Source organism: Strix aluco, chromosome 11 (genome assembly GCF_031877795.1).
Source record: "Strix aluco isolate bStrAlu1 chromosome 11, bStrAlu1.hap1, whole genome shotgun sequence".
NCBI lineage: Eukaryota > Metazoa > Chordata > Aves > Strigiformes > Strigidae > Strix > Strix aluco.
This window is the reverse complement of record NC_133941.1, coordinates 1,464,277-1,750,706: the sequence shown is the minus strand read 5'-3', so window position 1 is coordinate 1,750,706 and position 286,430 is coordinate 1,464,277. Positions and strand designations below refer to the sequence as shown.

General features: G+C 52.4%; 1 protein-coding gene, 2 long non-coding RNA genes and 1 other non-coding gene across 6 annotated transcripts; all 4 read right to left on the bottom strand.

Annotated features, from left to right (window-relative positions):
* Positions 1-32,120: 32,120 nt before the first annotated feature.
* Positions 32,121-37,951, bottom strand: LOC141928151 (uncharacterized). 2 transcript variants are annotated; one of them, XR_012624676.1, is made up of 4 exons: positions 37,846-37,951; positions 34,836-35,570; positions 34,507-34,631; positions 32,121-32,450 (listed from the first exon to the last, which is right to left on the bottom strand). It is a non-coding gene; the product is annotated as an uncharacterized LOC141928151 (long non-coding RNA). The 2 variants fall into 2 exon arrangements; XR_012624677.1 differs by lacking the exon at positions 34,507-34,631.
* A 17,829-nt stretch (positions 37,952-55,780) lies between these two features.
* LOC141928495 (uncharacterized) lies at positions 55,781-74,275 on the bottom strand. Its single transcript, XR_012624779.1, has 3 exons — positions 74,174-74,275; positions 69,112-69,369; positions 55,781-55,871 (listed from the first exon to the last, which is right to left on the bottom strand). It is a non-coding gene; the product is annotated as an uncharacterized LOC141928495 (long non-coding RNA).
* TRNAL-UAA (transfer RNA leucine (anticodon UAA)) lies at positions 62,180-62,262 on the bottom strand. The gene has a single exon. It is a non-coding gene; the product is annotated as a tRNA-Leu (tRNA).
* Positions 74,276-129,581: 55,306 nt separating the features above from the next.
* On the bottom strand, positions 129,582-259,273 carry PLXNA1 (plexin A1). 2 transcript variants are annotated; one of them, XM_074835806.1, is made up of 32 exons: positions 259,152-259,273; positions 243,087-244,438; positions 236,868-237,050; positions 205,427-205,567; positions 203,287-203,387; positions 202,820-202,943; positions 200,586-200,739; positions 199,864-199,963; positions 190,348-190,462; positions 183,324-183,524; positions 172,546-172,642; positions 172,031-172,221; positions 167,964-168,115; positions 167,514-167,634; positions 167,069-167,205; positions 166,376-166,543; positions 165,246-165,339; positions 164,571-164,810; positions 164,273-164,416; positions 163,319-163,553; positions 161,738-161,880; positions 158,081-158,337; positions 153,723-153,789; positions 148,312-148,458; positions 147,341-147,500; positions 146,679-146,782; positions 145,850-145,946; positions 145,003-145,193; positions 144,088-144,257; positions 141,663-141,875; positions 137,867-138,017; positions 129,582-133,965 (listed from the first exon to the last, which is right to left on the bottom strand). In XM_074835806.1, exons 2-32 carry the CDS (start codon positions 244,287-244,289, stop codon positions 133,870-133,872), a joined length of 5,697 nt encoding a protein of 1,898 aa, XP_074691907.1. In that variant the 5' UTR covers positions 244,290-244,438; positions 259,152-259,273; the 3' UTR covers positions 129,582-133,869. The 2 variants fall into 2 exon arrangements, with proteins under 2 accessions (XP_074691907.1, XP_074691908.1); XM_074835807.1 differs by lacking the exon at positions 259,152-259,273 and adding an exon at positions 256,994-257,031.
* Between the last annotated feature and the right edge of the window lie 27,157 nt (positions 259,274-286,430).

Genomic DNA, 286,430 nt, shown 5'->3' with positions numbered 1-286,430 from the left:
ACTTTTTTCTGCTTTGAGGAAAAGTTTTCAGGCATTTTAAAACAGAACCCATTCACCAAAACACACATAGCTGCAGAATTATTTGGCTGACCCATGCCTGCAATTCAACAGAGAATGCTCATGAGCGAATCCATCCGACTTTACTGTCAATGGAAAGTTAGCTTCACATTTAAGTTTCTTTTTCCAGTGGGATTTTACAAAGCTGAGAAAATAATTAATTTTTTTTTTCTCATTTTCTTTAAAAATTATCCAAGAATTAGCTTTATAAGGACCATGGTGTCTGCAGGGGGAACAAGCAAATTTAGCTTTCTAAAACCAAAACCAACAAACATAGCAACATTGCCTACACTTGAGGAAAGGAAAGATATAATCAAACAGCACAGTGCACAGGGAGACCATCTTCTTTCCCTTTAGCAATCCAAGTACTTGCTGTTATATCAACGCAGACATGCTTTTCAACCATTACAACTTGTACTGATCCACAGCCGTTTAGCGATACAGGACACACACAACTTCAGCTCATAGCTCTGCTTTTTGCTTTCCCTTAGGACAGATGAAACGCTGCATTACACAAATGTAGGACAAGCAAGAGGCATCTCTGCTGAGCAACGGGGATGATATTTGCCAGGCACATGCATGGCTGGAAGGGTAAGTCCTGAAGTGACGAAGAATGCCTGCGTGGAGGAGCCGGGGAAGGGTGCTCTGGTAGAGAGAAGAGGCTTTTTTTTTTTTTCACCCATGTCCTCTAAACTGCATACAAAATAGTGTTGCCACAGAGTGAAAGATAACAAGCTTGAATATCTCTCGGGACTCTGCTTTTGAGAGGGCTTGTTGGCAAATTGGCAGTCGAGGGGAAGGAGCAGAGGGAGTTAAGTCCCAGGGACCACGTCCCCAGTGCCAGGCACAAACACTTGAGCCAGCAAGGAGGTAAACATTGTCCTGGTTTGTCAGAAGCAAGGATCAGGATAAAATCCTTGGCTTGGTGAGCAAGGCAATGCCTGCCACGTACAGCAGAATGAATTAGTCTTTCTAACACTATGCCACTGAAAAAGTGATTCATAATTCCCAGGTCACCGAGCAGAGGGAACCTGTTTTGCAGAGCGTTGCTGGTACAACTGCACATGTGGTAATCCAGAGAAGAGGTCTTTCACTGCCTGGGACAACCACTTCTCCTTCATCTCAAGAGAGAATTTTTCACAAGCCCTGGATCCATTAGCAATTCAAATATACATTTTCTTTTCACGGGTCAACCCAGTTCTCATCCAGGGAACTAAATGTAAATTTTGACTATTGAAGTGTTCAGGGTCTGGGCCACTTGTTGGTTCCAACTGGCTCCTGAATTTAGCAGCTGGCCTAGGAGACCAGATGCATCCCAGTGAGCCACTGGCCAAGACCCTGTACCTGCAAACCTGATGGGCTGAATTCTGCTCTTCTTTGCCCTCCTACATATACATCCCGAAAAGGTCAGGGAAATCACTTCACCCCACTAATTCAGGAGTAACAGGCAAAAGCAGAGGAATATCTGGAAGAGCTCTGTGTTTTCCAAGCTTATACATTGCTGTTCCAAGGGAGAAAATAAGTGAATTTCCTCCCAGCCCCAGAGACCTGAAGACACAATAATGTCCCTACAGATGTCAGAACAACTCTCCTTCATATCTCCATGAGATCTCAAACAGCTGCTTTCTTATTCCTTAAAACAAAAGGGCAGTTGGTGTTCCAGATGTTTTAGCTTGCAAATGAATGATTTCTTTCTCTTCTCCCCCCAGCAGCCCCATTCTTTCTCTTGCAATTGTGTCATCTAATTTGCAAGAGCACATCACATGAGCACAAGCTTTTGCCTTTCACCTCTGCCCCATCCCAGCCCTATCACTCCTTATGTAAACATTCAAAGGGGATATCCCATGGACAGAAGCAGGACATAGCAGAAGTAGGAGCTGAAGTTTCTGGTTCTGGGGGACAGACTCTGTGGATAATGCTTGAATGGGGGAGATCAATAGAGCAGTAGGAAACCTGTAGGTTTAGTGATTCAGCTCCTTTCCTATCAGCCCTTGAACAAACAGCAAAAGATAACCACGATTTGCCTAGGAAAGCAGGTAATTAAATAAAGCAGGATGCATGCATGTTTGATAAATTCATCCCTCAAACCCTCAATGGTTGTTCCAAAAGGTGGCCATAACTTGGTGTACCCATCAAAAAGAAGCATTTCCAAAGCTCACCATCAGAAAGGTGTGCTAGACAGAAGGAGAAGGAAAGTGGGAGGCGAGAACAAGGAATTCAGCTATACGAATTGAGCCTGTAGAGCCACATCTCACGAGCTGCCCTGTCCAAGATGCCCAAGCCCTGCTTGCCCTAGGAGGCTGTGCCATGAACCTGTGGATGTTGCAGTCACCAGAGCCCTGGGCTGGGGCATCACAGCCCTTCGATCCTGGCTCAGCTGCAGGAAACGCTTGGGGAGGGCTGACTCCTTGCTCCTTCCAATGCACAAATATCTTCGACCACACCTCTGGGGAGAGAGGAAATTGTCAGAGAAGTAAATTGCTTTTTGGATTGCTTTTTGTCCCATTGTGAGAGCTTCGCTTTAGGAGCTATCATGGGAAGGGGTGACATGGTCAGGTGAAAACCTCACATCCCAGAAGCTGCTGCAGGGGCACGATATATTAATAAACCAGTTCCTTGTGGCTGAGGCAGAAGCACAGAGCAGCCACTGCTTCTTTGGAAGACTATAGTTTTCTGCTGGAGCACTGGGGAGAGAAAGACCTATTTTATACCTAAACAATAAAAATAATAAAGGGATACAAATAAATAAATAAGTAAATTCTGCTTGATAAATGCATTATTAGCTGTAGTAGGAGCAATTACAAGAAGAATGGGAAGTGACAGCTGCAGGCCCCAGATAGCCAAGGCACAAAAGGGGAGTTTTAGACAAATGTCCTTCAGATAATGGATTTGTTTCTCGTCTAGTTTGGGGAGGGAGGTGGCAGATATGGGAAGCATTAGCAGGCTGTGCTGCACGTAGGAAGCAGAGATGTTGCTGTACCAACCCTTTGCAGGAATAATTTAGCTTTTTTTTTTCCCTTCCCTGGTGCATCTGACTTCATATTTGCTTAAAGCAATGTGGGTTTCACTGTCCTCACCCTTCCTGCTCAGAGATGTTCCCATAAAGAGGGTCCTGGGATTAGCTTCTTTATAAGCATGTCTGTTGCAAGACTGGGAGCTCAGATTAATAAAATCATGGGCTGACCTCTGGGAATAGATCACAGGCTCTGGGAGTGTCTGTGTTGAGGAGAGGGGCAATGGAAACTTGATGGCAATCGCCCAACAGAGACAATCCAGAGACTGCTATCAGGAGGCCCCTTCCTCCAGATATCTCAGGGACTTGCAGAAGCAAGGTCTGCCCAGGAATATCTCATTCACCAGGCGTCTGTTTGCTTTCCCCAGTCCATCTCCCCAGTACACTAAATCCTCTCTCTCTCCCCTTAGCATAGCCCAAGTCTGTTGCCTAAAGCAATTCATCTCAGCACAGCAGCCCCGGTGGGCAAAACCAGCATCTCTTCCACCGTGATTAGCTCCTCTATTTGTGAGCTCTGTGTAGCCTGAGCTTAAATCTGTGTATCCCCTCCGCCAGCTGCTGCTTGGCCAGGACATGGAGATGAAGCAGCTTGATGGGGGTCATGGGGGATCATTCTGCTCCAGACCTTGCACCAAATGTTCAAGCTATGGTTGCTGGGAGCTCACTATAACCTCTTGCCTCCATGCTTCTCCTGCTAAGGCTGAACTGTGGACAAAGTGAACAAAATCACCTCTAGTTTTTTCTACTGAGCAGCTCTAGCCATGCCCCTAAGACTGGGATTCAGAGCCCTGCGTGTTGCCCTTTTCCTGCAAGGCACACTCCTTCTGCTGCTTTCAGGGCCCTTCTCCAGTCACACAGTAATGAAAGCTTTTGGCCATTTCAGGAGCACGGGGAAGCGTAGGTGGTAGAAGGTGGAGGGAGGATGACTCCCCTGTACAGCAGTGCGCTCCATAATAACAGTGTGAGAACCAGTTGCAATTTGCTGGGGATGATGACACCGAGGTCAGATGAGCTGTATTGTAATTTACGTCCAGGAAAATGTAACCAGACATGACCAGACAACGAAGGATCACTCTTCCAGTTATTATGAACAAAGAGCATGCAGCAGGAAATCATAGAGGCCTCTCTACAAGACCCCTCTGCCTTCAGTTTAGCTCCATCTCAGCCTAATTACCCGGCCTGGTTTGCATTAGTATTGTCTCCTGGCTCTCCCATGTCCCCTCTCACTGTGTGTCATTCAGAGGCCATTAGCACAGATTGCACAACCATTCCAGGGATTCCCTGAGGGCACGTATAAACTTTCCAGCAAAATGTGATCAGTCCGGCCTGAGGCAACACCCAGGAGGGAAGATTTCAGCCTGAGCGGTTCGAATTTGGAAAAGTTGTGAGTAACAGAAAGTGGGGTCTAATAATAGGAAGTGTTAGACAGCCTTAATAGAAAGCACATTACAAGGCCTGTGCTCTGCATATAATGTATCGTCTCCAAGTTAATTGCTCATCAGTTCGGTACATAAACAAAGACTGATTCTGTGACTGTGCAAGTGACGGGGCTTATTCCACCCTGAGTTTCTTGCTGCTAAAAAAAGGCTCGCTGAGCACCATCCCCTGCCTGCCCGCGAGGGCAGAGTCTGGGAGAACAACTCCTACAAAACCAAGTGGCTCTGCTCGACCTGAGGAACAGGGGGTCTGTCACCCCGTGATCACTGTTCTCCTGCCAACAAACGTGTCCAGCTGAAACAGGGTTACTGGGGTGTCTCCTCATCTTGAATGGGATCCCTTCCCCCTAGGAAGGCTTACAGGCAGCTCTTTGGTAACGGCAGCTCCTGCTTGGCGTTTTGAAACCCTGCAAGTTTTGTTTTTGTGAAAACAGGCACCTGCAGGTGCTGGGACAGAAGTACTGGTCCCACTGTTACCAGAGCAAGGGCTGAGGCTGGGGCAGGGAGCATCCTGCAGCGAGGATGTGCTCAGGGGACCGGAGGCAAACCCAGCAGTGGCTCTGCCCATGTAGGCATATGTGTGGGTCTGAAGCCAGAGGTGTGATGGACTCTGAGGGAAGAGGAGTTAGCAGGTGAGGTGAGTAAAGGCTGGAAGGTGATAAAACAGGATTGGGTCATAGAAATTATAGGTCAACCACAGACCCACTTGGTTATTCATTTCTTACAGGAATCTAGTTCCATCTGAAGAAAGGCGGGATAGGTTCATCCTACACAGCCCTCTGAAGGTGTCATCTGGAAATACATTGACGCAACCAGCTGAGAGCTCAGATCGGATTTACAGACTGTTGAAAAGAAGAAAGAGGAAACCTGCTTGTGACACCATGATTTGATTTGCAAGATTTTGCTTCTCCATCCCTTTTGCCGTTCCTGTGTGCACAGGACTCTGCGTATCTCTTGAAATGTTACCAGCAGTGGTTCCTCACTGCCATCCCTGACCCACAGATGAGCCCACTGGGCCTGGGGTGAGAAGGGGGGGAGAAGGGGGAAGCAGAATGATTCAGTTATTGTGTTGTGAGAGATGGATAGTGGGTCTGCTGTCCTTCACATCCAGGAGAGGTCAGTCCTCACCAATAAGTGCAGCATCACTTCTTCAGCATGCCTGCTGTCTCCGAAATGGTTGTTCCTATGGTGGCAGCTGAACCTCCTGTATGGTTGTGACACAGCTGGAAATGAGATCACTTATCTCCCACTTAGTGCCAAAATTTAGCCTATTCTGACCCTTGTGCACAAGCAATTAATGGGAAAGGGAGACTCAGTCCCAGGGCTCGGCGCAGCCTTGCTGGGACAGCAGCAGGAACGAGGTGTTGCAGGAAGATGCCCAGTGCCCAGAACTGATCCTCACATTACTCACAGAGATATGGATTACTGGACCCGGATCCAGAGTTCCAAACTACAGTCTCCATGATCCATGGGTGCCCTTGGGTACCATGAGATCTCGTAGGGCATTATTTCAAGAGCTATTTTACTCCTTTACCCACAAAGACATACTTTTCCTGCGCTGTGTGTAAAGACAACAACCCCATCTGGGAGGCTGTCTCCATCACACTGGGAAGTCTGCACAGTCATTTTAGGCAGCACTAACATCCCTTCTGCAACTATTTCTGTTCGGTCCCTGGTGCTGTCAAGAATATCTTTGCCAGTTGGAAGGGGATATACACCCATCTCCTAAATAGCAGGTTCCTACCTGATGTTTACTAGCCAGAGACCGTAAGGTCAACACCTTGCAACTAGCCTGACAGGTCTTGGTCTGCATCAAGCCTGTGGCCACCACACAGCATTGAAGACTGAATTTGCATGGCTTGCTAAGCATCGTATTAACATCCCAGTCTGTCCCTGCTGGAACGGAGCTCCTTGGCACTGGGCTTGGCAACACTTTCTGAAGAAGCCTTAAGGGTTATCCATGAGAAATGCCCGAAATCTGGTATTCTTGATTGCATGAATGACTGGTCTCACCTGGAATCATATGACAGGAGGCATAATGAAGTGCTGGTCTCTGGCAGAAAATAGGTCTACACAGATCACCAGGCTGTTTCTAAGTGACAGAGAATGAATGGCCAGAGGTGAAAACTCTCAGGAGTCCGCTGTTTGCAGTAGTGTCACTGCCCAGGAAGGCAGTGCAAGTTGTCCCATGGCAAAAGATATTCTAATTTGTCTTTGGTTCAGCCTGTGAGTCTGTAATCAGTGCTGCTAATCTTTAATAAAAGGGGTTCACAGGAGCTTTTGTTTATAATGACATGGTGGGTGATAGCTCTTTCTTGTTATAATCCCCTCTCAGAAGGCGTCTGATGGGGAAAATGTCTCCCTTGACAGTTTGCTTAAATTTTCATTTGCCAAAACGCTGAATAAACTTCTTGTTTGTCTAATGGAACTAGAAGGAATTGTGACACTTTTATTGTTTGTTTACTTCCTCACTGGAGCACCAGCTAAATTGAAGATGTCATCGCACAGCAATGAGAATCAAGCTTCTTAATTTAACTGATTGGTTTGCAAACAAGGGTCTCCAAACGCCACACAGGCTTTACAGTGACCACAGACTGAAACACATCAGTGAACTACAAGCAGGAGAAGCAATGCAATGGGGAGGTAATCCCAGAAAAGCTGCTTCTTTTACAAGGTATCACACAGAAGCACCAGTCAAACGGCATCTGTAAAACCAGCAGTGAGAAGACAAAGAGAGCAATACATTTTCCCATAAATCCTACATAATTAGCAGCTGCTGCTGGATTAATGCTAGCGCTAATTCTGAATAGGTGGGGGGGGACTGGATTTCTTGCCTGAAGTCCCTCTATTATTCACTTTTTTATGCCCTTAAAACCAGGAGTAGAGTTACTCTCGCTTTACACCGCACTAAGCAAGGAGAGAAGGCAGCACTCAGGATGCAGACGGAGGAGCAGTCCCCCACGGATCGGTGAGATTTTCAGACAGATCAAATGTTGAGCTTCAGGTAATTGGCAGAGATCCTTTAATGTCTGAGTTTAACACTCACCTACTAGAAGAGAACACAATTAGGCAATGAGATGTGGAAGAGTCTGAAGTGCCAGGTATAATAATTCAGCCGTAGTAGGCTGTTCAGTGGAAAGCTGAAGGCTGAGAGCTGTCAATTACACCAGGGGTGAATTAATACAACCAAATTCATGCACTGAAGCACCTTATTATTGCTATGATCACATTTTATTATGAGGCAGTTTGGGTGAGGTTATTTTTTTTAATTTATTTATCTATGTTAATTTGGTACAGAGGCAAATAAGTTATGAGTTGGGAATTGTATTAATTTCACTGCTTGGAAATATTTTAATAGCCGATTAGGTTGTTTGCTAGTTGTTGGGTTTTTTTCTTTCTCTTCCTTCTGCTCATTATAAAGCTAGTGTTTTGTACAACAAACACCATGGGGTAGCAAACCATAACCCCTCTTGCTTCTCATCCCACTCAAAATTCACTAGTCACCCTCTAAACTCAACTTCCTGACCATACATTTCCTTGCCTCCCCCATGTGCATTTGAAGGGTTGGCTTCTCTGCAGCCAACAGAAGTCGATTTTTATGGTCTGGAGGGAGGTCTCCCCATCCTCCCCAAGGCAAATTAACTGCATTTTACTCTTACAGCAAGCACAGGAGAACTCAGCGATCAGAACGCACAATCAAGGAAAATCATAATTCTGTCACATCCAGCTTGTGCTGCGCCATCCCAGCCTGCCATCAGCAACATTGCTCTTTGTAGACCAGGCAAGCTGGAGGGAAACCGCCCAGTTAAGGGAAGCCACTAAAGTGTCTTTTGTTTCTAGGTCATGGTATCTAACCTGGGCTCACACCCAGCTGAAAGTCACTGGTGTTTGCTGCACATCTGGGATGAGTAGAAAGCTGTCCCTTCACAGGACACAGCACAGAGGACACCAAGTGAAGCCAAGGACCACGGAGACAGCTCGGACACACCACGGGAGACTGCGGGCAGGTGGCTGATGCCCATGCATTCGTTCTTGTGAGGAACGATGCTCCTGGGGTCCCCAGCCAGCGCCCTGTAACTACACAGATCTGATCTTTGTGAAGGAAGAGAGGAAAAAGGCAGGGTTCGGAGAGGAAGAAGTAAATTCCAGTGGCCTCTCCTGTTTCCTTGCAAAACTACCCAAGGAAGAAACAATAATATTCACAGAATCACAGAATCGTCTCGGTTGGAAAAGACCTTGAAGATCGTCCAGTCCAACCATTAACCTCACACTGACCGTTATCCAAAACCCCAGCTGTCCTGAGATGATAGTGAGAGAGGTTTTGCCCATCCCATTCAAAGAAACAGTGATGCCCGAATATTTGTGACTTTCACAACTTAGACTGAAAGTCTCAGACAGCCTAGAGACATTAATTAGTTCTTCCCCTCGAGAGGACAGCACTCCAGGATTTTCCTCCTTTCCCCAGGTGGCATGGATGATGTGATTTTTGTGGTCTTGTCCCCCTCACTAGATATTTGTCCATGGTGGAGCAGGAGTGCTGACAGCCACAGCCCCTGCCTCCAGCAGGTCGCTCAGCCCCCAGGCTGGCTCTGCCTGTCCGGACACTGGCTCTGGATGGGAAGAGCCTTTAAGTGCCCCAAAGTGAGAGAAAAGGACACTCCATTGCCTCGGCCACAGATATTTCAGCACAGGCTCAACAACCCCAGCTGCTGACATCAGGAGCTCAGAAACTTAGAGGAATCCTACAGTAACATTTTTCTTTGGCTTAATTACCGAAATAGACAAATTGGAAATTGGCCCATCATGAAGATAAATAGCAATAAAAAAACACAGTTGAGAAAAGTGCTCCTGCTAAATTATAATTAACCACCCACCAGCAGCTACCTGACAGAGGTGAGAGGGGAGGCTGTGAGCAGCCCCTAGGATGGGCCGGCAGCGTTTCCCGTGATGCTTCTCGTTACTGCACCTCCGGGGCACTTAATGCCCCATTTTGCTTTCAGTGCAATTATAAAAGGCCACTTACATTTGCCACCCCCCCTCTTTGTCTCCCCACCCCAAGATCTCTAATAGTCTAAATTATCAGCAAATTGCCTATTTGATAAGGGCAAGCCATTTTGCATTGAGAGCTGAACTATTTCCCACTTCTGGGGGATAATATTAGGCAAATAACAAGCATCATTCTTTTGACATGTACAATTATTTGCCAAATGTATGTTTGAATAGCCTGCTCCTTTGTGTGACAGGGTCCGTTCCCCATTAGCATACTTGACAGATGAATATGCTGGGTCCTTGTGGAAAACCTGGCAGTAACCATGGTGATTGGGAGACAATGTTTTGAGTGAGGGATGTATTATCAATTTCAACTGGAAGTAAAAAAAGTGTATCGCTAACGAGCTGATCTGCAAGCCAGGAAAAATACATTGTTCCCAGGTAATTAAACCAATCTTGGTACTAGTTTTAAACTCACATAAATTAGAGGCAGAGGTGTCTACCTATTTTGCTGTTTCACTGGTTCCCAGTGGAGGTTTTTCTCCATGATTTTTAATTAAAGTTCTCTTTAAAAGAACCGAAATGTGGTTTTCTTCATGCTACAAAGTTCTGGGACCCCAGGGCAGAGTGGATAACCAGGACGCTCTCCGTCCCGGGGTGTGTTAGAGGGAGATGAGTAGCCAGTCTTGCAAAACAAAGCTCCCAGGGCAGCTCCCAGCACCTTTTGGGTTACCCTGGCTTTATTCTGAGCTTTTGTTTTGGAGCTATGAGGGGAGATGTTGCTCTCCTGTCACTCTGGTGAAAGCAGGCAGCTCAGCAGCGGCTGTAGGGATCTCCTCTCCTGACCTTGCTGAATCAAAGCCTTTGATCCCCGGGGTCTTCCAGCTCCGGGGCATGTTGTGTCTGTCCCCTCTGAGAGGAAGAGGCTGACTGAGCCCTTGGAGAACCCCACTGAATGAAATATTGGTTGGAAGGTACTCCCTGAACAAAACAACGCTCCTCCTGCAACTGGTGGGACAACCCCCAGCCTTACAGGGCCAAGGAGAGAGAAATGAGGGGAGAGAACTATTTGCTTTTGCCAGCTGCAGAGTCTTGTTCCCAGCTTGCGGATGTGATCTCATCTCCAGGCTAGCTCCGATGCTTGCCCTGGGGTCCCAGAGCCTTCTGTGCACACAGATTTCCCAGCTGAAGTCCTTGGGAGAGAGGCAGGCAGACACAAACACACACACACACACACACACACACACACACCCTCCGCTTACAAGTTACCTGCTGCAGCTAAAGAGACAGCTCTGGATGCAGCACCAACTCCATCACAGGGTGGAGAGACATCCTTATGCCTTCATTCGATTAGAGAGGCTGCTCACATTCCTCTCCCCCTTGGGAAAGAGACTAAATAACCTATGCATAGCAATGCTTTGCCTCGAATCTTGCCCATTTAAATCTATACAGAATAGGTGAAAAGCTTCTCCATTTTGTCCTGGTAGTTATTTTGCATCAGTTTTGCCTGGGGAAGCTGGACTGACACAAAACCCAGGCAGGAAGGAACAAGACCAGCTTTTCCTTCATGTTCTGCTAATAAAACTGAGCAACCTGTTTGAAACCGTTGCCTAGTGCCCCTCCAAACCCCCTGAATCCCTGTAACACATCACCCTGCTTTACCGAAAAAAAGGCAAATTGTAGAAACAAGGTTATTATTAGCAGTTTGATTAGGAACATATTATCTACAGTCTTTCATTAGAAGGAACATCCCTGCCTTTTTAGACACAAATTTGCCCTCATTTCCCACACCTGGCATTCTCTCGCTTTTATTATTGTAAAAAATCGACTTGGAAAGTGCTGAGTCGGGTACCTGAGGTCAGAGAAGGTGGTTTTTACTGGAGTAATGAATCCTACTGCCTTTCGGGACTTTTTTTCCTTGTCTTTCATTGTTTCTGGGTCTTTTGCAGGCAAGTGTTTTGATTTTTTTCCCCCACCCGCAGCCTCTGTCCCCATCACTCTCCCTGTTTTGGACTTTGGCAGGTTGAGAGCTACAATTAGAGCCAGTGTTTATGGTGCCGGCCATATGGCTCGCAATGCAAAACAGCAGCTGCACGGGAATCTCGACAGCAGCCCTCCTCAAGGTCAGGGCGCCCATGGAGGCGTGCGCCCGCCCAGGTGGGCCGCGGAAGCTTGTCGCGGGCCGCTCCGTGATCACGCACATCCCCACCCAGCCCCTCCGCTGCGAACTAACGCCGGAGCAGCGGCAGGGCACCGCGCGTGCCGCAAAGGCAGCTGCTTTCCACGACGTCAGGGGCTTCTGCCTCCCCTTCCAGAGACCAGCTGCAAATTCCTGCAAGGCCGCAGCACCGCTGAGTAATTTCTCTCAGCGTGGCACCCGTGCGGCTCCCAAAGCTTCCAGCCAGCATTTGTGAGCTTGGCTCTTGGGACTTGCAAGCGCTTCTGATTTTTTTTTTTTTGTGGGAAAGAAGGGAAAATCATGTAGGAGACAGGCTGAAGTCACGCAGGGGCATATAGTGCCTTAAACGCAAGGTCTAGGCCAGCACTAGTGCTGTTGTTTCCCTTTTATCAGGTCTTTTAGAGGGATTTTGGCTCCCTGGGAGAGCAGACGCTGGGTACCGCTTGTGGAGAGCCACACAGGCCCCTTGCTGTCCTGAACTGGGCAGATTTCTGCCCATTTTGTTACTGCAGTAACCCTCTGCTCCCCAACCCAGAGATAATTGATAACATGGCAAGCGCTGTGGCCCTTTGCCTGATCCATAGCCTCAGCTGTGCTGGTCATGAAAACACAGCAAAAAAATCCCCTCGCTGCAATCATGAATGCATTATACCCATGTCTAAAGCGCAGTGCTTTGTCCAGATTGGGCAGATTTTTTTTTTTTTTTAGGGGAGAAGAGCATTTAAATCACACATTTTCTGTAGAAATAGCCCTGTAAAAAGCAACCTGAGCATCTTATGCACCCGGCCGCTTTTCAGGAAACCTAGCACCAAGCTGACCGAGCTGGGATTTCCTCCAGGTCTCTCGTGACATTAGCAGATACGCTTTTAAAGATGTCACATTCATAAAAGAGCAAGAATGTGACCTGACTGAAGCAGGCATTTCCCAGGCTGTTTATCACCCTCCGATAAATGAATGAGAGTGTTTGATGCTTACAGGCTCTAACTAGACCAGAAGGGCACTCTCTGGGACTGTGCCAACTGCCCTGCTCTTCTCAGAGAGCATAAAAGTACATGTCCAGGGACTAACACATGGGCCACTGAGCAACTCATCATCCTGAAGGAAGTCAGGGAGCTTTACATATCATGTGGCATGGCCCATCTCTGAAATGGGTCCTTTGCTGCATTTCCAGGATGTCCCCCTTTAACAGTACGTGGCCACACCACACAGCAGTTCAAAGAGAGGGAGGGAGGAAGGCTGCCACAGCTATCTAAAACTGCCAGGAGAAATTAGCCCAGCACTAGCCTTTCCGCAGGACGCAGCCTCCCAGCCCGCGCCAGTCCGACTGTCATAGCTGATTTAGGACCTGAGGATCTCATTCTCACCTAAAAAACCAGCAAGCAAGATCTTGCCTGCCTGTGGTAAGTATTTCCCCCTGCCCCCTACAAATTAAATCTATATGTGAAGGGATGGGAGAGGTTCACCAGCTAAGCACTTCCTTCCCAGTGCTGTTATCTATAGTGTTGTGGATGAAAGTATTAACACGGTCATGATTTAACAGCAAATCAAAATGTATTAATAACTAGCAAAACTTAATCATTAACCAATTTAAAGGTTTACAAAATAATTTGAAATAGCGACATAACTACAGATTCAAAGATGACAAGATTCACACTAATTTACTATACAGTACCTTAAATCTATACATATATACATGTGCATTCACAAATACAAAACATACAAACGCACAGACAGACAGAAGTATTTGGATCCAGTAAAAATATGTATAACCCCACACTTGTGAAAATAACTGTGTATACCTAAACACATTGGTGAGCAGAGAGCGAGTGGGTGAAAGAGAAGCCAGCTCAAAGTAAAATTTCCCTTTTCTTGAGTTTAGAGTAAATACTCACAATGCATCAGCACTCCTCAACGGGCGATAATTAAGACTCGAGCAGGTCTACTTCACCTTGGCCTTCTGTCAGCTCCATCAGTGGACCATCCCTCGAGGGGCTGATACCTGAGAGTGTCCTAGCTCAGGGGAGATGCTGGTCCCACACCTGCTCCAGTCCAGGAGAGCTCAAAGGGTCTCACTTGGGGCTGCTGTTTATAAGGTCCAAGATAATTGACTTTTGTCAGATACTTATCACTCTGGCCTAGGACAGTGGGGTGTTCTGGACAGTGGCCAAGAACTTGATGGGTGTGCAATTCTGTTAGTGTTCTCCCAGGCTGTTACAACCGTTCCCAACTGATTAGGAGGGCAGAGCCAGGCTCGTCAAAGGGGCTCTTAACTCTCTAACTACTGCCATCAGCCCTAGTTATCTCCCCAGGTTGGTATGGGGGGAGGGCGGGGGGGCGGGGGAGGAGATTGCATCACCACACAGAGTAATAAGGTCAGTCTTCATATGGTGCTCACAAAAAGTAACTGATATGGAAAGAAGATGGCACATCTAAAATTTCTCATAATATTATGTTAAAAGTTTTATCAATGGGTCTTCAGAGTTCTAAAAGAGATTAAAGGTGCCTGAAACTAGAATAGTTAAGGTATGTAATAGAAATGCTAAGTGAGAGAACAAGAAGAATGAAAATAATTTAATATCTTGCATAACTTTGTGATATCCCAATGCCTAGTCACAAAAAACAGGTACTGTGTGGCAGTGAAAGAAAAAGATAGGAGGTGATGGAGCAGAAATCTTTTCTGGGATCAGGTATGTTCCCTCCCATGTAGGCAGACCATGGGCATCTTTCCCGAGTCTTCAACAGTGCCTCATTTAGGTTTTACACTATGTATGGCTACGCACGTGGCTGCAGAGGGCAATTGAAAACATCTTAACGAGGTACTTGGGCTCCTTACACAGTCCATGAAGAGAACTGGTGACTGACAAACAGCTGAGAAAGCCTGGGAGCTATCAGAGTGGCTCTGCCCTGTAGAAAACAGAAAACACAGCACAGTATGAACTTTCTCCCTTCAGGCAGGAAATAATTGCCTGCCTTCCCAAACCAGGGCACTTCTGTGCCTACATGTCACTGGATGAAGTTTTCAGCTAAGCAAAGCCCAAACCAGGAATTAGCCATCTTCAGGGTTTACCAGTGTAGGATGGAGGCTTTTGGAGTTGCTCTTTGGGGCGCAAATACCCCCTTGCATTTTGCTGACCAGTCGCACCCATGCAAGGCTCTGAGGACTTGCTTGTTAGAGAGAAAACCCAAACCTGGTGGTGAATTCAAGGTTCTGTGGCCAGAGTTGCTTGGGACCTCACTGTTACCTGCATGCCTGTGCTCTGAGACTGACAAACTGGGTGGTGAGGGGAAGAAACAGCCAACCTAATTTCCTCCTGTGATAACCCCACCTGGGCAAGGTGCTGACCTGGGCTGTCTCCAGCAGTGGAGACACCATTTTGGACTTCCCAGGGTTCCCCACCATGAGGCAGGGGCCACTGGTGCTGCCCAGGTCAGTGAGGTGCCCATCCAAGTCATGTCCCTTGTGCAGACTTTTCTGGGCTGCAGCAGCCAACTATTTCCAGAGAGATCCAGAATGAGCGTTACTATTAGACATAGGCCTAAAGACACATTAAAACATAATGAAGTGTCTTAATCACCCTTTACAAGATAAATTTATCAAAGGGAACCCTGTAAAATGAAAGTGAAAGAGCAATTCCACAGTGACGCTTACCCTGGACGGACTGAGAGATATTATTTGTTGTTAATGAATGGCAAATTCATTGCCATCTCATCCCCATGAATGAAATTTGTGAGGATGTGGAGCAAGGGCCCCGGGCTGCACAGAGAACACTTTGCAATCAGCTCACGGCACTTGTTTAAACTGCCTGGAAGCTTGGTTACACTGATGCTCTAATGCCCAGATGCGGGCATGTCTGCTTCAAAATCCTCTGCTAACCTGGGGCTCAACAGCTTTCTGGCCCCTCCAGATTCAATTGACTCCATCAGCAGGATTTTCCTTCACAGAGCCCAGGGGGAGAGCACAATGATTTATACAGCTTCTTTAATGAATCCAAGACATTTCAGCCTAAGTGGTGTCTTCCCCTGCATAATTAAATATTTGGCAGTGGCTAAATATTCGGGATAAGTACCCCAGGTACACGATGTCTGCTGCTGGGGTCCCAGTACTGTAGGTAGGACAGCAAAGTCGCTGTCCCTACCCTTCTACATCCCCACCAGATGATGCAAAGCACAGGGGACTTCTGACCTTTTCTCTCGCTGCCCCCACACGGCCCTCCCAGAGCTCCCACCCCTCCAAACCTTCCCCATTCGCTGCAGCCAAAGGACAGCGCAGGCAGACGTCTGGCAGGATCGCTCCCTCCCGCAGGCTGGCTGCATAGGCACGGCCCGACCCAGCCTCAGACGCTGCCCCGAAGAGCGTGTGTTTGATGAACACGCTGAGAGGCCAGATGGACCACATCCCACTGGGCTTTGTTACAGACCTTTGCTCTGTTCAGCATAAGCGGTCAACAATCTCTGGCCTCTAGATTTGCCCTGGATGTGCTGTTTTCCTGTAGCCTTAATGACAGCAACACTGTGCGTGGTGAATGCTGAAAAATCCGTAGACAAGGCAGAAAGGCTTTTTGCTCAGATCCACGTGAAGACTCTGAGGACCTTGGGGCTGGGGGAGCACCCAGCTGCCTTCCTGGCTGCGCAGAAGCCCTTGCCTCCAGCTCTCACCAAAGGCATGTCCATTGGGCAAACCAAGACAAGCTCCTCTAAACACAGCGGGGCTGAGTTTATTTAAATAACTGGGTCTCAATCCCAGATCCACCAGCATCATATTCTCCCATTCCCATTCCACGCACGCACTTTCTGTGTGCCCTTCAACCTCTTTGGCCATAAATGTAAGTCGATGTGCTTCAAGACACCAGATCTGTGCCGCCTGCTCTAGCCCTGGCTGCTGCAAAGCTGAACTTTTCTTCACAGGGCTCATTTCTGCACAGAACAGCAGGGGCAGGATGCACTCTCAAAGGGTAAATGTTTTAGGACTCTTCCAATGGGCATTAGAGGAAGCCTCAAAGCACAGCTAGAAAGGTCCAGCTCCCTGCTTTACCACTGATTCACTGCATGAGCGTGGATAAATAAATCATTTCACCTTTTTCTGCCCCCATATAAAAAGAACTGATGGTGACTTTCCTTTGTCAAGCACCATGAGATCTAAGGGTAAAACACACTCAGAGTTTTATTAATTCTTCTTTTGGGCTCTTGTTATTATGGTGATCTGTGTGGTCATGCACCTTTGAAGTAAATATCAGCAGGAAATAGAAAAAGAGAGCTCCCCAGCATCCAGGGATCAGACAGTCCCATCGATTGCAAACGCACAGCCTCATTTAAATGAGCGGCTGCTGCGCACACCCAGCAGCTGGGATGGTCTGCTCCCGGCACGGCTCAGCTCCATGTCCTGAGTAACCTCCTGGACACACATGCAATCAAACTGATGGCGCGGGAAAAAAAATCCTTCTTTATACATTTGCAGCTCTGCCATCATCAAAAGCCGATGGCGTAGCATGACCTTCCTGCCAGGAAACACTAGCTAAGCTGTGTATTTTCCTTGAGGGTCTCATATATCGTCCTCTTCTGAAACGCAGCTGCGGCAGGTAACTGTTTGTTAGGCTGTGTGCTGTGCACCTACTGGAGGATTGTACAAATACAGCATCTTCTTGTCCTTGAAGAGCCTATAAATAAATGGGCTCTTACCTTGACTGCAGGCTGCAGCGTTAGTCAACACTCAAGCAGTTCATTTGTAAATTTGTACACAATAGAACCCAAGACACTTGAAAAAGCAGCAGAATGTACCTTCTTTGTGTGTGAGTGGATTTAGCGCTTGAGCAAACTGCCGGACTAATAGGCCGAGAGACCAAAGGTTGGTATTTATCCACAGCAACATGGCTCAGACATACCGTGTGTTCCTGCTCCCTCCTTTGCCACACCGGCGATGTCTCCAGAGCCTTCCAGGGGGGCTGAAGGGACCCGGTCATCACTCTCCCCCCTGAAGGTAGTAGAAGTTCTTCCCTGTGAGGGTGGTGAGGCCCTGGCACAGGTTGCCCAGAGAAGCTGTGGCTGCCCCCTCCCTGGAAGGGTTCAAGGCCAGGTTGGATGGGGCTTTGGGCAACCTGGGCTAGTGGAAGGTGTCCCTGCCCATGGCAGGGGGGTTGGAACTAGATGATATTCAAGGTTCCTTCAAACCCAAACCAGTCTGTGATTCTGTGATTCTCTATCGCACTGTGACTATCTATCACTGGGACATGGCTTTTTTATCTGACCTTGCAACCTGAGAAATGACAGGACCAGATCACCTCCCACCATCTATCCCCTTCCTACCTCCCTCCGTTGGTCTGACTTCTGAATGGAAAAAACTTACCATCTGCCTTGTCCAATTCTGGGTACTTAGCACACCTGAAAAGCAGGTTCAAAGCAGTGTACAGGAGCTCTGTGTCAAAACACAGTAGTCTGCTGGTCACTTGGTTTTTAATACATAATGGTTATAATATTTTTTTCTAGCTCTTATTAGCCTTATAGATGGATTAATTAATTTATTCCTCATTGACTGTCTTCACTCTACTGCTTCAGTAATTTATATTTTTTATGGTCTTGCCACTTTGAATTATTCAATTTTGCAAAGTATTTCGGAGAGATATTTGTCCGGTGCAACATACCGTGTCATCCTGCCTCGTCTTGTACTGCTGCAATTTCTGGCATTCCAGCTGTATAGGAAAGCAAGTGACAAAACAAAAGAAGGCCTCAGCCTTGTCATCTACATGAAACGAGCCCAGACTGATCAGTCTTGTTTTGTGAGATATCGTTTCTCTCCTCAGATGCATTGTGTGGGATCCCATGTTATTACTGAGGACCAAGGACAAGGCTCTGCACAAACGCCTCTGAAGGAAGAATTAAAAACCATCACACGCTTAGTGAGGCTAAATGAGTATTCAAATTGGCTAATAAAAAAGTAATGAGGATTGCCTGCAGCCCTGAGCCACCTAAAGAAAATCAACAAATGCCAGCTACAATGCAAACACTTTCTGTGGTCGGCAATGGGGATTTCAAAACAAGGCAGGGAAGGTTTGTGGGGATGACAGAGGAAAACGACACAGGAATCGCAGCTGCTAGAGGAAGCTCAAGGGAAAATCATGGGGGAATTTTTTCATTGAAGGCAAAGACAGAGCCACTTCGGGGAGCTCCCAGCTGAAAGAGAGCACAGAGCCAGACTCCTGCCCCATCCTCCCCGAGGTGGCGCCAGGAGATAAAACTCACCTGAGTATTGTGCGGTCTCCTTGAGGACTGAGCAGCAGACTGCCAGGCCTCCTCCTCCAGCCCAAAACCCATTTGAGTTCAAGCAGCATGTCCCAAGGACGTCTTCAGGTTTGGGTTCAGGTTCTTCCAAGCCTTTCTCAGCATGCTGGGGGGATGCTCCACCACTGCACATGGTTTCATGAAGCGTCAGACCATGCCCCCACTGCATCATAGTGGTCCCGTAGCATGGTCCAGCTTGGGATGCTTATCCTGGGGCTCACCTCTCTTAGAGATCAGGGGATTTAGTCCACATGAGGCTCCCCACCTTTCTTCAGATGAGCAGAATCCACCTCTGGTGCTTCCTACCTCCTCCCATCAATGGTTGGAGCTTAAATTCCATGTCTAATACTGAGATAGATAAAGTTAGTGAGATATGTGCTACTCAAGGCAAAACACCGTGGTGCACAGCATTGGAATAGGCTGCCAAGCCACCACCTCCTTCCATCATCCCAGTGGGACGAAGGAAAGGAGGAGGTGACGGTGGATAGGTGTCTCTCAGGAGTATGTGAAGAGAACTATATTAGAGATTGTGAAATGCTCAAGTACCCTGGAGACCGTATAAGTATCTATGACAAGACAGCGAGAATAATTAGCTCGACAGCTGTGGGTACTGATCAGGAGCATTTTTAACATTATCCTGTCATGTTTGGGCCTATTACTACAGTCCAATGAGGTGTGATGCCATTTTTCCTGGTGATGGCTTTCTTTCCAGGAAGCATTGAGGTGCACTTACATTTCAGTAGGTATCTTGAGGGTCCTTGGCATATTCTGTCCCTCATTTAAAGCCTGAAGCACCTTTTAGAAAATGACAAGCCAAAGAGCTTGAGTCTAACAGACCTGTGGGAATAAAGGCTGACTGCGGGGGCCACGGTGTTAGAGTGTAAATGAGATCAGAAGCAGGCCAAGCAAGCTTTAAAATGCATACTTAAATGGGTAAAGGGATTTCCTGGCCTTCCAGGCTCAAAATCTTTCCCTCAGCAGGCTCTCTTATGTTATTTATCTCTTCTGCTTGAGAACAGCAGCTTAGCAGAGCAGCCGACTTTCAAAATGTGAAGGAACAAGGGTGGAAAAGTTGAACAAAGTGTCATCTTCAGGGTACCCCAAGTTCAAGCTGGGGTGACAGTCTGAAGGCTGGCACTTGTGCCTTCACAACGTGCTTCTCTAACACCCTCCAGAATGATACCTTGCCCTCGTGAGACGCTCAGGGGCCAGCAAAGGAGACACAAGTAACATTGACTTTTGTACCACAGCTAGGAATGACAGAAAAGGAGTGTGAAATAAGAAAATCCTGGAAGAAAGCCAGGGAATGTGTTTTCCAGAAACATATAATCTATAATTGGGCTAATTCTGATGTATTTGTGTCTCCAATTCTTTGTTTCCTTGTTGTCTGTATAACTCTTGATTGGAACATTCGACGTTGCTTTTGTGAGTTCCTAAATCCAATCCTCTCTGATGATGTACATGAATGTGCATCTGATGGATGTTTTCCAGCACCTTTTTGTTGCCTCAATTAAGGGATAATGAACAAGAATTGTTCCTATTTGTAAAACATCTCCTGCTATTTCCTGCTTCCCAATTGGTTGGACAATGTGTCTTAATTAAACACAAAGCCTTGTAACATCTTTCAGGGGAGAGAGACCAAGATTGGAAGAGAAGAAGAAAAGGAGGAGGAAGGGAGAGGTGAGGTGAGAGGAGAGCAAGTACTTCCAGTGACTTGCTTGTGGAGGCATATTTGATTTGTTACAGTAATGGTCATACCTTGCAGTTCTCTCTGAGTCTGATACTGCGGGAATGGATAAGGACATCAGAGCCATCTCCACTCAGATCCATAACTCTATAGAATGCCAAAATCAATGCCTCAGGGAATAAGAAATGAGATGTAGAGCCTTTCAGTTTTAGTCACCAGACAAAATCCAGTTCATCTTCCAAGGTGCAAAGAGAAATAACCATCACCTGGATACCTGCTAGGTCCTGTGTAACAGAAGCTTATAGATAGCACATAAAAAAAGTTTAAAAAAAAAGAAAAAAAACCAAAAAAACCCCAAATCAAATAAACCCAGAAGACACCACACTGTATCTGTCTCAGCAGAGATATGCAGGAAAGATGAGGTCACAAATTTTTAGTAAACTCATCACTTTGGGTTGATATATACCAGGGTGGGCGTTGACACCCTTTGCACTGCCTCTGCTGCTGTGTGAAGGGAGAGGGGGCCTGTCACGCCATCGTTCACAAGCACACAGTTCATTTGATTATATGATTTTAAATCAAATCTATCCAGATCTGAACACAAGCATAAAACATGCGATTTTATGTTTTAGGCCAATTAAAGGTATTACAGAGTGTCATCTATTCTGCCCTTGAAAAAGCATCTTTAGCCTGATCTTTAGCCTCTACGATCTCCTCCGTTACCCGATCAAACACGTCTGCTTTGTCTTCTTTGGTTAAAATCGAGAATGGGTTTCTGTGTGTCTCCTGTGGCTTTGAGCCCCAAAGTCTCTTAGATCAGCTGCTCCTCCTGCCTCGCCAGCTATTTCCAATGAACGGCAGGGTGTGACATTTGTGGGGAGGATCGGATTATGCTCCGCGATGCCATTGCTGACTAATCGGATTCCATCCGCCCTCCGTACTCGCTGCCTCAGCCAAACTTTCCCATCCGCAGAGGACGAGGGGCGACCGCAGGAAATCCTCACCCTGCGCGGGGAGCCTGGCCCCTGGTTTAAGTGGAGCCATATGTTTAATGCTTAACACACAACGCTGGCAAAGGAGGGAGGTGATAAAAGTCTTTGGAGCCTGTGTTACACAGGCAAATATTGCCTGTGAAAGGCAAGTCTGTCTCCTTTGACACTGCTTGTAATCCTGATGTCATCCTCTTCACTCCCTCTCACACACACAGTGTTTATTTTGTCACGGTGCATCTAACACAAGACTAAAACCATGTGGGGCAGCAGAATTTTGCACGTGTCCCGAAGCCAAGTCTTCATCCCCACAGAATCTGTATGTTTAAATATAGAAACGGGGGGGCATGACAGAAAGATGAGGGAATTGCATCTGGTCTTTGTCATCCTCATGTAACTCTGTAGTGGCATCTGTGAGCCTAGAGCAGATCCAGCCGAAATAACAGGCCAACCCTTCCTGTCTGCTGGGATATCCCAGGCAAACCTATGCCCTGAGCTCTGCTCTTTCTTTATATTTGCTCCAAGGAAGCTGGGAGCAAATATTGGATCTGTGCAGCAGAAATATTCCATTTGCTCCAGTGTGCTTAATCCATCTGTAGCTGAGAACGAGGAGACACTGATAGATGTTAAACTCCATGACTTTGTGTGGATAAAAGATGGAACGTTAACCCATCTGGATCCTGGCATCATCTTTTGGTTCACAAAATAAAGAGCGGCAGCATAAGCGTCTCCCATTGCTCTGCCTCAAAGCCCCAGTCTGCAAGCACCTTGCCAGATAAGAAAGACGAGCTGAATTTCCATGGTCCCCTCAAACCCAAGCTTCTCTGAAGCTGCCAGGGAAAGGATGGGCTACTTTGTTCTCTCTGTTGATACCATGTAAAATGTGTTTAGGTACTCTAGAGATGGAGGCTCCTGTAACAAGGAGATAAGCTCGAGGTAGTGGCAGCTCTGGTGATAGGGACCGGGATGTTTGAGTGCTGGACACAATGCTGAGCCTCTCAGGAAGACATCAAATGGGCTGATAAGGATATTCCCCATCCAGGCAGAGCAGAGACCTGGTGGTCAGACCTTTATCTTCCCCCCACATGGGCTCCCTGCTCTCCTTTGTGATAAAAAGCCTTGTGATTAGACCAAGGAAAATAAAAAGAGCCAAACATTCCTGGGGCCCTCCTTCCCCAGGAGGGGACCGTGCCAGCTTGGGGCTCTTTCCCCTCATCCCTTCCTTTTCTTCTCAACACCCTGTACTTTCCTGGCTCCTCCTCTGCTGTCCCTGTTCCTCCTGCCTGTGCCTTACCTCAAGTCAGCAAAGCTGGGGACATCCTACCCAGGAGCATTGCTGCTCTGTGCACAGGAGATGCCATAGGGTTTTTTTCTTTTTTCCACTGCAACTTAAAAAAAATAATTCTGCTAGCCACTCAATAATTAATGCTTATGAGCACTGATTCAGCATGTCAGGAAGAGAATTTTGCACTCTTATTGTAGTCTTTTGTAATTGAATCTTATGCTGTTATATTAGTGTGGCCCCAGGTGAGTATGCAATAGCTGAGGGGGAAAAAAAGGTAAGATAAAGGAATTACAATAGAGCCAAGCTAATGTGAGAACAAGGCAATGTCTTCTGTGCCTCAAGGTGTTAAGTTAATCTCTGATAAGTTATTAACTTATTAATGGGCTGAGAAGGGATGAACTACTTTTCATCCAAAGTCCCAAGTGCTCCTCATTTTCTTCCACAGACTTTTCCTTGTCAACTAATTCTCCTTCGGTGCTGCTCCCCCATTGCTCTGCCTCCTTCCCTCTGCATATCCTGTTTCAGCCGTAATGAAATCCGCTCCTCTGTGGAGCGATCACATCGTCCTCAAAGCCTGGGATGTGGGGACTGCAGGAAAGAGGATGAAAGCTAAAGAAAATTTTATGGAAGTTTCTAATTAATGTCTCCTCCTGTTGTTGACTAATCGCTGATGTGGAAAAGCAAAAAGAGGGGTCAGTGGTCTTCGGAGTAAACTAAAGGTCTCAGAGTTACACACCTCCATCACAGCTCTCAATCCAGCGCTGGGTTCACAGGGACTATTTCTGCTCTCAGGACCTGATATATGGTGCATTATCTGCGATTATGGCGTTTGCTAACCCTTCTTCTGAAGCTATCTTCTTCATAGTTCTCACTGATTCCAGTTTTTCCAAAACCAGAGGAGGAGTTTACAACTGATGAAATGGGGTGAAATGCTGAAAAGCTCAGGGAAAAGCTTCTGTTGAGGAGAGAGGGACAGGTCCTAGCTCATTCTCAGGGGATGTAATGTCTTCTCGCAGTTGGATTTGCTTTGCCACTGAACCATCACACTCACCCTCTCTTTTGAAGCCACCGTAAGGTGAACTGCTGTGCTGGAAGGGGACTTTTCCTCATCGTCCCCATTGGAGACCCTCAGAGCACCAACTGGAAACCCCAGCTTGTACTTCCCTCCAGGTCTCTTCTGCCAAGGAGGGGCATCTCCCGATAGCTCAATAAGGATGTATTAAGCTGGTGATCACAAGGTTTACAGCTCCCTTTTGAGTGTGGTTCAACAAGGGACAGGTCCAGGGTCTCTGCCCAGTGCCATTCCCTTCATCTGGCCAAAAATGGAAAGGGAAATGGTTTAAGGGTGCTGGGACATGAGTTGCCATCCCCTTGGCCCAGAGGAGCAGGCTACAGAGGGTAGGCACACCAACACAACAGACTTCTGACACCCCGACTGGACCAGAGACCTCCCTGCAACACCCCACCAGAGCAGGGCACTGTTTCTCCAGTGTTAAAAACAACCTGTGTTTTCAATCTTCCCTTCCAAGCTCAGACACCGGTGCTGAGCTTGCAAGAAGCAGATAAAAAAGATACTGTTCATTATAATCTGCAGAAGACGATGAACCTGATAATTCTTCCACACGAAAAATCATTGACCTTTCAGCCTGGGAAAGGCACGGGCCATTGCATGCCTTAGCACAAAGCAGAAGTGGGACGGAAAACAACCAGCAGCCAACTTTGGAAAAACACCCAAGGGGTCTTCTTTGAATCAGCTGAGGCTTCAGCCCAGATTTTTCCATTTGCTCGGAGACAGGTTGGCATCTCTGTCTGTGCTGCTGCTACTGCTGCTGCTGCACAGGGTAGAGAGCTCACCGGAGCATGAAAGAGATTGTGATAAAGATACACTGACTGCCATCCTCCTTCCACTGGAAACAGGCTCAGCTTCATATCCAGATGACATCTCAAACACCAGCACCAGAGAGGAGAGGGAGGGAGCTGCTCTTTCTTTGCCCTTTCTGTTTTTGATATTGTGATTATTATTTGCAATTATTTATTGCTAGGGCAGTTTCTCAGGTATATAAATAGAAGCAAAAGAAGTCCCCTTTACCCTCTCTGCTTCAGAGCATGCACGTCTTTCATGCTGCACCCAAGCTGGTTGAATTGTTCGGTAGATAAAAGCCTTTGTTGAAGATTCCCCTGCATTCCCACTTTGTGAGCTATTCCCATGCCAGTTCTGCTTTCCAGCAATATCAGCTGTGCATATAAATTTTCAGGCTCATCTGGATGAATACTCCTCTGCCAGCCAGCTCTTTGAAAGCATTCCCTGAGACCACGTGCCATTTGCTCTGCGGAGGCTGGCTGGCACTGACATTCCCCGGGATGCCACTGTCCTGCCAGGATGCGATGCACTTGTCATCGTGATGGGGAATAAAACCTTCCATCTCCAGGGCTTGCCTACAGTGGCCAGCTTTGCTTGCGTGCCTGGATTTTGCTTTCCCTATTAAACTGTCTTTATCTCAACCCAAGAGTTTTCTCTCTTTTACTCTTCCAATTCTCTCCACCATCCTGCTGGGGGGCAGTGAGTGGCTGTGTGGGGCTTCATTGCTGGCTGGAGTTAAACCACAACACCGTTCCACCATGGACCTCCACGGGCTGCAGGGTGAGAGCTTCTGTGACCATGGTCCTCACCAGGAGCTGCAAGGAAATCTCTGCTCCAGTAACACAAAGGTGCTGTCAGGATGAATATCCCAGTGACCAAGGTTCTCACATCCTCCCACATCAAAGGCCACGAAACACTGAAGAGAAAGAGTTTTGCTCCAACATGGCAGATAAGCATAACTAGGGGTGGAAAAAAGGGGAAGAACAAGGGAGACATTGGACATCCTACCAACCCCAATCCAAATTGTCATTCCCATTCATGTTTATGAAGTGTCAAGATCTGTAAACATTTTCACAAAGATCTAATGCTTGGCCAAATATCCAGAAATCAAAAAGAAATTGTGAAAACCTCATGGTTATGACCACAGCATAAATACAGGGAAGCAATCCCAGACCACAGCCAATACCCCATTTTCAGATGGAGATAATCATCCAAGCAGACTCCCAAGTGGTGAACTCTGGTGACGAATGGGAGACAGACCTCCTCACGGACATGGGAACACAGACATCCTGTGTTTTCTGCATGAAACCATAAATCATCGACAGTATTATAATGGCTGGAGAACAGATAAAGGCTCTCTGTGAAGCTGAGCAGCCATCTGCGGCCTCCTTTAAATGCAGGAGTTGGCATCAAGTAGTTAGTGCTCAGCTGATCCGTATGATCACACTGACTGCCTGTGTAAAGAATCTTATTATGCGAGGAATACAAACCACCTTCCTCACCTCACAGGGCTTTCATGCTTCCCCAGCCGGAGAAAACAATAGGGCCCAAGTTGACCACCACTGGACTACACCAAAAATGAGTCAGCCCAAACTTGCATCTACAAGCAGACCTGGTCACACAGCTTTTGGTTTGGACCTTGCTTATGTCCAACTGGTTTCCCTGAACAGACCAACTCCTGGAGGTGCTAAGCTGGTGTGATGAATGGAGCCCAGCACACGGGAAGTTCAAACACAGGTTTGATTCCCCTTGCTTATCAACTCCTGTTACTAGGCAGAGGAAATGTCACTTATCCCCTCCATGCCTGCCTGCCTTTGGTCATATACAAAACAGAGAGGACACCTAATACGTAACTGTATGCTCTCCCCCGAAGAGAGAAGTGGAAGTCAGTGCACTTGCACTGCTTCCCATGTCCCTTAACCTGCACTTACACAGCCTTCAGTGTCCCCAGAATTATTTCCCTCTGATGCAGCATTATCCCACGTTGACTCGTCATATTCATGGCAGCATTACATTCCCTGGGGAAAAAGGGCTCCTGGCAGAGACCCTTTATTATATTGATGCCAACAGAGATTGCCTCTCTGATAAATGAGCATGTACCTATGAATAAATACAGGAGTACATTTTATACGTATTGTATATCTGCAGTGACAGACTAGAGGTTTGTGCAGGCGTGTGCTTTTAATATGCATGGAGGACACAAGGCAGCAGTAACTGGCAACCGTAGGTTGCTGCGTATATATTCCAATGACAAATGGAGGATCCCAGACAGCAATCTAGACAAGATGTTTCCATTGTGGCCCTTTTTTGCAGCAGTTGAGAGATACCCACTCTGCACTCTGACTGGGTAGCATACAGTTTGGATGCAACAGGACCTCTCTGTGAACACGAATTTGCAAACTCAGCTATGCTGGCCTATCTTCTCATCTCTCCTGAGGCAAGAAAGCTAAGGGAGATGGAAACTTCCACATATTCCCAGACTGACACAAAGAAGAAATTGCACATGAACATTATTGTCCTCTTGGGAGATCTTCCCAGAGGCACTGGATGAGGGTGGGATTGTCACTGGGATGCTTTGGTACATGTCAATGGTTGGGAAGAAGCATGTCCAAAATGGTTCAAAGAGCAACGCCAGACTCCAAAGCCCATTTTGGTTGCCCAAGCCTCCAGATGAACAGCATCACTTCTTCTACAACCCCAGGCCTGAGAGCCCACACCAACCCACACCCGAGGCAGAAGGCTCAGTATGCTACCCTGGGTGGACAGCAGCATGGGAGGAGGTCATCATGCAGAAACAATCCCAGCAAGAAGCCAGTGCAGGGACAGAGAACATTGTTTCACTCAAAGGGTAAAACTTTCCCCGGAGTGCTTAACTGAGAGGTGCTGGGAAGACGACCCAAAGCAGACTTCATCCTCTAACCCAGCTCTGCGAGAGGCGAATTGGGAGGGAAGGGAGAGAGCACCTTAACCGTTCTCATTCCTCCCCAAAATGAGCTCACGGTCCCTGGAGGAGGGACTAGCAGCCTGCCCTTTGCCTGGCACCTCCCTGCCTGACACCTTGCCTCTGCCCAAGGAGCAAAGGAAACTCATTTCCCAGCTCCTGCTGACCCTGCCTGAACGGCTCCTTGTTATATTCTCTGAAAAGTTTAGAAGTTGTCTTTGAATACCATAACAGCAAGGTGATGGTTACCAAGGGAACAGGCCGGGAGAAGGTCAGACTTTTCTGGGTATTTTTTCATGCTTTATCTTGGCTGAAAGTTTTTCCAGACAAATCAGACGGGTGTCTTTCCATCCCAGAGAAATAAAGCCGTCATCCACTTGGAAGAGGACTGATAAGAAGGGAAAGGAATAGCTCAGATTTCCCACAACTGCACACCACATTCTGGGGGAGTTACCCTCAAAACTGTGATGGGAAAACCCTGTAGTACCATCAGCCATTGTGATTTCAATCCAGGGACACAACTAGGAGACCCCTGTGGTGATGAGTTTAAAACTGGATTTGCTTGGAGGCTGCAGCAGAGGTACAGAGTAAAAATATCCCTGGAGCATAAAATAGAAAACTGAACCAGCAACATACCTGAAGTAAATCAGCACAGCCCTTGGAGCTCTTGCATTTCCACAGAGCTATGTCGCTCTCACCAAGAGAAAATTCAGCTCTCCAGGAAAGATGGTAAAGCTGAGGTCTAAATGTAAGGTCTTACGCAGCAGGGCATCACGAGGCCACAAAGCGACAGGGACGTGGAACAATTTCTGCTGTAATAAGAAGCCCCAGACGTGGAGTTAAAATTGAAGTAGCTAAAGAAGAGCAGAGTCCAACGCTGCCCTTCATGTGCTCATTGCTCAGCATGGTTGCCTCCTGGCCACAGAGGACTGGACCTCTGCTCTCTTGAGAGGGTGGTTATCCAATGACCAGGTTCATTGCCAGATGCACATGGCAACTGTTGTGCTACTGCTACTAAGAATATCTTTGATTTGAAGTGCTGCTGTTACCCCAACAGGCTGCCTGAGTTGTTAAGTGAGATATAGGAACAAAGGAACGGCCATTTTAAGTTCCTGGTGGATGTTGAATGCCAGCTGCTGCCAGTCTTTCTCCTCTAAGAGCCCTGCCAAGCATCCTTACCCTCTGCACTTCAGTCTGGATCTCTTTCAAAGTCCTTCACTGGGAAAAACACTTTTGTTAATGAAAACCTATAGCTTTGCTGGCCCCAATTGTGAGTGCTGTTAATGGTGGGTCTCAGGAGACCCTGTTTTTGTACAGCAGAACCACTTGACATTAGTCAACATTAGTTGGCCTTCCGGTGCCTGATAGGGTCAGGCAAACAAGATCTCTCTACTGCAAGCAAAGAGCTGACTCTACTAAACATCTAAATGTCAAGGCAGGTCAGCCAAGGTATAATCAGCTCTCATGGCATAGACATGAGCTGCAATGCTTTGCAACGGTGGCCAAGCAGACTACTGCTGGGAATGAAACTCTTCCCCAGCTCCAAAAGCAAATCAAAACTCTTACCTCCAGCTTGGCCTTCACAAAAGAAAGCCCAGCTAATCGGGCTGATCAGTCAACGACATATGGTTTTGAAAGAACAGGTTTTGATTTGCAGACAAATATGTGTTCCCAGCACCGAGGTGCTTGTGGTTTGTGCTGAAATAGATGTTTTAGTGCTGAATTGCTGGGACTGGGGGCTTTTGTCTACTCTTTCTCAAATAAAAAGTCAGTGCAAGTAGCCTTCATGATGTGTTCATGCGCAGCCTTCACGCTCAACGTGTGTGTGTGGGGCGGGGGGCAGGGGGGAACTGAGCAGTGGGAGTCTGCCAGTGCAGGTGGCCCTGAGCATAGCCCTCACCAGCACACATTCATCAGGCGTTGGACAGGCACACTTCCAGCTGATTTATTGATATTTAATATTTAAATACCAGCTGATCATTCAGCCCTGGTGAGTAGATGTTCAATAACAGCAGAGAGGAGCCATCTCCTGCCAGCCCATCCAGCCTCTTCCATCACTTAATGCCAAGTGCAGAGCCCTCTCCTTGCTCCCTAGGCTCACTGGTGGGCCGTGACACACAGCAGCTCAGCTCCTCCAGCCCTTGCCTCCTTTGCCACCCATCCACCCTCCTTTGCCACCCATCCACCCTCCTTTGCCCATGTCAGAGGCCTCTTAGGATTCACAGTGTCAGGACCCAGCAAGGAGATTCATTCCCGATATCTCCTAAACAGGACTGACAAAGCTCTGTTCCCCTCCTGTCACCCTGTGGGGTGAGCAACCTCTCTGCTGTTGGTGTCCATATCTGTTTCTCAGCGTCATCTTTTGCTGGGCAGCTCTTTAGCCTTGTCCATCTGTCTCAAGATTGCCCTTTCTTAGCAAGAAAGGACCCTGCCTGGCATCTAACAAACTGCATCCCTCCCTTCAGTGCCCTTGCAATAATAATTCATTGTCCTGACACATGCAGCTGGAGCATAGGGGACCTTGTCAGCTTAAAAATCACTGCCACACTTCTGGGACGCTGAATCCAGCAGCAACTGAGATGACTGAAACAGGAAGAGCTTTTGAAAACCAATTTGCTCTCCACTCTTTCTACCTCTTTGTTTGCATTTTTCATTTCTCAGCTTGGGGGATGAGGCTTGGTGTTACGCTCACGTTTTTCAGTGCTTGACTCTCTGATTGTCACTTTACAGCCCTGTCTGCGGGCCCTGCAGGTGGCACTTGCTTTCCCCTAAAGAAATAGCACCCCCACAATTTTTCTTCCAACTCCTGTCCAAAAAATAAATAGTACAGGAATGTTTCTGATGGTGTCAGGCTTTGTAATAGTTCATTCATTTCAACCCTAAATTTGGGACTGAATTTGAGCTGGCAGTAGCTCTTTAATATACAGGACCTGTCTTATTACATCTCCGTCTAATGCATATTTGGGAGCTTTCCCTGAAAGCTCTTGTATAAAGGAATATTATGACATCAGGAAGTCTAAAAGTACCTGAACTGCAGATGTGATAAATTCAGCAGGATGATACGTGCCTGGAATTCGTACTTTCCTTTTTCCATTGGCAAATGGCCGCCTGGGCTCCATCCCCCGGGATAGCTGTAGAGAACAGCCAGTTTGATGAGTCTAACCAGCCATTGGATGTCACTTTGGCTCCACACTAATTCAAGGGAAACAGCATTTATCTGGCAGCCAGGCAGCCAGCTCCTCAGCAGCTGAGAGTTTAATTATCAAAGGTTCAGGCGAATCTTGCTCTTGCTATCTCCAACCAGCTGCTGCAGAAAAAAAGACCTTCTGGCCCCATCCAGAAGTTTGTGAAGCTCTTGCAAGTTCTCTTTTGCTGTTAAAATGAGTCCCAGCCCATTTGCCCTTTCCTGTGAAAGCTCTGGGCTTGATGCCACCAGAAAAAGGAGACAGTGAAAATAATACAGTGGGGAAGGGCTCTGGGTGGATGGGGCTGAGCAAGCAGCAGCCAGGAATGGGAGCACTGGGCAGACTCCAGCTGATACCTTGATCCAGCCGTGGGGGTTTGCACTGAGAGATGGACATGGGCACAGCTTCTTCACACTGCAGGACGCCGTTCTTTCACAGCCTCATTCTGCGGTGATGGAGCAGAGCCACTGTCTGAGTCGCGTTCAGGCCAGGCACGCTGGGTTTCCGCTGGTGGACCTCAGCCCAAGCAGTCTCAAAGCAAAAAGAAAGGGCTACGCCCTCCCGCTCTCTGCCCCATTTCCACAATTTGGTAATCCCAGGGGGAAGGGTGGGGACTGAATGGGCCAGAGCAAGGAAGCTGAAGGCCAGACAAGAAGAGAGAATTCTCTGCAGACAGACATTTGCACAGTGTTTCTGCAGGGGTAAATGCCAGAGGATGCACCAGGGAAATAATGGGGGGAAAAGGTGGCCCCAAATGAAGCAGCTTTCCCTCCAAAAAGACAAGAGGCCAGTGTGTGAGTAAGGTGGAGGAGGTGTTGGGGCCATGGGGGATGTCCTGCTCCACTCTTCACTAACCTCATTGCAGTGACTCAGACATTTGTCATGGTTCCCCACTCTGTCTGGGTTCGAGTACCCCCCGGACTCCTCTCCCAGCCTTGCTATCAAGCACAATCAGTCCAAAAACAAAAGCTGTTGGTACTCTCCCAGGTTCTGCTCAATATCCAGATCTACTACATAAGTGAGACACTCAAGATCAGAATGCAGTGCCATTTCTAATAGATCCTTTGCACTTTTATGGCAGGGATGTCCCTGCCCTTTGAGTCCTGCAGTGGCTGGTTAATAATGGGACCACTTAAGTGCCTATCAGGAGAGTTTGTAACTAATGTGCTAGTGATGCACCTGCTTTTCATTATTCTCAGGCTCTCCGCAGACACAATCAGACACAATTGGCCATTCTCAAGGCACATTTATCTTTTGAATATGAAGGCAAGAGACTCAATTATTTTTTTCAAAAGTAAGCTAAGATTCTGGTGAGCAAATTAGTTATCCTCCCCATTCTTCTTCAAAATGCCATCAGGAGCCATCATAAGCAAATACTATCAATCACTATCTGTTTCATTCAGTCTGCCTGAGCTACCAGTAAGGATCCACATAGGGAAATACGTTGTCTCCACTCCCCACCCAAGAAAAGTCTCTTCAAAGCTTGGGCATGATTTTTGTAGTTGAGACTCCAGGCTAGATGCAATGTAACTAGGGAGCTCGGGTCATGTGTGAACCTGAAGGAGATGGAAGGAGAAGGAACACGTAAGTATCTATTACTGGTTGGAAACATAGGGCCCTCCCTTCCCCTTCCCCACCAACTCAAACAAACTTTGAAGCCATCCAGCCAACTGCTCTAGGTGGAAGAGAAACACACCCTGTAGCAAGTTCCTGATAGAAATTGGATCTCGGGCTCCCCTTTATAGTCCAGGAGCACTGTCACTAAGGCCAAGTTGCCTTGACTGTCTCATTTTTCCAACCTGCATGAACAAAAGTGTTTATTTAACACCATCTCTCCGGGGTTTCCTCAGCTCCCCAGTCTCCAGACCTCTCAGTTTACTTACAGCATCATCAGCTGCAAACTGATTAGTCCAGTCCCCTTCTCTTCTCCCCCATGGTTATCGCTTTTATTAACAGCAAGGGAGTGATAATGGGGAAAGATGATCAAAGCTCTTGGTATTAATGCAGGGGATTAATGGTATTTCTATTCCTGATCAGTGCACTCTCAGTGTGGAGAGGGAGCCGCCCAAATCAGCCTTTTCTGACTGAGAGTTGCTGCAGTGCCACTACCTAAATGGCTGCTGGCTAACGAGTCCGTTGCAGCTGGTTGAGGGAACAGCTCACTCACGTGAGGCTACTTCCCTCACAGCATAATGTGCCCAGGCTTGCATCCACAACAGCACGCAGGCACCTGATCTTGGATTTCAAACTGCTCTTGAGGCCTTGGGAACAAGGTCCACTGTTGAGGTCAACCCAGCTGGTGCTGAACAAACAACTGAACTGAAGTGGCCGGTTCACGCTGGGATTGCATCATGTTATTACAGTGGGGGAAACACAATTTACATCCTGATCTGGGACTTTGTGGAAGGTTCAGTGAACACCGCACTGGGGCGGGGGGGTGGGGGGGTGGGAGAAAAGACACCAAAAAAAATCCATGCCATGTTTTACATGTAGGCAGGAGACTGAAGTCCTCTGCAGCCATCCAGGGAGATCAGATGTGTTTAAAGCCACAGGGTATTGTATCTTGATTCCACTGAGATTCCAGCAGCCATTCAGCAGCAGGCAGGATTGGGGGAGAGGAAGCAGGACCGGCTGACCTTGGTCAGTCAAGGTTGCTGGCCACCACCAGCAAACCAAGGTGAAGAGGTTTCATCTGGCAGGGGCTGGAGACCAATGCAAAGAGCAAATGGAGAGTACTGGGATCAGGGGGATGGGTGAGAAACACCTTTGGAGATGCAGAATTTCACTTCACATGGAAGAATGAGGACACAAGGAAACTGTCCACTTCTCTTCTGCCTCTCCTGAGCACTCTTTCATGGAGTACATGACCCTCCTCCTCAGAGAGCCCACAGATAGGCTCCATTGCAGCACTTGCTCCCAAGCAGAGAGCAATGCATGGACGCCCAAAGATGACCTGAGGAACCAAGGCAACTCCTTTCCAAACCATGCAGTCTGTGTAAATTAGCCACACTTCAATATTGAGCCAAAGAAGTTCATCCAAAGCCAGGGCATTCTCATAAATAAGTCTTTACAAAAGGCAGGAAAACAGATGTCTTGCTTTGGGCAGCTTTTGGTGTCAGCCCAGCAAGAAAAGAACAACCTGGGTTCGATTTGCAAGTTTGAGCACTGACATCTGGGACATAAGGTGCTTCCTCATGAGAACTATTTGGACACTGGATGAGAGCTCTTCTTCTTAATTATTACTATTAAGAAATAAGGATCTTAAACAACACCATTTGTTTGCATATAATTTAGGGTCATTACTCCCTTCACAGCCAACTAGAATTATCTTTGACAATCTGCACAACTATTTCTTCCCCCCCCAGCCCCCTGTTTTTCATCACTCTCCGTCTCTCCACTATGCAGTGTAATAATGTTGTAAGGGTTTATTTATATCATCATAATTGGTTGCTGTGGAGACAATCATTATGTCACAAGTATAGGCCAGGGAGTTTTGGCTGAAGAATGAATTACAAAGGGGCCATGGAGGTGAGGCCTGCTGTTTTAGCGCACACTCCCATCCTCCCGCTCACACCACGGACCATCTGCATCCACACGCGTGCCCAACTCCACCTGCAGATGTTGGTCCCACATGTGGCCATGCGTAAATACGAGCTGACTTGCTCTGGCAAAATCTCAGATCAGAGTTTTTTATCCACATAACAGGGCAGTGACAACTGAGGGGAGAGGAGACACAGCTGTGAACCACAGGAAAAGGTTGGAGTTGGGTGAGGTCAGGCACAGGGCAGCAATGATGCTCCCACCCCACCCCACCCACCCCCATTCTTTAGCCTCTCCCCACACACATGCACAGTAAAAATCCCTCTGAAGGGGGCTGCAAAGCCCTGGGTGACCCAAGGGGACAAATGAACACTCCACACAACCCCATTACTGTTACTCACCAAAGCTGTTGTAGATCATCTCACTGTCTCAGGCTTGTAACACAGCTCAACCAAGATCTACTTTTCTGCAGAAAACCTTTTGTCTCATAGGCTCCTTCCAAGGTCATGACACCTAGTACAGTGTAACAGCAGCTTGTCATATAAGATGATGTGGACTTCTTACACGCTGCATCTTCAGGATGTGTTTGTCAGCAGGTCATGGTCTGTTTGTGTCTTGTGTATAATCAGAAGGAGCAAGCAGAGATGAAAGCGAGTGTTTTCTTTGTGGGCCTGCATCCATCCAAGGTCAGCAAAATCACTAACAAACTGCCCTCCTAGCCAGATCTGACTGAAGGTGAATGCAGAAGAGCTGATTGGCATTAGTGGGCTCTGGATAAATGGAGCTGTTCGCCTTGGGATCGTGAGTTCAGAGGAAGGTCAGTCCACTGTTGACCACCATTCGTTAGCTCTGGCAGCGACTCAACAATTTCTGTGAAACAAGGAGCCGGTCTTGGCTTGGGTCCCAGTGGAATGAGAGCTGGTGTCACTGCAGTTGCTGTCCTTGCTGGCTGGCTCCCCGGGGAAATAACAAAGCAATTCAGAGAACCCATCCTCACGGCTCAGCACCTTTCTGGGAGATCGCTCTGGAGTAATGAAGGGGGAGTTTCTGCTGTGTCTCAGTGTAGCGAGGCACAGAAATGACTGCTGAGCTCCAGCTCTGGTTGATGAGTGAAGACCAGACATCGCCACCAAAGACTTAAAGCAATGAAAAGCTCAAGTTAAAATTGGAGTGGTGGAAGAAAGGTCAAAATCTTCTGTGGAAGAAATCAAGAGAAAAGCAACCAAAATGTCTGCAGAGCAGCTGACATGTGAAGACAGGAGGTTGATGGTGAGGTTAGAGACTTGAGTGAGGACCCCTCTCTCCCCATGACTGTTGCCTGTTGAAGGGTGAAGGAGATAAGCCTTTTCCCACCCTCCTAGCCCCCTTCACCCCATGCCCAAAGCAGGTTCAGGGTCTGCAGCAGTAGAGCTGCCCTATAGCCCACTCCTCCGGGCTCCTGCTTTGCTGGGGCCATGTGAGACCCCAGGGAGGGAGGGAGTGAAATACTGGCCAAATGAACTGTCCAGGTGGCCTGTGGATCTCAATTTGAATGTCCCGGTGTATATTGAAATAAATACAATAAACCAGGTCACTATCACTTATGTGAAATTCGCTTATTGTTTTAAATCATCATTATCACCATCATAATTAAAATCAAGCAACAGCTTAAAGAAACTAATGAATATTTTTATACGTGAACTTATCACAGGAAAGGGGGGAAAAAAACGTAAAGTGAAAATGTGCCTGTATTGCTAATAAATATTATTGGAGGGACTCCCAGCTTTCCACATTACCACAGTGTGATATGACAGCCTATAATGGATTACTCAACTGCCCGAAGCCATTGTAGGAATAAATCCCTTTTAATATTCATGTGCGGTCTTTGAGAAAATAGATGTAAGCAGTTAATACTTTTCTATAGACAAAACAATGCAGTTTATCAAAACAAAATATGTGCTTGAAAACAAAAATCTCAAAGCTCCTGGACTCATTCTTTTTTTGCAAATCAGAAAGAATAGGACTCCCTAAAAGGACAATTTGGGTCACCATGGTGCACGGAAAGGAAGATGGGGAGGGACAGGATATTATCAAGGGTTGGTAGAAAGGGGCAAAAGGTGTAAGAAAAAATAACAAGTAGTTTGTGAATCTGTGGCTGTAAACAGGGCACTTAAGCAGGGTGTTGCAGGAGGAAGGTGTTGGCTGGCAGTGGGGCTGCTGGTTGCCCTCTAAAGCCCTCACTGGGACAGGAGGGAGTATATGGGTGGCAGAGGAAGACGAGGTGCTTTCCAGGAATGAGGTGCAGTGCTCTGTGAGGTGCAGGGATGCGAGGGCTTAGCTGTGTTTATAGGACAGTAAATGATATAGCAAAAGAGGTGAACAGGAATGCTTCTGCGGGGCCAGCTGAGGGCTGCTCCCTCCCAGCCCTCTGCTCCATCTTCTTGCTTTTCCTTTTGCAGCTGATCTATAAAACCTACCAGGTTTTTATCTCTGGTTTGTTTGGGGTTTTCTTTCTCCCTTTACACAGCGGAACAAGAGAAGCAGCAGTGCAGAGGAATCTTTGTGCCTTTTTGTGTGGTAGGGAGTGAGAGAAATGGAGGTTAACCCTTCCTGCCCCAACTTTTTGCAGGCAGTCAATGCTTGGAGGGGAAACCAGGAAGCAAAACCCTCTCAGGGACTGGAGGGAATGGCTGCAGCCTGCCAGAGGTGAGGGTGCAAAAATGAGAGACTTGATCTTACAGAATCAGGCGCAGCTGAGATGTGAACCCAACTTCTATTTGGCTGCCATGACCTGTGGCTATAAATGGCTGTAGATGCATCTGAAACTGTGAGGGAGAGAGAAGCAGAAACTCTTCAGTTCCCCTCCTGCTGTGAGATCTAGGCAGCGAAGACAAGCTAAAACTGAAGCATCAAGAATAAATAAGGTCCCCCTGGGACTCATGCTGCTTTGATATCTGTGGCTGCCTGGTGGGCAAGAGTTGACTCACACCTGCCTTCTGCTCGCCCGTGTTCAGAGGGAGCCTGTGATGACTCCCTTTGCCTCTGGCGCAACCACAGCAAAGGCAGCTCAAGGACTGTCTCAGATTGGGGTAGGCATGGTCCAGGCTGAAGGAGACACCATGTTCTTGAACCAAATTCAGCTCAAAATGTAGCCCAAGAAACCTACACTGCTCTGAATGCTGCAGGACTTGGCCAAAGCCATGAGTCTGCAAAGACCCACAGGGCACATAACTTGACCTTCCTGCCAAGTGACACTGGCTTCTGTGGAGCTGCTTGGAGGAATTCAGGATCGCCAAGTGCTGAACCAACCACAACACCCTGAGATGCTCCCATGTTCGAAAATACTTTCAGAAGGGGCACTATTTTTTAAGATATCCAGTTTTGTAATTGTCATAATGATCATCGAGACAGGAAAAAAATCCATGAACTTACCATGTTAGCATGTCAGACCAATCCACTCAACCTGCTCAGATTTTATTCTCACAGTGGGGTTCCCCATCTGGGCAAGGCTTCAGCTGTGTAACCATTTACATTGCCAGCATTGTTGGAAAGATGCTGTAATTAGAAATATTCCAGGAACACTTGTACAGACATTTTTCTACATCTTTATTAATTTATTGTAACAGAAAGCTTGTCACTGTAAACACCAGGAGTGTCTCTTTAAATGCCAGATAGTTTTATAGGCTGTATTGGGTGAAATGAAAGTGGGCCAGCTTTATAGGTCATATTCTCCTTTGAAATGGAACAGGTCCAGGAGACAATTGGGAACCAGAATGGGAAAAATTCCTCCCACCCACCTCCTTCCAGCGGAGCAGAGGTGTGTCTTGTTTCGAAAGGGAAAGAAAAAGTTTCACCTTCTAATTGTTGTATTGAGTAGCTCATTGACTGCACTTTTTGTTCAATACCTTTTTTACGACTCAGATTGTCTAATCAAAGGCTTTTTCCTTCCTTGCCTTAGCTTTGCAGCCTGTAGCATTGATCCAAAATCTGAAACGAAAGAGGAAAACAGGCTCTGGGAAAAGAGAACACAATTAACACCCAAGCAGCTTCATTTTTTGGGGTGCCTTTAAACATCTTGCACCTCTCAGTCTATTCTGCCATTCTTTTATTTTCCCTTTTGTGTTCAGGAGGTTTCTTTAAGGAAAGCCTTTATCAGCAGCTCAGGGAGAAGATTAAAGCACCTGTCACAGAGAAACAGGTTACTTTTTGTGTCCGAGTTCTTAATCCACTTTATTAAAATGTTCCAAATCTTCCTTCAAGAGGAGAGATCAGAAGGCCATTTCCCTCTCACCCCTGGCATGCCTTCCTTCCGGATACTTGTGCTTCATTAGAGACTGAAAAAAAACAAAGTCAAGGCAAGGAAAAGAGAGAACAAGACTGCAGTGACTGGTTAATATGGGATGTGGAGTCTTCTACTTCATGGTCACTGATACTGTCCTGGCCCCAGGCTGGAAGCAATTGAAAGCTTTTCCCATCTGAAAGACACTTGTGTGAATCGAGTCAGAGATCTCTGACTATTTTTACCTTTGAGGTTCAAAGGAGAGAGCTTTGCAGTGAGCAAAGCCAAACATGCAGCCAGCCTGCTGTCGTGTTGCTGATAGCAGCAAGGAAAGGGCACAGAAAGGGTGAAGTTATTGGGTCTGCTTTGCTCTATACTCTACCTGTTCCCACAGACCTCAGGCCCGGTATTTCCCACCTGAAATAATGGATCTCTGTGGTTAATAAACCTTGATGGATTTTCTTCCATGACATTATCTAATCTTTTTTTCTGCATGTCCATAATCCTTCTCCACGCAAGCATGGCCCTTCCAGAGCAAGGATGAAGGGCACAACCTACTGCATGTGTGCCTCTGATCTCTGGGGGTGCCCAGTGAGTCACTTTTTGTGATGTTTAGCTTGAAGTCTTTTGTATTGAGAGCCCTGGAAATTGTGTGATTCCTCTGGGCAGCCTTGGGAGATTCGTGGGGGAAACAAGCCTAGATCTGGTCTAAACCCTGTCTTGGATCTGCCACCATCTCCTCACCGCAAGATGCTTCATCTCAACCCTCCTTTCCCTTCTCTTCCCCTCAGGCTTCTCACGTTGGATTTTCACAATTCATCTGCCCTAACCCAGAGATGTGGCCACAACATAGTGCAGGCAATCAGTGAGACACACCATCTCTGACGGTGAAAAACTGAAATAAGGATGAGACAGAAACCACTCCAAGTAGCCATGATAGAGGTCTAATGAGGTAACTGCCATGATGGCTTTTCCATGTAGCCAGTCTTGGATTTAAGGGCTGCTTGCTTTGCATAAGTAGCTGCTATTTTGTAAAGCAAGAGTATATGATGCAGACACTCCTCACGTTTCCTCAGGGTACAATTACTTTCTTATCTGTCTTGTACTGCTGTTTCTCTTCAGCTGAAGTAAGTTCTCCAGCGTGAGACTGTAGGGTTAATCTTTTGAGTAGGGAAAGTCTAAAAGGGCTGAAGAAAAGCATGGCAGTCTAAGAGAGCAAAGAGCAAGGAGGTGACATCTTGGCAGGCAGAGACAAAGCGTAAGGTGTTCCTGAAAGACAACCACTGCATTTCCCATCAGTGCTGACTCATAAAATGGCAGGTTCATTAAAGGTGAAATACACACAAACTACAGCTTGAGCAGTTTCATAATCTGCAAAGCACCTATGCAATTGGCTTTTCCCCTGCATCTTGACTCTTCTGAGACAAGAGTATCAAAGTAATTTGATTTTAAAATGTGTCATCCTGTTAATAAAACTGCAGTTGAAGGCTACATTTTATTTATTATTCAAATTATAGTAGCTCTTCAAGGCCTTGGCTGCAACGCAGCCCTGTTTAGCTAGAGGCAGTCTGTACACAACTCGAGAGACAAGTCCCTTCTGCTCCCCACCCCAGAGACTGCCACATCACTGGGGGAGATTTCCAAAGGGCTGCAAAGGTCTAGGTGTGGGACCCTGTTGATTTCCCTGCACTCCAGTCAAGACGACTGGCATGCAAAATCTCCTCTCCAGTCAAGATGACTGGTGAGCACTGCAAGGAAGGGAGCCCAGAGCGAAGATCACTTGCAACAGGCTCCAGCCACTCAGTGTCACTGCTGTGCCTTAATCACAAATCATCCTTTTTCTGCTTTTATAGCAGGCTACTACCGCGTTTTGTATCCACTGACACTCCTGTTCCAGGTACGGTACTGTACAGCAGTCTAGCCCGCGGCTATCTTGGTGTCCCATGTTTATCTAGTCTCTCCTGATGGCCTCCACAGCATATTTGCTCTATTTTCAAAGCCTGTTTTGAGCTGCTTTGAATTCCCTTTGTGCTTAGAGATCTGCCTCGCTCTTCGAGCTCCATGCACCCTCACCGGCAAGGTTTTTTAAAGCAAGGCCGTAGCTGGAAGTTGTCATTGATACGTGATGCAGAACAAAATCCAGCTCGCTCGAATGCAGCTAGATTGGCTCAGCGGGGCTGACAATAGATGAACTGGGTCTTATCAGCGGAGGGAGCAGATACGACACGGAAGCAGCATGCAGGGAGCAGATAGGAGCTCTGCGAAAGCGGACGGCCTGGCTGGTGAGAGTGGGGGGCGGCGGGGGAGGGATTTTTTTTTTTTTCGTGGCTGTTTTTGAGGGTGTTGTTTTAAAGCTGGCACCTTTCTGACCACAGTCACTGCATTAATGGGGAAAAGAAGTAAAAGTGACAGACAACCCGATGGAGGAGTGCTGTGACGAAAGGTCTCAGAGGGCTGCATTTGTCCGAATGAGCCACTGCCTCCCTGGGCAATTTATCCCTTGCTCCAAATGCATTTTCTGGATTTAATGACAAGTTGGTGGCATTTCTGCAATTAATCTTATCAAAGAGAGGTGATTTTACATGGAGCTGGCCCTGTATTTCCTACCCTGTGTTTTTGTTTATGAGGAGAGGGGCTGCCAGCTGTCTCCCAAGTCAGGGCACTGCAGTTCATGGCAGTAACAGTGGGTTATTAACCAAGTGTCTTCTCCTGACATCTGAAACCAGCACAGCTAAAAAATACAACCTCAGATTGTCCTAACAAGCAATCTCCAAAGTGTAAATATGCAACAGTGAGAGAAAGTATTTCTTTGCCAGTGAAACACTTTAATGAGTGGATGGCTCAGCAAATCTTTTATGCAGCTGCTTTCCCCACTGCGGATACTGAGATTTATGGTAGGAAGGGAGGGGACAAATAAGCAACCGGGGGAGTGCTGTCCCTGTGTGGTTGGGTTCCACCTCATACTCTGGTTTGGCTGGTCTGATTCTTCTGCAACTCTCCTTTCCTTGGATAAACCATTAATAGTCCTCTGGGGACTTGGAGCCAGGAACAGAAGTGGCTCCCAGTGCCAGAAATCATGACTTGGCTGAGACACGAAGGAACAATCCATCCTTCCGATGGGGGTACTGATGACATATACCCAAAGCTTTTAACTATCAAGTGCTCTTTGAATACTGATGGCCTCTTTTGGAGAGAAGCAAAGGAGAGAGAGTCAATGGAGATTATGTATTTTTACAATTCTGAGAAGCTTTTCCATATTCCCTTCCAATGGATAGGTTCTTAAGCTCTTCTTTCTGATGAATACTAGTCCCAAAACCAACATCACAATACCTGTAGGAATGAGATCCAAAAGAAACAACCTTTCTTCCTGACAGTGGTGGACTAAGAGGCGAAAGAATAATCCCAACATCCATTTTCCAGAAGGCCCTTCCTAATGATCATAACCGCCAACAGCAAAGTCTTTTTGCAAAACACAATGCTTAGAAATGCTATTAATAGGAAAAAAAACCCAACACACACAAAAAAATTATAAAAACCAGCACATTCTCAGCTGATTTACAAGCCCTCTGAGCTTGTCCTTGAGCCATTCTTCCTGTCATGATGAAATTTTTCCCTCCCCTTGGACCCGAGCTCCCAGCTGGAGGAGAAAGCTCACACCATGACTTGCCTGTTGGCAGCAATGTGCTCATCTGGGGAATCTGCTGTACTGGTGACAGTGTAGAGCAACCCTTGTTCTGACACCACATCATATTTTGAGCAATTTAATATCCATAAACCCAGTAATAGTCATCTTCTGACTTTGAAAAAAGAACAAAATACCTCTAAAAATTGTTGTCGTTACCATACCTTGATGTTGCAAACCGAGCCATTGAGTCTGTTAGTTGCTGGGAAAATGTTTATCTAACATCATCTCCAAAACCACTTTTTGATTCATACTTGTTTGCAAAGGCTCTGAAGAGAGATCAGCTGGACACGAAGACTTGAAAAAAGCTCCTGAAGGAATGTGAAGGTCTTGCTGCTCAGGACACACAGATAAAAACATCAGCAGAATACATAAGATGCTTTGCACTTTCCCTATTTATCCAAAAAGCTATTTTTGTTTATTAAAACCTAGTTACTAGCTGCATCTCGCCAATAACCTGGAGTGCTTGCTTGGTTAATTTAAGCAAGCAGAGCTTTGACGAAGTAATTTTACCGTCCTCAGGGATCTGCCAGCTTATGCCGGTCTTCACTATTTCAGATGAAATTGAGTTAATTTTCGCTGAAATTGCTTCTTAGCATACAAACACATTCCCCATCATAGCAAGCTTATGCCTCTGCAGCTCTATTATTCTTTAATTTACACACCCCGGCAGCGAGGGATTAATGCCTGAGACATACAAAAGGCTACAGTGTGGAGAGGAGAAGGGAAGGAGAGAGAGAGAGAGAGGAGCTCTGCAGGGAATAGGTAATGGTGTTTCAGTTTTATAGTCAAAACATTTAAAGTTTGGCATTAATACGGAGTCAACTCTCGTTGTCCTTTCACTCTGAAAACGCATCATCTAAAGTCTCAAGGCAGAAAACATCTCAGCTGCTCGGTCAGGCCAGAGATGATGGCAGGCCCCTGCAGGATTGCCAGGTTGAGAGGGCAATCACCGGGATATTACAAACCGCTCCACATCAGGAACTGATTGCGGGGGGTCAAGGCGGTGTGGAGCAGAACTGCACAGGAAGGCCAGATTTTGCCTTTGCATCTTCCACAGTGCTCTTCCTTCAAACAGGAGTTTCTCTGGGAAAATGCTGCTGCCAAGGCCCTGGGGATGCCTTCAAATGCTCAAAAATTAAAATACTGGGTTCTCATAAGCATCCAGACAAAAATATAACTAGTGCCAAAGCACCTGCAAATGGGTGGAAAAGGGGGATTCCATTATCTGGCTTTTCCAGAGAACAGGCAGAAGTGCCAAGTTCAGCAGTCCCTGCAAAGACTCAGTGAGATTCTAGGGTAGCAGCATTTTCAGCTAGTCCCTGCTGATGATTGATCAGAATAGCAATTAAGCTTTTTTAATGTTATCACTTCAGTTTTCCTTCTTTAATTAAACAGCTAACCATTGCGTCTTTTATTGTATACACTTCTGAGGTATATGCATGTTATTAGATAAAATATGGCAGTCACATATCATGTGCTGGCATACATGTATAATGAGATGTTTAAATTCCTTACCTTCCTTTGAAGGTCTGCCCTTCCTTCCCCTTCCCCGAGTACTACCAGTGCTGCAGCAGTGCCACAGTACATACCAAGACCTCATGCCACTGCTACGCATCCTACTTCCACACAAAGATGTTAACGCTTTCTCCTTGCTCCCCTCTGCTCATGAGAAGGTCTCTATCAGCCTGTGTTAATATTCTGCCTTCAAATCTTTTCTTGTTTCCTCCTTCACCATGATGCCTACCAAATCTGGACACCACAAGGAGGTTGCTGACCTGCTGAACTACTGCATCTTACACTAATTTATCTCATTGCTGTCTAACATCCAGCTGTTCTTCCTGGATTTTTATTAGACGGTAAGCTCTTGTGCCTTTGGCTTGAGCATCCTGTCATCACGGGTGCATGCCATAAAGTCTACAAATTTAGCATCAAAGAAAGCTCACTCTTGGGCTCCGAAGCAGGGCAACTGTATGAAATATGTTCTTGTATTTGGAATCTATATCTTGTGATATACAAGAGACCAGACAAGGAGGGTTCCCTCCAGGCAAGAACTCTTTGTATCTTCAGCCTGAGAGATAATTGAGTGAGATATTTTTTCCTACAGAGTAAAACAGACCTCCCAGCAACCATGGCACACCAGTTTGCCTTTCAACGGCTCCCCAGGGATCATTTTGCCCTTTTGCCAATGTCCCAGATCTTTGGCTTTGACACGAGCGGAAGGAATATTGTTTTTCTCCCCAGTTTGTGGGCAACACTGTCCCCTTTCTACCGCCAGAATGACTACACTCGAATCTGCCTAACACTAACACATGAAGTTTGTTTCCTTTATTGGGCAACGTTCCCTCCTGAGAACTGCCATTGGTAGCTGTGGATAGCATAGCAGTGGGGAAGGAGGTCCTCAATGTGAATCATGTTGAAGAAAATGGAAGGTACCTCACCAACTTGCAGGGCTCATACCAGCTCTGCTGCATGGCTGGGAAATCCCAGGTGCTGGAGCAAACCCTTGTTGAATCCAGGAGTGACCTGTGGTGAGAAAGGAGATATTATTTCTTTGCTCTAAAGAGAGACTCACGAGAAGCTCCTGTGCAGTCAGGGCAAGACCAAATCCAAGAACAAGAGAAATGCCCTTCCCATTTGCAGAAGAGGGAAAGGAGGAAAAAGCAGGAGAAAAACGTTAACAGAAAAACTACTCCATTGAGGTGAGTGGTAAATACTGAAAAGCACAGGGTGCTTCCAGCCACCTGCAGCTGGGGTCCAACTTGTATCAGCTGGTAGAAATTCCCTCTGTTGGATCTGTATGACCATCTCCTGAAAACAGCAGAAAATCAGCCTAAAAAGTTATATTAAACCAGTAAGGCAGGGTAGCACCAGCAACATGCCAACAGCAAGGATGAATGGGACCAGTGGCTCAGGCAGGTTATACTTTGTCCTCCCTCTGCCACCCAGAAGCAACTTCTGCCATTTTCCCAGCAAAGTTATTTCAGAAATCAACTCCTTTCAGCTCAGCTGACTTTTAGCCTCATGCATTTTTATACACTCTCTGCAAGAACGAGAAGGATATTTACATTTTTTAATAAGCCTGACAGTTTGAAAGTAATTGGGGATTTATAATGGGTTTGTTTAGGTCTTTTTGTCCACTTGAATTCCAACTGCTAGTCTTAGGCCTAACAAGCAATACTATCTCTATGGTGATGAGGGAACCTCAACAGGAGGTCCTGAAGCCAAAGAGGAAAGCACTGGCATGTTTTGTTATGTGTTTTTTGTTTTTTTTTTTTTCCTTTGAACGTGCATTTTAAAGCAAAAACAGCATAACAAAATTTATAGCAAGAGCAGAATTCCTCCAGCCATCCAGTGCTCATAACTCTGGCTTCTTCCGCTGGTTCTCCCAGAGGCACGTAAGCTGGTGTCTGATAGCTATCAAGGTTTGTTTTTTTCCTTCCTGCAAAGATTTGCATTTATTTATTCTATTATGGTTCTAAAATGATCTTAACCCTGATTTTTCTTTTGGGGGAATCAGATGTTTGGTGGTGAGGATGGGATTAACCTGCAAAACTCAAGGTCTGGGATCTGATTCCTGCAGCTGAATCTCAAAGACTCAGTCCTGCTTATTCCTGAAATGAAAAGACAGCTGTACCAGGTGAAGGAGAGAAAGGAGTGAAAGCTGAGAAGGGATCTGATCCAGTTGTGATAATGGGTTTTTCAGTGAGCACTGCCATCAAAAACTCCCAGGAGTCTCTTTAGCTTCCTCCACGTGGCCGAGGGACACTACTGAGACTGCAGTGCCGATTTGTCCCAGGATCCTCTAGACAAGGGCTGCTGACATATTACCTGTGACATGCTCTCAGCCTAACTTTCAAATTGGGTCCTTGCTTCTTTGTGCCTCGGTTTCCCACCTTCTTAAGAGAAGAAACAGCCATCCCTGTCTTCTACAAAAATAAGGATAAAAATGCAAAAGAGATCAGCGGGGCTTGGTGTTGAAGTGGGAAGTGTCCATCAAAACCCAGCAAAAGCCAGCAATAATGGGGAAAAAAAACCCCAGGACTAGCACTGACACCCCTGATCAGCAGACAGCAGCACACGGGTTCGTTCCAGCGTAAGCCAGCACCAAGCCATGGAGCTACCTGACTTTGGCAAGGGCAGAGCCTCTCAGTTGATGTTTTCTCCTCCCTCTGCCTCAGACCCCCACAGCATGCTGGGCACACCAGGGAATTGCTTCCCACGCCCCATGTTGCTATTCTTTTCTCAGAGCAGCTAAAGCTGTGGAAGGAATGACCTTCGTAAGCAAAGCAAAGAGGAGTGGAGATGTTGTCATTTGCCATTGCTCTTGCTTGCTCTGGACTGAGTGCTTTGGGTTGAAACCCATGCAAGATATACAGCCACAAGGTAGTTTTCTCCACCGGGAGTGCACTCTTATTTCCTTCCCCTGTGGAACAAAGAGAGACAAAAGGGACAATACCTGCTCCGAATATTTCTTAGCTCCCACAGCCTCAGGGAGGGCTTCTCCAGCCCCATTGCAGCAGAGAGCTTTAGGAGACATTCCTCGCCCTGCCACCGCCTGCAGTGCCGCCCACTCCTTGCTGCACCTTCCCAGCACACGCGTGGTGTATGCAATGATGCAACAGGTCTCAGCACCCTGTGGAGGGCAGCAGGCAGGGAGGGGGCTGCAGGCAGGGAGCTGCAGCTGGTGGGACATGCTGAGGGAGGGGTGGAAGAAGGCTCAAAGACAGGGAGAGGAGATAAAGAGATATGGGGTGGGAATGGGAGAAAGGCGGCAGGGGGGGAGAGGGGAAAGTGGGAAATGAATTGAAATGAGTTAGAAATTTCCAGGCAGACGAGCTTGAGCATTCAGCAGCTGAGATGTGGGGCTTCATTAGTACAGACCGACGGAAGATAGAGACATTAAGGAAGGAAATGTGTGACTCACAGGGGAAAATGAGAAAAACAACACACACCATAGCAGCTGCTCCGTTTACTTCAATTAAAGAACAGCTCAAAGGGTATGTTAAGGGGAAAGGAGGGGGAAGCAAACAAAGGCACAAACAACAGAAAAAAAGCCAACCAGATGAAGCAACTGTTACCCTCAAGCACCTAAATGAATTGACTCAGGCATTTGAACACGGAGCCAGCGTTCCTCACCCTGTGCCTCCGAACAGGGTCTGAGCTGCTTGTTCTGCAGAGCCAGGCTGCGACAGGAGCTGCGGGCCAGGGGCTGCGGTGCCACCCAAGGACCGTGGAGCCAGGCGCGGGGCAGCCAACGCTCACAAAAACACCATCCCAGCTATCAGGTGGGGAAGGGGAAGGCTCCCTTAGCATAGCTCAGTGACACCTTGGCGAGCAGGACATCCCACTACACCTACATCACCAGCCACAGTGTGTCTGAGCAAGGAAGGGAAGACGGCAGCAGTGGGTGCGTTAAGCCCAACCGTGACCCACAGCAGAGCTGTGTTGCTCTTGGTTCCAGGGTGATGGGGGATGCTGCCGCAGCCTCTTCATCCGCTCCGTGCCACCCCACAACCATCCCAGCTCACCTGCCCCAGGCTTTGCTGCCAGCATCAGCCAGAGCCAGACAGCCTTTTGCAGTCACCTCATCAGCCACCACGCCTGGCTGGGGTGGGAACACTTCTGTTACCTCCTCCTGTGGTGTATGAAGATGCAAAGAGCTCACCGAGATTGGCTTGTGCTGCTTTTCTGGAAAAAAAGGTTGACATTAATTCCAGGCAGAGACTTTAGTTATTTCAGCCACACTGGACACACTGGTGGGAACATGCTGGTATTGGGCAAAGAGTAGAATGAACAAGGTGACTCCTGTCTCTTCCTTCCTCTGCTCATTGCCAACCCTAATTTCTCAGACCTCATGAGCACTGAGAAATGTTATAGTAAAAATTTCATGGATTCCACTGAATCCTGTTTTCAGCTTTCAGGTGATAAATGTTGGAAATGAAGAACGAAGTAGACCAAGAAGAGCAAAAGTGAGCCAGTTCCCTGGCAGTTTCCTCCTTGCAGCTTCCACCAGGACAAAAACGTGTTAAGGATTTATAGAGGAAAAAAGTTTTCTGTTTAGAGCCCACTAACTGCCATAGATATCTGCTTTCTTTACTGGTTCCCTCACGTAAGAGGTTTATCGCTTTGCTCCAGCTGTGACACCAGCCTGCAAGGGTTAGTTGCTTTACTTGCTTGACTGAAGCCTCAAATCTGGAGGCTACTGGGTCAGTCCCAACTCATGGCCTTCCCAGATGATCAAGACAGACAACTTCACAATGTCAGAAAAGGTCTGCTTTCATTTTTGGTTGGGGAAAATCTCTGTTCAGATTTTATCCTTCCCTCCTTATCTTTGTGGATGCTTCCCAATTCCGGGATACAGCAAATCCATGACCCTTGGCTGATTCATTCCCTATACAAGCAGAGCAGTGGATTTCATGACAAAGTCCCATGGTCTCAGGATAATTACCTGCCCAAAGTCTCAGATGGAGCGCCTAGATACAAGCAAACTCCCAAACTCCTGACATTTATCACTCTAAAGAGCAGCCAGCGGAAAAGCAGCCCCTATCAGATAAGAGGTGTCAGTCAAGATTTCAGTGTAGTTGGCTGCAGCTTGAAAAGGACACATCACAGTATATCTGCAGAACGAAGTGTTGCAAATGTTAAATCTCCACAGTGTGGGAATTAGCACAATGGATCCCATCTCCATACGTGATAATGGGAAACTCATAATTCTTTTACGTGAACTTTAATGCCAAAAAGTTGCCACAGAGAACCGCCGAGGACACAAGGGCTTTTTCTTCAAAGTTTCTGAGACAGGCAGCATTAAAAGTGTTTGCTTTGAGCTGGCTGTGTGTTAAGCTTCCTCTCTGTCCCTTCATCTCTCCCCAATCAAGCTGTGTCTCAGTCAGCACCCAGTTGTTAAATTCTAGATGGATTAAAGAGCATGAGAAAGTGCTTTTTTTAGGAAAGCGATGTTTATCCATCACTCATCTGGGTGAGTGGTAAACGTCAGATCTTCTCTTCCTCTAATGATCATTGCATGGCGGTGCATTCAGAGTCTTTGCTTTGCACGGTAGTGGGGATGTTTGATCTAAAGGCTTCTCTTTGCCCAAGATTAAATCTGAATTTGGATCATCCTTTGGGGTCTAATTGTGTAGGATTTTGGTGGCAGTGCAGCAGGGCCACAGAGCATGTTGGCAGGAAGAAGAGGACAGGAATTTCCCAAATGACCTGACAGAGCCCGGGAGATTTCAGTAACATTTTGGGCAGAGGAGAAAATGAGGTTCAAACACAGAAAAAACAACTTTCCTTGTTCAGTGATAAAAATGAAAAAAGAGGGAGGATAATCTCTCTAATCAAATTCCTAGAATTCGTGCAGGCTTCCAACTAATGCCAACTTAGAAGAAGCAGTGACCGGTTTCAGACCCTCTCTGATGGAGACGTGGGTGGACAGGGATCAGACTGACAGTAAGTTCCTCAAAACTGCAAAGTTTCAACACTGCATTAGGCATAATTATACCTGTCAAAGATGACATACTCCTGAAAATTTTCTGTTGCAGAGCTAATGGCAGAGGGACTCTTGCAAAACCCTCCACATAATTTCTGGATGCCTCAGGCCTTCAGAAACTATCTTGACAGGCAGATGATGTTTTGCTGTGCAATGGGAGTCTCTGGTTTAACTACAGTGGTGTGGGACCAAACAGTTTAAAGCACCTTTGCTTTTCTTGATCTGGAAAAGTCCACTCTTTGCATTTTGGGAGTGTCACCACTTAAAGAAATACAAGCAATTTCATGTCATAAAATAACCACCTGCCAGTTAGCTCCTCTGGTCTGTAACCTTCACTAAAGGGCAAACACTTCACCACAGCAAGGAAACACATGATGATGCAGGGCTTCCTGGTAAGACAAACACCTGGTTCCCCACCTTCTTGACCCTTCAAATGACTTCTACAAAAAAAAGAGAGAGATTTTCCAAAAGACAAAAAAGTATCCCTGTGTGGGACCCAAGCACTGTGCTGATGGTAGCCAAGCAATACATGCAGTAGCTGCTATATCACTCCCTGATTCAACTTCTTGCCAGCCCAGCAGTGCAAAGATGTCATGAAGTTCCCCCCAGAATAGCAGCTTTCCTCTCAACAAAAGAAAACTCAACCAGATTAAGGCTAAATAGGAAGGAAAGGCCTGTGTCAGAGCAGGACAGACACCACAGGGCTTGCTACAGCTTCTCCTCAGCTCTTATCCTAGTAGATCCCAGTGCCCGCCCTGCCCAGGTGGATCTGAAAAACTGTCTTAGAGATCCTAGGTGAAGATAGACTGTGCCATGTAGATACTAGCATGAGCCAGAGCTAACACACACAGGTATGTCCACATCACAACAGAGCCTGCTAACCACACAGCAGATGAGGCTTTTTGTCCTGACCAGCAGCACTCCCTTCATTGACACACCACGACAGGCTTCCAGCTCCCACTTCACGTGCCCTGGGGAGCGGGAAGGTTGGCACCCGGTGCCAAAGGATGGAATGTTGAAATCCTCATCCAGCTGAGATGAAATGGAGAAGGGATGGAGCACGCCAAATGCAGTGAGCCCTAGGTAAAATGCTCATTGTCTTCTCTGGGAGCTGGGTTTGAATAAGAAGGAGAAGTTCTGGATTTGGCAGACTGTCTGTAAAACATTGCAGAACGACTGCTATGTGCATGCAGCTAGTTTTCATGCATAATATATATAGGAGCACAACATATGTTTAAAGCATCAGGCAATCGGGCCAATCTTGGATCAGACTATAAAGCTTTCCTACAGTGTTGCATTTGTTCTAAACAGATGCATTTCTCCTTGCCCCCCTCCTCCTTCCCAGCTTCCCAGCCTGCCAACACTCACTTAAAAGGAAACCAGGTGTCCATCTTTAAAAAAATAAATAAATCAGTATCCAAAGGAATCTGTCCAGGAAGAAAGTAAGTGCCCATCTCTGTTATTTTTGTTTCAAACAGGAAATATGTTGCCCAACAAACTAACAAACGAACAAACAAGAATCAAAACAAGAAAAAGGGAGACACAAAACTCATAGGAATTAGGTTCTGAATTCTGCAAAGCCAAATGCTAATCACGCCAGTCCTCAAATGTACAGAACAGATGAATTCAAGAACAGAAAGTGCGCCAATGATAGCAGATATGCTCTGGATGAAACATGTCCTGCATTGGTTATGAGAAGGGCTGGATGCTCTTGTCTTTAAAGTGTATGGTTTGATTTTGTGTTAATTCATCAACAGCATCACAGATCTCAGGTGCTCGTCTCCACTCATTATAGGTCCTTTGCATATATGGTTGGAAAAGAACCACCATCTGATTTGTCTCGTTGCTGGTCTCTGCTGTCACGGTGTTACCGTGGGAGATTTTGGCAGACCCCTCCATGGATCAGGAGCACTGCTGGGCCCTGGGTGTCTCGTGAGCAGCTCTTCCAGCTGGGAGGAGAGCCCAGCATCTCCCAGTGTGCCGGATGTTGGCAGCGGCTGGGCAGGAATGTGGAGGAAACCCAAGGCCAACCCACCTTGTGCACATCACCCTCAGCTGAGCAAGAGTAGCTCTATCCTCCTGCAATGCTTCAAGAGACATTGCCTCCATCAGTCCCTGGGCAGAACAGCAAAACCACCTTGCAAGGTGAAAGCCAGCAGGCTCAGCAGCAGAGCAGCTGGGAAACACTCGCAGCTGGCTCCCTATTCTTCACATGGAGTTCCCTCCACTCGTGTGAGCTCTTAAGGCCATGTTTTATATCCTAATTAAACTGAAAGAAAAGGAATTGGATAACAGTCGAAAAGATTTGCAAGCTACATCTATTTCACAAAATGACTCATGTTCCCACTAGTGTAGCTCATCAGGTCCAGCACATGCTCTAATGTGTGGGACTAATAGATTTGTAACAGTGATATCTAATATGAGTCTGTTCCGGTTACATACTTATCATGGGTCCTCGCAGGCTTTCCATCAAAGCTGCTGAATGAAAGCACTTTTTATTAAAGAAAGAGGGAAAAAAAAACCCTCTTTGCCCATAAATCGTTCAGCACATTAGCCCACAAAACAATTCACTGAGGCAAGGTCATATTTCCCTTACATTAATTTAGATCCTTGGAAAGTTCAATGAGATGAGAAGACAAGACAAAACACAAGAGGCTGTGTCTTTGGCTGCCATGAATCAGCGTTGCTTCCCATCAGCTGAGAATCCAACCATATATTGAGAGAGAGCTATAGGAAATATATAACAATTTCTTTACAGTCTTGGGGTCTGGTAATGATGATCCATATGTTGCCTTATTACTTGAGAAGGGAGTGACTACAGGGACAGATGATACTTGGCAGGTGAGAGCAGCTTTTACAACCCCTTGGGAAAAGCCCTTTTGATTTCAGCAGGCTCGAGTTTGTCCTGTGGTGTTGGGGGTCACCACGATTAAGTGGAGGGGAAAATATTTTGTTGCTTTGTTTTTTTTCCAGGCGGTATTTCGGTGGGGCAAGTCCTGATGCCAGTCACAGCAGGGAGTAGGACGTGACAAATCCAGTCGCTGGGGGACAGGCTTAAGTGAAATATAGTCATGATGCTGCTGCTCTGCCTTGCAGTTATCTCCCATCCGCTGCTCCGAACAGCAAGGAAAGCTGCCAGCTCTGAACCCTGTACTGTGCGCTGTCCCTTTGATACCGCAGCGCTCTCCTTCATGTTTACACCCTTCAGATATTTTTAGGCTTTTTTTCCCACACACAGAAGTACACGTTGTCATCTTGTAGCCTCGTTTAGCTGTTTGAGGCTTCCCACATAAATCATTTTTTCCAAACGTCTGATCATTTAGTGATCAGAAGGCAGAAGGGGTGGTCTGGTTGCTCTTCTTTTAGCTTCCTCCCAGGTCTCATTATCTGGTCACGTTGTGGTAGCCGGGACCAAGCGTGTGGTTCGTTTCGACGACAAATCAGAACCACACAGGGAAGGGCTGTTTCCTTCCCACAGCATAATTTGCCTCCACAGAGGCAGATGATTTTATTTGCAGTAATATATTATTTCAGACTGATCTCCAATTTGTCATCTACTGGCACCTCAGGGACCCTTGCTGTACCTTACCTGGAACTGATGGAAAATAAGTTGTCAAAACTGTTAATTTCTGACATAGTTGGAGGAGGTGGGTGTTCCTTGAAAACACCTCATGGTTTAGGATGAATGCTTTTTTGGTGGAGGGAGCTTGATTTTTTTTTTTTTTAATTATTTTTACAATAAAAGGCAATCTTCTCCCCAGGGAAATAAGGTTTTCATCTGATTCACTTTGAGACCTTCCAAATCTTTTCTTTTTGTGAGTTGTCTCAACTATTTTGGATAGCATTCTTGCACATAGACATATTTGGCAGGTTTAACAGCAAGAAAATATCAAATTACAGTAACGGATTTGTGGGCACGGTCTGGTCCAACTAGACAGACATCTAAGCACTTTAAAGTGTTCTGTCAAATAATTATTCCCTTAAAATTTCATTCTCCATCATGGTCATGTTGTCGATCAAATCCTTGATCCTTCCTTAAAAATTTCTCAAAACATCCTTGTTATCCCACTCAGGCACCGTTAAAACAAGCCACTCAGATCATGAAATACAAATGCATTCAACCCATTATTCTGGCAAGAAAAAGCTGTTTCAGGCCAAATCCAATTACATACCATGTTTGTAACTTCATTCCAGACAACCTTTGGAGACAGACAGGTCCATCTTAGCCATTATGTGGCATTTAACAGAAAATCTCCTACTGCCCTAGTCACTCCACCCCATCCCACCCTTGCAATGAACTCCAACAACTGGCAGATCCGCGTTGGCTGTTGACACCAAGGTGAGAAGTTGGGTGGTTGGGAGGAACGTGACAATAACCAGAGTCTTGATGAGATCTCCCCTCTTTGCCCGCCTCTGACCCCCAGCACTTCCCAGCACACAGAGTGGCTCCCAGGGCAGCGACTTCACAACCGGGACCCGACCGTGGGTTAGCACTTCACTCTTCATCGGGTATTAAGCCCGTCACTGTACATGACAGGTCTTGCCGCTGTGAAATGCAATCCTGCCTCTTTACGGGCTCCGTGGGTTACGGAGGGTGGTGGGTAACCATAGAAACGATGTTGTAAAACAGCATGGGAGTTGACGTGTAATAAAGTGCTACCGCCGTGCAACACCTGAACAGAGCCCTTCAGGAGAGGTCGTTATGGATGCGCCTGTAACAGGTTTGGGCAGGGATGTCCTGTGCAGAAAGTCAAGCACGGGCTGGAGGACAGAGTTAGCATGGGAAGGCAGCTACCAACCATTAATGCAACTTAAAGTCCTTAAATAAAAACCCAGAAACTCACTATATTTACACTGGTTTTCATTCAGCTTCTGAAAGCAGCAGGTGATGCTGTGCTCTGTTCTCTGTCCCTGCACATCCTGGGGGCTGCGTTCACAGAAATATCCTATAAGCATGTGTAGGACCCTGCAAGCCTGGTCAGAATTTTCTAGAGGTAATCCTGGCTCTTCTTGGCTTGTTCCAAAGACTGGTTCATGTATGGAGAACATTCTTCTAATTACACAGAAGTGCTTAAATATCAGCTATCCTAGAAATAGTGGTATTCGGTAACCTACAGTAACCTGCAGAAGCAGGTTCACAGATAAACATCATAAAAATATCAGTTTCTATTCTTTCAAACAGAAGTTGAATGCCAATGGTACTCAGACAGACATACCACACCAAGGACCTTTCCATTTTAACACTGTCCTGACTGTTTCTTTCAACACATTCCCATGAATCTCAGTATTCTGTGGGGACTGGAGAAGGTACAACTATAAAAGCCATGGCTTCATTATTCATCTGCATTGGGGACAGTCAACATCTGGAGCTGAGATTTCAGGCCAGCATTATTCCTTCTCTTGCCATATCTACACTTTCAGCAGTAGAAAACAGCAATGCAAGTGCAGCGTGGTCCTACGCCGACCCTGGTTTCTGTCTGTGAGTTCTTCTACACACAGGACATGATAATAAATCATACACAGAGCATGCTGATCGATTCTGGCTGAGCAGTATGTTAGTCTCCAGGGCCAACAAACCAGCACTTAAATAAAGTTTCCTTGCTCAGCGTGCTATGCTGCAATAAAAAAAAAGTTCTTCTGCATCCCAGGCAGATCATTTAGCCTCCTGTGCAAGGAGAATGTCAAAAAGATACACATGTAGGCATTAGGAAATGCTCCCACCTGATGTTCTCAAAGTGAGCTCTCCAACAGCTCAACGTTCCCCCTGTAGTTCTCCTAATAATTAATGGAAAATAGGGTCCTCTGGGAAAATTGTCACTGGGTAATTAATAAAAAATGAAAACGAGAGAGCGAGAAGAAAGAACAGAGATGTTGCAGAAAGCCTGCAAATTGAAAGAGGCGGACTTACAGTTGTGATTTCCTTCCCAGTCTCAGAGGGAATGCAAAGCGCGCTCCACGTTCATCAACGGCTCACTCAGGACTCTCGGCTTCTTCCATTCACACTTCTGAAACAAGAGACATTGTGATGGAAATGTTCGCGCCTTGCCACATTTCTCAATGGCCCTGCATGCACAGACTTGCTCTGGCAAAGAGGGGAATGGCTGTCAAGGACAAATCTCCAGAGCCCTGTGGGGATCTGTTACCAAGTGATCACTTGAAAATAAAGGTCGCTGTTCGTTTTCTACCTGTGGGTTCAATCTGCTTATCAGTTTGATGGGGGCGGTGCATTAAAACCCAGGAAAGATGTCCTTTCTCTATCAAAGCAGTGATGAAATGTCCTTTTGCCTTAGCATCTCTGAAATGCCTCCCCCAAAGAGCGAATGCTCTTCCTCATGCTCAAGCACTTTTATCTCACTGCTGTTAAAGGAGTCTAAAGAAGAGTTTAAAAAAACCGCAAACTTTCAAGGTCAAAATTGATATCCTGTTGGGAAACGGGGTTGAGAAACCATTGCTAGAAATGCACATCTCCCAGTACTGTCTCCACCTGCAGTTTGCCAGCACGAGTGCCTGAGCTATCACAGTTGCTGGGGAATCCTGGGAGGGAAGAGGATGAAGACGGATGGTCTTATGATTAAGCCAGAAGACAGGGATTCGAGGGATCTGGCGTCACTTACAGACCTCCTGCGCTGACTTTGGGCAAGTCAATTAACCTCTCTGTGCCTCTGCTTGCCATCTGTAAAATGGAGATAAGAGACTACCCTACAGCACAGGATCGTTCGAAGGAGACTCGTGTGTTTGACAGATGCTCTCATCCGATGCCAACAGGAGTCATGAGATTTCATTGACAGGAGAGTGATGGAGTGGAGAAGACCCACTGCCATTTGGGGTTATGTAGCTTTGTGAAAACTCAATAGGTATCTGTTCTGCTTTCCTTGCCACCTCCTTTGCACCTGCCTGTCTTCCAAGGCACGAACGCTCTCCTGACCGAGCACTGGCTCTGACACCAGCTGTGGGAACCCACAAGTCTCACAGGATGCTTCCCATCACTCACCGAGGGCTCAAGCGGATCAGCAAGGATTTTTGCCACTAAGAAAAAAGTAATGGGTGTCTCAGAAAAAAAGCCATGGAGAGGCCACTCTGCCTTACCCCTGTGAGTATGGAAGTGCCCGAGGTGAAAGGCCCTGCTGCCCTGGGTCCCACTGCCCTCGTGCCCACAGGGCACACGGATAAATCCCCACTCCTGGAGGGACATCCTGCCCATTGCGGCTCTGTGAGAGGCACCACAGCTGGCCTGGCCCGTCCATCTCTCCCACCACGCCACAGGGGCTCACTAATCCCTCCAAACCCTTTACAGCTTTGGAAACAAGGGAACATAATTTGCCATTATGTTCTTTGTTTTCTGGATTTTTTTAAGACATCAGAAAAGAAAAGCATTCCTGTGTTTTCACAGGGAACGTTATATTTCCCCTACCAGCTTCACAAGACAAGTTAAAATATCTAATCCTGACCCTGGCAGAGCCTGCCTGACCCTTCTCTGCAAGGCTCGGGGGGAGGATTTCTTTCCCTCTCGTGTTGTGTTTTGGTTTTTTTTCCTTGTATTAAAATCCCATAGTGTTATTAAAAGGAATTGTTCAATTCCTTTAATTGGCTTAGAAGATAAATTCTTCCCTCAGCCTGGGGGTCATGGCCATCAGCAGCTATTTATTAGCTGCATTGATTGAGAAGAACAGCCTTTAAATGGAAATAAATTGAATTCTATGGCAAAGAGGATTCCATACAGGCTATTAATGTAAGACAGGGAGCTTAGCAGTTTTATTTTTTATTTATTTGTTGCCCTCCTCAGCTCCTAACTATCCTCAAGCTCCCAGCTACTTCCCTTTTCTCCCACCAGCCATCCACTCCTCACCATGGGGATTTCCTTACCTGCATGGGTGAGAGCAGACACAGGGGTGATGGTGATGATGGGGCCTCCAAATCAGGTCCCCAGGAGCCAGTGGGGGAAGGAGGGGTGATGGAGAGCAAGACGAGATGTCCACATGCACACACAATAAAAATGAGAGTGGGAGCAGAGCTCTCCCACTCTCTCTGGAGCATTTTTATTATATTTTTGCCTTCTCCACTGCTCAGGGATTGTCTTTGCCACCCCCTTGTCGGCTCCAGAATACATTTCATGGTGCTCGCCTTCATTCCAGAGTTTAATTGCTTGATATTGTTACTTGTAGGCTGTTAATTTATTAAAACCAGATCTCCCATATTACTCTGGAGCCCAGAAGAATCATTGCCTTCTATTAAAGGCAGTGGCGCGTGCCCGCTTGTCTTTTTTCTCTGGTCACCTCTGTAATTGCAGCTCTCTGCTAAGATGAAAAACTCCCCCCTACCATCTAAACATCCTCCACGGGGTGGGTTCAGCTAAGGAACACATACAGGAGACAAACACACTCAGGGTGTAAACAGATACAACTTCTCTGATGTCCACAGAGTGTGTGATTGCATTGGAGACAGACAAAGTCTCTACACTGTTTGGGTCACGTTTCCCCATGTGGGACAAAAAGTGAAGTCAGGGGCAGACCAGACCTTGCCAAAATATGATGATGGATCCCCACAGCATCCAGTGGAGCCAGCACTGCCCTCGCCCAGCTAAGCACAGAAAGATCTTCCTTGGTTGTATGGGCCATCTTTTGAGTCAAACACATCCCTCAGAGCCAGACACTTGCACCATATACTGGTGCCATGAGCACAGATGGGACTCATATACCAGGAGATACAGAGATATACACACACACACATATATATATCTCCATATAGCAGGTGGCTGATACCGGCCAGAAACTCCCTACTGCTTCTCAACTATCATCTCTCCAACGGGTCCCTCCGTCTCTGAAAGGCTGCCCAGCTGCCTTCATCGTGCCCTGACTCTGCCCTGCCTTTGAAGGATTTCCTTGGCAGACCCACGCACACATCTGATCCTACAGAACTGCTGAGTGCAGAAGTACCACCCCTTAAGGCAGTGCCTGAGCCTGGTTTTCAAATCCATAAAGGAAGGAAATCAACAGACAACTGGGAGATGGAAAATCACCATATATCTGAGATACTGCTGAGCAGCAGTGTGGGGGATGTCTGTCCTTCTCAGACTGTTTTCTGAGATCCTGCCATCACAAGAGGCAAATACCCCTCAATCCATTACAGGGCCAACAACCCACACAGCCCTGTTGTATCATGGCACAGTCTGTATTTTAGACACAGGGTGTGCGATCTCCCTTGAATTTGGGTGCCTCTGATTTGTTTCCTCATCTAGATTTGGCACTGAGCTCCACTGATATAAATGTGCAAGCCCAAACATAGGGTAAAACCATCCCCAAATGCTGGGATGAGGCACTGGATCCTGGCCAGCTGGGGGATGCCTTGTGGGGTTGCCAGCCTGCTGTCAGGAGGGCTCAGGAGTCTGAGTCCTCCTGCAGTCCGAAGGTCACTGATGCTCCATGAGGCACCCAGACAGCCTGTGAGATTTTCCACGAAAAGTGAGTGTCTGGGGCAGAGCTCCCAGCACTTGCAGGCAGGCGCAGGCACGGGAGCAGGCAGAGGCACAGGCAGAGGCACAGGCTCAGGCACAGGCAGAGGTACCAGCTCTCGTTACCCACCAGCTGGCAATTATAACAGTAGCATTACAAGACTAAAACAATAACATTTTGTTTATCTCCTAAATAGTTAGCTCATTTTAGCACTCTGCCTCCAAGTGCTAGATAATAACGGGATACAAGACAGGCGTTAGGTTTCTGTATCCAAAACAGTGTGGGTGCATCTGTGATTGTAAAGAAGTTGAGAGTTGCTGCTCCAGACTCCTAATCCTGGAAGTGGTGTGGCTGGAGGTGGGGGTATGAGCTGTAGGTTAGACTGGATATGGGGATTTCTCAGGGATGTAGAGCTGGGGCAAGCTAGACGAGCTGCTCTGGTGCCTGTGGACTGGCTTTGACCTACAGCCTTTGAAGTTCTGGTGCCCTGTTCCTGAAACAGCCTGTGTTATTCTAGGCCTGCTTTGCTTTTACCTATGTACTTGATTTATTTTAAGCACAAATGTCCCAGGATCTAATCTGAGATCTGCGAGCGGGAGCACACAGCGAAAGATGGCACTTACAAAGATCCCCAAAAGCCATTTCATTTAGATTAAACAAGGCAGTTATTGTGTTTTAATATAGGAATTGATTATTATAAGTATGCATATTGAGCTTAACAGCTTAGATTTGTATCTATTTCATCGCTGTTAATCTTTGATAAATATGTTTTTAATAATCTCTAGGTATTTATTGAACATAAAACTGTCTTATGAAATTGAGAGTAAGATTACTAAAGATACTTATTGTACACTACTTCAACACAAATTCATTATTAAAAACCTTTCACTGAGTTTTACTTTTAACCACGACATAACAGATGTGCATACTGCATAGTTAATCTATAATAAATGTATTTGTAACAAACTATTGATATTTAACCTGCAGTAACCATCTTAATAAATATGATACATGGAAATGGCTATTGGACAAGCTGCTCTTTTTAGCTCTGTCAAACATTTGGAGGAGATGGGGTGAGGAAGAGGAAACTGCAGCCCGGTAGAAGACAGTTTATTTATCAGTCCTCCACAGCCCACACCTACTCTGACCACTGGACTCATTGCTATTTCAGTCCCCAAATCTCCAGCCCCGTGTTCGCACATGGGTCTGCCATTTGATCTCACTCCTGAGGCAAATTAACATTTGGCCCCAGCTGACCGTAGGACTCCGGCAGGCTGTGAAATACAAAGGATCTTGATTCAGCTCCTGGTGCCCTCAGATGATGCTTTGTCTGCCCAATAGTTTTGCAAAGTGGATAAACATCCTCGAGGGATCAGGAACAGACCAGAACCCGTACCCCTGGGGTGGAAAAAATACAAGCTTTCTGAGAATATGGATCAACAGAGAAGCTCAAATGAGGAGTTTTCAGCTTTGAACTCAGCGGAGGCCACCAAATGCCTTTGACACATGAACTAGACAGGAGTCTGACTCCAAGCCATCAGAGGCAAAAGACTTGACCCGCAGTGCTGCTTAGACCCCCTGGGATACTCTCAAAGATGTATTTGTCATTCTTTGCATCACTTAACGACCGAGGTTAGTTGCAACAAGCCAGCTCTAGCAGATATGCACAAAATTTCACTCCCAGCACTAATCAAATGGCAGAGGAGCAGAGTAATTCCTCCCATGTCCTCTCCTCTGGGTCCTGCCCCGTTTGTTATATGGCCACTTGTACAGGCCCTGTAGGCCACTGTCTGATTCCCATATATCAGAGAGAGCCAACGATCTTAACGTGCAACTTTTAATTGAGCTGTATCATCTGCCACAAACATGAAATTAATGGTCCTACATCATAATCATAAATTCATACATAACCCCATGCACCAGCAAATAACTCCTTCCAGTGATACTACAATGGTAAGCTGATTTGCAAGAAGCGCACGCTACCCAGGAATCCTAATTAACCAAATTAACACCATCACTTCAAATCATGTCCCAGCAGTAGGACATTTCCGATTGGCCTCAGGCTGGAGCAAAGCAGCCAAATGAAAACCTGACAGCGTCTCCGCGGGTCCAGCAGGCTAACCCTTTTCCGAGGGAAATATCTGCTGCCCATCCATGCACACGAGGAAGGGAGCAGAAACCTCGTGAGCATTCGTAGGCACCCACCCAAGACAGGCTACAGCATAGCGATGCTGTGCAACAGAGGAGCAGTTCTCAGTTTCTCATGCATTTCCCAAATTTAACCAGCAGCATCAGGAACCCCATCCTGCCATGCTGGCTTGTTCTAGGGGGTTGTGACACTGCCAAATCCCCCTGGAGAGTGCCAAATGTTGCTTTTGGTGAGCCAAGCAAGGGGTCTGGGGTCATGGAGAAGAACTGGTAGTAGGAGCAGTCTCCACAAACCCCAAACCCATCTCCCTGAACCCACCTGTTTACACTGGTTTCCACTTGTGACTTGCACGAGCTGTTTAGAGCTCAACACCTTTTTTTTTTCCCCTCTTTTAGGGTAGCCAGTTTTTTCTATTTCTGCCGTAGGAAAAACAAGTTGCTATTTTGGGAGCACGTGGGATTCAAGCCCACAGTGGTCTCAGCACTCTCTGCATGAGAGATGAGATCTGTAACCTGTACACCAGAGGGACTGGCTCATGTCTCTCTGCACATTCAGCCTGGATGGTAGGGTGGCTCAGTCCCACCAGGGTCCTTGTGCTGGGGCACTGAATGGCCTCGGCTCCCCTGGAACAGGGCCCAGAGCTCCCACCCCTGCTCTGAACTGATGCTCTAAAAGCTGGGGTGGGAGCTTTGGACCAAGAGAAAAAGGAGGCTCCTACCAGAAGTGGGGTTCGAACCCACGCGGGCATGCGCCCATTGGATCTTAAGTCCAACGCCTTCACCACTCGGCCATCCTGGTGGGCTGTGAGCTCTCCCTGGGCCCCCCAGCTCCTCTCCTCACTTCACCAAGCCCTTGGTGTCCCAACCCAAGACACTTCCCAAGCCCAGCGACACCTTTCCCTCCTCACCTCTTTCTTTAATGTCCCCAGCAAACTGGTGGAACATCTCATTGGGAGGCACCGGGTCTCGTGGCCCGTGGAGGATGGCAGAGCCCTTCTGTGCCACACTAGATCCTCATGAAAGGACCATAGTCGCTGGTGATAACATTGCCAGGGACCCTGGTGCAGGAAGGGCATCTCTGGAGGGTCTCAGCCTGACCCTGCTGGGTGCCCAGGGGAAAGGCAGCAGCTCTGACAGCCCGAGAGCACTCAGCCAGACACACACCACATGCTTAAAGCACCTCAAGTCCCCCTCCTCACCCCCCCAGTCCACATCTGGGACTCTACAAGGGCATTTAACTGGGAAAGACAATGGGGCAGGAGAGTCTTTCTTTTTTCTTTGGGGTGAAGTACAGCTTTTTTTCCTCCCACTTGGGGAAAAGAAAAAAAAACAAAACAAACACAAAAACCTCTGTTGAATCACATGGGATTCAAACCCACAGCCCCCAAGTACCTATGTGCAGGAGGTCTTTAGCCCTTAAGCCACAGGAGCCTGATAATTTCTGTCTCTGATTTCAGCCACCACCACTCTCCCCAGGTCAGCACCTTCACACGGAAATGCTATCACACAGAGAAACCTGACCAGGCCCTTTCACCTGAGGATCCTGTCTGCTGGAGACACACTTGGCCAGGCTGTCCTGGCCCTGTCCTGCTTGAAGAGGAGAGCAATTCCCTCCTCTCTTCCCCAGGGACTGCTCACGACTGTGCCCTGTGGTGGCTTAGCTGTTTGGAGGGCTCATGGCTGACTGCTGCAGAGGTGAGAGGCACTGACCAGAAAAAGGGATTGTTTCCAGGTCTCGAAAGAAGAGCTCCTCAGTCAGGGGGGGTCATCCTGGCCTCCAGAGATAATTCACGAGTGTTAGGAAGCAAGGCAGAAGCACCCCAGGCATCCCACGGGAGGATGCTGCTGATCTTCAGCTCAGCAGAGGACTGGGTCAATCTATCCACATGCAGAAATGCTGTCAGGAAGAAAATTCACCCCCTTAGGTGCCGAGATGGGACAGCAGCTTTCCCTGCTTCCCTTTTACCCTTTGCATTACAGTCACAGCAATCTACCCTGCTGGTCCCTGAGTGCAGAATCGCAGCTCAGCATCCCTGGATGCTTCCAGCTGCAGCACCCGCATTAATATCAAATGAAGCCACGCTCACAAAGGGTGTTATGCTCGCCAGCTCCCAAGGAATCTGCTCCTAATGAGCGACTTCAAAGCATTAATGAGCTTGCAAAGCTCTCCTCTTCGTTTACAGAGCTGGACCTCGCACGCTTGGCATTAAGACAGGGGTCACCCATCAGGAGAAGAGAATGCATGTGCACGTCAGCGAATATAATATATTTGTCATCCTCTAAGAAGCAAAGATTAATCATGCCCTCTCCGAAAGGAAGCCTTTACACCACATCTGCTCTTTGCAGCATGGAGAGAAGGGACCTGCCCGCAAGGACATCCATGACCCACACTGCTTAGATCCCCACAGAGGCCAGAGAGCCCAGCTTTGAAGTTAACTTCCCACCTTAACCCTTTGGGTCCAGGCTGGGAAATGCTCCTTGAATCGGCAGCCTGAGGGATGAATAAAATGGTGGAATTGCACACCAGCACGGGTTTAAGGCATGCACGGAGGGAGTGGTATGGATGTGTGAGCGAGCAGGTTTGACTGATGCTTCCCGCTCTGTGGCATCCTCCCGGCACAGGCGAGGAAAGGAGATGCTGGCACAGAACACCAAGGGCTGCACAATGCGCCTGCTGCTCTCTCCAGGGACCTCCCTCTCCCAGCCGCAAGCTCATCCAAGCCTTCCTGTGCTCACCATAAATCTCTGTGTTGAAACACCCTCCAATGCATGTCTAACAGCCCAGCTGCACCCAATTGAGGAGCAGAGCTTATCCATCCTGCTGAGCTAGGAGGAGACCATGCAAACAAACTGTGCTGAGCACCAGCCCGCTGTCAGGCACTGCTTGCTCTTCCTCCCAAAGCCCCTCAGCCTCTTCAGCCTCTCCAGAGCCCTCTCGCTGCTGACACCCTGGTTGGTGTTTGTGCTGTTTCGGGAAGGCGGAGCCGCAGGGCAATGAGATACTGGCTCGTTATTGCACCGCTGTTGCCGAACAACATCCATGTGCGGTCTGCAGAGGCATTGGCGTGGGGGCAGCTCAGCTTCCCTTGCCTGGTTCGAACTTGCCGTGACACAGATCCAAGGGGATCACTGGCACAGCTTGGCTGTATTTAAAAACACAGCCCCCAGCAGATGCTTCCCAGGGTCTTCCATGGCTGTGCACCATCCACGAGGTTGGTTGGCTTCACCTGCAAACCTGCACAGAGCTCTGGCTGGCACTTTGCTGGGTCTGGAGTCAGCCTTGTCTCCGGAGGGGTTGTAATATCAGCTGAATTACCTGTAGTGTCTTGGATGTCTCCTATGCAATCCCAAGCCAGGCTGGCTGTACCTCGCTTGCAGTATCCCCGTGAATTGACAGCTGGAAAATGACACGGCCACAGGCTTTCAGAACACATGTTCTGTAAGAGAAGGACACGAATAACGTCCTGAAGTCAGAAAGGTGTCATCCTTTGCTTCAGAAACACATTGGCAATGCTAACTGGAAAGCAGTTTCTCCTCTAATCTTTCCTCCCTCCAAAAGAGATCTCCTGGCACTCAGTGTCTATTCAGCAGGTCTGCATTTAATTTAAATAGCCACTGGAGGCAACTGCCATCCCACATGTTAATATTGCAGATGGAGAGTGGCTGATTGGTAATTAAGAAAAAGAAAAAATCCAAAACCTTAAAGTTATGAGCAAGGCAGAGTAAAAATGGCACTTTAAAGGATTTCAAGCCAAAACTCCACTTTACTGATGCAGGGGCAAAAATAATCTCTGCATCATCGCTTTAGAAACTAGTTGGAAAAGAGAAAAGCGTAGGACAGGGTTTTCCTCTGCGCTCCTCTTATGCCCTTTCCCTGCTACGAGAGCAGTTCAGCGTGTGGGTTACAACCATCAGGAGCACTGTGACCTGAATGTTTGGCACAGAGCAGCCCTACCAGGGTCATCTCAGGTTAAATGAGAGATGACAGCTTGGCTCCGCCTCGTGCAACAGGCTTCGGGGGGAAACTTCATGCTGCTTATAGCAACAGGGCTCCTCTGTTATGTTCATGTAGCAATTAAGGAGGCAGCTCTTTGGACTTTGTCAGGTTTTAAATACACTATTGATGTCCCACATGTAACTGCAAACTACCACATCTTGAGAGTAGCTGGAGTTTATGGGCAAAAAGAAGAGTTGAACGGAGTGGCATTACTATTTAACTGGTCCTCAGTAGGTTTAAGAATAAACAGGCAAGAAAGCACAGAAAAAACACTCTTCCTTCCTATCTCTCCTCCCTCTTGAGAGGCAGTTCAGGAAGTAAAGCCAGCCTCACTTTGTATTCAGAGGGTTTTCTTTACAGAATGGCTGGAAAATACATGTATTCCTATGGGTGAAAGCTTATACTCTGCAGAATTTGACATGATGCCCTGCTGCTTGTTGGCTCAAGTCAGCCTCTGTGGAACTACAAACCTTATGGTGCTCTATAGCTCAAGAGAAAAGGTTTTCCATGAAGCTTTCAAATATTGGTATTTGGCCAGAAAACCAAAGACCACTTACTGTGGGCACACAGACCAGATTAAAAACCAGTGGAGTTGTGCAATTACAGGAGGTTATTTATCCCAGAGGGAAAATATGTTTCTTTGTTGAGTAAGTTCTTTCAAAAAAACCAGCAAAGCCCCCATCAAACCAAAAGCAATGCAGCTACCAGAGCTGAAGTAGGAAGTCATAGAAAATAATGGATTTGTCTACTTTCTCCTGCTCAGGAATGGTATCCCAGCTGTTTACAATTTTCCACAAGCTAGTTCCATTGCTAGTCTAAATTTTTCTCCCAGTTATTTTCCACAAATATTTCTTGGACAACAGACAGTTTCTCAAAAAGTTAATGTTCAAAGTATCTAGGTTTCACATCGTTGTTTCTGTCTTTGGTTCTGAATGGGCTCATCATGAGATGTCTGGAGTGAATGGTGATGGTTCAGAATTTCAAAGTCATCACCTGCCCACATTTAATTATTCCCATAGATGTTCTGAACAGGATGCACATGTAGCTCATCAAGGCTTTACCTTTGTTCAGTCTGGACTAGATTTTGTGAAAGATACCATCATGGACCCATCTCTCCCTGTTGCTGTTCCACGCCTCTTCCAAACACCATCAGTTACAACACAGAGAAAATGAGTCACAGCTGTGCAGAAGAGAAGGCTCAAGAACACATCAAGGATCACAGCGCTGCGATACTGATGCCTCAGATGCTGAGTGCCCAAATCATGAAGTCATAAAGGGACCTGACGTAAATGAGACATTCAGTGCGTGTTCATCTGTTCTTGCCTAATGCAGTCAGCCAGAGTTTTCCTACAGTCATTGCAGAGAGAGAAACCTGGCTGATCCTGACTTGAGACACGTGATCTCTGAAGGTTCTTTCCAGCCCCACTCTCCGTACCTGAATTTCAGCATATATTGGTCACCAGACATGTGTAAACCAGGCCCTATTAAGGCCATTCCAAAATCACGTTAGGAAAACGTATGTGTTACATATTTTTGGCCGCCTTTTTACATGACAGAGGAGTTAGCTGTAGTAAAAAAAGGCTCAACAGAGGACTCCATCCCTTATGTGGCCATATAACAGGAAACACTGCAGCACGCTACCCTCAGAATCAACCCAGAGGGGAAATGAGGCAATTGAGTTATCACATGGACAAATATCAACAGAAGACGCCTGCATGCGTCAAAGAAGTCTCCTGCAATTATTTACATAGCTTGGACAAAAGTGCTGGAATGAATGGGAAAAACCTTTTGCATCAGCAGTGCCCACTACTGCTCGTTATCTCAACGGGGGAGTGTGCAGGCGACATATCACATCCCAGATGTCAAGGTGCATCTGCATGAATTCCTAAAATGACATGTGTTCTTTAGCCCAGAGCTTGGCTCCGGGCTAAGAGCTAAATTTGATGTTCTCTGCAGCTAAAACTTCTTCAAAAACTATTCCAGGTTAATTAGGGAAAGGAAATTTTGGCTGCAGTCTGTACAAGAAGATTGGCTTGGGAAATGGTATGAAAGTCGTGTTTTTTGCAAGAGCAAAGAGAAAGAACAGGCTCATTTCTAAAAGCGCTGCACCTAAGAACTTCAGAAAAGCACAGAACTTCACTGAAATACAATAAAAGGCACTGCCTAAAAGCAGAACATCTCCTTTGGCTCAACATACCATCTCCCAGAGGCACCACATCATTCCTGCTGCTCACAAAACAGCTTCTCTCTTCTTTTAATGGTTCTATTTTTAGGCTTCTCATATTTAATTCTCTCTTTTTCCTTATGTAAGGTGCTTGGAAGGGCTACAGTGTCAAACAAAAATTTAGAATCCACGGTGTTGAAACGAGTCTGCTCTTGACAAGTGAATGAATGTAGGAAGTGAGGGGATACAGTTTTATCAAGGAGAGCACCCAACTGACAGTGTAACAGCATCTCCCGTGGGCTGAGGCACCCGCCTTCGGATGTCGGTGATCTCAGCTTGGAGCACATCGGTACATGCCTGCGTGAGCACGGTCTGAAACCTAGATGCACGTTCATGCAGTGCTGTCAGCATATACATGCCTCTCACCGTGAGCAACCTTGAGGTAGGCTTAAAATGCAGTTTTTCCACCCCTGGATTAGCTTAAGTGCACGTGCCTATAGTGTAGCTTCACCTCACCTAAGGATTAAGCATTTTCCGGTGCCAGGATGCACCACCATGACCACCATTAGTTTGTTTACAACAGAAGTGAAAGAAGAAAAAGCCTTATCCACTTCACCCAACCTGTGTTTCTGAAGATATGGGTATCTACCTTAAGAAGGCTTCCAATACCTTTAAAAATTACCCCCCACCATCTGTGCTGCAGTAACTGGACACATATCTGCTGTGTTAAATTAAATTGTGCTAAAGTTGCAAGTTAGTCTGACACAACACTGAATCTTGGACTACGCTTGGGTATTGCCACTGCCAGGGTAGTACCACGTGCCAGGCTAAAGGAAGCCACTGGTGATAGTCTCCAAGTACCTGGGTTGCATTTTCCAACAAGTAATCAGAGAAGGGTGAGTTTGATCCGCCAACCACGCAGGTCATGCAGAAATCAGTGATGACTGAGGCCACTTTGGGTGGCCAAAAACTTATGGAAAGACCAGGAAAACCTTTTTCTATCTGAAAAAGAGCACCAACTGCCTTACAGTGGACTCCAAGTAGATATATAGGAATGATGACAGGTATCAGTGGGACTATCTGTCATGCAATGTCTAAAATCAGGTTGTGGTGAAGAGTAGGTGTATAGAGTGAGCTCACATGTAGTGCATACAAGAAGTTGTCTAGGGATAACAAGTTTATAGAATATATATATTTTTCCCCATATGGGTTCCCAGCTGGATTTCTTTGCTGTCTTGGAAGAGACCAACTTGCTAAAAGCATCAGTAATGTCAAAATCCAGGATTCTCCTAATTAGACATGACCTTTGAAGGGAACTGCTGAAGACTGAGAGCTCACCTACTTCTGTGGGCTTCCCACTGCCTGACAGGAGGGCACCGGGACTGGGTGCATTTGTGTTTTAAGTTGTTGCCTTTTATCTCATGTTTGTACTACCAAGGTGAAGGAAAAAAGGCTCACAGAAGAGAAGGATGGGGAGGAGGGCAAACCTGTAAAGTCTCTGCTAGTTGTTCCACAGCTTCAGCTCCAGTGTTGGTCCTCTGTCTGCCATTTGAGACCCCTCACTTTGCTTTTCCTGCTCCACTTCACGCCCATCAGCTTGGCTCCTGTTCTTCCAGTCCTTTGCTCCTCCTGCTGAGCAGAGGCCTTTGAGGGACCAGGCCATCTCAGGTTGGAGGTGGCCACCAGAAGAATTTACAACACAAGCAAAGTATCCTAAGTCATACGGTTGGTGGCTTCCTGGAAAACTGGAAAAGAAATTTCCAAAGTTTAAAAAATATATTTAAAAAAAGTTTCTTCAAATTTCTGCTATTTCTCTGCAGCTAAGATGTTTTTTTACACTCAGCCTTCAGAAGAGCCACAGTGAAATGAATACTAAACCCCTCTGAAGTTCTGTGGACATCAAGCACTTCTCTCCCATGGCGTCCTTCAAAACTCCTGATCATAAACAACAGACGGACGGACTCTAGCATATTTCATTCATTCATCTGCCTTCTTTTGGTTGTTTTTTTTTTTCTGTGTTTGGGATTTTTTTAAGGAAGATATAGTCTTTCTTCTGGGATTTACAGCCTGATTTTGTAATAATTAGGCAAAGTAAACCATGTGAAGATTTTTTACGATCTGCTTTAAATGTAGAGTTTTGGAAAGTAGACAATGAAATTATTATTATTTTGCTGCACAGCTGTGCTAAAGCGCAGGGGAAAGAGTGAAAAGACACTAGTATTTGTTTATTTGGCTTTCAATTGCTATGACAAAGCAAATAACAGCTTTGGTCTTGGTCCACAATTGAGTTAATTGGTAACACCTCAAATTGTATGTCCTAAAAAACTCCTAATTAGCAGGATAAATACAGGATAAACTAGGTAGCATTTGTTTCTTCGTGCTCCAAGAAGACCTGCGAATTCATAATACAGAGCTAAATTTAAGATCCAAAAGCATCTGATTTAATGTGTATATATGCAAGAAATGATGCGTGTATGTATGTGCACGTTCTTTCTTGTTCTGTGTCCCTACAGCACCTGGCATGATGGGGCTGGGGTCCCTAATGCATTCTCTGGACAACTGGGACCCAATCTGAAAACTACAGATCGTATTTTCCAGCAGACTTCTGCTGCCTCTGGCGGTCTCTGGGTCTGGGCCCGCTGGGAGATATTTGCTGTTGCCTTTCCTGTTTAATTTCGGAGGGCTCCCAAGGAGATTCCCTCCCTTTGCTCTTTCATTTGCCATCCAAGCCCCTCGCACCACAGGAAGGTACTCAGAGCACCGTGGGAAGAACTGGTCCAGATATGAGCAGCGAAGGGGCTAGAAAGAGGGAAAGAAACTGCAGATGTGTTGAAGAACCTGATGCAAAGACCTGTTCTGTAAAAAGGAGATTTCTGAGGAGAGGGCTAGAAATTATACACCCAGGCCAGCACTTCAGACACCCAAAGTGTGCGATGTAAAACGTGGGCACTGGAGGCATTGTGGTGAGATGACAGTTTACACCATAATGAGAAAACACAGTCGGAGTCACAGAATCACAGAATCACAGAATAATTCAGGTTGGAAAAGACCCTTGAGATCATCAAGTCCAACCACCAGCCCTACTCTACAAAGTTCTCCCCTACACCACATCCCCCAACATCTCATCCAAACGGCCCTTAAACACACCCAGGAATGGTGACTCCACCCCCTCCCTGGGCAGCCTATTCCACTGTCTGACCACTCTTTCTGTGAAAAATTTTTTCCTAATGTCCACTCCGAACCTCCCCTGTTGCAGTTTAAGGCCATTCCCTCTTGTTCTCTTGCTAATTACCTGTGAGAAGAGACCAGCACCAACCTCTCTACAATGTCCTTTCAGGGAGCTGTAGAGAGTGATGAGGTCTCCCCTCAGCCTTCTCCTCCTCACACTAAACAGTCCCAGCTCCTTCAATCGCTCCTCACAGGATTTATTCTCCAGGCCCTTCCCCAGCCTCATTGCCCTCCTCTGCACTCGCTCCAGCACCTCAATATCTCTCTCGGATTGAGGTGGCCAAAACCGGACACAACACTCCAGGTGTGGCCTCACCAGTGCAGAGCACAGGGGGACTATCACCTCCCTACTTCTGCTGATCACACTATTTCTAATACAAGCCAGGATATGTCTGCAATACAGGTCCAGAATAGGAGGTCAGCCTCTCTTGCCTGCCTGACAGCCCCCTAAAATGCATTCATGCATCTCAGCCCGTCTGTTGTTTAGTAAATGCCTGCAGCACAAGGCCATGGCAGGACGGCTGGTGTTGCTAGCGATCAACATCTTTGTCACAGAAGGGGAAGATCAGTAACTCAGGAAGGCAGCGGCTGTGTTTCACTCCCAGGTAGCACCTGCGGCACCTAAGGCTGACAGATAAAAGCAGGAGGCAGTAAGACTAACACTTAAAAATTCAGAAAAGACTGCTGGGTGCAGAAGCAGAAGACAAGACAGTGGCAGAGTGTTTTCCCGAAATGCAACATTAGTCCTTCTGTAGAGATGGATGAGGGAGAAGTTTCGCAGCAGCTGTCCACACTGCCTTCTTTCTCCTTTCTTTCTCTAAAGCACTAACGTGGACAGAAAGGTCTGGTCACCTCCTGAGGGACAGCCACACAAACATTTCGGCAACCCCAGGCCAGATGCCACGAGTTGGGTGTGAGATGCGGGCAGATGGTGACACACTGCCCAGTCTCTTGGTAGTGACATAACCCCAACCCAGGGACGGGGACACGTTAGTCCTGTACCCAGATTGATGGAGAAAGACAGGACATGTGCCATCAGGGGAAAAGCTTTGTTAGAGGCAAGTGTCTTCCCTCCAGCTCGCTCCCACAGCAGGTGAAACACAACTCGCACCATAAGGCCAGCAAGTGTTTAACAAAACCCTTCTTCGGGCACTCTCTGCTCTGCTGTTTGCATGGCTGTATGAGGCAGATTGCTGTCTCTTATTAACTAAATAAACAAGCAGCAAAAGTTGAGCGAAATGGAAACACATACACAGCTTGTCTGCAAATAGAGACAAACGCCTCCATCGCATGGTTGCACCCAGCTGTCTGGCTGTTACCTGCTTAAACAGCTTTAATTTCGCATTAAGGTCAATGCAGTCGTAGCGTCTCCTCCCAGGTGGAAAACCTGGCTAATGAAACACTCAGGTTTGTATTGAGTCCACTTCACTGCACCAGCCGAGCGTTTTGAGGAGCTGAGGCGGGTGCCCCAGCCCTGCTTTTGCAAGGGGGAGTCCCTAGCCTGGGCTGCAGGAGTGGTGCTGAGCAGGCACAGCACCCAGCGTTAGCGAGTAGAGGCTCCTCCACAACTGCCCACTGAAATGATGGGACACCTGCAGCTTTCAGTCAAGGGATTCTCCTGCCTAATCCCACGCTGCAAGGAGCCCCTGCCTCTACGCCAGCCCTGCCCAGGTCTGTGCTCCTTCCTCCTGGCTTGCCTGGGCCGGCTCCACTTCTAGCAAAGGGTATTTATTCAGCTTATGCATCCCTTCCCTCTACCATTTATGCAGCCCTCTTGCTTTCCCTTGGGAATATAGATGGGATGAGCAGACTGTCTTTATATAGTCTGAGGGGATTGACTTTGAGTCTCATTTATTACTTTTCAATTTCTTTCAGCTTCTCCTTGCCAAAGATCAGAGTTCATGACCAAGTTTTGATGCAGTCCATGAGAGTGACAAACATAGCTAGACTAGGATCGCTTGTGCATAGGAAGCTACTTGTCCTGACCCCCGTCCTCCATGTTACTCAAGGCAAAACTAAGAAAAAACCCCTTGTCTTCCATGCCTTCAGAGTAACTGTTCTGAGGATAATTTAAAGTATTGAGACATTGATTCACTAAACATCGTTGGCCTGCTTATATGTGGGCAGGCAAAGTCACCCATTATTGGTGATTTATTAGCTGTAGGTGCCTCTTTGATCTTCTCCAATGTTGTGCACTCAATATCTTCCTCCCATGAGGCAGCTGGGAGGACAGCCCTATCAAGATATTCGTATTATTGTGACTTATGGTTCATGTCCATGAGATTGTCTCAACTTAGACACTGTATCTCACTGGATTCAGGGGAATCTTCCAGAGCCCTACAATATATGCAAAACCAGAAGTTCCTCTTGGATTGAAAAATTATGATACCAGCACCTCTAAATTGCTTTTAGCGGCTTTCTCTGCTGCCTCCAGCTCAGAAGTGCTTAGTTTGCTGACAAAAATCATAGACTCATACACATTGGAGATGGAAAAGCCCTGCTAGGTTCAGCTAGTCCATTTCTCCTACCAGGGAAGGAATATTCCCAGCAATCTGTTTTCCCTGCTACTTTGTCTTGTCTATTTTTAAACATTCCATGTAGCAAAAATACATTTAGATTGTCAGGATTTCAGAGCCAAGTTAGCTGTGGAAATACCAGCTGTAGCCTAACCTGCTTTGTCTGGTGGCAGCAGCTAAATTGCTCTCTGCTGCCTTTGAAGTCAATGGTAAAAGTCTTATTGGCTTCTGTGGGAGCATTCTCAGGCCTTTGGTATGGATGATTAGAGCAAATAGCTATGGAGCACTGATAAGCCATTCTTACACTATCGCTTTCCAGGCTGTAACTGCATTTTAATAGGCAAGAAATTGTCTCAGCAGCAGTCAGGGTGCAATAATAGCAAAGCCATGCGGAGCACACAACAGACTGGGTCTGCTCAGAAGTGACTCCTGCCATGACCGTACCAAATTATATCCACAAGCCCAAACAGATTCGGTGGAGTACGTGATCCAAGGGGAATGGTCGGAGGCAGTGCTTTTTGTACCTCCTCAAACTGTAAAATCTACCAGAGGTCAATTCAGCTTGTAGATGGCTCCAATGTGTTTTCCCTTTTCAATAGACTTTAACGTCATGAATGAAGGGGGCTGGGCACATCAGGGTACCCCTTTACCTGCTTTTCACACCTCGGCCAGAATATAGCCTAGGTATGGCACCGCCCTACTATTTTAGCTTAAAAAAAAAAAACCAAAAAACAACAAACAACCAAAAAAAGACTGGCTGTTGAATCACAGAAGTTAAGAAGTTACCATATAAAACTTGACTCACCTTCTCCAGGAAAAAAGTGTTGACAGGTACCCCGCGAGATGGAGCGCTTGGCAGCGGCAGTGACACAGCCCCAGTGAAGCTCACTCCTTTGCTTTCTCTTTTTATTTCAGTAACAATGGCAGGTAGTGGGAGCCAGGGTTGGATTTAATTTAACAGTTGTTGTGCTCTGCTGGGACAGCTTCCTCTGCCTCCACATTTCCTGTCTGGAAGTTCTCCCAAAAGGATGAATTAACCAATATATGACCTGTATGGGAAATGCACTTTATTGAAGCTATTTTTCTAGGGTGGAGCTGAACAGCTGTTTAACAGCGCATAGCTGCACTACATGAGAGACAGTAAAAACATACAGAATGAACCGTACTCAGGTACAGCTGGGCTGTAAGAAGGCAGAAGATAATTATCTCACACTAATTTTTGCCTGTACACCGAGGGTAGCGTCCTTGTGTGACAAAGCGTGCCAGCGTGGGGTACCACAGCCCGGCAGTCAGCACAGGGGAAGGGGACCTTGGTTTTACCTTCCCCATAGCACCTTCTTGTGCCATAAACACAGAGAGATTAATACCCTCCCCGCAGGCCCCAGAATCCTGGCAAGGAAAACCCATGTGCTAAAGCTACGTAGGCGTATACTCCTATCCAAAAACTGCTTCGTTTGACACGATGGAAGCAGCAAGTGATACAGCCCTGGTATCACTATGGGGACAGCTGTGCCTGAGATCAAGCACAGTTCAATCCTTTTTTTCTATATAAGGCTTCAGCAATCAATAGGAGCCGTAAGTGTCACAGAAACAGTCCTGCATTAACTTCATGGCAAGCGATGTCCATAGGCATCTCAGGGCAGATGACAGCTCTTCGGGTGTTTAAAGGGAGCTGTTTGCTGCACTGAAGCACGGTCCCACTGGTGCCGGCTGCTGCCCCAAGCCATGAAGGAGCATCTCTGGGTGGCAGCACAGTGCTGCACAGCCCAAGCAACATCACCACCAGAGATGGAAGCGCCCAGCATCTCTGTCCAGAAGCCTCAGGAAAGAGGCTTCTCATTCACATCCCTTCCTCTCCCCCACAGCGGGTTAGCAGTGCAATTAAGGTATCGCGAATTTACATCAGGGCTGGAGAGATGAGAATCTGAACAGAAGCTTTAAAAGCCACTTTTTTTTTTTTTTTTTTTTTAAAGCCTGACATAAAACACCGGCCAGATTTACCATGGGCTTCCTGCGTGTGCGCGTGAGTTATACGCACGGTAAGTGTCCCGTCATCATGAATTCTGCCGATGTGCTCTTTTTAACGGCACTGATCATAGGGAATTCATTTGGTCTTCATATAGCTGTCACCTGTATTACCAGACTGATTTCATTCTAATTTAGCATTACTTAATGGTGAACATAAAGTTAAGTGTTAGCCATGTGGGTCTTTTCTTGGCTCCTCTCTCTCTCTGACACAGCAAGAGTGCGACTGCAGGGTATTTTATGACCAATAATTCAAAAGAGCAGGAAAAAGAAGGAGCAGCAAATATCAACTGCTTGTCAATCATCCAGAGTCTTTCAGCTCAAATGGTTATACCTGGACCTCTGATCTTTTCTTCTGCTGTCTCTGATCCCCCTGTTTGTTTGGAGTTCTTTAGGTACTGCAACCATCAAAAATAATTTTTTTTAAAGGTTTGGGTTTAGGAAACCTGCAGCGGTTACCCACAATGACGGGAAAATGTGGGATAGAAAGCCATACCTAATGGCTGCAGTATAGCAGCCAAATTACAGCCAGCCCGTGGGGGTGGCGATGATGGGATGCCCCACAAGCTGGCTGAACCCATGGAAATGCTGTGGGGAAAGGGGGTGGTTTTATAGCATCGGTTATACCGCAACAAGTGGTTTGTCTTCCCAAGCCCCTGTGCCCCTCCTTTTCCCCCAGCTCGGAAAGGTAATCATTCTGTATATATCACCAGCTTGTTTAAACTGGAGATGAAAAGCTACAAAAGTACAACTTAATTGAACCCTGTATTGTGTTATTACAAATGCTGCCGACCTCACTTGCAGTCCATTATCAGAGGGTTCTGCTGAATGCTTTAATTAAAGACAATAAGGCTAATAAAAAGGCATCATTTTCCTGTCTCCAGCGCTGCTGGAGAGTTGGGGCTGATGAGATTATTTCCTGCTAATGCTCTTCTGTTGTTGTTGTTTTTAAATCTTTTTCTCCCCATGGTTTGCAAATACTGTCTAAGCCTGAGTTGTACAAGAACAAGAAAAAATCGGTGTTGTTTCTAAAATGCTCGCTAATATTTGACAAGCAGAGCCCCTCTTCCAGATGATCCCTGGTGCCTTACCCCACCCATCACTGCCTTTTGCTCTCAGATCCAGTCCCAGTGAAGGAAAAAGCTTCCCCGCACAGGCACAGGTACACATACAAACCGACTTAAGGACTCGCTCTGCTGTGACACCCATCCCCAGCCCTCCGTTCGGAGGGAGGACAGCATGATGACAGTGCTACTTGCCAGAGGGCAGGATCTAGCCCAGAGTGAGTAATGCAGCACCTCACCATAATTAACATGCTGCTTACTAATGGCCCATATGTGCCATCTCTATTTACTTTCATGCTGATAGTATTAATGATACCAAACCAGCAGCATTTCCAGAGCTAATTAAGGCAACTTTGTCTCTCCAGCTTTGGTCCAAAGAGGCAGAAGAAGAGGGGGACAATGCAGAAAGGCATCGGTGAGGATCACCATGAAGAAAGGACGGTACATAGCTTGGGGGGTAGCCAAAATGCTGTGAGTGGAGGGCTTATCATAAGGGAGGTGGGAAAGGTTTGCAGTTTGACAGGACTGCTCATCTGCCCACAGGGGAATGCACTGAGGGATGAGAGAGGTGGGATGGTCTCTGCCTCTGGATGCACAGGGAAGACACACCAGTCCTGTCTGCCTCCAAGGATATCTGTATGGGCTTGACCACCCCCTGCATACCTTGGTGTTTGGCAAATAGCACAAACATGTCAGAGGGGTGCAAAAAGGGCAATGGGAAATCACCTGGTGCTCATGGCATGGGTACCTTCACGGACCAGACACACCCACCCATCAGCAAACAGGCTGAGTCCAGCAACTCCTCATACACTGGCCACAAAACAGTTAAAACTTCACTAACAATCCAGGCCATATTTGAACAAGAGACCTAATGGCAATTGGCATTGTAGCCCCGCTGTGAATAAGCCAAACCATCCAGTCCTACTGTGATTAAAAACTCCTTCTTGGACAAGGGAACAAGCAGCCAGACGCTAAGTAACTGAACTTTGCCCCTGCAAGGAGGAGAGCAAAGCACTAACCACTGAGCCAGCCCAGTTTGCCAAGACTTTTATAGGGAAGGAACTTTTACAATTAAATACAGCAAAAGGGTTTCTTCCACTGTGAGCCTCTGAACACAGGTTGAAAGAAGCAGAGTTGAACGTGGAAACCAAGTTAAGAAAAAAAAAAAGAAAAGAAAGAAAAAGTCTTGATCTGAAGGTTGCAGGCTCAAACTAGCTAGAAACCCCATCAAGTGACTGAATGGGAACAGCGAGGGGCGGGCAAAGACCACAACTCCTCCCTGGGTAAAGGATGAAGCTGTAATGTGGAGCAGACTGACCTAGTTACATATTTCTTCTTCACTCTCCCCCTCTCTCTCTCACTGCTGCAGTTGCCATGCTGGGATGTTGCAAAGCAAATTGTAAATGAAGTTTCTGCTGTCCGAGCTGAGCAAAGGAGAAACCAGGAGCTCTGTAGATGTGGGCATCTCAAGCAGCACCATCTCAGGCTCCTTTGGAGGAAAGGCACTTACCTGTGCCACCATCACCCCATCCACGGTGGCTCTCCTCATCACGTCCTCCCCATCCAGGTTTCCTTCATGTTAGCTGCATGTCATTTTTGGCTCAGCGGGGAAATGGCCACAAGCTGGTGGCATGTGCAGCTCCATGCTTCCGAGCACACAGTGGAGGCACACACTACTGAAACATACTCTGCATCTTTCTGGTCTGCAGTTCAAGCAAGGGGGTCTTTCCTTGGGCTGGGAGGGTCCTGCAGCCCTTGCTGCTGGAGAGATGCTGCCCTGTGCTATCAAAAAGCTAGCAAGTATGGGGGTGACACACTGCCACCAGGTATGGACATGCCATGTACAAAGTGCTGCTGATACCCTTAATTCTGATCGAGTTGGGAATAGGGACGAGACAGGGCAGTGTCTTCCACTCGCTGAGTGCCTTGCCACAGACAGGAGCCCTCTGACACCCTTAACGTTCATTCCCAGATACACACATGTGCTGTTGCAGAAGGGCAGCAAGAACAACTTTCTGGCCGCAGCGAGGCCCTGCTTCTTTCTGCATTTGGGTCCAGCAGCCTTGCAAAGCCAGCTCCCAAACCGCACCTGTATTTTCCTAATGCATGGCAGAGCTTATCTGGCTGTGGCACGCAGGACACGCTCAGGCTGGCTTGGCACAAATCCCGCTGTGCTCCTACAGGCACTGGAGGTCAGCAGGCTGCCAGGAATGCCAGGCAGGACTATGGGTTTTGGTCTCCTCTGTACCCCAAAGATGGCCAAGGATACCCGCACACACTGACGCAGTGTGTGGACGCCTCACCTCTGGAGGCCAGGAGGTTTGGAGAAGCGCCCAAGATCTGGATCCCTTCACGCCAGATCTCCAGAGCATCCACCTTTACTGCAGACCTACAAGACTGACAACTATAAACCATAACCCAGCAGGTTGAGACGGGGTGCAGGGAAAGCTTTGCTCTAGATGAGCAATTAGATAAAGGAGCAGCTGCCAGGAGAAGCAAGAGAAACTACCAAGGGAAGCATTCCCAAAAGATGAGAAAACCCTTTGGGGAAGACAGTATTTTGGAAGAATCGATGCTAAATGTAGGAGCTTTAATGACTTGTGGGGAGTCTCCAGTCTATAACTTCTAACTAGAAATGAGGCGAAAAGACACTGAAGCCTTCTGAACTTTTCACCACGCAAAACTATCGACAAGATTTTTTTAGCGCAGGAGTATTTTTGAGATGTTTATGTCTCATCCTCAATGAAAAAAAAATGGTTTGACAGGGGGAGAACTGGGGGTGATTGCACGGAGATTCACGCTGTCAATCACAGCTACCCCCTCCAGTTGAAACAAGGGATCTCCAGAAGAGGAGTGGCGCAGGTGCTGAGGCAGATGCTAAGTAAATATGAAGCCAGGCAGAGTTCACTTTGTAAACGGTTGCTGTGACCCCACTTTTCAGCATCACTCACTCACTTAAAGCCCTACTCCTCCCTCATCAACATTTTCAGAATAAGGTAAAAGAAGGGGTTTGCCTGAATGTTGTGGATTTATCTCTCTGGACTAGCTGAGGAGATCCTGGGCCATGTGGACATCCTGGCAGAGCATTTTTTCCAATGCAGCAAGTAAACATTGCTGTCATGGACATATTATTCCATGCCTCAGCGGTTCTGAGGATTCTACACTACAAGAGGATTTACCCAAAGCAAAGCCCCAGTCCAACCCCCTCTCCCTTTCCTTGCGTTTCTCAGCTGTTTCACAACCCGAAACACTTACCGAGGTACGGTGTCATACCTAACTTTCAGAAATGCTGGTCGAGGCTGCTGGAACATGCCAGGGGGGCAGTGCCTGAAAGGAGGGAGAAGGGGCTGCCAGAGGACCCTGCACCCCACTGCCCTGTTCAGCTTGCAAGGGACGGCAGGAGACTGTCAACCATACAGCTGGGACCAGCACAATGGGCTGTCACTCTCGTCAAGCGGGAGGGTAATTAGGGAGCACTTCTTCAAACACAGCTGCCTGTGCTATTTGAAAGCTGCCACATGCTTGCTCTGAGTGGGGAACGCCGTGGCCCACCAGCGCAGAAGCAAAACCACCCCCTTCCCTTGCCGCTGCCCCAAATGAAAGCTTCGGAGCCAGCAATCATTTCAGAGAGGTCGGTGGTCGGTCACCACTTTCCAGCCTTCCCAACCCACAATTTGCTCTATGAGCATCTTGAACAGAGGGAAAAGGGTGGGTCATTATGGATGTGTGCTCAGGAAGAGATAAACCTATTACATGTATTAATAACCTCTACAATCATCACTGTGTGAAACTGGGTGTTTATGAGAACCGGCTCCTTTGTAAGAGTTGCACAAACACAATGTGGGGTGAACACCAGATTCAATAGGTGAACCAAAAGATTTGGAGAAGGAAAACAGTATGATGCATAAGCTGAGATTTGAGGCAAATCTCAATTTTGGGGGAAGCAAAATAAAACAACATTCAGTGTGGGGCAACTACAAATAACTCATTCAACCCTGAAAGGAATTTTGTTTAAACTGAGTTATTATTTGACCCTTTCACTTCTTTTTAAAAATTGAGGTCCTCTTTCTCATTTTAAGTAAAAAAGACTATGCCAAAATGGAGGTTTAACATCTAAAGATTTTGTCTTGGAAAGTTTCACCTGGCAAAGAAAAGACACATCCCATCTGAAACCCGCAAACCGACCCTTGCAGCCTCTTTGACCCCCCCTCCCTCGATCTCTCACCAGTGACACACACTGACTCCAATTCATGAGCAGTTTCCATCCTTCTGCAACTCCACTAATTGGCAAATTTACTGTGCACTGCGTGTACCTTACCTATGTCTGCAGGAACCAGACTTTCTTGTTCTCCCCACTCCCTTCTTCTCTGCCCCTTCTGCTCCCCAGTCCCCCACATCTGCCTTTCTGCTCAGAAGTCCCTCTCATCATTTCCCACACGCACACAAATACGCTTCTTTTTCATCCGTAACATCTGTACAGTCTAACCAGCTTCCTCAGTATTTTTTCATATGTACAAACTCAATAAATAATGCAAATGAGCCACCACTTAATTATTTTCTCAGCTTGTCGCACAAGGAGCAATTTGGAGCGAGGACCCACGGTGGCAAGGGGCAGCGCGCTCCCTCCCGAAGGCAGGCGTATGGCAGTACTACTGCTCCCCCTGCCTCCCACCGACCCACCCTCCAGCTTTCCAGCAAAGACTCACTTCACAAAATTTAATTACTCTGCTAACATGTCCCATATGCTCTGTGGCAGGCAGGGAAGGCTTTAATTACATCTGCTCTAGACATGCTGGGGAGCACTGATTCCCCATCTCCCAGGGACCCAACACAGCACCCGTGAGGATGCAGGTGCTGCCAGAACCATAATGGTGCCTCAGCGTCCAGCATTGAGTACCAAAACATCCTCTTTTTTCTCTTTCTGCCCCTCCGCACACACATCCACAGCTAACGGTAGGGCTGCAGACAAGGGAGGGCTCTACTCTCTAGAGGAAAGCAAATCGTCCCTCTTACAAAGTGCTGACCGTCACTGTTAATGAACTGGTTATCATTAATAATTAGAAGCCCTTCCACACCATTGCTCATTTGTATGGTGCTTGAGAGACATCATCTCTCATTTGGGAAGTGGAGGACAAAAGCTATCCCCAGCTGGCCTTCCTCTTCCCTCCATCCTCCCAGCACATCAGCACCCAATCAGTTGCCTTTTCCCCTCCTTCTCCCACCCCATTTTACTTTTCATTTTCACAGCTGCCTCTGCAATTGCTAATTTCATAGCCATCAGGTCTTGCTGAGGTGGCAGGTAGTCAAAACCATTTTGGGGCACAATACATCAGGCAGTAGACAAGGAGCAGGCAGGAATTTGTTTGACATGACATTGTTATGCAAAGATGCTCACGGTACCCGAGGTGCTTCATGCAACTGGATTGCATTTTCTGGAGACAGAAATCCTTTTTTAGGGGAAGAAGGGCTGGAGGCAGGGGAAATCCTTTCATTCAGGATCGTGTTTAAGTGTGAGAGCAGAGTATCTATTGTAGTCCCTATACTTCTAATGTGGTTTGTGGCTTATGTGATCCAGCCTGTAATCTGTTCCACATCTTATACTGCCTTGAATTTGATCAAGCCACATCTGAATTGTGATAGTCTGCTTTGCTGGCTGCCTTGTGGTGAACCATCTCCTACCAGTTACAATTAATGTTTTGAACAAGGGCCAGTCATTATTGTTTGCAAACTCTTCAGGCAGAGGGGCAATTTCCAAGGATATTGTGGGTAGGAGATATTCCACAGAGGATGCCTTTGAAGATCATTTTCCAAAGTGTGGGGTATAAATGTGCATGTACACACAATTTGGTAAACTCCCTGTGCTTCCTCCATCAAAGATCCAGCTGTAGGGTCACGGTTAGGAGCAGGAATAACACTACTTTCCCAGGGATCAAGGATTGTGCCAGGATCTTCCACAGGCTGTGGATTTCTAAGCCCCACTGCACCCATCTGCAGCATTCAGCTTTCTTGCTGCCTTAGGGCATCCCTGAGCCAGCCTGTACCTACCTGACAGTGCAGCCACGGGCCATGGGCCAAGCTGTGTACACGGTTTGGTCACAGAGGAAAGGTGCAGGCAATGCTGCGCTGAGCAGCAGGAGAAGAGCATCCCATGGCGGGGTAGGAGGCATTTCCCCACGGCTTCAATCTTCAAACTGCTCTGCTTGAAGACGAGCCACATCGTCCATGTTTCCAAAGTGCTTTTGTTCCTATGGAGACACTGCAAGCTGCGTGGGAGCTTGCTTTGCCCCCTACACTAAGTAGAGTCTTGCCCCATGAGCAAACTCTGGGGTTATGAGTGCAAGGCTCGTGGCTTGCGACACCATCTCCCATCCTTCCTGTCCCCCTCCACTCTGGAGCTGCTACATGGAGCATGACATGAGCACATGCTCGCGCTCCACATCACCGATTTCTCCTGTGAGAGGGAGATAATCCACAAAGCACGAGGCAGAAGGGTGGCACAATGTATTCTCTCCCAACAGATGTTCATCCCAATGCCCTTCTTTCTCCACCATGAGGTCCCAGTGAGGTCCCACACATGCAATACTCCTCCAGGAGAGCACCAGTCTAGACAACTCCCTCCCCTTCCCAAGAGTACCTATGTTGCATTAACGTATCCGGGTTCCATGCCAAGGAACGGATGTGCAGCTGGTCCAGCTCCACTCTAGGATTTGTACAGAAGCCAATTCCCTTTTCAGGACTATCATTACTTCTTTTTAGCCTAGAGCCTAAAATTACCACCCAAGCTGAGGGAAGGGAGGGGGAGGAAGAGAAAAAGGAATAAGGGAAGCAGACAGAAAGTAAAGTCGGCACTTGGGACATTTCAGCTAGAAAAGGTCAGGCTGCACTTTTGACAGGCTCATCCCCCTGTTTAGGTGCATGGTAATGGGAGATCCCGCCCTTCTCTGTTTTATACATTTCAGTAGCAGCTCTGCCCTTTGGGTGAATCAAATTGATTTAGTCCAGTCCCCTAGTTCAATTTCTAGGGCTGCTCGGCCAGGACTCCCTAATCTGTGAACAGGATTTCATTGTGGCTAGGCACTTCTGATCCTTCAATTTATGGGTTGGCATTAAATTGGGCTCCAGTGATGCGGGGCCACTTAGATTATGTGTCTGAAAGATCAGGCAAGTGTAGCTCGAGCGGTGGGAAGATAGAGGTATTCTTAGAGAAGCAAGCCTCCCTCTCTGAGCAAAAATAATCCTGTGACATCCTGCCTGTGTGATCCAAAAGGCTGTGGTTTTGAGGACAGGATGAAATCTTGTTCAGGAGGGAAAAGAAATAAATTCTCATGGAAAGTTGGTTTGCAATTAAAAGAAGCATTTCTTCTAAAGTGCCTGTTCCTCACTTGCACACAATGGAATTAACGGAGCAGCTGAAGTTGTTTCAGCCCCCAAGTCTGTTTTTCCATTTTGGAGGGCAGGAACTTCTGCAAAAATATCCCACAGGTTTTTTTTTCCATTCCTGGGGGAGAGGCAGACAATACAAAACCACCTAATTGAAGGAGCAATGCTTGGAAATACAAATCTCAAATCCAAAAGCATGTCGTGGTCTTAAAACAGGGTTTATCACTGCCAGGCCTAAAGAAATGGTACAACCATCACTTAGACATAACAGTCTTATCCTAGTCAGTGCTGCGAGCTGGTTGGACAGGTCTGAGCTGCAATAAAGGCATTTCTCTCCATCCTGTCTGAGCGCAGAGCAGATCTCCCTAGCATACATTTTAAGGACAACCAGCACAAGCAGTGAGCTCAGCCTTTGGAAGGAGACGACCTGCCAGTCCTGGTTTTTATCACGTGACCTCAAAGCTCTGCACAAGACACACCAGCCAAATATGCTGGTAAACTTTCCAGTCCAGAATACCTGAGATAATGTGAGGGCTGTACAGTAGGAATATCTTCTGCTGCATGCAACAAGAGTGTGAGTTGTATGCCCTGAGGTACAGCAAGAAAACATGTGGAGATGCTCAAGAGTGCAGAGCCAGCCAGGACAGTCTCCATAGGACCGTGCAGTCTGACTCCTGCTGCCTTTTGGGCATGGCTCCTCGGCTGAGCTAGCCTCCAGAAGGTGTCCAGAGACATCCTGGAGACAACCCAAGACAAAGGCCGGAAGCACCTTAACAAAGGAGCCATGCAGACAATGGGGGGGCCCTTCTCCGGGGCCCTCCCTGGCCCCTTCCTGCAGCCCAGCTGAGCCACCCCGCACCGCACCAGCCTCCCTCATCCCGGGAGCTGACTCACAGCACAGTAATGCCCAGGCAACATCCCCTTCTCATGGGTAATTTCCTAGGCCCTGTATTGTTTCAGGGAAACACATATTTGGCAGCTAATGTTTTTCCGGCACACCAGCAAGGATGGAAACAACGTTTTTTTCTAAAGAGTCTTTCGCTGCTATGTCATGAAATAAATATCCAGGGTGTGTTTCCTCACCCTTAATACGAAAAGCTGCTGCATACAAAGACGGTAGGAGGGTTTGACAAGAGAGCTCAAGGACCCGGTAGATGGGGATAACGGAGGTAAACCAGCCACGGGGTCACTGCACGCTCCCACTGCGCAGAGCATGCGAAGAGCACAGAGCTCACCTGAGAGGTAGGCTCAGCCCAGGCAGAGCTACACAAACCCAAGGAATCACACATCCCCACCCCTGCACCTTGCTGCTCTGCCCATAAAATCAAGAGAGGGGTCCGGCGAGCAGGGCTCTGTGCTGGACAAAGCCCCTTGCATCACGGGGGATGAGCACCCCCAGAGCCACCAGCCCCCCTGGCAGCGGAGCAGGGAGGCCAGGTCACACCTTATACCCCCTTCTCATGCCCTATCGACTGGACACAGCCACGCTGGCTTCTTGAACGCAATCAATAGGCAGAGAGGCAGGCACTACTCTTAAATTATCCCTCCGAACTCCTGGTGATCTAATGGACTCTCCAGTAAGGTCTTATTAAATTCCAAGCCAAACTGTGTCCAGTTACAGTAATTACTGAATATTTAAGAAACAGCAACCGGCTATTTAGAGCACACTAACAAACATCTCACAGAGAATTTCATGCTCTTTAATTACTATGCAATACCTGTCCCTTCGGTGACACCCTCCAACCTGGATTTATATGTTAATTTGCATCTGTTCTTCTATGTTCCAGCATTTTAGAAAAGCAGAGGAATTACAAACAAATAAATAAATAAAAGGAGAGCAGTTCTCCTGTTGAGGGTTAGGGCCTGCAGGTAGGGAAAACCCTAAAAAAAGCAGGTGCTGTGTCAGCTTTTCCTATCCCTATGTGGAAAGCCCAAATGCTGCAGTCCACCACTGCAGATTTCCACATCATGCCAGCCCCAAACCCAGCCCCATATTTCTGCATGCTCAGCCCTGACCCCACAACCCCCATCACTTCCACCCTAGGTCTCAAACGCTCCCCACCCTCCCCCCCCCAAAAAAAAAGCGCTAAGTCAAGCAAATCATGCCTCCGCTGACCGATGTGCATCCTCAGGAACTAGGGCAACACCTGCCTGGAGCTCATTTCCCTGCACGCAGCGAGAGCCGTGGCTGAATCCAAACCTGGGGCCTCTGTGCTAGCCGAGAGCCGTAACCCCAGCTGTGCTCTCCAGCTCGCTGCCTGCCTTATTAGCACTAAACAGCATCCTTATTTAACACACTTCAATTTAGAGTGGAATGGATATTTCTTACTTCAGAAAGTCTCACCTGCCTCTCAAATGGCTCTTGGCATGCTGCCCGTTCTCACTCGTGTTTTGCCTTTAACAAGGCAAGCCTCGTTCCTCTCGAATAAAAAAGAGCTGGCAGGGCTTGATTGAAAGTTTGGAGTCCTTCCCCCTCCCCATCCACTTAGATGCCACAAGAGCCCCCAAATCTGTACAGCCTTCTTATTGCCAGGAAAGCAAAGCTTTTGCCAACACATCTCCCAAGTTCCTCATCACAGAAACTGAAGCTAAAACATCTAACAGAGGCACCAACAAAGATTGGTACAAAAAAGAAGTAGGGAAAGAGGAGCGCTGTTTGCAGAGCTTGCCTGGCCTCCTGCTACCCCTGCCCCCATCTTTTCTTCCTCCACTGCTGTGTCCTCAGAACATCCAAGCCCAAGGTAGAAATATCTAACAATTTGATTTTTTTTTTTTCCTTCCCATCCCCAACCACACTCCTTCTACAGGTAGCTTGAAATGCAGAGATCCAAGAGAAAAGAGCATCACTCACCGCTCCCACTTTCCTAACAAGACCTCATTACGGTGCAGGGAAAACTTGACCCTGTCGGAAGTGTCAAGCCGAGGCACCACATTTATTCCTCACACAGTCCCCTTTGCCTATAACTTAGCGGGTGCTGCGGGGAGGTTATTCTTTCTTTCTTTGATTGTCAGGGGGAGTAAGCTTTTCTTTTTTTAACAAAGCTATTTTAAAACAGATGCTTAAATCTCTGTGCTATTTTAAATGATGCATAAGAAAAAAGTCCACAGTGGAGACGTGGTTTAGCACAAAGACTGGGCGAGCTGAAGCATGTGTGCTCCTACCTGTGTACAGAGGGATCTTGGTGAAAGGAATCCGCAGGTGACTCTTTTGAAGAAAATGGCGCCGTTTGGGCCAGAAGATGACCACTGAGATGGGAACAATTGCAAACCTGTGAGAGGCTTCTTCAGGTTACTTTTGGAGGTCAGTAAATAACCATGCTCATCTCCAAACACTGTGTAATACATCACTGTGAGGTGAGGAGCGGGGTGGAGGAAGAATCCTGGCTGCTGGGTGCTGTGGGTACCACGTGTTTCTGGCTGTCCCATGAGCTGGTTCCTAGGCTGTAAATTGGGTGAAAGACCCTCCACAACCACAGGAAGAAAGATTAGAAACACACAATGCATGACACCCAGAAAAGAGATCCCCATCTCCATCCCCAACAGGAGCAAGGCAGGAGCCACTAGATATCAACAACTCCAGGGACTCAGCTTGGATTTGCACTGTGATCTGGAGGCAGAAGGGTTTGGTCTGTGTGTGTTTATTATTTTGGTACACAACAGATTATAAACCCAATCTCTGAAGTTACAAAACCATATAGTCAGTGTTTATCTGTGGTGTTTGATTATTGCAAAGTTGTTCATGCTCAGCAAATATGTTTTCTGATAATCAGCTGGCATTTACTTTATAGACATCTGTGTTATTAAACACACAGAGAGAGGGGATTTAGGGATTGTGATAGCAAATGGCCCTTGTTCAGTCTATAAAGCGTCACGTGCATTTTTCTAGCTGCTCCATCGAGACGTGTTACCGCGGGTCAAACCTTCACCCGGCCCAGAGAGACGCTGCATCTCCCAGAACTCCCTCCCCTCGAGCAGACGAGGCCGTGCCGCCTGCTAGGTGAAGGCATCCCATTTCTCCAGCTGCATCGATGCTGCTGTCTGGCACTGAATTATTTAGCTTCCCCTCACTGTGAATGGAAATGATCTGCAGTTTAAATGGGATGAAGAGAAGTTTGCATCAAAGGCACCTTAACTCAGTCAAACACACATTGGAGACTTCCTTGCCTGTGACTGTCAGGGGCAATAACCACGGCTCTGATCAAACAAAAGGCCCTTCAGACCCACTTAGTCCTGTAATCTGCAGGTTCACATCTCCTCTTCCAGCTGTCGGGAAGAAAGTATTTAAAGAGGTTGAGTCAGAGGGAGATGAGGATGCTGGGCTGTGGAATGTGAAAGACTTTCCCTCAGATTGGAGGTTGATGCAGTGCTGGCAGCCCTGGGCTTTTTCAAGGCCCAGACACTTTGCAGGCTGGCAACACCCTCCATTTTCCTCCTGACCTGGCAGGAGAGGAGGGTCAGTGTTAGCGGTGCTCATGTTGGCTAATTCATATGGAAGTGTAGGGCTATTACAGCTGCCACTGGCACATCAAATGCCAGCTTTCTCATTTCCTAAACCTCTCCTGCCCAAAACCCACTATTTTTGACCACCCCTCTCCTACACACAGAAACCCACCAGCAGCTCTGCACTCCACCCATCACCAAGTCCTCCCATTTGCCTCCACACCTAGGGCTTCTTTCCCCACCTCCTCTGTGCTGCAGGACCGCTGCAGACATCAGACCTCCTGGGATGGTGGTATCCCTCTCTGGGTCACAAGTGATGGGGAGCGCTGGTCTAGTGTCCTCACCTGATGCCACAGGAAAGGTGGCATGGAGCTGGAGCTGGATGCAAATCAGGGATCTCCTAACCAGGGTCTTTGTAGAGACCTGGCTGTGAAAAGCCTTTTGTCGCAGCAGAAATGCCACAGTGCTCAGTGGAGACCTTGAGGTTAAACTAGAATCTGTCAGCATTTGGAGAATGGTAGAGTCTGCTGTCTGCCTTGTCCCTGCTTCATTGCCCCCCCCCCCCGCCTCACCCTGTCCTCCCTACATGTAAATTGTCCCCTCCCATGCTACCCCGTGAGCTGCCCCCCGGTTTAGGATGCCTCCCCTGGGGGTTGCCATTGGAGGTAAGCAGAGGGATGCTCTGGCATCATGCAGCCAAGCTGTGCCAGCACCAGCACCACACCACAGCTCAGGCTTCCTCTGCTGCCCCTGCCACTCCCCACCCCTCAAGTTGCTAACATTGAAAGGATTACTGAACAAAATGATGAGAGAGAAGGGATTACAGGGAATTATCAGTCTTGATCCCCTCCTAATTAATTACTGGTCAGACACATGAAAGGATGGCTCCAGCACACCCCACGACCGTGAAGAAGAAATGACATGTGCAACCAGAAGGCAGCTAGGAAGGGCTTTGGTAAATGCCAACACTTACTTGCTGATGCAACTTTCTTCCCAGAAAGGGCTCCTTTAGAGTACCTGAACATGACTGCTCCTGTCATCTGTATAGTTTGTGTTCCTCTTCATGCTAGCCTTTTTCCTCTTCCTAGCACTTGCACCTTCTTGGGTGATTTAAGCAAAGCCAGCTCTACCCCAAAGCCCGGGGCTGGCTCCACAGATCTCCTTCCACTCTCTGCAGACTGGGGAAGTTGATGCTTACCTGGCTGACTGAGGGACGCCTGGTTTTCTTGCAATAGGTGAGGGTGACTAATCAAAAGGTATTTTCCTTAAAATTCTTATGGATTGAGGCAATCATCACAACAATCAGAGCAATCCCACAATGAGGGGAAAGAGGAGGCATGTCATTTCAGTTCTGCTCTCTAGAGGAAGAGATAACACAAGATCTACTTTTCTGTGTTTCCTGGCCTGAAAAGAAAGGCTGTTCTTATCCCTCCCAAGCCACTGTTCACTGGGAATTGGCCAACTTCTATTTTATTTTCTAATTCTCAGGGTTACACCCTGGTAAATAAGAACTAATGGCTAGTCTCTGCATATTGTGCTTTGTACCCAGCCTCTGCAGTGAGAAAGCACCACACTATAATGATAGATGATTGGTTTTACCAGTCAAAGCCATTTTTCCTGAGATCAGAGCTCCAACTAGTCCCATTGCTTTGCTGGGCCTGTCCCCACCTCCTTCACTAACAGACCAGTTCTTCAACAGGCTCATGGTGCCACGTGAGCAGAGTTGACCCCAAAGTATTCATGACACCTGCCTAGGTTCACATGTTTCCTCACTAAACTCCACACCTCATTTAGATGACCATGATTTTGGGGTGCCCAGCCTTCCTGAGACAGCCTCCATGCCCTGGGATCCCACAAGGACACCTTAAATCATGGTGAAGCCCTTCAATGGAGCATCAGGACTCCCAGCCCAAGCCAGGCTTACGTGAAGTGGCTGTTTCCAGCCCTTGGCCCCCAACTACACCATCAGCCTCTGTCTCTTCAAGTACCGCTGTCTTGCTTCCTCAGCCAGCTGAGCATTGCCAACCTGCTGGGTGATTTAGTTCTGGCTTGGGAAGTGCAGGTTCTCTGTTTGCAAACAACACGCAGCTCAGCAGCCCTGGGCTGGCCACTGCTCCATCTTTAAGCTCAAAGAGGGTGTTCGGTCACAGCAGATTTCAAACTTGAAGGTACTTGCAGGATGTGGCTGAACATCATCTCTTTTTGCATCACACCTTTCCCATGCAGCTTCCCTCACTGCAGGATCATTCCCCAACAGAATCACAACCAGAACACTACAGCAAGTTTCCTTTCATGACTCACACAGCCTTTAGGCAGAGAAATCAGACAAGGCATTTGCACCAGCTCCAAGATCCCCAGGTCTGTCATATTGTCTATTTTTTTCTTTTTCTTTTCAACCCCAACAAATCTGCGGCACCTTCAAAACAGTAAGACAAAGAAAGGCAAGGCAAGCTGCCACTAACCACCACCTGCTTTAAAAAGATCAGCTAAAATTATTTGCTGCTACATGACAAATTTCTGCCTGCTTAGTCCCCTGGTTGCTGTGCTGTAAATGACCAAGATGGAGCAGGCTGCAGAAATGGAGGGACCAGCCGGCATCACCTTCCTCACTGCATGGGGCACTCGGGCTCTGCTGCAGCTGCAATTTGTACCATATGTTCATGTAAGCGATGAAGCAGGGATGGCCATAGCCCTTTCCTTGCTTCAGGAGCTGAGAAGCCCCACTGGGGGAGCCCAGAGACTATATTTCTGCATGCAGCTGAGAGTCTATCAAAGGGCATCCCTCCAGCTGCTGGGACAGGCAGGCGGCTTCAGCACGTGAGCTCTGCTTTTGCCTGAGGGACAGAGGTCCCACTCTGCTCTGCGGGGAAAAGGTTAAGGGAAAGAGCTAGTGAAATTTCTGAGAAATACCAGCATGCTGGTTTTGACAAATGCACAAATTGGAGCCGATATGGAATGCAGATGTATGTAAACACGCATGAAATTATCCCATCCCTCCTGCATAATGTCGCCTTGCAGCCGCAAAGGCTCTGAGCGCTCCGGTGAGGCCAGGCAACTTAGATCCATCCAAACCAGGGAAAAGACACTGGAAAGACACCAAGCAGAAGAGTGGGAGAAGAATGAGGGAGGAAGACACCTCGTCATTACATGGTCCCACCTGGCAGCAGGACACCCCAGCTCTGGATTGGAGCTGCTGATTCCTTGTAGCCCATGGACTGAGCTGAGCACCCTGCTGCCTCCCGAGGTTGTAAGGGAGACATGTCACACACAGGCAGGAGTTACTAATGGGTTTCTCTGGCTGGGTACTGATGGCTAAGGGAAAAAAGAGAGGATGGAGGAAGCAGAATAGGTGGTGACTGTGTGCACTGAAAGGACCTCGCTGGAAGCACCTCTGGGCTTCACATGAGCACTCAGAGGTGCCTTTTGGGTCCGGCTGCCCTACACAGGAACCAGAGGTGGGTTTATGGGAAAGACAATAGGAGTTTCAGCCCTTCTGCCCACCCCATCAGCTCATGGTATTAGCCACTTCTGTTCACATCACCGGTGTACTTTGTAGCATGAACAGACAGTCCCTGGGCAAAACCTTCCAGACCCCAGCCTCAGGCTCCTGGATTCCCTTCCTCCTTTGGAGACTCCCAGCTTCAGCAGTGCCCCCCAGAGCCTGTCTTGCACATCTTTGGATCCCAAGCCCACAGATGTCAGTGGGAGTTTTAAGAGCTTCTTCCCTGCTCTGCCTGCAAACACCTTTAATCCTCAATCTCTAACCACTTCATACAGGGATGTGATAGTAAATGCTGGGTTACAGACATTGAGCCATTTGCCCAAGATCACACCACGAGTTCTGGCAATAGAAGCCAGGAGTGCTGATGCCTGCATCCTTGTCCTAACCACTCCATCGGTGCCCTCCATGGTTGTTGCCATGGAGATTATTTTAATGCCACCCATTCCTTACCAGGACACCACTGAAATGGTCCAGCAAAAGCAGTACGTAAGCACCCAAGAAAAAAACACCCTTCCCTGCTCCTGCTCCCATGGTGAGCTGCAGCAGGGCTGGGGCAGAGGTGAACAGTTTTCAAGGTTTTCTCCACATAAGGAGTCCATTTTTAATATCAAGCTCACATATTTTCTATTTACCTACTGCCAGCCACACCTGCCCTGATCCAAGCCATAAGCCTCAGCAGGGACTAATCTCCCCATCTTCACATAACACCTGAAAAGCCTCAACTCCACTTTTCATAATGGTCTGTATGAACAAATCTCTTTCATTAATCCCCCACCTTCCCCCAGCCCTCAGAGGGCCTCTTGGCACCAGCCTTCTCCCCCTGCTCCGGAACTTCAAGCTGGATTTAGAGATGAGAGAAGCCCCTTGAACACAGGACTTCCTGATTAAAATAGATAGGGTGAGGGACACATCAAATATGAATAGCAGAGCAGACGTCCTATAGGCTCAGTGAGTCTCATTTTACAGACATGTGCTTTTCCAGAGATCTTCAAGAATCTCATCTCTTGGGAAGAAAGAAGTAGAAATTAAATAAGTAAGTCCCAAACTGCCAAAGATATCCTGCTCCCCTACCACTTGACAGAAGCATTGAGGATCACTGGCCATCCTGCTGAGGATCCAAAAACCATCCTCCAAGAGCAACTAGAGCTGGAGGCTCCAGAGAAAGGTAAACAAGCACCCACACACATAAATAAAGCATGGTAATAAATGTCTTAATAATTAGCAGTGATACGGATGCAGCTGAGCAAACAGCCCTGGATCCAAATAACCAAACAAGCCCTCTGCTTTCTGCCCTAACTCCAGTGATAATGGCTTGCACGCCTTCATCACAGATGATCCCAAAGCTCTTAGAAAATAGAGACAGAGATGCTGTACAGAGAGGGAGCTGGGAGATGTGGTCTCCTGCATAGACACCTCAGAGTCATGCTTGGGCCTGGCACAGTCACAGCCCGCCAGTGCCACAACGTGGGTGCGCGGTCACATGGAGCATCCCCAGCAAATCCTATTGCTCTCCAGGAACTCCATTTTCAGATTATTAAGGGAAAAGAAGAAAAGGACTGAGGAAAATTGGGCATGTTTCACCACTCTGCTGGGCAGCCCTGACCCCCAACACGCATGTTCGTACAGCTGCTGCGAAGCCGCCATGGGGCTCCGTGGGACAGCACTGAGCAGCTCTTGGCATCTGTGCTGGTTTCTGGCCCATCTAGGACAAGGCTAATGCTCACTCAGGAGCATATCTACAAGACTTTATTCTCAGTTGCGTTTCACGCAGTTATTCAAGAGGGAAATCATATTATGAGTGGGATCAATAAGGAAAAGCAGAGCTGGAAGAAGGAAGAGAGTTGTACAGAAACACACATCACGCACAAACCCCTCTCTTCTGAACTCCAACTGCAAAAAAACTCAACCCTTTGAATTTTCCCTTTGAGTCCTGAGCTCTTCTAGGTTTGGGGGGTTTTTTTCCCTTTTTTTTTTCCCCCTCCAGACTCAGGGATGCATTTCTAACCTCAGAAAGAAAATCCTCTTTTTGTAACAGTCTTTAATTGGCTTTGGGGAATCTGGGCCACCAGATATGCCCCTAATCCTATACATACTTCCAGTCCCATGTTCAGAGTGGGCTGCCCGGCACTTCTCCGCACAAGAGGCTTGTTAGGGGAATTAGCTGCTTCCTTCAGCCGCTGCAGCTGTCTGACTTGATATATTTTTTAAATATGGGGGGAAAAAAAAAAAAAAAAGGAAAAGGCGGTTGGCAGATCACGTTTGTGCGGAGACACTGATGTGAATTTTTATCTCTCTAAATGGTGCATTTCTCCATTATCAAGACGCACAAAGCAATGTCAATTACCTTGTCCTAGTACAAAAGCTAAGAGCTTGCCAAAAGGTTGGCAGCAACACGCACACCAGTGTAGGTGGCAGGGTGTTATGAGAGTGAGTGCCAGTTTGATAGGAGCCGTTTAGATCGTGAGGGTGTTAGAGTGTGTTTGTCATGATTTAAAGCATTAAACCTTGGAAGTGGTGTATGAAGGCTGACATGAAAGAGTCTGAAGAGTACATCCACGTGCATGTGTTCAAAGGTCTGGGGAGCCAAACACAGCTCGTGGTTGTGAATTCCCAGCTGCCCTTAGAAAACCTGCAGCTCAAACCTCTTCCAACCTGAGGGGATATATTAAGCAGCCACTGATTGCAATACACTATTTCCCCAGGTGGTCCTGCCTCCAGAGACTGCTCGCACATGTAGGGCATCTCCAAGCAGCAGGTGAGTGGAGAGGGAATCCGAGACGCAGAGTTATTCTCCTGCCCCAGCAGAAGATGCCTGAGCTGAGAGACTGATACTCCTCCATGATGTGGGGAAAGCAATTCCTGAAAGGTAATTCAGGCAGGGGTCAAACTTAGGTGCCCTAAAGCTCTTCCCAGAGAGCATGCTCATGTCTGAACCAATACATGCCAACAGGAACCAAAATGAAATTGGAATTAAGCTGAATTACTGCCTTGAACAAAACTAAGCCTATTCACCAATCCGAACACATCTAAGCATCCTCTCTAGAAGGAAAAAAGCACACACCATTTATTAAATTATTCTGACTTTTTCTTATTACTGTCTCTCCTGGTTCAGACTAAGGCATTGAAAAGCCACAAGGCACATTGATCTTGTGCTATTTCCCATTTAATATTGAAGCACTTGAAGCTGATGGGAAAGGTCATTCTGATCACATCTCTACCTGAGGAGATTTGGATTGCACAAATGAACACCCAGACGCTCGAGTCTCCCACCTGTCACACATGGCTATTCCTTTTGGGTCAAATCCTGCCAGGCTATGCTGAGCATCCTGTGGGTGTTTATTGAAAGATGCAAAATGTCCTTTAAAAGGAGAAAAAGCCAGCACAGGATGGAGTCGAGAGGATCTCCAGCTGGACCATTATCCTGGAAACCGCCATAAACTGTAGAGGTGAACTCCAAATAAAAGATCACACAACAGGGACCTGGAGGTAAGCAGATGGCTTTTAGAACTGGGAGTCTCGCACCAGCTACAAGCAAGTAATTACCAGCAAGTCACAGCTGTGCTGGACCACATGAGCAGGTGAAAATGTGACTATGCTAGGGTGTGATTGCACTGCCAGCATCCTCTGACACTTCTCCTCTTCCCTAGCTGGCCCTAATGCCAGCAAATGTAGGGGTTATTTGCTTTAGAGAGATCAGAGCCATTTCTCCTTAGGAGGCCTTTAAAAACAGGGGTGGGAAGGAAGTTAACAAGATGCTCTGAAGTGGTGGATGAGTGTAGCTATCATTACAAGAGGTGAGGAGCGCATCCAGACAAACGCAGAGCGTGCCAAAGAGGCTGACAAGAGCTAGCGAGGCACGAGCTGAGACTGGGAGGGAGGTTTCTTAAGCCAGAGCTCGGGAGGGCAGCCCAAGGCCACAATCTGGTAGTGACATTGCCACTAGGCTTTGCAATGAGGACCAGAAAAACTGCCTTCCTCACTGCCTGCTGTCCAAGTAGGTCTGCTCTTGAATGCATAAAGATACGCTGCTCTGAAATCTTGGAATTTGCCCCTATCGCGAGTTACTGGCTATAAGCCCTGGTTGGGATGGAGCAGCAAGCGCCAAGTTCCTGATCCAAAATGGTGGGCTGGGCTGTAAAAGCCAAACCAGCTTTAGCAGTCAGTCTGCTCCATGTGCTTCACTTTTTTTTTTTCTTCCAGCTGTTTTGCCCAATGTGTCTGAAGAGCGTAGATACACTGACAGAGTCTCGGGAAGGACTGTGCATTTGTTTTTGTGCATCTCCAGAAATGAGAAACACAGAGAAGGATGATGCTGAAATGTTTCCTCCAGCCCCTGCAAGTCACTGTCAAGTAAGTTTACAACTCTTTTCACATCCATCAGTGTGAAATTCTTGGGCAACAAGCTGGTTTCTGCCTCTGCTGAAGCCTGGATGCTCCTGGCCATTCACTGGTTGCTGGCTCTGGCAGTAGGGAGAGGTGCTGAGCCCCCAGGTGCCAAACCACCTGCAAATCTCCCAAACACTTTTGCCTGGTCTGCCAGAAATTAATCACTAAGAATATAATTCAAGCAAGATAGATCCAACCCCACACCTCTCTGAGCCACCCTCCCCTCTGCGTTTTAGCTTTCCAGCAACACTGCAGAGATCTTCTGGAAAGGACCACCTGATGCTTTCAGACAAAGGAGAGAAAAAACATCTCAGCAATGAGGGCAAAGCCACTCTTCCTGCCCCCCTGCCTCACCTCTTCCTCCTCCTTGCCCCCATCGTGCTGTCTCGGCTTTTCTTGGCACACCAGCAATTTCTGTCAGATTTGGGCAAAGGCAGGCAGCTCTTTCACAGCCGGTGTGCCGGGGATGTCAGATCCCCTGCTTTTCCCCTTTTTTTCTCACCGGCACTTGGAGCCAGCCACTCGGATCGACTGGCGGATGACATGCCTGGCTGGGCTGAGGCACTCGGATCGACGCTTCCCCAGGGTGCTGCTCCTGATGGAGTTTGCAGCAGGAGCTAAAAGCCGCATACAGATAACTCTTCCTTCCCCCCGCTTCCTTCCTCCTTCCTTCTTTTCAGCAATTCAGAGAGAAGAGGGTGAATAAAATGGCACTCGGATTAAATAAACTAACAACCAGCACACAGGGCTTTTAGCTGTAAGTGAGCCAAGTGTCCTGCAACATTAAATAAATGCAAGATTAACCTTCAAGGCTTCTACACTAAATTATTTATCTTGAGAGGCAAAGAGGTCAGGACTGAAACAAAGGGTAAATATTTGACGAGCGCTGCGTGTGCTGGCTGCAGGGCCGGTTGCTGACTGTGCCAGTGCTGTCCGCGCTTCCCCCGCACAGGGACAGCCGAGGGCTGGCCCTGCTGCTCCCCCAGCCCGTCTGCACCCCGGGATTTGGCTGCAAGGGCATCAGAGGGGACGGGGATAACCCTCGCGCCATCAGCCATGGCATCCTGAAGTGGCAAGGTTGGGGGAGAGCCCCAGTGACCTGACAAGGGCCGATAAGTTGTTGTGGTTTCACTGAGCATCCCATGCTCCGTAATTAGCACTTGCATCTGCCTTCTATACTGGAGTATTATTAACCGCATGATTTACATGCAACCATTTCTGTAGGCACTGTAGGCAGGGAATTACCTGATAACAAAATACCCTGCTGTTCATGCTAAGTGACAGACTCAGAAATATTACTCTGTTTAATCAAAGCGCTAACAAGACCGAATAGACGAAAATATTTTGCCATTCCCTAGCTGATCTCCCCCATTAAGATCCTCAAGCATTCTTCTGTCAAAGATATGCCAATTATTTTCTTTTCAGTAAAAAAATTAAAACGTAGCCACTACTGGGAAAGCACACGACATCTGTTTAACAGCGAATAGCAACTTTACAGTGCATTTTAAGGTGAGAAATGCAAAAGACGGCTACGGCCAGGACCAATGTAATTAGTCAAGATGTACAACACCTTAAATTATCATCTATGTGCTTTCCAGAAGTGCCAGGCTTCAGAAGGAGAAACAGGCAGGATCTTGGTGTTAACTCACCTGAAAAAAACTCCCCTAACACACTTTTTCCCTAGAAAGAGCATCACCAACTCACCGATCAGTAACTTTGCTAGCAGCACCCATTTTCTCACTCCCATTCCTGTCCCAGCGTGGTACAGATGCAAACCAGCGCAGGCACAATGGACCTCACAAGATCACAACGTGCTTCGGCACTGCCCAGCAGCTGCCAGAGGTATGGTGCTAAATGCAAAAAATGGGGACAAAAAATTAAAGCTGTGACCTACCAAATTAAAACATTTCCGCTATTTGTCAATACACCAAATTCACAGCATTGTGTTCATAAACATTGGGGATATATAAAATTTCTCAGGCAGCTGCGTGGCCTGTCCCATTTGTGTCCGTACACAAGGTGTGAGGTCAGGAAGAGATTTTCTCTGAGTGAAGGCATCACTGGAGTGGGCTTTTACACTCCTTCACATTAAGGTGTGTGTGCTTCGGACTGTCGGATCATCTCCTTATTTCCACATAGCAAATCCCTGCTATTTCAGAGATCAAAGACACTGGCACTGCTCTTGATCTCTCGGTGTCTCCGAGGAGCACTTTAGGTGGTGGGGTTTAGTCTCTGCCATGGGGTGCAGGTGTGTGGCAGAGCCCTCCTCAGCAAACACCCCGTGCAGTCCCTCCCCCTTGCACCAAAGTCTCCCAACACCCCACACAGCCTCAAGAGTTGTTTTCCAAAAAATCCCAGCCGCTTCGCACGCCTCTGTGAGCCACCAACACGCGGCCAGGAGCACCACAGATCCTGTCTGGACGAGAGCAGTAAGGTGCCCAAAGAGACAAGCCACCCGAGCCTGCTGCCGCAGTGCTTTGCACTGCCTTCACTAACCAGCTGCTGGAGGCTTTGCTGCCAAAGAACATGTGTTTTAGCATAGGATAAGTGAGGTGAGTAAGCTATGAAACACAAGTGGCAGTGAGATACGTTGCTTTCTACCAGTTATGAGCACAACTATAAGTAAAGAAGCCATAGCAACAAAAACTTGACCTGCTCCACTCCAGAGACTAGCTGACGCCTTTAATGTAGTCTCTTAATGTCCACTGTTGTTAATGGCTCCTGCATAATAAAGGGGATTATAGATCTGTCACCTTTGAAGTAATATGCCATTAATCATGATTGTTTATTTGCCAGTTGGTTTATAATTTTGAAAATCTTTTGCAAATTGCTCTAAATAGAAAGGAGTGGGGGGCAAGGGACTTTCAAAGCAGACTTCCATGCTCTTTTCCTTCCTCAGCTCATGGCCCATTTTGAGCCAAATCACTGCTTGTGCATGGCTGCCTAGGTATATGGGTATTTATGTATGGGAATAATCTGGATGAGCATGACCAGACACATGTCAGTTAGCAGAGAGCACATAGGAGGGTGGATCTGTCTCTGCACAGACACACCGAACAGTCCATGTGGGCAAAGGTGCCGTTTTACAGGCTGCTTTTCACGTGGGCAGCTTTTACAGATGATGAGCAACCGAGTATGGGCGTGTTTCCCTGCCCACCGGTGATTCCGTGCCTGTGGACACACTTCAGTGTGCATCCATCCCTGTGGGCATTTCCATGGCCCTTCCCCAAGCCGGTTTGCACGAGATTTGGAGGTCGGGCCCAAGATGCATGCCCTCCTCACCTCAGCCATACAAAACCTTGGTGTTACAGCTCACACCAGAGCCAGCAGCTAATTAGCTCCAACCAGCTAACAGCCAAAAGCCCCTCCACCCCTCGGAGAACCCTGCAGGGCAGAGCACAGGACAAGAACAGATGCAGACCCTTCCCTCATCCCACAGCTCAACCCACAGTTGGGTCAGCATGGATAAATCCCTTATCCCCTCACCCTCCCTGTCCCAAGGCTCTGCCTTTTGACTCCCAGCTCCCCCAGGGCAATTCCCTTCTTTCTGGCTTTCCCTTAAACTCACCCCAAAATCCTCTTACCTACCAGAGACTCACCTCCACTCTTCTTGTCTCCAGCCCTTTGCATCCATCCCTGCTCCCCACCCCTGCAGATTAAGTAGACTTTGCCTGGATTACAGCTGCCAATCAAGTTCAAGTGCATTTTTAATAGTTTAATTTGTGGCACAAGGTTTCAAATAAAATCATCAAGTGCAGTCGATTAAACTCATTAAGTCCTTACGGACTCGTCTGTGTACTGTGCCGTTATCAGATTCGGAGACATGAGAATTAATTAGGCCGCTGTTATCCTTTGTCTGGATTAGTGTGCCAGGCCCAGCAGCCGGGTGTTTTCCTGTGAAAACACGAGGTCCATAATCTCCTTACGAGCACAACCGGGGAGACAGAGGCCTAAGAGATTTCTTCAGCATTCCTTAAAGATCAAACAAGAAGAAATGCACTGTTCTTTGATTTTTTTTTTTTCCTCCCCTGGTTTTCTTTCTTTCTCTCTTTTTTTTTTTTTTTTTTCCCCTAAGTGCACAGTGCGGGGCATGACTGACAGCAGTTTGGTGGGAAGTGGGCAGGCAGGTAGAAACAGGTTGCTGGAAGTGCTCCTCAGGTTAACCTCCCCTACCAGGGTACACCAGGGATGTCCTGCAAGGCTGCTTCTGCTGCAAACGGACTTTTCTCCTCTTCCACCTTCCCACATGGGCCAAATACCCCTTATGTCCACGGGAGCTATTTCCCCACTGCTGCGTCCCTTGGGTCACAGCCCACATTTAAGTAGAGAGACTAAGGGTACCCAAAGAAAGAGACTAAGGTTACCCAAAGAGACTAAGGGTACCCTCTCCGCCCCTACAGATCCAGAGTAATGGGAAATCACAGCTGACACACAACACAACTCACCAGGATGCCCCAGATGCCGTCGTTTCTGCAACAAGTGCGATACCTTCAATAAGGGCGTTACCTACCTCTGGGAACCGTGACTCTTCCGCAGAGCAGCCGCTGCAGATGGTGAGCTGCTGGGAGAGATAGATGTGCCGGTGGAAAGGACAGGGCAAGACACTGGCAGCCAGGACTGTATAGTCCTAAACATGAGTAGAGATGAGTACCCATGTGGGTACTCCAATCTATATGGGAGGATATGGTGGGCAGATGGCCCAAGATGAAGATAAACAGGGATATGTGTAGACACCCTGCGCCTGGCTGTAGTCCCACTTCCAATATTCAGGCCCCTACCCATGGAGCAGGATCCCACTACACAAATATTAACACTAAACAAACTTCCCTATGAAACTTGCCACCTCCTCTGCTCTAGAGAGCAGAAATACATGTTGTACATTCACCATCACAACAGGGCTTTTAACAAGCTCACACCCCTAATACCAATATATGAAACTTATACCATGCAATATGCAATAGAATACGAATATATAAAGCTGAACAACGGGACTTCTGCAGCCCAGGGAAGACTCAGGAATCCCCTTATAACTCCAGCAAGGTCCACCCACACAACTGGGTATGTGAAGTTTATACATATATAGAGCCCAGAAGAGATTTTTTTAAGTACCACAGTCAGGTAAGCACCTCTGAGTTTTTAATGCCATGAGGAACTTCACTGAGATCAGAGATCTGAAAATCTCTCCCCTCGTATTAAGGCTGCCCCTCATTTATTGAAGTCAGCTATTACAAAGGAGGGCAGGAGATGGGACAGCAAACGCTGACAAGCAGGTGCCCATGTGCGACGGCCAAGGCTTGCTGCCTCGGTCAGAATCTGACAGTGATGTTGGTTGGTCCTTGACAAAGCTGTTATTTCACAGAGCAACATGGCTGCAGAAGGGCCTTAAAAAGGCATATTGCCAAAGAGAGCTTTATCCAAGAGGCTTTTCCAGTGGACACAAATCCTTTCCAATGGGCCAGCTGCCGGCAAACACGCTGCAACAAATTTATGAGAACATAACCATGCTGTAAAGAGATGAACTTAAGGGACAAAGAAAAGTAATCCATATTAAGGCTGGCAAGGGCTTTGTGCCTGCTAACAGTCCTGCTGAATTGCATTTGAGGGGAGCTGAACTACAGCAATTTCTAAACTAAATCACTTGGGCCTGCCAGTGCTTTCACCAGTTTATTACAGAAATTTACTCACAAGGGTCAGTGACCCCTCAGTCAATGACTCCCCCAGGTGACTTCCTGAGCCGCGTTAAGCTACAAGCATTTGCTCTCATTCCTTCTGATCTTCTCTTTCTCTCCTCCTCCTCTTCCACTTCCCGTTTCATTTGCCTCTCCACTGAATCCCTTCTTTTTTTTCTCTCTATTGTCAAATCACAGGAGTAGGGTACAATGTGACAAGACAGCGTTGGCGGAACAATAAGGGATGTGGACGTGAAGGAGCAGCAGAGAGGCAAAAGGGCTGAGAAGGGAAGCTGAGAAGCCTGAATGGGATGGGGGGGGAAGGGAGGTGTGAAGAGCTGCAGGGGTGGCAGTAAGGCAGCTGTGATTTTGGGAAAGATGAGGATTTTCATACCTGCTTCCCTGTACAGATAACGTGAAGACAAGGATGAGGGTGGGAGCAAAGCCACAGCCTCCAAAATGCAGAATGCCTCCAGAATCATTTTAGCAACTAAGGTGGAGAGGAAACAATGGGAGCTGCAGGGTGTAAGTGGAGGAAGGGGCATCAGGATTTGGTACAGAGGAGGATGACTAAGGGACAGAGCAGTGGTATTGGCAAGAGGGGCAAAGAGGAAGGTCTGAGAAGATCACATGGGAAAACATGAGGGCTGTCTTTAACAGAGAGCAGTACACTCCCTTCAAAGGTGTAGGCAATTGTGCATTTCCTGAGCCCAGAACATCTGCACTTACACAAGATGAATCCTACAGACACCTTGTCTCACCGCAGCCAGACTGATGTATCATCAGAGTCCTGCTCTACTGTCGGGCAAGTTCTCCAGGCCTGGCACAAATATAACCCTCATCATTTCCCCAGCAGAAACGTAAGCAACACAAATTCTTTGGGAAATACTTAACCCACGTACCCCAGAATATCAACTGCTGAAGGTTTAAAGGCATCCCAGTCCACAGCAGGATTTCTGCTACTGCCCTGGCCCTTGCCAACCTCCTCCTGCTTCTGCCCAGACACCTCTCTGAAGCAGCCTTCAGCATTTCTTGTGACCAACACAGTTTTCCACAAAATATTAATCACAAGTAAAAACATACAGGGGAGGCAGACAGCCTGCCTCCCTTCCCCCCTCCAAAAGGTTCTTCTTTCTGTGTCTCCTTCTCACTTTCTTTTCTCTTCCTTCTCCCCCCATCCCACATAAGGAATTGATGAATGTCTCTTTAAGGCCCTGTGTCTGCCACCTTGCAGCACACCCTCGTAAATCAAATAAATAGCTCAAGGATCCTTATCCTGGGAAAATTGAGATAATTGCGCTAAATTGAAGAGCCTCTTTTTTTTTCCTTTCCCCCACCCCACCCTCTTCTTCTCTTTCAGCTGGAGTCTCTTGTAGTAACAGGTGTGCTGACTTCTAATTCCTGCACAAGAATTACCCCCTCTCTCTGAAGGGATGGCCCTCGATAACCAGTTCCAGGCTAGGTCCCGAAATTAGTTTTAACCAAGATACAACGTCAGTCAGGAGCCTTTCCATAGCTCCATCCAGGTCTCTCTTGGAAAAGTTCACCCTGGCTGATGCACCTCTGACACCCACCTGCTCAGGAGGCATCTGCCGTGGTGTTGAATCATGGGTTTTGTCTGTAAGGGGTAACACAGGGCAGGCTCCAATGTCTGGCTTGAACCAGTGCTGTAGAAAGCCAGACAAATGGAAAACAGGAACAAATAAATACAATGGAAGGACAGAGATGAATAGGATTCAGGTGAAAGAAGATGGATCATTAAGAAACAGCAGGAAAACTAACATGGTAGTCAAGTCAAGTCAAGTCAAGAAGGTCCTGAGTGATCTACTCTAAGCTGGCCTGCTCCAAGCAGTTCCTGAGGTCTCTTCTAACCCATCCCTTTCTGTGGGCCTAAGGCAGGACAGAAGAATACTAATGCTATATGAGAGGAGGCATGGGCCCCAAAACCAGTCTCCATTTCTCAGTGTCGTCACCATGTGCTTCTCCCCCCACCTACCGAAGTGAGAACACCTCCCACCAGCCAAGAGCAGTGCCAGCTACATCAAGTTATTAACCTTCCCTTCCACTGCACTGGCAAAAGCCACCAGAAGAGCAGGGGACAGGGCAGTAGGTGAGGAGATTGAGGGTCAAGCTGCGACCCTGCTGTTTTTCTCCTGGGCAAAGAAAACTCTACAAACCAAAAGCCTACAGTATTTTGCCTTTGGTGCTCTACAGCCGAACACACAAGTAAATTGGGACTGTCAGAGGGACTGAAGGTGAGTGATGGTGCAATCCAAAGGGGATGATTACTTCTCTAAGAGATTTCCAAGCAGCACCTGGGGTCTCCGGGGTGCCAGCAAAGAGGATTTTTAGGTGACTTTGCATAAGGCAGGGAACATAAACACAGAAGGTGTTCAGAGAGCAGGGATGACTCTGCATTTAGAAAACTAGGGAGGTGGCAAGCAGTGGATGGTGACATGATGTTGCTGAGCATGGCCCTCATAACGACAGGCCTCCTCCAAGTGCAGATTAGACCTTCAAGCCCAGCCAGCTTGTCTAAAGCATGTGTTGGCTGGGAGAAAGCAGAGCAGACTGGCTCTGAGCCTCACGAGATAATCGCTGAGCTGGGGCGAGTGGTCTCGAGGCTGCAGGTGGGTTGAGAGAGAGGAGGACAACAGCTGTTTCTACTTCACCCAGGTCTTCCATGCCAGGTCACCCTTCCTGCATCCCCAGTAGAGCCACAGCTCTCTGCAGACTCATCAGACCCATTCTTCTGAAAATGCTCTCACACACAACCCAGAGCCCAGGCAGGGCTGAAACAAGATGAATGTGGTGGCCAAACAAAGCAGTTCAGAGCTGTGGCTCCAGCAGAGCTTCACCAGCATGTCTCTACCCATTCCAGGTTTGGGGAGGAAAGAAGCAAGTTTTTTGAAAGTGGGAAACATCTTTTCTGAAGGCCCACTGATGAAAAGGGGATGGAAGGAAGTCTCATGAGTTGCAGCCCCAAATTTTCTCACCTTCCCCTGCAAAATCACCCAAAATAACCACCACAGGGTACCATGCCCTGTAACCAGGACACATGCAGTAGAAGGTGACTCCTCTGCTTGCTCCGCATCATCCCTATAGACCCAACTCGAGCTTTAAAGTGGTGCCAATGCAGAGAAGCAGGGGTGGTTCTCCATGGCTCTCCTCAACCCTTGCCCTAGCTCTGCAAAGAGGCTGAGGGCAGCTTTCAGTGCTTACAGGGTGGGATGACCTGCCTAGCCTGCGAGCCACAGAGTCACTCCTGGCATCAGCAGGCTCCACGCAACATCTCCATTCCTTTCAGGAAGAACAGGCTTGACGGTGTTTTGACTCCCTTCTCAGAGACTCCCACATGGCACTTTACAATCCAACTTTGCTCTCAAATACACATCCTGGGCTGCATCCCAGAGATGTGTGTCAGGCACGAAGCGCTGTCAGTCAGCCCCAGTCACAACACATCAGGGCTTAGGAGAAGTCTGAGTGATCAGGGAGAGGGGGGAGGGAGCGTGGAAACGAGAAGAAAAGGCTGAACAACAACAAAAAAAGAAAAAAAATGAGAGGAGAAAGAAAATCAAGCAGGAAAATGGCAGGCACTATTCCATACAGCAAGGATGTTTTTCATCTGTGATACAGCAGCAGTGTCAGGCACCGAAAAGGACAAAGATGTTCAGAACAGAGTTGCAGGGAGGAGAGTAGAGGAAGCTCCTGGGGGGGCTCCTGCTCTGAAAGTCGGCATCTCTCATCCACATGGCTTCAGGCAGCAGGGACTGAAACTCGCTGCCACATCAGCAGCATGGCAATTAATGTAAAGTGGGCTGTAGGGACAAAGCTACCAGATAAAGTGTGCGTCTGGCTAAATGCCACTGCGAAGTTGGCTCCGATATCGGCAACCTCAGCCAAGAACGACCAAATGGCCATGGCACCAGGACTGTCTCCCCCATGCCACGGAGGGCTTCACGGGGCGCAGGGAAGGGTCGCTGCAGGAATGACTTGGGGCAGTTCTCCTGCCATCACCCAGATGTTTTCCTGCACAGGCAGATCCTAACTGTCAAGAAAGGCAAAGCTGGGCAAAACAGGAATAACTGAGGAAGCAACCAAAGCCGTGCTCATTTGAAGACAAAGGTGAACAAATTTAGGCAAGGGTTCAGAGGAGAGGTCTGCCTATGAAAGAGCACTGCAATGGAGAGGGAGAAGGTCCCTCCCCATTCTGGAGGTGAAGGACATGGAGAGAAGACCTCAAACACTGCATAGAAGTTTGAGATTAGTCAAGTATGCTCATATTATGAATTTCAGTCTCTGCCACCATGCATGAAATGAGTAAATATTCATTGGGCTGAAGAGAAAGGGAGGAGGGAGGTGAGGAGAGTTGACTCCACAGCATAATTTATATAGGTATTCACTGGAGCTTGAACAGGAACCCACATCTTCCCTCACTCCCAGGTGAGTGCCCGAGCTGCTAAGCTGGAAGTCCTGCTTCTTTTTACTCCCCCACTGCAACCCATGGTTTAAATAATACTTAATTATTCCTCACAAAGTGGAAAAGTTCAAATGGCAGGACTGAGTGGACTCTCCTGCCACCTCAAAACCAGAATTCTCTGATAATCTGGAGGGTCTTTCCAGGTGGGTTCAAGTCTCTTTCAGAGGGAGAAAAGATTAGAGGGGAGAGGGCTCTAGCCGCTACCCTGTTTTGTAAGAGTGGCCAATGTTTCTTGGTCTGTGCAGACCCTGATCTCTGAGCCATACCCAGAAGATGCCTCACAGATTGAGCTTTGCCAGCAAGAGAGACCTGGTGTTGCTTAGGCATAAGATAAGCACTGACCTGTTCAGCAAGCTGAAAATGGAGGTGGATCTGGCAAAGAGCAGAAGCAGATCCTCAGGGAGAACAGGGAACACAGAAATATGGCAGCTATATTGAGAGGCAGCTGAGTAGGGGCTCTAAGGATCTAAACTAGACGCCTAAAATTACTTTAGGTTTGCGGTACAGCATACCTCTGTCAAACAGGCTTTTTTCTCCACAAATATACAAGGGGATAACAGACTTGTACTCATCTACTTCATGAAGAAGATACAAGGGAAGGAACTACATGAGAAACCTGCTGCTCAGTCAAATCATTCCCATGTGAACCTCAGTGCATTGTATCAGTCTCTCATCTACAAGGAGGCACCATTGCCTCTCTAGCACAGACAGGGGATGCAGAGGCACAACCCATGAACAATTTCGAGTTTTTCATCACTGAAGGACAGATTGCCTTGCATGAGGACTGTCTGCAGCTCTGGCTCTATGGGCTGTGTTTAGCCAGCTCATATAGGGCTGCATTGAATTTTTGTTTTAGCTGCATGACAGACAAGGGAAATGAAGTGGGTGGTGTATACTCTGACTTCAGGAGGCATTTGCTAATCTCTAAGGAGGAATCTTATTAGACAAATGGAAGAGGTCATTAGGGGGAGGGGTGGGAAGCTCTAGAAATCACACATCACCTAGAAAATTGACTGGAAGAAATGGGAGTCTCTGCACAAGCTGGCTCATGGGGAAAGGTGAGACCATCCCTCCAGCTTCCTTTTATTCACCATCTTCACAATCACTGATGGGTTTCCTCTGATGTGATGCAACCCAACCTCAGCTCCTTGGCTGAGCGCTACAGCTGGTCTCTTTGTTCATCTGTCACGCAGCAGATGGAAGAGGTAGCAATAAAACTAAGAACATGGAGGGAAATCCAGATGGAGAAGCAAAGAGAGTAGTGTGAGACCCAAATCCTTTAAACCTTGGGATCCTCAGTCACCTACCTTCACTGGGGAAGAGAGCTCGTGAGTCAGACCAGTAGATCCCATAGATGGGGTGAGGAGCCAGCAGTCTTGTAAGTCACTTTTCTGACCCAACAAAGGAAGAAGAAATGGCTATAGAAAGGAGGATACAGCGAGGATTGCCTTTCCCCGGCTTGTCTGCATCATAATTAGAAAGCACTGCGAAACAGATCTGCAGACCCAAGAGGGGACCAAGGAGAGGGAAAGACCCCAGGTGCCCCACGACTCCCCCAGCCTGCCCTCAACCTGTAAAGATATCAGTCCGACAGCACATGCTTGCAAACCCCGGCCCGGCCCTGGCTGGGTTAATGTGACAATCCATTTCTGACAGCGTGTCAATACAAAGCAATTTAGGAGTGCATGAAAAATCGACCCGAGGTAACAGGCAATTTCTCCGCTCTGCTGGTTAGACGGAAGTAAGGACCAATGAGGCCAGCATCTCTGAGCACGCTCGCCTCGGCAGCGCCTGCTCTGCCACGCACGCTGTCACATTAGCAGCTCTCACCAGAAAGGAGGATGGAGCAAGGCAGGAGAAAGACACCTGCTATGGGGCACAGCCTTGGGATGGGGACAAAGGAGAGCTGAGGGTGGCATCCCATTCTTTCTCCCCTTAAAGATTTTGTTAATTGGGAGGCATTTCTATATGTAAAGTAACAAACTGGTTGAAACAGAGTAGATGGATTTAAACATACAGATAGACTATAAGGCAGGACCCTCTCCTCAGCTCCATAGGACCTACCCTACAGGCAGGGAGCCACTGCCTGAACCACTCCAGGCTGGGACGGGACAAGCAGCTGGTCCAGACAACTCAAAAACCTGATGCCAAAAAGTCAACTTTTAAGCCAAATCCAGAGCATTCCTGGAAGGGACCTGAGGCACTATCTAACACCACGCTGATGCCCTTCTACCATGGACAAAAGGAGAACATTTCACACTGGTGCATCTCCCCAGGCAGGCACTGAGAGGCTACAGGAATTAACAGGGAGGGGCAGAGGATGTGGTGGGAGAGGAAGATGAAGGGAATGGAATCACCAAAGGCTGGCCTGCCCTCCTTCCCTCCCTGTCACCAGCACAGATTGCAGGGAGGGCAGTCGCCTGCCTCTTGCCCACATGGTAGCCACCAGCAGCCATCTCAGAGCGCTGCCTCCACACTGTGAAAGCACGTTGGCTCCAACACCAAGGCTGGCACAGAAAAACACAGGGTGAGCCCAATCCAAGCAAATCTGTTTGCAAATGTGGAGAGCAGCAGCAACGTGCTGGCAGTGCTCATTCAGCACGATGGGCTAACGGACACTCCCACCACTCTAAAAGCATCATGGTCTGTCATTATTAAAGCAGAAAACACACCAGACGGAGCCTATGTCACTGAGTCCAGGATTTTGCTCCCTTGCAACCCCAGGATGTTGCACTCTGAAGAGTTGATTCAGATCCCTCACTCATCTAGAGAGGCCAGAAGTGCCACCTCCACTGAGATAGTCAGGAGAAATTACACTTGCTGACAATTTTTTAGATCGAACAACTTTGAAGCGGACTGAACTTCCCGCCCATGCCACACACCATACGCACAGCAACTCTGGAGGGTGCCACGCATGGAAATGCAGAAGTCAAAAAAGGGAAGAATGGGTAGAGAGAGAGGAAATACAATATTGCTGTGACTCTGCCAGAATAACATGCTGGGTTAAACCTACCCATTTTTATCCAGGACACCATGGGATACAGCCAGGGAGTCAGGGTTTGGGGTTGGGTCCTTTTTGTGCGGTTGCGTTAAGAGTAAGATTCCCATTTTATTTTGATTTAATAAGCTGGTTAATGCGTGTTAACAAAATTAAAAGTCATTATTAAAGGCAGCTGTACTAGTGTATGAATAGCTAAGCATCAGCTTTGCCTTTAGATGATCTGCAGCTTCAGTGTATGCTTCTAATAACCAGCTGTCACTTACCAGCGATGTGGTAACTCTCTTATTAAATCCTAAATGGGCATATGGACGTTACATTTAAAGTAGTACTTTCCCCCCCACTTCTATCTTTTCCCACATGCAACTGAGCCAACTCACGAATTTCCTGCAACATTTTTTCCCTTCACTAATGGGATGCATGTTGAGATCAGAAGGGCCAAATCATGACCTGTCTTTTTGTTTTCACATCCCTTTGGAAAAATCCATATGACTCTCCGTGTGTCAAAAGAGTCATAATACATCCCAGATGCCTCAGCACTAATTGTGCTTTTTCCACTAGAAGCCGCTAAACTCCCCTGAGAAGCCCTTCAACCACAAGTCCTGTTTGTCCAGCACTGCCACGTTCCTGAACAGCTTTGCAGTAACAGGCTGGTGAGCTCAGCTTTTGGACAAGCCACCAACAACAACCCAGCACGAACACCTCCTTAGTCACTAACTGCATATTCAGAAGATGCCAGAAACCAGGGCACTGTGGGGACTGTGAGAAGCAAAATCTGTTTCTGTGATGGGAGCAAGGGCAAAGGGTTAAGAGAGAAAATCAATCTCGTTTGCAAGATTCCAGTACGACTAAAGTAAAAATGCCACCAAATGCAAACAGTGCTTAAAATCAGGAAAACACTTCCACCTTCCATTGTTTTGCACATATTTTGGTTTTTAGCTGAGGCAAATGCAATTAGCAACACAGGAGGCAGTACCTGTACCTTCTCCCAGCATTGTGGTCTCCAGCCAGGAGCAGAGGGGACTTACCTCCCCTGCAGGTCACCCACAGCAGACTGAAGTTGCATCAGCTTAGCAGGAACAGCAAGAAGAGCCAGTTCTGCTCTGTCCTATGTGGGGTCCAACATTAGGACTCGGCTCACACAGACCACTTCCTTCTGTCCCTGTCCTTCCTTGACATGAATCGGTATGTCCTTAAGAGCATTTGAATAGCTAGTGTGGTTGGCTGGGAGACAGTGAGGGGAGAAGTACAGGCAGAGGACTGGAGAGCCCTGGTGCTCCAAAGTATTAACACTGCATTTAGCATGGGTCAGCCCCTGGAGACTTGGGGACAATGATGCTAACGGTCTGTTTTCTGCTCCCACACCCTTCCAGCTCCTTGTGGTGATTTAGAATATGAAATATAGAGAATAGGAAACAGGGTCCCATGCTCCCCAACCAGGTGCTCACCATGCAGAGACCCTCCTCACTTACACCAGCATGGTGGGATATCCATCATGCTCCTGAGAGCTGCTGTGCAAAGTACCCCAAGTGTCCAGGATGCTCCTGTAACTCCAGGTCAGTGCTCTTTCAAGGCACAAGCTGTGCCAGGTTCCCTCTCCCCATAAGAGGTCAGCTGGAGAGGCAGGAGGAGCAGAGAGTTACCACCTCTCACAGATGCTCCCTTTGAAGGCACCACTGCCCAAACATACCTCTACATGATGCCATCTGGGAGCTGCCCCTGTGTTGTCATTGCCTGTTCCCAGGTATCGGCCACTTGCACCAGCAGAAGGCAATGTCAGCAGGCTACCACCACACTGGAAAGTCTTCACAGAATCATCTGGGTTGGAAAAGCCCTTGAAGATCCTCCAGTCCAACCATGAACCTCACACTGACCGTTCTCAACTCCACCAGATCCCTCAGCGCTGGGTCAACCCGACTCTTCAACCCCTCCAGGGATGGGGACTCCCCCCCTGCCCTGGGCAGCCCATTCCAACGCCCAACAACCCCTTCTGCAAAGAAATCCTTCCTAAGAGCCAGTCTGACCCTGCCCTGGCGCAGCTTGAGGCCATTCCCTCTTGCCGTGATTCTTCCTCTGTGCGAAGGAGCCGGCACCCTCCTTTGACTCCATTTTTTCCATCATTAACAGAGGTACCCAGGACTTGTAACACGCCAGGTAAGAGCATCTGTGGATATGTTGCTATAAAATATGAAAGAAACAGAAACAGCCCCTTCCTTGCCCCTCACAGAGATGAACAGCTGGACTGTCTGCCCCAGGCTATGGTCACTGCTGCCCGGGGAAGCGGAGGAGAGCATCAGGGGACTTGCTCTCCTGCTGTGCTCTCCTCTAGGCACTGCTATCAGCCATTAACACAGGATATTTGTGGTCTAAACTTTCCCATCCTTATGTCTGAAGGTCCTATACACTGTGCTATCAATCATCCGCAGAAATATTAAGCTGCTGGAGAGCTGACACTGTCATGTGCTATGTTCATTCACTTGAGGATCAAGCGTCTCGGCGAAAGCAGGAGCAGAGTCCAAAGGCAGAGCCTCCCCATCCCTGATCTCATTACGGCCCTGCCGCCTGCACAGACTCCTTTTCTCTCCAGGTCTCTCTTCCCACAGCACTGACCACAGCTCATAAATTAATAAGTGCATGTATTTTTAAAATCAGGTTTGTGGTGAGGGAGCTGTTGAAGATGAAGTGGAGGGGGTGGGGGGAAGAAAACAAAACCAACACATACAAACAGTTCAAACACTGCAAAATGTTTAACAACATGTCAGTCCTTCAAAGCCACAAACCCCTTGGTCCCTATCTGCTGCCTGGATTCACTATAGGTTTACTGCCAGTGCCAGTGTGAAAGGCGGTGGTGCACGAGGACCCAGAATCCTCTGTTCTGCCTCCAATTATGTGCCAAGCTAAAACTTGGGGGGAAAAAAAAAAAAAAAGCAACACCTAATCCACAGTCATTCTTTAATCTTGTGCAGCTTATTAAAACCAAGAGGACAAGATAATCCACCCAGGCCGGCAAGTTGGAGGCTGCTCATTCCCCCTCCAGAAGAAATCAGCTCATGTTTTCTCCTGAGGGTCCCAAGAGGCTCAGAGACCAAAAGACACTGCCAATATGCTACAGAAAAAAAAAAAAAAAAAAAGGAAGGCAATTATGGAAAAGGTTCAGAGGAAAACATGTTTCTGCACAGCTGCTGAGGGCGAGCAGGAGCTGTACACACAGCAGGAGCTGCCGGCTCCCCACTCCTGGTCATCAGAGGACTGCACCAGAGAGGCAGAGCTGGGGCTGGGGCTATTAGTGGGGTGGGAAGCTCCAGTGACTCGGCCTCAGCAGCCCGATCTACAAAAAGGCTGAAGAAGAGAAAAAGACTCTGTGTTGCAAGATACACAGCCAAAGAGACCTAGGCTGGACAGGTCACCCAGGAGGAAAGAGCTGGGCAGGGTGGACCATTATGTAGGGCACTTGCTCAGCCCTTCTGTTCACACCCCTCGCTGTCACAGACTCCCTTAGGCAAAGGATATACCTAATGGGACAGCACAACATGCATGGCATGACCCCAGTGCTGGACAGGTGACAGAAACCAGGAGCAGGAAACCTGGTGGAGCTAAGGTCCCAATGGCTCTGCTTCCCTCAGGAAAGAGGAGGTGGCAAGGCAACAACACCTTCACTCATGTGATGGGTGAAGATGTATGACAGGATGGAAGAAGGTCATCTGGGGCCACTACCACTTGGCAAAAGAAATAAAAGTAGCTCTATTAGGACAGTGCTGAAAATCCTCCCTGGAGCAGCAGCGATGGGTTTGGATGGACTCTCTGATTTCTGTTAACATTATTAACAAAGAGAGAGAAACTACAAAAAATACTATGAAAATAGTTTTGGAAACTGACTTCCCAAACAAAAACCAAAAATCAGAAACTGGAAGAGAAAAGCTCAAGCATCCTACCTGCAATGGTTAAAGACTTAACATCAACCATAGATGCATCACCAAGACATGACAGTGTTTTAGACTCAATATTGGTGAGTGATAAGAACACTGTGGAAGAGCTGGAACTGGAAAATAACCTTGGACAGAGCGATTTATTATTATTATATCTTGCCTTATTTTGACTTGTTTTAAAAAGAACAGACAGGTAAACAACAGCAGAGTGCTGCCTAAAGGTCCCTGGTTTCAAAAGGGCAAACCCAACCTTGGATATAAAAGGGAGGTTCAAATGTCTTTGAACCAAACGCAAAACTCCCTGGAGACTGCATCCCAAACATGGAAAAAAATATTGAAGGAGCAGCTCCTGAGCAGCTCCTAACTTGCTGGAATAATGGGGATAAAAGGAATAAGAAGAGAGCATAGAAAGGGAAATGACTAAGCAGCAAACACAGCAGTTTTTAGGGGCTGTGAAATAGAAGAGATGGAGTGAGAAATGTCAGAAGTCAAAGTGAGTTAGACCTGGGGAAGGATATTAAAACAAATAGAGAAAGGTTCTCTGGACATACAAACTCAAAGATAATAAAGACAGAACAAGCAGTGCTGTGATGCAGGATGGGGGAAGAGAGTTCACAGAACATCTAGGTGAGGTCCCAAGACTAAATGAATTCTTCTCAGCAGCTCTGGACAGGGACAATAATTATAAACATATGAACTTAGATGGGTGACCTATCTGGAAAATGTACTTATGACAGCTGAGATGGAAGTGAAGATCCAAGATCTTCCTGTGATCAAGTCATGCAGTCAGGTAGCTCCCAGCCCAAATTCCTGGAGGAACTACTCCATGAAATGACAGGACGGGGAGCAAGGGCTTCAATAAATCCAACAGTAAGGAGGTGGAGAACATAAAATACAGCACATGTAAGTAAGAAGGATGAAAAAGCAATCTGAGCAGCTGCCAACCCAATGCACAAGGGGAGAAGCAAAGACTGGGGAGGGTTGTGAAACATGGGGGATGCCAGACTATCCAGTTTGGGATTGTTTTCATTTTTGTCTCACTTTTTCTGTTAATAATTGATCTTCTAGATTAAGGAAAATATGCATTTTAGTGAATCATTTAATGCAGTCTTATGGTCAAGGGGATGAGGCTTAGCCCAGGCAATGTAGCAGCAGATTGGGATTTGGTGGACAGGGAGGTAAGGGGCCAGTTCAGCTGCAGGGCAGTTGGCAGTGGACTTCCCTGCAGAGTGGTCTCAGAACCTGCCCTGGTCAACAATTTCCCTAATGAGCTCATCTTAATTAAACTAACCCATAAGAAGCAGGAGGAAACCAGGGAAGACAATGTGGATATCACAGTGGAAGCACAGTTGGAGGATGGCTCAATCCCTGAAGCAAACTCTGTAGTTTTCAAGAATTTCTACAGCAAATGGGGAATTCATAAGTTGAAAACGACTGAAGAGGAAAAGACCCTGCTTGTAGGAAGTAATTACCGGATGATTAGTGATATACAGCCACAAAGCAGGCAAATTCGATCCTAAGGTGTATGCAGGGGAGAGTTTCCAGCAGAGGAGGACATCACCCAACTCATGAGATAAACTAGTCATCCACTCTCAAGAGCAGCAATAGATGCACAGAAAGGCTGCCAGGACAACCAGCGGGTGGGACATGGCCCAAGAAGAGGGGGCACATGAATTTTTGGTTTATTTGGCTGAAGGAGATGCGATCGCTGTCTCCATCCCAACTGTAGTTAGTAAACAAGGGAAAAAGCAATGGAAGTGGAAGGATGACATGGGTACTAAAAATACATAAGCTAGCTAGAAACATATCTAAACTCAGACTTATGCCTCATCAGAACAGGGAGGCAGCTAGGGCAAACAATGAAAAAAAAAAAAGAAGGAGGAAAGATTTTTAAGATGGTGCCTGCTAAGAGTATGAAAGGGATTTTATGAGGTGGTTCCCAGCTGGGAATTTGGCCAAGGTACTGGGGTTAACACACCCACTACTCTGAAAAGTACCAAGGGATTTTCAGCAGCCAGAAATTGCCAAGACCTGGGTTTTAAATCTCCACTGCTGAAATGCAACTATTTATTCAGAGCAGTTCCACTTGAGCAACTATGTGAAATGCTGCTCTGAGACTCTCAAAAGTCTCCCGGGGAGCAGGCAAAAAAATACATATATTCTGTCTGGAGCTGATTCTCTTTCCACACTTCTCTCCCTCTCATCCCTCTTCACCACTAACAGGATTTGCATCAGAGCAGCCCAGCCCCATGCAGCTCCTGGCTCCTCTGCCTGAGCTCGTCAGACCGTGGAGACATCACCACCTTTGGACATTGGGGAGGAGCAGGGTCCTGGGCACCCGCGGGGGACTTTGGCCATGCAACACACACCTCTGTGCACCTCCTGGCAAACAGGGGAAAGGTTCATGTATCATGGGGTATTGCACAGTTTAGACATGCCCAAGAAATACCAGCTGGGAGCAGAAGGTTTCAGAGCCACTCAAGACTTTCTTAATAACATAAACTTACCTGGTACAAAAGAAAACTGAGCCATCTCCATCCTAAGCCAAATGAGAAGGTACCAGCAGGCTCGGTGGTTCCCAGGGAGCACAGAGCTCATCTTAACATGCACCATGTCCTTATGCACATGCTATGGGGAACAGCCACTGCTTGGGAGATCCAAGTATCCCAATGCCCGGGTATATTTTTTATGAGCTCAATGTACTGTGTTTTTTTGCAACAACCACCAGACCCTGCAAAAGGAGACTGTTCAGCCAGAGCTCTCCATTTTGGGGGGGGATTATTTTTTTATATCCTTGTCCCTTCTTTTACTCCACATTATTTGTGCCATCTGCTCGATGATACTGGTGAAACCCTCCACACCAAAGCCTGGATGTGAACCAAGGAGCGTCGCAAGTCCTGCCCTGCCAGCAGCAAGCAGCATCCACAACATAGCACACAAATGCCAAAGCACCACAAAAGAGCAAACTTGAACAGACTTAATCCTCCTCCAGCTGCTCAGTTCCTTGTTGCTCATCTCTTGCCACTCAGTTTGGCAGCGGGGATAAGCCAAGCGCAGGTGCTGGGAGTGGGGCAGGAGGCAGAGGGGTGCTCTGTGGTGGGCAGTTTGGCTCTTCTGCCTGCAGGAATTTACATGCAACCAGGCAGAGAGGTGGACACCAGCAGCCAAAGTGGTTTAGCAATAAAACCTCCTACACCTCTGAGCCTGTATCTTGGCATGGGAGTGGACAGGTCAGTCCCCAGTGCTGTGAATCCTAAGGCTGCCAGGAAGGTGAGGCACATTTGGCTTTTATTCCCCCTGAGCCTTGTCCAAAGGAGACACCTTTCCACCTTCCTCAGCTTTGGCAGGGTCTCAGGAGCCTAAACCACAACAGAGAAGGGCCAAGGAATGCTGGTAGAAACATGCCCAGTGCTGCTCCAGCCCACCCCATCGTGCTTGCACGCTGACTGGCACCAACCAGGCTGCCCTCGCTGTGCCTCATGCCGCACACGCTGCCTGCCATCCCTTGCCCTCCCCAGCCTCTCGCAACCCCAAGGGAAGAGGGGATGGGGAGGGGGCCAGGCTGCCCGGTCCCAGACCTCACCAGGCGCCTGGGGGATCCCCACAGGGCTCTCCTCCTCCTTGCTGCCCACCACACACATGTCCCCTCCCCTTCCCCTGCCCTTCTCCGCTTGTTGCATGAAGGGTGCGTTTGACCTCAATCTGTCTGCTTGGATTAGAGTCCGGAGCCATTCTCCTCTGCTGAGCACAGAGCCCCGTCAGGGCTGCGAGGCCACATCTGCCATGGCGGGTTATTCAAGAGGGGGTTCAGTGAGGGCTGACGCTGTCGCAGGGCAGCGGGCGACGCGGCGGTGAGAAGGGGCAGTGCTGGCTGCACCCTGCTAGAGCCACCACTCCTGCTTGCAAGGGGAGAGTTACCATCCTGTGAAGCTCAGCTTGCCCAAGAGGTGGAGGTGAGACAGAAAGGATTAAGAGGTGAAGGAGGAGTGGGGACTTCTTATTATAACTGAGTGGAGGTGGCTGCGTGGACTGAGGCTCACCTGCAGGAATATGGGTCCTTTGGGTTTGCAGGAGTGTTTCTTCTTAGTACTGCAGAGACACCTACAAATAAAAGTAAATAAAAAGGTAAGTATATAAAATGCAGCAGGGCCCCGTCTTTGGACCAAGGTGAGTGACCCAGCATGGTTCAAAACAGCTGCACTCTATTCCTCATTCCCAAAATCAGAGCGACCTCACTCAAACTCCTCTCTGGCAGACGTTGCTGGCCCATGACATCCCCAAAAAGTACCTGGACAGGAGATGAGCACCTGCAGGAAGCCCCTTTGACCTTCACTGCACCCTCTAGCACCTTCACATGCTACCAGCGCCTTCTGCTCAGGCTGGAGCCCAGCATCACAGCAGAGATGATCCCAAAGGAAGGACCAGAGGGAGGGGGAAGGTGTCCTTCATCTCCAGATGGACAAAAAGGGCAGAGACATTTGCACAAGGAGCTGACTGGCCAGTCTGGGAAGAAGAAGGAGGATGACAGCTACCGTGATGCCCCTCACATGTACACAGCTCAGCAAACTGGTCAGGAGAGGAGGGCCGCAAGCCCTGGAGGTCTCTCTTGCATTGGTTGAGGATGACAGGCCAAGTCTGACAGCTCTGTGTGCTGTCACCACATATTGCATCGCATTCCCTGAAGGACGATGGGGCGAACACAATGCCCAGAGCCCCGACAAGTGGACTACCAGACAGCCTGGTACAACCAAGAACTGTCCCCGGCTGCACACACCTCTCCAAGTCAAGCCTCTCTCCTCTTTTTCTTTCAGAAACATCAGCAGAGGTATTTCTCCCTGGTCAGAGGACAGGTCAGCTGGCAGCACCCAGCCCATTACGGCCATTTCTGACTGCATGGAAACCTGAGCTTCAAGGAGGGACCATCAGGTCCAGCATCACAGCGGTCAACGTCCTGGGGACATGAAACTTCACTGAGGGATGAGGGTTGCAACACATCGTATTGCACCAGCATGTCCTGCACCACCACAGCTTGTTAACATGGTGCTGGGCCCGGTGCTGGAGCTGAACAGCAGAATTCAACCGCTGACCAAGCCCAGAACTGATGGCTCTGGTGTTCATGGGGTGGGTGGGACTCCACGTACTCTGCAGACCAGGCTCAGCTAAGAAACATAGATTTAGCTTCTGGAATGCCTCAAAATCTCAGGTGCTTAAGTCAGACATTTCCAGCCCAATCCTCCCTGGTGAGGAGGAGATGTATCAGGGCTGAGGGGAGAACCTCTGCTAAGTCCCAGCTGGTTTATCCATGCCCAGAACCTCCAAGACTTTGCCCCATCTATCAACAAGGGCATGTTACAAACATGTAAGCCTTGGCTAAGATGCACATCTCTTGCAGAAGGTGCATTTCAGAGCTTCTCCATCATTTTCTCTCGCTCTGTGCCTCACCCACAGTCACTGTCCCTCAGACACACTGCTAATAGTTCCTAGGTGGAAATCCAAGAGGAAACCCAGCCAGACTGGAGACATGACGGGTCTGACAGGGTTAGGAGAATCCACATTCCACCCACTCCCTGCTCACCTCCAAGGGGAGAAGCCACCACCTGCTCTGGAGTTACAACTCTGCAGGCAGAAAACCCAGCACAACTGCAGGCGGACATGTGCCACACCAAGACTTCGTAGCCCCACTGCTGCCCAGCCTGTCCGCTCTGTCCACGGCCACCGAGGTGCAGCAAACAGCTGGAGTGTGCGGTGACACGATGGTGACGTGCTGGAGGACAGCCTTGATGCTGGGCAGGGACAGCCTTGCCACCATGTCCTGGGGCATCAGCAGTGAGGAGAGTGGCACAGCCCCCCAGCTGCCTTGGCGGCTAGCCTGGCTGTGCTCTTGTTCCTCTGCTCCTTTGACTCTGCCCAGCCCACAACCCCACGACCTAAAAGCCTCCCCTCTTATTTCAGCCCAGTGACACAGAAAAACAGCCTTCAGGATGGGGGGGGGGAAGTCTCAGATACCAGCATGGAGAAATCCTCTGAGTCAAACACACAAACAACCCCAAATCACTGCTTCTCATGAATGTCACAATAAGTAGCACAAACTGTAGCTGCAGGAAAAAAATCCAATAGACACCAATTAGATGCATGACTTGACTGGCTCTGCCACGGCAGCCAGTGGTGGCTTGCTGGTGGCAGCGGAGTGTCCCTGGTCGTGGCTGACAGGGCTGAGCCGCTGCCTCTCCCAAGGCATGCCAGGGACGCTCAGTCTCACCGGTGAGACACATGCCTGCACGCCAGCTGCCTTATGGCCAAGCACACCCTAAAGTCACTCATGTTCTGCCTTAAAAACAGGGGATGGTCCATTTGCTGTGAGCCCAAATCTCCCTGGAGCATTAACAGAGGGTTGGACCCAATGGAAAAAAATCTCATTTAGGCTGCCCAAAATCTGGACTAGTGCAGGCAGTGGCATGTCTGCTATTGCTAAACAGGATGCTACAGCCAGGGCCAGCCCAGCAAAGGTCCTGCCACATCCCTTGACATGACAGAGAGCAGCATCACCCCGTGCCAGAAATACCCAGCGCAGCTGTTGGGTGGCAACATGAGAAAACCCACAGCCCATCCCTGCGCCACAGCTTTTCCTTGCCTACCCACAGTGATGCTGCCATCTGCTTTAGACATCCCGAAGACGACTCTGAAGAGCTGCACTGGTATGATAGCCACAACAGCACGATGCTGTGCCAGGCAGCCTGGCCACCACATTCCCAGCAGCAAGCCCTTCCAAAAACAGCCCTCCTGGTGCTGGCAACCAGGCACCGGGTATCACACTGCGGCTACCCCAGGCATCTGCATCACGCTACAGCAGATGCTCTTCCTGGGGGGGGGTGGGCTCTGGGCCCCGGTATCCCCCACAGCACTGATGTCTGATCCCCTACAGCCTCCTGGCTTGCCCTCTACACTCCAGGAGCATTTAGTGCATCGCAGCCACGCCTGCAAGAAACACACTTCCCTCCTCTTATTTAAACTGCAGCCACTAGAGGGTAATCCAGGCCTCTGAGTTAAACCAGTTCCTTGCTTTGAGACAGTGGGCAGCAGGTAAGTGCCTGAACCCCAGCAGCTAATTACCAGGTGCCTTTCAACAGCCCCCTGCCTAAATCAGCATCCATGCCGCCTCACTGGTAGCCAGAGAGCCCTTCTGGCTACCGCTGAGCTGCACAGCCTGGGGAAGGCACCCCGAGTCCGTGCCCCACGCCGGGGTGCAGTTGTGACGCCGTTTCTTCCAGTTGGATGACGCTACTCCTCTGCGCTGATTAAGCACAGTGCAAAATAATAACGCTAATAATGAAATAACATTTTTAAAACCCACCATAACCCTGAAATCTTCATTAATTATGAATTTTGCATGGCAACCGTTACTAAGAGAGTCTCCTCTGAAACTGATGTTCAAAGAACTTTACATCAAATCTTCAAACAGCTGAGAAGGTTCAAGCTACAAAGTCGAAACATCTGTTGCTTTCTGTGCATTTTTCAATGGGGAGATCAGAGAGGAGGAAAAAAGTGTACAAAATAATCCTGGTTCTGCTTTATTATTTAAATACAATGACAGCCTATGATATACACTCTGCACAGAGAGAAAGCAAAAATGAAGGCAGAGTGTTATACAGTTCTACCTACTGCAGCCAAAAATATAATATGCTTCCATTTGCTTTAAATTTAGCCCTTCTGGGAAATGCTGTATTATCAGCCCTGGGGGATGAAGTCTAAAAGAGGAAAAGAAGGGCAACTTCTGCAGCAGAAACAATGAGCTGACAGTCTCATCCCTCCTCCGACTGCCGTGCAAAGCCCGGCTGTGGTGGGAAAGTTCGGAGGCAAAGCTCTGGGGTGCACCTCCCAGCTACAGCTCATGCCACCTCCCTTCATCGCAACCAGCAGGGAACAAGCAGAAAGGGTTGTCCTCTGTGCCTGTGGGAAGGATGAAGCAGACAGGGCTGTCTCCTAAAAACTGTCTTCAAAACACACTTTCTGCACACAGCTTTGTGCCCTCAGGGCAGGCAGAAATCTGGAGACTGGTGCCTCTTCATACCCAATCAGTTCCATCTAGTGAGGTCTTTACTAGATCTGGCTGTGACATTTTTCAGACTTTTCATTTGGAAAAACTAGCATCTTTTTACCCAAAACCAAATCTTTCAAGCAATAAACCAACAACCAACATTCTCAACGTTTTCCAAGGCTTTTGCAGAATATTTGGTGTCATGTAGGATCGATACTGCTTTCAGCGTAAGGTTGACTTTTTTTGTTGAACAGTGAGATGAAATTTCTAACATTTGAATTAAAGACCTCAATTCAACACACAGCACAGCAACCTTTAGCCAAGGTACTCTCAGAGACAAGACCCAGAGGATTGCAAGGTCCCTGCACTTCCAGTGTTTCAACCCCTTTCCCTGGAGCCTCAGGCGTTGCTGCATCGTAAGACCAAAACCTGATGAGAGGTTTAGCAGCGGACAAGCCTTTCGTTAAACGCCAGCTTTCAAACCATGTGCTTTTGGGGACTGCTGCCCCTCTGAGAGCTAATGCTAGGTTGGAAAAAGAACTAGTCTGCCACAGGTAGGTTCAGCTAATGCCAGCAACCAAGACCAATTAGCAAACTTCAGATGAAGAGCTGGACATCAAGGACATCTGTAACACGAGGCTGAGAAAGGCTTCTTGGGTCACTGTACCAAGTCCCTGTGTCACAAGCATGGTGATATATTATTCCTTAATAAACATAAAGCTCAAAGCTTTCGTTCAAATCCCCCAAAACAAGAGTGGAGTAGGTGTGAGAGAGACTGACTGGCTCCCAAGAGCCTCGTGAACCTGAGATTCATGACCGAGTCCTCCTCCCTGCCTCAGACCCAACCTCAAGCATCCGAATTTTCCTCAAGGCACAGTCTCCTGCTACTGTGGCGAAGGTGAAAGTTCCCCACATGCCTCACTCCTTCCAGTAGGAAGGTGTCCAACTCCTTCAAAGAGGCTTTTTCTGCCCGGAGAGTCTGCTTTCAGCCCCTGTTCATTTGGCTGCAGCTGAGAAATTCAGCTGCTGATGGCTCAGCGCAGACAGGGATGAATTATCAAATGCTGTTCCGGGAGGCATGTAAAATATCCTGGTGGCAGTCATGCTGAACTCCTGGCCATCCTCTGGCTTTCAGTGTAATTTGTAATTTCAATTTGGGCCCCAACAGTTCAACAGTCCTTGGGGCTCGGTTGGGTCAAAAAGATCAGAACAAGAGGATGAGAAAGGAATTAACATTTTCAGAGTGCTTTGTCCCAGCAGCTTTCCCAGCTCCTATCTCACCCAGACCCACCTGGGCCCCCCTGGCAGCTCCTGCCCTGTAAATCCCATCAGGTTTCACTGACTCCTGCCCATGCAACTGGCTGGCAGCAGTCAGAAGCGAAGGCTGAAACCAGTGCTGAAATTCCCTCCTCCCCAGGCAGTGCATTTCAATTACCACAGCGTGGGCTTCCAAGTGGATTTATCAAACTGGGCCTATAAAGCAAATTGAATAATCTCGTGCTTCAGACCTATAAAATATAAGTATTATACTTGAAAGTACTTTGACAAACTAATAAAGATGGAGAGTGAGGGGAAGGAGTGAGGAGAGCAACCAGCTCCTTGTTAATGTGTTGTAACCGAATCTAATCGCCACCCGGCTCCATCGTGGGAGCTGACGGGGTGCATCCAGCTGTGAGACTGCACAGTCTGCATGGAAAGCTGATAAACTTTCAGATATAAGGCTGTTTGATCACTCATTTTGCCCAGGACATTTCCCCTCCCTGCTGAACCTCCAGATCTCTCCAAAAACAAGACCCGGGGGGAGAGTTGGAGATAACTCAGACCTTGGAGGGGACCTGATAGGAGTTAGACATCCTTCCAAAAACAGCATCTGTGAGGAACCTGGTCTTCACCTCTCTGCTGAGCAGGACCAGTAGAAAGGGGATTAAACTGCAACAAAGAAGATTTAGGCTGGTCAGCAGGAAAAACATACTGAGCGTGAGGCATGGGGAAGCCGAGTTGTATGTTGCTGGTGGAGACTGCAAACCTGCAGTTGTGTCAAAGAAGCAGTTGGGGGAATATCTCGCCACAGTTTGGGACTGGGAGGACACTGATTCATTGGGCAGGTCCAACATGAGGCCTTTCATGATACTAAATTGCTTGAAAATTGGGGCACAAGGCTACGTGAGACACAACAACCCTGGCTCTTTGGGAGCTCTTCTGCTTCACCCAGTTCTGCAGAAACCAGATCTCCTTTCTTTTAACCCTTTCCCGACTGTAACACTGACCCTCACCTTGGGCAGACTCTTCCCATACATCCTGATATTAATGAACACAGGTTCCTCCCCACAATGGTGTGCTGTCCTTCCTCCTACCTCTGTGAGACCCTACATTCAGAGAGACCTCCCAAATCCTGGCCACTGTAACACCAGAATGTTGGGATTAGCTGCAAACATCTGCTTTCTCTAGCATAAAAGACATCCTCACCCTGCCAGCACCAGTTTTCATCATTTGGTATCCAATGGTAGGAAGAACACTCCAGGTTTTGTTTTCCTGAATCCCAGTTCACTCCTTGCCCTCCATCAACCCCTTGCAAACCTCGCTAGCACTGAAGACAAACGACCTATCCAGGGCAGGGTCAGACTGGCTCTTAGGAAGGATTTCTTTGCAGAAGGGGTTGTTGGGCGTTGGAATGGGCTGCCCAGGGCAGGGGGGGAGTCCCCATCCCTGGAGGGGTTGAAGAGTCGGGTTGACCCAGCGCTGAGGGATCTGGTGGAGTTGGGAACGGTCAGGGTGAGGTTCATGGTTGGACTGGAGGATTTTGCAAGGGCTTTTCCAACCTGGGTGATTCTGGGATTCTGAGGCAATGCCAGGAACAACCATCAACCATGATAATCCAAACAGGATCTATAACCCCAAATTAGCAGGAAACTACAGAAAGGGTTTAACTCCTTGGCTTTGTCTCTGTCCTACCTCTGCAACCCTTACATGATCCAGGAGCAGTAATCCAAGAAATGGAGCCATGATTCCTCCTTCTCTGTCTCCTCCCAAACACATGGGAGCCCACATCTTCACATCATGGATTCCTATCTGGTAAATCTGGAGTAGCATGCTCACACCCTCACCCAAACTAACACATGTGGAGTCAGCCCATGGCACGTGCAGCCCTTCAAGCTCTAGCAAGCCCTGCTCTGGCCTGAAGCCCCATCCCTTGGCCGGACACCAGCTGAGGGCCACATTTCCACCCAGGTAGGACACGTGTCCAACCTTCCATGTCACAGCACCTGGTGTTTCCCCTAGTTAACCAGCACACAGAGCTGCAAGGCGTGATGGAGCAGGGTGGTGAAATCATCCAGCTAGCCCTTCAGAAAATTAAAAATAATTATCCAGCCTACAAATTTACCTCAGCGATTTCCCATCGCAGTGAAACCCCCTCCGGCAGTCCGCTCGAGCTCAGGCAGACGTCAGACCCCTCTCCCTTGCTTGTTATTTACTCTCCACTCGCTGCCTTTCTTCTGCCCCAGTGACCCCACTGTTCACACATCCCTGCTCCGCCTTTAACCCCATTTTGGTTTAGGGTCTGATTAACTCTTGATGCTGAAGGTTTTCGCCATCAAAAGGCTTTGTTGCCATGGTAACTCCTGGGGGGGGGGGGATTATTCAAACCAACGTGTCCAGCTAGCGCAGGTCAGCAGGATGGAGGAGCCCCCAGGGATGCTCCAGTCCTGCTCCGCAGCCGCGCTCCTGCCTCCTCCCTGCCGCCAATTACTGCAGATGAGCCCCGAAATCCCGCTGCCCTCTTTAACTCTCTCTCTGCATTAACACCAGCTCACGCGCTTCTTTTTAATTTTTTTTTTTTTGCGCCATGTGTCACTAATTTTACTCATTTTCTGAGTTTGTCTAGAATAGTAAAAGATTTGATTAGAGCGTTCCCGGTTTTAATTGTAATTAGGACAGTCATTGTACGAGCTATAAAAGGAAATTGGGCTACCGCTGAGTGGAAGAGCCCCTGAGAGAATAGGAGCTGCAAAGGGAGAATTTCGTTCATAAAAAAGGAAAAAAAAAAGTCAGTTTGGGGAAGAAATAAAACTCCAGCTCAGGATAGTGTGACAGCCAAAGTGGCCCAGGCATCTGGGACCATAACAAAATCGTGTTTCCTAGGGACTGCAGCACGGGTCATGAGCAGTTTCTTCCCTGCTGCAACCTTCTGCGTGACCTTGGGTGAAGCACCTTTGCTCTTGTGCCTCGGTTTCCCCCACTTGGACTGATCTGTATGGTCTGTGAGCTCATGACTTTACGATGTGCAGCGTGATCCCTTGTGATATGGCAGAGGCAGCATTGAAATAACCCGCCCAGTCCCCATCACTTACCAGGAGCCATGTTGCTGGTGGCACTACGGCTGCTGAGGGACATCGCCTGCACCCAGGGGACAGCAGGATGCCCCTGGCCACCAGCCAAGGCCCCAAGGATGGACACTGGACATTTCTGCTTTTTTCCAGCAGAGGGAGGGGAAGGCCAGTTCAAGTCAGTCACAGTGGTATTAATGCTGGGAGGAACACCTAGAAATAACACGTGTAAAATCAGAGCAGTCACCTCCTTAAAAGCTGAGGGAGAAGTGGGGCTCCCCCAGCCAGAGCATCACCCCAGGGTTTGCCAGCTCGGGGTGACCCGTGCCAGGCACATTGTGGTCAGTCACCAAGTCATCGGGGACCAGAGGGATGGGTGAGACGCCTGCAGCGGTGTTTCTCGACCGACTTCACCACATAGAAAAATTGCTCTAGACAGTCGTGGCCGAGATTGCCGGTTGTGATCTCCAGCCCGGTTGCTGCACCCCACCTCCAGCCCCTCCAAAGGGGGACCCTCTGAAAAGGGGCAGCTGGCAGCACCCAGAATCATGTCACCTGCCCACCACCCTGCGGCTCTGAAGGGGGGTGGCTCGCGTCTCCGGAGCTGTCAATCCAATGCCATAAAATTCAAGATAAATCAATTTTCCCCCTTCCCCCTGCTCTAATTCCACCAGGGGAGACGGTCGTTTTCCTGAAGCAATCATTTGCCTCAGTTTAAAAAAAAAATACAGTGAAGCTCTGACTGCTCGTGGCCCATTAATGTGTATCAGCCGCCGCTTGCCACCTCCTAATGATCCCACCTCCGAGCCAAGCCCAAAACTGTGGGCTTTTTACCACTACATTTAAAGCAAAGAACAAACATAAACCAGTCATCTCTCAGCGTGGCTGCGATTTTCATTAGTCCAGGCGGGGAGAGAAAGGGGGTGTTGCTCTGCTCGGCCCTTGCTGCCTTCACAATTTATGGATTTGATTTTTTTTTTTATATTTTTTTTTTCTCTTCCCAGCAGCTCAGAAGAAACTTAATCATCACCTCGGAGTGGGAGGAAACCCCCCGTCGTATCCTTCAACTTGCAAGGCCACGTGATGCTGCTCTGGCCTTTCCCATGAGACATCTGAACACAGCGCATGGCCTGGCGCTCACAGCCCGTGTTAATACTCTAGCTGGGCTTTAATTATTCTATTCTATTCTATTCTATTCTATTCTATTCTATTCTATTCTATTCTATTCTATTCTATTCTATTCTATTCTATTCTATTCTATTCTATTCTATTCTAATTCTATTCTATCCTATCCTATTTATCCTGTTCTATTCATCACAGAATCACAGAATCATCTCGGTTAGAAAAGCCCTTGAAGCTCCTCCAGTCCAACCATGAACCTCACACTGACCGTTCCCAACTCCACCAGATCCCTCAGCACTGGGTCAGCCCAACTCTTCAACCCCTCCAGGGATGGGGACTCCCCCCCTGCCCTGGGCAGCCCATTCCAACGCCCAACAACCCCTTCTGCAAAGAAATACTTCCTAATATATAGAGAGACCCAAAGGCAGGAGAGAATCTCCATGCGGCTGGCGAGAACAAGGAGGTGCACAGGGAAAGTGCAAGACCACAGTGATGGCGCAGGGTAGAGGTCCCGTGCAAACAGCCCTGGACAAGACCTTCAGACCCCACACGGGTGCCCCGGGATGTGCCACTCACCTGGAGCCTGAGTTGGGGCGAGATGATGGCACAGGGGCCTCCACACCCCCCCCAGGGTCAGCCAGGGTGGCTGCAGGCTGCCTCCACTGAGCCCCGTCAGCGCCGGGCACGCCGGGGCTGCTGCAGATTTGCTGAATTACCGCCGACTCAGGCGGCAGCGGTGTATGTTATTGCTGGAAGGTTCACATTTTATCATTTAATCAAATAAAGTGCATTTGTGGATTACACAATCATTTGCAGGCCTTGATAATCTTTTTCTGCTTAGCTCTGCACTGGAACTGAGAAGGCAAACAAAGACATTTGTAGCTGTCGTTGGAGGCCCTGGCTTCATGCCAGGAGCTCTTACTCCTTGGGAAAACTGGTGCAATTTGTATTGAAGAACATCCTGGCGATCATGAAATACTAGATATTTATTTATTTGGCCAACCAGAAGGTTTTCTGAGCTTTTGTTCTCCAACAAAACAATAGAGCAAATATTAAGGAGGAAAAAACAAAAAAATCCTGCCTGCCAATGGCTCAGAGCAAAGCAACAAGATCCAGCAAGAGGGTTTATGGGGACAACAGCAGGTCCCAGATGGGTGTCAAGGTCACCCCTTCCCCTCTCTGCACCCTGTCATGGCACACAGATGTCCTCCAGCAAGAAATTTCAGCCCAAAGCAGGAGAGGATCCATGGCAGGGAACCCCAAGCGCACTGAGCCACCGAGGAGGTGAGTCACTGAGGGGACAAAAGGGGTCGGCTCCGCTTCTTGCACTGGTGGGGTGCTGCTGCCAGCTGGAGCGTGGGGTCCCCTCCAACGCATCCAATGAGGACAAGCCACCACGGAAACCCAACCTGACTCTTTAGGGAAAGACCTTCACCCTTATAGCTTGAAAAGACCCCAAAAGCAATGAAAGCCCCACCACATGTTGGACTGAAAACTTGGCAAGTGTTATTTAAACACAGTTTCCATACCCAGTACAGCGCTCACCTGCCTGACGCTCAGCTGCCATGTCGCCACCAGGATGGTGTTTGCAGCCACAAAATTTGGGGATATGAAGGTCTTTTTTCCATTACCCTCAGTTAAATCCTTCCAGAAACCTGAACAAAATTCAGTTAAAATGTGATTTTCTTACACAGTTGAAAGGTTGGTAAAAGAAAACCTTTTTTTTACAATCAAAAAAAAAAAAAAAGATCAAATCAATCTATGTTTTCATGGCACTACGGCTGAAATAGTGGATGTTTAATACTTGTTGCTGATGTTCTTCTCACTGGAGAGTCAGAAAACTGCAGGAGAAAACAGAAGAAACATCCAGTTTATACATATACTAAACGCAGAGAAAGTTGCATTTAGGATTCATCGTACACAACCAGCCCTGCCAGCCCAAACCCTCAGGAGATTGGCCCCAGAAAGGGCAGATGCTAAGGAAAGAAGAAAAAAACTAAAACAGGTTAATTTGTGTGATTTTGGTCTGAGTGCTGGGCAGAGCCCCAGCCCCGACCTCCCACCCCAGGGATGCACTCCCCAAACTCACCTCCTGGTGCCCGAGAATGTCCCCCCACATCTGCCACAGCCTGCCGTGCTTCAGGATCCTGCACACCCTCTAAAGCAGTTTGGAGGTTCCCGAAGCCACGGGGTGCCACAGCAGCTTCGCAAAGCCCAAAGACGAGGAGCTGGGAAAGAGGACGCCCTACAGCGTGCGGAGCCTACGGAGACGTGACTGTGGCGTCACCCCAGCACCACGGACCTGCTCCCCGCCAGCCCCAAGCACTTGTGCTGCCACCCCAGCATGTCCCTGCCGGAGGAAGGACCAGGGTGAAGAGGCAGAAGCGAAGCTGTCCCAGCCCTGGTCGGCTTCTTTTGACCCCAGCGAGTGGCAGTGCAGCCGGGCAGGTATTTATTTACCTTTTCCTGCTTGCAGCGTAGATTCAGCTCCTCTGGACCTGCTCAGCAGCTCTTGAGTGCTTTGAAAGGCGACGAGTGAAATCAAATGGTTTAAAACAATTTAATATAAGCCACCCAGGAAAGTGGCTAATGCAGGAGCCCCCTCCCACTCCACATACATCGACTGCCCAAACCCCACTGTGAGTGCCTGGAGGAGTCCCCAGAGCTGCTGAACAGGCACAGCGTGGGGTGCCCACACCCACACACGCACCCCGGTGATGCTGGCCCATCCCGATGCCATTTTGCATCGTGTCACCCTGGCACGGCCATGGATTCTGCCACAGCTCCTGGGAATGGACCTTCCCCAAGGCCACCCACTCCACCCGCCTGCATCGCCCTCAAAACACAGGCGAGACACCGGCTTTAGCAAAAATGTTTAATCTCTCCTTGATGCGTGTGTTTATTTACAAGTACTAAATCTGAAGAACATTAAAATAGGAAATAGCAGGATATTTACACGATCAAAGGGCATTTGACCAGCCGTGCTGGCCTGTTGCTTCAAGTCTGAAACAATCACAGAAAAGTAATCAGGACTCTGGATTTATTTTTTTTTTCCCCATTTAATTTTCTAAAACTATTAAAATTCTCTGCCTTTCGCTGGGTCCACATTAAGTTCCCCCCCTCTTTCTTAAAGGACAGCTCGTTGTGCGCTTTGGTCGGGAGCAGGTAAGCCCGGGCTTGGGGGGGGGAGGTGGGTCCCGCCACCCGTCCCCCTGCTCCCTGTCCCCAGGCTGGGGCCAGACCCGGGGGTGGCACAGGGCTCCTGCCAAAGGGGGACACTTCCAGACTGGATTGCACTTTTTTTTTTTTTTCACCCCAAACTGAAGAGAAAAAGGCAATGTGAGCAGAGGGACAGGGAGGGACGTGCTCGCTGCAGCAGTCGGGGATCAGCCCGCAGGGTCCAGATGCCTCCAGTGGCAGCGGGCAGAGGGGGAGCTCCCCAAAACACAGGCTCAGGGCATGGGAGGCTTCTCCATCTCACCCCATTTTGGGGCATAGGCGATACCACCAGTAAGAGGAGTCCTGTGAATGCTTCCCAGCCTCTCCCCACCTTTCCCCATTCCTAGGCAGGATTAGATAGGACAGCCAGCCCGGCTCTGCCCCCTGCTAGGCGAGGGTAAGGAAGGCCAGGTTGCCTGACACGATTAAGGACGCTGGGCATCACGCGAAAGGCAAAGGTAGCACCAAGAAGCACTGGAGGCTGCGGGCAGCATCGCAATGCCCAGCTCGCCGACCGCCACCCACCCTGTTAGAGGCAGCAAAGGGACCCCAGAGGGGTGGGAAGCTGCTGGGGGGGATCCTTTGGTGGAGCAAACCACAGGCAGCCCAAAGCTCCCCAGGAGGAAGCCAACGGGAACCCATCCCCAGATCTACACCATGGCTCTGGGAAGAGCCTCAGCACAAGGGGAGCCCAGAGCAGCCACACCACAGCACCACCAGCCTGGCCGGCATGACCCCCCCGGAACCTCTCTGCTGCCAAAATCCGATCCAAGCCCACCACGGTCAAGAAAACTCTTCTGTCCCTTCAGCCTGGCCAAGGGAGCACCCACAGCATTGCTGCTGGGGAAGCGACAGGCTAATAAACCCTCCGCTCTTAACGATGCTTCCAGTCCTCATTGGTCAAGGAGGAAATTTTCAGGGAGCTGCTCTTAGAAACACATCTCCATCCCCTGCAACCAGCAACGGGGAGGGTCCCACCGTCCCCTCTCAATCACCACAAAAACTACACGCTTGGCTTCCTCGACAGCAACCAAAGCTCCCCAAGACGCTCTTACCACTGCGACAGGCAGGACCCACGCCACTTCTGGAAGGACACATCAAAGCCACCGCCCCCCTTCCACCAGATCGCAACGAGCACCAACGCACGGCCGGCGATTTCCAGGACCTCCACCAACGCCGCCAGCCAAGAGCGCTGCCAGGAAGCAACTCTGGGCCAACCTTGCACCAAAGGCAGCCGCAGGCACCCCTCCGCCCCGCGGCAGCAAAGGACACCCCGAGAGACCCTCCTGGGAGGATTTTGTCCCACCGGAGCACCCAGGGAGCTGCTGGCAGCCAGCGGTGGCCCCAGCGTGGGGCAGGCAGGCACACAGCTGTCCTTTAAGGCTCTCCGAGTACCACATTTGAGATGTGAACTTCTGAAGTCTTTCTTTTTGCCTTTTTTTTTTTTTCTTTTGGACAAGAAAGTGACAAATTAATTTCAAATAAAAAAAGATAACAGGTCTAAACAAACCTCTAATATTCAACACTTGCAGTTTTTTTGTTTTACGGGTTTTTTTTTTTTTCTTCTGTTTCTTAAAAAGATCAACTCAGACTAAAATCTAGCACAGTCATGCAACAGCCCACAGCTCTCAGAAATCCAGCGACAGCTCGGGGTTCGTAGGTTTGGGAAACAATTATTACTTCTTTTTCAAACATAGTTTTGCTGTTGTGGTTGGTTTTTTTGTTGTTGGTTTGTTGTTTTTTTTTTTAAATCAGCATCTTCTCCTTTCCCTCCTTATTAAAACAAAACAAAACCAAACAAAATTACAACATAATGAGAGATGTGCAGGCTTCAAACGATTGTTCTGCATGGTGAGAAAGGCTTGGAAATTTCTTCCAGACCATTTGGTATCCTTTTCTTTTTTTTTGTGTAGTTGTTTGTTTTGTTTTAACTGGCTGTGTAAATTCATTTCATATTTATATTGGTTCGATTCTCCTTCAGTAACTATACAGCACCCCACTGGGGCACGAGAATTAGATTGTAACCACATATATATATATACACACTTTTATTATTTTTTTTTTTTAATTAAAAACTTCATTATTTCTCCCTCTCCCCCCCTTAACTTGCAATTTAAGGGAACGGACAGAAATCAGCTGGGCTTCTTTCCACTTGGATTTCAACAGCCACCCGCTCCTGGCAGAGTTTGGCCCTGTCTGCCACGGCCCGGGCAGCGACGGGAGCTCTCGGTACAGAAAAGGAAAGGGTTTTGCTCATTTTTTTGGAAGCTTTTGGTCACCTGCTGCCATTTGGGGCAGCACTCGGCACCTTTTCATCTCTGGAAAGCACAAACCCGCAAGGATCTGACATTTCGAAGCGGGCGGCCAAGGGAGAGACCTGGGGTTTCCAGCGAACCTCCTGGCAGGGCAGAGGCGGTGGAGGGGAGACGGGGTGACAGCAAGGGGAGAAAGGGGGAGAAAGAAGGAAAAGACAGAGAAAGAAAGGTCAATCTTGGGTGGAAAGTCCTGCACATGTTTGGGCTTCCCAGGCGGAGGAGCAGGCGACAGGCCGGTCCCTGGGCACCCAGGGGGATTTGCTGGGGGGGATCCCGGTCAGGAGACACAGAAAAGCTGCCCCCCCTTTCCCCGGGGATCTGGTCCCTTCCCCTGCATCAGCACAAAAAGATGATGGTGGGGGAAAATAAAAAATATAAAGGGGCTTTGTTAAGGCTGCTCCAGCGACAGGGGATCTGTCAAAAAACCACCCATGCTGGCTCTTCACAAACCCTCCCGACGGCCCCCAAGCCCCCACACCCGTCCTCCGCCCCGCATCGTCCCGGGACAGGCAGGGGTGGGCAGCACTGCCCAGACCTCCCTCGGCCACCAGACTGGGAAAACGAGGACGAGCTCAACAAAACACCGACCATCCCTCAGCGATCCCCCAGGAAAAGAAAAACCAACCTTGGGATCATCCTTCCTCTCTGATCGTGACCTCCAGAACCACTCCAGCAGCATTTAAATAAGAGCATCTATTCAGCTAACATAACTCCCACCTTTTTTTTTTTTTAGATTTTTTTTTTTTCCGCACTAAACAACATTCAAATAAAACATGGCACAGGACATATTTTAGAAATATCAAAGCTCAGGGATTTCTCCCTTTCCTGCCCACCCCTACTGCCCCCACCCCCAAATCTCCCCAGCATCAGTCCTTTAGCGTATTTTTTAAAACCATTTTGTTAGTTTGTTGCAAAAATTCAGAATATTTTTTCCCCTCCCATTTTTTGTTATAATTTTTTTCCTTTAAATTAAAAATTTTGTTTTGTCTCATGTAAATTGTGCAAATATAGCAGTTAACACTAGTGGCAGAAGGCCAGAGAGAGAGAGAGAGAAGGGGGAAGAGACAGAAAAAAGAGAGAGGAGGAGGAGAAGGAGAGGCCAGCTGGGGGGAAGGAGGGGAGAGCAAGTCAAGTACAGTAAAAATAGGAGCCCACCCACCCCCCCCTCCACCAAAGTAACAACAACATCCAAACGCCGTCCTAGAAAGCCCCGCGGTCCCGACCCTCCTTCCTTGTGGGCACGGGATGCCCAGCGGGTCCGTGGGGCAGGCGACCCCCTTCTCCTCCACCCGGCATCGCCCCTCTGCAAGGTCACTGCCGCATCCCGGTTGGATTGGGGGGGTTTGTGTGTGTCTGTGTCTCTGTGTGTCTGTGTGTGTGTCAGGGGGTTTTATCGATGTTGCTGCTGTCGTCGGGATTTGGGTTTGTTTTTTTTTTCCGCTAAAGCGCGAGGTTTCCGTGTTCGTTCGTGGGAAGTGTGCGGAGGCGCGGCGGCTCCCGCGGGTCCGGCCGGCCCCAGCCCCAAAGTCTTCTTCTGCCCGCGGCGGCCGCTGGCCGGCCCTCTCCCTCCTGCCGCCTCCGCTGCCCGGGGTGCTGGCACCGCGCCGCCGCCTTCTCAGCTGCTTAAGGCCATTGTGTCGATCGCCTGCTCCAGCTTACTCCTCAGCCGCTGCCTCCGGGCCTGCTCGTCCTTCTCCAACGCAGCTAAAATCTGGGGGGAAAGAGGGGAGGAGAAGAGAGGATGAGGAGATGCTCTTCTACCCAAAGCAGCTCCTTGTTACCCACGGCCAGGCTGGCTCATCGACGGCATCAGGGGATGTGGCCCCACGGGCAGCAGCGCGTGTTCACTCCTGTCCCTAACGGGGCCAGGGAAGAGCCAAAGGAGGCCCGAGGTGAGGGACACCGCTCCGAGTGCCACCACCCCACAGACAGAGCCTCCTGGGACCACCAGGGACCTGCTGATACTAACGAGAAGCCAACTTGCACATGGGGAAATGAAGAAAACAGCCATCGTCAAATGGAGGGTGAACACACAGCTGTCCTTCAAGGCTCTCCGAGTACCACATTTGAGATGTGAACTTCTGAAGTCTTTCTTTTTGCCTTTTTTTTTTTCTTTTGGATGAGAAAACAAAACCAAGACAACACCTTTCCACCACGTCCGTGACTCCAACAAACCTATAACGTCCTAAGGAACAGGGGCTGCATTTCAGAGACCACGATCAAGCCATGAACTGGTTCCATGAGCACAAAAAGACCAAATCCACGAGGTTTCAGCTACCACCAGTGGTAAAATCCCACCAGATGGATGCACCAGCAAAGCCAGCCTCGCTGGGAGCCCTCAGTCCTGTGCAACAGGGGCACCCACAGACATTCAAGGATGACTTTCCTCCCTTGAAATCTCCTCTCTCTAAACAAGGTCCTGGCCATGGCGATGACAGATCGCAGGGTGGAGGGACCATCCCCTGCCCTGGGCTGGATGAGCTATGCCCCCAGGGCTGGGGGAGGACTGCCAGCATCAGGAGGGTGTAAGACAAAGCTCAGAGTAGGGAGAAGGGAGTAATGAAGTGTAAAATGAAGGGGCAGTTGCCCTCCCAGCAGCCAGGAGTCTCATCTCACTAACATCGTGCCAGCAGAGCAGAAAAGCCGATTTAAAAAAACAAACCTGACAGAAATCTCATCTCCTCGGGTGAGCTAGTTGAGAGAGCAAATTTTTTGCAATTAAATATCAAGGCATCCGTCAAAGGGGACTTGATTAACCATTTCATTGGCTGCATAATTGGAAACAAACTGTTGTATAATTAATAGACTTACTAGGAGGCAGGCAAAGTCCATCAGGAGCCCTACAGGTAACTTCTTAATGGAGAATCAGCTCCCTTTGATTAAGAGCTGCTGCAGCACTGGTGGGTTGTGGAGCGGCGTGCGAGGCGCGGCGTGCAGCACCCTGCAGCCGTGCAGCACCCTGCAGCCATGCAGCACCCTCCAGCTGTGCAGCACCCTGCAGCCGTGCAGCACCCTCCACGCTGCCCCACAGCAGCCTCCAGCCACCGACAGGCTCTGGCTTCCCGCCAGAGCTTTTTGGGACAAGACCAAGCGGGTCCCTGTCTGCTGGGGCAGTAAGAGGTGCCCGACAGAGAATCTCTTCCCAAAGGAAAGGGGAAAGCTGCACCTCAACACTGGCGTCAGTTCTCAAGGAGGGGAAAATCCACCAGCAAGAGCCAGGCACGTTCGATTTACCTGCCCTGGCAGGAACAACCCTGGGCTGCAGCCGGACTCGTGAGAGCTCATAGGTTCTGCCACAAACCTGCTACTGGGGATACTCCCCCACCAGCCATCTCCGCAGCCGTTGCGCCACATGCGGAATAAAATAACCACAACACTCAACGCAGGAATCAAAACCCCATGTGCCTGAAAGGTGGCTGAGCTGGAACCAAATGAGACTGGTCTGAGAAGTGGAAGAGGAGCCTATTCCCCCCGCCCGTCTCCTCTGCTGAGGCAGCTGCATATCCTGGGATGCTGAGATGTCGAAAGATTCAGAACCTGCCCCTGCGTTTATTTGCTCCTCTTTTATCTCAGCCTTACAGAAACAATGCAGCCAAAGGAAACCTGCGCCGAGCAGAGAGACAGACCCAGGTTTGTCACCTGCTGGAAGGAGCCAGGACCACTGATTACTAAGATGCAAGTACCCAAATGAAAATTAATTATGATTTTCATTCACAGCCAATGACAGCATATTATTGCACTGAACAACAGGAAAAATTATTCTCTCCCATTTTGCATCAAAGAGGGTGCAATCGGGCTGCATATAATTGTGCTTAATGAATGAAAACAAACAAAAGGAACAGCTGTGATTTATTAATCCCATTACAAACAATAAAAGAAGTTCCTGAGAGCTGCGAACACACTTGTGATGCTCGGAGAGCAGGCAACAGCAAGACACTCAACAGATGTCAGGCTGCTGTTAGTGGGCAAGAAGAGGACCTGTGCCCCTAAAGAGCAGCTCATTAATGTCACATGATCCTCTCCCTGCTCTCACCCAGGGCTTGGAAGATTTATTTAAGGCTTGGAGGACTTTTAGCCTGGAGGAAGCAAGAACTTGATGATGGCTGAGGGATGATGGCTGTCCCACGGCAGATTTAGATCCTCCAGACTGCTCCTCCTCCACTCCTGTGGTAGCCACAGAGGCGTTTGTTGTACAAACTGTCAAACCCCCAAACCCCTTCACTGCCAACTCATCACAGGGAACTATGGAGGCCTCCTGGATGTGTCACCCCAAGTCGTTTGGGCACTGGCACAGAGGTCCCACCAGCACGGTCATCAGCACACGGCCACCAGCCGCACGGTGACCACCCCGCGGCACCTCCCCAAGCACCAGTGTTTCCTCCCATCCCCGTAGGCAAGCCAGGCCCTCCTCTTCCTCCTCACTCCTGCAAAGCACCTAGCTCTACAAGGATTGTGGCCACCATGCTCCCAGGGCCGACCTTAGACCGAGGTCTGCTACAACCTGCCTGTGGAATCTCTAAATCCACACCTCCAAGAGGCACTGGGAGATGCAGGGTACAATGGGGACCCCGTTTCCTCTCCCTGGGAAGCACGAGACCGGCTCTCCCAGCGCTCTGAGCGAGGAGATGTTCTGGCACTCTGTCACCTAAATAAGCCACCGTTCAAATACAGTCGTCAATCCCCTTTATTGGGGCAATAAAACCCGTACTATCATGTTATATGTATAGATCCATATTTTACTGTAGTTACATATTTTTATTGCTTTAATAAAAAGATGCAGGGTGTGGGTTTGAGCGGTGCTTTACGAAGTTAATTTGTAGAAATGACAACAGAGGGGTTTTGAACCATTGTCACTGACATTCACAAAGCACTGAAGAGGCCACCACATCCTCTAGCACCCCCAGGGAGTGGAGCCAGACACCGCCTGTATCATCACAGGGCGCTGGTACCGTCACAGCGCCCAGTCAGTGGTGGCAGATGGGGGAAGAACACTGAGATAACGCCACGAACTCTGCAGTCCCAGGGAGCTCATGTGCCAAATGTGTAGAAAAATAGGTGTTTCCCACATTACTCACGGCAGAAAATACAGGGAATGAAGCACTGCCTACACCAGCACCTGGCTCCACACCTCCCAAACCTTTCCTTCCCCACCAGCCCAAGCACAGACATGGACTACACTGCTATCCTGCATTTCACGGGGTGTTTTTTTCTATAGGAAAAGGCGGGGGACTATAGAAACGTGGGCAAAGAGCCACAGCTCACAGCCCAGGCTTGACTCCTTGAAAGGAAGTTGCAGAGAGGGGGATGAGTCTCTTGACCCAAGGAACAAACAACAGGACAAGAGGGAATGGCCTCAAGCTGCGCCAGGGCAGGGTCAGACTGGCTCTTAGGAAGGATTTCTTTGCAGAAGGGGTTGTTGGGCGTTGGAATGGGCTGCCCAGGGCAGGGGGGGAGTCCCCATCCCTGGAGGGGTTGAAGAGTCGGGTTGACCCAGCGCTGAGGGATCTGGTGGAGTTGGGAACGGTCAGTGTGAGGTTCATGGTTGGACTGGAGGAGCTTCCAGGTCTTTTCCAACCTGGGTGATTCTGTGACTCCCCGTGGCTGCATCTTACCTCATCCTTGTACTTGGTGATGTAGGAGTAGATCTCGTGCAGTGCACTCATACTGTTGAACTGGCTGAGGTGTAACCGCGACTGCTCCGCCAGGTACGCGCTCATGTCCTGGTCACTGATCGCTGGCATTTTAGCTATATCTGCATAATATCTGTGGGGAGAGAGAGAAGAGCGGGTCAGAAATAGGGACAGACAGAAGGAGATGGATCCCCAGCATAATGCTTGCTGGGAACGGCCCCTGGAGAGGCAAGGTGAGGAGCAGAGTGACATGTCACCATCACCCACTGCAACGCCGCTGCTCCCCGAGAGGCCTCTGAGGCTCCGCAGAGCAGTCAGCAGCATTAGCAACATGCTCCCGATGGAGCAGCGCCCAGCCCAGCCCAGCCCAGCGTGCTGGGAACCCAGGAGCTTCTGCTCTGAGGGATTTCCCACCCTCTCCTAAACCACAGGCTTTTCCTCCTTCCCATCCCGTTGGCTTGTTTGGCCACTAAACTGCATCCACCAGAATGCTCCATGCCTGCAGCAACACGTAAGGCTTTGCTACCGTTCTCGTTGCTAAAGCCAGCGATGCCCCTTTGCATTCAACTAAATAACTTGGTGCGAGAACACGAGACAAGTTCACATCCAGCCCTTGCTGTGACACCCGCCTGCATGGTTACACCTTCCTCAGCAACAGGCATCCAACACAGCCTACGACTGCCACTGGCCATGCTCAGAAGTTACCGCTCACCAAAAGGCTACGAGGAGCCTTTGTTTTCAGTGAAAACTGAGGTTCTGCAGACACATGTGTGAACTCAAAGGATCCTGGGCAGCAGAGGAAGTAGCTGATGTCTTAGGGCACGCCTGGGTCAAACAACTTATATGGTTATATGATATGGTGTAGTTGAGAACTGTCAATGTTAAGCTAAGGGTTGGACTAGGTGATCTTCAAGGTCTTTTCCAACCTAGATGATTCTGTGATTCTATGTGACTTGGTGCTTTCCTGCCTTCCTGTGCTTCTCTGATGGTTGCTACCAGCAGGATACTACTTCACATTTCCTAGGACACCTTAAGATTTGCAGTCCTATCACATAGCTGCCTCACTGATATGCTCAAGAGATACGGGGAAACCCAGACACAGCTTATATGGCCCAGAACTGTAGTGGAAAAACAGAATATCCAATACAATATTCATCAAACCCCAGGCAGATCAAAGCCACAGCATCCCACTGCAGCAGGAGGGTTACGCCAAGCCTGTCCACAGGCCTCTATTAAAATAGAAATCCTACCCACAGCAAACGAGCCCTGACCACTCCCACCACCTGGAAAGACAGAGCACCAGTCTCTCCCAGGTTTGCTTTCCTCTTCACGACTCCTCACTCAGTGAAGTTTCTGGTAGAGTGATTAGCATCATTAGCATCATCAGCCGAATGCTGAGATGGAACATGGTTGAAGCACTTGGATGGGAGCAGATGGCAGCAAGACCACTTGAGGAGATGAATACGAGGATCCACTCCATCCCACAGCGCTGAACTCAGCTAGTGAGAAAATACATGGGCAGTTTTTACAAGGAGGCTCATTCACACCCAGAAAGTGATGCGAGAGGCTTCCTGGATACTGCCAAGAGAGCAGCGGCCTGAGGGGAGGAGCTCTGACTAAACCAGACATCAAGAGATCTGTTACGCCGCGGGAGAGATCACCCCCCAGAGTGATGTCTCCTAAAGCTGACATTACTTCTGCCAGTGTTGAGGAGCATTAGGGACAACATCCCCAACTCTCTCAGTTCCAGCCAGCTCTGATTAGCAAAGAAAACCGATAGAGATCCTCCTGGCCACCCTTTAACCCCGTCGGTGAAGGCCCCTGTGGGGAGGGACTCGTGGGAAATGAACGTAGGTGGGAGACTGGCTGAAGAAGGAAGCTTTTCTGGCTGCCACAACAAGATGTCCAGCAAACACACAGCAGTTCTAGGTTCCAGGTTTTATCATGACACAAAGGATGGCAGGAAACTACCATTTTCCAATGTAAGTGCGCATGGCTTGTGCGGACCCATACCCCAGTCACACCTACCATTTCCAGAGGACACCACCACAGCCACGACCCTGGCAGCAGTCCCCTGGGTCTCCCCAGGCTCCCCACCTCCCAAGCCCTTCACCGTGTTACTCCTGCCTCAGACTGGCAGGATGCCCTTTTTTTTCAGCTGGTGCCTGAACCATGGCAGCAGACTGCTAGTTCCACTCAGCTGCCCTCGCATCGCTCCCCTCCCGCCTCTGCAAAGCTTTGTGACAATAACAGTGCCAAAAGCCAGAAATGCTGATTACGCTGTAAATCCCCGCGGCAGAGGAACGGTAGGAGACAGAGTCACACCCTGCCCAGGGCAGCTCTGCCCCCTGCTCGGCTGCCTCTGGGACCGCGCCAGTAAATGATGGCAGAACATCTGTCACCGGTGAGATCTCCCACCTCTTCCCCAGGGACACGGCATGTCTGGACCAATGTTTAACTCTGGAACAGTTTTATACCTTTTTTCCTCCAGGCACACACAGAGCTGAATATTTTTGTCATAGAGATGGCAAGGTCAGAGAAATTCACCTTATGAAGTTTGTGATGTTCCTACGGGAGCCCACTCCAAAGACCCCTCCAGCCCCCCACAAAGGACTTTCTCCTATTACAATGCAGCTCATCTCTCATCTCAGCCATCATATTTCAGGGGCACCTTTTCTTCTGATCCAAGCCCTGTCTTCCTCAAGGGAAGAAGCTTGTCTTTGTATCTGCCTGCAAAGCACCAGACATGCCAATGGTGCAACAAAAATAACTGTGTACAAGCGAGTATCCAAAGGATGATTTAGGCTACAGAGTCCCATGTTTGCAAACTAGAGAATATAACATTTATTGTTGCCTGGACATCTCTCGTTTGGTTCATTCTGTATCCTGTCTAGATGCTGAAAATGGGAAGGGTCTGCAGTTAAAAAAAAAAAACCAACCACGATCTATAGCACAGCATATCAGCACAAGGGGAAAGTTGCATCAGCAACCTGAAATCTGCCATTTTTTAAGCTTGATCAAGTCCCACTTCACAAGACAGCAACATTTTAACAGTAGCTCTATTTGGAGGGCTTTGGAGGACATCTCCTAGCTTTCTCTCCCAAAAGGATAAAGCTAAACACAGCATTATGCCTGAGCACATCAATTTGCAATCAGCAGCATTCAAACCCCGAACCTTTAACACTGCATTAATTCAGCAGGACAGAGGGATGCCTCTCCTCAGCTCACAGTGAAGGTGGAGGGTGTCAGAAGGAGTCAGGGGACCTGCTCCTCTCCCTGCTCCTCGGCACAGCGACAGCAGCCCCAGCACTGCCTCAGAGCATGTGCTCTCATCAGGATCCCAGGTGAGATGTACTGATGGATGAGAGATGGGAAATGGGAATTTTCAACCATTTCAGCAAAACCTGCGTGTATTGTTGTGGTAAAAAAAGGCACTTCTCTAGTCCAAGGCTGACTTCTCACCGCTCTTCGAAAGCAATCAAGGGAGGTGTTAGCAATTCCCTAGCACAGACCAAGTTTTTACAACAGAAAACATTGGGCAACCTAAAAGTGGAGGTTGCTTTTAGCACTCCTTAAGCAAGTCATAAACAGCTCTGTCATCATTCCAGGAAACAATCACGAGAAAGCACCATCTCCCAAAAGAGACGACTGCCTTCCACAAGCTTTAGTACAGTCCCTCTTCAGATGGCTGCCAAGAGGAGACCCAAGTCCCCACACCCACCTATGTCCACTGTAAGCCCTCCAGGTGAAGCAAGGAGCTATTGCCAAGTCTACTCACCTTTCTACCCAGCTCTTGTAGTTGGGGATGTCCTTGGCGTACAGTAGTTTGTTGGAAGGAGAGTCTTTTCCTAGCTTGTGCTCAGAAGTTGAGCAGGAGTCCATGAATGTCTGAGCCACCACGGATAGGCAGGCATCAGTAATACTGTTCTTGTGAATGTCGAACACAAACTGGGGGTTCTTAATCACATTCACCCAAAAACGTAGAGGTAGACTGAGGGATGAAGGAAACAGGAGTCAGCACCTGAACTAAGCCCTGCAGGGCAGCTGGCACACCCCCACCCCTCCAGTTGTGGAGAAGGAGCTGCCCGTGACCCAGAATTGGGCAGGCTGCTTTTCCCAGCACCCCGGGTATGCAAACATCTGCCCTCTGCCCACCCCCACATGGCCACATCTCTCCGTGGAGAATTTCCTCAGCGCTGCCAACGTCTCCAAAGGCAAACCAGGGCAGGGCAGATCTGTGGTTTCTCCACGGATCCACTCGTAGGGAAGAGCCCTTGCTGAGCCCACGGGTCAGACCACGCATGGTCCCTTCTCCCGCATCAATAATCCCTTCGAAGGTGCCATGTGGCATTTCACACATCTCCCGCATCGGAGGAGGGAGTTAACTGGACTCCTCAAGGGACTCATTAGCACATTTAACACCAGAGGAGAATTTAGGCAGCCTCAGATGCTGGAAATAAAGCTCTCAGCTGTAGAGGCAGCAGGTCTCCTGGCCAGCCACTGACTGGATGTTTGCTGCGTACTGACACACGTGCCACACTCCACAGCTCCACTTCCCAGTCCTGCAGCCCCTCTCCTCTCCCAGGAGCATCTCAGGGCCTCCCCCCATCAGAAACTGTCTCTGCTCTGTCATCCCTCAGCACCAACACCCAGCGAATGCTTTTATCTTAGACAAAACACACTTCATTCCCCAGGACTTTCCTAATGAGGGTACCGGGTGCATGTACATATTTCATTTGTGAAGGGAACGGCCTCGAGAAATTAGCTCCACACATCGAATTAGCGCCCAGAGATAAGCACAGGCATTAGTATGCAGGAGCCTGCATGCCCAACCCCTGCGGAGCGGGGCTTTTTTTTTCCTCCCTTGCCTTTCGCTCCTTCTTTTAATATAGAAAGCTGAGTTATAAATCAGTTCCAAGCGCTTCCGCGCTCTCACATCTCCATTTAAAAATGTTTCTTTTCCTGCCCTGCTAATTGCCAACAGTTACTGAACTACACAAAAGCAATTTGGCTGCCATTTAACAAATGCCAGACACGGGAATGTACGTACCCGTCTCCAGTAACGGCAAGATCAGAGAGATGAAACCAGTGAGGCAGCAGAAAAGAAAAATGCAGAGGAGGGGCTCCGGAGCAGAAGCCGATGCCTGCTCGAGCCTTGGCCCCAGCATGGCATTTACAGAGGTCTCAACTGTCCTGGTTTTGGGTTGGATAGAGTTAATTTTCTTCCTAGTAGCTGGTACAGTGCTGTGTTTTGGATTTAGGGCAAGAATAATGTTGACAACACAGTGATGTTTTAGTTGTTGCTGAGCAGCACTCACACTAAGTCAACTTTTCAGCTTCTCGTGCTGCCCTGCCGGGGAGGAGGCTGGGGGTACACAAGGAGCTGGGAGGGGACACAGCCAGGACAGCCGACCCCAACTGCCCAAAGGGATATTCCATAACATTTGGCATCATGCTCAACATATATACTAGGGGGAAAGCTGGCCGGGGGGCCACTGGTCGGGAAGAGGCTGGGCATCAGTCAGTTGGTAGTGAGCAATTGTTTTTCATTTGCATCACTTGTTTTTCTTGGGTTTTCTCTTTTGTTGTTATTTTCCTTTTCATTACTATTTATTATTATTATTTTTATTTTATTTTACTTTGGTTATTAAACTGTTCTTCTCTCAACCCACAAGTTTTCTTACTTTTACCCTCCCCCATCCCACGGTGGGGGGGGGTGAGCGAGCAGCTGTGCGGTGCTTAGCTGCTGGCTGGGGTTAAACCACGACAGGCAGGATGTCTACATGGCTTTACGCTGACTTTGCTAGGCCACGCTCGTCTGAGTGATAGGAGGGACTCTGGAAACACCTTCAGGACAGCAGAGATGAGAATTGGGGCTGACATCTCTGGAGGAGCCTGGAGGATGGAGAAGCCCAAGGTGAGATGGGAACGGGACCACTGAGGTCCTCAATCAACCCCAGCCCTCAGGGCGAGCGTGGTGCCTGGGATTTGGGAATGGAAGGGCTGAGGAAGCATTGCATTCCTGGGATTTTTTCTGCTGCAAGAAGGCATGCAAGGGATTTACCCACAGCCCAGCTACAGAGATATGGGCCTCTTGTCCTGGATCATTTCCAGGGACATATTTCTGCTCCCTGTGGGAGGGGTTGGCAGTATCGTTAGCTGTGATATCGTTAGCCCCCCTTCCCACTGCCCCTCTCCATTACCAGTTACTCTTCCAAGTGTGCCTGACATCGTAATCATTGATCTGATGCTTATCAGCTTGTTCATCCAGGAAATCAAACATGTATTTGATGGCAAGGGGCAGCGCGCTCCCACGATGCGCTGTGCTGAAGATGGTCTCAAACAGGTCATCCACGAATTTCTGCAGGGTGCCCTGAGGAGGAGGAAGAGAGAAGGGCCACTCAGCAACACCCAGCGCCAGCAGAGATGAGCCTTTAACTAATGGTTGGCCTTTAAACCAATATCACTTCTATTCCTACCACCTGGAAGAGAAGCACAGTATGGTCTGTGTAACCCTACACCCAAGACCTGATGACTGACATTGCTGAACAAGACCTCGTCCCACGAGGCAGGGAGCCAAGGCACAGGGGAGATGGCTGAGCCCAGTCTCTGCAATCCTGAGCCAGTATCTTCAGCACAGCCCTCGGCTCCTCTCCAGGGACATCTCAGACACACAACACCTGCTCGGCACTGGAGAAGGTTTTGTATGTGCTGAGGGAAGGGGAATCCACTGTGATTCCAAATGCCCCAGGTATTTACCCTTCCCACATCACTGATTTTGCAGCTTTAGCCCAAACACCGAAGAGGATGAGGCACCTGCCCCAGGGCATCTCTGCTTCACAGCCCAGCAGCTGTTCAAGGATACAGAGAACAGTAAAAACACCAAAGGGTGCAAAAACCAAATAGGAAAATCCACTCAAGGGATATTCACTGAGGGTTCTGACACACAAAACCATCACCTCCAGCTCAGGAAAGAGACCAAGATAGTAGCTCCTCCTGTGCTGAAGCAGAAGGCTAATAAAAAAACAGTGCTCACGACTTCTGGAGAACCCAAATCACTACCCTTCCCCACTCAGGTGGATACAGCCAGGCGGCAGCTCTGCACCTTCGGGCCATACCTTGGTGGCCAACAGGCGGGTTAGGTAGATTTCGGAGACCATCTTGCTGCCCCGGTCGCCCTCCCGCTGGTCCATGTGGTCGTGGTTTTTCACCAGATGCCAGAGCTTGGTGCCGCTCTCCAGGTCGGGGGTGATCATGGGGGTCCGTGAGCGCAGGCTGTCGGGGCTGCTGGCGGTCCGCAGCATGCTCTCTGCAAGCACCGAGCAGAGGGGGATGCTCGTACCCTGCCCACCACCCCACAGCAGCCCCTGCATCCCCCTTCCCTCCACTGCGGCTTCAGGGCACGTCATGGCCACGAAATGGGAGCTTTGGGATCCAGTCGCCACAGACTGGAAGCTCTGCTGGGACTGTTGACAGCCCGCTGAGCTCTGTGCAAGCCTGGCTGGTGTACAGGGGCCAGAACCATCATGCGAAGGGATTCTGCAGAGGCCTGTCCTGCTCCAGGTGCCAGCATCACAGATGCCTCCTGTGTCAGTCTGAGCTGACCACACTATTCCCTTCCAAACCAAGGCTGAAGAACACTTGCCAGTGTGTTCGCTGGAGTCCTCAACTCTGCTCGTTTAAGTGCAAAGTGCCTCTGTGACTATTTTAATTGGATTTCAGGGGAATAAACAAGGGGATCCCCTTAGCAGCAGCCATCTGACACGTCTTTCTCCCCCGAGTCTGACATGTCGCAAAGAGAGATGGCTCTGAGGGCATCTGCTCCCTCTCCAACACCAGAATAAACAGCAGGAGACGGGAGTTTGGGGTTTTTGTTCACATGAGCCACAGTTACAAACACCTGCAAACGCAGCCCAGCGCTGCCTCCCCTGCCAGCGCAGTGGAGGATCACCCCTACTCGCTCACCGTATCTGCTGAGGGACTTGGTGAAGGTGGAGGAGTTGGAGATGTTGTACGCCGAGTTCTGCTTGGGCACCAGGGCTACCGAGGAGCCGTCCGTCACCTGTGGGCAGAGATGGTGTCAGCAGGGGCACAGGAGGAGCAGCCCCGCAGCAGGGAGAAACCAGCCCAGGAGGGAGGAAGCTACACTGTACCCCATCCCAGGGACACTCATCTCCAGCAAAGGAGACCGATGTATCCACCTCTGCGACTGCTCTGGGGAAGGGGTCAGAACAGGAACACACCAGAAATCTCGGCATGAAAATGGCAAAGTAAGGTCAGAGCAGGAAACAGCCTCTATGAGTCCTGGAGATGCCCCATTTAGTGCTTCCTTGAACAGAAGGACCATTAACATGGTACCCAGGCAGAAGAGTGACTGCAGACCTCCTGGCCATGCCCCTGCATGAGCAGCAGTCTGGAGAGCTGAGCCCTGGCCCTGACAAAGAGGTAATGGGACAAGAGGGAATGGCCTCAAGCTGCGCCAGGACAGGGTCAGACTGGCTCTTAGGAAGTATTTCTTTGCAGAAGGGGTTGTTGGGCATTGGAATGGGCTGCCCAGGGCAGGGGGGGAGTCCCCATCCCTGGAGGGGTTGAAGAGTCGGGTTGACCCAGCGCTGAGGGATCTGGTGGAGTTGGGAACGGTCAGTGTGAGGTTCATGGTTGGACTGGAGGATCTACAAGGGCTTTTCCAACCCAGATGATTCTGTGATTCTGACCAAGTTGAGGAGCGAGAAAAGATGCTCAAGTTCAAAGCAGCTGGTGACTGCTCAGTGGCCTCTCCCACAGCCAGCCTTACCTGGTAGTGAGCCAACGTGTTTAGCCTCTTCCAGTCATTGTCAATCTTTGTGGTGACATCTTCGTCCTGCAGTATGATCCGGGCCATCCTGCCCTGCCGCCACTCTGTCCCCACGGGGAAGAAGGGCTCATGGTTAGGAGGCAATAGTAGCACAAAACCGAGGTGAGAGTAGGAGCAGAGTCTGGGCATCAATAGAAGAGCCCTCCCACCACTTTCTGAACCCTAGGACTGATGACTATCAATATGGTGTTGGGCAAAAGCTGTTTCTAAGTACTCGAGAAAAGACAGCATCGATTTGACTCTGGCGACCGTTTCCTTTGCTCCTCTCCTCTTCATTCTCCTGCCCCTCCTTTAAGAACAGGACTATCAACACTGTTCTCAACTATTGCTGGCCTCCTTGGACCTCAGCCACCTCAAGCCTGCAATCCAGACCACAGCCAGAGCCAAGGAGGCTCCTCTCCTCGTCCTCTCCACTGGCAGGACTCACACTCTCATGCCAGGGGTCCCCAAACACAGTCACTGCCACAAGCACAAATGCTCTGCTCCTGCCACATCCCCTCTCCCATAAGAGATGCGGATTTTCCTGCCTTGAACAAGTTTTTTTGACACTTCTGCAGTCACCTCCCTGCTCCCCACAGGGAAGCACTTGGCCTCTCTCTTACCCAAGTCCATGTCTCCGGCTTTGGGTCGCTGGGAATAGGGCACCCCCTTGTAGACAGCGTCCAGCAGCTTCTCTTTCACCTGCGTGATGGTGTCACAGTTCAGCACCTTGACAGGGATCTCCGGGGCATTCTCATTCTCAGGGTTCACACAGTTGAGGGTCTGCAGAGCACATTGGGGTAGAAAGACTCAAGTGAGAGCTTGTGACGCGCTGGCTGCAAAGGCAGATCCAAGGACACGGGGCTGCAGCTGCCTACAAGCCACGTCCTCTCACCTCCTGGGCCACCGAGGTGTTACAGCCACACGGCACATTCCCGCTCCCCCTTTCCCCCCCCCCACCCTCAAATCTCCAACTGTTCCCAGAAAGGCAGCACAGTGTCAGCGAAGAAATCCTGGGCCAGCAAATCATGTCAAACTCACCAAAACCTGCCTAGGCTGAGCGATGCCTGGGCACACTCCACTCCACTCCCAACCCCACCCCGGTAGAGATCAGTGGTGAAGAACCAGCTGCAGGCTCAGCCCGGGGACAGGCCTGGCTTATCATTCAGAGATGGCTCCTACAGAGGAACAGGAGTATCCCTCCATCTCCTGCAGCAAACTCAAGGCTCTAACTTTGATCCCCACCCAACATGAGCCACTGGCTGCTCCAGGTAGCATGTGCTCAACAGCATCTCTGGCCCCATATCTGTCAGGGCCATGGGGTTTGCCGGGAGAAGCGTGGATTCAGTCCGTGTTTGGCTGTCTCAGCTCCATGGCAAGAGCAAACCTCGCCATGCAAAGGACCCGTTTCTGACCACAGCTGAGAGGGACACCACAGAGCAGGGCAAGAGGCACGCCAGGGACACCAGAGAGAAGAACAAGAGACAAACTGCTCTCTGCAAAGTACTTTGGGTGCCTCCAAGATCTCGTTAAACAGCTGGACCTAGCAGTCCTGGCAAGCACCAGTACCACTGAGGCTTTCGATCGCACTAACCAGCATTTTGTAGTCAATCTGCTGCCGGATAAGCTTGTCTTCACTGAGGGAGTAGCGAGCCTCTCCTGTGATGGCGTCGATGGGTCCCTTCTCCATCTGCTGCTTGATGGCACAGTAGAGCATGAAGAGCGGTTCCCCAGCACACTCCTGCAGGATGGGATGGAGGAGAGGGGGAGAGAGGGGTGTGAGAGGGTGCCAGGCACCAGCTTTGCCTTTCAAGAACCACCACCGTGTCATGAGCCTGCTGTGGCCCTGCAGCATCAAGCCCCACACGTGGCTTTCTGAAGAGTCTCCAGCCCTTGCTCAAGACTGCAAGGAAGGGGGCACATGGTAAAATTCATCCTGTGAAGGAACCCAGTTCTCTCCTTCCAAGCCCACTGGAGGTTGTTCCCTTATCTATCAACCCCTAGGCTCAGCTTCTGAGAGTTTCCAGACACTCCCTGATGAATTATGCTCATTCTACAGGCCAAAAATGAGGTAAAAAGGTTAAATCCAGGGCTAGCGAAGAGCAGGTTGGGTCTGTGGACCTTGTGTATGGGATATAGCCTATCTTTTGAGCTGGCCCAGAGAGAAGTACCCGAGGACTGGAAAGGGCACGCTGCAGTGGGACAGCCTGGGGGCTCTTGTCCAGGTATCACGACGCAGTTCTGGCATCTGCCAGGAGCCCAGTCTCACAGGAGAGAAGGTCAAGGGGTGTTTCTCCCTGTGACAGCTGGACACTGCCAGCCTGAGCCACTGGGAAGTTAAAACAAGAGAGCAACTCACTGACAGCCCTACCCTGAGCCTCCAGCTGATGGAGGGGACCAGGCAATTAAAGAGTTTGCCACCTATGTGTCCCCACTGCCAAATGACATCAGAGGCAGTTTAGCCACCAGCCAGGGCCACATCAGCATCTATCTCATATGTGGAAGGAAGGGAGAGGGAAACTGGATGAGATATTTGCCCCAAAGATGCTGGACCTGCAGCAACCCAGGAACAGCAAAGGTCCCACCAAGCTTGGAGGCACCAACCAGCCTGGACCCATGAGTTGGTGCAGGGGGGCTGGAAGTGGACACCCCTTTATCACCCAGGGCCCAAACCCCTCCCTCAGCTGTATCCCAATGAGCCCTTCCAGATACAGGCATTAGCCCTAAGGGAGAAAGAAGGGTACAACAGGAGCAGAGAGTAAGTCCCAGCAGATTTTACCCCACAGGCCCTCGCCCCTCCCTCCCGGCCGCCTCACAAATAAATTGTACTTTGGTGCAAAGTGCGGCGGCTCTCCCTGTCACCATATGCTGTTAGCATCTCGTTAGCATCTGCGGTAATTAAAGAGACAGCTGCTAACGAGCAGGAACAGGCATACATCATCCCCAGACCTTCCGACAACACGCCTGTCTTTGAAATTATGTTTCATTCGCAAAGTTGGCTTCATTAAGTCAGCTTGGAAAAGTGAGAGACCCAAGGTGGGTGTTACGCTGCACCTTACCGGCTGCCTGGCAAGAGAGGGGCCCCCACGGCACCCTGAGACCACCCCTCCAGCCATGGTGGAAAGACTTGAGTTGCTTCTTTCAGTTGCTTGTAAAAAAACCCTCATAAAAATTCCAAGTCTGTGGAAGTGGTGTGGATGGAGGATAGCTTGGAGCAGGACCCCTGCTCACATCTGGCACGGCTGCTCCCATCTCAGCCCACAGATTTCCACTTTCCAGCAAGACACAGTTGCTCCCCTGCACCTGCAGCTCTGCGCCCACCTCTGGGGATCCCCACCAAGAGAGGTGGCACCGTCGGTGGCCCAGCTGCACTCCAGGCATCACAGCATCACCTCCCCTGCTCCTCAGACACCGGTCAGGCTGATGGGGAATAAATCTCTTTCTGGATGCATGGATTAGAGCTGGCCCCATGGCCTCCCTGGAGGGATGGAGGCACCCGTGGTCCTGGGGATGGGTATGCCACTCCTCCAGCACCGTGCAGGCTGCTGGGGGCTCCTGCATGCCCCAGAATCCTGGTCTCCTTCTGACCTGTCAGGCACCCTAACGTCAACCAAAACAGTCCATCTGCCCTGTCCCCCAACTGCGCATCCTCGACTTGTTGCAGCTTGGCTTCCCCACCTGTTCCAAATGTGGGTCACAGAATCATCTGGGTTGGAAAAGCCCTTGAAGATCCTCCAGTCCAACCATGAACCTCACACTGACCGTTCCCAACTCCACCAGATCCCTCAGCGCTGGCTCAACCCGACTCTTCAACCCCTCCAGGGATGGGGACTCCCCCCCTGCCCTGGGCAGCCCATTCCAATGCCCAACAACCCCTTCTGCAAAGAAATCCTTCCTAAGAGCCAGTCTGACCCTGCCCTGGCACAGCTTGAGGCCATTACCTCTTGTCCTCAGGGGGCTTTGTGGGGGCTGTCCGTGAGAGCTGAGGGCGACTGCAAACAGCCCCGTGCATGTAAGCATCGGTACGCTGGGAGCAGGCTGAGACGAGCCAGATAACACTCAAAGTGTCTTATTGACTAGATCTAGCTCATCAGGCACCTAATATCGTGCATTTTTCAGCACTTGTCTCGATTTATCCCTCTCCCTTTCCCCAGGGTGCCTCATTAAGAGTCTGATAAATGCTACTACAGGGTCCCTGTGAAAGCACCAGCCCTAGCTGGCTCCCCACGCTGCTGGCCCTGGGCGAGGGGGACTTTCTGTCCCTGTCCCCACCCCAGCACATCACGGCCACACTGAGCGCCCAGCCCTGCTCCAGGCAGGTTTGCTGAGAGCCAATTTGGCAGCTGGTCACACATCCTCCTGCCTCATTTACATGCACGATTACTGCGGTTTGGTGCAGTTTCCCTGCTGGTAAACTGTCTCCTGTGATACCTCTCCATCTACTCCACAGGTTTCTCCCACTTTTGATGCCACCTCACCCCTGGGAGGCAGGCAGAAATGGCCCTGCGGGTCTTCTCTGGTGGGACTGGCCCAGCAGAGGCCATGAGCACATCCTCAAGTCTCTTCCAGTCTAATTCAAGTGGAAACAACATCGCTTGGAAACACCAAGTCATGGCATTTCAATCACTGCCCCGGGGAGATGATTCCCAGCATAACAAATCTCACAGCCAACAGGTTTATGCAGGCCCTCCACATATGTTCCTCCTGTAATGGTGCATCTAGATCAGACTTTCTCTTGCTGCTATCACACAGGGAGTGGAGATGTTGTCCCCTGCCAAAGCCACAGTGTAGCCAAGGACTTTATAAAAAGGCACTGCCCTGGTCCCATCCCCATATCTCCCTCTCCTGCTACTCCTTATCCTCAGACCTGCCCTGTGCTGGCAATGTGCCCAGAAGCTTCTCCAAAGGGCAACAGGGCTGTAAAAGGACAGACAGATGCAGGACAGTGGTGGCACATGAGCTGATCCAAAGCAGCTTCTGAACCAGGTGAACTTGCCCCCATCACCTGCCCACACAGCCCAGCCCTGCCAAGGACAGGCCAAGAGGCCGCACCTCAATGAGTGGGTTCAGTTTTGGGCCCCTCGCTCCAAAAAGGCCATTGAATGACTCGAGCGTGTCCAGAGAAGGACAACGGAGCTGGTGCAGGGTCTGGAGCACAGGTCTGATGGGGAGCGGCTGAGGGAACTGGGGGGGTTTAGTCTGGAGAAGAGGAGGCTGAGGGGAGACCTCATCCCCCTCTACAACTCCCTGAAAGGAGGGTGCAGAGAGGGGGGATGAGTCTCTTGAGCCAAGGAACAAGCGCCAGGACAAGAGGGAATGGCCTCAAGCTGTGCCAGGGCAGGGTCAGACTGGCTCTTAGGAAGTATTTCTTTGCAGAAGGGGTTGTTGGGCGTTGGAATGGGCTGCCCAGGGCAGGGGGGGAGTCCCCATCCCTGGAGGGGTTGAAGAGTCGGGTTGAGCCAGTGCTGAGGGATCTGGTGGAGTTGAGAACGGTCAGTGTGAGGTTCATGGTTGGACTGGAGGATCTTCAAGGGCTTTTCCAACCTGGATGATTCTACGCCTCTGTGATTCTAAGGGCATCAAGTCACACACAGAAGCACAACGTCCCCAAACACCGCTGTGGGCATTCGAAGGCCATGCACTGCACTTTGCTCAGCCAAAGCACAACTCCGTCCACTTCAAGGAGCCCTGAGCGAGTTTATCCACAGCCAGAGCTACTCCTGCCTGTCCCACTGACCCCACAGAGCCCAAAGAGCCATCTGCCAGTGTCCCACCTGATCCCACCAGGCCCTGCCGCTGCAGGGGCAGAGGGTGGCCCTGCTGAGCAACACCCCGGTTCAAAGAAGTGTTGGGAGGTTTGACATTTCCTCACCAACGGCACAGCCTTCCTCCTCTTTCACCCCTGGAAAGCAACCTTCACCGCACGCTACAGCTAGATTTTTATAGATACAGGCTATCCCTCGACAGAGGCAAAAAGCCAAGTGCATGTAAGTGATATTATAAATCACCTCTCGTTGACGATCACTTGAGTTCTGCACAGACTCCTGCTCGCTCTCATCTCTTGGCTGGAAACGGTTCAAACCCTCTTTATCTTAATGAGGGATGAAATCCCACAAAAACGGCTGCGTGCCACCCAGCCTCGCTGCGCTGACTCCAGGCAGGATCCCAAGAAGCAGCTCTGCTGACTGACAAACCGGCGGCAGGACCGCAGGCGCCGTTCACCCCGCTGGTGTCATCCCGAAGCAGCAGCAGGACAGAGCTGGGGGTCCACAGGCTGGAGCCCAACAGCTGCTGGTGTGGCTGTAGCAAGTGGAAGCACCAGTGCTGACGGAACGTTCTCCGTATGGGTTGGATGAACCAGTGGTAAAAACAGCCCTTACACGTGTCCCCAGCTGACAACAGGCCCCACCACAGGGTGTCCATCCCCACCACGGCACCTTTGCAGAGAAGAAGTGGAGATGCCGGGGGAATTGATTCCCCTCCACGCAGCCTCAGCGTCAAAGAGATGAAGGAAAAGCAGTGGTGTTACATGAAGAGTGCAGCACATCAAACTACAGCTCAAACAGGAAGAAATATCCTCCCATCAGTCATGTCTACACAAGGACCAGCTTCTGGGGCTTCTTCCTTTCGAGTTACACAGCAAGGAGGGAGGAATTGGGACCACACTGAAGGGATTCAAGACTCAGCTGAGTTGCTTCAGATTTATCCTTTCTCCAGCACCATTTTGAAGAAGATCTCAAACCCACTAAGTGTTAATCAATCCCAGTCTCGATTCCATTTCTCAGTCAGCTCAGTTATTTCCCCAAAAGGAGACCCAGAATCACCAATCATATCCCAGAATCCCGGGATGGGAATGGAGGCCTGGGAAGCAATCTCTGCTCCGGGAGGGAGCAGCAGTGCTCAGGAACACGTCGTTCCAGGCTTTGGATACCACGCTGCCTGTCCCTGCAAGGCAGGAACCGCCTCCCTGCCCACACGGGGTTGCCACCCCTTCCCCAAACTCACCTTCAGAAACTTGTACAGCAGAAACGTGAACCAATTCGTCAGCATCTTCTCTGCCACTGACTCCGTTCTGCAGGGAAGGCAGAGAGCAAAGCTGTCAGCAGAGGATATTAAAGGTCTCTGATCTCACCCGTTGCCACCTCAGCCTTGGCCTGTGGCGAAATTATTTTTGGCTTTAAAAGGTCACATCTGGAAAGGCAGGAGCCTTGCAGCAAAGGGGCACGAGCAGACAGCAAATAGTGGAAAGCCTGCCCATTCGCAACGCTGAGCCACAGCAGCCCCCAGGAGAATAAGCAAATTGGTCTCCAGTGTATTTGGAGAACCTGAGAGCGCCGAGCACGACCTCCTCCCACGGGGAGTCTCGCCCAGGGGATGATCAGCTTTCTGCTTCTCCCTGGTTCTGGCTTCTCTCTTCTACTTCAATGAAGTTTGTTTCTTCCATCATGTCCCACTGGAACCAGGCCGCTCCCTCCACAGGAGGATTGTATGAGACACCAAAGCCAGGTAAAACATCCCCAAACCCACCTCAAGCTCCCCAGTTAAAGCATAACCTGAAGGGAAGAGCTGAGGTTGCAAGGCAAAGTCAGATCCTGATCCACGTTCCCACGACAGCAGCACCTCCTCCCACACCACTGCGTGCCTGATGGAGCTGGAAACCCCCCCTCCCCACCGGGGAGCTGCTACTGCCTTCTGCTCCTGCAGTGACCTTGATACTGCTGCTGCCCTGACACCGGCCCACTGCTGCTGGGTAACATGGGACTTTCCTGCAACCCCCAAAGTAGCCCTTGATCTCTACAGTCTCAAAGCCCAGGACCAAAAGGACAATCACCACCAATACTGGAGGGATAAAGAGAGTTTTCCCCAGCCACCTGTGTAAGGTCTGCTCAGAAGAACTGCTGGAGGAGAATACACCTGGTTCTTGGCACTCAGCAGTGGTGATGGTAAAGCTTCAGGAGGCCAGGCTCTGCACCCTTGCTTCTCTCCATGCCCCTGCCCTTGGGCCGGGATCTGGGTGGCTCTCAGGCAGGGATGCAGAGCCACCTGAGGGGGCATCGGTCCACTGGTACGTGGCTTTGGTTAAAGCCACTGATGGATTTGGGTCTGGAGACTTTGATCCCAGTATGGTTTTGGTCAAATTTATCCCCAGTACTAATTCAGCCAAAACCAAGGGGATTAAAGGAGCAAGGAGTAAGAGCAGTGGCTGGAAGCTTAAGCTGTTTTCCATCTACCTTTGGAGCACAGTATGAAGACACTGTGTCAGGCTTGGGACTTAACCCATCCCTGCCTGCATGGCAGAAATCCCAGGTCTCTGTGTGTCTCCTCAGAGTGGGATGGTGACAGGATTTTGGGGTGAACAATGCTGCAACCACCTGCTCCAAACGGAGTTTAAAAACGGAGCCGTGCCTCTCAGCTTTTGGAGATGCAGTTGAAGGAAGCAGCTAAAACTGCCTTGAGAAAACCTAGATATTGCCCCTAGTCTCCTCAAGCATGGTTCAAAGATGCCATCGTGCTCCAAAGCAGCATGGCAGGGGAGGTCCAGGGGAGTCACCCGTGTCCGTCTGGGACCATCCCCGTGCTGCAGGCACACAAGAGGGAGAGCAGGATTCCACAAGATCGGTGTGAGACACGGTGGGGCCCAACAGGATGGGGGGACCTCAGGGGGGTGGCACTGCAGCCAGGACGTGCCACACCATCAGAGGAGAGGGACAGCCTGGCACAGAGGGAGCTGAAGGTGACACAGGACCCAGGTGAACTGTGCAGCCCTACAAGGGCAGCTTAACGCGCCCGTCTCTGCACCGCAGCCTGGCCTTGCTGCCATAAGATTAAAACTCCCCTTAACACATCCATTATTTTTAAAGTGGCTTTCACTCCCTTTAAAATAAAAATGCCAGCCAGCCCCTCGACCCTCTCCAGTTCGGCTTCTTCAGCTTATCCACCCATTAATCATCGGATCAGCTGTTTGCACACACAGATGCTCCTGAAAGCACAAGCAATACTAAAAATCTCCAGGACGTGGCTGCATTCCTCTTGCACCAGGGGAACGGATACAAACAGGTTGGCTCAAGGAACAAAACCCAGAAGGAACCCGAACGTCAGAGCCACCCGAAGGAGTCCCACTGCCCAACGCCGTGCACTGCTCAATGGCAAGGCCGTGCCCGGCAGATGGGCCAGGAGCAGTTCCCGATGGCCAGATGGCTGGGGTAGGAAATCCACTTTCTCAGAGTTTATTCAAGCTGACTCAGGGTTGTATGGTCCCTTCCAAGGGTTTCTCTCGTGCTAATGGGGCTTAGCCCTTTTTGTCCTCTCTGGAATAGCACAGCCCTTCTTAAACCATTAGGGGATGGCAATACCTGAGCCTTCAGGGGAGGGAAACCTTCCTGCACCCACCCAGAAAGATTAATCCATCATGGGGAAGGAAAAAGGGAAAAGAAAAGGGATGTGGGTAGACTGAAGTTACTCAGCAAACATCCTCCCCAGCCCAGGTTCTTTGCTGACAAGCCTGTAACACTCATCCAAAGTGCCACCACCCAGGCTCCAGAGGATGTTTGTCTTTATCCGCGATAGAGCCAGATGCCACAGCATTGGGAGGATTATCCAATAACAAAATAAATAGCAGCTCTCCCCAGTTAGATCCATGTTAATCCAGTTGCCCTGGGCGGTAAGCATGCTCTCACGCCCAACAGCAGGGCTAATCAAAAGGACAGAGAAGCACAGCCCTCAGCACTGCTTGCTCCACGCCATGGCTGCACGGAAGAACGAAGTCTCTTCATTAAATATCACTTGGGGAGGCACAAGTAGAGGTACCAGCCCTGTCCTCAGCCTCCTGCAGCTCCACCTGCAATAGGCCCTCGAGCTCTGTGGCTGGGGAGCAACAGTCCTCGGGCTGCCAGCTCCCACCGCGCTGACACAGGCTGGGCTCTGCCCCTGTGCCACCCCCACAGCTCAGCCACTGCAGCTGCTGGCATCCCTGCACTGCCTTTTATTTCTATTTTATTGATTTACTTCATGCTGGAGTTTTGCTCTGATGGCAGCGACTTCGTGATGCTCCAAGAGACCCAGAAGCTGGAAAGGCAGTTTAAATATTTCAGTGAAGTCTGGTGTCGTGGAGGGACAGCAAGAAGGGAAGAGTCTACGGATACGCTCAGGGAACGGGGATAGGAGAGAGGGGTTGGCAGCTCCAAGACCCACCCCCTGGCCAGCCACAGGTCTGCACCGCACCCCCTCTCTGGCACATTGCTGATGAGGTGCTTTGAGAAATTAAGGGCACCCCTGTAATGGGATAAATGAAGCAGAGAGAATAAGAAAACAATGTGCCTAAAGAGACTGTCCGATGGAAGGTAGCAGTGGTGTAACTGGGACCAGCTCACATCTGTGTCTTCTCCAGGCATCTCCCCCAGGTCAGACACACAAAATCTGACAGTCTTTGTCCAGTCTGGCCGTGCCATGAACATCAGTTGATGTTTGAAAGAAGCTCTAGTTTTCTTGAGCCTTTCTGGTGACTTGCCAGCCCCAGGGCTCTCAGCCGTCCCTGCATCTCTGCTGGAGGCTGGTGGCACCAGGTTGGTGGAGGAGGAGATGGGGAGGCACGGCACGGCATGCGAAGGGAGAAGACGGCACAGAGGGCCTCGAGCTGGGCTGGTGGAGCTTATTAATTGTTTTTGTTCAGCACTTGGTGTATCTTTCAATATTCATCAGCCCGTGATGAAGGAGAGCTCAGAGCTATCGTTAAATATTGATGGGCCAGGCAGGCTCACGGCAGGGCTTGGCAGGCTGCCTCCTGCTCACACTCCCTCCCAGCCCCGGCGAGACTCCCAGCTTGCAAAGATCTGCTTGGCTTTCCCAGGAAAACCCCCACGTGCCTGGCAAGGTGGGCAAGTCCCGAGGAGGCAGCGGGCAAAGGAGGACAACTGCCTGCTGCCAGCTCACAGAGCCACCCGTGCAGCAAGGCGAGAGCCGCCCCAGGTGCTGAGAGGTGGGGGGCCACCTGGTCACCCGGAGAAGGGAAAGCAGGAGGGAGCATGGCTGCAGAAATACCCAACAGCGCCTGACACCCTCCCTGTGCTAGTCTCTGCAGCCAGCAGCTGCCGAGCACCTTGTTCTCTGCTTCCCTGACAACACCAACTCACACAGGCCGAACCAGAGAGAGAACATCCCCCGGGCAACTCCTGAGCTGCTGGGGCCAGGTGGCCCCGCATCCTTCTCATACTTGCATGCAGACAGGCAAGGAAATGCTTGACAGACCCAGCACCACCACCAAAGCCATCACTGATGGCATCCCTCAAGGACACCAGCTCACATCCACACGCTCAAAAGAGCCTGGACACTGTCCCACAGCTCCAACCTCTCAGATGGTCGCTCACCTTCGCAACAGCAGCTTGGGGTGGTTCTTACTCTCCAGGTTCTTCTCAATGAGGTCAGAGAGGAGCTGCTTCAGCACCCCAGTGGCGTACTCCATCTCGCCCTGCAGCGCTGTCATGATGAGGGAGGCCACGTTGCCGCGGTCCCGCATGGAGAAGCTCCGTTGAGCCTCCAGAGTGCGGATGAAGGTCAGCAAGAAGTGCTTCTTGTTCAGGAGCTGCCCGAAGAGAGTCAAGGACTTCTCCACATTCGCCTGGACCTGCAGGGATAGAGCAAAGCTGGGAGATGGGCACAAGGGGGAGGGTGATGAGAAGATGATGGTGGGCTGCACAAGACCCTCGGTTCATCCTCATCCCCCAAGAGGAAAGGATGAAAAAGGGTAAAAAAGCAGCTGGATTTGCTCTCTTCATACTACCAAGCTTCCTCTTTGATGATCAGCCTCACTTCCCTCCAGAGGTATTATCTAGGTTGTATTATCTCATCGTCACGTTAACACAGTCTCAGGGCATCAATGTATATATATGTGTGTATATATATACACACTTCCACACAAAGACCCTCCCACGCATGTGCAGGCACATACACGCGCTTCCCTCCCATAAACAAACACTCTTTCTCTCCCAAACACACACGCAAATTATAATTTTCAATTTCAGCTAACAAGCAGCTCAATTCCCACCCAAGTCACTGCAACACGCGCTTCGGGTATTGCACAGAAAGCAAATAAAGCCACAACCCTGAGCTCCACCAGCAGCAAACCCACCTGGTTTTTGGGGGGCTGGATTTCAGACAGGGAAGCAAATAGCAGAAACCTGGCTCTACCCCGCTCCAGACACAGCCTGAAATATTCCCTTTCCTCTTGAGATGTTTGAAGCTGTATTTCTGGCCATACTTGGCCACGTAGGGCCCAGCAGGGATTGGGCTAGGATGCTTTCATCCCCACGCTGCCATCATCAGCTCAGCTCTGGTCAGCCCTGACCACATTTCTTATCAGAAATGAACATTTTTACAGCACAACCTTTTCCCATGAGAAAAGATGGTTTCCTCTGAATAAAAGCCTTGCTTTGGTAAAACACCAATTTTAATTATTCCCCCCCCCATCCCTTGTCTTCCTGATTGGGAGAATAAGTGAAAAATTTCATTTCATGCCGATATTTGGAGACAAAACAACACTTTTCATTTCAAAACACTGACTCAAAATGAAGAACTGGGTTTTGACACATCAAATCATTTCACTTCAATCAAAACTTTGGATCAGTGCTTTTCAGTTCAGCGAAATTCCTCGTGGTTGTAACTTCCCCATCCTAAATACTCTTTCCCACTGGACAAAACCCCCCATTTCCCACCCAGTCCTTGTCAATTCTACGATAGCAGCCCCCAGGCGCCACTGTCACCCTCATCACGCAGGTGAGCAGGGATGCCTGTCCCAGAGCAGCCCAGAGGGGTGACGGGGGAGCGACAGACCCTCTCTGTCCCTGTCCTCGGGGTTCCTCTCGCAGGCACCATGCGAGCAAGCACGTGGCTCCATTTCCCTTAATGCAGGTCAGAGGATAATGTCCCGCTAGGAACAGAAATGCCTGAAATTACGTTTTCCTGGAGTCCCTCCCTTCAGACTACGCGGGGACCTTGATGCGACGATGCTGGTAACTCAGGCAGAGGTCTGAGGTTCACAGAATCACAGAATCATTGAGGTTGGAAAAACCCTTGAAGATCCTCCAGTCCAACCATGAACCTCACACTGACCGTTCCCAACTCCACCAGATCCCTCAGTGCTGGCTCAACCCGACTCTTCAACCCCTCCAGGGATGGGGACTCCCCCCCTGCCCTGGGCAGCCCATTCCAACACCCAACAACCCCTTCTGCAAAGAAATCCTTCCTAAGAGCCAGTCTGACCCTGCCCTGGCGCAGCTTGAGGCCATTCCCTCTTGTCCTGGTTCAGCAGCATCGGCTGCTCCCCACAGGGACACAGAGATGACGGTGGATTCCTCTGCACGGGGAGGTCAGAGGCTGAAGCCCAGTGGCTGCACTGGAGACCTACCAGTCTGCACTGGAGACCTACCTACCCCAGTACAACCAGGGCAGAGGGAGACGTGCTGCATCCCCACACCTGCGCAGTGCTGGTGCTTTGGCAGCCAAGACCAGGCAAAGGGGTCCTGCCCAACAGTGACGGTGACATTGGAGCCTTGGCAGGGAGCACGAGAGGACACAAACCTCCCGTCCCAAGCAGCCTGAGCCCCCCACGTGCCTGTCACCTCCCTGGGCCCCCATGTTTAACTTGCTGATCATCAGCAGAAATAAATGAACAATCCTGAATTAAATATTTAATCACAAAGCAACCAACCTCCCCCCCAAACCTAAAGAGAAAGGGAGCTGGTACCAGCAGCCTGACGCTGGCTGTGGATTAGCGCCTGCGTGAGCGAGTGCCGTTTCCTTCCCGTCACTTGCAATAGCTAATGTTACACTCTGAGTAAAGAGACAAATAAAAGCAAACCTGATTAAATTATATGAAGCTTACAGAACTGTAGTTGCTTTATTTAATCTCTTTTGGGGATTTTTTCCCTCCCCCCCCCCCGTCCTTTGCAACTTTAACCCCTTGTTTCCCAGGCCAGGCTGAGCTGGTGTGCTCTCTCAAGTGGGATGTTTTGAATTAGGAGCTGGAAGCGGACAAACTCCCACCCAGCCTGCCGCAGCCAAGACAAAATTCCTCCTCTGATACCCTTTTTGATACCCTTTCCACCCCTCTCTCTTTAGGGAAAATCATTAAAGAGCAAGAGCAGAGGTGAGGGGAAAGCCAGGCATTTGCACAGACAGGAAGGGCTGTGCCCCAGGGCGGGCTACGCTCACGTCGGCTGCGCTCCGAGCATCCGGAAACCAAGCTGCAAGGGGAAATCCATGGAAACGGGGTCCCCGTCCCCCGTCAGAGCTGGGATTAGGGACCAGGGAAAGAGAGCAGGCAGAGGGCCAGGGCCCCACGCTGTAGCCATGCTGGCGTACAACACCAGCACGTGCACTTGCAGTTGGTAAGAGCTTGTTGTGCTGTAATTAGTGACCGTGCATCTTGCACCAGGGCCAATTACTTCTCCTAAATACATTGTGAAGCCCACGTCAACATTAATTACTGCACCGGGTCAGCAGCGAGGGGAGGCTAAGGTCACCCCCCTCCTTTCTCTAATCAAGAGCGGCCTCGGCAGCCCAGCAAACGAGAAGCCAATTGCTGTGCAATTGCACGCACTAAATTATACAGAGGTGGGGAGGCCGGGCGAGGAGAGGGAGCTGGTTTGGGGAGCAGGGGAAGGATGCCAAGGATGGGTTCTGCACGGGGAAACGGAGCCAAGTAAGCAGGCGAAATCGGACAAGCTTGCTAGAAACGAGTGGCCGGTCAGGCATCAAACAAACCCAATTGCATAAAGCAAGTGCTGTAGAAAATGACAGCAGCAATGATATTAATATAAATATTGGTATTAGTGTCAGAGAGCGCAGTGACCATTTGGCAGCCGGTCTGCAGCCGCGTTGGCTGCCGCGTGGCGAAAGGCTCTTTGCCGCACCAGGCCGGGCCGGTGTCCGACCAAAGTGTCTCTCCAGCCCAATGTGTGGGGCCTGGGGACTCATGCAAGGGCACATCCCAGCGTGAAACACCACAGAGACAGACAGAACCGCACCTCCATCTCCTTCAGCACGGGGTGATCTTCTATCCCAGGGAAGAGAACCCGCATGGCGTAGGTGCGGTAATCCAGAAAGGGGATGCCAGCCCCGTCCAGGTCGTTGGTCAGCTCGTTAATGTCGGTCTGCAGCTCAGCGAAGGCTGCGGTGGGAATTAAAGCAGAATTAAGCAACACATCCCAAAGTCCCAGCACCCAGCATCGACACCCAGCGCCCACCGCACCCCTCAGCACCCCATGAGTGGGACCCCCAGGCGTGAATCGGCTCCCCGCAGCAGGCTGTGATCGCTGTCTCCATCTCACTGATGGAGAAGCTGAGCTGTGGAGAGTGGGGATGACTTCCCCAGAATAAATCAAGTGGCAGATTTGGGAATAAGGACCACCAGGTCCTGGGGGGTTCAAATCCTCCTTGCTCAGCACTTGCAGCCTCCCGGGGGTGGTGGGGGCAGCAGGGAACTGCAAGGCTTGAACAAAGCCAGAGCTGCTGGGGGAAAACATTAGCCTAAACCACAAGAATGTACTCATTTCTTTTTGACCTAAATACTACTCGAGAGAGAAAAGCTTGAACACACCCACCCCGGCACCTCCCGATCCGAGCAGAGGCAGCCGTGACTCCCAGGGGAGCGCGATGCAGGGGGGGTCCTGAACCTTTAATTGCACCTACAGGGAAAAGCTGACGGGAGAGGAGTCCTGGAGATGCACCAGGGAAAGGGGTTGGTGGGGGGAGAAAACCCTCAGAAAAATCAAATTAACAGCACTTTAAAGGGAGCTGAAAGCCAAGCAGAGGACTGCAGGCTCGTCAGCCTGATGAGAAAAAACAAACCGTCAGCTTGAAAGGCGTGCTATCTTATCTGTAACTAGTGGGACTAGAAAAGAGAAAAGGCAGGGAAGAGATTGTGCCTTTTAATTAAAAGCAGATCCTTTTATCTGCCAGCTGTGGAAGACAAGACACCATCCCCTCCACCAGCTCCCTCCCCTCTCCCTGTCACCAGTGCCATCCGCAGGCGTGTGCAGGGATGGGGATTTTGGGGAGCAAAGGGTTTTCTTTCTTTCTTTCTTTCTTTCTTTCCCCTTTTTATGATCTTGTTTTTGGTGCCTGCTCCATCCGCAGCGCCCAGGCTGGTTGTGGCTGTGGCTGGCAGGGTCGGGGCCTCAGGAGCCAGCTCAGGGGGATAATGGGCAATTAGGTTTTATCAGCAGGATCATACAAGGAATTCTGTCCAATTTCACAGCATCCGTCTGTCACATAATGAGAGACCGACTGCCCGCTCACAGGCAGCTCTCGCTACCCTCCTTGCTCTCTTTTCTCCTGTTCGGAGAAACGGAGGGGAATTTCTTAACTGGAAAAATCCCCAAATCCCACCCAAAATGAGTTTGCTTCCTCTGACAAAGCAGCTTCGCCCGTTCCCGTTCCCCCTCTGGAAGGCAGCAGGAAAAGGGTGGGAGCACACTGAGCCTCAGGACAGTTAATGGTTGGACTGGATGATCTTCAAGGTCTTTTCCAAGCTGGATGATTCTGTGATTCTGGGATGGTACAAGATCCTCCAAGACCCCCACGTTAACAGCACAGGGATCCCTCACCTTCTTTGCACTCCAAGGCCACCCGGGACTCCAGGTTGTCCATCTGCAGCTGGAGGCGTTTCAGGGTCCGGTCGGCATCCCGGGACTTGCGCTTGTAGGCGATGAGGACGATGATGATGATGAGGAGCAGCAGCCCTCCCCCGCCGCCGATGCCGATGATGGCGGGCAGGGTGAGCAGGCTGTCCGAGTAGATCTGCAGCGTCCCTGGGGAGAACTCGAACCCTCCAGCCTTGATCTGCACCGTCGTGGGGGGAAAAAATGGACCTGGTGTCAGGCGGGGGAATGAGCTCAGGGCAGCCCTCCTCACCGTGCCAGGAACGGGGGGATGACTCCCAGCCCGGGGCAGGAAGGATGAAGAAAAACACAGGAATGCCAGGAGCTGAAGCACCGCGACGCGGCACGCTGTAATGGGATGCAGGACACACGCTGCCAGCGCGCGCACAGAGCGGGCAGAGAGTTTGATGTCTCATTCAGACAACATTACAGTAACAGATGGGATGTGAAGCGAGTTCCCCCACGGGTGGGGAGCCTGGGGGGGGACCGTGCTGGGTCCCTTTCAACCTGGCAGGGTCCTGGAGCGTGAGCGCTGCTGCGCTACAACCCCACAAACAAAGGAGTCTTCCTCACGGTGTGAGCCAGCAGCGGGGGGACGGGGTGGGAACCCCCCCCTTGCCTTGGCACAGGCTGCACCTTGGCATCCAGCAGGGAAGGGAGGCTGTTGGCAGGACCAGCCAGGGCACAGGAACTGAGCAGGCCGGGGAGGGGAAAAAGTATTTGGTCCTACCAAACACATAATTAGGGAGAGTGATGCCCAGGGAGCAGGAAGATGCTCCTGAGAATGCTCCTGTGCGTGCACAACTATCTGGTCATCATCATGGGACCAGCGCCGGGATGAAGACTGAACCTCTGTGGCACATGGGACATGAGAAGCAAAGGTACCGTGTCAGCACTTACCGTGACTTTGTGCTGGCCAGTGAGGTTGGGGGACTCACAGAGGAGCTGGGTCTCGGAGACGGTCAGGGTGCAGGGAGTGTCTCCGATCAGCACCGTGTAGTTCAGGCGGGAGTTACCACCAGCCGGTGGAAGCAGGTTCCTGCCCTTTGAGGGAACGAGATTGTCAGTTCTCCTGCAATAGGGAACGCTTAAAAAAATCCAACATAAAGCAAATTTGTGCTCTCACGGTGCAGGACTTTGCCACCTCCGCAGAGGGACACATCCCTACCCCTCTGCCCCTGGGCGCACGCTGCCTTACCTTGAGGATGAGGGGAGAGCTGGGCTTCAGCTCCAGCATCCCCGTGGGGCTGAGCGGCTCAAAGACAGGGTCTGGGTAGTAGACGAAGTTGGTGGTGTTGATGATCAGCAGGGCCTGGACGTTATCCATGACGAAGCCGATCTCATCGGGGCGGTCACCGACTTCCGGAGGGCTCCGCACAGGGTTGTCGATGGAGGGCGCGTAGCACACCATGGTGGTGTCGTTGTAGACGGTGCAGTTCTGCAGGAGGCAAGGATGGAGGTCAGACCCAGCTCCCAAAAGGGAGGTCAGGATCAGATCCCACAAGGACATGGGGTTTAGACTTGGGATCTTCTATCCTGTGTTGTTACATCCCGCCCCGGAGCAGAGAGAGACTCCTGTCTGCAATGGATGTGGGGTGGGTGGCAGGTCGGAGCTGGCTAGGGATAGGCTCTTTCTGTCACTACCCTGCAACCATCCCACTTAGCTCCCATCAGTTCTGCACGCTCAGATCTCAGCCCTCTCCAGGCAGCACCTGGCCAGAGGCTCTGCAGGGAGATCAGTGCGGTGGCAGCCCCCAGACCTCAGCCTTTGCACACCCCAATGGGCAAGGAATGGGCTTTCTGCCCTGCGTTGCACAGCTACAGCATCCCTCCTCCTTCTGCTCTGCCCCCAGCCCCAGCCAGCACCACTTACATTCTCCCTTTCAGAGCTGCAGTACTTGGCCCGGATCCTGGGCTCTTTGATGGTGGCCAGGTTGGTGCCGGTGACGGTCAGCAGCGTCCCACCACTAGAGACATGCAGGCAAGGGGTTAGGAAAGGCAGCGCAGCACTGGGTCCCCACTTCAGGGAGGGAAGCACCCATCCTCGCCAGCTGGACACCCATCCGCCCCAGCACGGGTGAACCACAATGCCCTGGGAACCTCTTATCCCACCCAGACGTCCCCACCGCTGGCAGGATCTGGCGTGCATCCCTGCCAAATCATCTCAGCTGATCAACTAGAGATATAAAATCTGCTAATTAACACCAGCATCCCACCCTGCATCCGCGTTTGGGGCCTGAAGGCAGTTCCCAAGCTAAAGGAGACCAGCAATGGGAAAGCATCCTGAGGAGGAGGAGGAAGAGGTCCTCTGTGCCACCCCCTCCTCCACCGCACAGGCAGTGGGCCGAGGGCAGGCTGAGCCCTGCTGGGTTTTCTCCATGGTTTGCTGTTAAAAGCCCCGTGGTCCCGGGGAGCTCGGCCATGCCCCTGGGGAGCTCGCTCCTCATCAGCACCCTGGGGAAGGCTTCCCTTGGCACTAGCTCTTAATGGATTCCTTCGCCTCCTCTGCAGCCAATTCAAACCTTTTAGAAAAATATGTAAACATTTAAAAAAAAAAATCCCCTGGCGGGAAATATTTTAATTTTATTTGTCGCCGCCAAATGTCAAGCTGAAATTAAGCAGATCCAAAAGCGCTCTCTGCTCTTGCCCCCTGCCAGGCTGAGCACTGCAGGCCAGGAGTTAGCAGGGCCCCAGTGCCAAGCCATCGCTCATACTCCTCGTGCCATGTCTCCGGAGCATGGCCTGGTGGCTATTGCAGCAGCACTGGTGGCTGTCGCAGCAGCACTGGTGGCTATCGCAGCAGCACTGGTGGCTATCGCAGCAGCACTGGTGGCTGTCGCAGCAGCACTGGTGGCTATCGCAGCAGCACTGGTGGCTATCGCAGCAGCACTGGTGGCTGTCGCAGCAGCACGGAGCTGTACCCATCCGGAGTGGGGGGGATCTGTGCAGCAAACAGCCCCCCAGTGCATCCCACAAGCTCCCTGCCGGCATCCCACGACTCACCTGTTGATGCTCCACTCAGGATCGATCTTCTGGATGGTGGGATCCTCTGTGTAGTTGTACTTCACCTCCGGGTTGCTCAGCTCTGCCCGGTTGATGTTGATGAGGATGGGGGAGCCGCCGGGGGTGTGTCCAGGGGGGGTCCTGCACCGGATCTCACGGGCGCTTCTCCTGGGGCAGAAACACACAAACTGTCAGTACCTGGGCAGGGGCGGGGTGAGAGTGGGGGTGCTGCCCATGAGCCCCCTTCCCCTTCCAAAGCTGCCAGGGGAGGGGGTAGGGGGCCGAAGAAAGAAAGGAGGAGAAAAAGAAAAAACAACCAACAAACCAAGAAATGAAACAAAAGGCAGCCGGGAAAGGCTGAGCAGCTCCTGAGCGTTCCCATCGCGCGGCTGCTGCAAACAGCAGCGATTAGGGCTGATAACCAGTAATTACCGCAGGAAAATATTTAAAGAGCCGCTCCATTATCATCCCTAATCTAAAAATTATCCACTTCATGCCTCAGGGCTTTGTGCTTTTAGAGAAAAATCTGCTCTTCCTGAAGCCTCTGACACACAGAGGTTTCGGAGGAAGACATCTCTGGCCACCCGTGGGGTTTGGCTCCTGGGGTCCCTCCTGGCTGCTGCTCTATCTGGGGGTGCTGTTGCCTCCAGAGCAGCCCATTGCCTGTCCTCCACCACCCTCTGTGCTCCTCACCATGAAAAAGCGCAGGGCCGTCCCCCAATGGTCACAGAGACGTTGCTGCCAGCGTTGAGGTGGCTGCCTTCGATGGCGATCCAGGTGCCGCCGGAGAGAGGACCCCGGGCTGGGACCACGCGGGAGAAAGTGGGCGTCTGTCCAAGGAAAAGAGTCATCCCTGGGGTTAGGTGGGCTGGATGGAAACCTGAGTCTCCAAGCAGCCCTGAGCAGCCGTGGAGGAAAGGGACGTGTAGGACAGCGGCAGGGCACAGTGCTAAGGGCTGGCAGTGCCGGCGGGACTGCGGAGAGGCAAAGCAGTGTCAGCCTTGGAGAAATTCAAAGGGCATGACCCAACACCTGCCATCTGGGGAAATGCTGGCTGATTTTCCAACTCACCACCCAAAACCACCCGCCATCACCTCCCTCTGGCAGTGCCAGAGCTGTCCCCCGGCACAGGGCTTACCACGAAGGTGAAGCTCTTGGGGGACACGGCCCGGTAGCTGGGCGAGCAGTTGCGGATGCACACTTCCACCCGCGCCTCGTGGACCTTGCTGGGGCTGGCATCGCCGATTTCACACACGATCCTAAGGGATGCGAGGAAGGAGCCCTCAGTGTCCCAGCACTGAGATGCTCCCTCTGCCACAGCAGGGACGGGTCAGCTTCAGGAAGGGATAGATCTGACACCAACCAAAGTTCCCAGGTGTCAGCAGGTTCATGAGAAACCAAAGCAGTGGCCTTGCCTGGGGTGAGCTCCCCGAAAGCCTTTAGGCTCCTCCCAGAGCAACCACAACCAGCAGGTACTTCTCTCCCAGTTCAGCCCAGTCCACTCCATGCCTTCTGCAGCCACAGGCACCCCTTGCCCCCGACCTACCGAGGTGATCTGGAGCACGGCCACCCCTCGCCGGACACTTACTGCTCGGCACTGATGTACTCGCTCTCGATGGGGATGCAGATCACTTTGCCAACTCGAACGCCCCAGCGAACGTCTTCAAACTTCAGGCCCAGGTTCTCACCGGTGATGGTCAGACGGGTCCCTCCTTGCCTGGGGCCAGTCTCAGGGGACAGCTAGGAAAGAGCAAGGCCCATCAGCCGTGGGGACACCTCACTTGGACAGGCTGCAGCCCGGACAGCCGCGGGATGCGTGTTACCTCCCTGCAAGCAGCGAGGAACAGATGGGTGATGATAAATGTCAGCGTGTCTGTAAGAAGCCCACAGAGCAGGAAAGACCTCTCAAATGACAGCCACATCCACAAATCCCCCCAGGAACAAGCCAGGAGATGTGTCCAAGCAGAGAGTTGGGATTTGGACACCTTGCTGCAGACGGAGCCACCTTGCAGGTGACAAGGACATGGGTAGGAAGGAGACAAGGCAGTGTCAGCCATGGCACCAGCCAAGCTGGAGAGGAAGCACATGGATCAGCCTGACTTTTGGCCAGGCCCCATGTCCCCAGGGATGAGGTCCCCATGTCCAACATGTTCTCAGAGAAGAAAATATCTCCACCAGGTCCCTGCACGAGGCAGGCAGCGGGGAAAAGGGTTTCTCTGCGCTGGCAAACCCTGTGCTGAGCCCAACTAGGAAGGGAGAGGAGCTCACCCTGGCTCTACACCTCATTTACCAGGATGATGCCCAATAAAGCAGGCAGGTGTGGCCTGACAGACAGCAGCGGGATGAGGGATGAGCAGAGGTGCGGGCCCACCGCTGCCTCCAACCAGGCAATTACAGGCAGATTTACACCAGCACTCACCATCCCCAGGGCCCAGCGCCCACCTGCAGCACTAACTGGGATGAATGAGGGAACTGGGGGGGTTTAGTCTGGAGAAGAGGAGGCTGAGGGGAGACCTCATGGCCCTCTACAAGTCCCTGAAAGGAGGGTGCAGACAGGGGGGAGGAGTCTCTTGAGCCAAGGAACCAGCGCCAGGACAAGAGGGAATGGCCTCAAGCTGTGCCAGGGCAGGGTCAGACTGGCTCTTAGGAAGGATTTCTTTGCAGAAGGGGTTGTTGGGCATTGGAATGGGCTGCCCAGGGCAGGGGGGGAGTCCCCATCCCTGGAGGGGTTGAAGAGTCGGGTTGACCCAGCGCTGAGGGATCTGGTGGAGTTGGGAACAGTCAGTGTGAGGTTCATGGTTGGACTGGAGGATCTTCAAGGGCTTTTCCAGCCTTGATGATTCTGTGAATGGCAGAGATGTGTGTCCTGGCGGGACAGGGGACAGCACTGGGTCCCCGGTGATGCCGAGACAGAGCAGGGGAAAAGGCAGCTGCAGGCAGCAGGCAAGGAAGAGAGTAATGCAGGCTGGGTCAGTCGAGGAGGAAAGTGCATCCTGAGCCAGGAAAAGTGACCGTTTTTCACAGGTGATGCCCTCTGCTCGTGCTCCTGCGGTGCTGGCAGAGATCCCCTCTAGCACCGGAGGCAGCACTGCCAGCGCTAAGCCCGGCGCCTCGGCAAGCTCTCGCCATGGCCATGCCCACGCCGCGACCAAGCTCTTTGCATTCCTGGCAAATCTGGGCGGCTGCAACCCTGGGGCCTGAGCCAGTTGGAGCCTCCTCCTCCTCCTTTTCCTCCTTCTCCCTGCACAGGGTTCACTCCTGGACATCACCCCCGCAGCGAGGAAAGGCGGATGAGTAGAGCGGGGGGAAACACGCAGCATCAGGCGTTGTCCACATCCCCAGCCCCGATGGACTGCAGTGGGCCAGGGGCTGGTTCTGCACAGTCCCGCTGCAGCCATCGCATCTGGGGTGAGCTGCTGTCCTGGAGATTTGCAGCAGGCTGATCACCTTCAGCAAGCTCAAACAGGGGCAGCCAGGCCGGCCCAGGTCCAGGGACAGCATCAGAGCTGGGACCAGCACCCGCTGAGGAAGCCCCAACTCACAATTAACATGGCAACAAAACCCTCCAGGGCTGCAGGGAACCGCTGTTTGCCTAAACCCAGCTCAACCCCTGCCCAAGTCCAAGATCAGAGCTCATTATGGCAGCTGCAGCCAGCATCAGGTTGGGTCTTCCCCCTAAATCAAGCTCCGCTGGGGTGGCTGGCAATAGGCAGCTGTTTGTTTGGTGTTTCTAAATGAGTGTTAAAAGCTGCTCCGGCATGTTCGATTCCTCCTCCTCTGCGGCAAAGCTGACAAGGGCCACGCGTTCAGGGAGGAATGAGCCCAGGAATGAAATGACATCGCTGGCCGCCCAGCACAGGGAGGTCATGGCTAAACAAGGTGTGTGGGAGGAGGGAGCTGGAGAGCGGGGGCTACTCGAGCCTCCCCCTTCCCCTCTCCACCTCCAAACCCCTGGCCCCAACAAACACTGCTGCTTTTCTGCTAATTGGTTTCACAGGATCCTTTTACATCAACAAGCAAACGGCTCCAGTGGGCACAAGCAGTGGGTTTGCTCCCAGCTCCGGCAACCACAGCAGGGCCAGGAGGTGCCGAGGCTGAGGGGTTCCCCCTTCCTGGGGGAAGGGATATCGCTCTGAGAGCCACAGCCAGCCGTGGGCAGGACCCTGCAGAGGTTTGGAGGCAGCTTGTCCCCACCACCAAGCGATGGCTAAGTGGTTCTTCACTCCACAGGTGAAGAATGGGGTTCACCTCCCAGCCCAGCCCCACCACCCTGCAGCTGCACCTCGGTGGGCTGGGCAGGAAGGAGGCTCCAGCTCCTCCTGAAATCACCGTTCGAGACCTTTCCCCCCTCACCCTGTGCTGCCCTCTCTGCACCAGGCTGCTCTCTGGACCGTTTCCAAAACTGCCCACAGCCCGGGGTGTGGGACAGGGGCTGTGGGAAGAAGCAGTCACCAGGCAGGCTGCCAGAGGAGCATCACACCAACAGCCACGCACATCCCCGCTGACCGCCAGCTCCCAGGGCACTAACACAGAGCGGCACCAAGGTCAAGCTCACCTGTTAACAGATCTGTTTCTGCTGCACCTGCCATTACTGCAAAATTTCCTAACGATTCAAGGTGGGAGAGCTGCTACAGAGGCTGGACACCACCAGCTGCTGGGAAGCTGCTGTGAGCAGGGCGTGTGTGGATGTCTGTAGCCCCGGCCACGCGAGCACAAGAGGACAAGGACCAGCCAACAGCCAGGCCACCCTGGGCATGGCCCAGCCACTGCCACCATCCCCAGGGGTCCAGCTTTGGGAAGCTCAGCCTGAGCCATCAGGGACAGGGAGCCCTGCAGTCCCGCACACAACAGCAGGCCTCCGTGTAGGGATGCAGGCTCTGGGGCTCGACCCCACTCCCCCAGGAGCAGATCCCTTCTCCTGCCAGCACTCCACCAGCCCCAGGCAACTCTCTGCAGGCAGTATTTCTCACAGGCAGGGCTTTTGCAGGCAGGGATGTGCCCAGTGGGGGGGCACCCCCCCCCGCTCCCCACATGGCTGCCACCCAGCACACTGCAGCGCCTGTGCCCTGCGAGAGGCAGGTGGTGCGGGGAAAACACACAACTCTCATTTCCAGCTTCCATCAGATAAGACACTGAAACCCAAACAGATCAGATCCTGCACTAAGACTCCAGTAATTAACACCAGCGAGGCCCGGCCAGCTGTGGGTAAACAGAAGGTATCCAGCAGAAATACCCACCAGTCCCTCCCCGTGCACTTGGAGCCCAGCCTGACAGGCATGTGAACATTAATATACACAATCTTATTAAGCGAAGGTCATAAAAGCTGTCAGGGAAGGGAGGTGATGATGGTGATGAACTACTGGCCCCAGTGAGCACGGCGACACGAGGAGGAGCAACACAGAGTCACAGCTTTCCCAGGATCCTTCAGTCACGTGTAGGAGTGGTGGGAATCTCAGAGATGGGCCCGAAAGCCCAGTGCACGGGGGTGGTGGAGAGAGTATTTTAGCCTTGGAAATGAAAGTAGTGACAAGAGATGCTCAGTCCTAAACACCGAGTAGATACGGCTGCTGTGAGATGCCATCGGAGAGCCCCATCCCCATCTCCCATCTCGGTCCCCCAGCACGAGGCGTCCCCACCCGCCCCGTCCCCGCGTACCTTGGTGATCTTGGGGTCGGTGCAGCGGCTGTTGCCGCTGCTGGCGTGCATCCAGCTGCTCTCGTAGGCCAGGCAGTGCTGCCGCAGCGAGCAGCGCTTCTCCGACACGCACCAGCCGCACTCGAAGCGCGGGTCAGCCTTGAGGCACAGCCCGCAGCTCTCCCGCAGCGCCGAGCACTTGTACAGGTGGGCTGGAATGGGAGGAGGAGGGCGGGGGTCAGCGTGGCTCCCCCAGCCCATGGGCACAGGGGTTTGGGGACAAGGCCATCCGCTCTCACCCCCTGGGGGACAAACCCCCATGGGCAGGAGGCACCAGCACCCCTGGGCTCTCTGCCAAAGCTTCTTGGAGAAAAACCTCTTGCTTAGAAACCCGCCTGATGGCTGCAGCCGGAGCATGGTTCACTCCCCCAAGGCACTGGTGCAAACCACAGTTGTGGCGGAGGAGAGGGGTGGGCTGGAGGCTGCAGGGGGCAGCCGGCTGCTTTCCCACCCCCCGGGGCCCATCCCTCACTCACCCTGGATGTTCTGGGGGTTGTCAATGACAAAGTTCCCATTCCAGACCACGGACAAGTTGACTGGCAGGTCGCTGATATCGTTCCCTTCATAGAAATACTGCAGGAGGGGACAGAAGAAGGCAGAGCCCGTTAATCAGCGAGGCGAAACACCCTGGTGAGGGGCACGGAGAGGTGTACAACCCCGCTACATGGGTGACTCCCCTCTGGGTTGATGGGGGCCTGGTTCAGACTCGCTGGCTAGGAACAGACAGGTCTAACAGCCACTGCTCAAAGCATTAGACACAGCACAAGCAAACCAGTAGACTGGACCGGCAAAAAAAAAGATAAATAAGCAAAATAGAGGGTTTCTAAACAGACCCAAAACCCATTAACCCAAAGGTCTGAAGCTGCTGCTACTGGGAGAGTAAGAAACAGATGGTGTCTCTGCAGCACACAGGTACCTCTCCCTGTGAAGCACCCAAGCCCTCCCCCATGTTCTCCCCACTCCAGGGAGGCTCAGTCGGATGTTCGGGACCACATTTGGGATCACGCTCATCACTAGTGAAGCTCAGGAAGGAGTGGTTGGGCACGCAGCAGGAGCAGATTCGGCAGAGCCCCCCCAACACCCAGTGGGAGGACGTCCCCCATGGTCCCCTCCAGCCCCACCGCCCATCACACAATGACATAAAGCTGCAGCCACAGGGCTGTGGGTGGGACAGAGCCAGGCACCAGCCTGGTACCACACCGGCCCTTCGAAAGGTCTTGGAGAGCACCCTGCCCTCCACACAGCACCCTCACAGCTGCCCCGCTCCCAGCCCCACCCTATGCTGTACCCCACTCCAGGACAGGCACCACCACCCTGATGCCACAAGCTCCCACGCAGGGAGGTGACAGCAGGGGATCCTGCCCCCCAGCTCCAGGGGACTCCAAACTCAGGCCCCAGCACCCACTGCTGTCTGGACATACCCACCTCCGTTGCTCCTTCCAGCCCAGCTAATGCCTCCTCCCCACAAACCCCCCTCTCCCCCACCTCGACACCCGAGCCCCAGCCCCAGCAGCCCCATCAATATTCCCTGCACAGTCCCTGCACGCAGGCAGAAAGGTTTAATCGATACGGAGGCAGGAAGGCAGTCGGAACCGTCCCTGACAGCTAATGACCTCCTTCGGCAAGAGATTCCCTGCTCCTCGCCCGAGAAAATGACAGGCGTGTCAGGAGAGATTAAATGAATGATTCATGGGTTGCTGGAGTTTGTTAGGGAGCGGCGGACGCGCTGGCAGCGGCTCACTGGACTGCGGGCTGGCCGCAGCCTTGCCATCACCTCTGGCCAGCACGAGCATCACCTTTTGGAGCTGGTGCCGTACCCAGAGGAGGTGGACTCAGCATCTACTCCAGCACTGCCCCAGCTGCTGCCCCACAGAGCACATTTGTCCCCTGCCAGTGCCAGGGGCCACCCCAATGGGTCTGCTCTGCTTGACACCCTCCACAGGAGGCAGGGATGTGGCCCACAAAGGAAGTCAGCATGCCCAGGTGGCTGTGGCAAGCAAGAGACAGAATCCCAGAATCATCTCACTTGGAAAAGCCCATGAAGATCCTCCAGTCCAACCATGAACCTCACACTGACCGTTCCCAACTCCACCAGATCCCTCAGCGCTGGCTCAACCCGACTCTTCAACCCCTCCAGGGATGGGGACTCCCCCCCTGCCCTGGGCAGCCCATTCCAACGCCCAACAACCCCTTCTGCAAAGAAATACTTCCTAAGAGCCAGTCTGACCCTGCCCTGGCGCAGCTTGAGGCCATTCCCTCTTGGCCTGGCGCTTGTTCCTTGGCTCAAGAGACTCATCCCCCCTCTCTGCACCCTCCTTTCAGGGACTTGTAGAGGGCCATGAGGTCTCCCCTCAGCCTCCTCTTCTCCACACTAAACCCTCCCAGTTCCCTCAGCCACTCCCCATCAGACCTGTGCTCCAGACCCTGCACCAGCTCCGTTGCCCTTCTCTGGACACACTCGAGTCATTCAATGGCCTTTTTGGAGTGAGGGGCCCAAAACTGAACCCACTCATCGAGGTGCGGCCTCACCAGTGCCAAGTACAGGGGTAAGATCCCTTCCCTGTCCCTGCTGGCCACGCTATTGCTGATACAAGCCAGGATACCATTGGCCTTCTTGGCCACCTGGGCACACTGCTGGCTCATTATCAATCAACACCCCCAGGTCCCTCTCTGACTGGCAGCTCTCCAGCCACTCCTCCCCAAGCCTGTAGCGCTGCTGGGGGTTGTTGACACTTGGGTCCTTCTTGCCTCACCATCAAAGCTGGTCCCCTCCATGCTGGCTCTCCCCCAACCAGGCAGCAGCACCAGCCACAGTCCAGCATCAGACACGGCACCAAAACAGGGCCCACACCCAATGTGTGACATGGCCACGGCAAAACACCCCTCCCTCAACGCTACAAGGTGCAAATGAGAGGCCAAGCTGGGTCCTCAGTTACACCTCCACAGCTTTTGGCTAGTGGTCCAGGGACCACCCCACACAAACGCAGGGTGGAGGACCCAAAACACAGCCCTCCCCTGGGGAAAAAGGCTGCTGCCCATCAACCGTACATGGCAGCTGTAAGGTGTAAGACATCCAACTGCAAAATCAACCCTTTCTTGAGCACCCAACGGCTCCACCACCATGTCCCCTCCACAGAAGGAGCCCCATCCCCCCGCATCATGCAGAGCCTCTCAGACACGGCACCTCTTGCGGTGTTTAATTTAGAATAATAGAACAGAATCATAGAATCATCTAGGTTGGAAAAGACCTTGAAGATCATCTAGTCCAACCATTAACCTAACTCAGAGGACATTCAGCCATGTCTCCACCACATACCATCTACAACCAGAACATCTCATCAACGCTCCTGTCACCAGGCCTGGGATGATGGGGCCAGAACCGGGCTGGGAGTCCAGATCTGTTCACCCTCCCCTATACAACACCCACCCAAGGACATTTCCAACAGGGCAATGAGGAGGAGCTGACCAAACCCGCAGCAGTGAGCAGGGACCTTCCCCTGGCAGCAGGAGGGAGCGCGTGCTGGGAAGGAGGTGGCGGCTCCGGAGCAGAATTTAGCTGTGACGAGCCACGTGGCAGCGTAAGTGAAATTGGCATTTTCAATTTGTACTCTGACATGTCTCATTTGGGGCCCTGGCATCTCGGGAAGGCATCCAGCCTGCAGCTGTCCAAAACACTTATTTGCATCTCTCTGCCCCGGCTGCTTTTGGAAATTAGTTCTTCTGGGAGGTGGGCTGGAGGAAGAAGAATAGGGGAAGAGGGAGAGAAAGCATTAACTCTTCATGCACCAGCCCCGAGAGAGCAACAGGGCGATTGCACAAGAGACGGTATTCCTCTGGGAAAGGATCCTGTGCTGAGGCTGCTGAATTTGCAGCGGCACAGAGCTGGAGTGGGCAGCTGGGAGCAGCTGGGAACGCAGGACTGCACGGAGGGAAGCAGCAGGCAGGAGCAGGAGCCATCACCCTGGCTGGCACTGGTGGTTGGGGGATCACCAAGGGAACAGGGATATCAGTGAAAAACGTGTCCTTGGCGTCTGCACGTCCATCAGCAGCCTCTCACCTGCCCTGCAGAAACGGGCAGCTGCTCCGCAGCTTGGATGCCGTTACCGGTCCCTGTAGGATGCCGGAGCTGGAGTCCCAGCGCAGCAGCGTGCAGGCAGGAGCTGCAGCCGCAAGGGGCTCAGGGCTCGGCCTCCTGAGACGGTGAGATCCATCAGATCCCCCTCTGATTTCCACAGTACGTCTTATTTTGAAGGACATTTTCAAAAGGCCTCCTCGCAGCTGCTTCTGCGATAGCATGGGCAGGAAGGTGCCCTCTCCACCCCGCCTGTCCACAGCCGGGCAGGCAGCAGCATCCAGGCCGCAGCAGCTGAGCAAAGCAGTGGCCACTTTCCAGCCCCGGAGACCCCACAACCGGTGGGGATCAGGCTGGGGGTTGCTCACCAATCTGTCCATCCCATGGGATGCAGATGAGATCCCCTGGCCAGCCAGCAGGTCCCATCACGCTGGCTCCTCCCTGCTTCTAGCTAACACATTGCTAAGCATCCATTAAACATTTAACTGTTATTAACTTCCTGGTTAATCAATTGCTGTGGCTAGCAGCAATCTGGGATGAGCCACGGGAAGGGAGGCCAGGACAGGTGTGAGCGGGGCGATGAACCTACCCAGGCAGTCCTGCTATCAGACTACTTTTTGCTCTGCAAAGGCACCCAGGACCCCCAAGCTGTGCCAAAGGATGATGTGACACCACAGCTGCCACGAGGCTGAGTGATGGGAAAGAGATGTTTCCTCTGGGGCAAAACACACGTGGCACAGCCCCAAGAGCAAACCAACAGCACCCAGAAGAGAAGTGTTCTCACGCGGCATGGTCCACACATCAGGATGGGAAAAAAGATGTCACTGAGTGAGTCAGCAAGTGAGATTTGAGCTGCTTGGCTCCTGAGCTAACCCTCCCAGCCTTTCTGTCCCTCTCTGGAAGAGCCTAAAGGCAAGCATGGAAGGGCTGATGGAGGATGCATCAGCCCCATCAACCTGCATACAGCTACTCCCAGCAAGGTCTCCTTCTGCGAGGACGTGGTTCAGGCAAGAGGACTCCTTGCTAAGCCCTTGTCGAGACTCTTCACTCAAAACTTATCTCAGGCATCTTCCCAAGTAACAGCCGACAACCTCATGTGCTTCTCATGTCTCCGATTCGCACACCTGCTCCGTTCCCGTGCGGGGGATGCCCACCAGCCCAGCACACTGCGAGAGATGTGGGTGCCACCTCCCCTGAAGGTCTCACTTTTGGTTCCAGCAAGCCCACTGCTTGCCCACCAGCTAGCAGCAATGGGCACCGAGAGCTGCCCAGCTCCCCTTGGGGTGAGGGATTCAGCACTCCAACAAGGTGCCTCCGGGGACCTGCACTCCCAGCGGACAGAATCACAGAATTATCTCGGTTGGAAAAGCCCATGAAGATCCTCCAGTCCAACCATGAACCTCACACTGACCATTCTCAACTCCACCAGATCCCTCAGCGCTGGCTCAACCCAACTCTTCAACCCCTCCAGGGATGGGGACTCCCCCCCTGCCCTGGGCAGCCCATTCCAACGCCCAACAACCCCTTCTGCAAAGAAATCCTTCCTAAGAGCCAGTCTGACCCTGCCCTGGCGCAGCTTGAGGCCATTCCCTCTTGGCCTGGCACCTGTTCCTTGGCTCAAGAGACTCATCCCCCCTCTCTGCACCCTCCTTTCAGGGAGTTGTAGAGGGCCATGAGGTCTCCCCTCAGCCTCCTCTTCTCCAGACTAAACCCCCCCAGTTCCCTCAGAGCCACAGCCAGCGAGAGGGCACCCCAAATCTGCGGGCAGATCGCACTGAGATGCGCTTCAAGATGCTCCTGCCAGCACCGTGCCAACTAGCCAAAGCACTAGCCCCTTCTAGCCCGGACAAGGCCCCGCAGCCATCACACCCCTTGCTGCGGGGCATCCACCCCACTCCAGCCACAGCCTCCACAACCACAGCCTGCACAACCCAGCCCTGAGGAAGGCAGCGAGGGGCTGCTCCTCTACGAGCAAACCCCCATATCCAAATTCCCCCTGCAACCCCCCTCCCTCCCACACGCACCATCCCCCTGGGCTGCGTTGCTGGAGGAGCGCTTGGGCTGCAGCTGTGTCCTATTTTTCTGTAGTTGATGACCTCAACTCCTTCCCCGCACTACGGGGACGGCAGTAATGTACATCGCGTCTCGCCAGGGCTCAACTGCAATTCATCATTATTTTATCTGCTGGAATTTAATTGGATCCTATCAAACTCTCCTGATACTCCCTTTTCACTTTAAACACTGCTGCAGGAAAGATAAATGTAGGCACTGCTAGGATGGAGAGCACGGCTTTGTTGGCGAACAGTGCTGGGGTTGTGGGCTCCCATCCTGCTTCCCGCTCCATGGCTGGTTAATTAGAGATACATATACTGGAGGTGTGCGGCGCTCAGAACAGGGCATGTGCGTATGATTTATGTTCCTCTATAAATACACCCTAGGCCTAGTAAAATACCGTCATCCACACAACAGCACAACTTGACGGTAACACTTGGCCCCTGATTCTGGATCTCCTTTTGCTCTTTTCACATAAATCTCTTCTCTTCCTCCCCCATCACACACAAGCTTCTTTGCCTGGATTCCTCCTGCCCGAAATTTGGCAGGGTGTACGTGAGAACCCGAGACCCTGGGAAGATGTCAGAGCAACACCCAGGCTCCACCACAATAAAAAAAAAACCCAGAAAACATGAATCTACCAGGTCTTGCCTGCCTTGCCAGCATCCACGCCTGGGGCTGGGTACCGCTCGCATGCCCACCCCACCAAGCCCAGCTTAATCTGCACCCACATCACTTTGTCATGGGAATAAACCGCTCCTGGGGGAACAACCCGACCCAAGCCTGGCCAGAGGGGAGCAACCTCCAGAGCTGCAGCTGAAACGGGTGGGCAGGGTGGGCTGCCCGTGCCCAGGGGATCGGCGAGGAAGGAGCCAAAAGGGAACCAGGGAGGTGACACAGCTGCTCCGCGCCACACGGGGCTTTGGTTAAAAGGAAAAGGAAATAATTGAGGCGTGAGGCTTATTTTAAAGTGCTGAGACGACAAACTCAAATGCTCATAGGAAGGAGATCAGGGGTTCTTCATATTTTTACATTTAAAGGGAAAGAGCAGCTCTGGGGCTATTTCAGCCTTAAGAGGAACATTCTGGAGGGAAAAAGCCAAACTCTTGGCAGCAAGAAACACCTGTAACCGTTTTGCCAAGGCCAGGACTAAACCAGATAAAGTCCAACGTTACAAACAGTAGTGCAGATTCAGGACTGTGGTACCTTGCAATAGCAAAATTGTCTATTTTTTGCAGCAATAAGAAGGATGAGCCCCCTTGAGGAATGGCAGATGGGAAAGAACAGGAAAAGGCAGGAATGCTTGGGAAATGACACTCAGTAGCATTACCTGCACACATTAAGACAGGTGGCCGTTTCTCCATCCTCCGCTGAAAGAATCAAGCCTGGAAATGTCTGCCTCCAGAAAATTACAAGTAACCAATTAACAAAAAAATAGTTTACTGGCAAAGAATTTAATTTTCTTAGTTAGGCTTGTCTTTCCTTTTTGCTTCTTTACAATGCATGTGGAAAACCTTTAGGGTTGCTTTCCTTTTGAGGAGCAGAAAGAAACCAAAGTGAGGGGGCAGAAAAGGATTTTTCCTGCTTGGTTTTTGCCCTGGGATGCTGGGGAACACCAGGCCTGGTCTCCCTTGAGTTTGCTGAAGATCCATTGGGTGTCTCAAATGATGTTTATAGTCCACACTCAAACCTTTATGAATGGACTGCTGAATATTTAACTAAGATGTCCTTTCTTCAAAGTGCTAACAAGTCATTGGAGTTTGACAAGCACTAAAACTAAACAAAAGACAAAGGTTTTAAGTGGGCTTGACTTATTATCCCTTCCATTCACCCACCATTCAGGAAAGCATCCCTAATTCCACAGAGTAATTAACCTCTTGTTTAGATCCCATTGAACTCCTGGAAACAAAGTGTGCCTAAATGCCTTCCAGAGGAGAGGACACCCATTCCTCACTCGCTGGCTGGGAGGCTGTCATCCTCTCCCTATTTCTCCACTCCCCTGTGTCTCCCACACCAGGCAGGACCCAAAATCCTAACCCGAAGGATGAATCGCAGTGGAAGAACACGGTGGGTCATGGGTAGGGGACTGTGCAGAAGCCTGAAGTGCTATCAACCAGCCAGATGGACTGCAAAAAAAGACGGGGAGGAGGCAAGCATCACAGAAGTGTGAATCCGAATCCCCCACACCATAAAGCAGCCTGGCTACATGCCCTCAAATGTTAAAACAGACAAGCAGACCCTGAAAGCAAGACAGCTTCTTTCAAGCCAAAACTCTCATCTTCCATCTGTGAAGCCACCCTGTGCCTGAAAGCCAGGTCTCCTGCCTGAGACCATGGCCCTGCGGAGCTGCTGCTGCCCGCTCCAGTGCCCACAACACCTCCTCATGCGCTCTCCAGCCGATTTGCTTTGTTTTCAGGGCATCCCTGGCAATTTTCAGGTCAAACATCCATCACTGTCAGCCCAGGAGAAAGTGTCGGTCACCTCAGCTCTGCGTGGAGACCATAGCGTGGGCAGGCACACCTCAAGCTGTCCTGTCCCTCTGGAGGAGAGCTGCAGAGGCCGTGCAACTCATCACACTGGCAAGGGCTCACAAGGGGTCCCCACAAAACTGGGGACCAGCAACTCACAAGGGATGAAAGTCTGCCAGCCAACATCCACTTCCCCCAAGGACTTCCCGTGCAGCACGATTTTGGCTCCTGGGTGCTGATGCAGCTCTGCACCCAGCCAGGATCCCCGCAGGGACAAAGAGGCCACATTTCTTCCACACTCTGCAACAGGGCCACGGTTCCTCCGGCCCATTTACAGCCACAGGTGCTCTTGGCAGCAGGGCCAGGCACGGGCACGTTGCAGAACAGTTCTCGAATGGCCAAGCAGGTACCTGATGTTAACCAGGACAAGAGTGGCTCAGCTGAGCCTCAAGACATGTCCCATGTGGCTGCAACAGAGACAGAGCAGCCAAGCTTGGCTACCAGCAGCAACGAGACCCCAGCAAAGGGGCCCCTATGACCACGATGTCTCTTTACACACACATCCCTCACGTTCCCCTTGAAGCACTAATGCCAAGCCACGCAGGCAACAGGCAAGACTGGGTCCGTGGGCAGCTCTGTGTGACAAAACCCTGGTGAGGGTGACAATCAACACCAGGGACCAGCAGCCAAGCCAGCTGCACTGGGCAGCACTCCACCTGGCTTCTTCTCTTCCCTGAATGCAGCAGCGAGACGACAAACCCTTGTTTAATCCGCCTTGCTAATGGGTTCTTGCAGCAGAGCCCTTCAGACACCGCTCTGGTCACAGAATCACAGAGTCACCTCAGTTGGAAAAGCCCTTGAAGATCCTCCAGTCCAACCATGAACCTCACACTGACCATTCCCAACTCCACCAGATCCCTCAGCGCTGGGTCAACCCGACTCTTCAACCCCTCCAGGGATGGGGACTCCCCCCCTGCCCTGGGCAGCCCATTCCAACACCCAACAACCCCTTCTGCAAAGAAATCCTTCCTAAGAGCCAGTCTGACCCTGCCCTGGCGCAGCTTGAGGCCATTCCCTCTTGTCCTGGCGCTTGTTCCTTGGCTCAAGAGACTCATCCCCCCTCTCTGCACCCTCCGCTCAGGGACTTGTAGAGGGCCATGAGGTCTCCCCTCAGCCTCCTCTTCTCCAGACTAAACCCCCCCAGTTCCCTCAGCCACTCCCCATCAGACCTGTGCTCCAGACCCTGCACCAGCTCCGTTGCCCTTCTCTGGACACGCTCGAGTCATTCAATGGCCTTTTTGGAGTGAGGGGCCCAAAACTGAACCCACTCATCAATGGGCGGCCTCACCAGTGCCGAGTCCTGCTGCTCCCTGGAGCTTTGCACTTTGTGTCACTGCCTGCGTTCGCCCCCAGGCCAAGCACAGACCCACTGACAACTCAGGACTCAGGCCCGGGAGCATTTCTGCTCCTCACAAACTGCGTTTTTCCAATAAAGAGCCCCGAGAGCGCAGCATCCCCCTGGCACTGCTGCTCAGGGCAGGAGGCAGCGACTCAGGTTGCTCCTCCAGCCCAAAGGCTCCGCAGGCGCAGGAGCCCAGGGGGAGGGAGGGAGCCAGGGCTTATCTTCAACAGCCTCTAAATGTCACTCGTGCTACCGAAGGACAAGGGAGCAGGGATCGGTGCTGCAAATGAGCTTTCACAGTGTGAGTGATGGAAAACAAATTTTCAAAGGATTAAATGGGAGGGAGACAGAAAGGGCCGGCTCCATGCGGACGAGGGCAGGTCGGGGGGCAACGCCAGCTCCCAGGGGGGTCTATTAACACCCAGGGTGGGTTTGCTCATGGGCTTGGTGCTCCCTGCATGGGATTGTTGCACAGCAAGGGACAAACACATAGCTCATGGAGGGGCCACAAAACACCCTCTCGCTTAGGGATAAGGCAACTGGAGAGGACAGAGCTGCCTGCAGGAGAGAGCTTAAGTGACAGAGCTGCAGGGACCAAGGACAGGGAGGCAGGAAGGATGCACCAGAAGGGCTGGGATGGAAGGCATGCAGGGGGATGGAGGGCATGCAGGGGGATGGAGCCCTGGTTGGAGCCAGGGATGGATGGGGGCTGCAGGGGGTGGAGAGGGGCTGCAGGGGGTGGAGAGAGGCCCCAGGGGACGGAGAGAGGCCCCAGGGGAGGAGGGGAAGTGCTGGCAGGGCTGGCAGGCACAGCTGCAGGCAGGAGAGCATGTACGCAGAGGGACAAGGAGATGGCGGTAGCTCCATCCCACCTGTAAAGTGGGACGGTTTGGTGTCAGGGGGAAGCAAGAGCAGGCAGAGAGAAGGGGGAGGCAAGGCACGTTCGGGCCAGCTGGCTGCGGCCCAGGCAACTTTCTTCAGCTTTCCAAAGCCAATTTCCTTGGAAGTGCTCCTAAAGCCTGGCAGCTCCCCCGGGGCGGCTCTGGCATTGTTCCTATCCAGAACGACCCTGAGCAGCAGCCCCCCGCCCCATACACCAAGGGGAAGTGGGGACCTTGCACCCCACAAGCACCAGAAACCCCCGTTACCTGCCCGTGGGAGAGCAAATCTGGCCATGCAACGAGCCGAGAAGGTCCCGGAGCAGGGCAGGAACGAGCAGCCCGCTAACAAAGGCTGCGCCGAGGCAAGCCGCACACTCACCGAGGTGTTCTGGCACTGGATGCTGGTGCTGTTGAAGCGCAGGGCGGTGACACGGGTGGTGCTGCCGGGGATGTGGAAGATGCACTCGTAGTTGCGTTGGCCCGACTGCGGCTGGGGCAGGTTCTTGGCTGTCAGGGTGATGGGCTTCACCACGCCCACAGGGATGTAGATCTGGGTGGAGGGCAGGATCTGGGGACAGTCCTGTGAGGGGAGCAAGGGGCGGATGATGAGAGGGGAACACCGCGCAGCCTCCTCCAGCACCCCCACGGCCCTGCCTTGGCTGGCAGGCCAGGCAAAGTGCTGTGAAAATACCACCCTGAGCACACGCTGGACTGAATCCTTATGTGCAGCCAACCCCAAACCAGCATCTCAGGGCTGCTGTGAGCAAAGCCCTGAAGAGAGAAAAGGAGAGCACAGAAGAACCCGGTGGCAGGGTGGTGGGGTGTTTGCCACAGTTTGGGTCAATCCAGGCGGGAGGCGGGGAGAGGATTCAGCTATTGGCAAAATGACTGATAACGAGATGGACGTTAGCGCCACCATTTCAGTCAGTAGGTTTCAGAGTCAACGCCCACTTGGCTGTGCATGTCAAGCTACCCTCTCAGCCCTCCTGTTTCCCTTAGAGCCTCCATCCCTCTTCTTTCACGAGTGGACAGAAAAGCCTTTTCCACCTTTGACACCTCAACGTCCTTCTGCAATGTTGCAAAGAACCTGCTCTGCAGTGAATTCTGCTGCTGCTTCTATCTGCGGCCAGCTCAAAGCAGCGTCACCCTGACCAGCCCAGCTGCAGGCTGCCCGGAATACAGCACCTCTGGCGAGGGGGATGCTGGTGAGTCCAAGACAGGGAGGAAGGCAAGGGCAAGGGGGTCAGCACCACCCTGCCAGCCCCCCACGCTCCCAGAGGAGGAGCTGTTGGGAGGGCAAAGCACTTGGCTTTTAATAGCCACTGGTTCCCAGCTGCTCCAGGGGAGCCGGTGAGCCTTGTGCACAAAGCACAGGGGAGCAGAAGGGAGCAAAAATAAATGAGCTCAGGCAGCAAAACAGCTCCACAGCCCCACTGGGTGCCACTTCGGCGACAGCAGCCTGATGCAATCCCACGCCGGCTTTGCTGAGCCAGGTGGAGGTCTCGCACCTACAGGAACGACTCCTGGAAGCGTCGCCTTGAAATAACGTCAAGCAGGAATAACGTGAGCTGAAACGAGCCGCTCCGAAAACAGAAATGGCAGCAGCAGCAGTGCTGGGGGTGGACGCAGCCACCCTGCTGCTCTCGCAAGGCTGCCACGGCCGCAGGGGCAGCTCTCGCCCCAGGGCCACCAGCAGCCACGAGTGGCCAGCGCTGCCCAGCCGCCTCTTGCCACCCCGCAGCAAGCCAGCACGGACCCTGCACAGCATCGGGCTTTATCTCATCTGGTAGGATTAATCTAACTTTCAAACAATGCAAAGAAATGAAAAAGAAATTGTTTCATTTAGTAAATATTGACAGAAAACTCCCAACTCATTTTTACTCTAAGTTTCCAGTTCTTCACAAGCCTATATTCCCCAAAAGCACAATTTTTAAGGGAAGAAACTCTTTATCTCCAAAGCATGCTAAACACAATGAAAGCAGAGAGGAACAGTGGTGCCAGCCCCAACCCAGAGGTGGTGACAGAGCTGGGACACTCTGGGGACCGTCGATGTTGCTCTGCCACCTCCCTGCTCTGTATCACGGTTGCCCCTCTGCAAAGGGGGGCTTCAGCTGCTCCCCCTTTCACAATGAGCTCGAGGCTCACAGCAGGGAGACCCTGCATGCCCGCTGCCATTTATAATGAGTGGCTCCCACTGCTGCAAGGTGGTTGCTCCCCACCACCTCTGGCTCAGAAGCACTGATGGAGGGAGAAGTTCCCGCCTGCTTGATCCCCCTCCACATTACAGGGGGACCCCATGGGTGGCACATGTCTTCCCCACAAGGCACACACATATGCGGCACGTACTAGCTCCTGGCTTGCTCCCCAACCCCTCCACCTCACAGAATCCCAGAATCATCTCACTTGGAAAAGCCCTTGAAGCTCCTCCAGTCCAACCATGAACCTCACACTGACTGTTCTCAACTCCACCAGATCCCTCAGCACTGGCTCAACCCAACTCTTCAACCCCTCCAGGGATGGGGACTCCCCCCCTGCCCTGGGCAGCCCATTCCAACGCCCAACAACCCCTTCTGCAAAGAAATACTTCCTCATAGCCAGTCTAAACCTCCTCATTTTTCTGTAATTATTGCTGCCGATCCAGCCAGGGCGGTGGGTAAACCCATGCCACCCCAGCTAGGCTCACCAGGGATGCTCACAAGACCAATGCCTGGGGAGCACGGCGGGCATGTGTGTCCCTCTCCCCGCACACGCAGGCAGGCAGGCAGGCTTATTTTGCTGACTCGAGGTTTGAGACGAGTCCCCCTGCGACGTCACATGTTCCGCATCTGCCGGCAGAAGTGTCTCATCCAGCAAAAATGTCAGCCTGCGCCCAAACAGGAAGCACCTGGTGCTGGTGGGCGCCCGGGGTGCCCGGAGGGGTGGGGGCACTGGGACAACACACTTCCCCTACGAGTAATTCCAACCGCTGACAAAACTCGCCCCAGCATCGCCCGGCACTGACATCCCGTGGGAATGCCCCGCACAGCCCACTGAGCTCCCCATTGTGCCCAAAACAGCCCCCCCAGCAGAGCCCCACCTCCCCAGAGCAGGGAGCTGCAAAGGGACGGGACGAGGAGAAAAGCAAGACCCGACACACGTGCATTCCAAAACATCGCACAGCACAGATTTTCTCCATTAATACTGGTTTTCTAGCTGGATGAGAACGTGACAAGGGTGTCCAGGTTTGCTTGGAGAGGTAGGAGCTGCAAATCTGGCGTTTTGGGTTCCTCTGGCAGCTCCCAGCTCCAGCTGCAAGGCTGTGCCATCAGCAGAGATGAAGCCAGTCTGGGGCTGGGCTTGACCCTGGCTTTGAGGTTCCCTCACAAAATCCTCAGCCATTCCCACTGGTGGGGGAACGAAGAACAAGCACAAGCCGAACCTGCTTAGACTGAACCAACACACTTGGTCCCCACAGGTCGGGAGCTTTTCAGCCCCCACAGCAGCTCTGCATCAGCAGGGACTGTCACGGGAGAGCAGCTTTTTGGGATGGGAGACTCCAGCGTTCAACACCGATCGCCCCACAGCCACCACTGGGCACCACCAGTGGGGAAAAGCAAACAGCCTGTGCTGCTTCATCACCCCTTCCCCAGCCCCGTACCCAGAGCAAGCACAGCAGAGGGCAATCTCCAGAGACCAGGCTTCAAAGCCACCACAGCCGGCGGGCAGGGACATCCTTCCTCCTGACGCCGATCCCAGGCACATTTATGTGAGCGGTGGTTCCTACCCACACCCTGTTCCTGCCCTGCCACCCCCAGCAATCCAGGCAAACACCCCCAGCACGCCCAGGACAGAGTGCTGGGAGTCACTCCTTACATTCTCCTACAAAACAGCTGATTTCCCAGCCAGGAAACCATGGTGAACCACCGTGGGAACCAGCAGAGACGGAGTTAAGCGCTGCTGTTAACCCCTGTCCCTGCCTCTCCCGACCAGTGCCAACACTCCAGCCAACACACACGGACCAAATCCTCCTTAAAATAACCCTCCTAGTTAGACATCCTCCCACGGAGGGGATGGGGCTGGACATCTACCATTAACTCATCCAGCGGGGCCACGGGCTGGCACCGAGTTCCCCCACCACCCCGCTGGGGACCGAGATGGCCAGGGCCGGGGACGGGATGTCTCATCCCAGCCCGGATACACAACTCACAGCAGCAGCTGGTCTGAGGGTGTCTCACCATCCCCGCCGGGAACTGCTGAGGCCACACCAATGTGCAAACAGGCTGAGCCAGGCGCTCCAAACCTCAAGTCAGGCACCGCTCCAGTGTGGCCAGAAGGTCTGCTGGGGGACAGCCGGCCCATGGTCGGAAGCGACGCGAGTCCCCAAGCAGCTGGTCCAGGGGAGAGCTGCACGTGGGTTGGGAGCAGCGGCTGAGGGAACTGGGGGGGTTTAGTCTGGAGAAGAGAAGGCTATGGGGAGACCTCATTGCCCTCTACAACTCCCTGAAAGGAGGGTGCAGAGAGGGGGGATGAGTCTCTTGACCCAAGGAACAAGCGCCAGGACAAGAGGGAATGGCCTCAAGCTGCGCCAGGGCAGGGTCAGACTGGCTCTTAGGAAGGATTTCTTTGCAGAAGGGGTTGTTGGGCGTTGGAATGGGCTGCCCAGGGCAAGGGGGGGAGTCCCCATCCCTGGAGGGGTTGAAGAGTCGGGTTGACCCAGCGCTGAGGGATCTGGTGGAGTTGGGAACGGTCAGTGTGAGGTTCATGGTTGGACTGGAGGAGCTTCAAGGGCTTTTCCAAGTGAGATAATTCTGATTCTGTGTCCCAAAGACAACACCCCTGGGGGGTACAGCCAGATGCTTTGGGGTTCGCGGGGCAGGGAAGGGGGAAGAGCTCAGTAGCCTCACCATGCCCTCAGTGAGGGGAACGGGCAGACGAGAACCACCAGGCTCCAGCGGTCTGGACACTACGCGCTGTGTTTGCAGAAGCAATGCCAGGGCTGGCTGGAAGCACGACCTCAAGAGCAGGCTTCTGGGATGCCTCGGACAGGCCAATCCCTCACTGGATTTCTTCAGGGCACAAGCAAGGAGAAAACAGCTTTTTCTGATCTCCTCACATTACCAAATCCCTTCTCGCGTGGGCTGGGCTCATTCTGGCCCATGCCAGACATGCTCCAGCACACATGAGCACAGTGCAACCCCCTTGCACTTGGCTGATACCTCCAAGAAGGTGAGGGACAGTGTCAGAGCCTGGAGTTTGGTCATTTGGTGGAAGCCATGGCAGAAAGCCATCACTGCACCATCCAAGAGGTTGGCAAAGGGCGGCACAGACCCAGCAGCTGCACGCTCACCAGGGACAAGGGGGCAGGAGGGGCTGTTTGACGAGCAGAGTGTCGTTCCCAAGGCCTGCCTGTTGCCGTGCAGAAATGACAAGCACCAACCCTGACTGCCCATGCCTGGGAGTGATGGTTGGGCTTTTCCAGCTCTCCCAATGCGCTTGGCTAAGAGGCAGATTCACTCAGCTCCATGCTCAGAAGGATCACGAGAGCCCAGCATGGCCCCACGCAGGGACACCACCATCTTCTGTGAGGCCATCCAATCCTGAAGTCCTTGGAGGCTCCAAACTGGGGAGCACCCAAATATGAGACCCAAGCAGCTCTCTTTGCAGGTTGCAAAGTCCAAATGCTCCCCCACCAGACACAGCAGCTCCCCTGGCAGAGGCAGCAGGACCAGGCGCTCTGGCTTTCCACAGGGATGTGGTGGGTTGATCCTGGCTGGGTGCTGGGTGCCCACCAAACCAGTTAGGTGGGGGCCAAGGACAACACACCCCAAGGAAGCAGGGGAGCCATGCAGGGCTCAGCCCCAGTACATGGGAAGATGCTCCTCCATCCATCATCCATCCATGCATCCATCCCATCCCTGGCACAAAAGCGATGGGTGCTGCTGGGGGCTGGAGAATGGTTGAGTAACAGCCCAGCTCTCCCATTCTCCCTTGTGAGAGAGCTCTTCAAGTGATGAGAGAGGCTGAGGGGTAGGAAGGGGAAAAAATTGGGGCGTATCAGCCAGAGGGATTTGTCTGACTCCACAGAATCACAGAATCATCCAGGTTAGAAAAGACCTTGAAGCTCCTCCAGTCTAACCATGAACCTCACACTGACTGTTCTCAACTCCACCAGATCCCTCAGCGCTGGGTCAGCCCGACTCTTCAACCCCTCCAGCGATGGGGACTCCACCACTGCCCTGGGCAGCCCATTCCACACATGCTCCCAGCCCAGCACGGATGCAGGGGGACACAGGGAGGACAACAGCCCTAATCTAGGACAGCCATGAGCCCACCAGGCCTCACCAAGGATGAGGGCAGACCTCAGAAGACACAATTTAAAGAGGATGGAGATTCACTCGGAGACACTGCTCCTCCCGAGGGGGACATGCAGAGGCAGGCTTCCTCTCGGTGCCAGCCAGGACATCGAAGACCTTGGGGGACATGTCAGTTGCCTTCACACATGATCTGTGAAGCGAAGACAAGCCATCCTTCTTCGCCTGCTCCTGGGGATCAGTCCTGGCCTGGGAGGCTGCTGGGACACGAGCTCTGCCAGAGCTCAGAGACTGAACTTTATTTGAGATCATCTGGACAAACGCTTTCTCCAGAACAACACCTGTTTGGGCCATTCCCGTGAGGACAGCGTATGGTTTTGCTCCCAGCAGCAACCATTAGGCAGCAGGACCCTTCCCACTGGGCCCCTGCACAGGCAACTGGAAACCCAGGGAAGTTCAACCCGACCCTTTTTCAGGACAGGGACAGAGGAGAAACTCTGCTTCCCAAAACTCTCCCTTCAGGACCCAAATCAGTGTTTACTGTAGAGCCAGCAGTTGTTTGCAGACATTCAGACCCAACCCAAGCAGCCAGAAATGCCACCACAGGTTGGGGACACCAGGACCTCCTGCAAGCACCCTGCCAGTGGCAGGTTTCCCTGGTGGGTGGCACAGATGCTGCGCGGGATGAACCTCCACAAAAGAACACGTTTTTTAGAAAAGCATTTGAGACGAAGGAGGCCTGAGGTGTAGCAAAATGGTTTGTTTTACGGATTTCAACCTTCCCCTCTCTGAAAACAAGGTGTTCTGCAATGACAGTTCAAGCTTGCTCCCTTCAAAAACATCAAAGGAAAATGCTTTAGCGTCTCTGCCTTTGTTTTTCCCTTCATTCAGCCTAAAGTGTTCTGGCTGCACCCAGCTTCCCAAGCAGCCTCTCCCCACCAGCACATGGTCCAGCAGCACGTCCCACTCCTCCCTCACTGCTTCCCGGGCAGCTCCAGCACCCCGGGCAAGGCAGTGGGAAAGGTTTTCCCAAGCGGTTTACCCTCTTCTAAACCCTCTCCCCTAGGGCAGGGGTCTGGGACAGGACGGGGACAACGGCTCACATCGCCTTACCTCAGAGAGCTTGACACGTCCCTCCAGGAAGGAGCAGTCAGCGGCGTTGTGGGTGCAGATGTGGCGGTACTTGCACCAGTGGCAGGGGAAGGAGCCGTTCACACAGGACAGGCAGCTGCGGGGAGAGAGAAGCAAGGCAGCGTTAGGGCAACGGCGAGGCAGGTCCGCTGGGGCAGTTCTCGGGGTGCTGCAGCAGGACAGCATCCATAGGCCGCCCCGTATCTCCGGGTGGGAAGGACCCCCCATGCGTGGGGCGATGGCTGTGCACCAGTGGGCTGGGAGGGGACATGCCTGCACACCCTGGAGCCCCGGGTTTGCCCGTGGCAGGGCGAGGGGAAACGGCCCTTCCGGCACCACAGGGTTTGTGCCCCAGCCGGATCGGCCACGCTCCCTCCTCTGCTTGGCAAGCTTGACCCTGCCCGCCCCACGCCTGGGCGGGGGCCGAGCTCCAGACTTTGGGAGCTTTATTTGGGTTCGCTGAAAGGCGATTTTAGCAAGAGGCAGCAGAACAAGAGCTCTGCACCGCGGGGGGACCGGGGGAGAAAGGGCCAGATTAATGCATGCTCATTGAGAGGAAAATTATAACTGGCGAAAGGTTGGGTCAGATTAACATTTCGGGACTGTAGCGCCTTTCAGCCGCTCACAATAGGTTGTGTGTGACCCCCTCCCTCGGCCCCAGCCCTCCGCAGCAGCGCGTGCGTGCGTGTGTGCGCTTCCACCCCCTCCCTCCAACCCCGAAACGTTTCTGTCTCTCTCCCCAGCCTCCTCTCCAGGCTCTTTGTGCGGTGGGATCACACGTGCCCCCCCCCCTCCCTTCCTCGTCTCTCTTGGGGGATGCGCTCAGGATCCAACGCTGCCGGGAGCCCCATGCTCTGCTCTGCACCCCTCTCCCCAAAGAAACCAGCCCCAGAGACCTGATGCCTCTCCCCCACCAAAATCACACCCTCCCAGCACCACGAGGCACCCCCGTTTGCAAGCACAAGGGGAGCCCGTGGACCCCCACAGCAGCTTTTGGGGCTCTCATCCCTGTGCGGATGGAAGGGGCTGAGCCCTCCCCACCACGCTGTCACGGGGCAGCAGCAACGTCCCAAATTAATGCAGCGAGAGACTTCATGGGACAGGTCTGCACCAGCCATGTCCCGTGCAGCCCAAGCTGCCCTCCCGAGGAGATGGGAGAGCTGCTGAGGCATAAGCTCCAAGGCAAGAAAAATAATGAGGCTTGCTTTAAAAAAAAAAAAAAAAGGCATCAGCACCGTTTTTCTCCCTACAAGGCTCATACCTGCTGTCACTGATCCGAGCATGAACAGGATCAGGCCCGAAGCAATTATATTTAAACAAAGGCAGGATATTCCCCTGAACACAGCTCTGGCAGGAGGCAGGCAGCCCTGCCCAGCCTGATCCCACTCCTAAATCACAGCTACCTCTCTGCCTCTACCCCCCAGGAAATGACAGGGAAAACACAGCATCACCATGCGAGGTGGCAGGAAGAAAACCTTCCTGGAGAGGGTGGCAGGGCCTGGCACGCTGAATGCCTCACCCTCCGGCAGACTTGTCACTTTGGAGGTGTGGAGAGGGCGCACGAGGGAGCCGCAGGGTGCAGGCAGCGCAGGGTGCAGGCAGCGCAGGGTGCCAATGCACACCTAAGCCACCGCTCCCTGCCCGCCCTGGGGTTTCACACACCATTACATATACAGCAAGAGCTTCCCAAATCCATGCGCACACACTAAGGAAATATTTAATTAAGCTGCTTGCAAAGGGGGCTGGAAGTCATTTCCATGTTTCGCTCACATTTTCACTTCCAAATGAACAGCCCTTTTAGCTTTACCCACAAATATGCTAATTGAGATGCTCCTTATGCAAATATATGCAATTTTATTTCAGCTGCAGAGATTCAACTTAAAAGCAATGCCATAGCCTCCTATCTCTGGTTGCTTTGATGGAGGGAGGTGCAGAGGGTGGGGGGAGCGGGGGACACAAACAAAGCACAAGGATGGCTCCTGCCCTCCCGATAAGGGCTCAAGCAGCGACCAGTGGGCAGGTAAATCCGAGATGTGGAGGCAGCAGGGCAGGGACAGCAGGGGTTAATCCTCACGCAAGTTGAGCAACCACAGAGAGGTCATGTAAGAGAGGAGCGTGGTCCAAGAAGCCACATGCCGGGGCATAACCACCAACCCTCCCATGAAATCAGCCCTCTGCCAAGGAGAGATTTCACAGCCGCCAGGTCTTTCAGGGTCTGCAAAAAGACTCCCCAGTCGCCCTCTCCACCACCTCGCCAGGCACCTCAAAGCAGTTGGGTGAAGCACCAGGCACAGCCCTGCCTCGGGGCACCCCAGCACCCAGAGCTGCAGCTCTGCTCTGCAGTTCTTCAGGGCCAATGGCCCAAATATTGGCTATTTTGGGACCCTCCTCACCTGAGGGTCTACTCTGCCATTTAACTACTGCAGGTCCCAGCTGGTCTCCACTTGTCAAAGGACCTAAAGCATCTCAGGTTATCCTCCTCATATGCCCCAAGGTGTGTGGTTCCCCCTGCTTCTACTTCAGCCCTCCCAGCTGCTTGTAACTTAAGCGAGCCACCCCTCAAGCCCCATGCTCAGAGATGGTTTTCAGACTCTCCCTTCTGCCGAGGTTCTCCATCTGCCATAAGGACATCAAACGCCGCTGTAAGAGCACTTGCCGCCACACATCTCGCTCCAACAGCATCTCACAGCATCATTGAGGTTGGAAAAGACCCTGAAGATCCTCCAGTCCAACCATGAACCTCACACTGACCGTTCCCAACTCCACCAGATCCCTCAGCGCTGGCTCAACCCGACTCTTCAACCCCTCCAGGGATGGGGACTCCCCCCCTGCCCTGGGCAGCCCATTCCAACGCCCAACAACCCCTTCTGCAAAGAAATACTTCCTAAGAGCCAGCCTGTCTCTGCTGCATTTAGAGACTATCTTGGGTCAGCACCCCCCAGCTGGCCAAAAACTCTGTAAAGTGGCAAACAAGTCAGTGCCCGGGTGCCAATAACACAGTGAAACCCCATTTCCACCCTGCCTCGGTCCTACTGGCCTTGGCACGTCCATCTGACCACCCCAGCACCCTGCAAGGCTGCCCAACACCCTGGGCAGGAGCCAAGGCAGAGTGCTCCTGGCTGGGCAGCGTGGCCGGGGCCGTATCCCCAGCGTGTCCGTGTGTCGCTGCTGTCTGTTCCCGGCGCAGGAGCAGGTTGCTCGGCAGCATGATGCCATCTGTGCCGTCTCTCTCCTTCCCACGGTCAGGCACTCTTCCCTCATCACTTCTTGCCTAAGAGGCTTTCATCACTCCTGATAATTAGAGGGAGGCTCTCCTTCATGTGTTGAAGTCCCCCCCTCCTCCCCGAAGCGTGCCGGGAGTGCAAGAAGCCCAGCCAGGCAGAAACCTGATGCTGGGGGGGTAGCGCAGACACGGACCTACAGCTTGCTCCCCATCTGCCTCCTCCCCAGCCCTGCCAGGGGCCAGGAGGAGACAAAGCCCAGGCTGGGCAGGGGGAAGTGGGTCAGACCCACCAGCAGTGTCCCCCTTGCCTCCTAATGCTCTTGGGTAAGAAGAGTTGCACCAGCCTCAGCCACATTTCAGGATCACTCTGGGCAAAGTGCCCCATCCCAAAACAAGTCCAGGCTCACTGTTGGCCTGCAACCCCCACCCAGAAAGAGCAGGCAGCCCTGCAGGCAGCAGCTCTGCTCACCTCTGAGTGACCCAGGGGGAAAGCTGGAGCCTCCCCCCAGCCTCCACGCTTGCCCCCAACTCACTACACAGCTGGGTCAAGATCTCCTGACGCTGCGTCCCTCCACCTTCATAACCGAGCTCAAACTTGCTAAGGCCATGCTAAGGAAGCACCTGATACAGCTGTGCAGAAAAGCAGCAGCGGGAAGAGTGCAGCAGGACAGAGGAGCTTCTCAGAGCTGGGTGCATCTCCAGGGTGGGTGCTGGGCCACAAGCATTGCTGCAGGACAAGCCCAAGGGTGGCTTTGAGGACTGGCTCCTCGCTGGGGGCAGCGCTGCAGAAGGCACCTCGCTGCTGTCTCCACACCTGATCTGAAGCACGGGAAGCCCAGGAAACCAGGCTCCTCACCCACTCTCCTTCCCGCGCTCCCAGCCCCAGGTGTGCCACGTGCCCAAAGAAGCCCAAAGCACTTCAGCACACGGAGCAGGGAAGGCAGAAAACAAAACCAGCATCCACAGGGGTGAGCTAAGCCTGAGCAGCAAACTGGAGAGGGACGGGGAGTGCGAGCACTGCACACGCGCGGGGACTCACACACACAGACACCGAGGCTACTTCCGTGGAGCAGCACATTCCTGGAGAAAGGACACGGAGGAGGGATGGGGGAAGCTGAGCAGGACCAAGAGCAGGACCAAGAGCAGAGCCGGGGAGGGCCATTGAGAAGGGAAATTATAAACACGGTGCTAACGGAAACAGCACAGCCTGCCTGTGAGCCCCCCCGACTGCTCCTCAGGCCTCCTCTTGGCAGGAGGATGCACCCTTAGCAAATACACAGCTCCTGCGCAGCCTGCGTCAGGGGTGAGAGGCTGAACTGCAGCGCTTTGGGTTTTAGATCCATCTCTCTGCCCCAGAGCAAGAGGGAAACCCTGAAAAGCAGTGGGAACAGTGTCCCCCGAGCCCCCACACAGACCAGCGGGTAGCCCTGCCCTTCCCCAAAGCCAGGAGGGGTGTGAAGTGGGAGATCAGCTCTCCCCTCCCTCCATCCCTGCCTATCTTAAGCCGTTTCTGCCCTTCCTTTCATGCCAGCCCAATGCTTTTCTGCCCCTGCTGGGTTTTGCCAAGGGCCTTACTCCCAGGGTAGAGGGGGTGGGCACGTTGACCTGCTGCGGGGTGCCCGGGGCATCCACCATCACACTGGTTGGAGGATGCAGAATCAGGCTCCGGCTTTTAAGATAATCCACTTAAAACACTTCCAGCTGCCTCCCCGCACTGGAACACACCACCAGACTGTACCAGCCCCCCTCATTCACAACAAACATTACGTAAACCAGGTTATCCTGAGCGCTCTCTGGAGCCATCCTATAGGATTTTCCACCTGCCCCAGCCCAGGAATACACAGGGATCTGATACCACCTCGCAGCTCAGCCGTGCTAACTCAGATACACTCACTCAACTGCTTGCAGCCATCTGTCCATGCCTTTGAAAAAAAAAAAAAGAACATGTAGGCATCTGGAAAGGAACAGTGCTGGGCCAGCAGAGAAGCCGCCACGCCACGTGCGGATGGTGCAGGCAGCCAGAACGGCTGCAGCGAGGAGCCCAGCGACACGAGGGCCTACGGGTGCCAACGGGTGCTTCGGACATCAGAGCGGCCCAGCCCTGCCCTCCCTCCCAGCCCCTGGGACATGCATTAAAATCCCATGTACTTAATGGGGGCTTATAGGGAAAGCCTGACCTGTGGGACAGGGCCACAGCAGAGTCACATCTCTCCAGCCAGGAGCAGCTGGAGCCGTTTGGCACGTCTGCCCCTTGCTCCAACCTCGGAGAAATTCAACACCCTGCAGCTGATGGGACCCTGGTGACACAACCATGAGCCTGGCAGCATCACGACCACCTCCTAGCACAGGTTTCCAGGCTGCTCAGATCCCCTCTCAGCATCAGACCCACAGACATGTGATTTTCCCCCTTTCCCTGCGCCACCGCCTGGATTTTTGCTTCATGTTGCAATGGCTGGTCATGCTGGCGGGGAGCTTGGTGATGCTCTGGGCACACCACTGCTCAAAAAAACCCAGCAGTGCTACAAAACAGATGGGGATGAGTCTCTTGAACCAAGGAACAAGCGCCAGGACAAGAGGGAATGGCCTCAAGCTGCGCCAGGGCAGGGTCAGACTGGCTCTTAGGAAGGATTTCTTTGCAGAAGGGGTTGTTGGGCGTTGGAATGGGCTGCCCAGGGCAGGGGGGGAGTCCCCATCCCTGGAGGGGTTGAAGAGTCGGGTTGAGCCAGCGCTGAGGGATCTGGTGGAGTTGGGAACGGTCAGTGTGAGGTTCATGGTTGGACTGGAGGAGCTTCAGGGTCTTTTCCAACCGAGATGATTCTGTGAAAACCTACCCATAGCATCAAAGGAAGCACCAAACCTTCCCTGTCCCCCTCCGCTCGCCAGCCCCATCCCTGCAGCCACACTCCCCAAAAAGCTGAATGGCAACAGGATTTATGGAGTGGAGTTTCCAGGGGAGAAACCCAGAGAGCAAACATGGAAACAATGGGAAGAAACGCATCTTGATATTCGCTGCAATTGCTCACTGGCTTTCTGGAAGGATTCCCCCCTCGCCCACCTCGCCAGCAAGCACAGGCTCTGCCGGAGACAGGCAGGGAGTCTGGTGTTAACATCTTTATCTTGAAAGGGGATTCATTTCCCCACGAATGCTTTGAAAAGGGAGTTTAACGCTGACAAAGACGACCTTAACATCTGCCTGCACCTTAACATCTGCCTGCGCAGGCGCTGGACATGGGCTGATTCATTAGATGATAAAAGGCACTGAGCGATCTTTAAATTCCTGCGCTTGATTAGTGCCCCATAGGAAACCCCCAAGGGGACCCACCCTGGTCCCTGCCACTCCACCCTCCACCGCAGGAACCAGAGCCCGTCCCCAGGAGCTGCGGGCGAGCTTGTGTGGGCAGCCCTGCTCCCCCACCGTGGGCTGGCAGTGACCCTCAGCCACCCACGTGCCCCTTTGCAAGGGATCCACCATTTTCCTGCATTGACCTCCAGGTTTCCACTCCCCCGTTCAACGCATCTGTCACAGCTCAGCCAGAAACATCCCCTGCCTGACGCATGAGCCTCCAGGAGCCAGAAGCCCAGAAGATGCCACTGCCTGGAAATACCTGCCTGCACCCCACGGGAGCCCCAGGGCTACCAGGGTGCAGCTGGGATGCCCAGAAGCTTGCCAGGTGACCCTGCTGTGCCCCAGAAGCTGCGAGTCCCAGACCAGAGCTCCCAGGGACCCCACACGGAGAAGTATCCTGGGAGCCAGTGATGCTGGTCTGTGATGGGGACTGTCCCGTCGCAGCGGGTGACGCTATAAAGTCCTGCAATAACAGATGGGACAGCAACGGAGCTCTACCCCCTCGGCCTGGACCATCACAAGCCAAACAGACAGGCAATGCAACCTCCTCCACACCCCTCCTTCCCTGTAGGAGAAGGGATTAAATGTATCTTCCCTTCTGCAACCCCTCCCTGGACCAGGTAGGTTCCAGCAGTCCTTGAAAACACATGGGAAGAAGAGTTTTGCAAGGTGGTGAGAAACAAGAGAGCCGGGATGCTCGCGCGGCGGCAGGATCAGCCCCGCTGCCTGCAAAAGGGCTTTAGCGGCGTGTTTTGCTGATGCCTTTCCAGATGTCTGCTGAAAATAAGAAGGATCAGACTCTCCCCGGTGTACATGGTGGAGATGCGTTGGCTTCCCTGGAGCTACCCCAGCTGACACCAGTGAAGCGCTGCCTTATAATCCTCCCATCTCTCCACAACCATCTGAAAAATCTCGCCTAAACGTTTCGTCCTCAGCTGAGAAATGATTCGACACGCAAGCCTCTGGCTTCCAACCTAAGCAAAGACGCCCAAATGTAAAGAAGAAAACGTAATGCAGAGTGATCAGAGATCTCCACAGGAAAAATATTAGCCTCATGGAAAAGCATATTGTTCCTAATACAGAATTTATCAGGCTGACGTATAGATTTTCCTCCACAAAATATGAAACCTGGATCTGAAAGGCTATTAACTCCGAAGAGATCCATTAAAGACGCCTGTCTGCAAATGGTATTTAAAAGTATTGCATCATCCTAGGTATTGTCATGCTCTTTGGCTATGACTCGACTGCAGGTCACATAGTTAAAACTGCCTCCAAACCCTAAAATTCTTGACGTAAAGAAAATAATAATAATGTTCACCAGCCTAGAACATGGACTTTTCTATCAGCTCCACCCGGAGCCCATAAATATTAATGCATCCATAATTAGCCTTTTTAAATAATGCATCCAAAATTAAACATCAACGCAGTAATAAATCAGTCAGGGTTCTTTGTTGTAGGTTTGTGTGGGGGGGGGGGGTGTTGGGTTTTTTTCTCCCTCCTGTGTCAAGCACATAAAATAAAATGCCAATTCCCTCACCACCTCTTCCCGCTGGACTAAAATGCTGGAGCCCCGATTGGATCAAATCCGATGCCATTTGTACTTAAAAGCCTTCTTTCTTTCATTTAGAAAAATAAAAGTCACATCTGCTTTTTGATTTGCGAAATAATGACATGCAGCCAGCCCGAGCCAAAGCTGAGCTAATGTTATTGAAACCACACGACGTGAAGGGAGACAAAGCTCATGTCGGGGAGTCAAGGTGAGGGATAAAGTCAAGTTTGCAAACTCTCTCCTCCCTCGCCGCCACAGCGCTGCCAGGAGCTGAGACCCGCTCGCTGCGCCAAGAGCAGGCAGGGCAGAAATCCCTGTGAGGCCCAAGGTTTGTGGGGGCTCTCCTCTGACGGATCCCCCCGCAGCTCATGGACCAGCCAGGGCACCCACATGTCACCTGCTTTTCCCTGATCAAAGTGGAAAATCCCAACAGGCTTTTGGAGGAGCAACCCGCAGCAGAGCCCCCCAAGCCAGGGTAGACACTTTGCACAAAGCCATCCGAAAGAGATCACTTGGCATTTGCTTATCTATAATTACTGATCAGCCAGAGCGCCACCATCCATGGGAGGTTTCTGGCAGGGTAATGAAATTGCTTGCATTCTTGAGCTCCAAATTCTTTGCCCAAACACACCCCAGCTTCTCCTCCGACGTGCCCGCAGCAGAGCCATCTCCCCGCCGCTCAGGCACACCGGCCGCAGCTCCTCACCGGGAGCTCACTGTCAGACACACTGCTTAGACAGCACATCAATAATCCACACCTCCTCTATTTTATCACACGCATATCTCAAACTGCCTAAAAACCCCTTACGTGGAGTAGATTGCGCGGCAGCCTGACAAGAAAGCAAATTCACAATTACTTCCAGTTAGGAAATTCTCGGGTAGATGCCTCAGGACATGCAGCATGTTCTATCCCAGGCTGCTGCAACTTTCCAGCTCACTCTCCTGCAAGCCTGGGAAGCAGGTACCTTCGCTGGAAAACCCAAGCTTTTCCTTTTGCATCGCCCAGTCACTCCTATTAACTGTTTCCAGGAATAACAAGATGCTTGGCATTTTCAGTCACATGGATTGCTACAGTCTGCAATGCAGTAAACTTGCTTTTTCTCCCAAAGCTTTGCCAAACCCAAAGCCCTGTTTTTAAGTGAGTTTCTGCCCCTGATGCTACATGTTCCCACACGCCCAAACCAACTGTGGGTGCTCTGGTCATCGTCCCAGTTTACAAGGGCAAAAGGAGGAGGTTTCCCACTGCAAACACCACTATATTCAACTGCCCTTTCCTCTTGCAACATCAGCACCCACAAAGCTGAGATCTCTCTCTCCCAGCCTCACACTGCCCCAGCAATCTGCTCCCGGAGCGCTCTTAACAAAGCCCAGGCCACTTACGATTGATGGACGCTGCAGTTGTAGAAAACAAAATCCACAGAGGCAAACTTCTTCCCCGTCTCCTTAGATTTCAGGTAGAGCTTCACCACTCGCTTGTCCCCTGGGGAAGACCCAGGCAGAAAAAGACATCAGAAAGGACACAGTGTGCAGCCCAGCATTCAGCCCAAGGTTTGCAATGGGCTGGAGGGAGCTGAGCATCACAACTCAGCCCAGTTAACTAACAAAATCCCCTGAATCTAGGAATAAAAAGAGTGTTCACCCACCCCCGCTCAGCCACCAAAACAGGCCAGCAGAGCCCAAGTACAGGTCTGAGCCCCTACAGCTAACTACAACCTGCTGGCACAGAGGCAGGTGCTTTGGGCTGTAGTGGTGGTGCTGAAGGGGACCTTAACAGTTCTGGGGTCAGCAGAATGTTCTAGAGCCCACAGCCACCTACAGTACATCTGCCCAGGAATGGTCCATAGGTGGGAACGAGACCAGGGTGCCCAAGGTGCTGGTGCACAACCACTACACTGTCAGCAAGTAGCTGTGCCCGTGGCTTGGAGGAGGCCAAGGACCAGTCCCCCCATGAGCAGTAACATCCTTCTCCTCCTACACGCCGAGAACCCAACTCAGATCCTGCTCGGGGTCACGGGCGGACTGTTCTCCACATCTGCCTGTGGGGCAACAAGTGGGACCAAGTTTGTCTCGGGCTTTCTTCCCACCCCACGGCACAAGCTCACCGCGGCCCCGGGTGATGGGGATGACATCCTTGGCAGAGGGAGAGCTGCAGTAGATCTTCCCATCTTCGATGCGGCTCTCGGATTCGGTGAAGTCTTCAAAGGAGCAGTTGACTCCTGCCGAGAGGTCTGGGACATTCCAGGCCTGCAGGACCAGCTGGGGAGGAGAGGCAAGAGCATCAACACTGAAAACTAGCAAAAAAGACTCCTCTGTGTCTGCTAGGTGTAAGTCTAGCCAACAGAAAAGACCACGGGTGCAAACCCTCCTCTGCCACCCACATGCGGTGGGGAAACGTGCTCTGGGCTTTTGCAAGCGAGTCCCATCCGTGGACCTCCGTGCTCAAGCAAGGAGCGTGGATTTAAACGGGTTAAAAGATGGAATGACTCAGAGCCTCCTACCCTCTGCCCTCGCCATACCACAAGCCATTACGCCTCACCTCTCTACAGAGACCCAACACAGCGTCAGGGCTGAAGAGTGTTTCGCGGAAAGGCGCCCGCTCCGGCAGAGCCGGGGAGGGGAGGAATCCACCTCTTCTTTCACAAAGTCATTCCCAGGGTCAGCAGTTCTCACTTTACAAAATGCTTGCCTTATTTCTAATTTGAATTTTTCACAGCTTCCAGCCATTAGTTCTTGTTATGCCTTTCCTTGATAGATTAAAAAGCCCTTTAGTCCCTGATATTTGCTCCTTGTAAAGGCACTTATACTCTGTAATCAAGTCACCTCTTAATCTTCTTTTTGATAAGCTAAGCAGATTGAGCTCTGGAAGTCTCTCACTGCAAGGCATTTTCTCCAGCCTTCAACTCATTTACATGATGTTTACGGGAGGTTTTCAGCCTCTCCCTTTAAAAGCTGGACTCCAGCCTGAGCGCAGCGTCCCCGTGTCGACGACACCAGACCTCATGCAGCACCCTGCTGTCGGGCAGGGCGATAACCACCAGAGAGGAGAAAACTGCCTCAAGAGCCCCGCAGCCAGGGCTCAGCCCCGACACCGCTTTCCAGGACACTGGGCGAATGCCTGTCTTCTGCCTCCGTGTCTAACTTCAGACGTGGCAATACCAAACCCCAATTTTTTGCTAAACCAGACCTACTCAAACACAGCTGCTCCGAAGGAACTCTCACGCCACACCACCCCCTGGGTCCCAGCAGGTCCCACCCGCAGCCATCTCGCATTTATCTCTGTGTTACCAGACAACGTTAGCCCCTGCAGAAGCACTTTCCAAACCATTTCCATCCGGTGACAACTCCCCTCTGACGAGGACTTTTTGAGATCTGTCACAGAGCCAGTTCTTAATCCACTTAACACGTGCTTTATCAATATTGTATAATGCTAATTTTTAATCAGAACATTGTGTTGTACCAAGTCAAATGCCTTGTAGAAGCCTAAAGACATCACATCCCCGCAGTCCCTCTTCTAATTCAAGTCATAATTTCATCAAAGAACAAAATGCGGTTTGTCTGACATAAAACCATGTTGACTGGCATTAATTATATTCCCATTCTTAAATCTTTATCAGTTGTATCCTGCACCAGTTTTTTTCCTTTGGTTTTTCGAAATATGACATCAAACTAAGCAGTCTCTGACCATTTGGTCCTTTCTGCATCTGGGCAAAAAACAAACACCTTTTCTGTTTCTGGGGTTTTTCTCAACATTCACTTATTTATTATGAAGCCATATTATTACAAATATCCGCAGGCCACAGAACATCTTGGCCAACTCTTTCAGGACTCCCGAGCGCCAGATATCCAGACATGGCAGTTTTCAAAACTTTATTGCTAGTACACGCTGTTTCATATTCTCTTCACGGTGCTAATGGCCTGGAAAATACTTCGGGGAAGTCCATCATCCTTTCTGTCTGCACAGAGAGCGCAGTGAGTTGTGCATCGGAGTCTCATCCCAAAATATCTACTAAAGGCCAGGGTCAGAGACAGGCTATTGAGCTAGACAGATCGCTGGCCTACAAATGGCATCTCTGATGTTGGTGTTTGTATTATGGAGAAATATTTATTGCTTGGTTATGTCTTTTCTGAATAATCATCAACTGGTTTATTATCTCCATCAATAGGCCAGCCCTCATCAATGCCCTGCACTTCGCTATGTTTTATTTGTCTCGGACCTCTCTTCCCCTTTCTCCCTATCTGTCGTATACTCATTAGTTATTTTTAATTGCCGTGGCTCCCCGAGGGTCAGGAGGTGGCTGGGGAGGGAGGGGGTCTGCGGGCAGCAGGGGTGGCTTACCGGGACCTCCGACATGGTGACCGAGATGTTCTTGGGCTGGACGGTGAGCTGGACGCACTGCCGCAGGTCGGAGGCGAAACGCTGGGGCTCATCTGCCCGCTCACACCGGTCCTTGCGTGAGCATCTGGAGGGGGGTGAAACCACCACGGTGAGGAGAATTCTGAGCTGACCACAGCAGACAGACCCTTTGGCACAGCGGTGATGCTCAGCGAGAGGCCTTGGGTGCCTGAGGCCCGTATGGGAGCTCTGCCTTCCGCTGGTGCCAGCCCTAGGGGTCTTTAACATTCAGCTTTTCTTATCGGCAGAAAGACACCGAACCCAGGAGCCTGTGGGCAGGATTAGAGGGGCCCTGCCGCACGCCTGGGTGCCCTGGGAAGGGATGACAGATGCCTCGGATCTCTCCATCCCCACGAGATACGTCCCCATGGAGATCAGCAGTGGGGATGGAGATGGTTTGCAGGACTTACATGTTGTGGAGGACGCACCAGCCGCAGTGGGGGTCCCGGGAGCCCAGGCACAGCTCGCAGCTCTCGTACTGCTCGCAGCTCTCCACCGGCACCCGCGTCACCTGCGGGGAACAGGCAGGGAGGGAAGGGGGACGGGCTGTGTGTTTCCCTGCTGTGTCCATGCCTAGACCCTGGCAGAGATGGGGCTCACCCTGGCCCACGGCTCCCACCCCATTAATCAGAGAGGAGGCAGAGGTGAGGAGCAGGCTGAACCCCCACCACGATGGGGGCAGCACATTTGCAGGCAACGTTTCCATGCCAGGGAGGCTTTTACCCCAACCAAGCTCCTTCCACCATTGTATCTTTGCAGGGCTGCAGGACAGGGCTGTGCTGGCTCCCAGCACCGGCTCCCAACACCAGCCAGGCACCCTGGAGCTGCCACAGCCCTGCTCTGAAAGGGTTACCAGTCCTTTATTAATTGCTCCTCCAGATTTGATTAAAATCCCCTCATTCTCTGAGCCCTTCGAGCTCTGTTACAACTGTTCATTTAATTACTTTCCACCAGCACTCTGATAACACTGAGCCGTAGTAGGGAAGCGAGTGGGTTTTATTAAGGAGAGGGGAGGAGAAGAGGGGGGGACAGGGAGGGGGCGCAGGGAGCTGCCTGCTTGCCTGCCATGAGGAGCCGGCAGCACCAAGCAGCTGCCCGCGCCTGCTGCACTCGTGCCTCAGTTTCCCCACTGCTCCCACAGGGCAGGACTCACTCGTTAATTAAAATCTACAAACTTCTCTACTGAAGGCTAAACCCGGGGTGCTTTTCCTCGTCCCAGCCCAGGGGGGCAGTGCATGGGCTACAGGGCTGGGATAAGGCTGGCCCATCAGTACCCTCCAGTTTGCATTCCAATGAGGATACTGGTAGCGTTCCTCGTTGTTTGTCCCCTGACTTTGCTCCAGGTGGGCCGTGGCGAGGGGGTCGGCAGCGGGTCCCCACCCCAGGCAGATCCCACACAGACAACTGTGGTGGCCCGTGGGGGAGATCCCCCATCCAGGTCAGCATAACCCAGCATCCACGTCTCCAACATCTCCCCCGCTGAGGGGAGGCTTAGCTAAGCCAGTCCTGGGACAGAAACACAGCCCAGGACAGCTGCAGGGAGGAAGCTAAATGCAGTTTCTGCCTCGCCTGAAAAGCCACAGGTTTCCTGCAGCAGAGCAGAAACCAGAGACAGGCACTGGGAGGAGGAGGGAAAGGGCTCTGCTGTCCCCATGGGGCTGTCTAGACAAACCCACGGCCCTACTCCAGCATCCTTCCTCCTCGCAAGCCCCGGGGCTGGCGGCCAGGAGACCCGTGAGGCCCCGAGCTCTGCGGCACTCCCGCTCACACACACCTCTGCTGGACAGAGGAGCAGAGACGCTGCGAGACACAGGCACGCCGCATCCCAGCACAGCCACCCTGCGTCACCCCACGGGGCACAGCATGCGTCCCCGCTGACCCTGGCTCCAAAAAGTGCCACCACTCTGGCATGGACCTGCTTCACCTGCTCCAGCGCAGTCCATGGATAGATTAACTCACGCCAGCAAGCTCTCCCACACATCAAGGATCATGCAAACGCCCACAAAGCCAACGAAAACTTCCTATCGTGAGCCCTGAGCGCAGTGCCAGGATGGCAGCACCAGATCTAGATCAGGTCTGTACGTCTGGTTGGCTCAGCATGAGCAGAGGCAGGGACCAAAGGGCCTGGGGACACACCAGCCCCATGTCCCCTCTGCCCTGAGTTGCAAAAGCTGCTGCCCCAGAGGAGAAAAAGACATTTGGAGCAAGGAGCTTCTGCTAACCTGCAAAAATCCTGCTCAGGAGGGGATGGTGAGAGCAGGGAGGAGGGTGATGGCCAGTCCCTTGCAGCAAGGAAGGGTCAGGATGCCCTTGGCCCCAACCACGGGGATTTCAAGCAGCCACTGCTAACAATGAATGACTTGGGGCAGACGAACAGCGAAGAGCTGCCACTGGTCCCCTCAGACACGCAGCCCCAGGCAGCCCCGATCCCAGGAAGCAAAAGTCGTGGAGCTGCCTGAAAGGCTTCCCAGCGCATGGGATGGGAGGCTGGGATGGCAACGCGGGCTGCCAAGTCAGGAGAGCAGAGGGGCTGCCATCCCCTCCCCTTACCTGTTTCTCGGTCATAGCATAGATGTGCTGGCGGTCAGGGCTCAGCACCAGGTCTCGCAGGATGGAGCTGCCCTCGTGGGCCACGACGTTCTCGTACTGCAGTGCTTGGTGCTTCCTCTCAGCCTGCAAATCCACCAGGATCTGTGGGGAGAGCAAGGGGGGGTGAGCACGGGGCTACACACACCTCAGCCCCCACCCAGCGAGCAGGACGGGGGATGCCACCCCTCTGTCCCACACCAGCGTGGTCACCCCACGGCCACCGCAGCACGGCAAGTAGCAGCCGCTTTACAAACAGCCAGACCCTTTGCAGAAGAGCAAACTTAACGTTTTCTTCCCGTTTTTGCATTTGTCCAGTGCGTTTGCACCATGTTTACGCTGATGGAGGTCACCTCTCTCCGGGAAATGAAGCCACACCCGTGGTTTTCACGCTGCCCCCCACTCTCTGCCACCCTGCTTCCCCCACTGCTGCTCAGCCCCAAACCCCTCCAGCTCGCAGCACGGCACAGACGAGCCCCCAGCTTGCAGCAGAGCAGCAAACCCCATCCTGCCGCAGCGGTCCTGAAAGCAGCTCACATGCCAGACCACAGCAAGCCCCAGCCGGGCAGGACGCTGCGGCGCATGCAGGCAGGGCTCCCGTCCCCCCATCCATCAGAGGAAACGCTTGGGATCGTGACCGGGGAAGTCAAGAGGGTCTCAAGGAAGCTGAGGGTCAACAGAGGTTCAGAAAATGCCTTTGTTCCCTGAGCAGGAACGTGGCGAAGGCTTTAATCCCCTCACAGCTCGCAATTACATTAAAGCTCTTCCTAAGTACGCTAGTTTCTGGCTGTACCGGTGATAACCACATCAGGAGGCACCACGGGGCTGGAGGCACCCACCGAGCAGGAGCTAAACTCAGCTGCGCCACTTGCTGTGACCTGACTGCCACCTGCCTGAGCGAGGGACCTTCCTGTTAATGCCAGCGCTTGTGATATCCCCAGATTCAGGCTGTCCCCTGGCATGGGGCAGCCTCAGGGAACACAAGGCCAGAGAAATGGCTTAGTGGGTCTGGTCTGCTGGGATGGGATGGGATGGGATGGGATGGGATGGGATGGGATGGGATGGGATGGGATGGGATGGGATGGGATGGGATGGGATGGGATGGGAGCCATGCCAGCAGCACATTCTGCATAAAACCCAGAGGCAGCAGAGAATCGGAGAATCACAGAATCATCTCGGTTGGAAAAGACCTTGAAGATCCTCCAGTCCAACCATGAACCTCACACTGACCATTCTCAACTCCACCAGATCCCTCAGTGCTGGCTCAACCCGACTCTTCAACCCCTCCAGGGATGGGGACTCCCCCCCTGCCCTGGGCAGCCCATTCCAATGCCCAACAACCCCTTCTACAAAGAAATACCTCCTAAGAGCCAGTCTGACCCTGCCCTGGCACAGCTTGAGGCCATTCCCTCTTGTCCTGGCGCTCGTTCCTTGGCTCAAGAGACTCATCCCCCCTCTCTGCACCCTCCTTTCAGGGAGTTGTAGAGGGCCATGAGGTCTCACTGCTGCCAGCACACCCAGGGCGCCATCCAGCACCATGATCTCCAGGACTGGGGATCCCCCCACAGGTCCAAACACACTGCTTTGAAGCACCCCTCAAAACACAGCCCGCAGCCCTGCCCTGATCATCTCACCCACTCCAACAGCCATGCCCAAGCCCTTGGGCCCCCACGACAAGCCACCCCAGCACCCCAGCCATCTCGTCCCCCTCCCGCGATAAATCGCCGTTGGCATTTGCATAGTTCCCAATCAGGAGGATACAGGCCGGGAAAGCAGGATCCCGGTGTGCAGCTGATTAGCATGGAAATGTATGCGGCTCACAAACAAACCGGGGCCCGTTTAATTAGAGCGGCGCCTTTGATTCACTGCCAGCCTCCTGCATGCACCAGCCCCGGATTATTTTTAGGCAGTTTTACAAAACAAATGTATTTAATTAAGAAAGAGACCCCTGAGCAACCAGAGAGCGACGAGTCCTGCACAGCAGCGAGCAAAGGGGCCGCCCTCTCCCCGGGGGACGTGGTGACCGGGCTTGCAGGGCCAGGCTAACGCTTGGGAGCCCACGGCACAGCCAAAACCAAAGTCCCTGTACCTCCTGCCGCGGGGCTGAGGAGCCTTCACCACAACCCAAACTGGTCCTGGTACTTACCCACCTTCTCAGCATCATTTGCCAGACCCCTGCCAAGACTCTGCTCCCCATCACCCCCACCCTGGGTACCGCTGGGGAACCCAGAGATGTCAAAAACCCATCCTAAAGCTTCTGCCTGCACTTTAGGGGCGTGTTGAGGGGGGGGGGTCTTTCTGCCCAGGTCCAGGACCACATCTGCTCCTATTCCAAGCATCAGAGGTCAAACCCCAGACACGTGGGGTGTGGTGCCATGCAGCACCCCCACCCTGCAGCACCCTCACTCAGTGGCACCCAGCACCATCCCCAGAGCCCAGCCCTGCCTCCCCACATCCCCTCGCCAGTCGCTTCCCTCCTCCTCTCAGCTTCTCCCCTAAAAAAGTCCTGTCCAACTTTCCAGAGAAGGGTAACAGGGAGCATCCCCCCTCCCCAGCAAGGCACCGTCTCCCCCTCTCGCTACGGCAACGTGACAAACGCACCTTTCCAACCCTTTTATGGGCTGCAGTTGCAGCACAGAAGAATCGATAGAGTTTTACCCTGGTTCTAAAATAGATCTATGGCTGGATGTCGCGCTGGCAGTAATTTTTAACTAGCGGGGTAATTTCCCCATTACATTATTACACTGCGCAGTGCTGGGAAAAAGAAAGAGATGTATTAAAAAAACCCAACAGACGTGAAGCACTTCCAGTTAATTTGAGGCTCCAGGAAGAACCTAAAAATACTCCTGGTAGTCAAACAGGGCTGGAGCTCAGCCTGCCACACATCAGGGTGCTCTGGTGGGTGGCATGGGGCCACCCCAGGCATGCACATGTGGGAACCCCTCTCCCTGGCACCTCTCCTCCCAGTAAGGATGCTCTATAGGCAGGTTTGGGATTCAGAAAAGTGAAATTTGGAAGACTTGGCCATCAAGTTGTTTTCTGGTTGGCCAAACGGCAGGGCACAGAGGGAGTTTTTGAGTTAGTTGGTGGTAGGCAAACCCCTCCTACCGCTCCTCCCCAGCGCAAGGTGACCAGCAGATAAACCCCAACGTCATCCCACGCCAGGAGGACCCGGCTGCCCACAGCACCCGCTGCTGTGCGGGCAGAGCTGGAACCCAGCATCAGGGCCCTTCCAGCAGGATTAGCCCAACGGGAACCTACCCACCCCGGCTGGCAGGAAGGGGACGGGCTGTTTGGACAAGAACAGGGCAGAGCAGATGCACAAGGTGCCTTTCACCTCTTACAGATGCGGGGAGGGACCATTTCCACCCCCCCTCTCCCCACGCCCGCAGGGTAGCTGGGGGCAGGGGAAGGGGGAGAGGATGTGGTTTAATCAGAGCAGCCCCCTTCGGAAACACGCTCCTTCCTGCCCACCCTGCCTGCCTTCCCACCCGGGGGAAAAGACATTTACAATAAATAAATAAATAAATAAACCTATTAACCTTTCTCCTCATCCTGACGCTGATATAATTACCCAATACTAATAATTACTTACACTAATTTCTCGCTCAGGATTCCTGCCCTCGCTCTTGCCTGCCTTGGACCAGCTTCAGGCAGTGGCTCGGCAGCGCTGCCTCCCGCGTGGGGCTGGCAGGAGCCCCCAGGGGCAGCTGGACTCCAGGGCCATGCCCAGGCAGAGGAACAGGAGCAAGGGTCAGCTTGTTGGGCTGCTCCCTCATAAACACAGGAGATCAGACGCAAGAAATTACAAGCTCCCTGCTGGGGTGAATCATCTTAAAGCAAGCCCAGAGGCTGCTCTGCCAGAAAGCCACGTGCACACCCTCCCTAGCCAAGTGAGGAGCCCACCCCGCAGGGCCAGCACCCAGCACAACTTCTCTCTGAAGAGGGGAGGTTTAAGACCCAGTTCCCCAGAAGCCGAGCGGGCTGGTGGAGGCAGGGCAAGTCCAGGAAATCATAGAAGCACAGAATCATCTCAGTTGGAAAAGACCTTGAAGATCCTCCAGTCCAACCATGAACCTCACACTGACAGTTCCCAACTCCACCAGATCCCTCAGCGCTGGCTCAACCCAACTCTTCAACCCCTCCAGGGATGGGGACTCCCCCACTGCCCTGGGCAGCCCATTCCAACGCCCAACAACTCCTTCTGCAAAGAAATACTTCCTCATAGCCAGTCTAAGATGGAGAGGTGTCTCACCTTACCAAGAGGCTCCTCGCCTCCCAGGCCAGCCACCGAGAACCCCGGCAAAGGAAGGATGAGGGAAAGGATATCGTGCAATGCTTCAACCCCTGGGCACCTCGGTGTCATGAGTGACAGCGCAGAGGCCAAGTCCTCCCCCAGGAGGCTCGGAGAGTGTTCCTGGGGATGCTCTTGTCTTGGCTGTCCTCTCCCACACAGGTTTTGGAGGAGGAGAGCACACTGCCTTGCCAAGAAGCATGCCGTGGGGCAGGGTCATGGCTGGACAACAGCACTGGCCAGTCCTGCTGCTGCCTCGAGCCCGCTGCTCCCTCCTAAGCTTGGTTCTCCTTTACAAACCACAATGCTAGAGCATCCAGAAGCTTCTGCACAGCTCAGACCCCACCCCAGCTGGTGCTAGTGAAGAGCCGCTGCCCTGAGGAGCTGTACAAGACAACGCTGGGACCTGAAACCCACATGAAAGGCAAGGAGAAGGGAAAGCACTGGGAGGGCAGACAAAACGTCAGAGGAGAGACAGCTCCTTCCATGGCACTACGCTTGCTCCCCTGGGCAAGACATCCTCCGGGCTTGTCCAGGTGAGAAGGCACCTCCCCACTGCCCAACTCACCAAACCACCCCAGGGAAAACCTCCCAACATCCTCACAGCCACCAGCAACGGGCATAAGGCAGAGGAGCATCTCCCCAGGGCTGCCTTTTGGAAAGATGGGTGATGAGAGGAACGAAGGGCAGCAGCCGTGATCTGGCAGCCACCCAGTGCTGGCAGCGGGTCCGGAGGAGGATGGCGGCGGAGGACGGGGCTTTACAGCTCAGCCTGGGCCAGGGATGCCAGGCGGAGAGGGAGGAAGCACAGCCGGAGAGGAAAGGCAGCTGCAGACATGCCAAGGCTGCTTTTAGATTTAACACATGCTGGCAGGGGTCTGGCTGGGGTCCGGGAGGGTGCTGGGGTGGGCCACCGGCTCCCCAGGGGACTGAAAACACACGCTTGGGGGCACAGGCAGAGGGTCTCACCGCAGGGGACACCCCCCAAGCCCATCATGGGGAAGAGGGGGCTTCTCACTGCCCCCCAGACAGTCCCCCTGAGGGGCTTTCCCACCCCAGCCCTCCATCTCCTCCCCTCCCAGCTCTCAAGCCCCCATCTCCTGGGTCCCAAGCGGTCCCCCCCCAGACCCCTCCTCCGGGCAAGAGAAGTGCTCAGCCACGCTTTGTACTCTTATCTGTACAGGGCTGTGATTAATTCGCAGCGGCTGGCAGCAGCTACAAGAGGAGGGCGCTTTTGCCCGCCTGCCACACTTCAAAGGCAGGGACTTATCTGCCTGAAACACACTCGGCAGCCTTTTCACGGGGACCCTTTCCAGTTCCACGGGGCTCGCACAGCGCTGACGGGCAACGCGAAAGAAAGGCTTATTTACGGGAGTGCATTTCAAAGCCTCCCCCCTTCCCTCTCAACACTCGCTGGGGGAAGCAGAGAGTCCCCCCCAGCCCCAGGGATGTCCACTGGGGACAGAGACTGAGCAGGGGAGGACAAGACAGGGCTGTGAGGAGAGGATGTGGGATCAAGTTCCCTGTCCTACCTTTGCCCGTGTCCTGTTCCTCTCCTGACCCATCCTCTTGCCAGTGAGCAGCTCTGTGGCACATCCCTGAGTTGGGGGGAGGAAAAAGCTTTGACATGTGTGGAGAGCAGAGCCCAGCCCTAGGATGGAAACCTCCTCCACCTGTACCACTGGTGCTTGGGCATCACCGAAGCCCCAGGCTCCCACACCCAAACCAGCGGGTGCACATCCCCGCTCCACGGGAGCAGGGCCATGCTAACACCCCCAGAGTTCTGCTTTGATTTTGGCACCATCCGCCCAAAGGGTACAGGACAGAGCAACCTGGAGAGGAGCAGGTCCCAGCCGAGCTGACCCCCCAAACCATGGGGCCACCTCCCAGAGGCAACGGAATCACAGAATCATCTCGGTTGGAAAAGCCCTTGAAGCTCCTCCAGTCCAACCATGAACCTCACACTGACCGTTCCCAACTCCACCAGATCCCTCAGCGCTGGATCAACCCGACTCTTCAACCCCTCCAGGGATGGGGACTCCCCCCCTGCCCTGGGCAGCCCATTCCAATGCCCAACAACCCCTTCTGCAAAGAAATACTTCCTAAGAGCCAGTCTGACCCTGTCCTGGCGCAGCTTGAGGCCATTCCCTCTTGTTCTGGCGCTTGTTCCTTGGCTCAAGAGACTCATCCCCCCTCTCTGTACCCTCCTTTCAGGGAGTTGTAGAGGGCCAGGAGGTCTCCCCTCAGCCTCCTCTTCTCCAGACTAAACCCTCCCAGTTCCCTCAGCCGCGCCCCATCAGACCTGTGCTCCAGACCCTGCACCAGCTCCGTTGCCCTTCTCTGGACACACTCGAGTCATTCAATGGCCTTTTTGGAGTGAGGGGCCCAAAACTGAACCCACTCATCGAGGGGCGGCCTCACCAGTGCCAAGCACAGGGGTAAGACCCCTTCCCTGTCCGTGATGGTCACGTTATTGCTGATACAAGCCAGGATGACATTGGCCTTCTTGGCCACCTGGGCACACTGCTGGCTCCTGTTCAGCCGGCTATCGATCAACACCCCCAGGTCCTTCTCTGACTGGCCACAGAAGACCCCGGGGTGGAGGTGACAGCTGCCGGGTAGTGTCACACAACACCATGCCGACAAGCCTACAGCCGGAAAGGGAGTATCCTGTGTCCATCCAGGGGGGCTGGCAGGGGAGAGGGACCCCCCTGGGGTGTCAGCCTGCACAGCCCCTCTTGGCACATGGCCCGGGCTAACCCCAAGGCAGGGTGGGGACGGGGACACCGGCTGCCCCTCCACATGCTTCCCCCGCCAGCCACTCCCTGGGGACCAGCAGCACCAGCAGCTGCCACCCACACGCCCCTCTCTGGTTTCCAGAGGAGGGCAAGGGGTTTAAAATGAGGTTCCCGGATCAGCTGCTCCGGGGGACACATGCACACACACACACTCCTCTTTTCCCCCCACCAAGGGGGGACTGCCCAGAAAAACATGAGGCCATGGAATCATTTGTTGGGGGGGCACAGCTGGTGGGGGGGCACTGACATGCTGGGGGACAAGAGCGGGGAAGGATGTGGCTCCTGCTCCCTCCCACTGTATTGCAGGTAACCAAACTTTGGCATCCAAGGTGATGAGGATTCACCTCTGGTTTTGCTCAGGCATCAAGAAAATCGCCACCAGGACAGTTCTAGCCGTGCTTTCTTAGGGCTCCCCGTACGGCTGCTCTGTGCCACCCGCGGGGCAGAGCCCAGCACCCAGCCAGAAGGCACAGGCAGCCGGCGGCAGGGGCACAGGCAGGGCTTCGGGGATGCATCACCCAGGGGCTCACACCCAGGCCTGGCGGCAGGATGGCCCCGCAGAAACATCCCAGCTATGCAGGGCGGGCTGGCAGCCAGCACCCCAGCTACCTCCGCTCCGCCAGCAGCCACCCTCCCCGCCGGCCCCGGCAGCTGCCCGCGCAGGAATGCGCCAGCCGGGCGCGGATCAGACACATGCCTCCTCCCAGACGGGCAGGCAGCTGCCTGCTCCTTGAAGCCGGCATGCCAGGCCCCTGCCTCCCGGCCTCCTCTGCGGGGAGGAGGTTTCGCCAGCCCCTCGCGCAGGGCTGGGATGCTCCTGCCTCATCGCTAACCCACCAAAGGGAAAGCGGCGAGACAAGCTGCCTGCTTCCATTCAGTGAAACCCATCCGCTTCATAAATATGAATACAAGCAAGACTTTCATCCTGGGCCCAACATCGCCCTGAGCTGGAGAATATTGGGACTCTAATTATATCAGTATAATAAAGCAAAAACCAAGGAGATACTTAATCTAAATCAATGCTTGTAACAGCAACAAATGCCAGCAACTCGCTGACACTAACAGATACGACACCGGTTCATCCAACCGCTTTCGAAGCGCACATCATTGCTGGTGTGCTGTCCCCGGGTGGTATCCTGAGCTCGAACACGCAGGCTGAGGACAGACGCACTCGCTGCACCTCTCTGGGGAGGTGGGGTGGGAAGTGCATGAAGGCGCTGGGGTTCGCCATCGGAGATAGAGAGGGGGATGACCCTGCCCAGCAGGAACCCAAAACACAGCCCCACCTTCCTCAAAACTCCTCAACTGCCTTTTTCTTTTGCTCAAACTTATTTCCATCTTTTCCTCTTGTTCAGTGACCCCTACCAGCGCCAGCCCGCACGGCACCGACCAACCCCGCGCTCACCACCTGCAAACCTTCCCAAAACTTCCCCTGCCCAGGTCTGCCCACACTGCTCCAGCAGCAGGACGGGGAAGTACAGTCCAACACATCATTCCAGTAATTTTGACAGAACTAAAACACTGTCAGAAACATCTTTTCGATCTTTCTGTCCCAAAACTGAACTGCTGGAAAGAGGAAGCGAGTGCCAGGGCACCACACGGCAGCAGCACCTTCGCCGAAGTCAAACCCGGGTGCAAGAGGGACTGAAGGAGACAATGAGTAAGGGAAAGGAATTACAAGCACCCCCCGCATTGGCAGTGGGACGGGTAAAAGCGCTTGCCCTGCTTCCCTCCCCAGCAAAGCCCCAGGTCCCAGCCCCTCCAGCCCCACGGTTGCTCCGGCAGTCTTGAGCCATTGATTTCCCAGCTTTGCCCTTCAAAACTCTCCTGGCTCAGCGCCCGGTTTGTATCATCTAGTCACTCAGGAGCAAAATATCTCTATTATTATTGCAATTATTTCCCAATCAGCATCGCTCAGGGCTGTGGCGGTCAGAGGGGGGGCTCCCCGACAAGCAAATCAATGGGCAGCCTCTGCCCTGGGGGCTGCTGGGGACGGGGCGGGAGGCACTGGCAGCTGCCAAGCTGCACCGGGAAGGGCGGGCAGAGGACGGGGGTCCCCCAGGACCCCTCCATGTGTGATGACGTGACCCGGCAGGGTGTCAGTCCTCGGTCTTTGCTGACCCTCAGCCCAAGCAACGGTGATGCACAACAACCCGTGCGCAGAGCTCACGCTCTCTGGATGCTGTGCAAGGGCTTTACCTCTGAAGCCCATCCCAAAACTATCCCTCCAGCAGCACCTCACTGCAGACACGTCTCTCTCGAGGGAGGAGAACGCAGGCAGGGAAGTGGGTCCCGCTGTTCCTCAAGCCACGGGAAGAGAGGAGGGAGCTGCGGAGGTAGGGGAGCTCTGTAATGGATGGGGAAGGAATTTTACCCCTGCAAAATGGAAGGTAAAGGCAGAAAAAGCACACAGCAAAGCGGGATGTGGACCTTCTCGCTGCATCCCACTGTTCCCCTCTGTGTAGGAGAAAGCCCTGGGTGACAGCAGTGAAGGGCAGAGCACGTCACAGAGATACAGGATTATTTTTTCCCCGTTTATTAATTAATGTAGGCATCCCAAGCATCCCAGCAGGCCCCGGGCACACTGAAGCCATGGCAATGTGTCACCCTCCCAGCTCCCACGGGACTTAGACTACGCGTGACCAGCCTGGGGCGAGTTAATACCTAAACGGCCCAGGGAAGGCCCTGGGAAGAAAGCTCTTGCCTGAAGGACTCCAAACAAAAGCCATCCCTTCACTGCCAAAGCACCAGCTCCTCCAAAGAGACCACAATCCTTCTGTCCCATGCCCATCGCCCTGGCTGATGAGCAGAACAGTCTCTCCCCAGCCTCTCCACAGCTTAGAGTTGCTATTTCTCCAGCAAACATGAAGCACCACTTATTTTCCTAATAATGCTGCTTAGCTCAACAGGGTGGCACAAGCCCCCGTTCCCAAGCCTTGCCACACTTCTGACCACGCAACCAGACCAAGATAATCCCAAGACGAACACTGAGGGCTTGTCCCATCACCCTCGCCCTCCTGGCCGCTTGGGACGTGCCTACAGCCAGGGAATCAAAGCCCCGCTGCCCGCCAGCAGCGATGGGGATGCTCCCCTTTCCAGATCTCCATCAGGGGATCACAAAAGGCAGGGAGGAGGCAGCAGGGCTTTGCCAGAGATGCAGTGAGGAGGAAGGACAGGCTCCCAGGGCTGCAGCACAGCTGGAGATCAGCTGAATCCTTCCTCCCCCTCAGCTCCAGGAAAATAGCAGTTTCCTTCCTGGTCCCTAAAACAACACAGCAGCAAGAAAGGAGCTGCCTGAGGACAAAGCAAGAGCCGTGGGTCTTGCAAACAGATGAGCCAGAGGCAGGAAAACCCCTCGCAGAGGAGGCTGCGGAGGGACGGACCCCAAGGGGGGGATCTGCTTCAGGGTAGCCCCGCTGTCGGGTCCCCTCCCACCCCAGTGCCCACATGCAGACTCAGCACCAGCCAAGCCCCCATTTCAGCGGGGCTGTCTGTGCAGGCTTGTGTCTGGATTTATCCATCCATCAGACTCTAAAGCCTTCCACGGCCCCATCTCAGCAGTTTCCAATCCATCCAGCTCCAGCCGCATAACTTCACCAGCCGTTATTTCCACGACGTGCAAGCTGAAAGCCGTCTGCTGCAGCAATACAGTGCAGCAAGGGAGGTACAACAGGAACTAAATCCCCTGCCCGTTCACCTCCACCCAGAGAGGACAACACTGATTGCACGGGGAGGAGGGGGAGGGATTTGGCTTCACCCGTTTAACACCGGCTTTGATCTCTTTCTACCGATCAGGCCTCTTGTTACCGCAGCTCCGGGCTGTGCTGGTGTTTTATCTCCATGGTCAAATCACACCAGACTGCGCAGGAAATGCTGATAAGCAATAAATGATCAGGGTCTAAATATCACAGGGCACAGCAACAACATTAAATATTAACACCCAGCACAGGCAGCAGGACCGGACATGCAGAATCCCTTACAAATTCAATGACAAAATCCTGCATCACATGATGTACTTCACAGGAATGTAACCCATGGCATCAGGAGGAGGCAGAAAGTTACAGCCACACTTTTTTTTTTTTTTTCCTTTTTAGATCAACATCTCCACTATTGACACACCACGATCAAAACTCCAGGCTCTGCCTTTTGTCCTGAAACAGTTCCTGCTCCAAACATAAGCACCTCCAAGATTAGGGAAGAAATCTTCCGCCATTCCGTGCCCGGTGTTCCAGCGATAACAGCCAGCTAAGCCTGGCTTCGGGCTGAGCGCACTGGAGAGTGCCTGCAAATATTTTTTTTCAAATACACTCAGACCCTCTCGCTCGCTCCACCTTCAGCTCTTGACATGTTTGCTAAATTCCCTGCTCTCACCTTTTGTTTGCATTTTAAGGCTTCATTCCCACACCCTGAACCTCTGGCCCTCCTACAGCATCTCCAGCCCCATGAGCCACACCCCTGGCTACACTACAGCCTCCTCCGTGTCTCTGTAGAGCCAGGGGAAAGCTATGGGGCCATGGCTCCCCACCAAGCAGAACCCGGGGCGACGAAAACCACTTCTCTGCAGTGGGCGCTCTGTTCAAAACGAGGATGAAAAGCAGGCTCTTCAGTCTGCGGATAGGAGCAATTCCGAAGGAGAGATTGAGAAGATTTAAATATAGAGATTGCTTTCCCTAAGGATGCTGCTCAAGATTTTAAGAGCTCAGATTTTACATGGCACGGATTTCCTTTGGCACCGATGCAGAACTCCCTGCCCCGCTTCCCCAGGCAGCAATCCCTTCTTCAGGCTGTCAGGAGCGCAGGGCTGACGTGGGCTCCATTGGTGACCGCAGGGCTCACAAGGGGGGCTGGAGTCCATCCTGAGCCTTCCAGGTGTGGCAGCACTTGGCCACAAATTGTTGTAACCTCAGCTCTTGTAGATCTATGCAATGGGAAATGAAGAGCCCAGCTAACTTCTTAATAAAATACTCCTGGGGATGCAGAGCTGCTCTCTGAAAGCCTGGCTCTTGCTAAGACCAGACCAGAACACACACCACATTCACAGAACCACAGAATCATCGAGGTTGGAAAAGACCTTAAAGATCCTCCAGTCCAACCATGAACCTCACACTGACCCTTCTCAACTCCACCAGATCCCTCAGCGCTGGGTCAACCCGACTCTTCAACCCCTCCAGGGATGGGGACTCCCCCCCTACCCTGGGCAGCCCATTCCAACGCCCAACAACCCCTTCTGCAAAGAAATCCTTCCTAAGAGCCAGTCTGACCCTGCCCTGGTGCAGCTTGAGGGAAACCAAGCTCTCAAACCCAAGTTCTCAGAAGATCTTTGAGGAACACCTACCACCCTCCCCACCATTCCCACCGGAGCTGCCACCCGCCGTGACTTGCCAGCACCGTGGCCCAGGGGCTGCTCCCAGCCAGGGATGTGGGTTGGCACCCGACAGCCCGGCAAGAGACGGGCAAGCACCAAACACGGTCAGACCTCACCAGCCCAATGCTGGAAGGAGTGGAGACTGGGTCGGGCAGATAGCCCCCAGATAAATAGCTTTATCCTGAGATGCAACCCTGGCAGGCACCCATCGCATGCCTGAGTATCTGTAGAGGGAGACCAAGGGGTGGGAAATGATGTTAATTAAAGTTTTAATTACTGTAACCAAACGAGTAGTATAATTACTTTATTCTCACAGAGACTTCAAACTGATTAAGGACCACGTGCACAATCTTCGGGTTGATGTGGTTTTTAATTAAACCTGCCGTCAAAGGCGGCGAGAGGGGCGGGCAGGACGTTGGCTCAGCCCTGCCTGCTCCTGCCTGGACCCCCCCCAGAGACCTCGTGCGAGGAAGGAGCCCAGGCTGGCAGAGACACGAAGGTCAAGAGCAGCAGAAGGCTGAAGACAGCTGCTTTGGTAAGACTGAAGCACACAGGTGTCTTGAAGGAGAAGCTCCTCTCCTAAACATCAGCCCTCAGTTTCACATTCCCCCAAAACATCTACCTTCACAAGCATCTCCAAAACAACCCCGCATGGGCCCTGAAAATATTAATGAACTGGTGCTGCCAACTGGAGGGAATGATTAAAAAACAATTTTGCAAAGGTATCCTTTTCAAATAATAATAATACTAAAAGACAAAGCAGTAGAAATTAAATTCCCAGTCCCCTACCTCAAATAAATAGTATCAGAATTTGAAATGAGACATAATTACCCCGGCAAGGTTAAAGCCGCTAATGCACACGGAATACAGAATCACCATCCATCATAATCATATCTCATATCGCAGCCATTATTTATAATTAGGAGGCACGGTTTAAAAAACACATAAAGACGCCCATGCAATGCAGTAATTCTTCTGTTATTGCTCCTGGAGGGCTAATCCTGCTCCGATTTGTGGAGTTCAGGATCAGGCAAAAGTAATGCCCCAATACGGCCCAAAAGCCATTCCCAAAAAGCTCCTCACTGGGAAGGGAAACCCACCTCAGCCCACCCGCAAGCCCTGCCTCAGCACCAGGCTGGCAGCAGTGGGACACAGCTGGGCTGCACTGGGTCCCTCCTGGCCATTTCAAACCTAAGCAGAGCACCCAGATAGTCCTTCTCCCTTAACTATATTAATTTTTACATTTTTTTCCCCAAATGCCAGTGCAGGAAGAGTGGAGCTAAGCAGACACCAGAGCCACAACCCGGCTCAGCAGCATGCAGGCGATGGCCAGCCTGGTGGGCTTTGCCCAGGCTGTCTCCTCTGCTGGGTGGTTTTTTTACCTATTTTTAAAACCACAGAACAAGCTATAGCAAGAGCTGGGGAAACCAAAAGCTAACCCCAAAGCTGCTGAAAGCTTCCCTCCTTTGAAGCACAGGCTTTGCAGGCTGCCCCCATGTCCCAGTGAAATATTAACAAGCTCCCAGCGAAGCAGGAGGAAATTACGCTTCATATATTCTGGGGAAGTCCGCAGACGGCAGCGCCTACGCGGCAGAGCCTGGCTCTAGAGGGTCCTACCTCCAACCCCTTCTTCTCCCAGCAACGAGGAGCAGCGAGTCTGCAGCCCCGTGGGGACGTGCCGTGGCTCCATCGCATGCACGCAAGTGCTGAAGCCAGAGCAGAGCCCTGGCGCAGAAAAGCATAAAACCCTGGGAGGTGGTTTTGCACCTGTTGGTGGCGAGTTAGAAAGCAACAGTGGTTGGAGAAGGTGTCCTGGGGACACGGAGCCACCACAGCTGAGGTGACAGTCAAAGCCCAGGGATGCGACCACAGAAAGGACAGACACATGTATGGGTAAATCTAAGCTACGGCGTATTCGGAGATGGAAAAAGAGGCTGGGATAAGGACAGGGGAGGGCTGAGCCACGTCCAGAGAGGCACAAGTCCCAAGCAGAACAAGCTCCCTTTCTTGCTCAGCCCTGCCACTGGCTGCGAGCAGCCTAAGGGAAACAGCCGAGGCCGGCTCACCCCACCAGTCTCATGACTGTTACTCACAAGCAGAGCTGCACTTTCTCAGAAGTTTCATTAAGCTGTAAAACAAGAAAAAATAACACGCAAAAAAACCCAAAGCCCAACAAAAAGCCAGCTCACAGATGCATGTACAAACACTGCTCTCCAAAACCCAGGAAACACGTTTCTAAGAAAGGTTGTGGCCAATGTAACGCAACGCCAGCCGAAGCTTCCAGGCAGGGTCCCCCCACTGGAGGTGCCATGCTCCTGTGGCACAAGGGGACGATGGCACGAGGGCACAGGGCTAAGCCTGACATGTGCAGAGAGAGGGGCTCTGTGTGGAGCACCAGGAAAGAGAGGGGGGACGAGCCTTTTTGGAGTTTAGGCACCTGGCTATCCGCTCCCCAGGGCAGGTTGCCTTCCCCACCACTGCTCTGACCTCTGAGGTGGCAAGCAGGGTACGTGGGGCATCTCTTGGGCTTGCCCTGAGCATTTTCCTGCTCTTCCTCTGTTTCAGACAGCCAGCACTCTACCCAACATGCCAAGGATCAGGTAAGCTGGGGGAAGACCACCTCAGGATGCAGGAGAGGGGATGCTTCCCACAGGGCTAAGGTGGGGAAGCACTGCAAAGCCGAAGGGGACTGGGTCACCCCCTGGCAGCCAGCGCTTGCCCAGGCCCTGAAACAGCCACGGCCACCTCACAGGGCTCTGGCTGCTGTTCTTCAGCTGCCCCAGCCCCGATGGCACACGTCAGAAGGACTTTGAACATCGGTGGCAGCGAGTTTACTGCGACCAAAAGGAGCAGAGAGAGGAGGTGGTGCTTTGCAGGATTGAGCAGAGGATCACTATTTGCCCTTCCAAGTGCTGAAAACTAATCCCCCCCTTCCCCCTTTTTATCCCATTGAAAACTTGACAGAACCTCCTAGCGCTTTGCAGTTGAAATTGGCAGGTCTTAAATTAATTGACTGCAATTTTACACAACAACATGTTTAGCTGCGAGCTGGCCCGCGGCCCGCTTGGCTCGCCACCGCTCCCCAGACACTTTTCAAGCAACCTCCAAAACTTCATAACACATCTAAGGCAAAGCGAGCAGGCTGCCAACGTGACCCACTCCCTGCCAAAAACCAGCCCTGCCTCCCCGCGCCCCCGCCCCGACCCTGCTCCAGCTCCTCCGGTGTTTTCCCCCGCTCTCATTAATGGCTTGTTAAATTATTCTCATCGTCTCCGAGGATTTTTGCTCCTCCAAACGGCGAGGAGCACAGGGCGGGCTGGGTTACGGGCCCGCTGCTTTGCCATGGAAACGGCAGCAATGGGACCAATGCACACAACAGGGGCGAGAAAAGTCAGGGGTTTTTTTTATTTCAATCCACCCTGACGCATTCCTGCTCTCCTTCCACTTAATACCCTGAAGGACAAAGCCCAAAGCAAAGACGATGATCAGTGGCAGGTCTGCAACATCCCCATCCGGGGCTGGGTGCTTGGGATAATGCAAACCCACACAACCCCAGCACCCTGGGACAAGACAGCGCCTGCAATCCACCCCTGACCCACCCAAAAAACAACTGTGTTCTTCCTAGGAGAGGGTCTGAGCTGGCATCGCGGCTCACACAGAGCCTGACTCCAACCCAGCCCCCAAAACATGGGGCTGGTCGCGCCTGGTCCCGGCTCAAGGTCTCTGAGCCTCCCCACGAGCTCCCGCGAGACGCTGCCACCGCCTCGGCCAAGCGCGAGCCCCAGCAATGAGTCAGCCCCGGCTCCCAGCCCTAATCTAATCCCGTCCCCGGTGCCGGGCGACTTTCCAGGGCATGTCCGCAACATGAAAGGCGCGCTCTCGCCGCGCTGCTGGGTCGAGAGCTGGAGGAGGAGAGGGGAGGATTGCTCCAGCTCTGCCTAGGACTTGGGTCGAGCAGCTGATGCTCTGCGAAAGCCAAACTGGGGGTGGGTTGTTTGTGTGATTTCATTGCTTGAACAAACAGAAACATCCTGTATGTGATTAAGAGCCTTTATGAAAAACACACCAGCGCCGAGCCCCACAGCTGGGGCCGAAGGTACGGCTGCGGCTGGAAGGCAGCGCGCAGCAGGGCTCGGCAGCACTGGGGCGAGAGGAGCTCCCAGGCAGATTCATGCAGCCACAGCATCCCAGGGATGTTTGAGAGCCTGCACGGAGACAGACAACCCCCCTAGGAAATCATCTCCCCCATAAAATGTCATTTATTTCATGCCAACCTCCCCACGCCCTCACTTGCTCCAGGGAGCAAGAGGCACAGCGGGGTTACCAACAGCCCACCAGCCGCAGACGATGGCTGCCCAGGGAGAGGCAGCCGAGGCACTCACATCACTCTGAAGCATTAATTCTTTCCTTTATCACCTTCTGCCCCAGGATATCAAAGTACTCCGCGCATGTCTATAGCTTGCTCCTCCTTTTGGCTGTGGGCATGGCACAGAGTAGAAATGGGCAGCACAGGCAGCAGAAGCAAACTGACCACAGTCTATCCTGCCCCCCCCCCAAAAAAAAAAAAAGGGAGGACTCCAGCTCCTGCCAAAACCCAGGACTTGCCTGGACTCGTGCGGCCGTCACCTCCGCAGCCCCTGCCCTCCGCTCCGGCAGAGCTGCCTCTGGGGAGCTGCGCCAGGAAAACACATGTTTTTGTTTAAGGAGCACAGGCTGAGGAGGGAAAAAAAGCACTTAAACCTTACACACACACACCCCAAAAAAAAAAAAAAAAAAGGAAAATTGGAGTTTCAAAGTTGTTTCTCTCTGGCAAAGTTCAAAATAGGGCAAGGTTTTTGTTTTTGCTGGGAGGCTTTAAAAAAATGTATTTCATCCAAATCATCCTTGAAACATTCTTGACATTTATTACCATAAACTCTTCCTCCAATTAATTGCTTCTATACAACTATCATTTTCCTGATGGAAAACACCACCAGAAACTCACAAGCCATTAAAAAAACGCTCGCTCTCCCTCTCTGTCTCTCCCTGCTCACCAGCATAAACAGAATTAGGGAGGTTAGGGGGGGTCAGAAACAACAGTTTTTACTCAACAGCCTTGGCCGGCGAGAGCTGCCACCCACAGCAGGGACACCAAGGGCAAGACTCACCGCGTGCTTGCAAAGACTCACTAGAAGCTCGCTAGATGCCTGAAAAAATACCCTGGCTCCACAGGTATGCACTACCACCTCCGGCACTGACTCAGAAACGCACGGTGGGCCAAGTCTCAGCTGAAAAAACGATGTTCTCAGAGATTTGGGCTGGGTTTATAGCCAAGATTTTCGCAGCACAGCGGTGAGGATGCTCGCACGAGGGAGGCAGCACATGGTGAGGGGGAAACAAAGCTGAGCAGAGGAGAGCAGAAATGCTTCCATCCCAGTGGGGACGCACCGACAGCCACCTGGGTGGATAGGATGTCGGGGAGGACCGGAGCTGTTTGCATGCTCTTTAATTGCTTCCATTCCCAAAATGAAGCCCAGGTCTCATTTAGGCAGCCCGGGTGAGGAGGCGTGGGGCAGAAACACATCCCCGACCACGGTGACAGGGGACGGCTGCAGAGGAGAAGGTGAGCCATGATGTTGGACTCCACAAAGGGGCACAGAGGGAGCCCCTCCACCTCTCCTCAAGCCGGTGGGACTCAGTTGCTCTCTCAGTTGCTCTCCACCTCTGGGATGGATCAGTGGCTAAAGAGGGAACGAGGCGCCAGGGGACGTGCTCAAGGCATCCCAAGCAGCACAGCCCACGGGGACCACGGGCGGTAGGTGCACCCTGGGCTGTGCCAGCCCCCACACAGCCTTGGACCAGAAACACTGACCCTGCCACACAACCACGTCCCCACAATTTAACGAGCCCTCCTGCAGCGGCACCACATCATCACACGGCGTGTCCTCCGTCACCAAGATGAACCACACTTGGAAGCTCGAGCAAGCACGTCTTCTCCCCCCATTCCCTCCTCCTCCATCCCCAGGTAGCAATTTTTGCCCTCTTTTAAAACAAGAAACCACCGGAGGAAGAAGCCAAAGCTCACACATCCCACATCGAAGCCGACTCATCCCCCTGGGAGGAGAGCCCAGGCATTTCATTCCCCGGTTATTTGCTCCAGCCGTGGGCTTGTACTTTCCCACCGGCAGAAATCGAGGGGGGAAGGAGAGGCAGGAAGGAAACCCCCAGCTGAGATGGGGAGTGTTTATCTCACCTGCTAGAACAGAAACACATCTTTAATTTTAAATGTTGAGCGTAAAAACAGATCCCTCGAGGCTCATAAACATACCAGAAAGAGAGGGAGAAACCCTGCAGAAATAAACGGAGAATTCAATTTGGGAAGTTCCCATCCCTCACGCGGGGTGGGAATCAGCTGGCGTGGGCCACGCCAGCGAGGTGCAGTTCTCGGATTTTTGGGTCTTTTTAAAGGACTCTGCTCATTTCTCACAAAAAATATCACATTCTTCACCCCTCCCATGAAACCAAGCATGGTGGCAGTGAGCCCAAACCCATCCAGCATCTCCATCCAGAGGGGTGAGGCTGCTCCCCTCCCTCTGCCACAACAGCTGCCGGTACAGAGCACACCGGGGGAGCCCACTGCCTGCACCCCCCAGCCCTCCAGCCATGCCCACCACCCCCGAGGTCCCACATCCTGATCTCCTCACCAGGGATGCTGACCCTTTCAGCACGGCTGCGTACGCACCAGCCTCGTTAAAGCACCTGCTCTCATAGCTAATTACAGACGCAGTCACCCTGGCCAAGACACAGGCCTATTTTTGGAAGCCTTTAAAGAAAAATACATATATATATATATATATACACACACACACACACAGAGGCACATCAAAACTGCATATTTTTCCTCCAGATTTTTTCAGTTGCATTTCACTCAACAGCTACCACTTCATTTTTGACCACCGACAATGGAAAGCAAAAAGCCAGGGGAGCCAGGGAACAGCCAGGCACTGAGACAGCCTCCAACACCAGCAAACCTCCTGCCTTCACAGCTTCCAGGACTGCAAACTGCTCTACAGACCTCAAGCTTGCCTGTGAGCACCCCTGCTGAGCCCCAAATCCACCCTCTGAACGATTTTGCTGCAGCTTTCAATGAAAATTTAGCTTTAATTCCTGGCTGGGGAGAGCACCACCAGTGACACGAGTTTGGTGGAGCTCAGGTTTTGGTAGGGGTTGCTGCTGAGAGGACTGGGAGGATGCAAGAGGTCCAGGGAAGACTTCTGCAGGTGAGAAAAGCCCTGCTGGAGACACATGGATGCCATCTCCTTTGGGGAGACCCCATTTCTTGCCCCAAAGGAGACGGCATCCATGTGTCTCCAGCTCCCTCCCCGCCAGGTTTCACCAGAGAACATCCACGTGTACATTTAACATCGTCCCTTCACCCGCCACTGCCCCAGCTCCCACCCACACAGCTCCAGAGATCTGTCACACCCAGCAAGGACAACAACTTGCCCCCAGCAAGGCAAGGAAGCCCCTTACCTCAGCAGCCACTCGGCCCAGCGAGCAGCATTGCCAGCCTTCAGCCTCCAGCTACCGCAGCACCAGGTTTGTTCTGTGGATGCTGGCACATAATTAAGATCTAACACGGCTCTGTCAATCACCGAGGGGAAAGAAATGGCAGGGAAACATCTCCTGGTGCCACGGTGCCCGAGGGATGCTGGTGGGGTGGCACAAATCCAGTCCACCCCTGGAGCAAGCAGCGGGGCTCTCCGCCCTCCAGACTGCTTCTTCTTCACCTGCTTTGCGAACTGTAGCTCCCCCAAAAACAAGCCTGTGCTCTCCCTGTGCAGCATCGCTCCGAACTCTCGCTACGAAGGGAACAGCCTCCATCGACAGCCCTGTGGGTATCAACCCAGGGTGGCCCCAGAGGCAATCACTGCTGCATGCACGGGAGATGGGGTGCTAAAGCATTTGAGACTTCAAGCTGGCACCCCAAAGCAGGGGCTGGGGGAGGAGGGTGTGTTTGATCGGGTCTCCTTAGGTTAACGGTTGGTTAAGGGTTGGTTAGATGATCTTCAAGGTCTTTCCCAACCGAGATGATTCTGTGATTCTCCTCACCCCCAAGGAGCAGCCCTCCAGGATGCAGATCCAGGACAAGGAAACAGCGCCTCTCCCCGCTCTGCCTGTCCTCGCCAGACACCATCCCCAGGACCAGCAGGGACAAGAGGTCTCCAGGAGCAGCTGGAGATCAGCAGCAGGATGGCCACGAGCCCTTTGACTTGACTCATCCATTGCCAAACCCTCAGCTGGTGCCCAGACCTGGGGGACAATCCCTTGGCCCTGCCCTCAGTAAACGGACTCACCCCTGCTAGGGGTCTGGGGGGGTGAAGGGACATTCCCGGGGCTCCAGACAAAGGGAGGAAAGGACCAGGGAAACAATCCCCCTCCTGCCCCAAAACACTCTCATTAACCCTTCCCCTCCCAGCCAATCCACAGAGCTTGGACCCACTGGGTCTCAGCTCACAGCGCAGCATCGGGGAGTGGAAGGGGAAAGCTGCACCCCAAGAGCACACACAGCCTAGAGAGCAGCAGGACAACTCCCCTCATTTCCCCCAGAGCATCAGCCTTTCCCCAGTTCATCCCCAAAGAGGGATGGGCCCAGCGGGACAGAGCGGCATCCTCGCTACCCCGGAGCCGTGCACAGCCACGCTAACGCACAAATTGCTTCATTAAATGTCGTCACATTAAGCCAGTTTCATGAATTTAACATTGTCCCTGGACTATTGTTTGCCTGAAAATTAAATTACGGCAACATTTGTTGTTTCAATGAGTCTGTCAGTTAGGAATGGGGCCGGAGGAGGGGATGCAGGCGCGGGCGGGGGATGCCATTTTGGCGGCAGGGCTCCTGCAGGCAGCGAAGGTGGGAAACACAGCCCCGACTTCCTTCACGGGGGAGGGAGAAGGGAAGAATTAAGCTGATGTGCTGTTTTCAACCAAAGCCAACCATGCCAGATGCGGAGAACTGAGACAAGCTGCCTGGGGAGGGAAAGCATCACCACTGTGGAGCAGAGGAAGGCTCTGCCCGGTCCCAGCAGCCACCGGCCAGCAGAGCAGAGCATCACCCCGTTCCCCCGCGGGCAGCACAGACCCTGGCTACGTCCGCACGAGGAGCTCAGCGTGGCAGTCCAGGGCTTTTTGATCTTTCCAGATTACAAAGCTTTGCCGCATACAGGAACGCTCTGAAAAATTTCTCATTTATTCTTCCTTTTCCCTTGAGCAGCTCCTCTCTGCAGTATCAGAAACAAAGGTGACAACCTTTCGCTTTGTAAAGAAAACCATCAAGCGAAGCGGACTATAAATAGCACCCAAAACTGACCCGCATCCCCAGCCGAGGGGAATGAAATGAAGACGAGTGAACGAACAGCTTCAAGGTCAGAGAGACTTTTTTTTTTTTTTCCCCCCCCTTTGTTCAAGGTCTGGTAATTTTTATCCACGCAGGAGAACAATCCAAAACACATCATTAGGGTTGTAGCTAATAAAAACCACACAGGCTTTTTTCAGCCCGGCGTCGTTTCCGTCACCCGTACGGGGATTACGGCACAAAGTAGATGTTTTCCCCCGGTGCTGGCTCTACCAGCACGACCCCTCCTTGCATCCCTGCACTGAGCATCCCGGCCATGCCAGATCCGTCCCAGCACAGAGCAACCAACCGATGCTGCTCTCAAGAGCATGAAGCATGGCAAAATTAAAGCACTATCACATTATCCTGCCTTTCTCTGCCAGACCGTAGGGATGCTCCCCACCACCCTGTCCTCAGTCTGCAGAGAGCCGGCTTGCCACACAGCGCTGGCTCTCTTCTTTCTCTCCAGCTGCTAAATAGCATTAAAAGAACTAAGCATCCATTAAATAAAACTTTCCCACTATTGCTTCCCATGTAGACAATTGCTCTCACTGCCACGAGGAGGTTTTGTGTCCATGGCTGGTCCATGGGCACACAAAGAGTGGGGAGGTGCCAGGATCAGTTCTGGTACAGCACGGGCCACCCATGGAAAGCGCCTGGGGGCCCCGAAATCCAGCGCCAAACCCCAAACAATGGCACTCCCCCTGCCCGGCACGTTCCCCGCTGTGTCTTGCTGCAGCCCCAATCTCCCCCTCCAATTGCAATGGCTAAGGAAAGGGAGAGCAGGGGTTGTGGGGAAACTTCCCAGCTTGGAAGCAGCTGGGGAGGGTTCAGGAAGGTTTATTCAGTGCAAAGCCCTTCATCACTCCTCTTCCCATCAGTCAGAGGTGAGATACCAGAACCTCAAGGACCCACCAAAGGGCAGGAGAGGAAGAACCTGTGGCTGCTGTGCAGCAGCCAGGGCTATTTCGAGCACTGGGCGTGGTAGGAGAGATAAAAGAGAAAGGCAAAATGGAAGAAAAAAGTAGGAATGGGAAATGTTTCCATTCTGGGTAGAAAGGGGACAGAAAGTGGACATGGTACCTGCGGTCCATGCCATGAACTCAGGGCTCTGATGCTCCTCCTGCCCCTCCTGGGATGCTCTGCCCTGCTGCACCACCCCAGCTCTGCCCCCCAGCCCACTCCAAGTCACCCTCAGCCATGCAACCGCATCCAACTGAGGGATGACAGCGAGAACACATTCATCAAACTCATTTCATCCCGAAGCACCATCGAGTAAAATGCCAAGCATTATCCTTACCATGGTGGCCTAAGCCAGGATTAGCATGCACGTCCCCAAGCCTGGGAGACCCCTTTCCTTAGCTGGGCAGCACATCTAAACCCTGACGCCACGGCTCCGGCTCCGCCGCCCTTCGAGGAGTGGAGCTCCCAGGTGTTTGCTCATCCACGGGGCACGGCAGGATGACCTTGGGTTTGTTTGCCCTGTATCATGCAGGCTAAGTCTGACCCAGGCAAGATACAAGCTGAGCACTACGGTCCCACCCCGGGTGCTTCTTGGGTACTCAATGGGACGGGGTTTAACTCCTGTCCCACACCCCACCACCCAGCAAGGTCAGCCCCCAGGAGAAACAGGGCACCCGCCCTGGCTCTCCCACCTCTGTATTTCTCCTCACAATGCTGATCCTGTGGGGGACCTTCCGGCTGCCTTTCTCTGTCAATACCAGGCTGCCATTAGCATCCGTTCTCCTGCTCCATAGAGCTTTCAGAAAAGCCCATAATTAACCAGGGTAGGGGATAACAGAGGCCAAGCAGCAGCTCTTCCAAGCACTCTGGGGCTAAGCCGTCCCCGCCCAGACCTGCAGTGGAGATGAATGACCCCCACGTGTATCAAAGCCTCAGAGATGGATGATGGGCTCCAGCAGCTACCAAGGGGCAGCTGGAGTCCACATCCTGCATCCCCAAGTGCCACACTGCACCTCCACCTTATGATTTATGACGGATTTTCCTCCCAGTCCAGAGGGGAGAAGCGGGGAGGTCAGCTCACGGGGACTGGGGACAGCTGACCTCTGCTGTCACTACCTGAGGCAGTGCGGGGACACACAGGGACCCAGACATCCAAACCAGCTCGGCCCCTGCTGAGCACACATCCTCCCTCCTCCAGCAAGCCACGGGCTCAGGGCAAATTCCTCAGGCACCGTTAAATCTGGGTTAATGGGGCTGCACAAAGGGCAGGCAGGACACCAGCACTGCCCCTTCCCACCCAGGCATACCCGCAGCCCCTGCCTTCCTGAAGAGTGTGGGGCTCCACGCATCCTCCCTCTTCTCCTCTGCCTTTGGTGGGAGGCCAGGGCTATTCTCCCACCTGAAAAGCCAAAATTAGTCAGTGTTTGTGCCAGTGAATAGGCACAATAGCTCCAACAAGAGCGACCCAACAGAGCTGGTGCCTCCAGCTCATTTCCATCTCAATGGGGTGGCTTTTCACCCTGCCCTGTCCCCATGGGGCCACGGCAGAGGTCCACAGCAAGAGGCAGGTCCAAAGCAAGAGTCATGCCCCTGCTCTTCCCAGCAGAACAGGGGTGGCAGGCAGGGGCCACAGCCCCCCGTTCAGCAGCAGAGAGATGCAGATGAAAACCCTCAGCAGCTTCATGCTTCACCAACCAAACCAACTCCACCGGCCAGGAGGGAAAACCCAGCGCTCGCTGCTGGGACTGGACTGCCCGCCCTCCGCGACAGGCAAGTCCGCACATCCCTTTTCCTAATGCAGGCCCCTAACGACACTTGCCCAGAGGTTTATGGGTGCTCAGCATCCCCCCCAGTGACTCCAAAGCATCACTCTTCTGCCTTGCTGAGTCACAGCCACCACTGCCTTACACAGCCCCACAACAACAGGGGCAGGACCAGCAAAGGCACGCAGGCCCAAACCCACAAACTCTTGCTTTTTCCTTTTCCAGCCCTATTTCCACCCTATTTCCAGGCACGGGATGGTCTGTGAGGACCAGCTGCAGAGGTGATGCTGCTGTATTTGGCCGGTACAGACCTGCCAGTTCCTGAGCGTGCCCCATGGGGTGACACGAGCTGGCTCAGGGGGCTGTCAAGAGACGTTTTGCCCTCAAACCCCTTTTTCAGGGCCATTACAGAAGTCAGGTTTGCACCCAGCAGCCCTTTTGAAGACGGGGGATGCCGAAGACCTCCAGCTTCTGCAACACACTGCTCCCCAAAAGTCACCTTGCCCCAACACCGGCAAAGCCCGGCGGCGACATTGCCTTACCCGTCGTCAGTGGTGGCTCCGCGGCAGGCGGAGCGGGCTGATGGATGGGGGTTAGGCAGCGTGCTGCCTGCGGGCGCCCGGCGCCGGAGCCAGGGAGAGGCAAGACGTGCACCGTCAGCGCTTTCAGCGGAGAAGGTTGGAGCAGGGTTGGCTGCTGCCGCCTCCCCGGCTGGCTGGGTGCCAGGCTCCCAGGCCTCGCTCACCTGCCGGCTTTGTGCGGAGAGCAGAGCAGATGGGGGAAAAAAAAAAACAACAAAAAAAAACAAACCAAAAAGAGGGTTATGGCTTGTGAGTCAAAAAGCCTGGGGGCACTGGAGTGGAAGGAGCGAGGTTTGGGGGGAAGGAGCCCCCTGACACTTCCTCTCCTTCCCCAAGGCTGCATGAGCACGCTGGAGCATCCTTCAGAGAGCCAAGAGCGTGGAAACCTTCATCCCCATCCCGAACCCCGGCGGCATCCCCCTCCAAGAGTCACTCGAGGACGGAGCTGGCAGCTGCCTGCAGCCCCGGCCCCGCCGCCCTGGCCGGTCCCGGAGGCCAACGGTTCACGATGAATTTCTAATTGTTTCCTCTAACAATGAGACATCCTGTTCGGAGCCAGGCGGCTCAACAAAGCCCGACGACGATGGCGGCAAGCGGGGCCCCTTCCTGCTCAGCAGGAATGAGGCGATGCAGAGTACTCCCCGCCACGAGCAGGGGGGACGGGGAAGGCTCCACCACCCCCTCCCCACCACCCCATCCACTTAACACACCAGTTCTCCAGCCTCCACCTTGATTAAAACAGCTTAACGACTCTGGCGAGAGCTCTCGAGGGGGCGGGAGCCACCGAGAGGTAGTTGATGGATTCACTTTGGCAACCGTCAGCTACCTTGTCATGCCAATAAAATTATTGCCATTGATTGGGGAGAGGCGCGGACGCATGCTCCGAGGAGCAGAGCTCCCTCCCGGGGCTGGGCGCAGGCGCCCACAGGGACTGTGTGCATGTGGGGAGGGGGCGAGGGGTCCCCAGGGGATGGGATGGGGACAGAGCGGGAGAGGGCACAGGGAAGAGGCAGGAGGAACAAAAGGCCCTTGTGCCGGGCAGCCAGCTGGGGAGAGGCAGCAACACGGGTAGGAGAGGATTTCCAGGGGCTGCGCCGGGGTCGATGCTTGGGGAGTCCTCAAGGGTCACTGGCTGACACCGCCGGGGCCAGGGCAGGCTTCGTCCCCCAAATCCGCTCCCCCCCAAAAAAAGCCCACTGAGGCACAGGGTAGCTGGCAGCAGGGTCATGAGGGGGAGCAAGCCCTCCCGCGCACTCTGGGAGCCGGATTTCACGCGCCGAGACACAAAGGGCCCCTTTTCAGCCAGAGCCGCTTACCCTGAGCGCTAAGCAGCGGGCGATGCGAAAGGACCCACGGGGACGGGGACCAGCAGAGCGGGCTGGGAGCCTGACGGCTTCTCCTTCCAGCTCACATGGACCACGACCAGGTCATGCCTCATACCGAGAGCTGGACACATGGGGGCTTTTGTGATGGGAGGAGAGCCAGCAGGCAACAGGGAAATTCCTGAAAAGCCTCCGCTCAGCAGCTCCCCCTCCCCACAGCACCTATTTTTGGGTCATACTGCCTAGACACACTAGGGGTTGTGAACGCAGCAAAGCATCCTTCCCCCAAGGCTTGAAAAGAAACCTACTCAAAGGGGGTGACTCCCCAGGCTGCCAAATCTGGTCCCTCAAAGCACCCCAATCTCCCAGCCCTCGGCAGGACAGGGGGCTGCCGGGGAGCCCCTCGACCCTCCTCAGAACGGGAGAGGAGCACCGCGTCCCATTGCGTTGGGATGGGGATGACCCACTTAGCATTAAGAGTTTATTTATTCCTATTATTATTATTATTATTATTGAAGTGGAGAAGCCAAAGCAGCCAGACATGGGGCCAGCTCAGCTGTGCTTTCCGTGGGAGAGAATAAACAAGCTGCGGCAAGCGTGAGCCCCGGGGGGGAGCAGATTCCCAACGGAGACACGTCCTGATGCGTTCACGCCTGAGGCCAGCCGGTTTCAGGACAGGGCAGGGAGCTGCAGGGATTATGGTGGTGACTGGGCAGCCAGATAATCCTCAAAAAAATCCTCAAAAAAAATCAAGCGCTCGACTGACTGTGAGGGATGTGTAGTCCGCTGCTATCCTGGCTGGGGTGCACGGGGGGCCGTGGCCGTGGCTGGGTATCTCACAGCTCGCAGCCGCCTTCCTCCGCAGCAGCCGGGGACGGCAGTGGGCAGGTTGCCACCAGCTGCTTCGAGGGAGGAGCTCAGTTCACCCCCTCCAAAATAACCAGGCGACACCCAAAACTGGGTCAACCAACCCACAAGGGCCACTCCAGATCTCAGCAGAGGCCTAAAGCAGTGCCTTCTTTGCATAACGAGGAGCAGATGGCAAACTAACGAGGGCAGTGCCATCTCCAGGATGCCCCACAGCCCCAGCTTCGAACCACCAGACCAGCACAGGGCAGTTACTGGGAGGGTATCTCCAGCATCGTCCTTCCTCCCTCTCTCCACACACAGTACACCCAAAATCGAGTCCTCACCACACACGGGTGAAGAGGTGGCAACGGGTGCAGGGTCAAACGTGCCTTTCTAGCGTGGGACTGAGCCTCCCACTGCAATTACACACGCAGCTTTCTGTCCACCCGAAAAATAGGAAAGATGACCTGGGAGAATGACAACCGCCCAATAAAAAGATTATCACAGAATCATCTAGGTTGGAAAAAACCTTGAAGATCATCTAGTCCAAAAGGACAGATGGTTTCCAGGAAAAAACCCAAGAATTAGGAAGCAAGCCTCGCATCCCTTGCGCAAATAAATAGCCCCTGGATATCCCCACTACAGCGTGCTCGTGGCTCATGTCCCCGCGTCACTTCCCCATCCACAGCACCCTCAGAGCACAGGGTGCAAGGCCAGTCCCCGACGCACGGCCTCGGGAGCAGGGAGGAAGCGGCTCACCGCCAGCCCCTGCACACGAGAAGTCATCCCCACACGGCTCACCCGGGCAGCTGCAGGAACTCCCCGAGCACCCCAGTCCCATGACTGCTGGCACAGAGGACAGCGAGCACGAGGGGCCGAGGGCTTTCCAAGCCTGGCCTCTTGGCGTAACGCAGGGCCAGCCAAAGATAACTGCCTGCCTGGTAACCCTGTGGGGAGGAGCTGAGAGCAGGCTGCTGCAGGCTTCGCTGCTGCGACCCGCTCAGCATCATCATACCTCGATGAGTGGGCTCAGCTTTGGGCCCCTCACACCAAAAAGGCCATTGAATGACTCGAGTGTGTCCAGAGAAGGGCAACGGAGCTGGTGCAGGGTCTGGAGCACAGGTCTGATGGGGAGCGGCTGAGGGAACTGGGGGGGTTTAGTCTGGAGAAGAGGAGGCTGAGGGGAGACCTCATGGCCCTCTACAACTCCCTGAAAGGAGGGTGCAGAGAGGGGGGATGAGTCTCTTGAGCCAAGGAACAAGCACCAGGACAAGAGGGAATGGCCTCAAGCTGCGCCAGGGCAGGGTCAGACTGGCTCTTAGGAAGGATTTCTTTGCAGAAGGGGTTGTTGGGCGTTGGAATGGGCTGCCCAAGGCAGGGGAGGAGTCCCCATCCCTGGAGGGGTTGAAGAGTCGGGTTGACCCAGCGCTGAGGGATCTGGTGGAGTTGGGAACGGTCAGGGTGAGGTTCATGGTTGGACTGGAGGATCTACAAGGGCTTTTCCAGCCTTGATGATTCTCTGATTCTGCATGCCAGGGGTCCTGTATCTCCATCCCCCCTGGTGCCCCCCCATCCCAGCCTGCAGCCCCCGTCCTGCAGCCAGTTTTGCAAACCTGACATTGTTTGCAATATCCTCCTTCCACCCCCCGAAATCAGGGTCCCCCGCAGCTGCGGCGGCAGCAGGTGCTGCCCAGCACCCCAGCCCCGTGGCGGCAACTGTTGGCGGCAGGGCCGGGGAGAGGCTGCAGCGCAGCCAGAGGCTCGCGTGGCTTTTTTTGGGGGGGGACAAAGGGAGGCTCTGTCTGCACGCAACAGCCTGGACAAATGCTGGGCATGGGAGCTGCCATCCAAGGAAAATCCAGACGCAGCAGTGACTCTGCCCTGACCTTACCCTGGCCCAGATGGTGAGATCGGTGCCCCGCAGCAGAGCAGCAGCCATTACAGGGCTCCTGGGGATGGGGAGGGGAGCACCCAGCTGTCAGCACAGCCCCCCCCTCCCCAAAGGAGATGGCGGGGGTGCCGGCAAGAGGCAGGGGGACCAGCAGGAGAGCGCAGAAGCCACCAGGCTGCTCCAAGCCTAACACAGGTGCTTGCCAAGGGAATGGGAAACGCTGATGGCTTAAAACCAGAAGGATTGGAACTGCTGCTGAGGGATGCAACCCCCCCTCCACCCTCTGCCTGGGGAGCCTCTTCGGCCACACTGCTGCACCCCTGCCAGGCATCCCGTCCCCCGGCTGGGGACACATCGGCACCACTCGGGGACAGGTCAGCAGCCCCCCTCTCATGGTCCCCAGGCAGAGGGGAGCCATCCCCTCCCTCCAGCCCCGCCGGCAGTCAGGCAGCAGGATCAGGTAGCTGCTGAGGCAGCGCTTTGCCGGGCAGGCCAGGCAGGGGCTGCCGCAGAAAGGCTGGGCTGCCCACCCCAAGGTCACAGCAGGGGACAAGGGGGGGACCTGGCAGCGCAAGGCCTGCAAAGTGCTCTCCACGCTGAGACCCCAGGGGTTTTGGGGGCTCCAGGCAGGCTGAGCCTACAAAACCTGCCCAGCATCCCCATACTGGGGCAGGACCCAGACCCAACTCTTCGTTCCCCATGGAGCTCCTGCTCTGTGCCCTCTGCTGGGCCAGAGCAGCCCTTTAGGACATCCAGTTTAGAGATCAGCAAAAAAGAAAGCTGGGGAAAGCCCTGCAGGAGAGGAGGATGCTCAAACCACACCTGGGCTTCCACTCCTGGCCTCAGCCATGACTTTGTAGCATGCAGCCTGCACCCCGGCCAGACACCCACCCTAGATCGCCACTTGCAAGAAGCTCTGAAGGTGCAAAGACCAGAGAAAAACTGAAAAAGGAGGGAGAGGAAAAAACAAATCGGCCGTGTAAAAAGCAACTGCAAGCCCCTCTACATAAATAAGGAACTAGAGGTGTAACACTGTTCCTGTGGCTTTGTGAACCCTCCTCCCTCACGCTCCTTCCTTCCCATCCCCATTTAAAACCTCCCATCTGGAGCCCAGCGGCAGGAGAAGCCGCCAGCAACGCGACACCAGTCCCTGCGGATCCCTCATCGATCCGGAAGGGAGGACGAGCTGCCTCCGTCAGCTCCCCGCAGCCCTGCTCAGCCCTGGCGCCGCTGTGCCCCCCGCCCCGCCCAGGACCGCAGGAAGCCAAGCAGAGAATGTGGGGCTGGAGAGGACCACGAGCATCCTGCCCCCCACCCCAACACTTGTTGCCCGTGTTCCCCCTTCCCCTAAACACGCTGGTAAGAGGCAGGGCCACAGGGGAACACGGGCAGGGCAAGCAGGACCTATGGGGACCATCACCCACAATGCCATCCTGCTCCTCATTCCTGCCACCCTGGCTCCTCTAAGGCACCCTGACCAGCAGAGAGCAGGAGAAGCAGCAAAAAATGCAGGGTGCTGTGCCTAGAACAGGGTGCTGGAGCACCTTGCAAGCCACAGAGCAACAGGCCAGACTCCCCGGCCAAGCCCTGGTCCTCCTGCCCATGGCAGAGACCATATGAGGACCTTTGCGCTGCCTCTCCCCGGCTGAGGATGCCGTTAATGCAAGCTGTGTTTATACAGGGCATGTACAGCTGTAATTATAGGCACGATGTTATGATAACAGGAAATCCGTGCCCCGTGGAGATGCAGGCAGAGAAAGGCATACACGGAGCTATTTCCTAATTGCCACCAACAAGCAGTCTTTTGTGCCGTGGCAGGGTACGGGAAGAGAAGTCTCCCCCACGCCGGAGCCATCGGAACCCCCCTCTGCCCAGCCTGCCCAGGGCAGTGGCAAAGCCATACAGACCCAGACACGGCCCCGTAGCAGCGATGGCACAAACCCACTTGCCCTGAGACACAGCGGGATGGGCTCTGATCCACCAGCGGCCAGGACTCAACTTCCCTAGGTTACAACCCTTCCAGAAGTTTTGTAAATTCGGTTGGCGGAGACAAGCAAGGGGAAATTGTCCCTCACTGGCCCCTTGCACGTTACCCCCAACATATCAAGTCAAGCTGTGACAGAGGCACAGCCCTACCTGTACCCCCAAAGGGCTGGTGACGCGAGCGGTCATTGCTCCCCGTCAGCGTCACTGAGGGCTTTCCTACCTTTTTGATCTTCCCGCTCCGCGTGCCTGCAAAGACGACGGTTTGTCCCCTGTAGTCGTAGGCAGCCACCGAGGTCATCCCATCCTCCTTATCCACAAAGAGCGGGGTCCCCTCGATCGTGACTGTCCCACCCAGTGGCTGGTTAAAATCCTGGCCACAGAAATTGTCATCGATCTGCAGTGGCTGTTGGAAGAAAACGGAGGAAAGATGAGCTTTTTGCCAACGCCCTGACATGCCAGACCTCCCAGATGGCCATCAGCTACCTCCACCCCATCACCAAGGCAGCCCCATCCCTTGCCCCTCCTGTGCCAGCCACCCCACCTCACCAGTTGAGGGAAGGGATGAGCTGATGCTTCCCTAAAATTCCCTACACGCTGATGTAAGGCGCTTGGGACACATCCAAGGCACGCAGCCCCTCTCTGCATCTGAACGAGCTTTGCAGACCAAGGCCAAGGCTCTCGGTCCTCTGCATCATACAGAGCAGCACTTACAAACCCAGCGCAGCGTCCCCGGCTCCCCCTCCATCCCCACCACTGCCATCTCAGACACATGGGGTGCTGGCATGAGCTCCCCAGAACACACACCCCTCCCTCTCCTCCTCACCCCGACGCCAGCTTCAGAAAGAAAGCAGCTTGGCAGTAAGGCAGGAGGGGCTGAATCCTGCACCTCAGCCTTCCCCCAGAGACAAAACACTTCCCAGCCAAGGCCATGCCAAGACAAACAGGTCAGGGCTCCTGAAAGAGCCTCACTTCACATAGCAGAGCTTCCAGCAAACACACTACCCACCTGCCAGCCCTGCTCCTCCTCCCGCAGGAACGTCCTGGGGAAATCCCCACATTTTTTTCATGCCGCCTTGCCCCAGACAAGGTGCCTGGCTCAGCCAGCTGCCTCCTCGGTTCAGCAGTCGCCCACGGGTTGGGAGAAGCTTTTATAATCTCTGCCCAGGGAGAGGCAGAGGTAGGGCTGCACCGGCCCCTCTCTGCCCTCGGGACCTCCAGCAAGGATGGTCACAGCAACGGGCAAGGCAAAGCCAGAAAAATACCCCCTGTGAAAGCCGGGATGCAGGCAGGGGAGCTGACCCTGGCCACGCGTATCTGGCCTGGGCACATGGGCCTCTCAAAGGTCCCACACTAGGCAATGGCCTCATGTGGTCGCACAGCACCAGCAAAATCCCCCCCCCAGCAGCCCTGGCAGTGAGGGGCTCAGGCCAAACCCCCAAGGGTGGCGGTGAGCGTGGGTGCAGGAGGTTGGGGGGGCAAGGCAGACACTGCTGACAGGGAGACAGCCTGCTCCGGCCATGGGATTCTTCCGCTTCACAAGGCTCCTTATGTAACTTTAAATTTAAAGAGGAGAGAGATTTTTTTGGCAAGCAGTGGCCTCCGAATGCATGCCAGTCCTCAAGGGGGTTTAAATCCATACAGCATGTGCATGAAGCATATGGGAAAACGCCGAGCTCCAGAGCTCCACATACGCAAGGGCAGGATGTTCTGGGTTGACCCAGCGCTGAGGGATCTGGTGGAGTTGGGAACGGTCAGTGTGAGGTTCATGGTTGGACTGGAGGATCTGCAAGGGCTTTTCTAACCTGGATGATTCTGTGATGTAGCTCCACAATTCCCACACAGCGAGGGTCAGCCCAGCCCAGCAGCCACCTGCAGTCACCCACAGGGAGGATGAAAAACACGGCACTTTTCTGTGCCCCAGCACAATGCACTCACAGCCCCGATGGCTTCAGGCTCCCTCAGCCACGGCGAGGCTGCTCACCCTCCTCGCTGCGCGGCCACGCCGGCCCCAAGGCCAGTGGTCCCAGTGGTGGCTGGAGCAGGGGGACTCAGCACTGTGCCAGCCTTCCAGCTGGGGAGGAGCAGGAATGCTGCCAGGCGGTCACATTCGGCCTCCCCAGGGCAGTCGGGGGATGCTGGGCTGCTTCCTCCGTTGCTGTAACTTCTGGTTTTGCCGGGTGCCTGAGTCAGTGTACAGCTGAAGATCGACTCCCTTCCCTGCCTGACCTTTGCTTGTCCTTCCCTAAACTAGGGGAACTCCTGCAGCCAGGCATGAGGGGATCCCCCAAACAGGACCACGTGCCTCTGCAACCACAGGAAAAGGGGGGAAGGGGAATTCGGACCTCTCCACCCATCCTCTGAACGCCGCAAATGTCCTCTCCTACCCATCAGCCAGCACACGCCGCTAAGCAGCCTCCTCTGCATCACCCAGCTAGACATTTTAAAACAGCAGATCTGAGAAAATTATCTCCCCAATCACAGAGCGAGACAGAAGAGATGCTCCAGTTGATACCCAGCTCCCATCCGGATACCTGGGATCCTTCAGGCATTTTGCTGGGAAAAAACACTCCCTGGCCCCGACAGCCCTTCTGCTCCGGTGAAGCACCGCAGCACCTTCCAGCCAGCCGCCAGCAGCAGAGGGGTTCAGGGCAGTGCCATGAAGGGATTTAAGCCCCTGGCAGCCCCTGGGTGCAGTTTCTGCTCTCTCCACACTCAATCTGCAGCTTCCCCAACCCCTCGGCTGCTGAATATGCAAGAGGAGAGATGTTTATGGTGTTTACTCCTCTCTGCTTTGTCTCAACAAACTCTCTGGGAAACGACAAATACAGCTGCGCTCCGGGACCATGAGGAGCGCCCGCCGCCGCCGCTGCGCTGCCGACACCACCTCGATAAATAATTACGCCGACAATTAGCTCATTAACAGCAAACTGCCTCGTTAGGGAAGCGCAGGCAGGCAGCACGGCGAGGTCGGGCCAAGGGCAGCAGTACGGGGGTAACGGCACCAACCCACATCTCTGGCGGATGCGGGATGCGAGGAGAGGAGGGGCGGAGGGATGGAGGGATGGGAGGACGGAAGGACAGAGGGACAGCTGGCCCCTGGCCGGTGTCAGCAGGGACCGACACGCACCACGGCACGCGAGGGCCAGTGACCTTGCAGCGTTTCAGCTTGCAGATGCTGGGATCTGCGGGAGGTTTCAAGCCCTGCCTGCTCTCCCATTTGCATGGGTGTTTGCAGGGACCATGGCTTCAGTGCACTGCAAGCAGGGAGGTTGTTTATTTTGTGGGGTTTTTTTCTTTTTTTTTTTTTTAATTTTTTTTGGCTTTTGTTTTTATTTCAGTGCTTTCCTTTGGCACTCCTCTCAGCTCCCTCTGCCCCCCAGGCCACCACCTCCACAGAGTGGCAGTCTTCTCTCTCCCAGCACTGCCCCCCCAAAATAGGGTCAGGAAATTCGAATTTCCCAGGGGAAGCGGCCTGCAGGAGCGGGGAAAGTGGGCCCACAGCACTGAGAGAGCAGGAGTCTCCTTGACGTGTCTTGTCTCATTGCCTCCCTTCAAGCCCACTTAGGGGAGCAATGAGGGAGCAGACAGCAGAGGCGAGGCTCGCGCCGCTCGGTGTTATTAATTAGCCAGTAATTCACCAGTTAACACCATTACAGGCTCACCCCTGTGCCCCCCGCAGGGGCTGCGGTGGAGGATGCAGTGTGGGGGGACACAAAGAGCCAGGGAGGGGGTTGCAGGAGGCAGGTCCCAAGTGCCAGGTTTCCCCCACATTAATCGCTGCCCAGGGATAATCCCAAGGTGGTGCAGTTCGTTAACACCTGCATTTCTCTGGCTGCCCCTGGCAAGGATCTGGCTCACCCTGGCCCGGTTTGGGTCAGTTTGTCACCAGCCATTGCCCTGTGCCACCAGGCTGGGCAGCAAGCCCCACCAAGGACTCAAACTTCATTTTCTTCCTGGGGCAGCCCAGGGAGAGCTGCTGCCCACGTCCTGTCGGCTCTGCCCAGGGGTCAAGGACTCTGGGAACCCTGAATCGCTCCCCACTGCAACATGTCTACTCCAGCTCCAACCCGCTGCCCTTCCCCAGACCTGCTCCATCAGACCCTTGTACCCCTGTTCTGGGGACGGGCGCGCAGGGCGGATGCGCTGAGCAGACCTCCAGTCCCTGCGCTGCACTGGGGAAGCAAAAAGCTGGGCTACGCCACATCAAACCCCACTTTAGTGAAACCCCATGAGCAGCAAAACTGGGCTCAGGAGCGATTCAGGCAGTGGGGCTGGCGCAGGGGAATGGACTGGATGGTCCCCCCTTTGCTGCGTGTGCGAATCCGTGCTCAGGTCCAAGTGCACCGGCACGAGGGTCTTGCTCCCGAGCTGGCTCCACTCCCCTTCCCACTGCTGGATCCCAGAAGGGGAGAGAAAAAAACAGGAGACAGGAATTCTCTCCGCTCGCCAGCGCTGGGGAGGAACCACTAACATCTCCCGAGCTGGCTGCCAAGCCTGGAGGCCTCTCCCCCTGGCTCCGGCGTCAGCTCCAGAGAATCGGAGCTGCCCTGCAGCGCTGGGGGATGAGCATCCCTCGGCCCCACGCTGCTCGAGGTCTGAGACTGGGGTGCTAAAGCCCCCTCCAGCATGGACCAGCCTCAGCCCCTTGCTGCCACAAAGGAGAGGAGCATGAGAGCTCCTGGGACATTTTCCATATGGATGGGGTGTAAATCCCAAGCAACTACCGACTTGAGCAATTACATTCTGCCTGCTTACAAATAAAAAAAAAAAAGCCATTTATTTTCTGGCCATCCCTCACCACTGAGAGATCCGTCACTGCCACGACCCACCCCAGAGGTGGCTGCATTTTATTAGGGGCACAGAAATTCCTGCCAGAAAGAGGTTACATGCTCCACAGGGTCTGGTTTGGCTTGCGCTCAGCACAGCAAGGGGCTGAGGGCTTGACTCATGATCCAGTCATGCCTTTCCTGGCTCTGCTTGGCAGCTGGAGCAGGACGGGGACAAAAATCACCACCTGGCTCCCCTGGGGGAGGGCGGCACCCCCCAGCCCAACCCATTGGAAAGCAGGAGCCACCCCATTGTGGCACACATCCTTCCACTCCGCAAGAGCCACGTCTGCAGGGCCCAAAGAGTACCTTGAGATCCACCTACTCGTGTGGGCTGGATAACAGGCAGCAGTCCCAGGACCCTCCGAGCATGAAACCACCCCCAAAGTGCAGGGGGGCAGACCCCCCTCCCCAAAGCCGGGGGGCACGGCGCTGGGAGAGGCGAGCTGGGACTGCGGGAAGAAGCAGCGAGCATCTTCGCCGCCAGAGCCAGCAGCTGCGCGACCCAACAGGCAGCAGTGTAACGATTTCATCATTTTCCAGCAAAATTGAATTAGTTCAAAGCCAAAATCTGATTTGCGAGCCCAGCGCTCTTGACAGCAAACCCTTTACTTTGTCAGGCAGCTGTTAGCTGTCTCCTCCGGAGCTGCGGGAGGACGGCGGGAGGAAAAGCAAGGCTGCTCCGCAGGGATCCCCTACCCACCTGCCTGCAGCACCAGACACCCAAAATCCTGCTCGGGCAGGGCTGGGGGCTTGGTGATGGGTGCTGAGCACCAGCAAGAGAGGCTGGGGGAAGGTGGCCGATAGCAGGGCTGTCGAGACCTCCACCAGACCCTCCCAAACACACACACCGGCACCCCAAATGCCCTCTCTCTCAGGTATCTGACCCTGCCCGGGGACTACCCAGCCCAGCTTGGTGATGTGCAGTGTAAGACCTCCCCATCACCCAGAGCCGTAGCCTCCCTGCGGCCGCTCGTGATTTATAATGTTGCCTGGAAAAAAAATCCAGCTATAGTAATCATTCAGCTGGAAAACAAACCCAGAGAGCCAAGGGAGGGGGAGCTCTCCCACTCCCCACCGCCTGCTGGACCCACAGAGAGCAGCTGAGCCACAAGCAGGGGCCAGATGGGCCCACGAGAGCCCCAGGCAGGAGGACACATCTCTGGGGACAGCGGGGAGTGCTCCCTCAGCTGGGAATCACTGCTCAGCACCCACTTCCTGCTCCTCTGGACAACAGTTCATCCCGGCCACGCTCAAAACCCACCCCACTGACAGCACTTTGTGCCCTCCGCCCTCCTCTCCAGCGCCCCATGGAGAGGATGTGGTCCCTCCGTGCTGAGCCTCTCACCAACTTCTACTGGGACCAACAACCTCCCCGCCTCTCTCCACCACGTCTGTGCTCCCCGTCCCCCCCATCCTACCACCCCCAACTCTTGGCCACCGCCAAGCCCCAAGTTACACGACACTCACAAACTCCTCCGTGCCATTGGCAGGGGACTCCCAGCAGAGCTGCATCAGCCCTCCCACCGGGAAAACACAGCCCAGGTCCAGACAGAGAGAACCACCAGGAGCCAGGAACAGCCTGGCTTGGGTAGAGACAAGCGGGAACTTACCGAGTTGATGCAGCCCAGCTCCTTATTCAAGAGCCAGGGCAGCGAGAGTTTCCCTTCCCCTCTGTAGCATGACTGGATACGCTCCTTGATCTTATCCTTGATCTTCTTCAACGTGAAGAGGCACAGCACAGACTCCTTGGGAGGCTTAACCCTGTTTTTCTGGCCCTGGGAAAAGATGGTGAAGAGGATATCCTCCTGCTCCGAGATGCCCAGGTACTTGGCCAAAGCCTTGCCAGGCTTGGTCAGGTAGGCGTCCTGGATCAGGCGGTACTCGATGCCGTCCTGCACGCAGCCGATGGGGAATTCCACGTAGGAGTAGAACTTGGGGTCATCCACGCAGAGGCGGACGATTTTGGAGGTGAAAAACTGCTCCCCAGTGGAGTCGGGCGAGGTGAGCTGGGTGTCCAGCTGCAGGGTCAGGTAGTAAACAAATTGCTCGCTGCTGAAGCTGTAGATGTAGTAGATGTCAAAGGTGGGGAACTTGGAGAGCGTATCCGAGGGGATCTTGAGCTGGGAGGAGACAAACTCATCCTGGTAGACAAAGCCAAACATCTCCGCATTCTCCTCGTTGGCCATCAGCTTGCGGCTGGAGAGGGTGGGGAAGTACTCCGACTTCCCATCGATGGGCGTCCCAATGAAGAGCTTGTTCTGCCCATTCAGCACCTCAATGATGACCCCAGACATGGTGCCTGACTCGTTGACACTGGAGAGGTAGTGCTCCTTGCGGTGGTGGGGCTCACCCAACTTGAAGAGGTCGTCCAGTCGCAGGAACTGGCAAATACCCTGGGAGGCACTGCCACAGGCGATCAGCCGGTTCCCCGAGTAGTCCACCAGAAGCAGTTTGTTCACGTTGTTGGTGGTGACCAGCCCGTGCGGGCAGGACTGAACACTGGGTGGAGGGTAACACTTCTCATTGTCCTCCACGGGCCCCGTCACGTGGGTCCGCAGCAGCGTGAGGTTATTGGAGAGCTTGTAGATCCGATTGACAGCCCCCACGTAGACCTCCCCGGTTTTGTTGTGGACCACCAAGTGTGTCAAGCTCCAGTCTGTAACCGGGAAAGTCCTAAAGGGAGACTTGGGGCTGCCTTCCGCCAGCGGTAGCCAGGTGCTCCCCAAGAGCAGCAAGGTCCAAACGTTGATGGACAAGTGGTGCTTGAGCCAAAGGAGCCACATTGCAGCAACCTCACACCCAGCCAAGGCCATGCCCAAACCCAGCCACAAAATAAATAGAAACAAACCCAAACTAAAGGGATGAGGGAGGGGAGGGAGCAGCAGCTAACGGGACACAGTCTCCTCTGCTTCTGCTGCGCTCGGCATTCAGGGCATCGTGGGCACAGCCATTCCAGTCAGCCCTAGAGGGAGAAAGACAAGAAGAGTGGGGTTAGGAGGCTTTCCTGCACGGTGCTGAGCCTGCTCCACCCCACCCCGCAGAGACTCTGCCACTTCACACTTTTCTAGCAGCTTAACAAAACATCCCCCACCGCCTCCTGCCCCAGAGGAAGACACATCGCCAGCGCAGGAGCCACAGGAGTCTACGAGACGCTAAGGACAACCTCACCGGGTCGCACATTGCTGTGCACAGCCTGTCCCAGCCATGCGCTTCATCCCACCACCCCAGCCTCAACCCCCAGCCCCAGCAGTCCTCTCTGAGGGGCATTCCCCTGCCCTCACCCCAACCCAAACCCCCATGCCTGAGCGTGCCTGAAGCCACTGGTTGGACCAGACCAGCACATCCCTGCATACAAACACCTTGGCAGGGCATAGCTGGCCCCAACCTGCTTTTAAGACCACCAACAGCACCGAAGCATTAGCCAGAGATGGCTGCTAACAAGCCTCAAGAGTAGCCCCCTGGCCCGTTGCCCCTGCCCCGCTCCACCACAGCACTGGGAGTGGGTGCAAAAACCCAGTTTGCAGAAACCACAGTCCGAGCCCCTGCACAGAGGGGGGAATCTCGAAAGAACCTTTTAAAGGAGCTGGGAGAGCTGAGAGCCCTGGCACGCTGCCTGCCATCCCTGTCACCTGCCTGCCTGACAAACCCCAGGAGGGCCATGGACAGGAGGGGAGCAAGCGGGCATGGCAAGGAGAAGCACGTCCTTCTGGCATTTATATGCATTAAGAAACACAAGGCCAGCCATCAGGCAGTCGGCTTGAGAGGCTCCAGAGGGACGAGGGGGCACACGCAGGGAGGATGGAGAGCTCTGCACGCTGCTGTGCCACGGCTGGGACTCACCAACAAGGAGCAGCAAAGCAGCCAAAAATCCCACCCCCGGCAGTGGGGAGGAGATGGCCGCAGGTAGCTACTGATGCTCTGCTCTCTGTGTCTGCTCACCGTTACACCCCACTCCTGTCTTCTCCATCCCCCTCCACAGGCACAGGCACCCCTGGGCTAACGTGGGGTTGTGCAAACCCCCGCTACCAGCACACGGCCTGTCCCACCAACACCATCACAACCCCCACACTCAGGGTGGGACCACCACTCCCAAGGTCGGGACATGGGCTCAGCCCTCAGTCCCCCACCCCAGCCGCTGCAAATAAGCAGCTTGGAAGAGAAGAAGGAAGAGGAGAGGAGCCTCCCTCTCCTTATCACCGCTCATCTCTGACTCAGCCTGGGATAACCTGCAGGAAGATCCCCACCAGGGAGTGGTGCAGGTAGGAAACATGGCCGGCGGTGACTGCGGGGCCCTGCCGGCACCCCGGGCCGGGCAGGGTGTCATCAGAGGGCAGCTGGCTGCACACGCCGTACGGCAGGGCTGCGTGGGGCCGAATGGCTACCCCAAGGCTTGGGAGCCTGCTCTTAGCAGGGCTGTGGGACCCGCCAGCCAGGCCCCACGCAAACCTTGGGGGGCTGCATCGTCACCCAGCCAGCGGCTGGGCCATACGGGTACCCCGACATCCCATATAGCATCCTTCAATTCTGCTGTCCCCTTCCCAAGCCACGGAGCCAGCCAGGGAGAGACTTTTTGGCCCCTTCTCCCGCTCCCAACAAACACAAAATCCCCCTCTCCCTTCCCAGGGCAAGCCCAGCCCCAGCCACCCCTGGAGCACCTGGCAGTTTGGGCAAAGCTTCCACAGCATTTCCAAACCCTCTCTGCAATGGGCCACCTTCACCAGAGCACAGCCCTGCCCGCGTGCTGCCACCCTGCTCCCTTCCACCCCCAGCGCGGCCATTGCCAAGGCCAGAGCCTCAAGGGAGGTTTGAGCAACGTGTACAAGCAACGCTGAGACTGAAGCCAGGTGCCACATGGGTGTGAAGACAACCAAAACGTGAAGCCACCAGCCCTGGAAATCATCCCCATGGTCTAATCCCCCATTGCTACCAACATCGGGAGCCTCTAGCAAAGAGCACACAGCCACACCACTGCCAGGAGACAGCCACGTCGCCCAGCATCTTCGCTTTTACGAGTTTATCGGTAAGAGCAGAACTACGAGCACCCCAGATCGGAGGTTATTAGCCCCAAAGCACACCGAGGCGCAGGACCAAGCGGCGCTGTCGGCACAAACCCACCAGTTAGCTCAGAAAGCCGCCAGCCCAGCAGCGGCAGGCAGCGCGGTTTCCTGCCGGGTTGCCGGAGGGATGTTTCCCACCCCAAGAAACCGGCACAGCTCTCACCAAACCGCCGAGAACGGCAGGGCTGAGCCCCTCCAGGAACCATACCACCAGCTGCCTCGCAAGGAGATCACCAGCAACACAAATCTCAGTGCCAGCGACACACCACAGAGAGGAGGAGTGGGAACAGCGGCGGAGGTGAAAGGGGGAGCTGAGAGCAGCGCGGGGATGCCAGCCGGACATCGGGCGGGCGAGCGGGACGGGGAAGTCGCTTTTTCTCAGTGGGTTTCTATGATTCATCACTTCTATTTCAGGAAGCAGGCAGGAGAGCAGGAGGGTTGGGCTGCTGCCACAAAGCAAGGCTAGAAAGCCCAACAGGAGATTCCCAAATTAACGTAGGGAACTGCGACTCAGGAGCTGGAACGAGAGCAAAGCGAGGCAGAGCTGGGGCAAGCCGAGAGCAGAGAGATGACACTCTGCAGAGCTCCTCTGAGATTTCTGCTCCTAAATATACTTCAGCAGCAAAATCGCATCCTAGTGACCTGACACCAGCGGGGGTTTTGACCAGTGCTGCTTCAAACCATCAGCAGCAATTATTAAAAAAAACGCAGCAGGAATAGTTACATTCTTCTGCCTTCTTCAGGATTAAATAATTTGGGTTGCTGAGCCGTGGGTCGAATTAAAGCAAGGTTTGAGCCTGCTGCAGCGTGGGCAGCAGACAGCCACACACCAGAGCACGGGTGCCTGCACAGCCCCAGCTCCCTGCCCACAGGAGCAGCCGGGGAGGAGCAGCACGGGGGCCAAAGGACGTTTCCCTCCTGTGACACTGCCTCCAACGCCCACGGAGAGTTATGGCTAACGGCAGCTCCTCTGCCAGCACACGCTTTAAACCACGCAGCACCCAAACCCCACCGGGCTGCACTCAAGTAGCATCTCACCCCAGGGAGGACCCAGCCTTGGGAGCACCCCGCGAGTGCCACCAGGAAGCAAGACCCATGAACGCCAACGCTGCGCTCCAAAAGCATGGAAAAAACCCCAAGCAGACACCCCGGAGCCAAGCCCAGCCCTGAAACAGGGCGCCATAAAATAATACACCCCGGCCTGGATGCACACGCACCAACTGGGAGAGTAGGACTGAAAATACAGCCCAGTACATTGCCTGGGTGGCAAGTGATGCAGCCAGAGCATCCTGCAGCGCAGGGCTGGTTCACCCCACAGAGGGGTCACGCCGCCAGCGAGACAGCACCACAGGCTCATGTTTTGTTTTCCGTGCACACACACACACATATATACACACGCGTACACCCCCATATACATAGAGCAGGAAACCTGCCATCAGAAATGAAGCCAGTGAAACAATCGCACAAGCGCCGAATCCACCCCGGCTCCTTTCATCCCAAGACGGAGAGGACATTTGCTCATGGTTTCACCTCAAAAGTGGCCACGCTGAGTCGGTCACAGCTGCGGCACGACCTGGATGGGGCTGCCCGCCTTGCCATGGCCAATGCTCAAAAGAGCCTTTCATCAAAAAAAGCCATCGACATGCCCCACAAATGCCTGCATCCCGCTCGCTCACTGCTAAGGAGGTGGGCAAGGGGTCGCAGCATTCACCCCCCCAGGCTGAGAGCTTCCCCGTCCTGCAGCACAAAAACCTGGGGCTGGGACAGGAGATCACACTTTGGGAAAATAACCACCACTTTTGATAGCACAAAGCAGGAGTGCTGGAATGGAAAAACTAACCTTAAAAGGCAAAGACTGGATGGAGCATTAAGGACCAGCTCTCCACTCGGCCGGGCAGCGAGTCCAGAGCGCTGACGGATGCCGAGTCAGCACGGGCGGCTGGGCTACAAAGCAGCAGCCAAAGCTGGGGTTTAAATCATGCCGACAAGCACAGAGGTGCACCCACCACCCGCCTGCCATCCCCACAGCCACGGCCGGCTCACATCGCCGCTGATGCTGCCTGCCACCATGCAATGCCCCAGCAGGAGCCCTGCACGGTTCCTGGGGTGCCAGGCAGGTCTGCACCCCCAGCGTTAGGGAAAGCATCGTTTGTCTTGGAGACAAGCTGCTCTTGAGCAGTGGGATGAGGCTGCAAACTGCCCCAAGAGCTTTACAGCCTTGTCCTTTGCAAGGGAGGCTGGAAGAGTGAAGCAATGGGATTGAAAACCCCCATATCACCGACCCCCGAAAGGAGAAACAGCATCTAATGGGTCTTCACCTGCAATCTCCCTGAGTCACTTGCTGCTCAGCGACAGGGAACAGTCCGAGAAGGGACCGGCTCCATTTTCAAACCCACGAGCTGCTGAACTGCCAGTAATTAGCAAAGTGGAGAGAGAAAAGCCCACAGGCCACAGGAGAGTCCGCCTCGCTATACAGCTGGTGTATTTTTAGGTTCGTCTGCCTGGGAAAAGCCTTGCAACAATGAGGAAAGGCTGATGGTGGTACTGAGTTAGAGCTGCACTACATATGCAATCGTCTGCAACCGGGCTAAACTTTAACTCCTTCCCTCACTGCACACAGTCACTAAAAACTATTTGGCTGGGGTCTCTCCCTAGCAAGTTAAATCATTACAAATCTCATCCCTGGCTCGAACCACACCCTGATGAAATCACCGGCAAGCTCTGAAGCTGCCCTGCTCCAATCTCCATTACTATCACCCGCATCAGGAATATCTTTAGCATCTTCAGTTTCCTCTCAGGCTCCTGCGACCCCCCCGGGACAGGGGCTGAGGACCTCGTCATGCACCTGGGCACAGCAGCTTCCCCTCCTGTCCTGCAAGGATCTTCTAGGCAAGGAACTCAACCTCTTCTGTCCTGAGAAACATGACAAGGAGAAGCAGCCATCTAGTGCCCAAGGGCTTCAAGAAGCAGCTTGAACCTCAGCAAAAAGGGGCACAAAAGAACAAGTAGCGAGGAAATTAAACAGCATTTCTCAAGTGCGCAATTCCCCTTCTCCAGTCGCCCACAAGAAGTCACGTCACACCCAGGAGAACAGCTCTGGAGCCACCACGTGCTCCCACCACCAAGAGACTGCACGCTGCCCGGCAGAGAGGGGTTCCCAAACGGGCTCACGAGCATTCCCGAGATGGAAACGCAGGCTTCCCCCAGCCACCACGTCCCACGGCAGAGCCCCTCATCCCTGCCATGGAAACCGGGCATGGACTGAGACCTTACACATATCCCCGACTCCATTCAGCTCCGCTGGAAGCGAAAGCCGATGGTTGCCCTTTCCTTTATTCTCACAACTCATCTGAGTATCACAGTCCCTGTATAGGGACCCTATAAGAGCTGCCAAGGGGCTTTCTATACACAGCCCACGTGCTGGATGTGTATTTCCCAGGAAGAGAGCGCACCCCATCCTTCCCTTGAGCTCCCACAAGCCAAGGGAGCAAAATAAAGACCTGGTTTGACCGATGCCTGGGATGGAGACCAACGCACAGCCCGCGGCCAACCACCTGCACAGAACACAGCCTGCTGCCTCCCCACACTGCTTCAGGAAGTTCGTCCATCAGCATCCACGGAGCAGAACACCTCATCCCAAACCCCTCCGCACCTCTCGTCACACTGCAGACCCTGACCCGAGGCACCAGGACCCCAGATATGGGACTGCAGCTTCCTGCTATCAACACTCAGGCCAGCTCAAGGCTTCAAATCCCGCACTGATGTGAATTTTGCCACCTCGACCGGGGCCAATTAACATTTTGTCCCCAGTTTCAGAGCAAAGAAGCTAAGACCAAGTCCTCTGAAGGCAACCTTCCACCTTGGCTTTGGCCCAAGCACTCCAGACCCTGGTTCTCACACCCCATCAGTCCACTGCCCCATGTAAATGTCCCAAAAAACAGCCTTGGCAGAGGTCACCTGTGTCCAGCTGACCCTGCAGAGACCCAGGTGGTCACCCACAAGCCAGGTCTCCCAACAGCCAGCAGAAAAGTCCAACAAGAGGTCCTTTTGGCCACCAGCATCCTTCCCTTGTCCAATCTCACTCCTTGCAGCATAACACACCGCTCCTTGCTCCTGAACCCACTGCTCCACGTCCTTCACCAGGCCTGGGCAGCCACAAACCCAAGCTGATGACCTGACCCTCCCCAGAACAATCCACCTCTTCCAGCCCGGCTCTCCAGGTTGGGTTTTCCTCCCTCCAACACACACGCACACACCTCCGCACCTCCTAACCCCCTCCACAAGGCCAGTGGGAGAGCTGCTCTCCCCACAGATCTCAGAGGGAATCCAGGGAGCTCCTGCTTTGCAACGAACCACTGCCACAGGAAGGTTCCTGATCGCTGGACCTGCTCTGCTCTCAGCAAAAGGAGATTGCTCTGGGGCTGGTTTAATCCCCGCTGAGCTGAAATTCCCATGCTTTCGCCTGGTCCCATGCTGACATCAGTGCTCTCACTGTCACGTGGCGAGCTGAGCATGACTGCCGCCAGAGTTAGGTCCGATTAAAACAGACCACAAAACTTCTCCAAACAAGGTTTCCCCAGCTAAACCCCCACGCCGTGCCTGCCTTTCCTGCCCCACAACCTCCCGTCCTTCCCTCTCTGCCACGCCAGCCGTGCTGCCCTGAGCACTGCGGCTGGAATCAGCTCAAATCCCAGCTCCTCTTCCTCTGCGGAGGTCCTGGCTCATATTTTATTTGCCCAAGGTGGAGTTGACCCAGGAGATGTGAGACAGCCAGAGAGCTAGCAGAGCCTTGCTCGGCAGCAGAGAGGGGAAGAGACAAAAAGCCTTCCTGCAGCACCATCACAGGGGGAACTGTTCTGAGAGACTAACAGGGGCTTCATTGGCAGCACGATGGGCGCAGGACACTCGACAGACTGGGCAGCAGCGTGGGCACCGCCGCAGGGGCTGTGCCTGAGCTCTGCCCTCCTGCTGGCACTGCCACCACCCTGACCAGCAGCTCCAGAACAGCCCCGCCACTCCAGCACACCCCCAGCCCAGCTGCCCGCAGCAAGGGGGCCTTACCCAGCCAAGCTTCAGCCACTTCGAAGCGTGGGCGCAGCACTGCACGTGGGAGCAGAGCAAGGCGGCTTCTCTCCCTGCAGATCCCGGCTGCAGCCCCAACCCACGCTGGACACAGACGTGCTGCTACAGCCTGGCACTGCGCACGAGGGGCCGAGACCCCGACAGGCATCGGTGCACTGGATCTGCTCATTCGCCGCAAAACCGAAGAGGTGGCGGCTGCCTGTCTGCGCTGGGAGGGCTGCCCAAGCTCCTCTGCCAAAAATCCACTTTCGGCTAATGAAGGTGGCTGGATGGCGGCTCCAGCGAGTGTTGTCACCCCGCAGAGGGTCAGGGAGCCCTGCAAGGCACAGCCGGCGAGCTGAAAGACATCCTGCTCGGCGGTCCCGGCGCAAGCTGACATGCACCCCTGGCATGGGCACGTCCCTCCCGCCTCTCAGCCCCGCGGACACGAGGCCGTGCAGAGCGGGACCTCTCCCACGCGTGCCGGCAGGCCCGCGGGCATGGCCGCCGTGCCGATAATAAGGAATAATAGCGAGTGTTGGTGGAAGCCGGGGCTGCCGGCGGGGGCTCGGCAGTGGTTCTCCTTCGGAAGCAGCGCTGCCTTCCTGCCTTCCTCCTCCCCCATTTCTTCCCGATGACATCAGCCTGAAAAACAGGTTCTTGACTTCAGAAGGGCTCATCGGGCCGATTCTGGTACCACCAGAGAGGGGAGAGCCCCCGTGACTCCGGAAAGGATGCAGCCACCCAGGAGCCAGACCCTGAGATAAGCAGCAGCAGGCGGGCAGGCGGCAGGCAGGGACCCTGCTGGCATGCCAGCACCTCTAGGAATAAAAACCACCAAGGAGGAAATGTGGGTGGAGGGAGTGCAATGGTGGGGAACAGATTTTAAATGTTTTACAGAGGCCTTGGCAGCTGTAGGCCTGAGTTTGGGCTCACGCCCCGGCTCTGCCACTGCTCAGGTACGGGGCAGCCCGACCCACCCAGCGCAAACCCAGGGCCAGGTGCTGGCCCCCTCCGGCTCCCAGAGCCTGACAGCAAGTCCTCAAGCTGACCAAAATGACAAGACAGGACCTAATACCGCCCAGCAAAGCCTTCTGAGGGCCACAGGGCTGGACTTGGACCAGCGGGGAAACATGATTCTGCGAAACATCCTGCCCACCGGCCAAGCTCTAAGATTATTTTTAAACTCTTCCTAAAATATTTTTGGGTTTTCCTCTTCCCCTGTTGAAAACTAACAGTCTGCACAGGAAGAGCAAAGCAGCCGCCCGTGCAGGCAGAGCATGGCCGCACGCACAAAGCAAACAACTTATTGCCATTATAATTACCCGCGACGTTACTGGCAGCTCTGCTGGGGTCGGCATTCGCAGAAAGAAACGCGGTTTTCACATCGTGTCGTTCGAAACGTGAGCCCATCCTTCCTCCCACCCTGCCCACGGGGTCAGCCACCAGCAGCACCCACTTGCGCCAACACGACATTAACCGGGGGGAACAGCCCCTGAAGACGACAGGGCTACATCACGCAGGAAATTTCTTCCCCCAAGACAAGCACCGACGAGAATCTGCCTTTCCTCTCGCCAGGGATTTACTTCTGCAAGAGCCTGAATATTTTGACACACAAGCAGTTGCTTAACTAAGCACGTAAAGCAAAGGGACTCGCAGGGCTCCTACAACGACACCAAGATTTCCCTGGATGGAGGAAGCATTGGTTGTATCCAGGGCCCGATCCTCTGCTATTGCTCCAGAGGGCCTCGAAGCATCCCAGGAGGGGGAGCATCCCAACCGGCCACCTGATAACGGTGAGCAACCAGCCCCGCTCCTAACTCCTCACACACCACACCACAGCTCTGCTCCACCAAACTCCCAAGAAAACACGAATCGCTCAACATTTATCAGTTCAAAACACCCGTGCAATTAGCAAGATTTTTTTTTTCTCCCTCCAGTATAATTATATACATTTTAATGCAATTACCACCCCTGTATTTTGTACATTAAACAGTAGGCAACTGAAGGAAGAGAGAGGCTTTATTTTTCTTGGCTTCGTCTTTCTGAAAATAATAGTATGTTGCAAAACAGCTCCAGCAGAAGGGCTTATCTTCACCAGAGAAAGAGGGGGAACAGATGGAAAATGAGAAGGGGAAAGGAGGGATCTGCCAAAGGGAGAGCAGAGATTGAAGTGACCCTCCATGCTGCCCTCACCCTCCGGTCCCTAAACGTACCTACACCCAGAAACCGTCCCTGATACCAGGGGCAGGACTCGGAAACAGCCTCAGCTTCCGTCCTCCACCACCAACAGAAAGGAAAACCAAATCAAGCAAATGGCCATCGGTTACTCAGCCCCCAAAGCCAGGGTCATTAGCTGGATTAAAGCTCCCAAGCTCCAGCCAGCAGCACCGAGAGCAAAGTGCAGCTAAACTGCCCAGATTGGATTACTACCGCTCCCGGGTCTCCGTGCCAAGTTGGCCAGAGGATTGCGGGATGCTCGAGATGGGGAGGCTGGTGCTGAGCCCCAGGGCTGATCCATAGGCTGCCGGGGAGAAGGAGGAGAGATGGGGAGGAGATGGTCCCCACCGAGCAGGTCCCCCAGAGCCACGCAGACTGTCCCCGGCATCCCTGCCACGCTCTCACCCTGGGCACTTTCTCCTGTGAAATCCCTCACAAGCTCAGCTCAAGGAGCAAAGAGGATATGGCGCCGTGGCTCGCGCCCCGGATCGACCCCAGCGATAACAGATCTGCTTTGCGGAGCGGGAGGCTCACAAGGGTCTCAGCCCCTGGGGCACAGACCAGAACAGGCAGGGGTGGACTCAGCCCCTTTCACACCAAGGCACCCCACACCATAGAGACAGAGGGGTCACCCAAAATAGTCCACCTCGTGCCACGCAAGGGGACTGCAGAGGAAAAAGCAGCCCGAGTGTTGGCGGAGTGCGAGCCCAACAGTCTGGACGTGCAGTTTTTCTCCAGGCTCAAACATCTCAGCACACCGGCAACAAGGAGGAGGTTTGCCAAGCCTTGGCTAAAGGGAAAACAAACTTTTAAATGTTTTTAATTCAGGGTTCTAAGTGGTGGCTTCCACCTGGAACAAGGGCTGGAGGCAGCCGTGGACGTGGGATGCTCAGGGAAGGCAAATGAGGACACCCCACCGTGCCCGGCCGCGCTCTGACAAGCCGGGGGGCAGATGTGTGTTTTGGCTACACAACACACCGAGTGCAGGGGAGAGGAGCCATGTCTGCCCCTGCCTGGCACGGAAACCATCGAGATTTATTTATTGGCTGGAGCTTTTCTCCTCCACGGTGCACAAGATGTTCGCTCAAACTTGGCTTCCAAGCATAGCTGGAGGACCACGTCGGGGTGTCTACGTGGCTTCCACGCTGCTTCCTGGCCAGGACTAAGAGGGGCAAGGCTGAGGCTGCGAGTCAGAGACGGTGTCAGAGCACACACGTTCTCACCACATCCCATCCATCCGTAGTGGGACGTTCCCCGTAGCACTGCTCAGAACATGTCACGGGCTACAGCCAGAGCAGCAGCTGGTTGTCTCCAGCCTGGAGCCAAAACAGTCACCCCAGCCCGGGACGGTGGCAAGCGCTCACTCCTCCCCATTTTGTATGGAGCCACAGCGCCTTGCTGGGAAAAGGGGCCCCAAACCCAACCCAAGAGAGGTATAAGGGATCATGTGCCATATTGAACCAAGCTCCCCATCATTCATGATTCCCAGCCCTTGGGCCTTCCTCCACGCTCACGGCACACTGCCGAGCCGCTCACCGGTCAAACCCTGGCCAGGAGCCCTCTGCCCACCGGTTTCTTCCATACAGCACACAAGCATCTAACGACACAATTTGGAGAAGACGCCAATGGCTCACAGAGAGCAGCAACCCAAGGTCTCCACGCATTATATCCCACCAACCCAACACAATCTAAAACCCGAGCTTGCAGAATGCAAGGATGGCATCTGGGCAGCGGGGTGACCCGTGCCCACCTTCCCATCGCTGCACAGAGTGATGGCAGCACCTCCCCTGCCCCGATTCTTCCAAGGTCAGGGGGTGTGGTGTGCTGGGGGTGCCAGAAAACACGACCGACCCTTCCCTGTGGACACAAACGACCCTACCACGGAGAGGCGGTCACGGTAAAGCCCCGCAGGACTCAGCACAAGCCCGATGCTGCAGGCAAGGCTCCCCCCCGGCTTGCAGGCAGCCGGCGGTGCCAGCACGGCAGCACCAGGCACTCCCGCTCGGAAATTCCCAGCTCAGGGCCGAGTCCAGCTCTCGCCAGCGGTTAGCGCTACAGCCAGGAGCGAGGCAGGCAGCAACAAAGGCCCTGACCCACGCTCGGCCTCGAGAATAAACACGTACAAGTCTCCTTCGTTAAGTCCGATCCCAGGGCCGGATCCTTCCCTTTGTTCAAGAGATGTCAAACGCGGCGAACCCACCAAAATAAATTGCCTGGCGTGACATTTACACCCAGGGAGCAGGGCAGGGGCCGGCCCCGGCTGCTGCCGGGATGGAGGAGGGGAGGAAGCCCTGCCAGCACGCAGCAGCGCCGCTTTTATTACCCTCTTCCATTTCGGCTGCGCAAAGCTCCGGCGAAACAGCGCTCACCCGGAGCCGCCGGCGTGGCCCTCGGCCCCCATCTCCACCGGAGTTCAGAGGAGTTTGTTTATCTCTCGCACAGGAAAAGGGCTTGGTGTTGTGGAGAGGCACGAGGGCTCTTCTCCACGGCTCCGCACGAGCGTGCACGAAGGCGGATGCCTCCGCTCTGCTCCAAATCTGAAGCATCTACTGAAAAAGAAATAAGCCAAGAGGGGAAAACTCTCACCGGTGCCGCTACCGCTGTGCTAACAAAAACACCACCACCAAAACTTTAATCTGCAGGATACCAGCTGCAGAAAAAGCCCAGCCACCCCCTGGAGCAGGAGCCAGGCAGCCCCCGCGCTGCCGCCCCGCAGCCCCTGGGGAAGGAGCGCATCCAGGCTCGCCGCTCTCCGAGCAGCAGCACCGGCTGCCGAAGCCGCGGGCAGATGGGGAGCACCGGATCGCCCGCACGATCGGGTTATTTTGAATCCAAACTTCCTTACCAGCCTTCCTCACAGCCCCATGCCGCCACGCCGCTGCCAGCGCCGGCATCCACCGGCACCAGCAGACCGCACCGCAGCAAGCGGGCAGAAGGAAAAAAAACCTTTCCCCCCCTCGCAGCCGCTTAAGAAATTATCCATGCAGCCTCCCAGAGGCTTCTGCCCCGCTGCTTTTCCTTGGCTTCTCCACCTTTCCACCCCGTTCGGTCACCAGTGTCTTGAGAGACAGACATGGAGTCACTCATTTTGCCCACTGAGTATATACAAAAGACCCTGAGATTGTTCAGGAAGCAATTAGCCGCTGTTCAGAGGAAAATGGTGTTTTCAAATGGATAACCTTTGATGTAGTCAATAGCCTCGGCTCCTCTTTTTTTTTCTTTTTTTTTCTTGCAGCCGCACACAAAAGAAATAAAAAAATTGGAAAAAAAAAAAAAAGATCCAGCGAAAGGCTGGTAATTCCCCCTGACACGGCCCTCGCTCAGCAAAAAGGGATTTTCTCGCAAGCCGGAGGAAAAGCAGCTTCGGCAAGGCAGCTCATCTGCTCAACTTTTCTCCCCTCCACGTCCCAGAGCATAGGAGAAGGATCATGAATATTCATCCCTCTGTTAGCAGGTTCTGCTTTTGTTTTGTCCTCCCCAAAGCAGGGGAAGGGGGGAGCTAACAAGTGAGGTTAATGCCTGTCTTTTCTCTCCCATCCATCTCCTCTTTAACCAGTGACCTTCATGTTAAGCCCTGTTTACACACCAGCCCCCCTCTCCTGGCTCCCCCCACCCCGGCGCTCGGCCAGGGGCAGAAGGAAGAATTTCCCCGCAAGGAGGACAAGGGAGAAGCAGGGATTTCGGGATTTATTTCAGCATGCCACAGAGATTTTGCAAAAATCCCTTCCCGCTTGCACGCCGGAGCTGCCGTGTGCGATCGCAGGGCAGGAACGGGAAAGCCAGAGGGGTGAGGGACACCAAGAGGCGCAGCCAGATTTATCCACCAGCTTTATCCGCCACCTTCCACGGGAATATCAGAGGCGGCGGCGCGCAGCCCCGCACACGGGTGTCGCAGCCTCCCGCGCTGTGGTCAGAGAGGGTGGCCCAGGCGCTGCAAAACTACGACAGGATCACGATAGTAACGGTTATAAAGGAGGGCAACGGCAGCCACCCCGCAGGGAGCCCTGGCCTCGCTGGGCAAAGCCACGGCTCGCTCCGCCAGCACCCCCACGGCAGAGGGGTGGCGTGAGGAAAGGGAAGCGCAGGGTGGGGGGGAAAAAGCTGGTGGGTTGCGGGGGGAAACTGGTGGGTTGAGGGGTGAGCCCAGCCTGCGTGCAGCACACCGCACCCCGGCAGGATGCGGGGATGGCAGCGGGGACGTGGGGCTGGCAGCGAGGGTGTGAGCGGGGATGGGGGGCTGGAAGCCAGGATGGGGGGCTGGAAGGCAGGATGGGGGGCAGCGTGGATGCAGGGATGGCAGCAAGGGCGTGAGCAGGGATGGGGGGCTGGAAGCCAGGATAAGAGCGAGGATGTGGGGCTGGCAGCCGGGATGCGAGCAGGGATGAGGAGGTGGCAGCAAGGATGTGGGGCAGCGTGGACGCAGGGATGACAGCGAGGGCGTGAGCGACGATATGGGGTTGGCAGCCGGGATATAAGCAGGGATGTGGGGCTGGCAGCAAGGGTAACAGCGGGAATATGGGGCTGGAAGCCGGGCTGCGGGTCAGCGTGGACGCAGGGCTGGCAGCGAGGGTGTGAGTGGGGATGCGGGGCTGGCAGCGAGGATAACAGCGGGGATGCGGGGCTGGCAGCCGGGATGCGAGCGGGGCTGCGGGTCAGCGTGGACGCAGGGAGAGCAGCGAGGCTGCGGGGCGGTGCGGCTGCGGGGAGCCGGGGCGGGGAGCCCGGGCAAGGCTGCGCCCCGCTCACGTCTCCGGCGGTGCCGGACTCGGGGCGGGGAGGGCGGGAGGGGGGTGTTCCCCGCGGTGCGGCACCGGGGAAGCAAACCCCGCCGAGAGCCGGGGCGGGCGGGCTGCAGGAGGGAGGGAGGCGGCCAGCCCCGCCGCCGCGCCGGGCAGGGAGGCACCCCCGGCCCCGGCACCCCCCGACCAGGGAGGTGCCCCCACCCCACCGCTCGGGTCCAGCCCGCACCTGCCCGGTCCCCGGCGCCCCGCTACGAAACCCGCGTGGGGCGGATAAAGAACAAGGCTCGGTGCCCGGCGGGGTTTTTGTCCCCCCGCGGGAGGCGGTTCCCGCGGCCGCGCTCCCGGAGCCGCGGGGCGCAATGCGGGGCTGGCCCCGGGCGGCAGCAGCGCGGCCCCGGCCCGGCCCAGCCCAGCCCGGCCCCCCCCGCCCTGCCCGGGCCAGCCCCGCGTTTCGCCGCCGCCTCCGTGTATTTTTTTTCTGTGGGGGGGACACACACAATAAAGGCAAATCCGCGTATTTTTAACAAATCGACCGATCGGGCACATAAAGGCGCGCGCCGCGCCCGCGGAGGAAAGTTGCACCCGGGTTACTCACGGCTCCGGTCCCCGCTCGCCTCCGCCGTGCCAGCCATAACCGCATTCCACACCGAGCCGCCCGCCGGGCCCCCGCCGCCGCCGTCTCCTCCTCCTCCTCCTCCTGCGCTCCCGCCTCCCCCCCCCGCCGCCGCCGCCGCCGCCCGGGGCTCCGCTCCCGCCTGGCTCGCGCCGCCGCCGCTGCCCCGCATGAATGGGACGGCGGCGCGAGGCCCCGACCGAACGCCGCCCGCCGCGCGCCCCCGCCGCCGCGCGCACGCGCAGCCCCTCAGCGGCGGCGCGAGGGGGGAAAGGGGCGGGAGGGGCGGGGGCGGCCGCCGCCTGCAGGGGGCGCCCGAGGGGAAGGGAGGGGAGAGGGGGCGGAGCCCTTAAAAGGGCGATGGCGCAGGGGAGGAGCTCTAAAAGCGGCCATGGGGAGGTGGGGACCGGGCACTCAGAGTCAGACACACACACACACAGAGTCACAGACACGCGCACAGACACACACACAGACACAGACACACACACACACACACACACAGACACACACACAGACACACACCACAACTGGGGGGTAACGGGGGGGGGCGCCTGGACCCACCTGAGGGCGGAGCAGCACGGAGGGGACTCCTTGACACCCCCACAGCAAGACTGTTCCCCAGGGGTGTCCGCTTGGCATCTTCCCACTGGCACTGCAGCCCCTCCGCCTAAAAATAAAATTACAAAGGGGTAAGGAAAAAAAAAAAAAAGCAGCCATGAAAAAAGATTAACTGGGGGCCTGAGGTGATTGGCTTTTTAAAGCGAGCTCGGTGCCAGCCACTTTCGCAGCCTTTGCCCCCCCCTCATGCTCTCTCTTGCTTTTCCCTCCCGGAGGCAGCGATGCCGCCCTGCCCACCCCCAGCACCGCACACCCCCGTGCAAGGGGTCCTGCCTGTTTGTGTAGGCCCTACAGAAACGCTCCATCATCTCTCAGTTGGGAAGGGATCTTTGTAAAGACCAACGGCAATAAATACAGTGTTTATAATCAGGACTTCCACTGATTCCACGAGCAACCTTTGGGATGGAAAGGGCAGAGAGCGGCTCTATCCACACCCACCCACCAGGAGGTGGAGCTGCAGATGGTTCTGGGTTACTGGGACCCCCCCCCGTGCTGCAGCTGCACCTCTCCATGGGCAATCAGTGCAGGGTGCCTTGTTCACCCAGGTTTTTATGGATGCACCCAGCCAGATCTTCATCCCCGCCAACCCTCAGCGCTGGGACACGCTTTGCCCTTTAGCCGAGGACACGCCATCGGAGTTTGGGGGTCGCCCCCATGGGTGATGGAACGCACACGTGTGCAGACCTCCTCCTCCGACATCCCAGTGGGCACCCGTATGTACGTACACACGAGGGATGGACTCCCGGAGAGACCGAGAAGCCTCCTTCAGCGAGAGCAGTGCAGAGGGCACGGTGGGTCCTGTGGGAGAGGATGAGAAAGGAGAGCCGGGGGCTCCTAGTGAATCTCAAGCACCAGAATGGAGAAGGAAAAGGGCCCTAAGAGGCTCCAGCAAGAGTAGGAAGGAGGATGGAGGAGGAAATAGGTGATTTGGCTGAGTACAACAGCAGAGGTGCTCTTTCACAGAATCATCTCGGTTGGAAAAGCCCTTGAAGATCCTCCAGTCCAACCATTAACCTCACCCTGACCGTTCCCAACTCCACCAGATCCCTCAGCGCTGGGTCAACCCGACTCTTCAACCCCTCCAGGGATGGGGACTCCCCCCCTGCCCTGGGCAGCCCATTCCAACGCCCAACAACCCCTTCTGCAAAGAAATCCTTCCTAAGAGCCAGTCTGACCCTGCCCTGGCGCAGCTTGAGGCCATTCTCTCAAGTAATTTCAAGTAATTTCCTTCTGGCCCTCAGCACCTTCAGCCCCCCAGTGCTCAAACCTTGCTCACAGCCCACCTGAGAGCCAAGATGCGACTCGAAGAAGAGGTCCCTTCTGACACAAACAGGGTTTTCTGCTCATTTATCCCAGGCTGCCCCTGCCAGCATCACTCTCCTGGAGGCCAGGCACATTCCCACAGGACACGGCGTCGCTGCCCGCCATTCTCCCACCTCTTGCTCATGCACACACACACACACTGGGCCCAGCCTTAAAAGCTTTTGAGACAGAGAAGAAATCAGCAAGCTCTGCCGGCAGGGAAGTGACTGGGGTTTGGATTGCTTCCCCCGGTTTGAAAGAAATACTTCTCCTTTTTTTTTTTTCCCCTCTCCTTTTTTTCCTTCCTCCAAGAGACTAAATTTAGTGAATTCCTTTCACATTAAAAACTTGTCAGGTATTCACATCCAAAGAGGCTGCTGCTCAGGTCTCTCAGGGGAGTTAGCAAGACAGCAAAACCTCTTAAACGTATAAAGAAGAAGGGAGAGATATTCAGGCAATCTCCCACCACCGCTTTTAAATCCGCTCTCTCCCAGGACCGGTGCCCGGGCCCCTTGGTCCCACGGCTGCCATCTCCTGCTGCAAAGGCAAGAGGAGAGGGATGAATTCTTCCTCCCCGGGGCAGGACCAAGAGATGCAGCAGCACCAGCCACCGCTGCCGCTCCCGTGTGCCCCTGCTCAGCACCAGGAAGGAAACCGGAGTGATTTGTTTTTCCTGAAAGATGGATTGTCAACATCTATCCAGCGATGAGGGAAACCAAGGTGGTGGAGCTGAGAAAAGAGCGGCCGTCCCGGCTGCGGGCACACTGCCAGCCCCCTCCTGAACCCCGAGAGAGGGGAATAAAGCAAGACAGCAAGAAAAACTCAAGCCTCCCCCGTGCCAGGAGCACAGGGCAGGGAGCGGCCCAGGTTTGTACCGCACAGCCGGTCCGACGGCGCGTCCAGCACGGTGCCCGGCGGGCACTGGGACACGCTTGTCACTCCCGTGGCTCCCCCAGATCTGGGCACCTCACTCCCGCAGAGAGACCCTCGTTATCTGAGGAAGCTTGGCCTTTTATCCTGCCTCCCACAGGGCTTTAATTGCTCTGTTCCTTCCCCAGCCTCCCCGCGCATCCTCCCCCCCCCTTCCCCGCCGAGCCCCGCGGGCTGACAGCCCGGCCGTGCCCCGAGGACTGCCGGCTTGAGTGGCACCTCAAAGGCACCGGGGAGCTGCACGCTCGGCAGGGTGCTGGGAGGAAGGGCTGGAGGCAGAAGATGGCTCCGAGGGCAGCTGGACCCAAAGCCCAGAGGTGAGGTGCTCGCCCGGCTCCTTCTCATTACGCTAAAAGCTGACTCAGCACCTCCGACCCACAACTTTGACCAACATTACATTGAGAGACGGTCTGTTCTCGGGTGCCTGCTGCGCTTTCCCCACCTTACCGAAGAGACTGAGGGGCATTTTGTTCTCAAAAAGCAGCCTGACAACTACTTTGTAAAAAAGAAACGAATTGGGAGAGGATGAGGTCACTGGAGAGACCCTGGAGAGATGGGGAGGCTCTTCTGCTCAGCTCACCGGGTTAACGCAGTCCGAGCGGTGAGAGGCTAAAAACAATCAGCGACATTCACAATTTTTCAACTGTTTGCTATTTTTGACTGCTAAAAATTTCTGCTAAAAGGCACGGTGCCCAGGTCCTCAAGCACACGCCACCTCCCTTGCTTATCACCCCTGAACCACCACAAAAGGACCCCCCCGCCCCCCAGAATCTGCGAGCAGGATTTAACCCCCTGCGCTGAGCGACAACACAGCGGGATGAAAGAAACCCAGCGGACTCAGCCCAGAGGCCTCTTGGGCTGTGAAATCTGGCTGGCCCAGAGAAGAGCCTGCAACACAAACGTGCGCCCTGGGGACCCTCACACCCCAACTGTGCAGCTCAGCTCTGCCCAGCTGGGCCAGGGCACCCTCCCAAAGGAGGGGATCAGCTCTGCCCCCATGGCAGCAATGGGGTTTTTTTCCTCCTCCCATCCTCACATCAAGATGGGGGAGTAGAAAGGCTGGGCACACCGGCTGGGGAGGCAGCGCGGGGTCCAACCAGAGGATTTGTCAAAGTTTTCCAGGAGGCATCAGCAGCTCTTTAAGCTTCTTGACAGCCAGGATAACAAACTGTGTCTGCGGAGCTCCAGGGATCCAGGGTGAAATTAAAACAGGTAATGAACAGAGCCACTTTTCAGGGGATCAGAGCTGCAGAGGCTGAGATACGAGGAAATATTTCTGTCCAGAAGGAGTTGTTGGGCATTGGAATGGGCTGCCCAGGGCAGGGGGGGAGTCCCCATCCCTGGAGGGCTTGAAAAGTCGGGTTGAGCCAGCGCTGAGGGATCTGGTGGAGTTGGGAACGGTCAGTGTGAGGTTCATGGTTGGACTGGAGGAGCTTCAAGGGCTTTTCCAACCTGGATGATTCTGGGATTCTGAGGCAAGTGGGACCAGTGGGCAAAAGGTGCTGAACAGGCACATGGGGAAGGGATCTGGGGTGGCACAGGGGCTGTCACCAGGGCGGTGTGTGTTCCTCCTCTCCCATCTCTGCCCGAGAAGGAGGCATTTTCTGCCTGCCAGTACAGCTTTCATCCTGTGCCTGCTGCTACGGGCACCCTCCAGACCAGCGGCATGCACAAAGCATTGCTGGCGAGCCACCCGTCCCTCCACCCCACCATGCCTGTGTTCCTCAAAATGGGGAATTTTCTGTTAAGAGGCCTCGGTGGGCAGACAATGCTGCTGTTAATCACAGCAAGAAGCTGCTCCCCTGCCAGGGCCAGGAAGAAAGAGGTCTGTGGGCGAAGCGGGTTGTCCTGAAGGGGATCAGGAGAAAGAGGGGGCTGGGACCATCCTTGTTGCCCCAGCCTGTCACACGGGCAGTGATGCGCCCTTTGATTTGGGAGGAGGTTTGGTGGGACGGGTGGTGGGAGCTGTGGTTGTGGGAGATGCTCTGGGGGACCCTGCCAGGTCTGTAACATCGCTGCCAGCACGTGAGACCCAGGGGAAGACACACAGCCACGATGGGAGAGGACAGACACCCAGTGGGGACGGCTCGTTCCGCTCTGCTCAAAGCTGATCCCCAGCTCCCAAAAGTCTTGCCTGCCCCGGTGACTGCGTCTCTGCCAGCCGACAAGCCATGCATGCACCAGTCCTTCCCTGATGGGCAGGGAGGTCCTACAGAGATCCCCCCCCGGCCATACCTGCACCGGCTGAGCTCCTTCTCAGCTCCTTCTTCCCTCGGCCCCATGACTCACAACAGCGCTTAATTAGCAGGAAGCCTGATGCAGACACCTGTCAACTCCTCCGAGACAACCAGCATTTCACGTTAGCTGCCCCGGGGCTGTTCGGCAGGAACAGCTCGCTCTCCATATTGATATTCCTTCATCTCAGCCTATTTTCCAAGCCGTCAAGCTGCCATCTCAACCCTCCCAGGCCCAGCAGTGCAGGGGAAAGCGGCCTCATGTCCGTCAGCTCCTGGACTCCCATCCCAGCTTTGTGGCTGCCCAGGAGTGCTGGAACAGCTTTGTGCTTCCCCCCAGCAGCCTGAGGGCTCCCCACCAAGGAAATCAGGCAGCTCTTGATGAGCCAAACCCCGGCGTCCCTGCACAGCGTGCAAACGCAGACTCTGAGTCAAGGCAACTTTGAAGGTAAGAAAGAAACTCACTGCCCGACTCCCCCGCTCCGCAGAGAGTCTCCGGACCTCCACCAGTGAGGATGTGGCATCACCACCCCTGGGAGCCACAGCGATAGAGGCTACACGGCTGCTTTGACTGATCGCAGCCAACAGCAGGGTGCGGTGCCATCACCAGCGTGTTTCACACCGGGAGCGTTTTGGGACGCAGCGGTGTGCTGGCTCCGGTGGCAGCTTACCTGGGCTGGGCTGAGGTGTGCGGCCAGTCTTGCAGAGACAGGAAAAAGCAGGACGGATTGACCCAGCAGTTCTAATTGTGGTATAAAGATATTCCCTGTTAATTGCAAAAGGTGTTAACCCTGAAACCTAATGGTTGAGGGCTGAATAGCAACCTGAAGTCAGTGCTCACTGCCTTGGTTGGCCTGTCACCAGCTGGAACCAGGCAGAGTGTCCCTTCTGGGGAAATGCCGTGTCCTTCGGAGCACCCCTCCAGCCCCCCTCCGCCGTAGTCCACTGTACTGCTACTTACTTCTGCCTGCCCTGTGTCCTCCCTCACCGGGGCCAGCTGAGGACGCCTTTCATGGAGCAGATTCGCCTCCTCCCTCACCATCAGGATTGCACGTGGCATCATCTGCTTCCCAAAGGCTTTCTGGTCTTCCACCATTGCCAGGAGGAGAGATTCTGCGCTCAGCATGCATAGGGACAAGGAGGGGTTGCAGTGGTCTAAGAGCACCCCCTTTCCATTTCACACATGGGGAGAAGACAGAAAATGACACAATTAAGACCCGGTGATGCATCAGCCAGACTAATTCCCAGGCTGTAGCTGCCCCTCCTTCCAGGTGACAGGCTCCATGCCCAGGCTGGCTGTTTCCCCCATGACTCAAGTCAGCGGAAAGATCAACACCAAATCCTTCAGCGGCTCAGAAATTCATCTCTCATATGGAACAAGTGGGTGGCCATGAGACGCCAAGGAGTCCCTTCCCTTTCTCCAGTGCCCATGTAAAATTAAAATGGACAAGGAAGAAGCTGCTGTAAATAATGCATTTGTGGTGCACTACACGGCTTCGGGAGCACATATTCATTGTCTAGTCTTATTTAAAGAAACCCAGCCCTGCCTGCGTCATTAAAAATGTATCCTGGTTTCAGCTTCATCCCATATACACTCACCACTGTGAAGCAGGTGGCTCAGTGGCTGTTTTCATGCCTTCCCACTCAGCTGGTCGCAGGCAGCCCCATGCTGGTACAAGCGAGGCCTCCGGGTCACATGAAAAATTCACTCGCTTGGCATCAGGCGTTTTCCATCCCTTTGCTCCCTGCTCCTCCCTCGCACCTGGGCCTGAGGACCCGGCTCTCTGCCGCTGCCTCCCAGACCCCAGCAGCATCCTCCAAGCTAATAAAGGATGCTAATGAGAACCACTAAGCCCCAGCCTGGCCACAGCATCAATCCCACCACTTTCCCAACCTGCTGCCTTTTCCCCACCTCCCTCTGGCCACTCTTAATTCTCCCTACACGTTCCCCTTGCTCCCCTCCTCCCCACCCACAGCCCGCCGTGCCCCAGGTTTCACCAGCTCGTGGCCGGTGGTAACGGCTGGCGGGAGCCGGGCCCGCAGGGAGGCAGGTTCCCTGCAGCATCCTCCTGCCTCGCCGGAGACGACAGCGAAGACTCGGGCCCCATCAGACCCGCACGCTGCGGCCTCATGTTTGCTCTTCATTTTCATTCCAGCAACGTGGTGCTGGCATCATGCACAGCTCCTGGCAGGCACTGGAGGAAATTTAATTCTCCCTTGGTGCTCTGGAAAGAGTGGCTGGGGGTAAGGAGGAGAGGCTGGGGATGAGGAGAGGAGGGTGAAGTCACCCAAAGCCTGGCTGAAATCTGCCAACAAAGAGGCAGCCACAAGCCCAAATTCTCTGTTAATGGGGCAGCACTTCAATTAACAGGGCTGAAGCAACAGCAGCTCCTTAACGATGAAGATCATGAGCTGAGGCAGGTCAGTAGCAGCAGGGCTGCATGTGGTGCGACAGGGAGGGCAGCCCCCAGAGCCCTGGGCCAAGGGCATGTGCCCCTGGCCCATGTGGTGCCCAGGAACCACCCGTGGGGCACTTGGCTGCAGATGCAGGGCAGCTCCAGCAACTCCTGAAACAGCCCTGGGCCACGACTAATGCATCTGCACCCACCCCTGCAAGGACAGACGGGTGCCCTGGGGTGCTCCCAACCATCCAACTGCACTCAGCCCATCTCTGCCTGTTGGAGGGAGCACACGGCCGACTGCAAGCGCATGTGAGAGCCCAGCAAAGCCTGGGTCAGAGACAGCACAGAATCATAGAGTCACAGAATCATCAAGGCTGGAAAAGCCCTTGTAGATCCTCCAGTCCAACCATGAACCTCACCCTGACCGTTCCCAACTCCACCAGATTCCTCAGTACTGGCTCAACCCAACTCTTCAACCCCTCCAGGGATGGGGACTCCCCCCCTGCCCTGGGCAGCCCATTCCAACGCCCAACAACCCCTTCTGCAAAGAAATACTTCCTAAGAGCCAGTCTGACCCTGCCCTGGTGCAGCTTGAGGCCATTCCCTCTTGTCCTGGCGCTGGTTCCTTGGCTCAAGAGACTCATCCCCCCTCTCTGCACCCTCCTTTCAGGGAGTTGTAGAGGGCCATGAGGTCTCCCCTCAGCCTCCTCTTCTCCAGACTAAACCCCCCCAGTTCCCTCAGCCACTCCCCATCAGACCTGTGCTCCAGACCCTGCACCAGCTCCGTTGCCCTTCTCTGGACACGCTCGAGTCATTCAATGGCCTTTTTGGAGTGAGGGGCCCAAAACTGAACCCACTCATCGAGGTGCAGCCTCACCAGTGCTGAGTACAGGGGTAAGGTCTCTTCCCTGTCCCTGAAAGTCACAGCTTATAACACTTATCCCTGCTTGCTGCTCATTGCCTCCTCCTCCCTGGGAAGAGCTGAGCCGCTGGCCAGCTGGGGGCAAACCGCGGGTGGGGTAAGCTGGCAGCATGGCTGGGACACAGGGACACCCACCCACAGCCCCACACACAGCCTGCGCCCACCCGGGCACCCACCTGGATCCTCCACATCCCCCCGCATCCCCCCGCAGAGGAGCTCCTCCAGAGACACCGCAAGAAAACCTGGGAGATAACACATGCCTGCGACATTAGCAATTAAGGAACATTAATTATAATAATAATAATTATCACAAAATAGCATTTTTATGGCACAATATTATGTTGAAGGATTTACAACATACTGAATCATGAAGTTCGTAATTAAAGTTATTTTAGTTTCTAATTTCACTTTAATTCTATTCCAATAAAAGATATCATAAATATACCTTAAAAAAAATGCAGAAACCATTACTTAAGACAATTTCCCTATACAGTGATGTTATATCGCAGCACAGAGATCCCTCAAGGAGCATCACAAAACTCGGTGAGGAAGAAGGGTCCGGCCCTGTGAAATACGGAGCCCCCGCAGCCTGCGGTGCATCCACGGCCCTTGGCTTTAGCTCCCCGGCCACAAGCCCTCCCAAAAAGGTTTTTAAGTCACTGTGTTTCTTCCGCTGGTGGGATGGGAGGAACTGGAGAGCCTGGTATCCACACGCAGCTCCCCAGGAAGAGCTGAGCTGGGTTTATTCCTCACGCTGGAGGACTCCTGGCATCACCCCCGTGTGCGTAAGGCTGCCGGACGGAGCAGGGACCTTTCACTGTGGCTCTGACTTCAGTCCATGCACCTGTAACAGTGGGTAGGAGAAAGAAAGCAAAGACAAGACCCAATCCCAGTCTTCCTAGCCTTGGAAGACTTCCTTTTTTTTCCCCCCGTCCATGAGAAAATGTTGATTGACTAAACTAAAGAGGTTTTACAGAAAAAAAACCCAACAGCCTGCAATTGTTTTCATGAAAGTTCATCACCACAGTAAGAAAAGGATAAAAAAGAACGGGGAAATCTTTAGACATGGTCAAAGCTCTGTATCTTGGAAGAGATGTTACCGTCGTAAAAGGATGTTTCAGTGCCATTTTGTAAATAAACTCCATAATATAAACAAAGCCAAAATCAGAATACAAAGGTTGACGCTTACCACAGCAGCCCACTCTGACCAGCCCCTATCTTGCTGTACAAAAATTTAGAGTAACAGATTCTTCAGGTAACAAGTGGGGTTATATAACCCCACTGTGGAGCAAGAAACATTTTGAAATCTCAGGTTCTTCCCCCAAACAAACAAGTCAAGCCTCCGCTTTGCTGGACACGCACCGTGACCCAGCCGGACCCGCGCAGGCAGTGGGGCTCGTGCCAGCTCAGCCATCCCCACCCTGAAGCCTCAGAATGACAATCACAGAGTCACCTTGGTTGGAAAAGCCCTTGAAGATCCTCCAGTCCAACCATCAACCCAACATTAACAGTTCCCAATTCCACCAGATCCCTCAGCGCTGGGTCAACCCGACTCTTCAACCCCTCCAGGGATGGGGACTCCCCCCCTGCCCTGGGCAGCCCATTCCAACGCCCAACAACCCCTTCTGCAAAGAAATCCTTCCTAAGAGCCAGTCTGACCCTGCCCTGGCACAGCTTGAGGCCATTCCCTCTTGGCCTGGCGCTGGTTCCTTGGCTCAAGAGACTCATCCCCCCTCTCTGCACCCTCCTTTCAGGGAGTTGTAGAGGGCCATGAGGTCTCCCCTCAGCCTCCTCTTCTCCAGACTAAACCCCCCCAGTTCCCTCAGCTGCTCCCCATAAGAGGCCTCACTGTGTTAGGAGACACGGGGCCACCTTCAGCGGGTCCAAGCCCCCCTCGTCTGGGAGCCACGCCCCGCTCTTACTGCCGACAACAAATGGCACAAGAGGAGGGAAGGGAAAAGAAGGATTTGATGGGTTTAAGAGGCCATTTGCCTCCAAAGCCCCCAACACCGTCCCTACAGCCCCAACAGCCCTGGCTGCATCCCAGCAAAAAGCCACCGCGGGGTCGAGCAGCCGAAGGTCGGTCACATCCCCCCCTCAAGAGCCAGCACGGACCCAGCTGGCAGCACTGCCGTCCCACGGCGGCACCCATCGAGATCTGAAATTTGAAATCTAGAGACTGTGCTGCATCCCCATGCCCCACAGCACGGTCCCGGCTTCCTGCCTTTAAGGACACCCCTCCACCTGACCCCCGCAGAGCTGTGGTCTAACGCTGGGGCAACTCATCACACCGATGGAGCAGCCACAGGTCAAGGCTGGCAGATCTTCCGCCCCTCCCCTTAGCTCTGCCCCTGCCCAAACCAGTGCCCAGCCTGCAGCCCCGCTTCCCCAGGACTTAATTCTTCATAACTAATTTAAGGGCGTTGTGCTGGCCACCGGCTCCTCCCGAGCACAGATTACTCACCTCGCTGCAGACGCAGGGAACGTTACGAGGAGATGATAGGTCTTGGCTCCCTGACAGCCCGTAAGCGATGGCTGGTTTAGGAGGCAGCCAGGGCAGCACTGATTCCCAGAAAAGCAGCAGGTCTGCTGGAGGGTGATCCCAGCACCCACACTCCTGGATGGAGAGGGACCCGGCCTTGGCTGGGAGGGAGATGGGAACTGCCCAAAAGCAGAGCAGGGACGGTGGGGTGTGAGTTTGAGGTGAAGGCTTTAACTAAAAGAGGTGCCTGTATTCCCAGCAAGGTCTTTAATTGATTCTGGGAGAGTGATTTCTAAATTATATCCTGATGTGTACACCACAATCAATGAAAGTATTAAAGCAGAAGGAGCCTTCGGTTGTGCGGCTCCACGCCAGCCCCGCAGCCCGTGCCCTCTCCGTGCCCCACCAGGGCTGCAGAGGAATCCCCCCGGGTGCTGCAGCAGCTGGGAGACGTGCAGGCACCCCAAAATACTGACTTCTTCAAGGTTTGGCACCGTGGCTTCGTGGCAGAGCTAGAAATAAACCTCCCTCTGCCACTGGCGCTCCCACTGCGGCCTTGGGCTCCTCCTCTTATCCCTGTCCCCATCTCCCGGCTGCTTCTTGCAAACTTGTTTGATCTGGAAAACCAATACCAAGGCAGAGCAGTCCTTTCCATAAGGACACACCAGAAATCCTGAAAAGCTCAGCTGCCCACCTCTTTAGGATGACAGATTTAGGGTTTTACCATCCTTAAGAAGGGTTTAGTAACGTGAAGAAGCCACCGGGAAGTTCCTGCTGTCGCTGAACACTCCCCTGGCACATCCCCGCTGCCCGAAGGGAGAGCTGGGAGCTGGAAAAACAAAAGCAAACACAAACACTTCAGCCTGTTTATAAAGAAAGTTTACAAAATGATGACTGAAAGACAGCTAATGATGCATCGTATGGTTAGTGCCAGGGAAAATGTGCTAAATTAAAGTCCTCAAATATGAAAAGAATCAACATTTAATAAGACAGTTAATGTATGTTATTTAAATGTCACTTCATTATTAAAAGTGTATATTTTTTGAGGTTTAATAACCATGTAATTGAGGCATCTTTTCTATAGTTAAACCTTGGCAAATATGTTTTTCATAATTAGCTGGTATTTATTTAACATGCAATAACCATCCCATTAAATTTAATGACTTCAATTAATAGGTACAGAGGGGCCTTTTTTAATGTCAATATGTATTCTTAAAGATGGCTCCCGATGGGGTGCCACGAGGAAGCTCAGCTACCTGGGGGGTGACCGGGGCGGTCAGGTGCCCGAGGCGAGCCACAGGGCTTTGCTGTCACCCCACTGCAGGAACAGGGACCCCCGCAGAGCCCCCAGTCAGGGAGGGGCCTGTGTGAAACAGCCAGGGCTCGGGGTGCACAAGGAGGGGGATGCCAGCGGGCACCCCATGGGGACCCCCAGCCCATCCACGCCAGGCACCTCCTCACCTCGCCGGGTACGAGGAGCGAGGCCGAAGGGCAAACTTTGCTGGGACGGCGAAGCAGGAGAGGCTCAGCCTGACGCAGCTGCAGCTGAGCCTTGCAGCCCAAACTCGAGAACAGCCCAGGGTAAATTAACTCCTTTAACAAACCATCCTGCACAGAGTTATTAACTGGCTTGTAATAAAGCGCAGCACGCTGCAATCCCGCTGGGCTCCGGGCTGTAAAACCCCACACCGTAGGGAGGGAAACCTCCACCCCGCAGGTCTGCACCACCTCCACCTCCCCGGCCCGGGGCAGGGGCTTTGCTGCCGCCTCCCAAGGCCCTGCACCCCCGGGGGCTCCCCCTGCTCCCCAAGCCCTGGCAGGACCCTCCAAATGCCTCTTCCCCATCCTTCCGGCTCCTGCTCTCCCCATGGACCTCAACCACATTGCAGGGGACTTGGATTTGCCTGAAGGAGCACCCAGGGAGCCGAGCGTGACGAGCACGTGTTTCCCCGTGCAGCAAAATGGAAGCGCTCTCGGGAACGCGGCGCGAACCCCTCAGACCACAGTGACCGCTCGCGGGAAGCAGCACGCTAGAAACACGTCACCTCTGTGCTTCTGTGCCGGGGTGCGGAGCCACGGGCAGGCTGCAAGGGAGGTGCTTCCCCGGAGACCCTGAAGCCACAACGGCCTGCCCCACGTGCAGCTGGGGGGACCCCAGTGCCCCCCAGTGCCCCGCGGCCACCCACCCACCTATCCCTGAGGCCATCTCAACTGGGGACGTGGTGCTGGCTGTGGGCACTGGGTCAGGGCACATCCTCCTGTCTTGCAAACTGGTGAGAGGATGCTGGAAGCACTCAGGGCAGCCAGGGACCCCTGGGGAGGCTGTTGCAAGCTCTGCTCCGTTTTTCCAGTTGTCTTGAGCCAGAACAAGGCTCAAGAGACGTGAAATCCTTGAAGGCAAAGGATTATAAATTGGGCCTCTGGCCGGGCTGGCCTGGGTTCAGGGTGATTTGGTTCAGCCTAGGGCAGAGATCCAGCTCTAGCAGAGCCCACACCGCCAGAAACACCCAGCACATGGCCCTGGGGTTTTCCTTCCACCTCCAACTTCTCCCTGCCCCTTCCAGCCTTTTCCATTGCAGTATGACAGGGGCTGGGGGGCAGCCACCACCTCACTGCCTTGGTGCCCCCGGCACCTCCTTCCCCAGCTAAAACCCTCCGAGGCCATTTCCAGGGGATGGCCAAAGTGCACCAAGGATCGAGCAGCTTGGGGAAGCACATGTCTTCACCCGTTTCCCAGGGCATGGAGCGAGGTGCCAGCAGCACTGCCAGCCTCCGCGGGGCAAGACACTGCCTGCCTGTGCTCGCCTGCCCCATGTGCAGTGAGGCAGAAAGGCTTAGCAGTGATTAGCGAATCGCATTTAATTGTGGCATCGGTATTTAAGGGACCCCACTGGTTGCTCTGAGGAGGCCGCTGTGAGCTGGCTGCAGCCAACTGCTCCCTTGGCTCAGGGACCCCATTGCCTGCGGGGCTGGGCCAAGGATTGCTGGGGCTGGGGTCTGGGTGGGTGAACCCCCACCCTCCTACCTGCAGCTGGCTGGGGTGGCCTGGCCGGGATGGGGAGTGCAGCTGATGGGGTTATTTAGTGCCTCAACCCAAGCGCAGGTGCCCGGTGGCAAAGCTGCCAACCCACAGTTGCCTGCACCGACATGGTCATAAATTACCCGCAGAGCCATGGGGGGCTGGTGCCGGAGGGCAGGCAGCAGCGGCGCAGGAACCCAGCACAGGAACCCAGCGCAGGCAATTAATCCTCGTTAGCAGCCTGATGGGGAGATGGGCTTGCCAGGCATGTGGCACAGGGCGGCTGCTCCTGCAGCGGGGCTCACTCCTGCACCCCTCCTGCCCCAGTGTCCTCCTCTCTACGCAACTCCCCCTTCCCCTGTCCCACCCCTGCCCCTTCTCCTTCCTCTGCCCTGTTGCCCTTGTCTCCTCCTGCCTCTTTCCATCCTTTTTTCCCACCTCTCCCACCAGCAGCCTCCAGAGATGTTCCTGCAGCACTGCTCCCAGACCCAAAGCAAGGGGGAGGCTGGGCCCCGCTGGCCACGCTCAGCTCCCAGTGAGTGCACGAGAGCCCTCACAGAATCATGTCTCTTGGAAAAGCCCTTGAAGATCCTCCAGTCCAACCATGAACCTCACCCTGACCGTTCCCAACTCCACCAGATCCCTCAGCACTGGGTCAACCCGACTCTTCAACCCCTCCAGGGATGGGGACTCCCCCCCTGCCCTGGGCAGCCCATTCCAACGCCCAACAACCCCTTCTGCAAAGAAATACTTCCTAAGAGCCAGTCTGACCCTGCCCTGGCGCAGCTTGAGGCCATTCCCTCTTGTCCTGGCGCTGGTTCCTTGGCTCAAGAGACTCATCCCCCCTCTCTGCACCCTCCTTTCAGGGAGTTGTAGAGGGCCATGAGGTCTCCCCTCAGCCTCCTCTTCTCCAGACTAAACCCCCCCAGTTCCCTCAGCCGCTCCCCATCAGACCTGTGCTCGAAATGGGGAAGCCACTGGGACTGGGGCATCCCGTGCCACAGCCTCAGCCACCCACCTCCTGGCTAGTTCTAGGGGAGAAGATAAAACCGAGACGTGCCAAACCTCAAGGCTAGCTCCAGAGCACAGACCTGCCCCGCTGCACCCCAGCCCCGGGCAGGCGCGGCTTGCCCGGCGCGGGCAGAGCACAGCCCAGCACTGCTGCGCAGCGACGTGTCATCCCCGGTGTGACATCCCTGAAGCAAGCAAATGCCGCTTCTCACACAGCAGATGGCAAATCCTCCAGCAGGGAGGGGAAGCAGGGTGCCCACCAGCACCCCCAGCTATCGCCTCAACTCCGCACCTCCCTTTTCAGGGCTGGGAGCCAGCGCTGGGCTCCCAGGCTCTCCCCTCCACCACTCTCCTCTCCCTGGCTCCAGATGTCCCCAAGGACACCCCCCAGGACTGGGGACCAACCTCTGCCTCCTGCCCCCCCCACCCGCTGCACCCAGGTCCATCACCCACTTCTCCAGGAGGGAGCGTCGAGCTGAAGCAAAAGCGGACCTTGATTTTAAAGAAAATAATAATCCTAGAATAAATAAATAAATAACGAGCGCAAGCCTGCTTTTAAATTCAAATGTGCAATATGGCCCAGAGCCTCGGAGCCAGAAGGGAACTACAGATTTGGGCAAGGAAACAGGGAATATTTCACTTCAGCTCAGTCCAAGCCGTCATGATTTACACAGCAGCGAGGGAGGTGGGGAGCGCGCTGCTCCCGGGGGGCTCTGCAGCTCCAGCAGCCACCCCCTGCCCGCCAGCCCCGGGCTGCTATGGCTGGACATAAAAAGTTTCTCGGGGCTCTCTCACATCCCCATCGTCTCCGTGTTGGGGCCGCGGTTGTGCCGAGGGCAGGGGGTTCTCCCTGGGGCTCCAGCACCCCCCGGCTCGGCGCACCCAGGAGCCAGCACCCTCCAGGCCGAGCGGGGCGCGGAGCCGCGCAGCGTGGGCACCCCAGCAGGAGCAGTTCGGGGTCCCAGGAACGTCGGCGGCCCCGTCCCGCTGGGGAGGCTCCGGGTGCTGCCGGGAGCGGGGTGGCAGCCGCCCCCCGTCCCAGGGACCTTCTCCTGAACCCCGGGGCAAGCAGCCAGCCAGCAGCGGTGGCCGGTTCTCAGGCCGCTGGGTTAAAGCGCCTGCCCAGGAGGCCGGAGCCGTCACCGGGATTCCCGGGGTCACAAGTGACACGAGTTTAGACGGGCCTCAGCCCAAGTCCCGCAGCTGGGGCCCAGCCGGGCTTTTTTCCCCCTCCCGTAGCGGGGAGGCAGCGCCCGGGACGCCCGCGGAGCCGCTCGGTGTTTGCGAAGCGCGGACCCTCCGCCGAGGGCAGCCGGGGGGCACGGCCCGGCCCCCCCCCGCAGCCCCGCGGCCTCGCCCCGCTCCGGGAGGCGGCGGCAGATCCGCGGCCCCACAGTGCCACCTTGTGCCGCCCGCCAGAAGGGAGCCCCGGCCCCGCCGACCCACGGGGGGACCCCGGCCCACGGGGCGGGGGGTGCCTCCCCCCCAGCGCCCCGGTAACCCCGCACCCACAGCGGGGCGGGACGGCCGGGGGGGGAACAGGCGCAAGGAGGTGGGGTGGGATGGATGCGGCAGCCGCGGGACCCTGTGACCCCAAAACCAGACCCCCCGATGCAGACACGGCCACGTGGCTTCCCACGGGGACACCCCAAAAGAAACCCCTCGGGCTCCGCGCAGGGAGGGTCAGAGCTGCTCCCCGCCCCCCCCCCCCCCCCCCGTCCTGCAGCACGGGGGCTGCGGCGGGGCCCCCTCTGAAAACAGCGGGTACCCCAAAAAACATGGGGGCAACACAGCAGGGCATCCCCTCAGTGCGGAAAGTAGGGGTGCAGGGGGGTGCCGGGGGGGGTGAGGGCACAGCGTGTCACCATGCCACCCCCTCCCATGGCACTGAGGCAGCGGCCCAGGGCCATGGGGCTGCAAAAGTGACATCCCTGCCGTGTCCCCGTGGCACACGCACGTCCTCCCCCACGAGCACGGAGAGCAAGGGAGGGGGGACCGGCCGCGGGGTGGGGGGGGAAATCTGCTTCACAAATTACCGTTAGTACCAAATGTCCCTTCTTATCAAGACTGGACGGGTATTCAATTTTCTCTTCAAACGGCTGCCTTCTGAAATGGTAATAGAATTTCAAATCTAGGGGAAAAGGGAGGGGAAAAACTGAATATGCAAGGATTAACAATGAGAGAGAGAGACAAAGGAAGAAATTATACCAAAAAAATATAGTCAGAGCCTTTGCAGGAATTAATTAAATACAAATATAAAGAGAAAATTAACAGTCTCATGCTTAGGAGGGGGGAGAAAAGGGATATTTTCTGAGTTTAATTAACCTTTTTTTGCCAAGAACAATGAAGAGGAAGGGGGAAGGGAGGGAGAAGAGAGCAAAGACTCCTAATTGTTTTGCCTTGCAGGAGATAATTACAGGAGCCAGCCGGGTCAGGGTCTGCCCACGCGGGTTTGGGGTGTGTGGGTCCAGCTCGCGCATGTGCCAGGACTGTGTGTGTGTAACAACTCATGTTGGTCCTAAGGGGTAGGTGGGTCAGGAGGAGGAAAGGCAGAGATGGGGAGAGCTGTGCCCCCCTCAAATGCCAGTGGGCTCGAGGCTGGTAGCGCCAGGGGGAAGGGGAGAGCATTGGGCATTGGTGGGAGGTGGCTGGTGGCCACGGTGGCCAGCAGGGCTGAAGGACAACCTCCATACCCATGCTCCCAAATGTCTTGTTTGCAGGTTTGGTATCTGCAGTGCTGAATCATCAGTCACAGGGCGACAGCTCGAGGGTAGGATGGGGTTTGGGAGCAGCTGGATGCCAAATTAATGGTCTTTGTCACCACTGTCCCCTCCTGGGGAAAGCAGGGGAGCCAGGCAGCGAGAGCAGGGTGGGAAGCAACAGGACAAGGAAAGGCAAGGCGATGCCAATGCCAACGTGAGCGCCCGCCTGCCGAGTCCTTGCTGCCCTCGTGCTCCTTGCCCCGGTGCTTCTACCCACGTGGGAGCTGTTTGGCCACAGCGTGAACTCCGAAAGAGGGGAGGGGACAAAGCCAGACCTGGAGAGCAGCAGCTCTGGCAACTTTTGCAGCAGGTCAACATCGTGCCCAGCTGTAAGGAGCAGCACAGTGCTCCTTCCAGACTGTGGGCACTGCCGGGCACCCAGGCTTACACCTGCAAGCCCCACAATAACATTTATAGCAACTCGCATAACACCTGTGACCAGGAGCAATGGAAATGGGCCAGTCAATGCCCCACGGGCCACCAGAACAAGGGGCGATGAGCAGCACCATCCTCCTCCTCTGGGTCTCAGCGCTGGGGCCGCTGGCAGGGAGCAGCTCCCCAGAGGGAAGGGCCAAGGTGCTGCCTGCAAGGCGCCGTCGAACAGGCAGCATGGGGGGGGTTCCCTGTGCCTCTCACAGCCTTTCGACGCCTTGGTGCCACGAGGGCAGGAGCAGGACCTGTCTCCCTCTAACCCCCGGCCGGGAGCAGCAGAGACTTCCCAAGGACACACACACGTAACTTCCTCGGGTCACCACCCATGGGGATGGTCTCTACCCCGCACTGCCAGCTCTCCCAGAGACACGCAAAGCGCCCTCCTGTGCCCCCAGCGCCCCTCACCGTGACCACACCACAGGTGCTCAGGTGGGCGATGGAGACGCCGGGGTCCATGCTCCTGGACGAGGCCGCAGGCAACAGAGCTGGATTTCCAGGCAGGATCGGCTGCGTTGAAGCCCAGTTTCCACCCGGTGACAGAGGTAGAAATTCATCGTTCCCAGGCAGGAGGCTCCTGAAAGGCACAAGCTGAAGACCTGGACCTCTGCAGGGGTCTGGCCCTGCCAGCACCGCATCGCCCAAGCAGACGCACACACGGGCAACAGGTCACCCGGGAATCAGGACGGGGTGATTAATAAGCTAAAACCAACACCAGCAAGCGTTTATTTAACAAACACAGCTCCTTATCTGTCCAGGAATAGATTGCAAAATTATTCAAGAGTCTTCAGTGTAAATTATTCTCGGTATAAGGATTGTTTAAATTGCAAGCTGGGAATATTACTGTGAAGTGTACAAGGTATGTGGTAAATTATGTAACCAATTTATGTAATTTATAAATTGAGTTACATAAATTAGCTACACAAGGTACAGCATGAATGTCAAATTGTATACTCAATTGTCACAATAATAGCTCAGCATCAGATTAGCTTGAGGATTAATCCAGACAGTACAAAGTCTGGATGCTACAAATAAATAAATATAAATATCAAACTGTATACTAACAGCTCAAACTAGGAAGTTATTGGCATTAACAAAGTGCTACCACTCAATTACTTGTCAGGGAGGAAAAAAAGAGGCAGAGGGAGCAGAATCAGTTTGCTTTTCAGTTTGCACAGAAGTCCCGTTGTCAGAGCCCTGCAGAGCGCTTCAGGAAGGGCAGAAACTACCTGAGCCTTCTCCAGAAGTCTACATCTCACTCCTGGGGTAAGGAATATCTCCGTTAACAGCAAGGGGCTACAAAATCACTGATGAATTTGCAATTAAGAAGTTTAGACTAAGGGCTTACACTACTTATTCACAGCTCACAAGGCCACGAGCATGGAAAAGTCCGTGAATTCATTGCACAGCTCTGATACTCACCTGCCATTACTCACTAATCCACATTTTCAGGACTTGGAGGACGCGTAGGAAACCAGAACCAAGGTTATTAGTTTTCCCCAAGCTAACAGTCAAAGGTACCTTTTCAACCACTCCTTTTCCATGAGCGCTGCCCCTCCGCTCCCAGAAACTCCTCAACCCGCAGGCTCAGAGCGCCAGCGCTGCGCCGGGCACGGCTTTTGGACGTACAGGCACAGGGAGGTGAGCGGCGCTTCCCTTGCAGCCTTCTGGAGGGCTTTGATATTACTTGAAAACCTGGAAAGGGTTTTTGGGAGGCTACGCGGGCCCGTGGAGGAACGAGAGGAAATATTACAGACTGGTTTGTAAATTACATAACCTAAAATCTAAGGCTGGATGGAGATAATTGCTCGGGCCCAGATGAGGCAAGGAGAGCCAGGAGCTCTCCCCAGGCAGCCCAGCTCACAGGGCGGCCCCGTGGGCACCCTGGGCAGTAGCAGGGCTGAGCCACAGTTTCATACTGTTTGCTCCACTGCCCACATTCTCAATGGATGTTAAGGGGTTCCAAGTTTCAGAACTTTTCACCTGTACTCCTCATCAAAAACCTAATTTTCTTTCAAGTTGAGAACACCAGAATTCAGCTCTCCCGAGAACAGCTGTGATTATATTGTCATCTACTCACCCAGGAGTGCTGCAAGGTGTGTAGCCATGTTAGAGCATCAGCTTCCAGTCCCAGCAGTGACTAAAAAGCAATCTAGAGCACAACTCTCTTGAGTACAACTTCTTAAAACCTTCCTGTGAATGGGTGAGCTTGGTTTTCCTAGAGAGCAGAGCGTGGACCTCCCAAGCAATCCCACAAGCTTAAGCACTGGTTGGCAGTGACCAAGTTTCAGTCGGAAGGATGATAGAGGTTGCCTTAAAATCACAGCGTGCACATGGGTCTCATTTTTCTGTGCAACTCCTTGCACTGTTGAACAGAGATTTTTTACCCAGCAGAACCACCACTCCTTGAAACATCTGCCCATCAGCCACAAAGCAGCAGCGAATGGACCTCTTTCTCCTGATGCCACACTTGTATACTGCCGCCTTGACACCCGATTCCTATAACCTATATAGATGTGACCCCATCCATTGGCTGAAAATAGCCTCAAATAAAGCTACTTCAGTTTTGTATCAGCAACAAGCAATGCAGGACCACCCGCAGCCTCCGAAGAGGACATCTGCTTTGTTCTTTGAGGAGCTGAAGAACCAAACCCTGCTGTCTAAGAGTGCTTCCAAGAAGATTATCAGCTTAGACTCTAAAGCATCATTTCTCTTCTCTGTTTGGCCCCAGACTAAATTGCAACCCTTTCCTTCAGACAGCACAGTTCATTTTTCCTGGCCACGCAGAGGTCAGGCCAACCAGCGGCTGGGTGGAACGGGCAGCTGGCACTGAGGTTTGACGGCTGGGTTGCATTAGGGAAAGCAGCCATGAATATATTAAATATATTAAATATATTACTGTGGATATTCCATTTTCTAAACCGCCCTCCAGCCTGGGAATGTATACTTCAGGGTACCCGAAGGCACTGTATAAAATAATTAGAATGTAGTCTTGAACTAAATGGATGAGCATTTTCTCTTTTTGTAACCTCTTTAACTTAAAGATCCCACAGCACTGCACAAGCACCTGATTTAAGTTTGGAACAAGCCTCTCAGGCAGATAAACCTACTGTTCCCAGCTTATACTCTGGACAACCCTGTCTGCCTTCCCAGGCGCAGCCCCAAGCTGCTGTCGCAGAGTCGTGCCCGGGAGCGGGCGCAAACCTCACGGCAAAGGTTGGCTTCGGCCTCCCGCAACGCACGGGGATGCCAGGCTCAGCCTGCGTGGCCACCACAGATGCACAGCGCCGAGCCACTGAATCCAATAAACTGCAGTCCAAGGAAGCGATCGTTAGCTGGCAACAGCGCGCTGGAAGGTAAGGAGTAGAGGGGAAAAAGTCCCAACACAAAGGCTTGCAGAAGAAGAATAAGTAAATAAGGATTAAAGGGACTATGAAGACTGCTTCATTGAAGCAGCCCATAAACAGCAATTTCTCGGCCCTTTGTAAGCTTTTATTTTGGCCAATATGATTTAAGCTAAACCCTGAACTGGCATTTCCCCTCCGGCTCATTAAGAGCCACGAAGCTTTGCTGCAGTCACCAGCCAGACTTCTTCAGCAGTCGAAAGGCTACTGAAGGAAAAATAAAGAATTAATTTTTAAAAAGCCACGTTCGCACACGGCTTCATCAAATGGCAAAAATTCAAATCTCTCCCTTAGTTCAGACGCTCGGAGGGGGAATGCACGGCAGCACTGGCAGAGTTCCTGTTTACTTGTTTTATGATGGTTGTAACGAGGAACCCATTAAATTAATAGCCGTGCTTTATTTTTAATGTTATGTTTAGCTAATCCTGACTTACAATGGCACCCCCATTCATAGAAAAGAAAAATCAAACTCACTATGACCATGAACTCCATCACCAAGAGAATGGGTACGGAGAGGTGTTCAAGCGGTCACAGGAGGGAAAAAACACCCTTCTGAGGGAGCGTCACTCACGTGCCTCAGCTGGTGCCCGCTACAGAAACTAGCTCAGGCAGTTCAAGGACTAGATATTACAAAACTGGTTTAAAAAAAAAAAAAGTAATTGCCAGATAGGCCCATTCCAGCTCCACTGAGACATGGGGAGAACCTCCCGTCCTGCCCCTGTGAGAAAGCAACCACTCGGACGGCTCAGAGCTGGTGATATTCTCCTTACCCGTGAGGTTTAAGTTACCCTTTCACACACGTCAGAGTACGTACTCAGGTTGATGAAACACCTGGATCAAAATAAGCCTCCTTAGATCTGAGATGGATCCCGGGAAGAGCAGCCTTCCACTTGGCTGTTGAGCTCTGCCCCGGGCTCAGGAGGGAGCTGCCCGCTCGGAGAGTCGCGCCAAGCCCCCAGGCCCAGGCCCCCACGCAGAGGGCACGGCTGGAGCATGGCCACAGGGGCACAGAGAGCTCTCAGCCGCATCGCCCCCCAGCACAGCGCAGCACTGACCGAGGATGAGCACGCACACGGCTGCAGAGGGATCTCACCGGTCGGGGACAAGCATCCTCACTGGGTCCACCTCCCGCGTCCCCACGAGCGACAGGCTGAGGGACTCCGAGCACCCAGCGTTCAGAAAACAGCAGCTGCCTCAGAGCAGGTACAACTCCAGTAAAACAAGCCCTTTTTATTACAGAAAATATGGGTAAGGACCAAACGCAGAGAACCCAGGAGGTCGCTGAGCTTCCAGCATGATGCTCAGAAAGCCACTAACCGCGGCGAGGCTGCATGAACCCTCCTGGAGCAGCTCCTTGCCCTTCTCCCACTGCAGTCTGGGTGACCCAATTATCCCTCCTGGTCTTAAACAGTGAAGATAACATTTTATTTAATTCTGTAGAGGAGGAAGTAGGAAGTGTATAGGACTGAACTGCATGCACCAGTCTGCTGTGAATGTTAGCAGTAGATGGGAACAAAGACAACTTACCCTGCCACAACCCAATATTAACTCAGTATTCAAAAAGGATTTTGAAATTAAACCTTTAAGGGATGCATAAGAAAGGGCAGCAGATCCTAACTCTTCAAAAAGAGCCACGTGAGCCAAAGGGCTTTGTTTGGGCTCATGCTAATTAGAAAACCTGCTCCAAAGAGATCAGAAATTATGTTTATTTCTAAAAAAAACTTTCTGAAAACCAAGGAGGATGAAAAGCAGGAATCAAAAGACGACTCCTGCACTCCCTGGGACAGCAAGTCTTCCACGCAACAGCTCCCACAAAAAGCAATACAGGGCAGCAGGAACCAGACACAAGTCCTATCGGCATCTCATAGCACATTGCACAAATGAAATGCCTGGATCAAGCACAAGCTACTCCACTGAGTGCAAGCAGGAAGAGCCTCTAATTTATGCCATTCACAAGGGGAAACCAGCTCCAGGAGCAGTTTGTTACATAGCCCAGAGGGAGCAGCTGATTTCATCTTCAACTTGGAAACAAAAGTTTGCTTGCTGCTCTCCCTAGAAAGGCGACAAAGGAAAGTTCTCTGCCATGTGCTGACCTCTATAAAAAGAGTCTGAAAAGAGCACATGTGTCATTAAATCCAAGATACACTTTTGACACGGAGCCCTCCTGAGACCAGTGGCTGCTCCATTTGCTCCCTCTGGCTTTGCCCCAGGCTGTGCAACTACCACTCTGCCAGCTAATTACACACCAGGGTGGGAGATGGAGGGGGCTCATTACCTCCCCGAACAACCTCAGTACGAGGGGGACTGCTGGTCCAGGCCAATCACTTCAGTCTGCATCACCCTTCGCTCTCCCAAGGCATCAGCCTGGGAGAAACCACCACACATACCAAGAGCAGCGTGATAAGGCTGAGAGATGAGGAGGGCAGGCGAGTAGTTCAGGAATATCCCACCCACCTTCTCCAAGGATAAAAGAGAAAGGGAGCAGGTGGGGGGCTACAAGCCTGCAGGACTCTGATGGCACTTCAGGCTCCCAGGGGTTTCTAAAAAAAGGCTGATAAACTCTACAGTGCTGGGTCACACAGCTGCCCGGGGTGGCCAAAAGAGCTGTTGCAGTTGTAGGCTGCATTTTATCCAGGTACACCCAGTTACAGCAACTCTTCGAGGGAGTGGGAGGGAACCAGTGGAGAGTCCTTGTACCTATACTGCTTCTAACTCCAAAAGACCACGTCACCTGGCAAAGAGAAGAACGACATGGTCCTGAGACGCGTACAAGACTGGCAATGAGGTGTTTTAGGGAATCAGACATAAACAATTTATCAACAAGCTACAGACAAACACTTTTAACCAGTTTGGAAATAAAAAAACAACAACAACTTGAAAGACAAATTGAAAAATTCTGCTTGGAAAAGGAGCACACAGCATGAGATCACAGGATTCAGCAGACTATAAAATAGGAAATGAGACTTACTCTTCCCCTACAGCTACACAAAACCCTCCTACATAGATTACAGATGCGCTTGGCAATTGCCTTCCTCCTCCAGCCTCTCCCATTATGGACAAAGCAGAGTTGGTAGAAGCCTGAATGCAGAGAGGATATTAGATAAAGCATCTTGCAAAGCCAAGTGTGAAATATTAACAACAGGAGGCAATGGGTTGTGTTTTTATGCAAGATCACAAATTTGGCGCTTAGAGAGCCCGAGATGTTCTTGCACACTGGAATCTCAAAGTGCTTGTTGAACGTTTTATTTAAAAAGCTGTTGAAGCCTACTGGAAAATTTCTATGTTCTGTTATTTGCTGTATTTTCTCTAACTTTGTTGGGTTTGTTCTTTTTCCTTCCTGCAACACTAAAATTATTCATGAATAGAAAGGTTGTTCCTTCCATTCATCTGGCCAGTTTTAAAACAATTCATACTTGTGGAGTGGGCACTCTGCAAGCCTGTATTGTCACATGAATCGACCACAACTGCGCACATTGCACCCGAATTACCAGCTGCATTTGTACACAAAAATTACCCCATTTGCACAGCAGAACTGCAATAACCAGGCAGCCCAAATGGACTCCCAGTACCGCACCTGACCAGCACCCGGCACAGGGCAGGTTTGGTTCTAGCAGGCGAGACAGGTCACAGATATGCCCAGATACCAAAGAGCTCCCTTTTACCAGCCAGCAGCACGGCTGCTGCCCCTACCCTACCTCAATCTGGCCTTTGAGGAAACTGCCTCCAATTCAGCTTCTACAATAGATTCAGACCTCGTTTATCCTGCTGTCCTGGTTGCCCATTAATGCCAGCTGCGATGGTAGCTGTGTGATAAGGACATCTATTGAGCACTGGACGCCAGGCTCCAGGAATAATGATCTCTGCCACTTTGGAGCGTAACTGACACCTGCTGTCACAATCTTGCATGAACAAAAATTCATGCTCTGAATAGCCAACAAGCAGTCAGGGAGAAACATAAGGAGAGGAAGCCTAAGAGAAGATGCAGGCCTTCTTCCTTCCTTTCAAGGGCCTCAGTAGTAGAGGAGCAGCAAAGATTGGCAGAGAAAACCCTCACCTGAGAAGCTACGTTACCTGTACATTTTTTACTCAGATGGCAGCCAAGGCTCTGCAAACTGAACTTCATCTTTGGCAATTTCCCATCAATGTCTCTTCTCATCTTTTTCTTTCCCCAGGCTGAGATACCTGAGCTGATGATTAGGGCAACGGCAGCAACAAACTGCTCCTGGGCACTAGGAAACACTAAAGGAAAGGGACTGCCTGAAAGGCAGATGGGACCACAACCCCCACACACATGATCACCAAGAAGTTTGTAGACATTCATCACAGAACAAGCTAAAATCAAACCCAACATGGCAGGACAGAGGAGTTTCCCACTTCAAGGCTACATGATGAACTAACGTCTGTCCTTGGAGACTACCAGAGGCTGAGTGTCAGGCGAGGCAGTACTGAAGCGCGATGACACGCAAGAGGGGCATTTTCAGCTAATAATCGAGCAGTCCCTCATCTGGAGGTACTGGATGGCCTTAGAGTGCCACTTTGTCCTTGTTGGGCTGCAAAACAGCCGCAGTGCACCTGGCCAACATTGGCTGAAGATGTTACATTTATGATTTTATGGCTGTTTTTTTCCCCCTACCCTCTATCAATTGAGTTCACTGTCTGAATGATCACATCTGTTTATGTTCCACAGACACCTGCGTATCTTGAGATGACAGCAACTCCCTGAATGCTGTAATCAGTTATTTCTCAACAGAGGAATTGCCAATTTGGTAAATAAAGCTCATTATAAAAGAACATGAAAATGTATTACAGTTGCCTAACAGAGAAAATTGTCCAGTGCCGCCAAATAATCAGCCCTGGCATCACAGTCTCCCCCCAATTTAGGGCAGCTGAGATAATGACATGCAAATTACTCATGCCAAGGCAACACTGGATAGGGGCAAGAGGAAAATGAGGAAGAGACAAAATAGGTACTTTTCTCTTCAGACCAACAATAATTTAAAAGCTAGTCAGGGATAGACCTAGGTGCACGCAGAGTCGGAAGCAGATCCAAAAGCAGCAGCAGCAAAAGCCCGCCCAGCACTGCTACACACAGACCTGAGGGCACCAAGTGTCCTACTTTGGTTTGGGAAACTTGCCCTTCCTCCCTTGGGGATGGCAAGTTTGACCTGCAGAGTGATAAAAAGCTGGAATTTTTGCCAGATCTGGGACTAAAAGACGAGCCACAGAGAAGCAAACATCGCTTCTGAGGAGGAAGAGCGCTGCAGCATCAGGTCTCCACAAGAAGGAAAGGCATTGTGTTGCTTTAATGAAGATGTAAAGCACGAAGTTGCTGCCTAAAGAAAAAAGAGATGAAGCAGAGTATAACACAGAAAACAATTCTCTGCCCTCCTCATTCATTTTCATAAACACTACATTAAACTCTGACATGACCTCCAAAAATCCATGTTCACATTCTTCAGAAACTGTCAGATGCAGTCGGAGAGGACACGAGCAGCAAATGCTGCCAGAGGAGAAGCTTTAGCCAGAGTTACCAAGTCAGACCTGCTCCCCGGGTTTGCTGGCAGGTCTTCTGCAAACCTCCGCCCCTACCTCCATGAGGACAAAATGCCAGAGGCACCCAGCTCCCACTGCCCTCGGCTCCGTGAGGAGAGGGCGCAGAACACAAGGCTGAAAGGGATGATGGCTTGTGGCAGACAAAGCAGGACTGCACCCAAGAGCTGGTGCAAAGAAAGATAACCTGGGCTCT

Excerpts from the sequence above, each read along its gene's own strand:
- PLXNA1 (XM_074835806.1), bottom strand. The coding sequence starts at position 244,289 with ATGGCCTTGGCTGGGTGTGAGGTTGCTGCAATGTGGCTCCTTTGGCTC. Across the intron at positions 205,568-236,867 it reads GGAGCGGGAAGATCAAAAAG|ATCCTGGTGGATTTGCAGGC; the intron begins GTAGGAAAGCCC and ends CTCTCCCCACAG. Across the intron at positions 168,116-172,030 it reads CCGACCCCAAGATCACCAAG|CTGTCCCCTGAGACTGGCCC; the intron begins GTACGCGGGGAC and ends GCTCTTTCCTAG.